Source organism: Budorcas taxicolor, chromosome 2 (genome assembly GCF_023091745.1).
Source record: "Budorcas taxicolor isolate Tak-1 chromosome 2, Takin1.1, whole genome shotgun sequence".
In the NCBI taxonomy this organism is placed as follows: domain Eukaryota; kingdom Metazoa; phylum Chordata; class Mammalia; order Artiodactyla; family Bovidae; genus Budorcas; species Budorcas taxicolor.
The window spans coordinates 20,117,458-20,391,715 of record NC_068911.1 but is presented as its reverse complement, the minus strand read 5'-3'; the positions used below and the strand labels follow the sequence as shown (position 1 = coordinate 20,391,715).

The 274,258-nt window shown below is 44.8% G+C and overlaps 3 protein-coding genes and 1 pseudogene across 7 annotated transcripts; 3 read left to right on the top strand and 1 right to left on the bottom strand.

Annotated features, from left to right (window-relative positions):
- The first annotated feature begins 40,153 nt into the window (after nucleotides 1-40,153).
- On the top strand, nucleotides 40,154-87,507 carry SLC5A11 (solute carrier family 5 member 11). Its single transcript, XM_052659146.1, has 15 exons — nucleotides 40,154-40,288; nucleotides 42,933-43,004; nucleotides 49,589-49,693; nucleotides 51,361-51,420; nucleotides 61,178-61,282; nucleotides 62,811-62,916; nucleotides 64,583-64,663; nucleotides 69,706-69,911; nucleotides 74,494-74,629; nucleotides 81,577-81,684; nucleotides 81,977-82,127; nucleotides 84,086-84,254; nucleotides 84,642-84,857; nucleotides 85,730-85,898; nucleotides 87,302-87,507. The coding sequence occupies exons 1-15, from the start codon at nucleotides 40,154-40,156 to the stop codon at nucleotides 87,505-87,507; spliced, it is 2,025 nt and encodes a 674-aa protein (XP_052515106.1).
- Nucleotides 87,508-92,840: 5,333 nt separating this feature from the next.
- Nucleotides 92,841-189,609, bottom strand: ARHGAP17 (Rho GTPase activating protein 17). 5 transcript variants are annotated; one of them, XR_008200658.1, is made up of 22 exons: nucleotides 189,471-189,609; nucleotides 148,842-148,881; nucleotides 144,540-144,644; nucleotides 139,087-139,160; nucleotides 138,171-138,282; nucleotides 137,861-137,937; nucleotides 134,196-134,307; nucleotides 130,821-130,889; nucleotides 130,580-130,661; nucleotides 125,763-125,890; nucleotides 124,862-124,973; nucleotides 124,235-124,316; nucleotides 121,104-121,184; nucleotides 118,988-119,101; nucleotides 116,482-116,573; nucleotides 114,080-114,239; nucleotides 111,919-112,152; nucleotides 109,748-109,911; nucleotides 102,472-103,071; nucleotides 101,316-101,363; nucleotides 99,526-99,574; nucleotides 93,671-93,786 (listed from the first exon to the last, which is right to left on the bottom strand). XR_008200658.1 is itself a non-coding variant. In XM_052653118.1 (21 exons), the coding sequence occupies exons 1-20, from the start codon at nucleotides 189,521-189,523 to the stop codon at nucleotides 101,317-101,319; spliced, it is 2,538 nt and encodes an 845-aa protein (XP_052509078.1). In that variant the 5' UTR covers nucleotides 189,524-189,609; the 3' UTR covers nucleotides 93,649-93,786; nucleotide 101,316. The 5 variants fall into 5 exon arrangements, 4 of the variants coding, with proteins under 4 accessions (XP_052509070.1, XP_052509087.1, XP_052509078.1 ...); XM_052653118.1 differs by lacking the exon at nucleotides 99,526-99,574 and having other exon boundaries at nucleotides 93,649-93,786; XM_052653110.1 differs by lacking the exons at nucleotides 99,526-99,574; nucleotides 101,316-101,363 and having other exon boundaries at nucleotides 92,841-93,786.
- LOC128059973 (thyroid receptor-interacting protein 11-like) lies at nucleotides 189,522-197,249 on the top strand (annotated as a pseudogene).
- Nucleotides 197,250-206,417: 9,168 nt separating this feature from the next.
- LCMT1 (leucine carboxyl methyltransferase 1) lies at nucleotides 206,418-273,361 on the top strand. The gene is made up of 11 exons (XM_052663817.1): nucleotides 206,418-206,656; nucleotides 232,201-232,292; nucleotides 234,375-234,496; nucleotides 241,869-241,945; nucleotides 244,275-244,336; nucleotides 255,947-256,049; nucleotides 262,776-262,896; nucleotides 267,062-267,163; nucleotides 268,379-268,470; nucleotides 270,164-270,261; nucleotides 273,144-273,361. The coding sequence occupies exons 1-11, from the start codon at nucleotides 206,550-206,552 to the stop codon at nucleotides 273,164-273,166; spliced, it is 999 nt and encodes a 332-aa protein (XP_052519777.1). The 5' UTR covers nucleotides 206,418-206,549; the 3' UTR covers nucleotides 273,167-273,361.
- Nucleotides 273,362-274,258: the final 897 nt, after the last annotated feature.

Sequence of the window (274,258 nt, the reverse complement as noted above, 5' to 3'; positions counted from 1 at the left end):
CTAACGAGTTATACACCATTTTTAAAATTTCTTTCTCCCCACCCCCCCTTTTTTTGCCCACAAATGGTATTATAATGCTTGCTTAGTCAAAGAAGAGAGACTAAACAAGGGTAAAAATTTTAACAGTACAGAATTTGCCATCATTTCATTGCCTTGATTCTAACTGTTTGTGTCCTAAGATGCAAAAGAAGTCAGTGGCTTTTAACTGTTTACAAATAGAATGTGATTGTAAAATGTACAGTCTGGTTGTGTTTGAATTATGAACTTTCTTCAGATATAATAAACCATGACTTTTTGGCTGCTCAGCATTAACTGTCTCTTTTTTGTGAATTTATTTGTACGCTCTTTTTTATAACGAAAGTTTCAAAGTTGCTATGTATGAGGGTTCTCATAGAGCAACCGAGTAAAAAAAAAATCTAAGCAAATATTTGAACATTTTATCCGAACTTATTCACACTTTCACCCTGAAATAATGTGAGAACAATGGGAAACTGTTGCTTGCTCCTTCCTACCCTCTCTGAGCATCTTTGGGATCTTGTTGCTCAAACTCTCCTGTGACTTCATCTTCCCCACCATTTGTGCCCATCTCAAGCCTCAGCAAGAGACCATTTGGAACATGAAGCTTAATGACTTGACATTGTTCTTAGTGTTAACTCTCATACCTCTGTTACAAAATGAGAAATGCCACAGCCTGGACTGGCCTTTTTCTTCCCCCTTCACGGCCCTCGCTCCTCACCGCAGGAGCTGTGGGGGCAGAACCTGTGTATGTATTTCAGCGTATGACTTCAGATCATGCTCCAACTTGCCAGGTGTAAGCTAATGTTGTTGGACACCTTAATATAAGCAAATGTTGTTCAATGCATTCAATGTATATTGACTTCCATACTGGTTTTTCCAAAAACCAAAGGTAGCTTTGAAAAACCACGTCTGGAAATGTTTGGAACGTTAAGCTGATTGACCTTTTGGGGCTTTGAGTAGTATATAATTGACTTCATAACTGCGTTAATTGTATTGTTAAAGTGTTTGGGAGTTTTTTGCGCTTGTTATGTGGAAATAAAGTGTTTGATTTAAAAAATTAAGAAGTGGTTTGGTGTTTGCCTGGTCCTTAAACAGTTCTAGTCCCTGAACGACTGTGTTCCTCCTAAACCTTCCTTAATCTCTCTCAACTGCCCTTGCCTTAGTCTAGGTGATTAGTCTGACCGTGACATTGCCCTGACTCAGTGACCTTGAGTCACTAACAGCCTCTTAAGAGTTGATCTAAATATTTTAACACATCTACCCATGTGTTTCCAAATATAGATCCCAGGAGCTACACAGCTCCTCCTCCCCAGGACGTGTCCTGGGCTCTAGACATCCTGAGCTGCTCCCTGAGGTCCTGCCCAATGCTGCCTTCTCCTCAAAGACAGTAATCCACTGGGGTCAGCTTGCCTGGACTGGCAGCCAAAATCCAGACTCTGTCCTGTACCAAACTGTATTTGTTTTGGGTGCAACAGAAAAGGATAACTTCATTGCTTTGCCAGGCAAAGGGGGACAGAGAGGGCTGAAAACCCTCAAGACTGTGTGTCCCAACCCAGAGCAAGTGGTGAGGAGTTTATTATAGAAGATTCAGAGAGGGTGTGATCAGCTCGTGAACATTCTTCTGAGGTTGGTGATGGGACAGTTGGGAGTCAGCACCATCAGCTTTCTGATTCCAACCAATCTGGGGTCTGTCTACCTGTTTGGGGGAAGCATACTGTTAACTTTTCCCACCTGAGCTGCCAAACAGCTCAAAAGTCATCTATGTATCCTTTGAGCGGGAACCAGGACCCTGTCCCTAAGGCTGCAGTATTGTCTCTTGACTACTCCATTACCTCTGCATCCTGTACCTTCCCTGATTATCAACCGTGTGGAACCCAGGGGAGGTTGTGGAGGCTGAATGAAGCCTATTTCCTGCAAACAAGAAATAGGGGCTACAGAAAGGCTTTTGTGCCCAGGAGCTCCACCAGGTCTTAATTTCACCATATGACGAACCACCTGAATTTTCATAGATTTCATAGTTTAAAAAATCAACTCCTTATGTCAGTTTTTTGACAAAAGATGGTGATGTCATGACTCTATGAAAAATCAGTGCCACTGACCGTAAATAAGCTATCCAAAAAACAAACCGAAAAATAGATTGAGTTCTGGGTAAGACAACTTGTCAAAGTTCAGGGGGAGGTGTGAAGTCTTCGCAGAGGAGTTAAAGGCAGCATCACGGAGGACCCACCCTTTATAAATGTTTGTTTATATTTTTAAATTTATTTGGCTGCACTGGGCCTTAGTTGCCGCTCACAGGATCTTTGGATGCCACATACGAACTTTCAGTTGAGGCATGTGGGATCTAGTTCTCTGACCAGGGTGTGAACTGGGGCCCCCTGCTTTGGGAGCTCGGAGTATTAGCCACTTGACCATCAGGGAAGTCCCTATTTCTCTTTTTAAATTTTATGTTATTTGTTTTTGACTGCACTGGGTCTTTGTGGCTGTGCAGGGGCTTTCTCTAGCTGCACCGAGGGGGACTTACTTCTGCACCTTTCATTTAGGGCGTGGACTCTAGAGCATGCGGTCAACGCGTAGGCTTAGTTGCCTGCAGCATGTAGAATCTCCCAGGCCCCCTGCATTGGCAGGCTGATTCTTATCCAGTGGACCACCAGGGAAAGTCCTGTTTATTTTTTTTATTTTTTGGCTGTGCCACACAGCAGGCAGGATCTTAGTAGCCGGAATTGAACACACGCTCCCCTTCAGTGGAAGCAGCCTCATAACCACTGGACAGCCAGGGAAATCCCTTTTTTTAAAAATGTTTTTGCTTTTTTATTTCTTGGAATACCCACACTTTAGAAATTGCTCCTCGGGGACGTCTGCGGTGTGTACAGGCGGTCACGGATAACTCCCAGCCTCGTCCACTGGGTCCCGCCCTGAGCCCTTGACTCAGCGTTCCCTTTCTCCACTGAAAAGTGCTACCATGACCACAGACAGCCTAGGCAGCTGGAATAAAACCCATGTCCTTGAGGTGGCATTTGAGGAAAGCCCTGAGGGCAGTGAAGCAACAGCCAGGCCTGGGGCAAGATCAGTCCTGCAGGCCGGGAGGGCCTCAGTGTGAGCCAGGGGACAACACAGGAGACCAGCAGGAAGGAAGGTGGGGACAGCGCTTGCTCCACGGTGGCTGCCTGCTAGTATCACCTGGGAGCCAGAAGGAAGTCCCCACGCTCCAGCCCCACTGCAGACATGTTTTAATCCCTTGATGGAACCCTGGCCTTCGGCAGTAGAAGTGCAGAGTCCTAAGCACTGGACCTGGACCACCAGGGAATTCCCTTCTGTGGTATTTATTTTATAACTGTATGTGAATCTACAACTATCCCAAGAAAAATTTCCATCTGAAATGTAAATTAAGCTCTTACTAAAGGAGTGATCGTCAAATCATTCTCTGGACGGAGCAGATATTTTTTAACACTGCTTTGGACGAATGCCCCAGAGTTCCTGATTTCTGTCCTTCAGAGAAGTGATAGAGGTAAAGCTGATCCTTCGGCTGTAAAGGATCTTTTTAAAAACTCTGTACCTTTTCTTTTTTCTGGCCTCACTGTGCAGCTTGCAGGATCTTGTTCCCCAGTCAGGGTCTGAACCTGGGCCACCGTAGTGACAGCCTGGACTCCTAACCACTAGGTCTCCAGAGAGCTCCCCAAAATCTTTATAAATGCCTGCCTCGTTGGATTTTGGCAAAGGGGTAGATAATAAATTGACAACAAAAAGTTAAAAAATAATAATGTTAACTCTATAGCCATCCTGGGACTTCCTGGGATTTCCTGGCTGTGCTGGGTGTGCTGGGTCAGGATCCCAGGCGGGTCCCAGCGCCCAGCAAAGGCCCCAGGGTGCCCCCAGGGCTAAGATGCATACCACGCGCTCAGTCATTTCAGTAATGTCCGACTCTTTTTGACCATAACCCGCCAGGCTCCCCTGTCCATGGGATTTTCCAGGCGAGAATACTGGAGTGGGTTGCTCTTCAAGGGATCTAAGGGGCCCCTCCCAAATGTGCACCAGAGACTTCAAGCCCTGCACTTCCTAGAGTCACTATTTTAGTTTTGTTTCTGTTTTAATATTTTTCCTATAGAAACACAGATACGTGATTACAAAGAGATTTTTAAGGAATACAGTTAAGGCCTAGCAATGACTATAGGCCCTTATTACATAAGCACCAGAAGTTCCATTCTTGGAGGGGGCAGGGCTAACCCTGTGGCTGATTCTTGTTGCTATTTGGTAGAGACCAACACAATACTGTAAAGCAATTATCCTTCAATTAAAAATAAATTAGAAAAATGTCCCATTCTTCAGGAATTTAGTTTCCAAGTATTTCATTATTTTGAATTTTTCGTTCAATAACATTGTCTGGTTTTGTTGGGCTAGTTATTATCATCCCCCTATAACAAGTAACCCTGGCTTGCTAAGGTTGCCTTGTAAATAAACACATTCGGGTTTTACTTTTTTTTTTTTTTTTTTGGATCAGTCCATTTTTACTGAGGGGCTTTCAGGGAGGGTCAAAAGGCCGGGAGCACAATGAGATTCAAGTCCTTCTCCCAGCCAGGATCTCTCCAGATTTGCAGTCCCTGAAAAGCAAGATTTACTTTTTAAATGACTCACATTTAAAGACAACCTTAGGGACTTCCCTGGTGGTCTGGTGGTTACGAATCTGCCTTCTAATGCAGGAGACAAGTTATTCAATCCCTAGTCAGGGAATAAAGATCCCACATGCCGTGGGGCAACTAAGCCTGAGTGACAGAACCGCTGAGCTTGCCCACGCTGGAGCCTGTGCTCCGCAACGGCGAAGACCCAATGCAGCCAAGGTTTTAAAAAATTTAATAATTTAAAAAATAATAAATCTGATTCAAGTGAAAATGTTAGTCTCTCAGTCCTGTCTGACACTTTGCGACCCCACAAACAGTAGCTCCTCTGTCTACGGAATTCTCCAGGCCAGAATACTGGAGTGGGTAGCCAGTCCCTTCTCCAGGGAATCTTCCTGACCCAGGGATCAAACCCAGGTCTCCCGCATTGCAGGCAGATTCTTTACCATTTGAGCCACCACGGAAGTCCCAGAAATATGATGGCACCCCCCTTATTAAAAAAATAAAGACAATCTTAGGTATATACATAGCAGTTCAGGTCATGGGCGAAAATGGGACATCCTGAGTGCCTAAGGACGAGGCAACATGGCCAGGGGAAAGCTCTTCCCACCGGCACACCTGTGCCCTTGGGAGTAACAATTTGGACTTCCTTGGCTGTTGAGTGGTTAATACTCTGAACTCCACTGCAGGGGGTGCGGATTCCATCCCTGGTGAGAAACTTAAGATCCTACATGCCTGGAGGTGTGGCAAAAAAAAAGAGAGAGTAGATAAAAACTGTTTATTGGTCTTTTACGGCCTTTGAAATTACACCACTCCAGACTGAAGTCCTCATCAGACCATCTGCTAGCTCAGTCCCTGACCCCCAATATCCAAAATCCTGCTTGGCCTTCAAAAGAGATCTTTAATCAGACCATCTCTCCACCCTCAGCGCCGTGACCTCAGCCAGGACGTCTCCCGCTTTCCACCCACTCTGTCCACCCGCCTCACAATAGCTAGGGTGAGCTTTGCCCTGGTGGTCCAGTGGCAAGGACTCCGCGCTCCCAATGCAGGGGGCCTGAGTTCGAGATCCCTGGCCAGGGAACTAGACCCCGCATGCCAAAAGTAAAAGGTACTGTGCATGCTGCAGCAAAGACTGGCGATCCCGAGTGCCACAAGGAAGTCCTGGTGCAGCCAACTATATATATATATTTTTAACTGACATAATTTTCATACAATACAGGAGCCCAGTTCTAAAGCATACCACTCAGTGGGTTCATGAGTGCATGCCCTCATGTAGCCCTCATCCCGCCAAGAGAGAAGCCGTGTCCATCACCCCAGAAAGTCCCTCTGTGCCCCTGAACTCTGGGGCTTCAGCTCCGTCACATCACCAGCATGTTTATGATCCTCTGGTGACTTTCTGCAGCGCTTAGGAGAAAACCCAGACCGCTTACCACGGCCTGCAAGCTGGCGTGCCTAACACGGTCAGCCCCTGTCCTCACCTGCTCTCCTCAGCCCTCCCCAGACCCCCTTGCTCTCTCCCACCCTGGGGAATCACCTCTTCCTCTGAATCAGTCTTGCCCCAGGTGTTCAGCTGGCTACTCCTGATCCCACTCCAAGCAAAGATGCCTGTGCATGGAACGCCGTCCCATCCGTCTCTCGAATAGTCCCTTCCCACTCCCGGCCGTTCTCCTGTCCAGAACAGTGGTTCTCAACTGGAGCTGATGTTGGCCCCAACGATGGTCAGGATGTCTGGAGACCTTTATGGCTCTTACAACAAGGGGGCGAGGGGAGAGCCTGCTCCTGGCATCCAGCAGTTAGAGACCAGAGATGCTGCTCCTTGTCCTTGAAACGTACAAGATGCCCCCAGCCCGCACCACCCCCTCCACCCCCTCCACCCCCGCCACAGGAAGGGATTAGCTAGCAGCAGAGGATGAGAAGCCCGGGTCTAGCACATGCCCTGTTTTATTCCCTTCATAGCATCTCTCAATATCTCCAAGGAGTCCCTGTGCGTTACCTCCTTCCAGAACGCATGCATTGTCATCCTCCCATCCGACTGCAGGGTGAGATCAGAGCCAGTCACTCCCCAGCCTCCAACCCTTCGTAGTTCCCACTGCGCTTGGCAGAACTACAAGCTCCTTCCCGTGGTCTTTGAGGCCCTGCTGGACCTGCCCTGTTGGCCTTGGCCTTACCTGTTGGCGTTGACCTCACCTGTTGCCTCCTTCACCAGCTCACGGTCCACCCGCTGGCTTCTCGCCAGCCTTTGGGTCCCTGTGGGGGATGGCTGGATGCTCTCCACCCTCCAGCCCTGCCAGCTCCTCAGGCACCTCACGTGGGACTGGGGACACCCTTCTCCTCCAGTCACAGCATGGGGAGCAGCCCTTCCCTGCAAGACATCCTGAGGAACCCGAATGAGTCCGTATTCAGGGATGGGGAGATAGAGTCACCCTTTGGGGAGTGGGGATGCAGTGTCCCTGGAGAGGTGGGACCAGGGTGATGGAGAGGAGACTCAGGTACCTGGGGTGTGAGACAGAAGGGGGCACTCACTTCTGAGGGCGCTTGCACAGCCCTGACAGGCTGAGATCCTGGGGAGGGGACAGGCTAAGGAAGGGGGCTCCATTCTGGGGAAGGGACAGGCTAAGGAAGGGGGCTCCATCCTGGGGGAGGGGACAGGCTAAGGAAGGGGGGCTCCAGCCTGGGAAGGACAGGCTAAGGAAGGGGGGCTCCATCCTGGGGGAGGGGACAGGCTAAGGAAGGGGGGCTCCAGCCTGGGGGAAGGGACAGGCTAAGGAAGGGGGGCTGCATCCTGGGAAGGACAGGCTAAGCAATGGGAGATCCATCCTGGGGCAGACAGGCTAAGGAAGGGAGCGGGGTAAGGAAAAGGCTTTCCATGAAAATGACCATTAAACCGGCGGGGGATGGGGGAGGTGGAGGGTGGAGGAGGCGGCAGGGGGTGGTGGTGGGGTGGTGGGAACATCCCTGGTGGTCCAGTGGCAAAGACTCCAAGCTTTCAATGCAAGAGGCCCAGGTTCAATCCCCAGTCAGGGAACTAGATCCTGCAAGCCGTAACTAAGAGTTCACATGTTGCAACTAAAGATCTCACAGGCTGCAACTATTACCTGGTGCGGCCAATAAATACACATTTTTTAAATTTTATTTTAAAGGAAAGAAGGGTGACTCATTCTGCAGTGACCTGGCCCTCAGCCATCTGACCCTGCCCCTGCAGCAAGCAGGAAAAGAGAATTTCGAGAGACTGGAGGCTTAGCCAGATGGTGCCAGGGACAGCTGGGCTTCTGCTCGTGACCTCCAAAGGATGGCATTTCAGAGGAGTTGAGGGAGTCCAAATACAGGAGCTGGGCCACCTAGCTTCCCCAGGTGGGCAGTTGGCTGGGCCGTGGGTGTGCCTGGCGGTGGGGAGAGAGCTTGAGGGGGCTGTACAGGGGACGAGGTGCCCTGCAGGCTCCAAGAAAGACCCACCCAGACCAGGGTGGTACACAGGGGAGAGAGCACCTTCTTGGAAGAGCCAAGGAACAGGGTTCTGAAAATCGGAAGGGAGGGAGGGGAGCAGAAACTTTCAACTGCAGACTGAGATTGGAGTTTCAAACTAGACAGGGTGGAATCTGGGATGGTTAATTCTATGTGCCAGCTTAGCTGGGCCATGGTCAAATATTATTCTGGATATTTCTGTGAGAGTATTTTTAAATATATAGACTTTTAAACACTAGAAAGAAAATTAAAGGGACTTCCTTGGTGGTCCAGAGGTTAAGACATTGCCCTTCCACTGCAGAAGGCACAGGTTTGATCCCTGACCAGGGAACTAAGATCCCACATGCCCCGTGGCACAGCCAAAAATTAAATAAATAAATAAATAAGAATGCATTCTGACAGCAGTAGGCCTTTGGACTTGAAATTCATTGTTGATTCTTCCCGAGTGTCCGGCCAGCTAGACTATGCTATAAATTTTGGATTTGCTGACCTCTATAATTGCATAAGCCAATTGTTTAAATGTCCTATTGTCTCTGTTTTTCTAGAGAGCCCTAACATAGAATCTTAAATTCCAGAGTGAGACTGTGTTCTCATGACAGAAAGCAGGTGAGCTATTAGATGCAGAACAGTTAGGAGCAGTGACCAGACAAGCTAAAACTGGTTTAAGTGTATGCCTCCAGTGGGTTGCAACTTCTAGAAAAAATCGGTTGTATTTTTGTCTTAACTGATCTACTTTCACTCTAAGAGCATTTGCTTCTTTTTTTTTTAATAACAACTTTATTGAGAGATAATTCACATGCCATAAAATCCAATGGTTTCTAGTATAGTCACAATTGTACAGTCAGGTTTAAAACATTTCATCATTGGCAGTCACCCTCCATCTCCTCTCCATCTGCCAGGCCTGGGAAATCAAAACCTCTAACCTTTTTGCCACTATAAATTTGCCTGTTTTGGCCATTTCATAGAAATGATCTTTATCATCCAATATGTGGCCCTCCATGTCTAGCTTAATGTAAATCTCAAGTAGCATACTATTTTCAACATTCATCCATGTTGTTCCATGTGTCAAAATTTCCTTCCTTCTATTTATTTATCTATTCATATTTAATCATGCTACATGGCATGCAGGATTCCCTGACTGAGGATTGAAACTGTGTCCCCTGCAGAGGAAGCTCAGAGTCCTAACCACTGGACCACTACGAAATCCCCTCCTTCCTTTTTAAAATGGAATAATATACTGACAGTGTGACCCAGACATTTCCCACCTAAGCGTTTACTCAAGAGAAGGGAAGAAGTGTATCAATTCAAAGACTTATGCTGTTGCTCATGCCACTTTATTCACAGTTACCCCAAACTGTAAATAAGCTAAATATCCACCAACAGATGAACAGATAAACAAATTGTGATACATCCATACAATGAAATTATCATGAAAAGAATATGTATATGTATATATATATGCATAACTGAGTCATTTTGCTGTATAGCAGAAATTAACAAAACATTGTAAATCAACTATACTTCCATTTAAAATTTTTAAATTAAAAATCAAAGCAATGAAGCTATCATAATCATAGTCAAATCCAATAACATGGATGAATCTCAAAATATGATGCTGAGTGAAAACATGCAAAAGAGTGCATGCAACCTAATTCTGTGTATATAAAATTCTAGAACATGTAAACTAGGCAATAGTGACAAAAACCGTATCAGTATTGTCTGGAGATGGGGTGGGTGCCAGGAACCACTGGGTGTGGTGGATATCACCCTGTGTCATTGGTTTCATACATGCACGCGCACATGTCAGAACTCACCCACTGTCTTTAACATAAATGAGAGCAACATATTTTTTGGATCTGTCTCTCCTAAGACAAAGGAAATAAAAGCAAAAATAAACAAATAAGGCTTGGCTTTTGCACAACAAAAGAAATAATCAACAAAATGAAAAGACAACCTAGTAAATGGGAGAAAATATCTGCAAACGATATGACTGACAAGGGGTTGACATCTGAAATATATAAACATCTCATGCCACTCAACATGAGAAAGCCACCTAATCTTAAAAATGGGCAGAAGACATGAATAGACATTTTTGCAAAGAAGACATGCAGATGGCCAGCAAGCACATGAAAAGATGTGCTCACAAGGTCGCCAGTAATGAGAGGAATGCAAAAAATCACAATCACAGAGAGAAAAATTTGTTTATTTTTTTCTTGCCTTGCCTTAAAATGCAAATTTTATTTCATCCCTTATGCTAGCTAAGATATGAAAGCAATCTAAGTGTCCACCAAAAAACTGAGGGAATGGATAAAGATGTGGTGTATACGCAACAGAATACGGTATACTGTGCTGTGCTGAGGCTCTCAGCTGTGTCCGACCAGGCTTCTCTGCCAACGGGATTCTCCAGGCAAGAAAACTGGAGTGGGTGGCCACGCCCTTCTCCAGGGGATTTTCCCAACCCGGGGATCAAACCCAGGTCTCCCACTTGCAGATGGCTTCTTTACCAGCTGAGCCACCAGGGAAGCCTGCAGTAGATTACTACTCAGCCATAAAAAGAATAGAGTGTTGCCATTTGTAACAACATGGATGAACTTGAGGGCTACTGTGCTTACTGAAGTCAGTCAGATAGGGAAAGGTAAATACTGTATGATATCTCTTATGAGTGGAATATAAGAAATAAAGCTAGTGAACACAATAAAAAAGAAACAGACTCACAGATCTAGAGAACAAGGCAGTGGTTACCAGTGGGGAGAAGGAAGGGGCAAGACAAGGGTAGGGGATTAAGAGATACAGACTACTGATGTGCAAAATAAATAAGCTACAAGGATGTATTACACAGCTCAGGAAACATAGCTAAATTCTCTAACTACAAATGAAGTGTACCCTTTAAAATTGTGAATCACTATGTTGTACAACTGAAATTTATATAACATTGTACATCAACTGTACCTCAATTTTTAAAAAAGAAAAAAAGCACCTGGTCCTGAGACTTTCCTGGTGGTCCAGTGGTTATGACTCTGTGGTTCCAGTGCAAGGGGGTGTGGGTCCAATCCCTGGTTGGGCAACTAAGATCCCACATGTCGCATGGCCAAAAAAAGAAAAACTTCATCCATTGGACATTTTTCATAAATGTGGTTTGTTGTGCCTCAATTATCTAGCCATGTTTTAGGACTCCTTTTGCTAAGTCCTGCATTAGAATGTCAATACTCTTGCAAACAGCCCTTTGCTTGCATGACCATTACAGCAGTTCTAGTGAAGAGTAGCCTTGAAGCCACACAGCCAGACCTCTCGAGAGCACAATCCTCGTTTGCTGTGGGTTTCCTAACCCTTTGTTTGCGGTTGCAAGGTCTTTTAGCCACTCCTCTGTAAATAAAGAAAATAGCCACCAGGGGGCGTATGGTGATTTCCCTTTTTTCTAGAAGAAGCTTTGCGACATTAAGGTTTTCTAGGATTAGCAGGCCTTCCCACCAGAACACTCTTAAAATCTTAAAAAAAAAAAAGAAAAAAGAAAAAAAAAAGGAATCAAAACCAGCCAAACGAAAAACCCTCAGAAACTCTCATAAACATCAGTCTTCCATGGACCAGCAATCCCATGCCTAGGATCTGACCTAGAGGGATTCCAGTCTAAGAGAAGACGTTGATCACAATCATCACAGCAGCCTTGCTTGTAATAAAAACTGCAGACGGTGGGACCACCCTTCATTAAGGGTATCAGATCAGTCCTTCTAAAACAATAATGTGTGCGGACTCCCCCAGAGATTTTGTTAAAACACATCAAGGTCCCTAGGTCTGGGGTGTGGCCAGGTGATACCCCTGCTTTTGGTTAGAGGACCTCATGTTAGGAGTATTGGCTCACTGGCTGGACTAGAGAGAACCCAAAGAGCAGCGGCTTCAACCACAGAACCGAGTAGCTGGCTGCTCCGTCGCTGGCTGTCAGGTGTCGGGGCTGCTTGCCCGAGTTTCTCCATCTGCTCAGTGTTTCTCTCATCTGCATGGCCTGAGACAGCTCCTTCCCACAGTGAGAACAGGTACAGCGGTGTGCAGAGGACACACCCCTTTTCTTTAAAGGCAGGACCCTCACGTCAGTGCCTCAACCACGCTCACTTCCCACGAGTCAGAGCTTGAGCACACCAATCTGGAGGCTGTGACTTGTACTCTTTATTTGGAATGTCATGTCCTCATCTGCAGCATGAGCATTCTGTAATTAGTGAAAAAGAGGAAACTGGGTATTGGGCAGAATCAGCAGTATTTGCTCCAAGAAGTGACTGGTTAAATAAACTAATTTATCCAGAAGCTGGAATATTCAGCTACTAAGACAATGCGAAAGATATGGATAAACCACTACAGAAAGGCATCTCTAACATGGCTAAGAGGGGGAAAAAAAGTACAGTTGCAGAAGATCCTATTAGTATAATCTCATTTTTATTTGAGAGAAAATAAATTCAATGCATCATGCATGCATTCTGTCTCTACACTGGTTAACTTTAGAAAGAGTCTGGAATGGTTCACAGGAGGATATGTTTCCTCAGGAGATTATGTCATGGAAAGGAGTTACAGAAAGAGGACAAAGGACTGTCACGATTCTTGGGCCACCTGCCCTCTCGTGGAAGGGATCTGGGGCATTTGGTTTCTGAGAGGGGAAGGGTATAGCCACGTGTTTATGAGAGAACCCATCATAAACTATGCCCCAGCCAAGCTCTTTTCACTCAATTTTCATAATGAATCAATGAGCAAGGGGAGTGGATTTGCACTGACTTTCTGTCCAGCACACCCTCCGCCTTCTGGAAATACCAATGTTTATTTTCTTTGGGAACTACTCAAGGACAATAGAGACATCACTTTGCCAACAAAGTGACTATGTCAATATAATCAAAGTTGTGATTTTTCCTGTAGTCACGTTTGGATGTGAGAGTTGGACCATAATGAAGGCTGAACACTGAAGAATTGATGCATTGAACTGTGATGCTTGAGAAGACTCTTGAGAGTCTCTTGGACAGCAAGGGGATCAAACCAGTCAATCCTAAAGGAAATTAACCCTGAATATTCCTTGGAAGGACTGATGTGGAAGCTGAAGCTCCAATACTTTTGCCACCTGATGCAAAGAGCTGACTCATTTGAAAAGACCCTGATGCTGGGAAAGATTGAGGGCAAGAGGAGAAGGGGACAGAGGATGAGATGGTTGAATGACGTCACTAACTCGATGGACATGAGTTTGAGCACACCCTGGGAGATAGTGAAGGACAGGGAAGCCTGGTGTGCTGCAGTTCATGCGGTAGCAAAGAGTTGGACACGACTTAGTGACTTAGCAAGTGAACGCCAAGGACAACAGGGACAAAGCCCTCGCGCTCCGCGGCCCAGGGGATTTGTTCAGATATTGGCATGTGAACCAATAAGATTCAGGCCAGAGACTGTTGGTACTGTTGTCAGATGTGCTCGGGAGTCCTCGTCTCCTACTGGACTTGAACCTGAATGGATGGCAGCTGGAGCCTTTTAGGACGATGGTGAAGACGAACGCTGCTCGAGAGCAAAGACAAACCAGAAATCACAGCCAGTGAAATAAAGGCCTGATGGCATGATCTGAGACATTGGGTCCTGCCAGACCGGAAGCTTGGTACGTTTCATTGTGTGAGCCAATGTTTTTTCTTCAGCTAGTTTGAGTTGAGTTTCTGTTGCTCACACCCAAGAGAGCGTTTAACGATACCACTCCCCATTGCCTGCAGAAAGAAAAGAAATGCAAAAAACTGTTTTTATTTATTTATTTTATCAGATTGCAGCAGGTTTAATACTGGCCCAAGGTAGGCCCGAGTTGAAACCCCCAGAACCTGCAAAGGTGACCTTGTTTGGAAAATGATCTTTGCACATATATTTTGAAATGAGATCACCCTGGATTTAAAGTGGGGCCTGTTTGTTTGTTTGTGCTCAGTTATGTCCTACTCGCTGCACCTCCATGGACTGTAGCCCTCCAGGCTTCTCTGTCCGTAGAATTTTCCATGCCAGAATACTGGAGTGGGTTGCCATTTTCTTTTCCCAGGGATCTTCCTTATTCAGGGATCAAACCCACATCTCCTGCCCTGGCAGGCTGATTCTTTACCACTGAGCCACCAGGGAAACCCCAAAGTCCCAATAGAGAGTGTCATAGGGAATTTGCCCTACAGACAGTTGAAAGCTTTGTGAGTCAGGGTTCCAGCATGAATTAGATATCACAGTCCAAAGAATTTAACCAAAGATAGCTTCATAAAGGGACAGTTTATTGAGATGTAAGTATGATCAGTGGCACCAACAAGGGTCAGTAAAACACCTGTCATAGAGTCACTGTGGGGAACTGTGATTCCTAGGCTGCAAAGAAGGGGGGAATAATGTTACAGAGCTTCTGCAGAACAGCGGCCGTGGAGGAAAGAAGACACTGCCAGGACCACAGGGAGGCGGCAGGAGAGCTGGGGTGGTGGGGGAGGAGAACTGAAAGGAGAGTCTCTCTGCTTCCCTTTCATGTTGAGATGGTCTGTGGTTCCCCATAAGAACCCATTTATAAAAAGACTCTTTGTTTTAAGACTTTTTTTTTCCCCATATGAGTTTGTTGTTTTTTATTTTATTTTATTTTTATTTTTTTAAAATTTAAATTTATTTATTTTAATTGGAGGCTAATTACTTTACAATATTGTGTTCATTTTGCCATACATCAGCATGAATCCACCACGGGTGTACACGTGTTCCCAATCCTGAAACCCCCTCCCACCTCCCTCCCCGTACCATCCCTCTGGGTCATCCCAGTGCACCAGCCCCAAGCATTCTGTATCCTGCATCGAACCTAGACTGGCGATTCATTTCTTACGTGATATTATACATGTTTCAATGCCATTCTCCCAAATCATCCCACCCTCTCCCTCTCCCACAGAGTCCAAAAGACTGTTCTATACATCTGTGTCTCTTTTGCTGTCTCGCATACGGGCTTATCGTTACCATCTTTCTAAAGTCCATACATATGCATTAGTATACTGTATTGATGTTGTTTTTTTAAACTGAAGTATAGTTGAATATGAGCAAGCTCCAGGAGATGGTGAAGGGCAGGGAAACCTGGTATGCTGCAGTCCATGGGGTCGCAAAGAGTTGGACACTACTGAGAGGCTGAACAACACTATAGGTGATTTGGGCTTCCCCAAGTGGCTCAGCAGTAAAGAATCCGCCTGCCAACGCAGGAGACTTGGGTTCGATCCCTGGGATCCCCTGGAAAAGGAAATGGCACCCCGCTCCAGTATTCTTGCCTGCAGAATCCCATGGACAGAGGAACCGAGGAACCTGGTGGGCTACAGTCCAGGGGGTCCCAGAGAGTCATACACGACTAGCGACTGAGCGAGTGCGTGTGCACGCGTGCACACACATACACACACACACACACAATGCTGTGTTACTTTCAGGTCTACAGCAGAGTGATTCAGTTGCATATATATACATACACTTTTTCATATTCTTTTCCATTATGGTTTATCACAGGGTATTGAATACAGTTTCCTGTGCTATACAGTAGGACCTTGCTGTATAAGGACCTATAATCCAGCTAATAAACAGACCCATCACCTCCGAAAGTTAGCTTGTGCCCCTTTGTAATATCCATCCGTCCTGCCATCCCCTCACCCAGTCAAATGTCCACCTGCTGCCACAGCAGGTCCAGTTACATTTTCTAGAATCTTGCGTAAATGGAATCATCCCATACGTACTTCTCTTTCATCTAGCTGCTTCTCCGCAGCATACTATTTTGAGATTTTAAGCATGAAAACATGTACTAGAGAGAAGAATTGAGAGATTGCTTTGTTCACAATCCTATTCTGTTCGTTTCTTCTCTCAATGGCTTTGACAAAGATATAGAAAGATTATATATTTTATTAAAAGTCTCAAAATAACTTTTCTGGGGAAAGGGGACACACCATTTGGCATTCAGGATCTTATTTCCCTGACCAGGGGTTGAACCCAAGACCCCTGCATTGGGAGCTCAGAGTTTTAACCACTGGGCGACCAGGGGAGTAACCATATTGATGGTCAGACTGGAGGGCTTTTTTGTTTTGTTTTTGCCGCACCACTTAGCTTGAGGGATTAAAGGATCATTCCCCAACCAGGGATAGAACCAGTGTCCCCTGCAGTGGAAATGTATCTGCACGCTAAGTCGCCTCCGTCGTGTCCCGCTCTTTGCAACCCCATGGACTGTAGCCCATCAGACTCCTATGTCCATGGAATTTTCCAGGCAAGAATACTGGAGTTGCCATGCCCTCCTTCAGGGGATCTTCCTTACCCTGGGATTGAACCTGCTTATGTCTCCTGCTTTAGCAGGTGATTCTTTACCACTAGCACCACCTGGGAAGCCCCAGAATGGTGGAAAGGTAGAGTCCTAACCACTGGCCTGTCAGGGAATTCCCTTGGAAGGTTTCTGAGAATGACACATCTTTGTTACCAGAGAGTTACCAGACTGCATTCTTTCCACTGACATTTCCCTAACCAGTTGGCTGTATTGTCTTCTGAAAGGGAAAAGTAGGGATGAAAATCTTTCCTCTTGGTGCCCCAAACTCTGGGGATGGGATGCTAACTCATTGAGTGGTGCTGTAGGTTAAGGGACAGCAAAAGTTTTCTGTAAGAGCCAGATGGTAAATATTTTAGGCTTTGCAGCCCATATGGTCTCTGTCACAAGTACTCAAATCTACCACTGTAGCACAAAAGCAGTCAGAAACAAAATGCAAATAAATAGCATGACTGTGTTCCAATAAAACTTTATTTATAACAACAAGGAAGGAGCCATATTTGGAGGGTGAAACTGAGTAGGCCCCTGTAAAGTTCCTGGATACAAATCCTTTTTATGTCCCCCTTTCTTGTTTGTAGGAAATAGGCTTTATTCAGCCTCCTTGACCATCCCTAAGTTCCTGATGGCAGGTTCAAACAGTTGCTAATCAGGAAAGGGAGGGAATGCAGAAAACAAAGAAGGAGCTGTCATGAGACAATAGCCTAGTGTTAAAGCAGGATCTTGGCTCCTCCTTGAGGAACATACAAAACCATGTCTTTGAACTAAGGCTCCCACCCAGGTGGAGGATGGTAACTTTCCACTGAGCACAAGATCCCTGGAGCACCACCCTGTTACCTCACCACCAACCAATCAGAACAAAGTTACACACCTCCAACCCTCGCCCAAATTTTGTCTATGAAAACTTTTTGCCCAAATGACTGGGGAGATCAGATTTTTTGAAACTTGAGCCACTTGTTCTTGGTTGACCCTGCAATAAAGTTTCTCTGCTCCAAACTCCAGCCTTTTGGTTTGCTTGATCTGTGTGTTGAATTCATAAACTTTTGCTCCTGTAATAACTATTGCTGTGATATCAACAGAAAACTAGTCAATCTGATCACACGGACCACAGCCTTGTCTAACTCAATGAAACTAAGCCATGCCCTGTGGGGCCACCCAAGACGGGCGGGTCATGGTGCAGAGGTCTGACAGAATGTGGTCCACTGGAGAAGGGAATGGCAAACCACTTAAGTATTCTTGCCTTGAGAACCCCATGAACAGTATGAAAAGGCAAAATGATAGGATATTGAAAGAAGAACTCCCCAGGTCAGTAGGTACCCAGTATGCTACTGGAGATGAGTGGAGAAATAACTCCAGAAAGAATGAAGGGATGGAGCCAAAGAAAAACAACACCCAGTTGCGGATGGGACTGGTGATAGAAGCAAGGTCCAATGCTGTAAAGAGCAATATTGCATAGGAACCAGGAATGTCAGGTCCATGAATCAAGGCAAATTGGAAGTGGTCAAACAGGAGATGGCAAGAGTGAACGTAGACATTCTAGGAATCAGCGAACTAAAATGGACTGGAATGGGTGAATTTAACTCAGATGACCATTATATCTACTACCGCGGGCAGGAATCCCTTAGAAAAAATGGAGTAGCCATCATGGTCAACAATGGAGTCTGAAATGCAGTACTTGGATGCAATCTCAAAAATGACAGAATGATCTCTATTCGTTTCCAAGGCAAACCATTCAATATCACAGTAATCCAAGCCTATGCCCCAACCAGTGGTGCTGAAGAAGCTGAAGTTGAATGGTTCCAATGAATATTCAGGGTTAATTTTCTTTAGGATTGACTGGTTTGATCTCCTGCTGTCCAGAGGACTCTCAACAGTCTTCTCCTGTGATGCCACAGTTGAAGGCATCATTTCTTTGGTGCTCTGCCTTTTTTTCTGTCCAGCTCTCACATCCATACATGACTACTGGAAAAACCAGAGCTTTGACTAGCCGGACCTTTGTCAGCAAAGTATGTCTCTGCTTTTTAATATGCTGTCTAGGTCTGTCATAGCTTTTCTTCTAAGGAGCAAGTATCTTTTAATTTCATGGCTGCAGTCACAATCTGCAGTGATTTTGGAGCCCAAGAAAATAATGTGTATCACTGTTTCCATTGTTTCCCCTTCTATTTGCCATGAAGTAATGGGACCAGATGCCATGATCTTAGTTTTTTGAATGTTGAATTTTAAGCCACCTTTTTCACTCTCCTCTTTAATTTTCATCAAGAGGCTCTTTAATTCCTCTTTGCTTTCTGCCATAGGGGTGGTGTCATCTGCATATCTGAGGCTATTGATATTTCTACTGGCAGTATTGATTCTGGCTTGTGCTTCATCCAGCCCAGCATTTTACATGTTGTACTCTGCATATAAATTAAATAAGCAGAGTGACAAAATACAGGCTTGACACACTCCTTTCCTAATTTTGAAACAGTCTGTCGTTCCATGTCCGGTTCTAACAGTTGCTTCTTGACCTGCATACCTGTTTCTCAGGAGGCAGGTAAGGTGGTCTGGTATTCCTATCTCTTTAAGAATTTCCCCCTGATAGCTCAGTTGGTAAAGAATCCACCTGCAATGCAGGAGATCCCGGTTCGATTCCTGGGTTAGGAAGATCCCCTAGAGAAGGGATAGTCTACTCTAGTATTCTTGGGCTTCCCTTGTGATTCAACTGGTAAAGAATCTGCCTGTAATGTGGGAGACCTGGGTTTGACCCCTGGGTTGGGAAGATGCCCTGGAGAAGGGAAAGGCTACCCACTCCAATATTCTGGCTTAGAGAATTCCATGGACTCCATGGTGTCGAAAAGAGTCAGACACGACTGAGTGACTTTCACTTCACTAAGAATTTCTCACAGTTTGTTGTGATCCACACAGTCAAAAGCTTTGGCAAGTAGATGTTTTTCTGAAATTCTCTTGCTTTTCCTATGATCCAATGAATGTTGGCAATTTGATCTCTGGTTCCTCTGCCTTTTCTAAATCCAGCATGAACATCTGGAAGTTCTCGGTTCACATACTGCTGAAGCCTGGCTTGAATGATTTTGAGCGTTACTTTGTTAGTGTGTGAGATGAGTGCAATTGTGCGGTAGTTTGAGCATTCTTTGGCATTGCCTTTTTGAGATTGGAATGAAAACTGACCTTTTCCAGTCCTGTGGCCACTGCTGAGTTTTCCAAATTTGCTGGCATATTGAGTGCAGCACTTTCACAGCATCGTATTTTAGGATTTGAAATAGCTCAACTGGAATCCCATCACCTTCACTAGTTTTGTTCGTAGTGATGCTCCCTAAGGCCCCCTTGACTTCACACTCCAGGATGTCTGGCTCTAGGTGAGTGATTACACCATTACGGTTATCTGGGTCATGAAGATCTTTTTTGTATAGTTCTTCTGTATATTCTTGCCACCTCTTCTTAATATCTTCTGCTTCTGTTAGGTCCATACCATTTCTGTCCTTTATTGTGCCCATTCTTGTGTGAAATAGTCCCTTGGTATCTCTTATTTTCTTGGAGAGATCTCTAGTCTTTCCCAGTCTATTGTCTTCCTGTTTCTTTGCATTGATCGCTAAGGAAGGCTTTCACTGGCTGACAAAATGCCTGCTAGATGCAGCAGCCAGATCAAGGTTCAGAACAATCACAACAGGTGGAAATTTATGGGACACCTCTGCCAGAAATATTGAAAGCAGTCACTAAAATGAGAGCACACATTTATTCAGCCCTTGCAGAAGAAACTTCAACAGTTTACATGGATTATATTGTTGAAGCCTCACCAACTCCCCTGGGTGGGAGGCAATACTATTTCTTCTTGTTTAGCAGATGCTGAAGAATCTTTGGAGAGGGATTTGCTCAGATCATACACTGAGTAAAGTTTGAAAGCAAAGTCAAATAGAGAAGAGAACTGTGATTGCCAAGGGAGGGGAGGGAGGGGAGGGAGGGGAGGGAGGGGAGGGAGGGGAGGGGAGGACTGGGAATTTGGGATGAACAGACGCAAATCATTATTTGTTGTTGTCCAGTTGCTAAGTCGAGTACAACCTTCTTTATGGTCCAACTTTCACAGCCGTACATGACTACTGGCAAAACCACAGCTTTGACTAGACAGACCTGTGTCAGCAAAGTGATGTCTCTGCCTTTTAATACACTGTCTACTATTGTCATAGCTTTTCCAAGGAGCAGACATCTTTTGATTTCCTGGCTGCAGTCACTGTCTGCAGTGATTTTGGAGCCCAAGAAAATAAAATCTGCCACTATTTCCACTTTTTCCCCATCTATTTGCCATGAAATAATGGGATCGGATGCCATGATCTTTGTTTACTCTTATATAGAATGGATAAGCAGCAACGTCCTACTGTATAGCACAGGGAACTCTTCAATATTCTAGGATAATCTATTGTGGAAAAGGATATTAAAAAGAATATATATACGTATATAACTGAATAACTTTGCTGTACAGCAGAAATTAACATTATAAATCAACTATATGTCAATAAAATAAGTTTAAAAACTAAAAATAAAAGCAAACTGAAATGTCTCTGCTGCACCGTCAGAGATTAAGAATGTGTTCTGTGTGTGTTTCCAGCGATGAGGGACGAGAAAAGGCGTGTCCTTCCAGAGCAGGCCCCCGGGATCCTGATTGCAAATCCTAGTGATTATCATAGGCACAAAATCTTCCAAACACTTGGTTGCTGATCAATCACGCCAGGTTTCCCTGTCCTTCACTATCTCTTGGAGTTTGCTCAGACTCATGTCCGTTGAGTTGATGATGCCATTCATCCAAATGCTTTGCTTTTATGTTTTAGGACAGAAGGCTGTGCTGTTTACAAGCAGAGTCCCCGTGATGACATGGTTTAAGAAATGAAGCCCTTTCAGTTGCATTTCTCAGGCCACAGAGAGTCTCCACTTTGGCAACTTCTCTGCTCCGCCAGGGATCCCAGCTGCTGGCCTCCACAGGGGCCTCCAAGACCATCCGATTGTCACCGTCCTGACTGGAGGAAAGGCAGGAAGGAGTGACAGCTCCGGGCAGAGATCTGTCTTAAGCAAGAGAGAGCGAGAGATCACCTAGATGACATGCCCTCTCAAGCCAGTGGCCACACCCTGACGCACATGTCGTGCAGGAAGTGGGAAGGGCAAATTCACTGGCTAGTGTCCACCTCAGATAATTCTTTCACTCAGTCCTTGTTGTTCTTCAGTTGCTAAGTCATGTCTGACTCTTCACGACCCGGTGGACTACAGCACACCAGGCTCCTCTGTCCTCCACTATCTCCTGAAGTTTGCTCAGATTCACGTTCATTGAGTTGAGGACGCTATCTACCCTTAACCCTTACGACAACCCTAACTAAATATTTGACTAACGGAGAACACCCAGGACCAGTGCGGTGAAGTAGAGAGGTGACAGTGATCCACTAATTTAGCAGAACCAGGATTTAACCAAACACGGGAAGCAGAGCCCAGGGGCTGAGTGCAAGCCTTATGACTGGCCCCAGGCTGGAAGGGTGCCAATGACCTTGGGCTGTCACTACAACCAACTCTTGCAACCCAGACTCATGCTGGGGGCAGTGTTGGTCAAGCTGGCTTTCACGGGATGCTGTTCCACTCCAATAATCTCCAAGTGTGTTGAAGTCACACTCCAAACTTCAACCTCGCTGTCACAGATGACCTGCTGTTAAAGTGTTTAGTGATTAAGGAGAATCCTTGTTGATTCATTAACGATCCACGCTATATGCTGACCTGCAAGGTCTCCTGACTTACAAACAACTTTCTCTCAAAGACCCTATGGCCAAGAACAGCCTTCCCAGGTAGGGTTCACTTTGATCAGAACATACCTTTTAATGAACTGTATGGATTTGGGTTTAGACCATTTCCAAGACTCTTCCCAGAGCCACAGGTTCCTATTAAGTTTGTCACAGCACAGCGATTCTCAAACTTTTTGGCCTCAGGATTCTTTCACTTCATTTATGTGGGTTATATTAATAGATAGAGATATTTTACTGAATTAGATGCTTAAATGAAGAAACAAACACATTAATTTTAAAGAACAGTAAGAAACCCATTATATGTTAAATAAGTAATACTTTTATGAAAGACTTTTATGAAAGACTGGAATTGTTTTACACATTTGCAAATCTCTTGAATGTCTGGTTGAATAGAAGACAGCTGGATGCTGACATCTGCTTCTGCATTTGGTCTGTTGTAACATCTCAGGTCTTGTAGTTTTCCAGAAACTCCACTAGACATTCATGAAATAATGAGAGAGAAAAGAAAAACAACATCTTAGTACTCTGAAGAATCAACTCAATGGACATGAGTTTGAGCAAACTCAGGGAGAGAGTCAAGGACAGGGAAGCCTGGCATGTGTAGTCCATGGGGTCACCAAAAGCTGGACACAACTTAGCAACTGAACAACAATTATAAAGAATGTGATATGGTTTAGTTTGTTGAACCTTCCTGGTAAAATGGCTCTGTATTACTATTATGACATCCCCTTTTTCAGATGAGAAAATCTGGGTTCAGAGTGCTTGAGTCATTTACATGAGAACACACAGCTGGCAGCAGAGGAACCAGAAGGAGGTTGGGGTCTGCTTGACCCTATCTCTGGGCTCTTAACCTGCGCACTGTCCTGAAGCCACTGTGGGTGAAAGGCCACCCACGTCCCAGATTTATAGGAAACGTAATTCTGGGAGAAATGAACAAACAAAACCAGAGAGAGAGAGAATGCAGTGTTTACTGGTTGAAGCCATCATAAAGATTTCTCTTTATATATAGAAGGTTTGAGATTCTCAGTGGTGACTAGACGCAAGACAGGTGACTGGGATTTATGTCTGGCAAGAGGGAAGGAGGCAGCATGGACTGAGCACCTTCTGTTGGCCAGTGTTTCTCCGTGGCATCTCATTTCATCTTCTGCCAAGAGGGTGTTGTGAATATCCTTTGCAGCCCCGGTCTCACAGTTTCTAAGTTCAACAATGTATCTCGTTTTATCCCCCACTGGGCTGGCTCACTGCACTACCCTTGCCTATTGGTCAAGCTTACCTATTTCAGTGTTTTGAAGGTTTGACCTTTTCAGTTGTTACTATAAACAGCAATATTGGAGTATAGTGTGTGAGTAGGTGAGGTATGTTTCTAAAAGACTGTAAAAAATACAGGAAGGAATTATGACCTCACGCGGAGCTCAGCCTGGACTCCTGACTAGCAGGGGATGTGACTTGGGGAAACTGGGTAAGATTGTGGGACCAATATCAACCTGTGGGTCCCTCTCCCCAGACCCCTCTCCTGGCCACCACGCAATGCCCTGACACCTGCACCAGACTCTGTCTACCTGGAAGAAGCATCAGGGGATAACAGAGGATGAGATGGTCGGATGGCATCATCGACTCAACGGACAGGAGCAAGCTCTGGGAGATGGTGAAGGACAGGGAAGCCTGGCCTGCTGCAGTGCATGGGGTCACAAAGAGTCGGACACTACTGAGCTACTGAACATGACTGACTAAGTCATTGGCTGTTGGCAACTGAATCAAGCCTCAGCCCTTCCCTTCCTACCCCCCACTCCCAGGGGGTGGTCAGAGGGTTGGACTGAAAGTTCCAACCCTCTGAACACCTGGTCAGTTCCCCTTTCAACCAATCTGAGGCCCCAAAATCATCTCATTAACAAAGCAAAAAACACCTCGGAGCATGCTAAGTTGCTTCAGTCATGTCTGACTCTTCGTGAGCCCGTGGACTGTAGCTCGCCAGGCTCCTCTGTCCCTGGGGTTCTCCAGGTAGGAATATTGGAGTGGGCAGCTATTCCCTTCTCCAGGGAATCTTCCTCTCCTGCATTGCAGGCAGATTCCTTACCATCTGAGCCGCCAGGGAAGCCAGAAACAGAGGTGAAGACCAAATATATGTTTCTTAGTATGAACCACAGTATCACACAGGGTTACCAACTGAACACCATACATGCATCACCAGATACCCACAGTGGCCCCTCTGTGTCTACAGGCGGTTTGTTCCAGGACCCATGGCCACCAAAACTGGAGGACACTCATGCTCCTTATAAAAAAGGCATAGTGCTTTTGTATAAACGACATGTACCACTTCCTCCTGCACAGTTTAAATGATCTTTACATTACTTCTACTGCTTCAGTTCAGTTCAGTTTAGTCGCTCAGTCATGTCCGACTCTGCGACCCCATGAATCGCAGCACACCAGGCCTCCCTGTCCATCACCAACTCCTGGAGTCCACCGAAATCCATGTCCATTGAGTCAGTGATGCCATCCAACTATCTCATCCTCTGTCGCTCCCTTCTCCTCCTGCCCCCAATCCCTCCCAGCATCAGGGCCTTTTCCAGTGAGTCAACTCTTCGCATGAGGTGGCCAAAGTATTGGAGTTTCAGCCTCAGCATCAGTCCCTCCAATAAACACCCAGGACTGATCTCCTTTAGGATGGACTGGTTGGATCTCCTTGCAGTCCAAGGGACTCACAGAGTTTTCTCCAACACCACAGTTCAAAAGCATCGATTCTTCAGTGCTCAGCTTTCTTCACAGTCCAACTCTCACATCCATACATGACCACAGGAAAAACCATAGCCTTGACTAGACGGACCTTTGTTGGCAAAGTAATGTCTCTGCTTTTCAAGATGCTGTCTAAGTTGGTCATAACTTTCCTTCCAAGGAGTAAGCGTCTTTTAATTTCATGGCTGCAATCACCATCTGCAGTGATTTTGGAGCCCCCAAAAATAAAGTCTGACACTGTTTCCACTGTTTCCCCATCTATTTGCCATGAAGTGATGGGACCAGATGCCATGATCTTAGTTTTCTGAATGTTGAGCTTTAAGCCAACTTTTTCACTCTCCTCTGTCACTTTCATCAAGAGGCTCTTTATTTCTTCTTCGCTTTCTGCCATAAGGACGGTGTCATCTGCATATCTGAGGTTATTGATATCTCTTCTACTGCTTAATACGATGTAAATGGTTTGTAAATAGTTGCCAACATGTGACAAGTTCAAATTTTGGTTTTGGGAACTTTTCAGATTTTTTGCCCCTGAATATTTTTGGTCTGCACGCGGTTGAATCCTAGGATATAGAAACTACAGATACAGAGGATGACTGAACAGCAGTTGTATCTGTTTCTGTTAATTCCAAACTACTCACTCAACCTTATAAAACAGGAGAGTCCATATAAAAATGGAGACTTTGGGATTTCTCTTGAAAGTCAGGCACTTTGATGATATGGGATCCATCGTCTTACATGGAGACAAAGGACTGGAGCTAAACCCTGGGAGGCAAGATCTGAGTAAAGACCACAGCCTCCACCATCAGAGAAGCAAGAGCTGATTTGCCAAATGCACCATTTGCACCTTCTACCCTGTTTTTTTTTTAAGGTGTAATTTGCATACAATGAAATGCACAAATCTTATTCGGTTCAATGGATTTGAACAGTGGTATATACTCATATAGTTACCACTTAAGATACAGAAATTATCTTCTCCCCAGAAAGTGCTTGGATCTCTTGACTTTATCACCATAGATTCATCTTTCCTGCTCTTGAACTTCACATAAATGGAATCATAAGGTGTATTTGTGCCTGGCATATTTCTGAGATTCATACATGGCTTTATGTCATTAGTTTGTCCTACTAAAAATGAATGTGTTTCTCCAGAGTATTGTTACCTGAAAACTGAGCTTGCCTCTTGGTGGGTGTCGAGCCAGTAACCAAACCAAAGATAGGGAGAAGGAAGGATTTATTATTACTTGCAGCAAGTGGGGAGAACATAAGGATCTTTCCCAAAGCAGTGTTTCCCAGAACAGCAAATCGGGGAAATTTTTAAGCTATGGCCACATGTATATTCATGAAGGGACTTAAGCAGAGGAGAATTCAGCATAGAATTGGGGCAAAGGGTGACAGGGTCCAAGCTTTGTTAACTGATGAAGTCAGGAGGGTCAACAACATCCTTCCACCCTCCCTGGGTGGGGGCCTTAGTGTCTGCAGAATTCAAAGTTATATTATTACGTGTATCCCTGGAGGAGGAACAGGACCCTGCCTTATCACTGCACCATTGTTTGATTGCCATTTCCCTGTTCATTTCTTTGTTCCTTTGTTGTTGTTTTCGGTCCCTAAGTCTTGTCCAACTCTGGGGTCCTGTGGATGCCAGGCTTCCCTGTCCTTCACCATCTCCCTTTGTTCCCATAAAATCATCAATTACTGAGACCTATTGAAGGGTGAGCATTATGGCCAAGCTTAGATCACAAAATGGCTTAGACCAAAAAGGGTTCTTTTCTGTCAGGAAAGCCATGCCTGGTTCTCTCTCTCCAGTGAATCCCTACCTACCCTCTCTGCTTACAGTAAGAAAGCATCACAATTTGTCCATTTTTCTGTTGATCGACACTGAGCTGTTTTTCCCCTTTGAGGCCATTGTGAGCAAGGCTGCTCTGAACATTTGTGTAAAGTCTTTGTGGAACTTATGCTTTCATTTCTCCTGATAAACAACTAAGAGTGGAATTGCTGGGTCATAGGCTTCCCTGGTGGCTCAGATGGTTTTTAAAAGAAAAAAATCTGCCTGCAACGCAGGAGACTTGGTTTTGGGAGGATACCCTGGAGAAGAGAATGACAACCTACTCCAGTATTCTGGCCTGGAGAATTCCGAGGACAGAGGAGCCTGGTGGGCTACAGTCCATGGGGTCACAAAGAATCAGACAAGACTGAGCAACTGACACTTTCACTACTTTCAGTCAGCCATCCCCACCCCACCTCACCCGTCAGTTCTCTGGAGAGAGACTGTCCAGCTCAGGAGACTCAGTGTGACGTGCAGGCCACTGTTAGCAGAGATTAGTCCTCAGAGATGGAAAACCACTTCACATGTGACCTGCATTAGGCCTGCAGGAAGGAAAGACCAATGTAAGAGCACTAGTTTCCCCTTTCCACCTGGGACCAATTAAGGTGTCAGTTTGGGGATACTGGGCTCAGTATGGCTCAGTGCCAGGGCAATTAAAAAATATATCATGGCTTCCCTCAAGCAAATTACTCAGTGATAAAAGTGGTGGAACGAACTAGAGAAGGGTAGAGATTGGAGAAGGAAATGGCAATCCACTCCAGTATTCTTGCCTGAAGAATCCCATGGACAGAGGAGCCTGGCTGGCTGCAGTCCATGGGGTCGCATAGAGTTGGACACGACAAAGCAACTAGGCAAGAGAGTAGGAATATGCTAACTTCATAAGAAACTTGCAAAAGATTCCCCAAAGTGGTTGCACCACCCTCTCTCCTATTCTTTTTTAAAAAATATTTATTTGGCTGTGCACGGTCTTAGTCGGGGCATGTGGGATCTTTAGTTGCGGCATGTGGAATCTAGTTCCCAGACCAGAGATCAAACCAGGGCCCCCTGCGTTGGTGAAATAGTTTGGTGTCGTTTCAGAGGAGGGGCTCCTAAGAACTCTGGTACCATAGTTCTTTATGTCTCAGTGTAGAAAAGAATTGAGAGAGAGGCAAAGTGATAGATAAGCAGTGATTTATTAGAATAGGATGCTTGTGAAGGTTACAAGTGGGCGACTGAGAAATGCTGCTCCCTGAGAATTGAGGCTACAGTTTCATAATCAAACGGAAAGTGGGAGGTGGCAGAAGAACTTGTTTGTCTTGCTTCCATCATCAACTCCTCCTTCAGGTTTGAGTTGGTCAGCCCGAGTTGGTCAAGCTAGTTCTACAAATTATTGTGGGTAGTTCAGTGGTAAAGAGTCCTCCTACCAGTGCAGAAGACTCAGGAGATGCTGGTTCAATCCCTGGGTCAAGACGATCCCCTGGAGAAGGAAATAGCAACCCATTCCAGTATTCTTGCATGGAGAATCCCATGGACAGAGGAGCCTGGTGGGTTATATAGTCCATAGGGTCACAAAGAGTCAGACACAAATGAATGACTAAGCAAACGTACACATGGTCAAAATGTTGTTTTTCAAGTGTGCAGAGAGGTTAGATCCGGGGGTCATAAACTTACTGAGCTTACTGGGCAGTATGTGGGTTTTATGCCACCATTTTTTTTCGGGGGGGGGGGGGATGGACATGTCTCATGATCCTGCTGCGTGGTTTTGTTGCTAAGCAAGTCAGCTTGGTTTTGTGGTTGAGCAAACCTGCCCTTTTGAGCGATCATTAACTTACAGGGGTCTCTCATATTTTTTCTACTTACACTCCCCTCGTGGAATTAACCATTGAATCACCTACTTTGTCCCTTTACACTGTCCCTATCTTTGAGAACGCAGAGTCTCAGCCACTGAACCACCAGGGAAACCCCATCTTCTATTCTTTACAGTATCAAACGAGAGCCAAAGAAGCTGGACAATGAGAGAAACTGTAGGAAGCGAGGTTCCAGGGACCAGTGGGCAGCAATCAGCCCTCATAGATAAGTAACCATGAGGCTACAGTTCTGGACACCTCATTTTTCCAGAACGATTAGAAGGTCTGGCCCCATTTGGCCTGTGTTCCCCCAGTTGGAGCTGAGCCGTGGCTGGGCCTTAGCTCTCCCACCCACCACAGTGCCGTCTGGCTCTCTTGCTCATCTGTGTGCTTTGTAGCACTGTAACCGGAGAACATGCCCGTGATCCCCCAGACATGCCCCTACGAAGTCAGGACTGGACCTCGGGTTGATGGAGCCTGTTCTGCCTTTTTCTGGTGTTGAGTCTGTGGTCACAGGCCCAGGCTGTCCATTCGCCGGCTGTCTATCCTCCAGTCCCCCTTCTCCAATTCCAGCTGTTCCTCTGTCCATCTTTCCCTCTAGGCAGGCCCCCTGTTCATGCTGATGTCAGTCCAGTTGCTGAGTGTCTATGCATCCAGGCCGCCTCTGTCCACTGAGGTTGTTTCTAAGCCACCTCCACAGGCTCTGGAAGGAAACACTCTGGGTTCAAATCCCGGTTCTGCCACTCACAGCTGGTAACCTGGGCAAGCCACTCACCCATCTCTACCTCTGTCTTCTCATCAGTAAAATGGACATAATACTATCAGTCCAGGAGGTTTGTTGGAAAGACCAAGTGAGCAGAGATGTGGAGGAATTTAGAATGGAGCCTGGAGCATGTTGATTCTCACCATGCTTTCTGAACTGCTCTGAGCCAGAGGCTGCCCCCACCCAGGGCCAAGGTCAAGAGAAGGAGGCTGGAGGTGGCCTCTGTGGTGGAGGAGGGGGGTGGGCGGCCAGCACCCTGCTCTAGCCAGTGGCTGTCCTGCGGCTGTATGGAATGGCTAGATCTTCAGATTGTTATAGTAAACTGGGAAATCCAGAGTCATTCAATCTCCTGTTTTGCAAACGCTAGTTCTTTTTCTTTAAAAAAAAATTTTTTTTGAATGCTCTGAGCATCCAGTGCAAGCTTTCCGCGGTCCCCTACTGCCTGTCCTGGTCTTGTGGGCCCCTGGCCACTGGCTCAGTCACTCCTGACAACTCCTCTGGGCTCCAGGCGCCTGCCTTTGTCCTGCCTCGGTCTGGAGAGCGCAGGGCAAAGGAATCGAACAAAGGTGGTCACTGTTACTGGTGCTGTCCCAGCGGTGGGGCCGCCGCGAGTGCCCTCCTGGGACTGTCCCTCTGTCCCCTGCGTCCCCTGCCAGCCTCTCCCCTCCCCCGCCTCCAGCTCGTCCCAAGCCCGCCTGTCCCCAGCGCGGAGGCGGGCCAGTGGCAGAGTGGGCAAGCGGGGCAGGACGCGCCCGGGGCGGCACCCGCTGCCCGCCCCCTCGTTGCCATGGGCCCCCCACCAGGTGAGGAGGTGGGGCCATGTGGGCGGGGCTCAGGTCAGCCCATCTTCCCCTCGGGGCCTGCTCAGAGTTCAAGTTCAAGTTCAGGGTTGGGGCTGGCCCGGGGCCTCTCCTACCGCCCTGGGGGAGATCATTGACGCTTCCTCTAACCCCTGCAGTAAGCCCAGGCTGGAATTTGGAGTTTGACCTTCGAGGAGCCTCTCTCAGCAGGCGGGGCCGCAGGGAAGGCCACCGCTGTCCTTTCAAACTCTGGCTGCGAGGGAAAAGGAGCCCAGAAGGTTCGCCCCCCTCACAGCCAGCTCTGTCTCCTTCCGCCTCAGACGCCGCCGGTACCCGGAGCAGGTGGGCCCTGCACCCAGAGACAGGTAAGATATCGTCTGCCACCCCCGCAGCCCCCAAACTGGGGGATACCCATTCTGCACACGGGGGTGGGGGTCAGGTACTCCGGGGACCGGAGGCAGCACTGGCCAAAGACAGGGTGGGGGGCGCAGAGCTCCTCTCCTGGGAGGGGGCGGTCCTGCCCCACGCACACGGACGGAGGCAGCCCGAGCACCAGGCCATGCCGGGGTCCCAGACCCTCCACTTACCCGGTTTCAGGCTCCTGGGGTGAGCATTTCTCCTTATCTGTCAATTCACAGTGTGAGCCTCAGCGCAGCCCAGCCCACAGGTGTAGTGGACTCATGAGGCCCTAGGAGATAAGCAGGTGCGAAAATACCTACATAAACAGCCAAACACTGCCGGGGAGGGGTGGGGGGTAGGGGGTGAGGGGGTGAGGAGATGGAGGGGGCACTGCCTGTGACTTCCATGCAGCTGCTGTTAACTGCAAGCAAATAGGAGTCACTGGTACATGGCAGACACATGCGGAGAGCTTTGAGTGGTGGAACGGAATGGCTGGCCCAGCCACCCTAACTCACAGCAGAGACCGAGACGGAAAGAAATGTGCCCAAGGCTGCACAGATAGTGAGCTGGCGAAGCTGAGACTCAGCTCCGACAGCTGCGAGCTTATCCACCAAGTCTGGTTTTCAAAAGGTGTCTTCATGACGATTCTGGGGAGCAGGTGGGAGAGATGCTCTCCTTCACTGGACATCTTGAGGATATGTCTTTGGGTGGTGGTTGGTGAGGGGGGGGTGTCACAATTGTGTGTGTGTGTGTGTGTGTGTGTGTGTGTGTGTGTGTGTGTATTTTAGTTCCCTGACCAGGGATTGAATCTGCTCCCCTTGTATTGGAAGCATGCAGTCAACCACTGAACCGGCAGGACAGTCCCAAGCTGGGTCACAATTGCGAGTATTCAGCAAAGGCTCAGAAAATCCCCCATTTGTCTGCTCAGTGCATGGGGATCACAGGTGGCGCTAGTGGTAAAGAACCCACCTGCCAATGCAGGAGACATAAGAGACCTGGGTTTGATCCCTGGGTCGGGAAGATTCCCCTGGAGGAGGGCATGGCAACCCACTCCAGTATTCTTGCCTGGAGAATCCCATGGACAGAGGAGCCTGGTGGGCTCTAGTCTACAGGGTCACACAGTCAGGTATGACTGAAGCGACTCAGGACGCACGCATTGAGTGCCTGCTCAGAGGACACAATGTGAGCGAGACAGACAGAGCCCCTGCCTTTGCGGAGTTTACAGTGCAGTGGGAATGAGTGATAATGAGAGAGTCGTACAAATCAAATGTCCTGCTAGATTCAACAGTGATGGGAAGTTGTGTTTGTTATGATGGCAAATCATCCAACTTAGACTGAAGCCAAGAGAAGACTCCTCTGGGGCTGTGACAGTAGGGTGCCACCCGAAGGATGAGTAGGAGTTCGCCAAGCCAAGAGTGCAGGGAAGAGCATGCCGGGTGGGGGGAACAGAATGGCAAAGACCCTGAGGCAGAAGTAGCATCCATGGGCTAGAAAGAAGACCACGGTGAGATGGGGCTGGCAGAGCAAGTCAGCAGGCGCTGAGATGCTTTGAGCAGCAAAAGGAACCCATCCGATTTATGTTCAAAGACCTCTCTGGCTTCCACGTGAAGGGAGTGGATTCCAAGGAAGCAAGAGTGGCACTGGGGAGGCAAGATTCTTCCTTTGCACTAGACACCAGTGATGGTGGCTTGAATAAAAGCAAGAGAAGTGAAGTGAGAGGAAACAGATGGAGTCCAGCTCTGCTTTAGACATACAACAGAATGGAGTCACAGGTCAATTCTGGGAGACTGAGATTCTGGGAGGTGAACAAGAGACACTATAATGTCTTTTTTGGTATGTTTGCCAGGTCTAGCATCTTTGGTGCTTAGACACAGTACCTGGCATGTAAGATGTGCTTACAGGCCACTGGATGAGTGAATGAATGCAAGAATGAATGAACACAAATTTGAATGAATGCAAGACTTGAGGATGACTCTCAGACTTCTGACCTGAGCAGCAGAGTGGATGAAGTTGCCGTTTAGGGAGATGGGATGGACTGGAAGCTCTTGAAGATCACCATCTCTGTGCTGGATGAGTTACCTTTGAGATGACGGCTGAGACTCCATGAGAGATTCCATGCCGGCACTTGGATGGACAGGTCTGGGCTCAGAAGGTGCTCTTTTGATATCTGTTCTCTCTAGGAGTCATGAGACAAGGTCATCACTGAAGTGGGGAAAGGGCTGGAGAAGAAGCCTCACACCAGTGTCCCTTGCACTCACACCTGTTAACCCCACAGGGACTGTTTGTGGAAAGCTGTCACGCCATACCGTGCCCATGGTTTTCTTGCTAATGACTGGGGAGGTGGCTCTTTCTAGCAGGAGGGGACAGTCCCAGCCTCTGCTTCAGCCCAGAGATGCCCGGAATCTGTCCTCTGGTCTCTTTCTAGAGACCTGTTCCTAACAAACTGTGTGGCATTAGCTGTCTGAGCAGGCCAGAAGTGGTCCTCCTTCCATCCTCTCTTCTGCTGTTTGAGGCTCTGATGGCCCCGCTCAGCCTTTACAGTACTGACCCCCTCCCTCTGATGGGGCTGCCTCTACCATCATTTTGAATTTGAGCCAAAGGGCAGGCTTATGGCTGAAGAAGGGGCAGTTACCTTCACAGGGGAATGGAAGAAAAGGGTGTGAGGGGTTGCCGGCCCCGAGAGGTGCAGCCTGTGTGGGCCCGTGTGGTAACCTCTGCAGTTTTCCCTGCTAAGGGTCCACATGCTGAGCGGTAGTTGAGAACCTGCAGATCAAGCCCCGGTTGGAAGTCCCAGTTCAGTCATTTACCAGTGGCGTGACCTTGGGGCCCCAGCCTGGGCTTTCTATGGGGTTAACCAGAGACCTGACCTCTTAGGGGCGCTATGTGCTTAAAATGAGATTCATACATGTAGAGGCCAGGATCTGCATGACCACAGAGTCCATGCTCTTTTTTTTTAATCTTTTTCTTTCTTTTAATGGTTTTGCGAGAAGAATGTGTTGGGACTTCCCTGGTTGTCCAGAGGTTAAGACTCTGTGCTTCCACTGTAGGGGGCTTGGGTTCGATCCCTGGTCGGGGAACTAGAATTCTGCATGCTGCTCAGAGTAGCCAAAAAGTAAATATAAATAAATAAATGCTTAATGAAAAAAAAAGAGGACGAGGTCAGACCTAGTAGGTCTGATCACATTCTATAATGAACTTGATTAATGCTTTTAGCAAAACTGTGACATAGGCCTGATTAATATCCCCATTTTATAGATGTGAAAACTGAGCCTCAGAGAAGTTATTTGCTCAAGATCACAGAGCTAGTGAGAGGTAGAGCTGGGATTTGAACCGGGCAATGCAGTTCTAACATCTTTACAGGTGACTGAAGTGCATCTATTTCCCAGGGAGTTTTTAAAAACTCCAATAATTAAAATTTGTAACTAGACACTTATTGTCATCTTTAGCCAATGCAGAATTCTTCCCTGGTTTCTTTCCCCATCTCTCTCATTCTCTGTCCCTCTAATGTGTTTGTTATTCTTCAGCAAATAGGCCTGCATCCTGGCAAAATAGTTGGTACTATTTTTCCCATCAGCATGTATCCATATTTAACATACATGTATGGTTTTATGCTGTAAATCTTGTTTCGTTTGTCTCTTTTTCTTTTATTATGAAATGTTTCAGATGCACACACATCATAAAGAATAATGTGGGGGGAAAAATAACGTATCCCCACCAGTAGATGCACATAGAGGAGCCAGCCTAAGAAACCCAAATGCAGTGAAGACAGTCAGAGCCCCCACCCTGCTGTGGGGATGCTTGCCCATCTTTGCCTAGCATTGGGGCTCGGAAAATTTCCACATCTGCTTTGGCAAGTTATGTAAGCGGCCAGAAGGAAAGCATTGAGCAGCCATCTCTGCTTGCTGAATTTCCTCTGTTCTTGGGCCAGTTGGCAGCTGTAACGGCAGGGTGTTCTTGCAAACAGGGCCGTTGTTAGAATGCCTGCTTTGCATAGACTCCTGTTAACCCTGGCCTCCCACAGTGTGGTTCCGTTCTTGGAAGTGAAGCCCTCTGGGGCAGTGCAGAGGGTAGCTCTGGGCATGCAAGGGGCTGCAATGGGCTGGGTGAGATCTCGCGAGGTCGGGGACTGGGTGAGATCTCGCGAGGTCGGGGACTGGGGACGGGGGCCCCGTTCACTGTCATCACCACTTTGTCCCCCGGGGCCTACCACAGAGCCTGGCACACAGCTGGTGCCTAATAAATGTTTGTGGCAAAGATAGAAGTAGATGGACGGGAGGATAGAAAGAAGGAGAGAAGGGCAGAGAGGAAAAAAGAGACAAGTCAGTATAGGGTTACAATGAGCTTCAATTCAGGACCTGAGTTCGAATCCCACCTCTGCACTTCCTATGACCCAGAGGCCAGTGGCACAGCCGTGACCTGAACCCAGCTCACTCTTACTTCACGGTGGCTCCATTTCCCCCACCTGTAAAATGAAAGTATAACCTGGGTGGCCCTGTGGTAAAGAATCTGCTTGCCAATGCAAGAGACTTGGGTTCAATCCCTGGGTTGGGAAGATCCCCTGGAGAAGGAAATGGCAACTCACTCCAGTATTCTTGACTGGGAAATCCCATGGACAGAAGAGCCTGGTGGGCTACAGTCCAGGGGGTCACAAGGAGTCAGACACAACTCAGACTGAACAATAGCAACAAGTGTGTTTGCCTCACCAGGCTGACCAGGATGAGTAAGAGGACCAATGCAAACTGAGTTCCAGGCCCACAACTTCAATAAATAGCTTTAGAGATGATCCCTGTTACAGTGATGGCTTTGCTGTACAGTGGCGTTGCTGTACGAGGGCATGTGGAGGTCTCCCCTGGGACATGTGGCCAAGGCTCCAGCACTTGGGTTCTGCAGCCTCTCTGGTCCATGTTGCAGCTCCTATTCCCATCCTGAAGAAAGCTGTACATCCTGGCCACCGGCAGGGCCCCACCTCCGTGTGACTCAAGAAGAGCCTGGAGTCAGTGCCAGCCTGCCCAGAGCCGGTGATGAATGGCTTGTTTATCTGCTCCTGCCCCTCTCGGTGCCTGGCAGGCAGAGGCCTGGAAGGGGCAGCTGGGAGCCAGGCTGTGGACGGGGGAGGGCTGGCTCACCATTCTGTCTAATGCCCCTGCTTCCTTCCTCCCCTTCCTCCCTTTCAGACCTGCAGAGTTCTAGGACAAGCCTGCCCACTCCCCAGTTCAATGTAAATTTCCACCTTAAGCTGCTTTCTCCACTCTTAGTCCTCATCTTCCTCAAGTCCCCAGTTTTGGAAGCAGCAGGGTACTTGAAAGTAGTTGAAGTGTTTGAAAATGCAGGCTCTGCACCCTCCTATGCAGTTGCTGGGAATATAAATTGGTGTAACCACTATGGAGAACAGTATGGAGGTTCCTCAAAAAGCTAGAGTTAACGTATGATCCAGCAATCCCGCTGCTGGGCATGTATTCAGAGAAAACTCGAATTCAGAAGGAGGCATGCAGTATTCATAGCAGCTCTGTTTACAGTAGCCAAGACACAGAAGTGTCTATCAACAGAGTGGATAAAGAAGATGTGGTGTATATATACACAGTGGAATACTACTCAGCCATAAAAAAGAATGAAATAATACCATTTGCAGCAACACGGGGGGACCTAGGAATGACCATACCAACTGAAGTAAATCAAAGAACACCTACAGGTGGAATCTAAAAAAAATGAACAAATTAATCTACATATGAAACAGAAACAGACGCAGACATAGAAAACAAACTTATGATTACCAAAGGGAAAAGAGGAGAGATGAATTAAGAGTTTAAGATTAGTAGATATACTACTATATATAAAACGGACAAACCACAAGGGCCTACTGTATTGAACTATCTTCAATATCTTGGAGTGACCTATAATGGAAAAGAATCTGAAAAAGGATATATATCACTTTGCTGCACACCAGAAACTAACACAATATTGTAAATCAGCTATATTTTAATAATAATAATTTTTTAAAAAGGATGGTCAGGGAATTCCCTGGTAGTCCAGTGGTTAGGACTCCATGCTTTCACTGCTGAGGACGAGGGTTCAAACTAAAATCCCACAAACTGCATAGTCAAAAAAAATTGAAAAATAAAAATAAAACACACAGTTCTGCAATCAGATCTGGAATTGAGCCCCGCCTTGGGCACTCAGTCATGCGACACCACTTCCTTGTCTGTGGAGTGGTGGTAAGAATACTGCTTATCCAAGAAGGGCTTCACCCTCGAGTCAGACCTTAAGGACCATCTAGCCCCCTTGTTTTCAAGCCTCCAAATCTGCCTCCAGGTTAGAGCCTCCTTTATGAATCTCTGCTTCCACCCTTGGGAGCTCTCCGGCACAGTCTTCCCTTCCCACTTTCTCCTTGCAAGTTTTCTGGTTCAGTTAGGTTATTAACCATCCCATTGGACTGATGACAATGATCGTAGAACCTAAGCTTGACTGAGGCAGGGAGGGCAGAGGGATAACCTGGGATGGAGTTTGGGCTTCTGCTGCATACACCTGCCTTCAAGCTGGGTCAGTGAGTTGGGTTTGCCTGATACTGGCTGGTACATCTTCCTTCCTTCCCTGCTTCTCTTGTTTGTCCATTTTGGGATCACTGTTATGGATCAGTGGTTGTTCGGATAGTCTCACAGGTCTGAGAAGCTGTGAGCATCCTCTCAACAGAAGAGCAAGGCCCAGGCCCAGGGAGAGAAGTTCAATACTGCACTTGCTGTGGGAAGGGATGTTAAAGGTTATTGAGCGCCCCCCTGAGGCATCTTCTCTAAATGAATGTCTCTAGTCTCCTCCTGGGTTCTAAGGTAGTGCTTTTCAACACAGGGGACATTTGTGGCTGCCACAGCTGTGGAGAGGTGCTGCTGGCCTCGAGTGGGTGGCTCCCAGGGATGCTGCTAAATGTCTACAATGCACCAGGCAGCTCCCCCATAACAAGGAATTACGAGATCCAAAATGCCAGTAGTGTTGCAAATGAAAAGCCTTGCTTTAAGAACCAGGAATGTGTCACCCAGGTGACCAGGCTACTCCACTTTTGGGTGTTTCTGGTTAGAAGCAGGAAATGGCTTCCCAGTTCTTCCCCTCTCTCAGTTAATCTCCAGGTTCTCTCAGTTCTGCGGCTTCCCTGGTGGCTCAGTTGGTAAAGAATCCGCCTGCAATGCAGGAGACCCCGGTTCGATTCCTGGGTCCATAAGATCCCTTGGAAAAGGGATAGGCTACCCACTCCAGTATTCTTGGGCTTCCATGGTGGCTCAGATGGTAAAGAATATCCCCACAATATAGGAGACTTGGGTTCAATCCCTGGGTTGGGAAGATCCCCTGGAGGAGGGCATGGCGACCCACTGCAGTATTCATGCCTGGAGAATTCTGTGGACAGAGGAGCCTGGTGGGCTATAGTCTGTAGGGTCGAAAAGAGTCAGACACGACTAAGCAATTAAGCACAGCACAGCACGCAGACCTATCTGCAGTTTGCACAAAACACAGTGTTCTGGGCTTTCTTTTACATTAAAATCACAGACAACTATATTCTATATCTTATAATAACCTATAATGGAAAAGAATCTGAAAATATTTATTACTTTGCTATATACCTGAAACTAACAACATTGTAAATGAACTGTACTTAACTTTTTAAAAAATGGTTTAAAAAATGTATTGGCTTTTTATGTTATCGGAGCTGTCTCTGATATTTCTCAGAGGGTTCTACCTTAAGTTAAAAACATGGTATATCATGGGAGTTGTTTGGATTTCTTTATAACATTTAAAATCACAAAGCATTTTTTTTTCAGATTTAAACATGGTTAAATCTGGTTTTCCTCTGTAGAGTCACACTTTATTCTGTGCTTCTGAAATCAAATGGATTCCAGTTCTCTTATTTCTCTTAAATTCAAAGCTTACTCAGTGTAATAGATAAAAGGATCTGACTCCCCCTTTGCGTCAGATGGAGCAGTTATATATTGACTTTTCCATCATTTTAACCATAAATTGCTGTTCTTTTTATTTCTCTTTCATAATACAGCTTTATATTGATTTTTAAAAATGTGTGTAGGTAGGTAACATTATCTATGAGTTTCATTTCAGTATTCCGTAAAAAGAGTATTATAAAATATTTGTTATAGAAACAGGGGATAATATGTGAAGATGATGATATCTGCTTTCTGTAGAAAGAAAACTACTGACCTTACAGAATCCTTTGAATGACATCAAAGAGCTGGTTTAATGCCTTCATAGGTAATGAGCCTCACTACCCACTTCCCTGCTCCCAATCTTAATCCTCAGGAAAGAATCTGATGGTTCCTTAAGCATGACATGCTTATTCACATCTTAATGTCTGTGGATACAGTTGCCTTAGCCTGGAATGTACCTGCATCCCTGCTCATGGTGTGTAGGACCACCTATGCATTCTTCAAAACCCAGCTCATATACTATCATCTGTTTTCCTCCGTGTAAAATTAGGTGGTCTTTGCCTCACTGCCTACTGTAGAAAATTAGTAATAGTAATAATAGCAGCTATAATTTACTGAGCACAACTGTGTGTGGCATTGTTCTCCACACTTCACAGGTGCTAGATCACGACGATCTGTGAAATGTAACCTCTTATTGTCCCATTTTCAGATGGGAATGCAAAGAACTAGAGAAGTTAGGGAATTTGTCCAAGCTCTGGGGGCCAGTAAGGGGTGGAGCCAACTGGATGACTCTTAGGCTTGAATCCTTAATATGTCTGTAATTATACACACCCACTTGTATGAAACATCATACTGTGTTATTATCTATGAGTTGAGTTACCCCATTATTGGGCTGCGTACTTTGCAAGATTATAAACACTTAGGATGATGCCTGTCATGTAGCAGGTGCTATATAAATGTTTATTAAATAAACACATTTCAACTTCCCTGCTGGTCCAGTGGCTGAGAATCCACCTTCCAATGCATGGACGCAGGTTCCATTCCTGGTTCTGGAAGATTCCACATGCCACGGGGCAACTAAGCCTGTGGGCCACAACTACCAAGCCTGTGCTCTAGAGCCTGCGAGCCACAAATACTGAAGCCTGCACACTCTAGAGCTGGTGCTTTGCGACAAGAGAAGCGACCACAGTGAAAAAACCATGCACTGCGAGGAGAGAAAGCTCACTCGCAACAACGAAGACCCAGTGCAGCCAAAATAAAAAATAAGCACAAATTTAAAAATAAATAAACATACACATTTTATGGGCATATCCAGCAGTGACACAAGATAGTATTGACTGGCTGAGCCTTAGACGAAATTGCTGGTTTGACTCTCACCCGGCTGCGAGGTACCAGGGAAACAGACTGACTCGGGTGTCCTGTTTTTTTCTCACTCCTGGATACGTGGAAGAGGGTGGTGAGACATCTCTATTACTTAAGCTGTTTATTTTTCTTTGTATTTTGCCAAGTGAGCAGTGGGGCTGGTGAACATTAACTGTAGATTGGATGTGACTTCCTTGTAAATATTGGGTGAATGAGAGAGAGAACGGATGGATTTGCGCTCCCGAGGTCTGTCTCCATCACACATCCTTCCACATGTGTCTTCCTGCTTGGTTGCCCAAGGAGGCAGTTACAGAGAGGGCGGGAAGAGTGGCACCGGGTCCTGGCATGTGACAAAAATTTGCACTTCCACAGTGTTGCAAGAGTCCGTTCAGGACCATGGAGAGCAGCACCAGCAGCCCTCCACTCACACAGTCAGATCCCCTGGAGGCGTTTCCCCGGAGGACGCTGGAAGCAGGTGACATCGCAGTGCTGATTCTGTATTTCCTCTTCGTCCTGGCTGTTGGACTATGGGTAAGTCAAGTCAGAGGGAGAGACTGGCTCAAGGCCTTACAGTAAGTAGAACTTGATTCTTTTTTATCTTTCTCTTTGGCTGCACTGCATGGCTTGTGGGTTCTTAGGTCCCCAACCAGGGATCACATCCATGCCCCGTGCAGTGAAAGTGTGGAGTCTTAACTGCTGGACCTCCAGGGAAGTCCTAAGACTCAAAGGTTTTCAAGTCAGACAGGATTGGGATCAGGATTAGGGAGTACAGGCAGAGTTAGAATAAGGGTTAGAGTTGCTGGGAATCTGTATTTTCACAAGAGAATCAGGAGACTCTGATGTAGTACTGGTTTGGGGAGCCCCGGATTTAGATGATCCCTTTTAGCACAAGGAGTTCTTTACTCTTGGAAAATACTTCCCGTGTCAGGATTCAGCAGGAATGAGCTAAAGTGTCTGTTTGCTATTGTAAGATCTTTTGCAGGGATGAAAAGATATCATTTCATGTCATCTCCCATCCAATAAGACTCCTCTTACCAATATCTGCACCCAGAGCTGGGAGAAGTTACAACTTACCACTTAGTGGCTTAAATGTCTCTGTTAAAGTACCTTTAGGGCCAAGAAGCTCACTCCTAAAGAGCTCTGAAGTCAGGCTGACCTGGGTTTGAGTTCTCAGTCTTCCTCTCTGTAGAAATATGGCACTTGATAAGGGACTACTTCTGAGCCTTGGTTTGTTCACGGATCAGATTGGCTTGATAACATCAACCTCATAGAAACTGAAAGTGAAAGTTGCTCAGTCCAACTCTTTGTGACCCAATGGATTATAGACTGCTAGGCTCCTCTGTCCATGGAATTCTTCAGGCAAGAATACTGGAGTGGGTTGCCATTCCCTCCTCCAAGGATCTTCCCAACCCAGGGATGGAACCTGGGTCTCCTGCATTGCAGGCAGATTCTTTACCATCTCAGACACCAGGGAAGCTCTCACAGGAGTTGGTGAGGATTAAAATGAGATGATGCTTCAAAATGCTTACTGCAGAGCCTGGCACATTGTGAGTGACTGAATGAAAGTCACTCAGTCGTGTCCGACTCTTTGCAATCCCCTGGACTGTAGCCTCCAGGCTCCTTTGTCCATGGAATTCTCCAGGCAAGAATACTGGAGTGGGTTGCCACTTCTTCACAGGATCTTCCCGATGCAGGGGATAGTACCTGGGTTTCCTGCATTGCAGGCAGATTCTTTACTGTCTGAGTCACCAGGGCAGCCCCCTGGTACATAGTACTGATACTCAATAAATGACATCCACTGTGGGCTGTCACAGACAAACCATGGTCTAAATCTCAGATGTCTAGGGGCACCTAGTAGGTTATGTGTGAGGCAGGGAGTTGTAGCGGGTGTTGACCTGAAGAGTTTGTCTCCTCTAAGGGATTCAGATGAAAATCTTAAAAACCAGACATCAAACAGGGACTTCCACGTGGACAAGCAGTTAAGAATTTGCCTTCAAATGCAGGGAACACAGGTTCTATCGCTGGTGGGGAACTAAGATCCACCTGCTGTGGGGGGACTATGGCCGTGCACCACAACTACTGAGCCCATGTGCCACAACCAGAGAGAAACCTGGGTGCCACAACCAAAACTGCACACAGCCAGAAACAAAGAGATAAGTAGCTATTAAAAGACAAACCATGGGCCAAACAAAACATATCTGATCTAAGAAGTACAAGCTAAAAAGAAGTAAAAGGACTTCCCTGGCTGGGTGTAGGCTCCATCCTTTGTCAGGGAGCTAAGATTCCACGTGCCTCATGGTTAAAAAACCAACCAAACAAACAAACAAAAAAACCCCCACATAAAACAGAAGCAATATTGAAACAAATTCAATAAAGAATTTTAAAAATGATCCGCCTCAAAAAACAATCTTAAGAAAAAAACCAAAAAGAACAAAAAGGTAGAATCACAGATATAGGGAAGAAACTAGCGGTTATCAGTGGGGAGAGGGGAGGAGAAATACAGGAGTAGGGCATTAAGAGGTACAAACTATTATGCATAAAATAAGCTGCAACAATATATTGCACCATACAGAGGATATAGCCAGTATTTTATAACTATAAATGGAGTATAACCTTTAAAAATTGTAAATCACCTATAACTTACATAATATCATACATCACCTATACTTTTTTTCTGAAGGACCTGAGAGGCTTTTTTTTTTTTAGTTTAAAATTTTTATTTTGGGGCCTCATCACAGTGCATGTGGGATCTTAGTTCCCTAACTAGGGAAGTAGAAGAAAAGAGTCTTAGCCTCTGAAACACCAGGGAAGTCCCTCACTTAAAAAAAAAAAATTACAGTTAAGGGAATTTCCTGGTGGTCCAATGGTTAGCCCTCCATGCTTTCACTGCTGAGGGCCCAGGTTCCATCCCTCATTGGGGAACTTAAATACCACAAGCTGCCTGGTGCAAAAAATAGTGAAGTAAGATAGTTCATGCAAATAATGGCCATAGGAAGTATTGCTTAGGGACTCTTACAAAAACAAACAAACAAAACCCCAAACCAAACAAACCCCCAAATATATTTGATGTCTGGATCTGGCCGGCTGGACTCCCAGGTTATACTCTGGGACTAGACCATCGGGGGTGCCTCTGATTGCTAACGTTTCCATTACCCACTGCTCTTCTCTGTTTCAGTCCACGGTGAAGACCACAAGAGACACCGTGAAAGGCTACTTTCTAGCTGGAGGCAACATGCAGTGGTGGCCAGTAAGTAGTCTTTGGTTCAATTAAAAGACACTTCAAGTCCTGATACTCTGTCTAGCCTTTGCTTTCTCGGGACTCTCTGGTGCCATGTTGTCTGGAAGTCACAGTCTAAACTAGAGAAGACTTAGCTTCAACTTGAAATTGTCTGAACAAAAAGAATCCATCAGCTCACCCAAGGGAAAAACCTAGAGTTGGTCTGGTTTCAGGTATGGCAGAGTATAGGGGCTCAAGTGATCACTGGGACCTGGTTTCTCCCTCTGTTTATCCCATCTATCTGTCTTTCTATTAATCTCTATCTCTCTATCTATCTGCCTGTCTATCTGGGCTTCCCTGGTGGCTCAGAGGATAAAGAATCCTCCTGCAATGCAGGAGACACAGAAGATGTGGGTTTGATCCCTGGGTTGGGAAGATCCCCTGGAGGAGGAAATGGCAGCCCACTCCAGGATTCTTGCCTGGGAAAATCCCATAGACAGAGGAGCCTGGTGGGCTATAGTCCATAGGTCGGGAAGAGTCAGACACAGGGCTGAGCGATGAAGCACACACATTTATCCATCTATCCATTATTTATCTATCACCTATCTATCTCTATCAGCTTCTCTTCTTCTGGAAGGGTGCCATTCACAAACAAGCTCAACTTCATGTCAACAAGCTCAACTTCATGGCCACTGCTCCAGACTTTCCATCCTCTCCGTCTCCAGCCTAACATGGGAAAAGCACCTGCCTCCATGGCAGGATCGCTGGAAAATATGTGTCCCAAGCCCATCTCTGTGTTAGTCACTGTGACCAAGGTAGTTAGCTGTGTTAAGTAACTCAAGCCTGGGTCACATACTCACAGCCTTATCTGGAGGGCATGGAGCCTGCTCTGAGGCATATGTGATGAGAAATAAGAAGGGCTAGACCCTGAAGGACAGCTGGAGACCATTACTGAGACAATGTGGAAAGCATGTTGAGAAGCCAAATAACAAATACAACAGCTCAATTAGTATTCTCTATTCAAGGGGAGCTAAAGGCATTGCTAAATACATTGTTGTTGTTGTTCAGTCTTTCAGTCATGTCCTGCTCTTTGTGAGCCCACAGACTGCAGCAGGCCTGGCTTCCCTGTCCTTCACCATCTCTTGGAACCCGCTCAAACTCATGTGTGTTGAGTCAGTGATGCCATCCCCCCATCTCATCCTCTGTCCCCTTCTCCTCCTGCCTTCAATCTTTTCCAACATCAGGGTCTTTTCTAATGAGCTGGCTCTTCGCATCAGGTGGCCAAAGTATTGGAGCTTCAGCTTCAGCATCACTCTTTCCAATGAATATTCAGGATTAGTTTCCTTTATTATTGACTGGTTTGGTCTTTTTCAGTCCAAGGGACTCTCGAGAGTTTTCTCCAACACCACAGTTCAAAAGTGTCAATTCTTCGGTACTCAGTCTTCTTTATGGTCCAACTCTCACATCCATACATGACCACTGGAAAAGCCATAGCTTTAACTGGATGGACCTTTGTTGGCAAAGTAGTGTCTTTCCTTTTTAATGCACTGTCTACGTTCGTCATAACTTTTCTTCCAAGGAGCAAGCATCTTTTAATTTCATGGCTGCAGTCACCATCTGCAGTGATTTTGGAGCCCAAGAAAATAATCTCTGTTACTGTTTCCATTGTTTCTCCATCTGTTTGAAGTGATGGGATTGGATGCCATGATCTTAGTTTTTTGAATGTTGAATTTTAAGCTACCTTTTTCACTCTCCTCTTTCACCTTTGTCAAAAGGCTCTTTAGTTCCTCTTCACTTTCTGCCATAAGGGTGGTGTCATCTGCATATCTGAGGTTATTGATGTTTCTCCTGGCAATCTTGATTCTAGCTCGTGTTTCATCCTGCCCAGCATTTTGCATGATGGACTCTGCATATAAGTTAAATAAACAGGGTGACAATATAGAACCTTGAGGTACTCCTTTCACAATTTGGAACCAGTCTGTTGTTCCATGTCCGGTTCTAACTGTTGCTTCTTGACCTGCATACAGGTTTCTCAGGAGGCAGGTCAGGTGGTTTGGTATTTCCATCTCTTGAACAAATTTCCACAGTTTGTGGAAATACATACATGCACACATACGTGCACACACGTGTACACATATGCACACACATATATGCACACAGACCTCTGCTTCATGGGTCCTGAGTAAGGAATCAGGAATGATCATTTTATTCATGATCTTCTATTATAAGTGTTAAATTTCCCAAATAAAAAGAGAGAAGACATTTCCCATTTGCAGGGACTCCAAAAGATGTAAGATACAGAGAGATTAACAGGTATCTGAGCCTCTGGTCAATACGATGTCTGAAGACAATGACCACACTGTTCTGAAAAGATACCAAAAATGAGCTCTGCATTGTATATTCAGTGAATTCATTAGAACAGTTCCCTGTCCAGCGGTGCACCAAACAGAGGAGACATCATTGAGCTTGTCTTCACCCTCAAGGGGCCTGTAATCTAGTGCAGCGTTTCCTAAAATGTGAACAACAGGTGCACCATCATTTTTCAGTTGTGCACAGACACAACATTGAATAACATCACATTACATTGTGGGAATATTGCCTTTCCTATTCTCAGTTAGTCCTCTTGATTACATAAAAGAAGGTCATAGTTTGCTACTAAGATGGCTTTACCAGTCTTTTAGCACTGACTTATCTGTGTTTAACAAAGAGAATGCAAGCTTCAGGGTAAGTAAATTTGGTAGTCTGGAGAACCTAGATCAAATTTAATAACTTTTTTTTTCATTTTCATTTTATTTGTATGGTTCTTTTCTATATAAAGCAAGCGATACTGGTTTTCCACGTAAAGTTGTAAATACATATATATGCCTGTATTATATTAATATATAATAATTGGTTAAATAATAAAATATATAATCATATATATAAGTTAAAGAAGTCAGTATAAGGTTAAAATATAGAGTAAATACCAGTGCAGGTGTAGTGGACATAGAGATGGCTAAAAAAGAAGTACTTACTCAGTGACTGAATTTTTTCTTTACAGTTTTTACTGAATTTGTTGCAATATTGCTTCTGTTTTATGTTTTGGATTTTTGGCCACGAGGCATGTGGGATCTTAGCTCCCCACACCCCATGCATTGGAAGGTGAAGTCTTAACCACTGGACCACCAGGGAAGTCCCGCAATGATTGAACTTTAAGAAATGCTGGTCAAATGGTCTTTATCATGAGTGATGCTGGGCTCAAAAAAAAAAAAATTCAGTTGGAATATAGCAGCTCACCTACGTATGCCTGCTTTTGCATACGTATATCCATTTCTTTGCTCATATGCCTGGATGACCCTTCTCCAGGTCGAGAAGGAAAGGGCAGTTGTGGAACTTTCTTTGTTTTCTTCACTCAGGAGAATGATGTCAATGGAAAGGAGGTGTGGTTAAGAGAAAGGGCTTTGGAACAAGTGCATCTGTTAGGTATTGCTGCCTAAGAAGCCACCCACAAAGTTAGTGGCTCACAATCACTACAGTGTATTATTTCTTTTTAAAATCTATTGTTTAAAAACTGAAGTATAGCTGACTTACAATGTTAATTTCTGCTGTACAGCAAAGTGACTCAGTTTTATATATATATACAGTAGACACAGTATATCATATCTTTGTAAAAGATTAATTTTTTATGCTGCATCTTCACTGCTCCACTTGGGCATTCTCTAGTTGCAGTGAGTGGGGGCTTCTCTTCGTTGCAGTGCCCAAGCTTCTCATTGCAGTGGCTTCTCTTGTTTTGGAGCGCAAGCTCTAGGCACACAGGCTCCGCAGTTGCAGCTTGTGGGCTCTAGGGTGAGGACTCAGGAGTTGGGGTGCACAGGCTTTCGTTGCTCGGTTCCACAGCATGTGGATTCTTCTCAGACCAGGGATCGAACCCATTTCTCCGGCATTGGCAGGCAGACCCTCACTCACTGTACCACTAGGGAAATCTCAGTGTATTATTCTAATGATTGCATGGTGCGAGTGGGTGGTTCCTCCCCTGCTCTTTAGCACTTTCGCTCTTTGGCTGCATTTAGCTGTTGGCTGGATGGGCTAGATGCCAAGACAGCCCCCTCCACAGATGTGGCTCTGGTGGGGATGGCCAGAAGGCTGGGGCTTCCCTCTCTACATGCCCTTCATCATTTAGTGACCCAGCCCAAGGTTTTTACAAGGCATTTGACTCGAAAGGGCAAAAATGAAAGCTGCCGGGCTGTTGAGCTTGACCTGGAAGTCACACAGTGTCACTTTCACCGCATCATATTGGTCAAAACAAGCCATCAGCCAGTGCGGGTTCCTTATGGGAAGAGGGGAAAAGTCACATTTCAGAGGAACAGGCAGGGTGGTGTCATCGGGAATGGCAGAGTAAAGATCTTTGAAATTTCCTCCAGAGAGCTTTTTTCAAAAAAATTATTGAAACGTGTATAATATCATATAAGAAACAGATCGCCAGTCCAGGTTCGATACAGGATGCTTGGGGCTGGTGCACTGGGATGACCTGGAGGGATGGTATGGGGAGGGAGGTGGGAGGGGGGTTCAGGATGGGGAACACGCATATGCCCATGGTGGATTCATGTTGATGTGTGGCAGAACCAATACAATATTGCAAAGTAAAATAAATAAATAAATAAAGCAGTCAAGTGATAAAAAAATTTTTTAGAAAGCTTATAAAAAGAAAAAAATAATAAAATAAAAATGATTGAATTATTTATTTACTTTATTCGTTTTGGGGTTGTGCTGGGTCTTTGCTGCGCACGGGCTTTCCTAGTTGCGGTGAGCAGGGGCTCCTCTTCATTGCAGTGTGCAGGCTTCTCATTGTGGTGGCTTCTCTTGTCGCAGAGCACAGCCCGTAGGGCACGTGGGCTTCAGTAGTTGCCGTACACGGGGTTTGTTGCTCCCCGACATGTGGAACCTTCTCAGGCCCAGGATCAAACCTGTGTGCCCTGCACTGGCAGACAGATTCGAATCTACTGTACCACAAGGGAAGCCCCCGTGTGTGTGTGTTAAGTCACTTGAGTCATGTCTGACCTGTGTGACCCTCTGTCCATGGGATTCTGCAGGCAAGAATACTGGAGTTGCCATTTCCTTCTCCAGGGGATCTTCCTGACCCAGGGATCAAACCCGTGTCTCTCATGTTTTCTGCACTGGCAGGCAAGTTCTTCACGAGGGAAGCCCCCAGGGAGCTTTAATTCAAGAAAAACCACTGAATCGCAATAAGAACAGGAAGCTTTGCTGTGTTTCACCTGGCTCTATTCCCATCCCCTTCTCTTCAGCTCTGCAGTAGTCTTGAAGACCAGTAGGTTAGAACAGGATTGGATCTCGTTCAAAGCCCCATTCTCACATTATTGCCAGTGTTTTACTCTAGAAAGCGCCCTTTGTACAAATTGTCTTTATTTGATCCGAATCAATGATCACCCAGCATGAGCAGCTTTTTATGCAGCGGTGTTAGTTAAAAAACCATCAATTTGACATTGCAGCTGCCTGAGCTAATAAGGGAATTACAATGGCATGTTAAGAAGTATCTATTTAACACAAATAGCAACAGTCCCTAAACTGAACTACAGATTCAACACAATCCCTGTCATAATTCCATCTGCATCACACCCCCTCTTTTTTTTGCAGAAATTGGTAAGGCAATCCTAAAATTCAGATGGAAACACCAGGGACCCAGAAGCTGAAACAAACTTGAAAATGAAGAAAAAAGTTGGAGGATTTAGGACTTCTCTACCTCAAAATACTACCAAGCTATAACACTCAAGAGAGTGTGATAGTTACAGATCAATGCATAGAGTCAGATGAAAACCAGGGACTAGAAAGTCAATGGGAGGTACCACAGTTCCCTCACAAACAGTCCCCTCTCTCTTTCTCCCCCCATCATCTGTCTCTATCTTTGTCTCTATCTGGTTCTGTCCTCCCTTGAGCTGCCTTTTTCTGCAAGTCTTCTTCATTCTCCTCTCCGAGTGGCAGACACGAATGTGCTATTCACCCCACACCCCATCCCCTTGCTACACACACACTGCCCTGGGTTACATGACCCCCAGCCTAAGGGACCAGCGAAGATGAACTCCCAGGTCCAGATTCCCAGGAGAGAGAATGTAATTGGCCCAACTGGGGCCGGGTACCCAGGTCTGTCTTATGTAATCAACGAAGTCCAGGAACTGGGGTCCTCAGGAACTGTTCTGCTCACTTAGAATTCTACTAGAAGGGCTCTCTACTTTGCTAAGTGAGAAGTCGAGCTGAGGAACAATACAGGCTTCCTGATTCTCATCCTGGAGCACTTTCTACAACACCTGTTATCCTCCCGAACCCCTGGGGATGCTGCATACAGTTGTTCAAGTTGTGCACTGTACAATCCTAGTGGGGGGCACAATTTACATTTTAGGCATCCTAGATATGCAGATTTGTTATGTCAGTTTCCTAAAGGTGGAAGTAAAAGAGTCTTGGAGAAGAGGCTTTTTCTAATTTGAAAAAAATTGCTAGATAAAATAGGGATGGCCCCACTTTCTCCTTTTGTCTTGGTTCCTTTGGAATATGGGAAGAAGGGGAGTGGGAAGAAGCCACCCCAGACCTTGGCTGCAAGATCTGACCTGTCCATTTCCCCACAGGTGGGCGCATCCTTGTTTGCCAGCAACGTTGGAAGTGGACATTTCGTTGGCCTGGCAGGATCAGGCGCTGCTGCAGGTCTTTCTGTAACTGCTTACGAGCTTAATGTAAGTATGTTTCCAGGGCAATGTCAGTTCAAGATTACCAAACAGGTGGATCCTGGGTGGGGGGCAGTTTTATGCATGCTCTGCTCTTCTAAATATAGAGTGGTGCTTTATGAAGAAACAAGCAGGAATCAACAAGGGCACCCCTGGTTAGCAAAAATCAATTTGATCTGCAAGTCATATTGCAGGCTTCTCTGTGTTTGCTTGATGGGAGTCCGTAAGGCAAATATGTGTGTGAAGAAGGCACGAGTCTCTTCTGTGCAGATGCAGAAGATACAAGGTTTTGTGGGAGTTGGGGGTGGGGGTATTTCTGTGTATTAGATATCAATTCAGTTCAGTCTCAGTTCGGTCGCTCAGTCATGTCCGACTCTTTGCGACCCCATGAATCACAGCACGCCAGGCCTCCCTGTCCATCACCATCTCCCAGAGTTCTCTCAAAGTCACTTCCATTGAGGCGGTGATGCCATCCAGCCATCTCATCCTCTGTTGTCCCCTTTTCCTCCTGCCTCCAATCCCTCCCAGCATCAGAGTCTTTTCCAATGAGTCAACACTTCGCATGAGGTGGCCAAAGTACTGGAGTTTCAGCTTTAGCATCATTCCTTTCAAAGAACACTCAGGACTGATCTCCTTTAGAATGGACTGGTTGGATCTCCTGGCAGTCCAAGGGACTCTCAAGAGTCTTCTCCAACACCACAGTTCAAAAGCATCAGTTCTTCAGCACTCAGCTTTCTTCACAGTCCAACTCTCACATCCATACATGACCACTGGAAAAACCATAGCCTTGATATCAATTGCCCATCACAAAACTTATGTGGTTCCGGGGTTCTTGATCTTTTCGCCACCCCGCAGATACTCAGGAGATAAGACACACTGTCTGTATAGCAGGCTCATTCAGGATATGATTTTTACTGATTGGGAGAGGATGCACTTATTAATAGTGATCTTCATCTTCATAACAACTCATTTTTTTAATTGCTTACGCTGTACCATTGACTTAAGTACCCTACATACATCATCATATAATGGGATTCAATTACGGATTAGAACCAAACTGTCAAGACTCAAATCCGGGCTCTAAAACTTACAAGCTGTGCGACTTTGGGCAAATTACTTGACCTCTCTGAGCCTCATGTATAAAACAGAGAAAATAATGGTACCTTCCATATCAGGTCGTGGTGAGGATTAAATGACTTCATGCTTGTAAAGCGTGCCCAGGAATGTCTGGAATATAATAAGTGCTCAGTAAGCATCGTCTTATTGATTCCCTTGCAACAACCCAGTGGCAGCACTGTTACTCTCATTGCACAGGTGAGAAAAATGAGTCCCAGAGACCTGTGTAAACTCTCCCAGCATTACCAGCTATTCATCAGCATGGCCTGCCTGACCTCACAGCCTTGTTTTAACTCCTGCCCAAGGAGGGGAGGGAACACAAGGGGACAAAGTGGGATATGCAAGGTTTAGGAGACATAGCCCTGGGAGCCACTGCCCCACTTCATTCCCATGTTCTGTTTAAATATGGGGATGTGATGGCCCAGGGAGGGTGAGTTACTCAGTAAGTAAGAGATGGAACCAGAGGCAGACCAGACCAGGTTCCATCCAGACATCAGGAAATCCAAGTCGTCACCACAACGTGGGCAGGAGCTGAGTCCTGATTCTGTTTTCTTGGGCAGGGCTTATTTTTCGTGCTGATGCTGTCCTGGATCTTCCTTCCAATCTACATCACTGGTCAGGTGAGTCTGAGGGGGTCCAGGTGCTATGGAATAGGAAGATCCTTAGGGAGTGTCAGCCCTGCTTTCATCACTTCCCTCCCAGCAGCATCCCTCTGTCCTGCCAGTGGACAGTCCCCAAGAGGTTGCAGCATTGGTGAGGGGTGACTCATGTATTAATTAGGACAGTTAGGAACACTGTCCTTGGCAGTTCCCACCTAGTAATGATGGGACATTTTGAGTAATGACATCAAAGATACATACGGGGTACTCAGAGGCTGGAAGAAATGTGGGCTAAAAAAAATTGTTTTTTGAATGTCAAAACACAAAATCACAGTCTTTTCTGAATGTTTAAGCCATAACAGATTACTGCTTTCAACAAAGACACACACACACACACGATTCAGTAATTTTTTTTCTTCCTTTCCACCTAAAACTATAATAATTGAGTTATTTCTGGCTGATGTGATATGTCAAAATTTTTATTACAAAATAGTAGTGCTTTAGAGTTTTTGTCCGAGGTAGTTTAAAAAAATCACTTCTGCTGTTATTGACAGCTTTCTGTCACACATACCCTCTCGACTTTAATCCTGTTTTAGATATTCTACTAGGCAGACCAAGATCACACAGTATCAGTGTTATTCATCAAGTAATAACTGATTTTAACTTTTATTATGCAAACTAAAAAAATATACAAAGTAGAAAGAACTACTTAATGATCAGAAAAATCATTTAAAAATCACTCTGTACTGGAAGTAGTGCAATCTTATGCAAAGGCAGTGAGGTAGGAATAAATAAATTATCTTGCTTGGAGATAATACTGAGTCTAAAAGCATGGCTTTTGGTCGATGGGGAGCCTGGGTCTGCCCAGCCCCAACATGGACAAAATCTCTAAGGCAGAATAACACTGACTAGAAGTGAAGATCTCTAGATCAGTGGGTCTTTCTTGAGCATCTTGAATAGGAAGGAGTAAAGGATGGTGGAGATGTAGGTTGGTTTAAAGGTAGGGTGGCCAGATATTTTTAGCTGATGGTGTCTATTTTCTCTGTGAAGTAGAAGATGGTGTCATTTGCTGAGAGTGAGGAAGGAACTTGTGTGGTCAAAGGTTAAGAAGAGGCATGAAGGACTGAAATTATTGCTGTGGTTTGTAATAGAGAAACCTGGGGACTACCACAGTATCACTGATTGGGGAGCTGGGTATCTGTACTGTGAATGTCATGCCGTGAAAAGGGCTGAAATTGACAGAGTCGTGCTGCTGTGGAAAGATCTCCAGGCTTTATTGCTCAATAAAAAATTCCTGTGGCTCCAGACGTTCTTTGGTCAACATTTTATTCAAAGGGGAGATGAAGCTGATGTTAAATAATAAATGCCACAGTGCTGAGGAGCAATAAAAAGCTACCCAATCCATTTCTATTGGGCAATAAAATAAACACAGGAAAGTGATAAGACACAAACGTGGTGCTTAACAAATTACTGTAAAACGAATTCCCAGATCGAGTCACAAAGTGTAATACCCTCCCTCACGTGCCTTTACCAGATATCACTGTCTTCCTTTCTTTGTGAATTTCACTGAACTCACTCCCTTACTTTTCTTTACCGTTTTAATTGTGCACACCTAAAAAATATGGTTTAATTTTCCTTCTTTGGAATGAAATATAGTAGTTGGAATCATGGGTAACATTCTTTCCTTGCGTGTACCTGGTTAATTTCCATTGCTATGTAGTATCCCGGAGTATGATTATATTCCAATATATTTGTCTCTCCTTTTGTTCACAAGCATTTAGGTTGTTCCTAATGTTAGCCTAGAGGAGAACGTGGCAGCCCACTCCAGTAGTCTTGCCTGGAGAATCCCCATGGACAGAGGAGCCTGGGGGGCTAAGCCGTACATGGGGTCGCAGAGTGAGACATGACGGAGAGACCAAGCACAGCACAGCACAGTGTTAGCCTGTGACGGGCAGTGTTGCTGATAACATTTTTACAGATCACTTATTTATTTTTGGTTGTGCTGGGTCTGCGTTGCTGCACATGGGCTTTCTCTAGTTGCGCTGAGTGGGGCTTATTCTTTGCTACAGTGCATGGGCTTCTCATTGCGGTGTCTTCTCTTGTTGCAGGCCACAGGCTTTAGAGGGCAGGCTTAGTAATTGGGGTGCATAGACTTAGCTGCCTCACGGCATGTGGGGTCTTCCCAGACCACGAACCCATGTCCCCTGTGATGGCAGGTGGATTCTTAACCACTGGGCCACCAGGGAAGTCCCGGTGACGTTTTTATACAAGTGCCCTGATGAATATAAACATCATGTTTATGGAGAAAAATCTAACTATAGGTGGGATTTCTGGGTCATTGGATGTGTTTATCAAGTTTTGTTAGACATTGCCAAATTCCTTCCCAGAGTAGCTCTATCAGTTTATACCCCCAGCAGCAGGGCGTGCAAATTCCCTTTGCGCCATTGCTCTATGTCCTTGCCAATACTTGGTATTTTCCAGCTTTAAAATTCTTGCCAATTTGGTGACTGTGTAGTTTTCTCCCTGTGCTTTCCATTGGCAAATCTGTTTATATATTTTCTGGCTGTTCAGATGTCCTCTTTGGGAAAGTAACATGTCTAGGACTTTTGCCAACTTTTCTCTTATGTTCTACAGTTTCTTCTTATTGATAGAAGTTCTTTGTACATTCTGGAAACAAGCTGATTACCTGTATTGCAAGTATCTTTGCCCCCTACTCTGTGGTTTGCCTTTTAACTCTTAATGGTATTTTTGGATAAACAGATCTTTTTAAAAGCTATTTTATTCAAGTATGGTTGATTTACAACATTGTGTTCATCTCTGCTGCACAACAAATTGATGCAGTTACACACGCACATATATATATTCGTTTTCATATTCCTTTCCATTACGGTTTATCATAGGATGTTGAATGTAGTTTCCTGTGCTATGCAGGAGGACCTTGTTGTTTATCTATCCTACAGATGAGTTTGCATCTGCTAACCCAAATTCCCTCCCCCGCTCCTCACCCTCTTTGCAACCACAAGCCTGTTCTCTGTCAAGTCTACTTCTGTTTTGTAGATAAGTTCATTTATGTCATATTTTAGATGTCGAATATGTTCTACAATATTTGTTCTCTCTCTGACTTCACTGAGTATGATCGTCTCTAGGTGCATACATGTTGCCGCAAATGGCATTATTTCGTTCTTTTTTATGACTGTGTGATATTCCATTGCATACATATATCACATCTTCTTTATCCATTTGTTTGTCGATGGACATCTAGCTTGCTTCCATGTCTTGACTGTTTTAAATAGTACTGCTGTGAACATGGGTTGCATATATCTTTTTGAATTTTAATTTTTTCTGACATACATGCCCAGGAGCGGGGTTGCTGGATTATACAATAACTCCATGTTTAGTTTTCTAAGGAAACTCCACTTCCTTTGTGGCTCAGCTGGTAAAGAATCTGCCTGCAATGCAGGAGACCTGGGTTTGATCCGTGGGTTGGGAAGATCCCCTGGAGAAGGGAAAGGCTACCCACTCCAGTATTCTGGCCTGGAGAATTCCATGGACCTCGATTCCATGGGGTCACAAAGAATCGGACACAACTGAGCAACTTTCACTCACTCAAGGAAACTCCGTGCTGTTTTCCATAGAGAGGGTACCAATTTACATTGTCATCAATAGTGTAAGAGGGTTCTCTTTAACAGATCTTAATTTTAATGTTGTTCCATTTACCATTTTTCCTTAATTACTGCCTTTTATATCTTATTTTAAAAATATTTTCCTATTCAAAGGTCAGAAAGATATTCTCCTATATTACCATCTAGAACTTTTCATTTTTAAGTCAATTACCCACCTAGGATTGACTTTTGTATACCATGTTTTGAGACTAGGATAACGCTAATTTTATGCATCAAGAAAATTACAGACCAATTTTACTTTTGAATATAGCAAATGACTCCTACTCTTTAGAGATCCACCCTACTCTCCAGCCACAGTATACTCCTGTCAGCTCATTCATTTATTCATTCTTTGAAGAAGGATTTATTGAGCTGTATGAGAACTGTATTCCAGACAGTATTTAACAGTTCCTCATCCTCATCAGGCTCTCTGCATCACCAGCCTAATACAAAACTTTCCCCTCTTTTGTAAAGTTTTCCTTCTCCTCTGTGGTTCGGTCAGTTCCTATCATCTGTCCAGTTCCTACTTTAAGCAGCTTTTCCTCCAGGAGGCCCTGTCTGGAGGGCTAACCTTTCTGGTTAGGTTAAGTCTCCTCCTTCATTTGCCATCGTGGCTGCTTTGTATTTCTTGTGTGATTATCAAATTAATACACCTCTCCCATTAGACTGTGTCTCTCCCACTATACATTCTCAACATTAGCAGTGGTGACATTTGGGGCAAGCTAATTCTCTTTTTAAAAATATCTATTTATTTGACTGTGTTGGTCGTAGTTGCCACACATGGGATCTAGTTCCCTGACCAGAGACTGAACCCAGGCCCCCTGCATTGAGAACGCAGAGTCTTGGCTAATGGAACACCGGGGAAGTCCCTGGACTGGGATAATTCTTTGCTGTGTGTGTGTATACGCATGTGTGAGGGGTGGTCTGTGTATTTTAGGATGTTTTTTCAGCATCCCCTGTCTCTATCCACTAGATGACAATTAGTGTTAGTATTATTCGCTCAGTCGTGCCCGACTCTTTGCGATCCCATGAACTGCAGCCCACCAGGCTCCTCTGTCCATGAGATTTTCCAGGCAAGGATACTGGAGTGGGGTTGCCATTTCCTTCTCCAGGGGATCTTCCCAATCTAGGGATCGAACCCGGGTCTCCTGTGCATGCAGCAGCGAAGACCCAGGGCAGCCAAAAGTAAATAAACAGTGTCTGATACATAGTGGATACTTGAAAAATATTTGTTGAAGCTACTCAGTAGCAGGGTCCATGATTTCAGAAGGAATCAAAAGGCAGGATGAGCTGACATTCAAAAGAAGAGGCACCATTTAGGGACTAAAAATCTCAGTCAAGTGCCAAAGCCAGGGTCATCAGGCTGAGCAAATGAGATGGTGGCATTGATGAAAACTTTGGGGATTGGAGGTGAATGGAGTCCTGGAGGTGATGAGGTTTGGATGCTGGCCAGAGAAATGAGTTGTTGAGGTGGAAATGCCTGTCTGTTGTTGGGGCTAAGCTACTGTACAAGGTGTCCCATGTAGGTTCTCTGCACTGTCCTTGAAACTGCTTCCAGACTGGAGGGAAGCCTAGAAAGAGGGCAAGACCACAAAGGAGCTGAAATTCTCATTGGCTGCTGAACAGGGTTCTGGGGAGTATTGGGGTGAGCAGAGGTTGCTGTGGCTGATGGCATGGCTTTCCGAGGAAGAGGGAGGGGTTTCCCATGAGGACAGAGTGTGGCGGTCTGGATCTGATTCAAGGGAGAGTAAGACAGATGCTGACGTCCCCTCGCCACCCTCCATCCTCAGGAGATGAGGAGCCACCTGAGCATGGAGCTCAGGAGGTCCTCTCTCAGGGCAGCTGTCATTGGCTGAGTTTATTTCCTGTTAACGTTCACCCAGCAACACTCATAGGGTGGTTCCTGTGTCAACAGTCATTCACATCCCTGTCTCTCAACCTTGTTTCCTGGCAAATTGCCTTCTCAGCCACTTTACGATAAACAGCCTGGGCTCTGCCTCCCATCTGTCAGCTAGTGCCACATTTCTCCCCAGAGTTTGATTTCTAGATACCAGTGCCACTCACTTTCTGATGACTTTCACGCCTCCTTCCTCTCTTAGCTCCTTAGAAACTTCCCGCATGTAGCAGGCTGTGCACTCTCTGTAGATCGAAATGGAGGTCAGTTGATAATAAAGGCTGTCAACCAAGGATAGGAATGTCGCTCTCCAGCAAGACCGGCTGATGGTTGTCATCACAGACCAGAGAGTGATGCCGCTTGAGCATCCTTGGTCCACTTATCTGAATGGGCCGAAGCTCTCATGCTCTCTCTCTAGTTAGCTCTGACACCATCACCAGAGGGCTTCCCAGGTGGCTCAGTAGTAAAGAATCCGCCTGCCAAGCAGGAGATGTCCGTTTGATCCCTGAGGTAGGAAGATCCCCTGGAGAAGGAGATGGCAACCCACTCCAGTATTCTTGCTTGGGAAATCCCATGAACAGAGGAGTCTGGTGGGCTACAGTCCATGGGGTCGCAAAAGAATCGGACACCACTTAGCAACTAATGAACAACAATAAACCGTCAGCAAGAGTGTGTCCATTCAGTACGGTTTGATTGAATCCCTCTTTGTGTTATTCCCTGATAGTGTCAGACTTTAGTCTGACATGTGTTTCAGGAAAAACCCGTTTGCCTTGCAACAAATCAGAAGGTTGAGATAAGACATTCACCGGGGTCAGAATCCCTAAATGCCCTTTCAGGGATGGGGGAGGGAAGAGATACTTTTCAAGTTTTTTAAATTTTAAGGTGTTCATTTATTTACTTCTATAGGCTTCTCTGGTGGCTCAGTTGGTAGAGAATCTGCCTGCAATGCGGGAGACCTGGGTTTGGGTTGGGACGATCCCCTGGAGGAGGGCATGGCAACCCACTCGCGTATTCTTGTCTGGAGAATCCCCATGGACAGAGGAGCCTGGCGGGGTGCAGTCGATGGGGTCACAAAGAGTCAGACACAACTGAATGACTAAGCGCATACTTATTTATTTCTAGAGTTCCATTTTTTGGCCAGTATTTTATTATGAAAAGATTTTCAAACATACATTAATGTTGAAGTAATTTTACACTCTACACCCTTATAGTATTGAGTATCCAGGTTCTACTATTAACAATTTGTCGTTCTGTTTTGTATTTTTTTTAAATTTATTAATTTGGCTGCATTGGGTCTTCGTTGTGGCAGGCTGGATCTTTAGTTGCAGCGTGCAAACCCTTAACTGTGGCGTGTGGGACAGGGGATTTCCCAGACCAGGGATCGAACCCAGGTCCACTGCGTAGCCACCTGAGCACCAGGGACGTCTCAGTTTATCATTCTTAAATCAAGTCTGGCCATCTGCTTTCTCCCAGTCTCCCCTCCAAGCTTCTGCCTTCACATCTGACCTTGGGATGGATGGCTGGCCGTCTGTTGGCTCATGTTTGGGTACCCATTAGTCTCCTCCCTGGGTTGGACTAGGAAACATCCAAGCAGCAGCAGCCTGGAAGAGGGGCTGCAAACATTTCTGTGAATATCATCAGCACTCTGTCCTTCTCCATCTGAGATCTAGGATCTCATGGAGGAAAAGTTTTTGGTTTGAGGTTATTTTGTTCAGACACAGTATCCTCTGAACCCAAGTCTGGGGGTACAGTGAGGAGATTGGGAAAGGACAAGCCATCCTCCAAGGAAAGTATCACCCAAATAATGGTTCTCATCAGCATGACCCAGCCCCTGGGGTGCCCTATATGGCAAGGACACCCAGCCTGGGACCACCCATCTGGACCGTGGGCGAGCCGCTCACTCAGTGCTGCCCTGGTCTCTCTGCTGTCTCCCGAATGTGCACGTTTTGCTTTTAGGAGTCTGTGTTCCTGGTAACCTGGTTAACAGTCTAGAGCAATTTCCCCAAAGTTTAGAGCAAGGACAAATGGAGATTCTTGAGATGATTTTATGCATTGGATATGGAGCCAAAGACACGGAATCATCTAGTGAAGTTGTTGCCTCCTCCACTGTCTTCAGTGAGCTCAAGGGTAATGTCTCATGTTGATGTTAGTGTGCTCTTAACATCTGTCCAACACTTTTCTGATGACTCTTTTTTTCAAAGAGTAGGTTCTGGGCCAGGGTTTTTGGTGTGCAAGAGGAAGGCGCCAGAATGAATAGAACATAAATGAGTTATTTTATTATCAATGTGTATATTTTTGCTGGCTTCCTTAAGTTTAGGATTGATTTTTCCATTTTACAGTAGTGATTGGCATTGTTATTTATAGATGTGAGTGTGTGTGTATGTGTTCAGTTGTGTCTGATTCCTTGCGACCCCATGGACTGTAGCCCACCAGACTCCTCTGTCCATGGGATTCTCTAGGCAAGAATAAAGAATATTGGAGTGGGTTGCCATTTCCTTCTCTTTTTAGATGTTTCAGTTCAGTCGCTCAGTCGTGTCCAACTCGTTGCAACCCCATGAATCGCAGCATGCCAGGCCTCCCTGTCCATCACCAACTCCCAGAGTTCACTCAGACTCATGTCCATCGAGTCCGTGATGCCATCCAGCCATCTCATCCTCTGTCATCCCCTTCTCCTCCTGCCCCCAATCCCTCCCAGAATCAGAGTCTTTTCCAATGCATCAACTCTTCGCATGAGGTGGCCAAAGTACTGGAGTTTCAGCTTTAGCATCATTCCTTCCAAAGAAGTCCCAGGCCTGATCTCCTTCAGAATAGATTGGTTGGATCTCCTGGCAGTCCAAGGGACTCTCAAGAGTCTTCTCCAACACCATAGTTCAAAAATCAATTCTTCGGCGCTCAGCTTTCTTCACAGTCCAACTCTCACATCCATACATGACCACAGGAAAAACCATAGCCTTGACTAGATGGACCTTAGTCGGCAAAGTATGTCTCTGCTTTTGAATATGCTGTCTAGGTTGGTCATAACTTTTCTTCCAAGGAGTAAGCGTTTTTTAATTTCATGGCTACAGTCACCATCTGCAGTGATTTTGGAGCCCCCCAAAATAAAGTCTGACACTGTTTCCACTGTTTCCCCATCTATTTCCCATGAAGTGGTGGGACCAGATGCCGTGATCTTCGTTTTCTGAATGTTGAGCTTTAAGCCAACTTTTTCACTCTCCACTTTCACTTTCATCAAGAGGCTTTTTAGTTCCGGTTCACTTTCTGCCATAAGGGTGGTGTCATCTGCTTATCTGAGGTTATTGATATTTCTCCCGGCAATCTTGATTCCAGCTTGTGCTTCTTTCAGTCCAGCGTTTCTCATGATGTACTCTGCATAGAAGTTAAATAAGCAGGGTGACAATATACAGCCTTGACGTACTCCTTTTCCTATTTGGAACCAGTCTGTTGTTCCATGTCCAGTTCTATCTGTTGCTTCCTGACCTGCATACAGATTTCTCAAGAGGAGGGTCAGGTGGTCTGGTATTCCCATCTCTCTCAGAATTTTCCACAGTTTATTGTGATCCACACAGTCAAAGGCTTTGGCATAGTCAATAAAGCAGAAATAGATGTTTTTCTGGAACTCTCTTGCTTTTTCGATGATCCAGCAGATGTTGGCAACCTGATCTCTGGTTCCTCTGCCTTTTCTAAAACCAGCTTGAACATCAGGAAGTTCACGATTCATGGATTGCTGAAGCCTGGCTTGGAGAATGTTGAGCATTACTTTACTAGCATGTGAGATGAGTGCAACTGTGCGGTAGTTTCAGCATTCTTTGGCATTGCCTTTCTTTGGGATTGGAATGAAAACTGACCTTTAGATGTTTATTTAAATGTAAACATGATAAAGCTATTGTCCTTCAATTTAAAAAATAAATAAACATAAAAAATAAACATGAGTGGGTTTAAAGAAAAACATTATTTTATAGAACATTTATAAGTTTTATAAAAAACCATTAATAACACAGATGGCAAAAATTGGGATAGGATATACATTTGGCATATATGATAGTTAAGTACATAGCTCTTCACAGAACCCCAGTTCATCCTCACCCCACCCTTTGGTCCCCATTTTCTCCTCCATCTTAAGTCTCCCACTGAGAATCCCAAGAAGACCATCTGTGCTTCTGAGTTTGGGGAGGAGGTGGCGGGAAGGGCTGCTGGGTGGCAAAAGCTCAGCTCTGGCCCCCAGGTCACCACAATGCCGGAATACCTACGGAAACGTTTCGGTGGCAACAGAATCCCCATCATCCTGGCTGTGCTCTACCTGTTTATCTACATCTTCACCAAGATCTCGGTAAGACGGGGACGCGGCAGGTGAGACGCTCATTACAGCTCATTGCTGGTGGCATCCGCTGCCCATCCACATTCTTCTCTTATTGAGGAAGCTGCTGGGAGGTTCTAGGAAGATGGGCGGGGTGGAGGCAAAGGGCAAGCAGGGGCAGAGGAAGTACGGGGAAAAGGTGGAGAGGACTCCTCCCCCGTCTCCTGCCAAAGCTTCTTCAGCAACATCTCAGGATGGCACCTGACACTCAATGGGACTCTGAGAGCCCTGGGGTGAGTCTGCCATTTTCCTCCTAGGATCAGGCAGTTATCAGCTATGAGTCATGTGTGCTGACAGTCATTCAACCTGCCCCACCCTGACCTTTGGATAGGCAGATCTCCTGGAAAGCGGCCAAGAACAGATGCTTGGCAGTCTCCAGGAGGTGTGGCTCGGCCTGACTCACAAGGATGCCATCTTCTCTTCAATCTGGAACTGGGGGAGACCTTGTCCGGTATGAGGTGGCGTAGGGCAGGGTATAGGAATTCCATTCAATTCAAACAACAATAACTGACTCTGCCAGCTCCAGATGTGAAAGAATGACTTAGAAGGACAACACGCGCTCTCATCCTGGTAGGAATCTACAGACATGGGGAAGCCTTCCCAAGGGAAGTTACGTGTGAGAAAGATGCAGAGAAGATATAGAGAAAGAGGAATTGGCATTCCAGATGGATGGACAGAACAAGCAAGTTTGACTTGTTAGGGAAACAGGGTGTGTTTCAGCATGCCTGAGGGACTGGGAGCATGAAGTGAGTAAAAGAAATGAAATCAAGTGGCAGGCAAACTGGGAAGCACCTGGCATAGAGCTCTAACTTATTTGGACATTATCTGAGGGGCTCTTGAGAGTCCCTTGGACAGAAGGAGATCAAACTAGTCAATCCTCAAGGAATATTCATGGCGAAGACTGATGGTGAAGCTGAAGCGTCAACACTTTGGCCACCTGATGCAAAGAGCCAACTCATTGGAAAAGACCTTGATATTGGGAAAGATTGAGAGCAGGAGGAGAAGTGGGCAACAGAGGATGAGATAGTTAGATGGCATCACTGACTCAATGGACATGAGTTTGAGCAAACTCCGGAAGATAGTGAAGGACAGGGAAGCCTGGTGTGCTGCAGTTCGTGGGGTTGCAAAGAGTCAGACACAACTCAGCAATTGAACAACAATCTTAGAGGCAAAAAGGGAGCCATTGAAAAGTCTGGATGAGGAAGAGAGGATGAGATGATCATGATGGTATTTGATAAGGCTGCAGTGTGGAGGATGGAGTGTAGGCAGATCAAGAAGAGAAGCAGGAAGGCCACTGAGGAGTTGTATTAGCCTAGTGAAGGGATCTCAAACATAATCACCCATAGGGCTCCCATTTGAGACCCTTGATATGGGAAGAGATGGGTGAAGAAAGGACAACATATGATGTTTCTGTGTTTCTCAGAATCAAGGCTAAGGCCTGAACCTGGGGAAACTGTGCTAAAATGTCCATTCATTCATACACCCATCAACTTCTCTCTAGGTTGACATGTATGCAGGCGCCATCTTCATTCAGCAGTCTTTGCATGTGAATCTCTACTTGGCAATAGTTGGGCTGCTGGCCGTCACAGCTCTATACACCATTGCAGGTACGACTGGACAAGGGGTGATGCTGGGAGAGGTGGTGGGCAGGGGCTGTGGTCCCTCCAGGTCCCTTTTCCTGGCTGGTCTTCTGATGTTCCAGTATGCTAAGACCTTGTTTTCATGAACTCTCAATCTGTTATCCTGGAAGATATGATTTCTCTTGGCCATTGTCCAAAGGAAAAAGATTGTCTGATGGAAGGGATGCACCATACCTGCATAAAGCTATTTTCCATTTATTTCTTTAAGAACTTTTCCTTCAGTTCAGTTCAGTTCAGTCGCTCAGTCGTGTCTGACTCTTTGCAACCCCATGAATCGCAGCACGCCAGGCCTCCCTGTCCATCACCAACTCCCGGAGTTCACTCAGACTCACGTCCATCGAGTCAGTGATGCCATCCAGCCATCTCATCCTCGGTCGTCCCGTTCTCCTCCTGCCCCCAATCCCTCCCGGGATCAAAGTCTTTTCCAATGAGTCAACTCTTCGCATGAGGTGGCCAAAGTACTGGAGTTTCAGCTTAGCGTCATTCCTTCCAAAGAAATCCCAGGGCTGATCTCCTTCAGAATGGACTAGTTGGATCACCTTGCAGTCCAAGAGTCTTCTCCAAGAGTCTTCTCCAACACCACAGTTCAAAAGCATCAATTCTTTGGTGCTCAGCCTTCTTCACAGTCCAACTCTCACATCCATACATGACTACTGGAAAAACCATAGCCTTGACTAAGACGGACCTTAGTTGGGAAAGTAATGTCTCTGCTTTTGAATATGCTATCTAGGTTGGTCATAACTTTTTCTTCCAAGGAGTAAGCGTCTTTTAATTTCATGGCTGCAGTCACCATCTGCAGTGATTTTCCTTAGAACCTACTAAATGCTGAGCAGGTGTATTCACAAGCACTGTGCACAGCTGGACCACAAACCACTGCAATTTTGGAGCCTGAGGCTCATCTTTTCCCCTAAGACTTGCATCCCAGAAGAGTGGCTGGTGGGGAGCAGGGCCTTGATATGTACGTGCTTCTTCTTTTTTATAATATTTATTTATCTGACCATGCTGGGTCTTCGCTGTTGCACACAGGCTTTCTCTAGTTGTCACTCTCCAGTTTCGGTGCATGGGCTTCTCATTGTGGTGGCTTCTTTCATTGTGGAGCAAAGGCTCCAGGGTGAGAGGGCTTCAGAAGCTGTGGCACACGGGCTTATGCTCTGCAGCATGTGGGATCTTCCTGGACCAGGGATCGAACCTGTGTTCTCTGCACTGGCAGGCAGATTCTTATCCACTGGGCCAGCAGGGAAGTCCTAGACTGGGCTTCTTAAAGAAGCATAGTAGTCTTAGGACAACACAAGAACAAGAGCAGGGGCTGCAGGGGCCTCTTGAGGCCCAGGCTTGAAGCTCCATAATATCCTCCTCTACCATATCTATTGGTTAAAGCAAGCCATTTGGCCAAGCCACATTTAAGAGGAAGAGAAATCAATTTCACCTCAATATGAAAGGAGCAGCAAAGCTACACGACAGAATTGGCAGGCACATGAAAAATGGGTACTGTTGTGGCCATCTTTGCAAAGAGTTGACACTAAGACCTCTGTCCCATCAGGTCTTGAATTTCAAAGTTTCCTCTGGCACCACCAGAGTAACTCCTCTCCATCAGAGTACCTGACTATCACCTCTGTGCTCATCTCCCCTCTAGGTGGCCTGGCAGCTGTGATCTACACAGATGCTCTACAGACTCTGATCATGCTCATAGGAGCACTCATCCTGATGGGCTACAGTAAGTGGGGTCCCAGGGTCATTTGGGTGGATGACAGCACCTCTCTCAAGAAGGGACATCTGCTTTCTTCACAATTTCAAACCCAGCTGGGGATTCCTGCTTGAGGCATTGGTTATTTTAGCTGGAAGAGAGCTGTGCTTATCATGGAAACTTAACTGTTTCTTAGGGAAAAATTAATAGATCTTTTTATACTGGTGTGGATAAATAACTAAATAACAAAATAAAAGGCAGTAAAGGAATCGTTCTTCCTTACAGGAAAATTCCAATCAATAAATGCAGGTGGGGTGAGGGAAATAGAACGACACCATTAGAACACCATAGTAATAACAGCTACAGGCAAAAGCCAATGATAAATGCTGAAGTTAGCAAGTGAAAGTTTATGAAGAAATAGCGTATTTGCTTGGTCTCGAAGCATCACACCCAAAAGATTTATTAATTACAAGGGGACATACATCCACTTTACAGTGGAGAAGCATGGCATCACTGTACTAAATGACCAAGATATAGTAACTGATAACACAATAATCAGATGTACCTATATGTAGCTCCCGATATGGTCACTGAGAACGACACAGAATCACCTCTGTGCCATTCTTGCTGAAATATATACCTTCAACTTCATTGATTATAAACATCAGACAAATTGAGGGACATTTTACAAACTACAATGACCAGTATTCTTCAAAAGTATCAGGGGCATGAAAAATAAAGACAAACTGAGGAACTACAAAGAGAGGAGGAAAATAAAGAGACACAGCAAATAAACACAATGTAGGATCCTGAACTGACTTCCAGAAGAGTAAAAGAACATGAGCGGTGCAATTGGAACAGCTTCTATTGTAGCTAATGGTAATGCACCAATGCTGATTTCTCAGTTTCCGTAATATTAGGAGAAGGGTATATGGAAACTCTCTGTGCTACTTATACAACTCTTCTGTGTATCTATAATTATCTCAAAAGTTCAAAAATTCTACCTTTCAGACAAAAGTTTTAAAAAATCACGGAATAATAAATTAGTTTCACACACACACACACACACAAAACAGCAATAAGACTTGCTTATTATCAACTGTAACAGGAAATGTTCTGGACCCTTACAAAGAAGAAAAACTTCACTGGTTTATATAAGGAAGAAAACAAATGAGTAATAAATATACAGAGACACATGTTCAGCCTCACTAGATAAACGTTGAGTGTGGTTGCCATCGTAACATTTTGAACCTCCTAGTGCCACATAAGTGACTCATAACACTCTCGGGTTTTGGAGGCAAAAGAGCCAAAAGATAAACCTTCACATGGTTTGCTATTTAGCCAACTTCCTGATCTTTCTCCCTAAATGTGGGGTCTCAAGGAGGAAGTTCCACTACTTAATTCATTATGATCAGTCAGGAGAGAGATTACTGATCCACCTTCAGCAACCTTTCTCATTCTGCTATATCTAGCAGACTTTCTCCTAAGGTATCTGCAGGTTTTTAAATGTGGGAAATTGACTGACAATATATGCATGATTTTCTTCTTTTTTAATCATAAAGCTTATTTTATTTTTTAGAATTAATCTTTATTGGAATATAGTTGATTTACCATGCTGTGTGAGTTTCTGCTGTACAGCAAAATCAGTCAGTCATATATATATATATATATATACACACATACATATATATATGTATATCCACTCTTTTTAAGACTCTTTTCCCATGTAAATTATTACAGAGTATTTAGGAGTGTTGCCTGTGCTATGCAGTAGGTTCTTTTCAGTTATCTATTTAATGTATAATAATGTGTATATGTCAATTCCAATCCCCTTGTTTACCATGGTTTTATTTCTATGCCTTTAAAACATTTTTATTTATTTGTTGGTTGTGCTGGGTCCTCATTGCTGTAGTTTCAGCGAGGGGGCTCCTTTCTAGTTGTGGTGGGCTGGCTTCTCACTGCAGTGGTTTCTCCTGCTGCTGAGCATAGGCCCTAGGGTGCACAGGCTTCAGCAGTTGTGGTTCCTGGGCTCTAGAGCACAGCCTCACTAGTTGTGGTGAAAGGGCTTAGCTGCCCTGTGGCATGTGGAATCTTTCCAGACCAGGAATCTAACTCATGTCTCCTACATTGGCAGGTGAATTCTTTACCACTGGGTCACCAGGAAAGTCCTGTTTTTGTGCTCGGAATTCTGTTCCATTGGTCTACAGGACTGCTTTTTCCTAATATCATACTGTTTTGATTACTATAGCTTTGTAATATAGTTTGACATTAGGAAATGTGATGCTTCCAGCTTTGATCTTTCTCAAGGTTGCTTTGGCTATTCAGGATCTTTTGTGGTTCCATGTAAATGCTAGGATTTTTTTTTTTCCTTTCTTTCTTCTATTTCTGTGAAAAATGCCATTGAAATATAGATAGGGATTTCATTGCATCTGTGGATCACATTGAGTAGTATGGACGTTTTAACAATCTTGATCTTCCAGTCCATTTCACATGGAATATCTGTCCACTTGTGTCTTCTTCAATTTCTTTTATCACTCTTATTTATTGTTTTCAATGTATAGATCTTTTTACCTCCTTGATTAAACTGATTCCTATTTTATTCTTTTAGATGCAATTAGAAATGATATTGTTTTCTTTTCTTTGAAGTATAGTCAATTTACAGTATTGTATTAGTTTGAGGTGTAAATATATATATGTGTATATATATTCAGATTCTTTTCCATTATAGATTATAAATTATTTAATATAGTGCCCTGTGCTATACAGTAAATCCATGTTGTTTATTTCATATGGAGTAATGTGTATTGGTACTATTTTCTGAATATCTCTTTGCAATAGTATTTGCTTATGTGTTTAGTCGCTCAGTAGTGTCCAACTTTTTGTGACCCCATGGACTGTAGCCCACCAGGCTCCTCCCTTCCATGGGGATTCTCCAGGCAAGAACTCTGGAGTGGTTGGCCATGCCCTTCTCCAGGGGATCTTCCTAACCCAGGGATCAAATCCAGGTCTCCCGCATTGCAGGCACATTCTTTACTGTCTAAGCCACCAGGGAAGCCTGAATAGTGTATAGAAACACAATTGATTATTGCATACTGATTTTGTATTCAGCAGCTTTACTAGATTCATTCATTTATTAGTTTTAACTGTTTTTGGTGGAATCTTTAGGATTTTTTATATATAATATCATATTATCAGCAAACAGGGACAACTTATTTTCAAATATTGGAGATATTTCTGATATATTTGTTATTAATTTTTTAATTCCATTACAATAATAGAATATATCTTGTATGATGTTATTTCTTATTAATTTATTGAGGTTTGTTTTATGGCCAGAAACAGTGCCTATTTTGATGAACCTCCCAAGAGTACTTGAGAAGAATATGTATTCTGCTATTTTTGGGTGTAGTGCTTTATAAATTTCAATTGGGTCAACTTGGTTGATAGTGTTGTATAAATCTTTATCTGTATAAATATTTTTGTCTTATTTTTCCATCAACCACTAAAAAGGGGGTATTGAGGTCTCCAACTATGATTGTTGACTTCTTTCTCTTTTTAGGATTGTTATGAGCTCTTGGTGAACTGACCTCCTTATCATTAGGTGGGGTTCCTGTTTATCCTTGGCTGTATTCTTTGTTCTGGAGTCTAATTTGTCTAATATTAATATAGTCTGTCTAGCTTTCTCTTGACTTGAATGGTATATATTCAAGGTCCATTTACTGATAATTGGACCACAAATAATTATCCTTCCCTCCCACTACCACAAAATAATTTTTCAGGGAAAAAAGCATGACAAACATTTATCATCAAAAATATTTTCCCCCCAGTAGCCATTGTTTACCAACTCTTCCACAAAAATAAGCCAGGCTGCAGGTTACATATCATTCTTACCCAAGTGGTAACACCAACCCCTTCTCTTCCGTACCGAGAAACAAACAAACAAAAAATACCCAAGAAAAAAAAAATGAAACAAAAAAGACAAACACAATCTTCCAGAACATAATCCAGTGAGAGAAATGTTATTTTGGGGATAACTTTGAATCCTTTTGATTAATATAATGAAGCAATTATCTGCAGACTACAGTGCTTTATTATTTCTTAAGGACAACTCATGTTTGTGCCAGATGCTGTGCATTTTATATGCAGTATCTCACCTGGTCCTTGCTCCAGCGCTGTGAGGTTGGCGCTATATTATTCCCAGTCACAGATGAAAAACTGAATCTCAGACGGAGAAATGACTTTCTCAAGGTCATACGTTACTTGGACCACTCTTGAAATACCATAAATTGGGATAGCTGAGAAGAAGTTTAGAGGTGAAAGTATGTTTCCTTAAGGCAGAGTTTCTTAATTTGGGATCCATGGACAGAATTTACAGGTTTTGTGAACCTTGGATGGGAAAGAAATCCATCTGTTTTCACAAATCTATCAGTGACATTTAGCATCTTTCAGTTATTAGTGTAGGCAGCTCACCACAGGAATATTAGCAATATCTGTGACTTTGAAACCAAAATATAACCCTGATGTTTTTATCCAAATGTTTTTATAATTGCTGCTGATGTATTGAAACACTGTTTGTGTCCATGGTTACTTTAAAACTAGATTGTTATTTGACCCACTGTGGAGTCTTTGTATTTAATGATGCAAATAAATAAATTACTATGTCTTAGTTCTCATGGTTTGATGACTGCCTTCAATGTATTTGGTTTCCTTTATAATTGATGTATTTTGTATTAAGAGGAAATGGCAACCTACTCCACCATTCTCGTCTGGGAAATCCCATGGACAGAGGAGCCTGGCGGACTATAGTCCACGGGATCTCAAGAGTAAGACACGACTTAGCGACTAAACAATTTTGTATTATATATTTAGAAATATTATTCTAAGAAGCAATCCATAGTCACTACCAAAGGCATTAAAAAAATGTTTTTTAAAGATAGGAGGCTAAGAACCTCTAAGTCAATTAACTTTCTTGTGGTTCTAAGTAGGATTTCACCAATCTCCAACCATCCCCTCATGAGCTGCTGTGGATCAATCTGAGTTCCTGGCAAATTTGGGCTTCCTCTGAATTCTAGGTTTCGCTGCAGTTGGTGGGTTGGAAGGCTTGGAGGAGAAATATTTCTTGGCCATGGCTAGCAACCGGAGCGAGAACAGCAGCTGCGGGTTGCCCCGGGAAGATGCCTTCCATATTTTCCGAGACCCAGTGACGTCTGATCTCCCGTGGCCTGGGATCCTATTTGGAATGTCCATCCCGTCTCTCTGGTATTGGTGCACAGATCAGGTACAGGGCAGCAGGCTGGGCCCCCAGAGTGCTTCCTTGGGGTGTCTAGAAGCTGGGTTTTTGCCTTTCCCCTATCCGTTCTCTTATTTCTCTATTCTACACCTTATCTTCTTATTCTTGCTCATATGGCAAATCTGAAGCTGCTGCTTTTTGCAAAGGGAAAACTTGATACATCCTGCCTAATGTCTGGAAAGACTCAGTAAGCAAAAGCGGTGATGTATTTTAAATAGAGGTTTTAGCTGACATTGGTATTATTTGCTCTGCAAATACTGGGTGTTCTCTCTGTACCAGGTGCTTGGAAGTCACAGGTAAACAAGGACACTCGGTCCTTGTAGAACTCACTTTCTTCTGACAGAAGTAGACAGCAGTAAATAAATAAATGGAACACTACAAGGTGATAACTGTCATTAAAAAAAAAAAAAGGAGGTTGAGAGTGTGAGAGTGACATTTAAAATAGGGTGGTCAGGGGAATCATGGTTGAGAAGTGACCTTTGGGCAAAGGAGGAGAGCAAGTGGGTTCTGGCGATTGTCAGGGAAGAGAGTTTGGGGCAGAGGGACCCACCAAAGCCAATCCCTTAAAGCAAATATATAACTGGTGTAAAAAAAAAGATATGAGAAAGGCAAAAGATACTGCTGTGGGTAAAATAAGCCTTTTGTGTTAAAAGGTGGGGTGGGGATAGAATCCATATTTGCATTTGCTTGTATTTGCTGAAGAGCTTCCCAGGTGGTGCTAATGGTAAAGAACCCACCTGCCAACGCAGGAGACATAAAAGATGCTGGTTCGATCCCTGGGTTGGGAAGATCCCCTGGAGGAGGACATGGCAACCCACTCCAGTATTCGTGCCTGGAGACTCCCATGGACAAGAGGAGCCTGGTGGGCTACAGTCCATGGGGTCGCAAAGAGCCAGACACGCCTGAGTGACTGAAAGAGCATGGGCGCACACGTGAATGTGCTGAAGGAAACTCCAGATGGATTACCTAAAACTGAGGGCAATTACTTCCTGGGGTAGGTATGCCAGGAAGGACGGGAGCCATTTCACTGCACACCTGTTTATACTTTCTCAGATTTCAAGCCTGTGAATATGTCACCTGTTGAAATCGGGTTTTCCATTACATTAAAGATCAGCGATCTGTGTGCCATTTTGGAAGCTGTATTTCATATTCAGAGCTGATGAGACTAACTAAAATAATGATCATGGAGTTGGGCCACTGAATCGATGCAGGAGGCACTGTGGAGAGTGGACCTCGGTCACCCCATGGGTGAGAACTCCACTGAGAGAAGAGCCAAAACCCAAGGCAGAGATGGGTGCAATATTGCCCCTCTAGAAAACCACTCTCCCCTCTTGCCCCTCTCCCCTGATCTTTTCCTTAGCAAATATTGGGCTGGAGAGCTCAGCCAATATTTGGCCCATCTGAACTGGGTGGGAGACAGTTCAGATGCAGGCTAAGAGCCTGGGCTTTCTAAACCTTAACAGGCTTGGACTCAAGTTCAGGTGGCATAACTTTGTTTAATATCTTCTGCCTCTGTTTTCTCATTAGGGGGATTACTAATAATTGCAAAAGAGAGAAGCATTGGGAATTTGCTCATAGTCCTTTCTGTTGGGGGGGCATTTAATAAACCGTTAAAAATCATTTACATTTTTGCTATGGTTTTATGCTACTGCTCTTGACATGGGTCACCAGCTTATATTTATTAATCAATATGAATATTTCCTTGAGATGCCTTACCCCCTTACTAGCTGGGGTTTCAGTGTACATCCCTTGAAGCCCACCTTCAACCCACCTTGTATTGTTCAAGAGCCTGGGGACTTAATCCATGATGACTCGATCATCTTCTGGATGCCAGGGAGGGAAAGAGGGCCCAGAAAACCAAGGCTTCTTTGGACCCCACGGCTCTCAGTCTTGCTGCTGCTGAGCTGGGTTCTGTGGCACCCAAAGGCTGTGTTAGGTGTCAGTTCATTGTGCTGGTGCTGCCCTAGGAGACGCACATTTTTTGTCAGCTCTGTATGTAGCGCACTTTAGAGCAGAAGAAAGGCAAAGTGGCATGCATGGTGCGCTGATTGAGAGCGTGTTTTAGATCTTTCTGTGCAGAGACAGAAGGGCAAATCACAATCACTAACGACGCTTAAACATGTATTGATAACTGTGCCATTTACCAGTAATTGATTGAAGCACTTCCAACGTATTAGCTCATTCATTTTCATAACATTTCTATGAGCTCTGCCCCATTACTTGGGTCTGGGAGTTGTCATACAGGGCCACACACTCTTCACAGGGCTTGCGGGGTTTTGAGCAGCACAGCTCTCTTAAAACTTACTCAGCTGCCTCTTAAATTCCACTCTGGAGGCTCCACTTCATGGGAATAAAAGCCAACATTCTTTTCAGTCACAGCTTCCAACCTGCCATCACAAGAGCTAGGTTTTCCAAAGCTATAACTCTCCTATCTACTTCCAGAGGGACTGACAAGGATTGAAGCTCGAATGCCTCTTTTGGCACTTTTGAGCGACTGTGTTCAGTCGCTCTGTCGTGTCCGACTCTTTGTGACCCCAGGGACTATAGTCCACCAGGCTCCTCTGTCCATGGAATTCTCCAGGTAAGAATACTGGAGTGGGTGGCCATTTTTTTCTCCAGGGGATCTTCCCAATTCAGGGATTGAACCTGAGTCTCCTGTGCCCCCTTTATTGCAGGCGGATTCCTATCACTGAGCTACTGGGGATGCCCCTTTGGCATCTTAATGAAGCCATTAAAAAAAGAGTATTCTATAGATGCTATATTGTTACATGTAACTACCACATTCTTAAGTATTCTAGAAAGCCCAATGGGTGTATGTTTGGAGTTACGAGAAACGACAGGTAACAGTTAAATCAGCTTCTAGACAAAGACAGCTAAGTCCCCAGCTCAAGATAGAGGGGGCCTCACTGTTCCCCACCTGTCCTCAAATAAGCTGATTCCATGTTTTAGACTCGTTCATTGACAGCATCCAAACAAATAATAATAATCTACGCAGTTGAGGGAACACTTGTTTGCAAGTCACAGGAAAAAAAAAAAAAAACCACATCAAATTTAAACCAGCTTAGGAAAAGGGTGGGGAATTTATTACCTCATGAATTACGAACTGCAGGAAGGTGTCCTAGCCTTCAGAAACTCCTGGAACTTACGCTGGTATCCTTCTCCATGGTCCTTATTTCTTAACCTGCAGACTTCATTGTTTCTCATCGAGGTCCAGTGGAAAGAGACTGACAACTCCCAAAGTCCAAAATCCAAAAACCCTGGAAAGGCTCTGGTTGGCCAGGCTTGGGTCACGTACCTACCCCTGGATCAGGCAGGATCTGTGCCCAGGAAGAAAGGATAGCCATGTGGAAAGGGGGTGGGTTTCAAGAGAAGAAGCAGGACACTCCAGCAAGCCTGTGCCATTGATGAACACTTTTTAAAAATGGGAAGGATTCCAACTTTGTCCTGCTCACCACGGTACTAATGGTGGTAATGACATTTCACCCCTCTTGTCCACTGTTCACAGAACCAACTTATAAAAGCTTTGGTAGATGGCTCAGTGGTAGAGAATCCGCCTGCCCATGCAGGAGACATGGGTTTGATCCCTGGGTTGGAAAGCTCCCCTGAAGAAAGGAATGGCAATCCACTCCAGTATTCTTGTCTGGGAAATCTCATGGACAGAGGAGCCTGGTGGGCTACAGTCCATAGGATCACAAAGAGTCAGATGTGACTTAGTGACTAAACAATTCACCAAGGTCTCTGCAGCTTCTCCAGATGCTTCAAGACCCCAAACCTCAGGAAATAGTAGAGAAAATTCTGAGTTCATGTAGATGCAATCTGAAGGCTGGAGCGGGATTTGTGGGGACCGGTCTTCTTTCTACTCAAAAAACACTCGCCAGCATGTCATTCCCTTTGAGTGGATAAATCTTTTTTTGCTATTCAAAATTTGGGTATATTGCAAAATCATCATCAAAATAAATGTAGTTATTTTTCATCACCATACATAGTTACAATATTTCTCCTATGATCAGACCTTTTTTAGGGTGATGAGAACTTTTAAGATCATCTCTTAGCGACTTAAAGATAGGTGACCCAGTATTAACTATACTCACCCTGCAGTACATTACATCCCTAGGACTTATTTTATAACTAAAATTTGTGCTTTTTGACCCCCTTCACCTATTTTGCCCACCCCCACCCTTTGCCTCTGGCAACTACCAATCTGTTCTGAAGGGATAAATCTTGATAAGACCTACCTTATGCCTCCCATCAGAGAGAAGGGGGTCAGGCTAAGACCTAGGTGTACCAGTATGCAGTAACTATAAGCCCAGATACACCAATCCTGTTGGTGGCAATATCTCAGAACCTCTCTTTCTCTTCTATTCTCCTTCCAGTTCTTGCTTTCTCTGCCTTGGTATAGCTCCTGCGGCTGGACCGCTGGGCCACAGGGATTGCGAATGAAAGGGATGCTTCTTTGGAGGAGATAGACCCACTAGGCTCCTGAGTCTACTATGCCTACCAAGAAGCCACACACATCTAATTTGCTTTAAGAGAAAGTCATCTCAACTTCCAACCACCCCACTGTTTCCAGGTGATTGTTCAGAGGACTCTGGCTGCCAAGAACCTGTCCCACGCCAAAGGAGGCTCTCTGTTGGCCGCATACCTGAAGGTGCTACCCCTTTTCATCATGGTGTTCCCGGGTATGGTCAGCCGTGTCCTCTTTCCAGGTAAGAAGACAGCTGGGAGGAGAGATTGTCTGTGAGTCACAGACCCAGTAAAGTGTTCTAAACATATTACCAACTGCCCCATGAGAGTGAGACTGGTGTCCCTTCCTTGTGATTCCACTGAGGCATCTCCATTCCAGCACCTACTGACTCTGTGCTGTTTCCCAATACTGGTTCAATGGGCATGTCCTATAGATGTCCCAGGCCAAACAGAGTGGAGACCTATCCAGGGCTTTACTTCAACTATATATTTTAGTTATTTAGTTGACTGCACCAGGCCTTAGTTGCAAGCACTTGAGAGCTTTGATCTTCGTTGAGGCATGTGAACACTTGGTTGTGGCACGTGGGATCTAGATCCCTTACCAGGGATTGAACCCGGGTCCCCTGCATTGGGAGTGTGGAGTCGTGGCACTGGAGCACTAGGGAAGTCCCTCAACTATACATACATATTTTAAAACCACAAACCAGGCCAAATCTTGTCCCAGGTGTCAGCTCCCTGAAATCTCACGTGAGGGCACCCCTCACACTTCAGTGGTTTGGCAACTTCAGCCCAGTTGAACCCTTCAGTTCAGTTCAGTCCAGCCGCTCAGTCATGTCCGACTCTTTGCGACCCCATGGACTGCAGCATGCCAGGCTTCCCTGTCCATCACCAACTCCCGGAGCTTGCTCAAACTCATGTCCATTGAGTCGGTGATGCCATCCAGCCATCTCATCCTCTGTCTTGCCTTCAATCTTCTCCTCCTGTCTTCAATCTTTCCCAGCATCAGGGTCTTTTCCAATGAGTCGTTTCTTCCCATCAGGTGGCCAAAGTATTGGAATTTCAGATTCAGCATCAATCCTTCCAATGAATATTCAGAACTGATTTCCTTTAGGATTGACTGGTTTGATCTCCTTGCAGTCCAAGGGACTCTCAAGAGTCTTTTCCAACACCACAGTTCAAAAGCATCAATTCTTTGGCCCTCAGCTTTCTTTATAGTCCAACTCTCACATTCATATGTGACTACTGGGAAAACCATAGCTCTGACTAGTTGGACCTCTATTGGCAAAGTAATATCACTGCTTTTTAATATGCCACAAGGGAAGCATAGAACCCTTGGCAGGGTACTTTTCTTAACAAAACTGGGGTATCAAACCTCTAAAGTATTTGCCTTATCTATAAAAAAACTTGGTAGGGGAATGAGGTTTTCAGCATAGGGATTAAACAGGCCTAGGAGTGGAAAATGTTATTGGGAGTCATTGTGATGTCAGGAACTGGTGATCTATATACCTGTACCTGCAGACAGGTGCATCTGCTTCCAAAACCTGCCTCTTAATCATGCTACTGTCTCTCTCAGGAAATCACATCTTAAGCTTTGGATTTATATCTGGAAGACCAATAACAAGACCCTGATCCTCACTCATAGTAGTCAGCCAATCAGTGATGATTATTAAATGAAACATAATGCCACATTCCATGACCCTAGGGAGTTGTAACATCTCAGATGAGTCTGGTACTCGTGAAAAAGTGAAAGAAAATAGATATCAAAACATTCTAGCCTATGGTACCAGCAATAAGTGAGAAATGAATTGGAGAGAGTGAGGCAGGGTAGAGATGGTGAGGTGGACATGGTGGATTTGAAGGTCTTGATCAGAGCTTCTCAAAGTGTGGTCCCCAGTCTAGCAGCATCAGAGTTGCCTTGGAACTTGCTAGAAAGGCAAACTTTTCAGACCCCATCCAAGACCTATCAAATCCAGGTCTTTGGGGATGGGGCCCAACAGAAGGTGGAGAATCCCTGGTCTAAAGGGCCAGGGGCCAGGCCAAGCCAACGTTCCTACCCATTTCCACTCTTCTCTCCATCCCAGCTCCAGCAGCTCCCTACTGAATCTTCAGATGGTTCCAGCACTGCCTCAAAGGATGCTCTGATCCTGGGCTCTCATGAGCCTGGACAACATCCTCTTCCATTTAGTCCATCTGAAAAATAACAAAATGACCCTCAAAACAATGAAACACAAGAGTCTAGAAATGTACCTGTTTACAAAGCCAATCATCTCCACCTAAGCTTTGGAATAAACTAAGGTTTTGAGTCCTAGGTTTATGATTTGGGGATGTTATTTAGCCTCTGTGGGTCTCAATTTGCTTGTCTTTAAAATAGGTGTAATAGGGACTTCCCTGGTGGTGCAGTGGTTAAGAATCTGTCTTGCAATGCAGGTTCGATCCCTGGTCAGGGAACTAAGATCCCACATGCCGTGGAGCAACTGAGCCCCCCTACCACAATTAGAATCCATGTACCACAACCCCATGGCACAATGAAGATGCTACGTGCCACGATTAAGACCAGGGACAGCCAAATAAATAAATATTTTAAAAATTGGTATAATAGCAATGTCTTCCCCACAGAGTTATGAAAATTACATGAGAAGGTATGTGTAGAGTGTTAATTTGCAGCATCTGTGTCACAGTACAACTTCTATGAATGCTGGCATTTTGGAAGAAGGAGTTTTGGTGCTGTGTTTGGACTGGACTCTGCTAGAGCCATCCTTTATTTCAAGCATCATAGGATCTGACAAGGGAATCCACTCAATGTATGAAATGGTTCATTAATTCACCCAAGACACGTGAGCAGGTATTAGTGAATGGTCGGTTAATGATCTCAAGGCTGTCGATTCCATTTATAACTTAAGCTGAGCCAAATAGTTTCCTTGTGATGAACATATTTTTCAGCCTGAATGAACAAACATAATTTTCTGCCCTAAACATGCATTATAAACTTTATGTCACATGTTTCATGGTTGAAGCTTGCATTCCTAGAGGGTTAAACAAAAACTTGGTCGTTAAATGAATTATTTCAGGGGGAGTCTTGCTCCTTCTTGGTGTCCCTTGAAAACAGGAGTTTTTGGACAGTGAGAGTTTGAACTCATAACATGTGAATGTAAACAAGATCTTTGCCCCACCTGGGAAGCTCTCTACAGCCTTCTGGCCACAGGAATGTAACTATTTTCTAACCTTCTCCAAAGCTTCCTCAGACAAATCGTAAACAAGCCAAGAACTTTGACCTCTCAAAAGCATTTTTCTCAAAAAGATTGTTCCTTCTCAATGCTTCCTGTCAAATATCATTTTTGGTCTGCTATCTGAATTTTGTCTAAACTGAATCAGAGTTCTGGAGGCATCTACTTTTCTTCCGTAGCAATTGCTATTATTATTTTTTAATATATTTATTTATTTTATTTGGCTGCACTGGGTCTTAATTATAGCATCTTTGATAACTCTTAGCTGTGGGCTGTGGGATCTAGTTCTGCAACCAGGGATTGAACCTGGGCCCCCTGTTTTGTGAGCGTGGAGTCTTAGCCACTGGACCACCAGGGAAGTCCCCTGTTATTAGTATTATTAATTGTGGACACAGTACCCTTTCTCACTCATGGATGTAAGTGGAGGGAAGGGTCCCGGCTTTGAGAAGACATAGCTGTGAGTGGAGAAATTTTACAAAGACCAGTTAGTTCTTGGGCTTCCTCATGGATGAAGCGGTCTGAATGATTTCCATTTCTTAGGTCTTATACTGCCTTAAAAAAGAAAATGAAGAATTGGGATTTCCCTGGCAATCCAGTTATTAGGACTCTGTGCTTCCACTGCAGGGGACCCAGGTTCTGTCCTTGGTCGGGGAACTAAAACCTTGCAAGCTGTGCAGCGTGGCAAAAAGAATAATAAAAAATATTAGAGGGCAGGGAGGGATAAATTAGGGATTTGGGATTAATAGATACACACTACTATAGATAAACACCAAGGACCTACTGGGAACTATAGTCAATATTTTCTAATAATCAATAAAGGAAAGAATCTCAAAAAGAATATATGTGTGTGTATGTATATATATATATACACAAATACAACTGAATCACTTGCTGTATACCTGAAATATTGTAAGCTTCTGTATTATACAACCATACTTCAATAAAAAAATTTTTAATTAAAGAAAAGAACCAACAGTACTAGGTTTTAAAGTTGTGATGTACTTTAAATGTTCACATTTATTAAACTAATAGTTTTAACCCAGATAAAATTATAAAGATCAGGCATACAACCTCATCTGGAGATAACATTGCTGCCAGTGAATTTAAGGTTCTTTCTTTGTCCCAAAAGATTTCAGAGACAAAGCAGAGAGGTTGGGAAGATAAAGTGAGAGTTTATTTAAGCAATGAGGACAGTGGGCAGACAGGTGAGGAGCTACCACCCTGGGATTCTTTATCATTGGTGTTGAGGGTCTTCACGCAAATGAAGGGGTAGAATATTCCCTGAGGAAGGAGAAGTTTGGAGTTTGTAATCCCTGATTTTAACCCCAGTTCATCTTCCCAAGGGGAGTAGGGATTTTTGTCCCTATTTAGCTGAAATCAGGAGTGTCATGGCATCAGTGCATGGTGGGTGCTTCTTATCTGTAAGGCCAACTTTATTGTAATAAGAACATACTAAGCAAAAGGTTGCCTTTGGAGGCAGGAGATTCCCGCCTTTCCCCAGCTTTCTTTGTTACCTGAACCCTTACCACCTACAATATGTCATTTCCTGTCAGTATGGAGTTTCCTGCTTTCCTTCATCTGCCTCACTGTTTACAAGACATTTACAAGATGTTTACAAGATTTCCTGCCACCTGGCCCCTGCCTCCATTTCCCTGCTCATACCTGGCTGCCTGCCTGCTGTAACCCTGTCAAGCATCTGTGTTCGAGGCCACTTGTGAATTCGAGGCCTCAATTACATGTTCATCATGAAACTGGTATTGCATCAGAACCTGGGAGGAGATGGGCGTGGGCAGCGATGGGCTCCAAGCCCATCCCTAAACTGAGTCTTGGGGGTAGTTGTCACTTGCCATTGGAGGTGGGCTGGAAGGCACTGTCACCCATCAGAATGAGTAAGAAACACAGAGTGAGGGTCTGGGAGCTGTGTATGGGAGTTACCCCTATTAATAGATCCAGCTGGCAAAAGAGATATGAGGATTTGTAAGTGGTCCAGCAGGGGTGAGTGGTGATGTTTTGGCATAGAGACGGTGGTGAGGAGCATAGCTCAGCTCAGATATGAGGAGCTGAGGAAGACAGAAAGTAACAAGAAAGCTCGCATTCAAACACGTGCCAGACCACTGAAACTACCTATGCTCTGGGCCTTCTCTGAAACTTTGGATTGGGAGTTGCAAGACCTGTCTCCATCATGACCTTGCTGGGTGATTATAATCAGGTCCCTTCCCCTCTCTGAAGGTGACACTAATAATGAGATAGCGAGCCTCTTCCCAACAAAAGTGTATTGAGCAGAGAGTCTGCACTGAAATTGTTTAGTGGCCTTTCAGGGGGCCTCCAAAGAGCTCCCGGTACCACAGTCCTTTATGTCTCAGCACAAAAAGAATTCTGTGAGAAACAAAGTGATGGATAAGAAGTGATTTCTTAGAATAGAACACTTGTAAGTCTTACAAGCAGGTGGGCGAGGGGGTGCCATGCCCCAAGAACTTACTGGGCTACAGTTTCATAATCAAAGGAAAAGTAGGGGGTGGAAGAGGAACTTCTTTGTGTTTCTTCAGTAGACTTTCTTGCCTGTCTTTCTTGCTTCCAACATCAGCTCCTTCTCCAGGTTGTGCAGGGGACTTTTCTCATCCCTACGGGATCAAGCTAGGTCCACAAATTATTGTTTTTCATGTGTGCGGAGAGCATGTCTTAGGAATCAGTAACTTGCTGAGCTCACTGGGCAGGCTGTGGGCCTCGTGCCACCATTGTTTCATTGTTTAGGGGCAGTCCCGTGCTTCTGTTGCATGGTTTTGTTGCTAAGCCAGCCTGCTTGGTTTTGTGGTTGAGCAAACCTGCTCCCTTGAGTAATCATTAACTTACAAGTCTCCCCTATATATATATTTTACATACAATCCCCTAGTGGGATTACCTATTTAATCATCTACTTTGTCCCTTTTACTCTGTCCCTATCAGTACCACACATTAGTATAATTTTTTTAATCTCTTTCTATCTTGTAAGCAAGAGGTCTATGCTTGGATGCTTTGGGTGTGTTCATCACGATAACAGGTAGAGATGAAGAACTAGAGGTGCCAGGAATTCTGGATGGGTTTTCATTAGAAAATCAGAATGCTGCTTGGGAGAGGAAAGAATTGATATAGAAATGGAGAAAGAGGAGGCGAGGAAACTTCCGAGTGGGTAGAGTTTTTACGAGTCTAAAATGAGGAACAGGTGTTGAACTATATGTGCTATTGGGAAGGAGATGGGGAAAAGAGGAATTTTAAAAATATTTGCCATGTGTCAAATGATGGCATTCTCCTTTGCACTTCCAATAAATTTAGGTAAAGAGGTGAATTGCTTGTGTCCTTTTTAGGGAGTTAAGGAACCTGATGTAGAACACTGTGCCGAGACTGGCTGTGAGGTGTCAGCTTTATTGAGGTTACAATAAAAGCAGTTGAAATGAGCTCAGCACTTCCCATGTCTCAGACTCGGTGCTGAGTGTGTTAACGTGTACCATCTCAGTCCTCGCTAGAATCTTATGAAGTAAAGTTCCGTTACTGTCCCATTTCACAGATACAGCAACTGAGGTCCAGGATGGTTAAGTGAGAAGGCCATGGTTTATCAAGCCTGCTGTTTAGTCGCTAAGTCATGTCCGACTTATTGCAACCCCATGGACTGTAGCCCACCAGGCTCCTCTGTTCATGGGGTTTCCCAGTCAAAAATACTGGAGTGGGTTGCCATCTCCTCCTCCAGGGGATCTTCCTGACCTAGGGATCGATCCCGTGTCTCTTGCATTGGCAGGCAGATTCTTTACCACTGGGAAGCAGGCAGATTCTTTACCACTTAATCAAGTCCAGGGTCCTTTTTATTTCATTGAGCTCTACGCTTATATGCAGTAACCCTGTCTCCTGGTGCTGACCGGCGCCGGGCTGTGTTTTGGCCAGGCCTGGGGCTCTAAGGGTCCATCTAGCCATCTCTGGGCTTGTTTCCTCCACAGACGAAGTGGCTTGTGCAGACCCAGAAATCTGCCGGAAGGTCTGTAGCAACCCCGCCGGCTGCTCTGACATCGCGTATCCCAAACTTGTGTTGGAACTCCTGCCTACAGGTAATGATCCATCACCCTTCAGCTGAGTCCCCCCGAGAAAGGAGGACCCTGGCTGGGCTCCGATCCGAGGTGGGGGACAAGATGCGAGGGCTCCCAGTTGAAGCTCAGGCCCTGGCTCCGCAGGCGGCTGTGCCCCACCCACCTCTGTGTCCCTCCTCTTGGCTCCCAGCCCTGAGTTCTGCCTTCTCAGTGTTGAACCTCTCAGGACCAGTTAGCTGCAGACCTGGGCAATGGGGTCAACAGTGAAGGCAGAAAAAAGCCCAAGGCCCATAGAGCTCCCTTCTGCCCCCAGGGCTCCGCGGGCTCATGATGGCTGTGATGGTGGCGGCGCTCACGTCTTCCCTCACCTCCATCTTTAACAGTGCCAGCACCATCTTCACCATGGACCTCTGGAACCATCTCCGGCCTCGGGCATCTGAGAAGGAGCTCATGATTGTGGGCAGGTACAGTCTTACTCTGGTGGCTCAGACGGTAAAGCGTCTGCCTGCAATGTGGGAGACCTGGGTTCGATCCCTGGGTCAGGAAGATCCCCTGGAGAAGGCAACGGCAAGCCACTCCAGTTACTCTTGCCTGGAAGATCCCATGGACGGAGGAGCCTGGTAGGCTACAGTCCATGGGGTTGTAAGGAGTCAGACACGACTGAGCGACTTCACTTTCTTTCAATTTTCACAGTCTTATTGGGTGGAGCCGGGCAAGAGTCTGAAAAGTCAGGATAACTCAGGGAAGAAAAAGCTGAGCCATTCAAAGGGAAAGTCCAAACAGTGACTTCTCCTGGTTGGCTCAGCCCCACTCTGATGGCCAAGCTGAAGGACACCAGGACCCTGTGGATGAGTAAGGCATTAATTTATTCAAGAGCACCTCCTATGTGCCAGGTGCTGGGCACATAGCAGGGAAAAGAAAAGACTCATTTTGCTTTCTTGGAGCTAGAAGAAGAAAAACAGAAGTAAACAGCTGGTTTTAACTGCAACGAGTATTATGACAGATGAGCCAGGAGAACTAGGGCTTCAGGGGAAAGTCTCTAACTTGGGTTGGGATTTGAGGGGTCAATAGGAGACAGCCAGGTAAAAGCAAGGAGGGTGTTCTGGAGGTTTGGGGGAAGGTTTCTCTACCAAGTCTTCTGCCAACTCCTGAAGCGTAATGCAGGGAATGAAAATGAGTGAAGTGAGTGGGGTGCACATTTTATGCAAAATGTATGCTAACAAGCATCTCAGGGCTCTGCTTCTCCAGAAGGTGCATTCCGAGGGCTGTCTCAGCCATGGCTGAGGGAAACGTATGACAACAAAAGGCTTCTCTGGTATCTCAGATGGTGAAGAATCCACCCGCAATGCAGGAGACCAGGGTTCGATGCCTGGGTTGGAAAGATCCCCTGGAGAAGGAAACGGCAATCTGCTCCAGTATTCTTGCCTGGAGAATTCCATGGACAGAGGGCCCTGGTGGGCTACAGCCCATGGGGTTTCAAAGAGTCGGATATGACTGAGCCACTAACTGTGACATCAGAAGCATATTCCGTTAAAAAAAAAGAAAGCGAGCTAAATTCAGTTCAGTTCAGTTCAGTTCAGTCCCTCAGTCGTGTCCAACTCTTTGCGACCCCATGAATCGCAAAACGCCAGGCCTCCCTGTCCATCACCAACTCCCAGAGTTCACTCAGACTCACGTACAAGAGCCACAAAGGAGAAGTGATCTAAATGTCCACTTATGGGTGAAGGATAGATAATGTTACACAACGGCGTATCCACTCAACGGAATGTTTTCAACAATAAAAAGGAATGAAATACTGATACATGATATCTGATGAACTTTAAAACATGCTAAATGAAAGAAGCCAACTGCAAAAGACCATGTATTGTATATATTGTATACCATTTATGTGACATGTCCAGAAAAGCAAAGCTATAGACACAGAAGCCCCTAGGGGGCTTCCCTGGTGACTCAGATGGAAAAGAATCTGCCTGCAATGCAGGAGACCTGGGTTTGATTCCTGGCTCAGGAAGATCCCCTGGAGGAGGGCATGGCAACCCATTTCAGCATTCTTGCCTGGGAAACCCCAGGGACAGAGGAGCCTGGTGGGTACAGTCCATAGGATTACAAAGAGTCAGACATGACTGAGGGACTAACACTTTCATTTTCTTTCATAGAGATAGAAGCAGATAGAAGTGCTTCTTTAGGTTGGAAACAAGAATAAACTGTAAATGGGCATGAGGGGATGTTTTTGGAGTGATGTATATTCAAAAGCTCGATTGTGATGTTGGTTACACGACTATGAATTTACCAAAATTACTTGATTGCACACTTACAATGGGTGAATCTTATATAAATTCTACCTCCAAAAAGCTACAAAAAAAGAGAAGTATCCAGGGAGGACAAAACTAATGTGGGGGGTATGTGTCTCTCATTCAACCAGGGTGTTTGTGTTGCTTCTGGTGTTGGTCTCCGTCCTCTGGATCCCTGTGGTCCAGGCCAGCCAGGGCGGCCAGCTCTTCATCTACATCCAGTCCATCAGTTCCTACCTACAGCCACCTGTGGCTGTGGTCTTCATCATGGGATGTTTCTGGAAGCGGGCCAATGAAAAGGTAGCTCTGGATCAACCCTTCAGTCCATTGGATGGGAGAGGAGGGACTTGGAGTGGGGACACGTGGATGTCAGGTGTCATTGTTGGGGGGAGGTGATGAGATTCGGGGAGAAAGATCCAGGGAGGATGTTACCTGGCTTTTGAAAACACAAGGAACAAAGCTTCTACTTCAATGCATTTTTGTCTTTCAAAAGGGAAGCTGAATTAACAGGGAATTATATGTAATGGATCAATTGTATGTAAAAGATAAGCAGATAAGTAGCTCCCATCCTTTTTGAATCACTGACCCGTGCAGTGACCGTCATGGTAAAGACCAGCTCTGGAGGGGGCTTGCTGAGCTTTCCGGAGGCGGGTGTCTAAGATAGCTTTGCTTTGCTCTGCTCTGCAGGGTGCCTTCTTCGGTCTGGCCTTAGGCCTCCTCCTAGGCTTGGTTCGGCTGATCCTGGACTTCATCTACGCGCAGCCTCGCTGTGACCAGCTGGACGAGCGCCCAGCCGTGGTGAAGGACGTCCACTATCTCTACTTCTCTATGATCCTGTCCTCGGTCACCCTCATCACTGTGTGTGCCGTGAGCTGGCTCACAGAGCCGCCCTCCAAGGAAATGGTACTTTGGGGTTTGACCCTATAGCCATTGAGACCTTTTACTGCTAGAGACAGAAAACCAGGACTGATTTTCAAAAAGCTGAAAAGTCCAGGGTTTGGTCTTTGGAGGAACTTGATTTCAGAAAAGACCACCTGAATCCGTTGGTCACTTTTTTTTTTTAATTTATTATTTATTTTGGCTGCACTGGGTCTGTGTTATGGCACACGGTCTTCTCTCGTTGTGGCTCGTGGGCTCCAGGGTGCACAGGTTCAGTAGTTGCGGTGTGAGGGCTTAGTTGCTCCATTGCATGCAGGATCTTGGTTACCTGACCTGGGTCTCCTGCATTGGAAGGTGGACTTTTAACCACTGGACCACCAGGGAAGTCCCTTCTCGCCCCTATTCCTATTCTCCAGCCCCTATTGGGGTCAACAGCTTCTAGGATACCTCCTCTCTTAGTCTCATTAAGCAAAAGCATAAACATTTTAGTCCCAGCATTTCCAGTGAAGCTGCTCATGCCCATTGATGGAGTCAGCCCAAGACACATGGTCACTCATGAACAAGCCCACTTGCTGTGGCCAGAGAAATGGATGAGCTGAATGCTGGTCTCTGGGTCCCACACACCCCTGGGCTGGGGTTAAGCTCTTATTAGAATGAGGGAGGGTGAGATCCCCACAAGAGATTTGGGGCTTTCAAAGAAAGATGGGGAATGAGTGGGGGAAACGTCCATTGATTCTGAAGACTGCAGGGAGCTGAGGCTTGTTGGAAGGTGGAGTGGGAGGGTGAGACTGGAAGAGACTTGGACATGAAGGCTGAGCCTGGGGTTGGAAGGAGGTAGGAGAAAGGGATGAACGTCACCACCCACCCTCATCTCACAATGCCTCTCTGCTCTATAGGTCAGTCGCTTGACCTGGTCTACTCGCCACGACCCTGTGGTCCAGAAGGAACAGGTGCCATCAGCCACTCCCCCGCCTCTTACCCTTTCTCAAAACGGGACACCAGAGGCCAGCGGCACCAACATCCAATTCGAGATGGTTCAAGAAAACATGTCCAAAACCCACAGCTGTGAGTTGCCTTTTTCCTAGGTTACAGTAGGAACCTCAAGAAGCATTATGTGTTTAAGAGGAAATTTTTCTATCATATCACTAGCAAGTGAAGGGGCATACTTGACATTTTAGCATCTCCTCATTCCCAGGGTCTGGTCTTCCCTCGCTCTCTGGCCACTGAAAGGGTTAGGAACTTTCGACAGATGCTTCAGCTGGGCAAAGAGAGCCAACGTTTGTTGAGTGCCTACTAAAACACAGTTCATTTGATCCTCGTGAAACCCCACGTGGTAGGTGGGGGTTACTGCTGGCATTCTTTAAATTACTGGTTTTAAACTCTCAGCTTGCAGACGTATTTTGGTTTAGGCCACCTACTCTTTTAATGTGAGTTATTTGAAAGTAGGGAGATTTCATAACATTTCAGATTTCCACCTTCTTTTGAATAAGTAGAAGATCTGGCAGCATGGAGCCCATTATGCCTGCCTGGCAAAAGTTGCCTGGAGGTGGGAAGCAGCTGGTCCTTAGACCTGAGATATACAGTTAGTCAAAGTGCCCAGCAGTCCCTTCTGCCTACATGACCCCAAGGCTGTGGTTGTCATTAATCACCACGCATGGCTTTTAAAGGAGCTTCCCTGGTGGCTCAGTGGTAAAGAATCTGCCTGCCAATGCAGGAGACTCAGGTTCAATCCCTGGGTCAGGAAGATCCCCTGGAGGAGGAAATGGCTACCCACTCCAGTATTCTTGCCTGGGCAATCCCAAGGACGGAGGAGCCTGGAAGGCTACAGTCTATGGGGTCGTAAAGAGTGGGACATGACTTGATGACTAGACAATAGCAAATGGCTTAAAAAAAATAATTGTGGCTGTGAACCCATGGCATCCTATAGTGGGAAACGCAAGGATAGATGCAGAAGGCCATGTGCTTCAGGAAACACGAGAGAGAATCTTCCTTGGTAGAGGTGATGTGTCTAAGAAGCAAATCAGCTCCTCTGACCCCCGTAGGCCACCTGCCTGGCTCCATCTGCAGTTGATTTCACAGCCCCAGCTCTGAGTGGAGACAGAGTTCCCTGCAAAAGTGCCCGTCTCCCTTCAGCCTCTGGCAGGCGGTGCCACACACAGAGAGGGAGTCAGATCAAGCAGGTCCTAAACCCATCTCTGCCTCTGCTGACCTGCTCTGTGCTTCACTCAAGTTAGTCTGAGCCTCTATCTAAGAGGCTGAAATTCATCTGAAATTCTGCACCTAAACATCATGAAAAGTCTGAGAACACCAACCTTGCAGAATTCCAGTCTTCCAGGACTGCGGTATTAACAAATACCTTCCAGAAGAGGAACATAAAGTTTTTATCACATACCGGGAGAGACTCTCTTCCCTCTTGTCTGGGAGACACAGCTCACCCTTATGACCTTTATCTGTTGTGTTCTTTTTAGGTGACACGACCACAAAGCGGTCCAAAGTGGTGAAAGCCATCTTGTGGCTCTGTGGTGTGGAGAACAAGGGCAAGGAGCAGGCACCGAGCAGAGTGGACCCAATCATAGTTTCCCTGGAAGAAAACCCCTTGGTGAAAACCCTTCTGGACCTCAACCTCATCATTTGCATCAGCTGTGCCATCTTTCTCTGGGGCTACTTTGCTTAACGTGGGGGTGAACCCAGGGGTCTGACCTCTCATTTGTTATCAATGTTCTGATTTTTTTAATGAAGGAGAAAAAAATAATAAAGCTTTGTTTGTTTACCACTAGGCGTCAAAGCTGTTAATGGGCCATCTTCAATGTAATATTTAGCCCTTGTTTTATTTATTTTTATCTATCTATTTATTTATGGCAGTGGATCTTAGTTTCAGCAGTTGGGATCTTCATTCCACCAAGCAGGATCTTTCCTTGAGGTGCATGAACTCTCTAGTTTGTGGTTCGCAGGCTCAGTAGTTGCGGCACAGGGGATTAGTTGCTCTGTGGCATGTGAGAGCTTAGTTTCCCGACCAGGGATCAGATCCGAGTCCCCTGTATTACAAGGTGGATTCGCAACCATTGGACCACCAGGGAAGTCCCTAGCCCTTCTTACAAGGGAATGAAGGTTAGAAGCTGGAAAAAGAGAGAAGAGTAAAGGCTTCCTTGTCTCAAAAGGCAGTCATTTACTCTTTCTGTCCATCATGTAACATCAACAGCCAAACCCAAAAGGTGAGACAAGCAGAGACTCCCAGCCCTCCAAGAGACACATCTCCTGGGCTGGGTGTACTCTTCCCCAGCTCATCTTCCAAGCACGAGGAAGGGGACCTGCCTTCCGTCTCCTGCCTTTCACTCTTGCTGGCTTTGGGTGAAGAAATAGCTGGTCCCAAAGGTTTTCTCACTGTGAAGTTTGCACCTCTCTATGATCTCTGGGAAACAGACCTGAGTTGATGCCCTGGAATCTTGTGCCATAAGAAAATCAGGGGATTGGCTGCATGTCCCAAGTTTCTGCCTTAGCTTGGGCCTTTCTGCTTGACTCACCACAATGCTGTTCCCCTAAAACAAGCACCACAGCCACAAGGATCTAAAGTACAAATCCCACAGTCATTCCGCTCCTCCATCCACAGCCCGCTGCTCCCTGGTTGACTCTAAGGCCCTTCACACCCTTCACACTCCAGCTCCTGCTTCCCTCGCCAGGCTCACTCCTTGCCTGTGGCTCACCACCTCCCCGCCCACCCCCACCCCCGCCCCTTCTGTGCTCTGTCTCACCTCACAGGCCATTCCTAGCACCTGGAGAGCCCACTTCTCCACTCCTCTCTCTACCAACAGGGACCTTCCTCCCACGTGTTTCCATGGTCCACCCCTCCCCCTCCCCCAGCCTCTCCCTGCTTCCAGGTATCTGTTTGTAAGCTTCCTGCAGGTCAAGACCATGTTTGTGTGGCTCAGCTTGGTTCCCCAGGGTCTAGGTCAGTGTATGGAAGAGTAAGCCCATGGTATTCACCTAAAGAAGACATAGAAATCATTATAAGACACAGCTTCAATTCTAAACATCCTTAGGTGAAAGCAAGGGGCTGTTTCTACCATGAAATAACATGAAAAACACTGGGTCATCCAAATATAATTTATTGATATGTATGAAAACTGCATTCAAATACAAATATAGAAGGTAAAAACAGAACTCTGATGAATTTTTGTTTTTGTTCTTCTCAAAATATATTTGGCTCAAGTATATCCTGATGGGTCATAGGTGACATTTTGACGTAGGTGATGGGTAGACCCCAAGGTGACCCTCAGTGATCCCCACCTCCTGGTGTCTTGCTCTTGTGTAATCCCCTCCCCTTGAGTGTGGACAGAGCCTGTGACTGGCTTCTAACCAACACAATATGGCAGGGGTGATGACATGCTGTCTGTGATTGTATTACAGCATGCAGACACTGTCTTGCCAGCAGACTCACTCTAGGGGTCTCCTTGTTGACTTGAAGTAGCAGCCTCCCTGCGGAAGCCCATATGATTGGGAACTGCAGGCAGCACTCACATCACGGTCAGCAAGAAGCACAGGCTCCCAGACCTTGTGGCCCTACAAGCACAAGGACATGACTTCTGACAACATCCCGAGGGAGCTTAGGAGTGGGTCCTTCCCCAGGTGGACCTCCAGATAAGACCCCAGACCCATTTGACCCTTGACTGCAGCCTTGTGAGACCCAGGCAGAGGGGCCAGCTAAGTTCTGCCTGGACTTCTGACCTACAGAAACAATGAGATAATAAATGTGCATTGTTCTAAGCTGCTTTAAGTTGGTGGTCATTTGTTGCTCAGCGATAACTGACAGTGTGTGCCATTTATGGATACCTGTGTGGATACGAAGGGTGGGGTGATGTGGGGAGAGTTTGCCTGTGGGGTTGCCAGGGGTCTGTACAGCCACGTGCTGGAGAGTGAGCAGAAAAGGACAGCCTCTGTTGGCTGGGGTGATGAGATATCGTCTCTGATTGTATTATAGCATGTAGTGATACACTCTCTTTTGAAGAGTGTTATCAAGTAGGAGTCATTTGCTTGCAAGTAACAAACCCTACAAAGTTTAGGCAAAAAACAATAAAAAATAAAGGCGGGGTGGTGGGGGAGAGAATTTGTGGTGAGGGTACCAGGGCAAGAAATGCAGAATGGCCTCAGTGATGGAGATGGGTTAATGGGAGAGTGAACTGCAGAGACACCTCTAAAAGTGATGCCAGAGAAGGTACCTCAACTCTGCACCACGTCATGCCTTTTCCCTAAGCTGGCGGCTCAGGCAGTTTGAACCGCTTTTTGCCTTTTGGTTGCATCAGAGCCAGTGGCTTCACCATGTCCACAGGACTTTCTTTATCTTCAGCTCCATCACGAGGCTATTAGCAAAGTGGATGCCTTTGGTCTAGAAATATCTGTCAGTGGTGTGCCGCCCGGCCTCACTCAAGACCTTATACTGTGAGTCAGAGACTACTTAGGGCTCTGAAATGCACTCAGACCATCAGGCTCATGGTGCAGGTGGCAGAATGGTGGGACTAGACCACAGGTAGAGAAACTAGAAAAAGGGGTTGTTTTAAGTCCTGCAAGTATGAGCACTTTAAGGATTTACTGGGCTTAGGACAGTACTGGAAGCTGAAGCCCCAAGAAGGGGACAAAGGGGCTCCGTGGAGCCCCCAAGGGAACCAGGGTATTAAAGAGGTTCAGGGATTCAGTCATTCCGCCTGCATCTGACCTGTAGGGAATTCACAGGGTAGAACCCAGTACAATCAAGGCAACCAGAGGACACCCTGACCCCCGTTAGCCTCCAAACGGCCAGATCACGAACAGGCAGATGGGTGCTGCCTGCAAGGTGACACCCTGACCCCTGTTAGCCTCCAAACGGCCAGACCACGAACAGGCAGATGGGTGCTGCCTGCAAGGTGCTTGGTGAGAGGCCCAGGTCCTTGACTCTGGTGTCACTGTGGGCAGGGAAGCAGGAACAGAAGACCTGAGCACCCAGGACTGACGCTGCCATGAGTAGCTGTATGGAGAAGGGAAGGGAACAGTCTGAAGGGCAGATCCCACACCTTCCTGGATGGTCAGGGAAGGCAATGTGAGTTTGGATTACAGACCTCTCCCCCTCTCTGATGGTGGGTATGGTGAAGAGACTCTTGTCATGTGTAGTACCCCGGGCAAGGTGACAGCCACGTGGCGACCCCTGCCCCCCAGGCAGGGGTAATTCTGTCTCTGCGGCACCTTGCAGGTGCTCCCATGGTGATGCAATGACAGCTTTGACTACAGGCTGAGCCACCACGTCCCACACCTCCCTCGCCCATCCAGGGAGATGGACAGTGGCTGCTGACACACATACAGGGCAAGCAAGCTTCATTCTTCTTTAGGTGGGAGCTGCTGTGGTCGGGTGATAGCTACAGACAACAGGAGGGTGAAACAGGAACACTGTTCCTAAAGTAAAGAGGGTAGGGTTTGCTGTGTTTCAGAACCATTTTGTTCAAATAACAAACCTCAGTATACATTCTGGGGAGAATGTTTGCCATGGCCCTTCCTCCTCCCCAGGCACCCACACCATCTCCTGGGCAAGCACCACATCCCAGCTCCCTCTGGAGTGTGAGTTCAGGCATCCTAGAAGAAGCGTCTCCAAGGTCTGCAGAGATGCCTGACTGTGGATGGCTGAGCTCCTTGGAGAAGGGGTCAATACTTAGGAGCAATGTATCAATACAAGGAGACTTTTGCTTTCTCTAGAGGGTTTGCTTTAGTGCTAAACGGGGATGGGAGGGAGCAGAGAAAAAGAACAGAGGTGGTGTATGAGGAAGGAAAGAGTGAGCCTTCAGTAAACACAAATTTAAGATAGGGGGTAAACAGGTTTACAGGTACGTATTTTCAATGTAATTTAAAAGTGCAGGGAGTTAAACTTTGAGTTAAGAGGAAAAAATGATTGTCTTTTGCAAGTTAAATTTAAGTCAATTCATAAAACTGTGGTGCTGGAGAAGACTCTTGAGAGTCCCTTGGACTGCAAGGAGATCAAACCAGTCCATCGTAAAGGAAATCAGTCCTGAATATTCATTGGAAGAACTGATGCTGAAGCTGAAGCCCCAGTTTTTAGCCACCTGATTCGAAGAGCCGACTTATTGGGAAAGACCCTGATGCTGGGAAAGACTGAAGGCAGGAGAAGAAGGGGGTGACAGAGGATGAGACTGGTTGGATGGCCATCACTGATCCAATGGACATGAGTTTGAGCAAGTTCCTGGAGACAGTGAAGGGCAGGGAAGCCTGGTGTGCTGTAGTCCATGGGGTTGCAAAGAGTCGGACATGACTGAGCAACTGAAAAACAACAACAACAACAATAGGGGAAGGAGGTCCAGTGGCTTCTGAGCAGGACTTGGGTCATGGATGTGCCTGGCGAGCGATTCTATCAGTGGAGCCACTTGGGGCAGCCAGCAGGGCAGCGTGTGTCCCAAGAGCTGATGCCAAAGCTGGGCCACAGGGAGGCACTATCAACACAATAGGTGTCCAGCCAATCGGCCTCATTTTGCTCCAATCCCCCATCCACTCTTCCCAGGTTATTTCAATCCTGGGAAGAAGTGCTTTCCAGTCACTAGAAGAGGGATTTCCCTGGAAGGTAATGAATGGCTCTGCCTCCTGCACTGAGCCTGTGGGGCTGAGATACTGAGAGTTGGCCTACAAGTGTCTAAGTGTTGCTGGACAAGTGTCTCCAGACAAGAAAATGAATCAGGACTGGTAAGAGCAAAGGAAGAGCCCAGCCCCTGGAACATTCGATGAGAGAGAACCAGTCTGGGAGGTCTCTGGGTCCTCTAGGGGTGGGTCTCACTGCTGAGACCTTGCTCTTGAGCCTTTCAAACTTCTACGTTCACAGTTAAGACTTTCAGCTGTCACATCCACAAGTCTTTTTTTTTTAATTAAAAAATTTTTTTTGACATGTGAGATCTCAGTTTCCCTGACCAGGGACGGAACCCACGCCTCCTACAGTAGAAGCGCAGACTCCGAACCACCGGACTGTCAGGGAAGTCCCCCATCTATAGTTCTCTGTAGTTAAGTGACAAATGACAACATGCACACACACAATCCACAGTGTTGCCTGCAAGAATGATAGTTTTCATATAAACCACAGAATATATTTAATTCAAATTAAACATGAAACTAGAATAACGTTCGGTCCTTATCAAGTAGCAATTACATTGTTTTAAAAAAAAAAAGAACAGTACATTTCTGTCTACATTCTGGCAATCCAACAAGGCACAAGGCGATCCAGTTTGCTGAGGTGACGGATCCAGCAGTCACCCCCAATGCTCGTGGTTCTGAGGGGTCGGGGAGACACAGACCATACTTCATACAAAATGATTCTGCAGCATGTCTGAAGGAGAGGAAACTCCCTTGTGATAGATGAGAAGGAAAGTCCAAGCAGCAGGAAGTAGGTGAGCATAATGGATGTACTTCATTAAATAGAGTGTTAATGCAAGGCTCTTTGTTCATTCCAAGTTGCCGGTGGTGCTGCCTGTGTGAACAACAGGGACAAAAGCTTCCAACACGTGTCTCGGCAATGATACACCTTCCACTGTTGGTATCTCTCTTAAAAAAAAAAAAAATTTTTTTTGGCATGATTCTTTCCCATGTAAAAAAAGCCAACTTCTTCAAGACACAGGTCATCCAGCTTTAAGTGTCAGCCTCTGCTCTCTCCTGGGGCTGTGAGAAGGCCAAGTCCAGCATGGTGAGGCCTTTCTTTTTCCCCTTCACTGAAAGCTTCTCACTGTTTGGTCTATGAAGATTAACATCTGCCTGCCCCTGCTCCACTCGCCAGGGTGGAAGGGGTCAAGGGTGGGGCATGGCTTTCTTCACAGGGCAGTGCTTTCTGTATCATTGTCCATATCCAACAGAATGCGGCCAGGCAGGTCTTTGCTGGCTGAGTCTGATTGCATTTCAGGAAAGATGCTGCGAAGCGGTTCTGAAACCCTAGAATTGGTGTCTGGACAAAAACATGAGGAGACATGGTATCAGTGGTGTGGAAATGCCCAAGAGGCCACCAAGGTTCTCTGAGAAGAAGAGAAGCTGGAGAGTTTGAGAGTCAGCCCATGCACGCACACTCCCCTACTACAGGCACCATTAGCCCTAAGAAGTTGAGTCAAGCCTTGGAGACCCCAGGGACAGCCACGTGGCACAGACCACCTGGCTCTGGTCCTTTCTGGGAGCCCACGGCAATCCTCAGAGATGCAACCCTGGAAGGATCTGCTTGCTGTGACTGAGGAAGAGAGACCTTATTCCTACCAATATCTCTAAGGCATTAACTGAAATCTGCTGACAACATCTGGGCTGTGGGAAGGGCTGAGCTTCACTGGAAAGGGTTCCCTCTTCTGAGGCTGGTGAGTTTCCTCCTGTTATTAATGAATGCTGTGCCCTCAACCTCGGCATTAGTGACATGTGGGGCCAGATCACCCTGGGTGTGGGGCTGTCTTACACTGTAGGATGCTGAGCAGCAGCATCTCTGCCCTTAACCTGTGAGACACTAATGGCACACAACTCTTCTTCCCACAGCTGACAACCAAATATATCTCTGCTGGTGCTAAGTCGCTTCAGTCATGTCCGACTGTGCGACCCCACAGACGGCAGCCCACCAGGCTCCTCCGTCCCTGGGATTCTCCAGGTAAGAACACTGGAGCGGGTTGCCATTTCCTTCTCCAATGCATGAAAGTGAAAAGGGAAAGTGAAGTCGCTCAGTCGTGTCCAACTCTTCGCGACCCCATGGTCTGCAGCCTACCAGGCTCCTCCGTCCATGGGATTCTCCAGGCAAGAGTACTGGAGTGGGGTGCCATTGCCTTCTCTAGTCACTGCCAAATGTCCCTGGGAAGGGGGTGGGAGCACACAATCACCCCTGGCTCACAATCACTGAGGCAGAGCACCAAATCTCCTACAAATATTAATTTTCACATCTATTTCTAATACTTGTACAAGCGTGCTAAATTGCTTCAGTCATGTCCAACTCTGTGCAACCCTGTGGATTATAGCTCACCAGGCTCCTCTGTCCATGGGACTCTCCAGGCAAGAATCCTGGAGTGGGTTGCCATGCTCTCCTTCAGGGGATTTCCTGACCCAGGGATTAAACCCGTGTCTCTTACATCTCCTGCATCTGCAGGTGGGTTCTTTACCATTAGCACCACCTGGGAAGCCCATTTCTAATACTTATATACCTCCAATTCCCTTTTCGTGTCTTATTACGTTGGCTGGAACTCCTTCAGCGAGATGGCAAATACATGGTCCTCAAGCCATGATTGCTCACAAGACACCTGAACCAATCACAGCCCTCTTCCTAGTGAGATGGTGAGTCTCAGACTCCTTCATCATGAACAAATACTTGTTCAGCACCTACCACATTCTAGCTGTGAGGACCCAATAGTGAACAAGTGAGACACAGCTTTAGCTGAAGCCCATGGCTAAGTTGGGGAGACAGGCCGTCCGGTCTTGAAAAGTTTGTTTCTCTAGTAGATGTGAACTCTAGCAAAAGATGAGCCTTGCTAGGGATTTTAGGGCAGTGGAAGAGAGGCGGGAGATGTTCAGATGTGCTGTAGTTTCCTTTTGCCAGGTTAGAGCTAGTCATGCAGGGAGCAGGGAGGGAACCAGAGTGGTGGTGGGGGGCTGTGCTGGGGTTTTCCTGTTATGCTTAGAGCTGCTTTTCTGTACTGGCTGCGGTGCAGTCTACCCTTGCTGGAAGCTGCTTTCAACAGTACTAAAACAGTACTAACAGTACTTCCGTTTTAGCCGCTCCTGATCCACATAGGCAGAACTGGCAAAAGCAGTTGTATCCTGGGAGGCTCACTTCTTTGAGACTCCTGCTCTGACACATCCCTACAGCTCTGAGGTGCGAGATCTACTTACTTCCTGGGGTGTCCCTTTTCTCTCAGTCACTCCTGGGTTGGCAGACCATCCCTTGAGATTTGCTGTGCACCATAACTCAGGTAAATATCCGAATTTACGGAGGTGCCAAGGTGTCAAAGAGTTGAGGTGCTGCGTGTCATTTCAGATAGCTCAGGTCTTATGATAATCGTAAAGTCAGCTGAGTGGTGCTGAACTGCACTGTCTAAAGGAACAGGTAAGGGTGGTCTATGTACACAGAATACAGACTGTCTCAGATTTGTCCTCAGCAGAATGAAAGTCGACGAGGGCAGGGACCATGTCTCTCCGACTTACAGTGCATCCTTAGTGCCCAGAACAGTGACGAGTTAATAGCAGACATTCAATAAACGTTGTAGCTGTCTGTCTGTCTGTCTGTCTAGACAGAAGAATAGATAAAAAGTCATCTAGTCCAGCCATCTTTCTAATCCTTTGCTGACAGCTTCATGTAAAGAAGTAGGCGTGTCTTGAAGACAACACTGATACAAGAAACTCATTGCACATTCAACCCCTTTACCATTATCCTAACCCAACAAGACAGATGGGACAATCAGCCAGTGCCGCTTCTTGGCTCACAGACTTTACACGGAACTAGGGAACTGACACGCATGATGCCGAGGGGGTGTGCATATGAGTTAGATTTCTACTGATCAGCATCTCTATTTACATGTAAATGTGACACCTATCAGTAACAGATCCTTTTCAGAGTACAAACTTGTTATTTTTCTTCTTTTTCTAACATCACAAATAATTTCTGGACTTGACTTTTCTGAGTTTCTCTAGCTATTTATGATGAACACACATTACTTACATACTTAGAAGAAAAATGTGTGGTGGGACATGGGGGAAATTCCTTTACTTCACCCTGCTTGGTTTGCCTGAGGCTGGTGGATTTTCCCCATCTCCCTTTTATATGAACCATTTCTTGAAAGAAAACAACAAATCTGTTTACACACAAAAAGCAGTAAGAATCATGGCATGTGTGCAGAGCCAGCTTTCAGAAAGAGCCAGATCTTTATCCCAGTGGCCGAAGCTACTGAGCAGCTACTACTTTCCAGGTGTGGTGCTGAGTGCGCCACACACTCACACTGAACCCTCGTGAAGTGACCCCAAGGCGGCACTGGCGCCACCATAAGACAAGCAAGGGGGAGTCTGGGCCGGGGCTGGGTTCTCTGATCCAGGGGACACAGCCAGCACCGGAAGGAGGGGCTAAGCCAGACCGGCTGGGCTCTGGAGCCTGGTTCTTAATTTTCAGAAGGCCTCTCTGCCTCCCCAGAGGAGTCTGGATGCCCCTGGAGAGAGAAGACAGCACCTGAGCAGATAATGGCTTGAGGCTTAGACTTTGGCTCATTTTAGTGACTTAAAGTGTCACTAGTGTCTTTAGTGACTTAAAGACTTTTGGCTCATTATTTGCAAAGGAGATAAAGGGTCTTTTGCCTATAGGAGCCCTTCAATGTTTTTTAAAAAAACATCTCCAAAACTTTCTGGCTATGGATTTACGTAAGGCATCATTTTTCATTATACCCGCACTCCAAGATGGGCTGGTTTCAGATTGAGCATATTTCTTGGAGTTAAGTTCATATGAAAAGTATTATAAGAAGGCTGAGCAAGAGGGCCAAGTCACAGCCTCTGCTTGCTGGTAGAAGGCCATGTGGTTCACCATTGCTCTGGGGCTCTGACTAACATACCCTGGATCCTCCAATTCCACGAACAGAGGAGCCTGGTGGGCTACAGTCCATGGGGTTTCAAAGAGTCGGACATGACTGAGATACTGAGCACACACACACACGTCTAAGAGTGGGCCTTCTGAGGGTGGGAACTGGCATTCCACAGTTTAGGGTATGGCCCTAGAAAGTTTGTCACTTCAACAATATTTAGTATGTGATTTAGGTAGTAAACCTACCCTTCAGAAAGGCCAAGGTTATTCTGATAGCCACTTTGACACGTTAAGGGATCCGAACACAAACCTGAAATTAAATATTTCAGGCACAAGTGCAGGGTGAATCACCCCTCAATCATTAAACCCTTCTCTAAGCTAGAGTCTGAGGGAATGACTTCCTTACAATCCTCATCAGTTTTCTAGGGCTGGGAGAGGCTTACTCATCTGTAAGCGACTTTGAGTCAACTCTCTTATTTCAGTCAAAGGAGAGCGCCTGTTTCAGTCTCACTGGATGTTTATCTTGACGTGATCCTGACATCCATTTATTAAAAATAAAATGCAACTAGAAGCAGAAGCCACTTACATGTCCAACTGTGAGCAATAAAACATCTGCTTAATGAAATATCATGCAGTCATTGAAAAACTACATTATAACATGGGAAATAGCATATCATATAAAGTTATAAAAATTATATCATAATACAAGAAAGAGCACATGATGTAAAGTAAAATAAAAACGTAAAATCAAAGTCTGTATATGCCAAACAATTATGATCATGCATCCCTTTGCCTTTTAGGAAAAAAAAACTAGAAGGAAAAAATAAAATATGAATAGTGGACTTCTTCAATTATGGAAGGGTGATTTCTTGCTTCTAATTTCCCAATTTGCTTTAGTATCCATATTTATTTATTTTTTAAATATGTAACGTTTTTGAAAAGTTTTTTGTTTTTTTTTTACTGTGGACCATTTTTATGGTTTGTTACAATATTGCTTCTGTTTCGTGTTTTGGTTTTTTGGCCACAAGGCCTATGGCATCTTAGCTCCCCAGCCAGGGATCGAACCTGCACCCCCTACATTAGAAGGTGAATTCTCAACCACTGGACCACAAGGGAAGTCCCAATACGTTACTTACGTGCTATTAAAAAAATGCTTAATTTTAAAAAGCAAAAGCTATGAGAACCAGCAAAATGTCGAGTGTTTGATGACTACTATTGCAACTCGTTCTACCACTGTGCAGTGGATGAATGATTTACTAAATTAACTTTCAGGCTCACTAAATTAAGAATATCTCCTACTGCATTCCTGCACAGGGAGCTCCACTCAGGGCTCTATGATGACCTACAGGGGTGGGGGGGTGGGGGGGTGGGGGGGTGGGCGGGGTGGGGGGGTGGTGGTGGAAGGGAGGCTCAAGACAGAGGGGATATATGTATACATATAATTGATTCATGCTCTTGTACAGCAGAAACTAACACAACATTGTAAAGCAATTATACTCCAATTAAAAAAAATATATATATATATCTTCTAGTCCAGAGCACTGTCTTTTCAACCCACTACCAAGTGGCACGTTGGGATCAAAATACGGATGCCTGGGCTCCAGACCTGACCTGTCTGGATCTGGGCATGTGAGTCTTTAAAATGGTGACATACGAATCTAATACCTAACTCTGATTATCTATTTTTTCTCGATAAAAGTGATAATAAATAGCTACCACTGACTCAGACCCCCTGTATATTAAGAACTGTAGGATCCTTTTCTTATTTTATCTGCTGTAACGCCTTGGATAGTTACTCTTGCAAATGTCACCATTTTACAGATCCAGGTGATGTGGGGCCGTCGTTACACAGAAAGCTGAAATTCAGATTCAGACAGGTCTGATTCTAGTGTGTTTTTTCACTACCTCTCAAGCCTGCCCGGTACAGAAAAGACTAGGAGTTGAGGAGGTGACAAGGCCAGCCCGGTGACGCGGGTGTGTGAACACAGTACTCAGAGTACTTGGCAGCAAGCATGAACAAAGCCAGCCTCCCTTAGTACATGCACTATTAGTGGGGGTGCGAGCAGGCAGGGTTAGAGTGAACGGTTAACATCAGGCATTAGTGCGCGAACATGATCATCAAGTAGCGACAATGCTTTGGCCAATCAGGTGCCTTTTCCTTACCATTAAATATTCCAATTTCAGTTCTTACTGAATATGGCAGGTCATACATCTAAATTATTTAATGAAATGTTTAGATTAGAACACTCTAAAATCTATTACTTTAAAAACAGCAAGATGTAAACTCTTTTCCTTGCAAAGCTAAAATCCTACTGCTCTTCTTTTTTCTTACTGCTTTCTAGAGTAACAGTTAAGAAGAGATTCGGAATGACAGCAGAATTCCTCCTTCCTCTGGTACTGAGCTGCAAGAAATTGACTGCCAAACCTGTTTGGTATCAGTAATCTCCCCTGAGAGCTTATCTTAATCCCCAGGCCATAAATCAGGTTTTAAGATTAAATGCTCTCAGCGAATAACCTGTTTTCAGGAATTTGTCTGTCTAGAGTTTTTTCAAGTGAAAACGTGATTTCATAATAAAGGACTGCCTGTCTAGGGAAGTTAAAACATTTTCTTCTTCTTGAAAAACCCAATGACTGTATTCCAGATTGGTTAACAGCAGCATGATCAACACAAGCATATTCATAAATTCTAAATGCTGGCCTTTTATGTACTTCTAATGGCAATTCAGGGGATTTGAAGAAACTAAACATTAATTCTTTAAGACAAAGATATGGTGACCTGGAATTTCTTGAGTTAGGAGAATTCAAAGTACAGATTGATTTTACAATATTTAGCTAATATCCTAGGAAAAGTATTTATAATATCAAATTTCACTTATCTGACAGTTGTTAAAGTACAGAACATTACAGTGTCATAGCACATCAATAAAATAAGTTTCTCGAATAAAAACACCCAGATAACAATGGTATTGAAGAGCAGATACAATTCTGATGGTAGTCTTTCCTCCAAAGAAAAGGGAAGATCTGGAAATAAAATTCTGATGTGTCACAAGAATTAAAGTGCTAAAAGGCTCAGCCTTAATTAGGGTTTAGTCTTTTCACTCTGTGATTTCCACACCCAACTGGGTAACTGCAGACTTCTGGGTTCATTACCCAGGAGTCAGGAAGGTGGAATAAGACCTGAGCCCTCCACTGGTTGTAAAGATTGAGTTCTTGTTTTCTGATTCTGGTTTTTACAGAAAGTCTTCCTCAGGCCAAAGCTGGGAAAACTCTAAGTAGCCCACTGAAGGCTTAAGGCTCAGATCAGCTGGGTAGAACTGAGTTGCACACACAATGAGAGCCTTATGCCGTCCAAGCGTGGACCTAAAGGCTAGATTCAGATGAGCCTCACAGGACCTTTCAAAAAGCTCATGTGGTTTAAGAAAGCAAAATGTAAGCATGCCAGAATGCAAAGAAATTTAGTGTGGGATCTTTGGAGAAAGAATTTTTTTGGAGGGGATGGGGGATCCTGAGAATTTCAAACACCAAATTAAGAAGCTCCATGCAGTTAATTAAAAATTAAAGCTCAAGACATAAGGGACACCATTTTCTGGGCTAACTGCACCCCAGTCCTCTTTGGTTGGATGCTGAGGAGCCAATCAATGACAGGGAAATCACACTGAGCAGAGCAGACGCTTGGGAAAAGCTTACCAAAAAGAAAGGAAACATTTCTTAGTATTCTTATCTGAGCAGCTTGAAATTGGGCTTGAGATCTATTGACACCTACATCTCGAATTTGGAGCACTGCAGCTCAAAGTGCTTCTGATATAAACAAGAGTGATGTCTACCCACTAGAGAATGGATGGCAGGGGGTCAGATGGCTGCTCTTGAGCACAAAGTCAAAAGCACGTATACAAAACATGGCTAAGCAGGAGCATTTGGGGCTGCGGGCAAGCTGCTTGGGGAGGGTTACAGACCTTACTCCTGGAAACCTTCCCCACCTGTGAGGGCGCTAGGAAGGGCATCTATTGGGAAACAAACAAACAAACAAACCAATGTGGCTTTGTTTTTGTTTTTTAAATAAAAGTTGAGGTGTCATCAGAAAAAAAAAGCTCACAATTTATAACACATGCAAATCACGCAATATATTCCTGGGGGGGAGAAAAGTTATCAAGAGAGAGACTAGTCGGTTAACCCTCATCGCTTAGGGTGGGATGTATCCTTTGCTCCTTTTTAGCAGAGATGTCATTCAGCATGACTGGAGGGCCCAGAGGTATATTTCAGCTACTTCTCTAAAAACAGTTCCACTTAGGAAAATGTAAAACTAGGCTGTTCTAAGAAATTACTCAAAGCTCCTAATTACCATTTTTAAAAACATTAAAAAAAAATCCATCCATCTCATCCTTAAACAGTAAATTAGAGCACTTGGGACGGAAATTTTTAAAAAATCACAACTAAATAAACAGTCATGTTCCAGACTGCCAATAAAAAATATCCCATGAGAGAGGTAAAATCTGTACAATCATCAACACCTAAAACAGGTTTCCACAGAATTAAAAGGAAACCTCGATTCTTCTGTTCTTTGCCATTAAAGGCTGGGATTCTCATGCATCTCAAATCTCCCTGCTGAGAGCATCCAGGTTAGCACAAAACATATTTTTAAAGATTATACCTGAAATGCTTCACTTACTCTAAATTACTATTAAAAAGAAAACAAGCATTTTAACGAGGAGTTCACTAAGAAACGAATATCATGCTCGAGTTGGACAATACCTTCCACCTGGACTACTAGGTCGTTTGTACCTAGAAAATGTAAACGGAGATGGTTCTCAAACATAGTGACCCTGTACATCAGGGGCTGGCAAACCTGAGGGCCAGGTAGTAGTAACTCGGAAAGCTCTGGGAGTATACGACTTTCCGAAGGACACAACTCTACTGTTTTAGCATAGAAGTGGCTAGAAAGAACATGTCAACAAATGGAAGGCTTTATTTATATAAACAAGCCGGGGGCCAGATTTGGCCCGCAGTCCTGGTTTGCAAACCCCTGATGTAAAATCGAAGCCTAAATGAAGAATAGTAAAAAAGCAAGGCAGAGTTGGCACAGGGAACTGTCTGAATCCTTTTCCCACTTACCTGTGACTATTTTGGAGGCGGTGGGAGCTGCGATGCTGAGGTTGCCATCCCCGGCGTGCGCGCCGGGAGGATGAGGGGGCGGGGGCACGTTGGGCCGGTTCCTTGGCTTTGGTACTGGTCTCGGTCTCGGTAAGGTTCCAGCGTGTGGCTGTGCGGTCTCGGGGTTACTCACCGCCTGGCCGGGGTTCTGTTTTCCGAGGGGCGGAGTGCTGGGGGGCGTCGGAGTCTGGGGAGGGGTGTGGGACGACTGCTCGAGTCCAGGCTCACCGGGCGCCCCGGGCGCCGGTGGGCCCTGGCTGCCGGGCTTGGTGAGCGCCGATGGCGATGCGGCCTGCGTCGGGGGCTGCGGCGGCGGGTGGCTGGGGGCTTGGATCGGAGGCAGGCTGCTGGAGTACCTCCGTGGTGCCGAGGGCTGCGAGGTGGCGCAGGGCTGGCCCGGGGCCTGGCCTGGGGGCTGGGTCGGGGGAGATGGGCTGCGGGTGGACGGCTTTGGCGACAGGCTGGGTGGGTGCTGAGATGTTCCTGGAGAACTCTGGCCCCCGGGATGGCCGGGAGGCGGGTTTCCTGGTTTCGGGGGTGCTGGAGCAGGTTTTTTAACAGCTGCGCAAAGGAAAAACATCTCTCAGGAAGCGGAGTGCTGGGGATGGCCAACGCCCCCTGGACCAGGGTATCGAGCTTAACCTCACCATGTAAACCAGGTTGGGATCCGGACCTGCCCCCACTCCCAACCCCATGTCAGCCAGGGGCACCCCACCTCCGTGGCCCTCCTCGCCCAACCCCACAGTCTCAGCCTAACCATGAGAAATGCACCTGACAAACGCAAACTGACAGGCTATCTTCAAAATGCCAGGACTCCCCACAACTGTCTCGGCCACGGAAAACTCAGGGAAGACTAAGAAACTATCACAGTCTAGAAAACGGTAAGGAGAGGTGACGTTGACTAAATGCCGCATGCTGTCCTGGGGGGTGGGGGAGGGGACAAGCTGGGGTCAAAAAAGGGCCAGTAGAGGAAAAACTGGTGAGATCTGAACAAAATACAGAGTTTGGTTAGTAGTAAAGTACCAGAGTTGGTTTCACAGCCGTGATAAAGTACCCTGGTGATGGGAGATGTTAACCATAGGGGAAAGTGAGTGAGAAGTACACCGAAACTTAGACTACCTTTGTAACTCTTCTGTAAATCTAAAATTATTCCAAAATAAAAAGGCTATTTTTTAAAAAAAGTACATTGTACACATATAGGTCTTTAAAAACCTGTCATTTAAAAAGCTGAATGATTAGAAAACTCAGTTAACAGAGGCTGACCCACTTATATGAAGTCAAGCACTGACTCTCTGCGACCCCATGGACTATACCCTGCTGGGCTTCTCCATCCACGGAATTTTCCAGGCAAGAATACTGGAGTGGGTTGCCACTTCCTTCTCCAAGAACAGCTAAGGGGGTCTCTAAACATGACTGGGCCACCTGTATGTAATCATGGACTCCCTTGCCCTGAGATATCATCTCCTAGAGGGCATGATATTTTTTTATTATTAACAGAAATTCTACAAATTCCAGAATCATCTGTGCTAATACATATATTCTAGATAAAAGTATAAATCTGGATGATCGCCTTGGATTCAGTTTCAAGAGTTGAATTTCATCACTCTACTCCATACACCAGCTGAGATCAGTATGACTGGGGGTGGGAATTTAGTACCGAGGATGGCAGGGTAGGAGAAAAAACAGGTCTGGAGCTGGTGTGGTGTTGGGAGAAATGGGTGGAAAGGAGAAACTTTAGCATTTTTTTCAAATTCTGCTGAGATCCTTCTAATCCTGCAAGAAAGGAAGAAGGAAACAAAGGGAAGAAATGAAGGTGTATCATCCACCTAATACGTGACTGGCACCAAGTTAGGCCCTTTACATAGACTGTCTCATTTAAGTCTCATAAGCTCACTGTAAGACAGGCATTATCATATCCATTTCATGTGCAGAAAACCGAGGCTCAGAGAGGTCAAGTGTTTGTAAAAGTTCACACAGCCAGTACAGAGCAGAGCAGAGCAGAGGCTTACACCATGTCCTGTGGCCTCCTTGGACTCTTTTTCTCTCTCTTCTTCCTTCCTACACTGCCTGGCTCCCTGCTCATAAGGTCCAGAATTCAGGAATAAAAAAGGAATAAAGTCTGCTCTGCTGGCCTGATAGAACTTTTGACCTTGGAAATAAGAGGATCTTTTCCCATAAGAAACAACCAACCCACTGACAAAGGAATCTGGAACATTAGCTGCACTCTGGTTATCATAAGCAACTTAAAAAGAAAAATTTCCAGCATTCTGTTCCAAACAATATTACAAATCCATGCTGATTAAAAGATCATTCCTGACATTTAAGGGTGTAGAGGGAATCAGGAGAGAAAGCATGACAGCAGCATGACAAGGTCCAAGTCCAGCGTGGAGGCCAGGCTGAGAGGAAGTCAGGCCTCGTCTAAGCCCACCATGCAGGTGCTGGGAGGCTGAGTCAGGGTAGGTGGACGGTGCGCAAAGGCTCACACTCTTCTTGTGAGGAAACCTGAGATCTATGACGCAGGAAAAACTCCTGAAGGGGCTATGAAGGAATCTCAATCTCGATTCCAGGGCTATACCTGGAATCCAGGAAGAGAAGACCTAACTTCCCTCGAGCATCAGTTAGGACGCAGACAAAGATGACAGTGGCTTACAGGAGAGCCTCTGTAAGATTTTTTAATAGCAAAACTGTTATTTATTCTGTTTCCCCAGTCCTGGTTACAGAGATGATAATACAAGAAAATGAACCCAGAAATATACTCTTTGCCCATTTTTAAATGGGGTATTCTGTTTTGCTATTGAACTGTATGAGTTTCTTATATATCTTGGATATTAACTTCTTGGGATTGTGGTAATAACTTCACAGTGTATATATGTATTAAATCATCACACCGTACACCTTAAAAAAATAACTGCAATGTGGGATTCTGGATTGATACTGGGACAGAAAGAGAACTGTACTGGAAAAACTGGGGAAATGTGGTCAAAGCCTGAAGTTTAGCTAATAAGACAGTTTCAGTGTTATTTCCTGATGCCTATAGTTGTTCTATAAAAATATAAAAATTTAAGAGAGGTTCAGTGACGACTATGTGCACATTCTACACTATCTCTGGAACTCTCCTTTAAGTCTAAAGTTATATCAAATTTAATATTAAAAAATATATGTCATTTTATATTGAAGATCACCCATACTCCAGTAAATGCAGTTTGGAATTAAGACATAGAGCGCCCTGGTTCACATGGAGTTTAACTGACTTTAGAAACGTTTTCAGTGAACCGTGTCTCTTTGTAGACCAGAGTTTCTCAGCCTCAGCATTACCGACATGTGGAGCTAAATGGTTCTGTGTTGCGGGGGGCTGTCTTGCACATGGTAGGATGTTTATCAGCATCTTGGTCCTCCACACACTAGATGCCAATACCGCTCCCCTCGCTGGTTGTGACAAGCAAGAAGTCTCCAGACACTGCCAAATGTCCCAGATGGTGGGAGGAGAGCAAAATCATCCCAAGATCTGAATCGTTCAAGCTTCTCTAACTCCCAGACCATACATATTTGAGTATCCTCTCTGTAACAGGCACGGGACCAGGACTGTTAGGACCTCCTAACAGGAATATAGGAGTGTGTGAGACAGGCCAGATCCCAGTTCTGTGAGCTACGAGGGGAGACTAGCAATATGTTAAATTAAAAAATTCCAGATGGAGAAAAAGGCTCTGAAAGAAACAGTGGTGTGATAAGAGAATGACTCGTGTGAGTGGTGGTCCTCAGCTCAGACTGGCTGGCCAGCGAGGGGTCACTGGGGAAGTCTTTGAGCTGAGACCTGAAGCATGGAGGGAACAGACAGCACAGAAATAACTCTGTATCTGTACCACCAACTGATCTTCAACAGGGTACCAAGAATACACAATGGAAAAAGGATAGTTTTTTTCAACAGACGATGCTGGCAAAACTGGATACTCACAGGTGAAAGAACAAAATGGCACCCTTATCTTACACGAAACACAGAGGTCAACTCAAAATGGATCGAAGACTTAAATGCAAGACCTGAAACTGTCAAACTCTTTGAAGAAAACACAAGGGGAAAGCTTCATAACACTGGTGTTGGCAGTGGTTTCATGGATATGACATCAAATGCATAGGCAACAAAAGCAAAAATAGATGTGTGGGATTATATCAAACTACTAAGCTTTGGTAAAGCAACCAAAGAAACAGGTGACAGAATGAAAAGGCGACTTACAGAATGGGAGAAAATTTCAAAATCATGCATCTGCAAAGGTGTTAATTCCCCAGATATACAAAGAAGTCCTACAACTCAACAGCAATATAAGTAATAACCTGATTTTAAAATAGACTCAAGACTTGAATAGGCATTTCTCTAAAGATGACATAAAAATGGCCAAAAGACATATGAAAAGGTGCTCAACATTGTAACAATCAGGAAAATGCAAATCAATACCAAAATGACATATTACCTCACACCTGTTAGAATGGCTGATATCAAAAAACAAGAGACAGCAAGCGTTGGTGAGAATATGGAAAAACTGGAACTCTTATACATTATTGGTGGGAATGTAGATAGGTATAGCCATTATGGAAAACAGAATGGAGTCTCCTAAAAAAATTAAAAATAAAACTACCACATTGATTCAAGAATCTCACTTCTGAGTATTTACCCAAAAGAACTGAAATCAGGATTTTGAAGAGACTGTTTGTACATCCATGTCCACTGAAGCATGATTCACAATAGCCAGGATGTGGAAACAATCTATTGCCCATTGATGGATAACTGGATACTTTTTTTCTTTAAAGAAAAATGGTCATTTTTACTGAGGAGGTGAAAAGGTATTTCTTAGCACAATTAATTTTTATCTCAATTTTATGATGAACAGGATATCAGCCCTTTAAGAGGATCCTAATTTTTTAAATTTAGTATTCAGTATATTGGATATGGATCTTCCATACTTCATTGCATCTTCTATACTTCTATGCATCAAAACTTACTTCCAAATTTTTTCCTACTACACTGAGAAGGGATGACTGGATTTTTAAAAGTTGGTATATACATAAAATGCAATATTATTTAGCCTCAAAAAGTAGGAAATTCTGAAACATATAACAACACAGATGAGCCTTAAAGACATGATGCGAAGTGAAACAAGCTAATCACAGGACAGATTCTGATTCCACTTACATGAGGTATCAAGAATAAGAAAGCTGTGGTACATATACACAATGGAGTATTACTCAGCCATTAAAAAGAATACATTTGAATCAGTTCTAATGAGATGGATGAAACTCGAGCCGATTATACAGAGTGAAGTAAGCCAGAAAGAAAAACACCAATAAGGTATACTGACACATATATACGGAATTTAGAATGATGGTAATAATGACCCTGTATGCGAGACAGCAAAAGAGACACAGATGTATAGAACGGACTTTTGGACTCTGAGGGAGAGGGAGAGGGTGGGATGATTTGGGAGAATGGCATTGAAACAGGTATACTATCATGTAAGAAATGAAGTGCCAGTCTATGTTCGATACAGGATACAGGATGCTTGGGGCTGCTGCATGGGGATGATCCAGAGAGATGATATGGGGTGGGAGGTGGGAGGGGGATTCAGGATTGGGAGCTCGTATACACCCGTGGTGGATTCATGTCAATGTATGGGAAAACCAATACAGTATTGTAAAGTAAAATAAAGTATCATGTATACTATCATGTAAGAATTGAATCGCCAGTCTATGTCTGATGCAGGATACAGCATGCTTGGGGCTGGTGCATGGGGATGACCCACAGAGATGTTATGGGGAGGGAGGTGGGAGGGGGGTTCATGTTTGGGAACACATGTAAGAATTAAAGATTTTAAAATTAAAAAAATTAAAAACTATAAAAAAAATAATAAAAAGAAAAAAAAAGAAAAAAAAATATAAAAAAAAAAAAAAAAAAAAAAGAATAGTCAAACTCTTGGAACCAGGAGTGGGATGGGATTTGCCAGGGGCTGGGGGCAGGAGTAAAGATGGGGAGTGATGGAGAGCTGGTATTCAACAGGCATAAGGTATCAATCATGTTAGGTAGCTTCTGGAGATCTCTTGTATATCACTGTGCCTACAGTACAGGATTGTATTATGCACTGAAGAGTGCAGTACTATCTATTATATACAAATATTTAAGAGGGTAGATCTCATGTGCTCCTACCCCAATAAAATAAAAAAGAAGGAACCATGTGAAGATGTGGGACAGAATGTTCTGGAAGAGAACACATGTGCAGAAGCTCTAAAGAGGGAATAAGCTTAGTGCATCTGAGGAATGGAGAGTGGACCAGTGAGGCTGAAGTCAGTAAGGGGACAGGGGAAGAGATGGGCTCAGAGGGGCCAACCTAGACCACATGGCCAGGCCATGCAGGGTGCCTGGTGGGAGGTCTGCATGGAAGGTATGGAGAGTTCCAGCCAGGATGACGCACTCAGCTTTGTGGCTTAAAGCCATCCCCGTCCTGACGGGCATTATGCTGAGCAAAACAGGTCAGAAAGACAAATCCTGTATGGTATCTCTTCTACATGGAAGCTAAGATACAACGGAGTGGTGAATAAAACAAAAAGCAGCAGACTCAAAGATACACAGAACAAACCAGTGGTTACCACTAGGGAGAGGGATGCGGGCAGGGGCAAGAAAGAGGTACCAAAAAAAGGGGGCGTTATTACGGGATTATATGAAATCACGTGTGCAAAACTTTTGAAAAACTGTAAAGCACTACAGAATTTAAAGAACTTTTCATTAAAAAAAAAAAAAAAAAAGCCATGTCCCTGCCTGCGGGGGTGAGGACCACAGCAGCACAGGTGGGAGCAGGTCAGATTACACGGGAATGGGGACCCAGAGGCCAGAGCCCAGTCCAGAGAGCCTGGGGGCTCCAGGCCCAGGAAGCCTGGCTGGGGCAGAGGCTGTGGTTCCGAAAACAGAGGGAGGGCTTGGAATACCAGGTTCCTGGAAAACGGGGAGCATTTCTGGAGAAACGACTGTCTCTCAGGCTTGGTAGCTCAAACATATTCTGAAAGGTCTGCTCGCCTGCTCCCCATTTTTCCACTTCCCTTAAGGATTCTTCCCCTTAACGACTGGTATTTCTGCTTGCCCCTTTACAACAGATGTGGAACCATCAGCCGGAGAGCTTCTCAGCCTGACCACTACGCTGACCCAGGGAGGTGTGCGTGTCCCTCCCCAAGGGCACGAGTGAAGGCGGCGGGGACTCACCTCGGCGCACGGTGTGAGGGCTCGGGCCGGCGGAATTGTGCGCGGGGCCCACAGAGAGCTGATGGGAGCCGGCAGCTGCCTGGGCCTGGCTTGGGCCGGGGGCCGCCTGACTGCTGTTCCTCCCGGGCGCGGGGGCAGCCGCAGAGTCCTTGGGCTTTGGAGGACTACGGGGAGCAGAAGCCACGTTAGATGTCAAGCATCCCCAGCCAGAAAAGCTAAAGATGCTATAAAGTACGGGATTCCCCCTAGTTTTCCCCATGGCAGGCAAGGAGGCGGTCTGAATTTTTAAATAGCTCACTCAGGGTCTCTGAAGCTGGTATCTATTTGGTGCCAGTCAGGACCACAGATTTTGAGATTCATGACACCAGATGGTCTTCCAACTACTCTGTCACTTAAAAATCACGAGAGGCCATTTTGCAGCAATTGATAAGAAATTTCAAGTTCTAATGAGCTTGTACTTAAATTGGGCAACATTTAAAGACATGAAAGGGTTTTTGGACTTCAAATTAATGCCATTTTGACATACACGTTGGACAAAACTAAGCAAATGCAGTAGCAAAACGCTAATGCTACGCTAAATGATCAAGTGCTCAAATATTATCAATAATTTGGCCTGTAGGAAAGAGAAACTCTGAGAGGCTAAATGATTACTCAAGGTCCAGGGTGGGTTAACAGTGGCATAGAGATCAGACCTGAGGTTCCACTAATCCCTGGCTCAGAACTTCGTATACTGAACCTTACAGCTACAGTTTGTCAAGGTAAATGCCATTGATGAGATGTATGTACCCCAAGATATCCACAGAGCACAAAAAACAAACAGCAAATTGATGACGGAGATCCTATTTGTCCTTCTGTGGTGAAGACTAATTTCTGTCTTAAATAAAATATTTTGCCTGATTAAAACATATTGAACGCTTCAGGTAAACGAAAATGTGTGAGTCTGCTAAGACTTTTTCTCCAAGCAAAAGATTTAGGCCCAAATGAATACCTATGTGGCAGCAGTTACGGACAGGCCAAGGTGGAGCTTACAATGTGTGTCTGAAGCACCAGGGAGTTTGAAGCCTTAGTTATTTTTAACTAGAAAGTATATTTCCTTCAATTATGGTGATAGAAAGGAATGTAGGAATGCACAGAGCCCTCAGAGTTCAGATATGAGAATTTAATGAAATTCTCATCTCATTACGCTTTGCACATGACAAACAGTCTCTCCCCGCCAAAGGAGAAGACCTGAGGGAGCTCCCCCAAGGTAAAGTCACCTCTGGGCAGGAAAAAAGTGCACGATCCACAGGCCATCCTTGTTTTGTTTTACTTGATATATGACCGTTCAGTGCTTTATAGGTGGCCGAGGTAGACCAAATACAATAAAAATGTTAGCATGTACAAGAGGGGCTCATCTTTTATAGCAGCTGCCAGCTCTGAACCACCCAACATACCACCTCAAGTGGCCTCTCGTGGTCATCTGCCCAGGTCAGAGTGGAGAACTGAATTCACGCCAAGTCAATAAAGGTCTCCAGGTCAAAGGTGTTTTTCCTTAAAGCTGCTATAAATTCACACTCCACTCCAGGTGGCTAATCAAAAGGTGAAGTAACAAAAGAGCCTCCAAAGAAAACCTACCATCATTTTCTACTTTATACTCAGAGGAGTATATCACCTCCTCTACAAGACTTAAAGTCAGGGGGCTGGGGGATGCTCAGTATAGTGGCCAGCACATATTACTCAGTACTCAGTTATTCAGTACATCTGACTGGACGGATGGATGAATGGATGAGTGAAGGAAGGCGAGGAATATAATTATCTTACTAACTTGTTACATTCCAACATTCACTAGTCAGCATTCTGGATGACAACAAGCAAATGCCACGTGAACGAGTACACGTCAAACAGGTAAGAGAGGCTTATGACTGTGAGACACTTATTGGCGTCTAGCTTCCCAACCCTAAAGCAGTTTCGTAAAGAATGCAAACAAATGTTGCTTTCTTTTGAAAACAGGAAAGGAAGCAAGAATTTGCAGTCTTTTTTTTCCATCCTTTGCCAAGAGGAGGAGGGAAGGCAAAGATGGTTCATGCCATGCCAAGTGATCCTTGGGGCATGGAGGCCATGCCCACAGGCCAGCACCTGCAAGAAGGCTGGGGTGTCTGGCACCCACTGCCAGCAGAAGCTGGCCTCCTTACCTGCTGTCGCCCGGGCTGGGCCCCTGCTCCAGAATGCCCGCAGAGGAGGGGCCAGTCCCACCCCCTGTGCTGCTCTCGGCCCTAGAGCTCTGGGGAGGGGGCTCTGGGCCCGCTGGAGCCAAGGTGCTGCCATCTGTGGGCGGGAGTGGCGGCTGGAAAGCAGGGGATACGTGCTTTCTATTTAGGGTGCCACCCCGCCGGTGGGCCTGGAAGTCCATAAGCTTCACACCAAAGCTACACAGAGAGAAGAAACAGTGAACAACACACCATGCGAGCTGACCACAGACACGGAAGCCCGTCGGTCCCCGCGCATTACACCCCACACGCGGAGACAGCCACCCGAGTCGCCCAGCATGCAATGGAGCGGCAAGGACCAGACAGATGGTCACTCCTGTTACCCAGGCACGGAGTAACAGGGCTTTAAATCTGGACCTGGTACTGACCAGCGCCCTTTCTTAAAGTGGGTGTGAGCAGTTGAAAGCAAACACGCAGGCCTCATCCTGAGTGAGTGCCATCATGACAGCATGTTTATTTCCATAGTTTATTTCCACAAGGCCATCACCTGGAATCTGTGTGTTTCGGCATCAAGGTGGAAGCTGAGTGCAGAAGTGCCACCAGCAGCAAAGTAAGACAGCCTTACGTCACCTCTTAAGCTGAGATGTAGAAATTTTGGTCTATGCGTATGCAAAGAATATATCCAAAAGGACGTGTTGCTTGTTGGTTAGTTGCTAAGTCATGTCTGACTCTTTTGCGACCCCATGGACTGTAGCCCACCAGGTTCGTCTGTGCCCGGGATTCTCCAGACCGGAGTGGGTTGCCATTTCCTACTCCAAGGGATCTTTCTGACTCAGGGATCAAACCACATCTCCTGCATCTTTGCGCTGGCAGGCAGATTCTTTATGTCTGAGCCACCAGCGAAGCCCAGAAATAATGGTAAATATGCAAAGAATGTATCTGAAAGGATGTGTAGAACTGGAAAAATAGTTGCTCTGGGAAAGGAGATAGTGGTTGGAGGATAGGTTAGAAGGAAGATTCACTTTTTACTGAAGCCACTGGTGTGTGAATTTTAACCCTTTTGGCCAGTTCAAAAGATTAAAAAGGTACATGGCTGCCTGAGCTTGTGGTTACTGGGTCAGCCGGTGGGGAGAATCCATCCAGGAAGATGGCTGGGAACTGTTTATCATGTACTAACTAGACCCTAACACTGCATTCGTTAACTTCAGATACACAAAGGCTAATTCTGTGACGGACAGTTTGTCATCAGGAAGCTCTTCTGCGTGTGTGAATGTGGGTTCAGAGGAGTGAAGCTTCTGCACATAATAAATGTGGCCTCCAGAGTGACAGAACAGAAAAATAAAGCCTTTTCCTTTGCCATGGTTTTTAAAAACAAACAAACAACAAAAAGGCAAAACAAAAAAACAGACCTTACTTTAAGAGCGGGCAGTTAGAATAAGAGCTTGTTGTTTAGTTTTAATGTAAAACTATTTCTAGTAAGATTATTGCATGTACATGAGAAAAGCATGCTATTCCTAACTCAGCGTTACTAGTAGACACAGTAGCATTTCAGCATACATGTTGGACAGATTGGCATCTGAAGGCAGAAATCACAAATAGTCTTAATAACTTTGAAAACCCCACAGATCACCCAAGGAGAAGTCCGACACAGTTTTTTTTCTTCCAGAACTGGCGAAAACTGAGGCTGCTATGGCTGGCATCCAACGAGGAACCAAGTTATACTAAAAACGTGTGTCTTTAGACACCAACTCACACAGATCACCAGGAGAGGTGGGTTGTTCTCACATTCACTCCTGGACAGACATCCTCAATATTTAACTCTTTTTTTTTCTTTTTCTCCAATCAAGTACATTTAGGTGAATTCGTAACATGTGTGTGATGCTACTGTGTAGGGCTCATCACAGACCACCAAGCAAAGCTTGGATGCATCAGATATGAATGTTAACTGGCGCCTACACACCTACTCTGGAGGCAGATTAATGTTTGCAATGAACTAGAGCCGAGCTCCTGAAACTGTCTAGACTGTAACAGGCCTGGGTGCACACTGAGTCGCTGGTCCACTGAGGCAGGACCAGGGACCATGGGTCCACCACCTCTCCCCTGTGCCAGCTCCCACTACCGTGAAGATCCATAGCTCTGAACGCACCTCTCCTTCTTCACCAGGTCCCCCTCCATCACCGCCATGCTGGCAGGCCGCTTCCTCTCCAGGGTCCCCGAGTCGACCGGGTCATTTCCAGTGTGGGATGAGTGATTGGAATTTGGGGTGGTGAGAGGTACAAACGCTTCTGACACATTAAATTCCACCTCTGCCGGAAGAAAAAGAAACGTGTACATGAGACACAGCGCACAGAGGTCAAGGGAGCTGGAGGACACCCCACTGGGATAGGAGACTCCTTCTTTCATCCACGAGCCCTCACTATTTCACAAGTGAAAGCCCCGGGCATCTAATCTTCTTAAGGAGAGTTTACCAAACCAAGGCGGGGGGTAAGTTAAGAAAACTAGAGCTAGGGGAGGGGTATGATTCAGAATCCAAGTTACACAATTCCCCTGCTTTTTCTTTTCTTAAAAAAAAAAATCATGGAATATGGAAGAGGATACTGAGCATGGATGACTACTTATTGGAAGTAGAAAAAACTAAGATATGTACAGCTTGATATTAAGTAGATAAAAAGAGTGGCATCAACTATCATACTGTCTATAGCAGGTTCTGAAGACTCGTTTTCTCAAAAGAAATCTTGGCTCTCAAAAGCATGATCAGGGAGCCTGGGGTGCTGCAGTCTGTGGGGTCGCAAAGAGTCAGACATGACTGAGCGAATGAACTTATTGAAAAGCACGATGCTAAATGAAAGAAGCCAGATACAAAAGACTACACTCCATACTCTTATTTATATAAAAATTTTAAAAGGCAGAGTGTAGACATGGAAAGCAGATGAGTGATGGCCACAGGCTGAATGAAGGGAATGACTGAAAAGGGTCACGAAAGAACTCTCTGGAATGATGGAAATAGTCTATATAATCGTTGTGGTAGGTACACACTGGATATATTTGTTAAAAATCATTACATTGTACAGTCTTGCATAAGTTGTTAATTTATGCAAATTATACCTCAATAAACACTGACCCCCTCCAAAAAAAAAAAGAAAAAAAAGGAAACCCTGGGCAGAATGCCAATTATCACCTATCTATCACACATTCACTATGCATCCTTACGTGAGCGGGGTGTGATTCTGGATGGCGGGAACTCAGGGGAAGAGACAGATGAGAAGAAAGATGCCCATGAAGAACAAAGACAGAAGAGAAGAGATGTGCTTGACCAGGCTTCAAGGAGCTTACACTCCGGAGGGTGCCAGCTGGGCCGCTCCGGTCAAAGCTGGGGCGGGAGGGCCGGACTCCCAGCCAGTACCCGAAAGGGGGCCCCGCACCCCTGAGGATCCCTGCATGTCAGCGCCACCTCATCTACCGAGCCATTCCTGGCCCTTCGTGCTCGACACCTGAGTCTGTCAAATCCTCCCTCCACCTTCCTTCAAATGTGTTGTGTGTCAGAGTTTCTCTGACGATCAGGTCTCCTTCTCCAGGGAAGACAGCATGTCTTATGAGCAAACACATGCACCTAGCGAGTACTCAACATACACTGGCTGAGTGGGTGACTCCGGGTGCCGTGAAACAAAGTGAAATACCCAACAGTGCGGTTACCATTGCTTGAAAACAGGAATGCCAAGGGCCTAAAAAGAAGCGTGAAAAAGCAAAGGCAATGTGATGGGATTACTTATGCATTTGCTTCCTTAAAAAGATTGTTTATACATAGAATTCTCATATAGCTCAGCAATTCCCCTCCTGGATATGTACCCAAAATAACTGAAATCTGGGAATTAAACAGATACTCGTATACCAATGTTTAGAGCGGCCAATTACCAATAGTCAAAAAGGTGCAAACAGCCTAAATGCCCACCAATCGGCTAACAGATAAACAAAATGCTGTTTATACATAGAAGGAATATTATTCAGATTTTTTAAACGGAATGAAATTCTGACACATGCTACAACATGGATGAATGACCCTTGAAACTGTTATGCTAAATGAAATAGACCAGACACAAAGGGTTAAACACTCTATGATTCTACTTATAGGACATGCACAGAACAGGCAAATTCACAGAGACAGAAAGTTCAGTTGCTCAGCTATGTCCGACTCTTTGTGACCCCAAGGACGGTAGCACGCCAGGCTTCCCTGTCCATCACCAGCTCCCAGAGACAGAAAGTAGGATAGTATTAACAGTTACCAGGGACTGAGGGGCAGAAATAATGTCTACTTATCGTTCAGTGGGCAGAGAGTTTCAGTTTGGAATGATGAAGAAGCTTTGGAAATAGATGATGATGGTTGCACAACACTGGGAATGCAGTTAATCCCTCTGAATTGTATACTTTAAACAGTAATTTCATGTTATGTGTATTTTACCACAATGAAAACTTCAAAGATAAACAACAAAGAAATACTGTTTATACTACTGCTGTGTATCAGTGTGTCAATGAAATCGGAGTGGCAGTCACCTTCAGGGAAGAACCAGTTGGCGTGCTGGATGATGGGTTCAATGACCGCAACCACGTGGACAGAAGTGGCAGCTGCCATCTCAGCGAGCGTTCTGCAAAAGAAGTTGACAAAGTTAAACCATCTCCCCAGGGCAGCCTCCAATTTCTGCAGGTTGAGTCAGGGCAATTCAATTATATTGAAAGGATAAGACATTTAAGTACAAAGGCAAAAATGAGATCCACCAGGCTCTGGCCGAGGAGTGTGGCAGTGATCACCCAGGAAGAAAAATTACCCTAACTCGGCTGTCACTCCTTAGTCTGTGCTGACAAGCATGATGTAAGTCAGTGACCAGTGATGTCTCAGAATGCTGGTTTTCAGTTGTCTGGGGACAGGCCTGCATTTTCCCACTCCGTACTCTTGCCTGCGGGAGTCACACTAAGACCCCGGATCACATATACAGTGGTGATCATGGCTATGATGCAACCAAGCGTATGCGGTGTTTCGGGGTGTCTCTTATCACACAGAAGACCTGGGCTCTGCGTTTACACATATTAACTAAGGTTGTCACATACAGATGGGGACTGGTCCCAAGGTGCGTGTGCAGAAGTTGACAGTGACTGAATGCCAGGGCTCACAAGAAAGAAAATAAAGAATTGTTGTTCCTGCCATTAAGGAGCTCACATCGAGCCCAGAGTCAGAACACAGGACAGCCGATGGGATGCAATGGCCTGACATTTATTGGGCACCAACCATGCTCAGAGCCTCAGATTCTTCACTGCACTTAATTTTTACAGCGTCAGGACTGTTCTGAGGTTTTTCATATAAACAAGGACACTGGATCTCTGACAGACTGGATCCCACATCCGACAGTCCCAAACCTACTTCCTCCCTCCTTTTATCACTAGAACCTGTCTTTCCACTGGGAAGAATACTTTTGCTCTGATTTCCAGCCACGTGAAAGTTCTAGCTCCTTTCAAATTCCAGATTAGTTAGAATCTGAATCCAAATTCTGCCTGAAAATCACCCTCCCCTCCCGTTCATACTTCCCTTCCACTCATCTGGATTCTGATTCTCCTGCCTTAGAACCTTAGCACTGGGGAGGAATGATTCACTGGTATTCTTGGCCAATTTTTCTTTTTGAGGAGGTATTGTTTACCTATTGATTTCAAGACCTTTTTATATATCTGGATATTTTTAGAGGAACTCCTTCCCCATTTGTGAATTGCCATTTATTTAAGGAGCTTTTTGACTTTATTTGTTTCCTAAACTGCTTTTATGCTTATAAAATACTCTTACATTATATGCTCAAAGCTAATAAATATTTACCTGATGCATTTATGTTTAGTTACTTAATTTTTTTAACTTGCTATGTTTACAACATCACTCTTTATATTTAGCTCTTTGGTCTACCTTGGAATTTATTTGCTATAGGATACGATACACTATGTAGTTAGCCTTTATATTCACCTATCTTTTGCTTTATAACATTGGATCTTTGTAAATAATTTTATAAATACTTTCCAAAACAAGAGTGGGCATAACACAAGGAAATGGATGAATTAAAGATAGAAAAATTTTGATTCAGAAAGTCCTTATATTTTTTGAATGGTAACTTGAACCATTCATGATTTTACAAAGCTGAAGAGCAGTGAGGGGAGGCAGGGAAAAGTAGTGAAAGCTAAGGACAGATCCTGTGAGCCCCACCACTTCCCTGCTGTGCAATAAGCAAATTATTTGCCCTCTCTAAGCCTTAGCATCCTCATCTGTAAAAATGAGGACAGATCACCGACTTCGAAAGGTTATGTGGCAGACGTCAACAGGAGTGGTTTCCTGGACGCTTTCTAGCTGACCTCTTAGATCCCTCTCTTCCAGTCCATCTACAATTCTCAGAGCCAACAAATAATCTTTCTAAATGCAATTTGCTCAAGTGATTCTTCTGCTGAGAAATCTTGATGCCCTCTTCCCAGCATGACCCATAAATAAGTTCCTAACATCGCAGCAAGATGCATGAGGCTCTTCATAAAGTGGCTCTATAAATTTCAGCCATTGCCTCATGACGCCTGTGCTCAAGTTACATGAGAGCACGTGACACACACCCCACCCCCCCACCCCCAAACACAGAGACCAGGGCCTTTTTGTGCCCTCTGTGCCACAGCTCATTCAGGTCCTACCCATGGGAAACCACTCATCCATCATCAGTCAAGTGCCATCCCCTCCTGAATGACTCAGCCCGAGCTGTGTTCCTCCTTCATAACATCTACGATGCACAGACGTGTGTGTGGAGTTTGTCACTGCACGATCGCCGTTCACCTGCCTGGCTGCCCGGGACTGGGGTCCTTGGAGGACAGGGACCAAGTCTCTTACAGCTTCGTGTGGCCAGTGTGTGGGGCAGGACCCAGCGCACAGCTAAGTCTGAGAAAGTCAGCTGTAAGGGGAAGATCGACTTCAGAAGTGAATTTCATGTCTACCCTTCCCATCAGGTGGAAAGCAGAATTTGATAACAGGATACAGGGAACGGTTACTCACCCTTCATTTTTGGCCCATAACAAGTTAGGGCCTAACACGATTGCAATGTTGCTGGGGGTCATTTTATTAATGTCGCTGGTCTGAGCAAGCTTCGCAAGGAACTTGATTAAATACCTACGGAACAAACGAGAGAAGAAAAGCATCTCCTCTGAAATACTTGGAGGAGCAGTACCTTCCTGCCCAGGGGTTGCTCAGCCCCAGATCCCACAGATGCTAACTGCAGGGTGTGACTTAACCCGAAGCTGCCTTGGGTTAAGTGTTTTTTTTTTTTTTTTTTGGTTATTGAAGTAACCTTTATTGTTCCATTCTTTGTGACCCCATTGACTAGCCCGCCAAGCTCCTCTGTCCACGGAATTCTCTAGGCAAGAATACTGGAGTGGGTTGCCATTTCATTCTCCATAAGTACATGTTCTTTGTTCCAGGGAACAGATAGTTCAGAGCTTGGAATGGGAAAACAGCTCAAATGCAAACCTCAATGATCCAATCTCTATGTGCAATATATTTCTAATCTGTTTTTCCTTTATGCCCTATCTCTCTACCCTGAAATAGATTACAGTATGATTAACAGTGGGGTCAATATATTCTTGATATGAACATAGTTTCTTTTTTACAAACATGACTTTAAAAATACAAGTATAGGTTTATTGCTTAGAAGAAACTGAGAACGCTTTAGGCCCTAATTATGAAAGGATCCAATTTATCATACACTCTCAGGTACAAGAATAGCACTATAAAAGCAAAAAATTAAGAACAAACCCAACTATTTACCAAGAGGGGGCTGATTAAATAAATTACAGCATATCCATACAGTAGAGTACTATGTAGCCATAAAAATTTATTACACACTGATATGGACAAACCTCCAGGACGTGTATTATAGCAAAGAAGGCAAGGAGGAGAATGATGTACATAATATACATTGCCTTTAGTTTAAAAAAAAAGTGAAAGGTGTGACAGAAATGTTTGTAGATATGTATGCAGACATATACATATGTATATATATTTGATTCTACATCTATCAACTCTTGCTGAGAGGATATACAAGAAACTGAAAACACGGGTTGTTTCTCAGGAGAGGAAGTAGGTGGCTGAGAGAAGAGGAAAGAGATTTTTTCCACTGTACACCTTTGAATTTTGAACCATGGAAATGTCCTCCCTAGTCAAAAAACAATTGGTAAAAATTAAAATGAGTAAGTTAAACAAAATAAAAGCTCAAATTCCAAAGCACCAAACTCTGTGATTTAGTTTCCACCATAAGACACTGAACAAAGAGTACCTGCAATTACAAGCTGGGTGTGTTACATGAATCAAATAAGGGATTATAAATTTAACACATTCATAAGGCAAGGTTGATAGCTAAGATATTAAAACATTTAGATTTTAAAATATTAGCTAAATATTAGAATATTTAGCTTTAGCTTAGTGACAGGATCTAAGACTGAAATGAAAGGTCAGGCGACATACCAGAAATTTCACCAATAAAGTATCTGTCATTTCAGATCATACCTTCTTACAAAGTTTTCTTTGGTTTTAAATGACTTTATTACTTCAGGCTACCTTTTTTACCCTTCTCTCTGTGCTTCTTCAAAGTTACATTGTAAGTCAAAGAGAAAACTGAAGTTAAATACTAGAAATTTACTCCACGGCAAATTTTCCTACAAACACAGCCATTCCACAAACTAATATATAATCTCCATTGATTGAAGTTTTATTGAGAAGGATGATCTGTACTCTGCTTAAAATAAATTATGTAGCATATGTGAAACACATTACAGAAAGGACAATTATTGCTGAATTTTTGCCTTTTAGATATTGGACAATTTGGACTCCAAATCCAACATACTGTCAATCAAACTTTTCATAAGAATTTTTTCCCAACAGTTGCAGTGATGAAATGGTCAGGAGACGTATCTATCGATGGCAGATATGATACCCGTGCTCCAGACGCATCACAGTAATACACCTCAAGCCCCACTCCCAGCAACCCCAAATTACCCTCCAGAGCATTTTTTTGATGTGCCAAACATGCTTGAATCCAATGGCCTCTCCACTGTGGAGTAAACCTCTCTTCACTGCAGCTCGGTGGCTTAATTTGCAGAACGCCGATCATACATACCTAAAGTTAACAAAATTTTGTGGTGGCAACTTCTGACATGTTCTCCATAAATCCTGAAGTTTTTTGTCTTGATCCTGTACACTGAGAAAAAAAAATTATTTATTACCTTTATTAATACTCAACCAGTCCATTCTGAAGGAGATCAGCCCTGGGATTTCTTTGGAAGGAATGATGCTAAAGCTGAAGCTCCAGTACTTTGGCCACCTCATGCGAAGAGTTGACTCATTGGAAAAGACTCTGATGCTGGGAGGGATTGGGGGCAGGAGGAGAAGGGGACGACAGAGGATGAGATGGCTGGATGGCATCACTGACTTGATGGACCTGAGTCTGAGTGAACTCTGGGAGTTGGTGATGGACAGGGAGGCCTGGTGTGCTGCAATTCATGGGGTCGCAAAGAGTCGGACACGACTGAGCGACTGAACTGAACTGAATGCTCATTTTAGGAATACCTGTGTTCATCTGCTCTATTAGCAGCGATGCCCCCACTGACAGAGAAAGCACAGTTGGAAAACAGCACAGGCAATTTCTAGTGGTTAGGATTCGGCACTTTTCACTGCCGTGGCCCAGGTTCAATCCCTGGTCAGGGAACTAAGATCCTGCAGGCTGTGTGGCACAGCCAAGATTAAAAAAAGAATTAAAGGGGCTTGGTGGTCCAGTGGTTAAGACTCTGAGCTTCCAATGCATGGGGTGGGGGTGGGGGTGATGGTGCAAGATCGATTCTTGGTTGGGGAACTAGGATCCAACATGCTAGGTGGTGTAGCCAAAAAATAAGAAATTAAATTAAAAAAAATTTTAATTAGCACAGATTTTGGAAAGAAACAAACGTGGAGTCAAATACTAACTGACATACACTGAGCAGTTAGTCAACCTCATTAGGACTCAATCTCCTGAAGTGCCAAACTGGGAATAAGAATGTTAATTCTGCCAAGTGACTGTGAGCTTTCAGAGACAGAACATAAGAAACCACCCAGATCAATGTTTGGCACACAGGAGGCATTCTGGAAATTCTGTCTAGACAATGTGTATATTCCTGTACAGCGTCCGGGGCTCAGGTCTCTTGTCCCAAGGGTGGCCCAGCAGCAGATGAGCTGGCCAAGCTCCTAGCACCCCATTCCCTGGGGCTCTCCCTGCGCTCAGTACTGCCCAAAGGCTCCGGGCCAAGAAGCCCTTTCTGTTTTGAAGCAATTACAGGAATTCTTCTGCTGCAGAGTTTCAATGTGCGAGCTTTCACAGACCCAAAAAGGGTTAGATCAGACCCTGCAGGGCTAGAATCAACTCTGCCCACCAGCAGGAGAGGGCGTTAGAAGTTGCTCACACAACACACCTTCAGACTTAAAACTTCCTGGACAGCTGAACCAGCCTGGAGAGCTGTGGGTAGGGGTTAAACACAATGACACTCTGGAGGCCAGTGAATGTGTCACTGCGAGGGGATGACATTTCTCAAGTATAGAGTCAACATACTAGTAGACAGATTCCTTCTTTTACTGCTTATTTCCTCACAGGGACGAGTCTGGGAATCTCAGAACAGAGAGAAAACTCAAGGCCTAGGAGGAGGGAAGGAGCCTACCCAACACGAGACTCCAGAACCCCTGACCTGACACTGCTCGGTGGGTTCCTCCAGCCCCACAAATGTGGGTACCCAGAGCAGGCAGTGCCCCTTGCTGGTTCCAAGGACACAACTGGACTAAGAGGTCACTCTTACTTTAAAATCCTCACTATCTACCAGGAATAACGTCTTGCTCCATAGCTGCAGAGAGAAGCTAGGGACTTCCCTGGTGGTCCAGTGGTTAATAATTTGCCTTCCAATGCAGGGGATATGGATTCAATCCCTAGTCAGGGCACTAAGACCCCACATGCTGCAACTAAGACCTGATGTAACAAAAAATAACTAAATATTTAAAGAAAAAAAAAAGTCAATACCTTAAAAAAAAAAGCCCAAATGCCTGGTTCAACTGATGATGAATGACTCATCAGAATATATGGTTTATTTCTAATCACGGCTCGTTTGATGGGAACAGGTGAGCATTTGAAGATGTGGGGAGGGGAAGGGAGGGGAGGTATATTCCCCTCCCCTTATAGGTGAGGAATTAGGCATTCTGAGAGGAAGCGAGTCAATTGGGAGGGACAAGTTGACCAGGAGGCGGCCAGGGAGAAGCCTCTAGAACTTTTGCAATGAGCTCTGCCATGCCTAAAACCAACTACTTCTGGACAGACAGAAGCCGGGGTCGGAGGAGAAGAGATAAACAACATGGACTCAGGCTTCGGGGCAGAGTTCTGGGTATGGATTCCAAGCTCTGTCAGTTAAGTGACACCGATCTTCCATAAGCCTCCATTTCCTCATCTGAACAGTGAGGATAACAACCATTTCTGCCTTTCATGTTATTAATTATCGGCTGCAGGAATTCATGGGCATAAAGATTAGTGCAGTACTTAGCATGCAGTAAATGCTCAGTAAGCATCAACTATTGTTATTGATCATGTCAACATTATATTACTGCACAGCTGAGTTCCCACACAGCTCAAAATACCTTATTTTAATGTTGTTTTGTGGTCCCCAAGAGTGAGATGATTTACAAGCAGGACAGAGTATTACATTGTTTTCTTTAACTTTTAAAATTCAGTGTTCTTTACATTACTCTTGCCTAGAGAATCCCATGGATGGAGGAGCCTGGTAGGCCGCAGTCCGTGGGGTTGCTAAGAATCGGACATGACTGAGCGACTTCGCTTTCACTTTTCACTTCATGCACTGGAGAAGGAAATGGCAACTCACTCCAGTGTTCTTGCGTGGAGAATCCCAGGGATGGGGGAGCCTGGTGGGCTGCTGTCTATGGGGTTGCACAGAGTTGGACACGACTGACGCGACTTAGCAGCAGCAGCACCATATGTAAAATAGACAGCCAGTGGGAATTTGCTATATGACTCAGGGAGCTCAAACCGGCGCTCTGTGACAACCTAGTGGGGTGAGATGGGGTAGGAGGTGGGAGGGAGGGTCAAGAGGGAACGGACATGTACACCTACAGCTGATTCCTGTTGATGCATGGCGGAAGCCAACACAATTTTGTAAAGCAATTATCCTTCAGTTAAAAGTAAATCAATTAGAAAAAAAACAACTTGGTGTTCTTTACACTTACCTCGCAACTTGTGTCCATTCTTCATACAGATTAAAAGTCATCAAAGGTTCAGGCAGCTCCCGTAAATAGGACTTCAAAGCACCTGAAATTAGTAACACTCTCTTTGAGTATGGCAAGGGGCAAGGCTGGGACTCTCAGGATACATTATTTTGCAAATTCAAACGACCTCAATTATAACCACTCACGATACATAGAACAAATCATGAATTGGCAGGAGTGGTTAGAGGATGAAATATTCACAAGACAATTTCTGTCCCTTGTAAAATATATGGAGAGATTAATAGAAAGTAAAATCAGCTTCAAAGTCATCTTAACAGGCATCATTTCTCTGCAGAGACGGAGATTTGGGGGTAAACAAAGGGAAGAGAATACAAGCGTGCCTCCAAACATTTGGATTATAAGCTGCTTTCACCTTTACTTAATAATAATCAGGAAAATAAAACAAAACCCCCAAAACAGGAACAGAAAAGATATGTATGTGTAAGTGAAAGCACACACACTTTTGAGTTTTGTCACTTCAATCTATTAAGGAGACCATTTCCGTTTTATCTGTTACTTAAACTTAATCTTGAACGTTCAGCTGATGCTGTGCCACCACCTTGAGGCGCCTTCTTCCATGGAGCTCACCTGCTACAGCATGGGGGTCAGAGTAGAACTCATCCAGGTGAGAAGTAGAACAGTCTAGAGCAGCTTTCAGTTTCTTTAACTTGGAGGCCCCAGCCCCAATTCGGAAAAGGCCCTAAAGACAACGAAAAGCCATTAGTATCGCCTACTGTATATACAGCACCTGGAACTCTGCTCGATGTTATGCGGCAGCCTGGATGAGACGGGAGTTTGGGGGAGAATGGATACATGTATCTGTACGGATGAGTCCCCTCACTGTTCACCTGAAACTATCACAACATTGTTAATCAGCTACTTGCTTTTGTTGTTAAGTTGCTAAGTTGTGTCCAATTCTTTGTGACCCCATGGACTCTAGCCTGCTAGGTTTCCCTGTCCATGGAATTTCCCAGGCAAGGATACTGGGGTGGGTTGTCATCCCCTCCTCCAGGGGATCTTCCTGACCAAGGGATGGAACACTACGTCTCCTGCATTGGCAGGTGGGTTTTTTTGTTTGTTTGTTTTGTTTTTTTTTTACCACTAGCGCCACCTGGGGTAAGGATTTCATAAAATAAAAGTATGTAAATACCATGCTCCCCCACCTCACCGAGTACTACACAAATGTAAGAATCTTGCTATTGGAAACTAAAGCTCACATAAGCCCTGGTTCAGTAGTACATCACGAAATTCACTTTCACAAATCATGACCACAGTGTAAAATGAAATAATCAAATGGGACCAAAAGAAAAAAAAAGGCAGAGTGTACTGCAGGTAGGCAAGGTAAATATTTTTCTGTGAAAGCTCTCTTTCATTCCATGTCTACAGAAGGTTACATGGACAGGGTTTCAGCGTGAAATGTGGTCACAGTGAATGCGGTTCAAGAATCACTGGTCCGGGGAGACTGGCCCGGGATGGCGGGGCCACTCACCTCCTCCTTCATGCCCGTCTCCAGCAGGAGCATCACGCAGGCCTCGATGGGCAGTGCGATCTCACGGCCGCTCCGCTTCAGGTGTTCTTCCAAAGGCGTCCCAAAGGCGGGCTTCTCCGCCCACTTATCTAGAGCAGCAAACTGCCCAGTGAGACACTCGACCACCTTGCGGGCGTCACCAAGTTATTTCCTCCCCCAGACTACCAGAAGGGATTTTTCTCTTTTTCTTTAGCAGCCTGTAGCTGAGGCTTTGGGAAAGGGGGAAACGTGTCCTCTTTGCTTGTGTCCTTTCCTGTTAACGTATGTGCCAGGCTGGGAAGGTGACCTGTAGAACAGAGCCCGACACGGCCACATGGTGCCCGATGTGAGATGCCCAGTGGAAGCTGCAATGGGGCTTCTGGCCCAACATGCACCCAAGATGGGTGGGCTGCCTTGGGCCAAAACCAATAGCCTATCTGAACACAGAGTTTTCACTGAAAAGAAATTGACCTAGCCATGCAAAGCAGCACTGGTTTTCTATCCAGAGGACAAGAAATCGACTCCTTCCATTGAAAAAGGAAGTAATTTCTTAAAATTGTAAATATCAGCCGAGTATTATTAAACAGGACTGGAGAGGGCCACCGTAAACTCCTACACCGGGACCTGCAGCACCTCTTGGTGCCAGACCCCCAGACTGCCCAGGATTCTGAGTGGAGAGAACGCAGCCCCCACAAGGCAGCTTAGGCTGGAGTCTGTGCCAACAGCAGCAAAGCAACGCTGTGTATTATTTTCCGGTTACGTGCGCTGCTTCATTGCACGGAAGAGGTGAGGCGGCTTGGCAGAAAGACAAGCGAGAAAACGGGGGGACAGAAACAGGCATTTATGATGCGGATGCGCAGGGAGACTAAGAACTGGTGGCGGTGCCCGGGCTGCCCGGGGGCCCACGGAGGCCCAGCACTGATGCAGATGCAGGCAGAAGCCAGAGAGAGCAGACCGCCTGGTGGAAGGGACCCCACCGGGACACGTGGCTCAGGAAGGGTTCCTCTCGGCATGTGGACACGCGTCCTTCAGCCACTCTGCTGTTCGAATGCTGAATGCCAGGTGGGCAGTGTTACCCCAGCATGGCTCTGACACCACTCCGCATGTGATGGGGGGAGGGGCCCACTGCAGGAAGGAAAGGGAAAGCCCACGAACCCGGAGACCTGGGCGCTCCTGGGAAGTCAGAGGTCAAAGGCTGCTTTTCTTTGGTAGAAAGAGCAAGTAGGGTACAAGAAATCGACTCCTTCAGTTGAAAAAGGAAATAATTTCTTAAAAATGTAAACACAAGCCAGGCATTATCATATAGGACTGGAAAGGGCCAACATAAATTCCTATCCTAGGACCTTAAAGGAAGGGGTGCGGGGGCGGAGGGCAGTGGCCGCTCTCAGAACTGTCAGGAGGCCCCTCGTCCCTGGTGAGGGCCCCAGCCCTGGTCCGTGGAACTCTGAACAAAACCAGCAGCCCAGGGGGCCTGGCCCTTCTCAGAAGACAGAGCTCTGGGACAGTCCACTCAAAGGCCAGATCTTACTTCAAATACTTTGTCCCTTTATTTAAAGCAATGATTCTCAACACAGGCAGAAGAGGGCCAGCTGACCTTCCCCTGCGGGGGTGGGGGTGGGTGGGAGTGGGGTTGTTGAGGGGGGATATCAGAATCACCCAGGGACTGCTGAAAATGATTCCTGCCATCACCTCCCTGTGCATGACCCTGCGATGCTGAGGGGCAGGCACACTCCAGACCCCGCCGGAACTTTCAGGTCAAAACTGGACAGGGTGTCCCATCCCCACCTTGGTGTAACGTTGGCAGAGGATGGCTGTGAGAGCTGTTGGCTTAGAGACCACTCCAGAGGCAGACTTTACCACCGGGGCTGCCCCTTCAACGACAGACCCTTCAAGTGACAGACCTGCAGTGCTAGGTCAGAGTTCACAGAGAACACCCCCCCTCCCCCCGGCCCCACTCCCCGGGACAAGAGCGATCAGAGTGTGAGGAGAACACAAAACACACATGTAAACGGACAACAGAAATTAACAAGACAGGACGTGTTTGCTAAGTCACTGCAGAAAAATGGTATAGACAAGGGTCGCAAACATAACTGTGTGCAGGGGCGCCGTAGGAGCTCGATCCAGTGGGGAGCATGTACGTGATCTGCCCCAAGGAGGCAGCCGCTCCTGGGAGCTGGCCCCATGTCACCATGCGGGAAAGCAGATCCAGCATCATCAGACCCTCTGAACTTCCAAGAGAAGCCAGAGATTAGGACTGTCAGGGTTTTTAACTGCTGGCAATTAGTTTAAAAAAAAAATTTTTTTTTTTAAATGAGAAACAGCTGTTTGCGACTTCTGGTGTAGACCATAAATGCTAGAGCGATTTGGGAGATGCAAGTGTTCACTGTTGGCTTCAGTTGTCAGAGAAGGCTTCTCAAGGAGGGGAGCTTGGTGAAAGTCTTAGAAGTTGGATAGGAATTAAGTAGACCAGGAGGACTTGGGCTGAGAAGAGAGCAGGGATCCTGAGTCTGGGAACGGACACTTTCGTCCACACTCTTGCTCCAGGTGATGGGGCATGAGTGGGAATGGAGAGGAGGCATCAGAAAGGAAGGGAAAGAGGGCTCTGAGGTTTGAAACCTGGATTGTCTGAGGGAAAGGAGGTCCCGAGAAGCCCAGGTGGAGAAAAAGGTCAGCTGGTGTGGGGGAGCATCGGTTTGCTGCTTGAGATATGCTCAGTTTAAGACGACAGCCAGTCATCGCCTGAGACTGAGGCTGTGTGGATGAAGATGCAGGTGAGAGTGGAGGCCTGGAGAAAGAAGGTGGGGAAGAGGAGAGGCAGAAGGACACAGGAGCAAGGACTGGATCGCATAAATGGCTCAATTTCTGCTGTGGAGAAAACACAGCCCCAACAATGGTGGAAAACACAAAATGAGTGGGGGAACTGGCAAGGAAGAGCCCATTCAAGCCACGTCACACGCCAGAATCTGACAATCCAGAATCATTGGCCCATTGGGATTTGCAGTGCTTTTTGTTTTCCATTTTTGGTTTTAACAGCAAAGTGGTTGGAAGTGGAAATTAGACCACATAGCACATGGGTGGGAAGCTGGTTAGAAAATTGAGGTGGTCGATAGAAAGGAGTCATTTCAGCCTCCCAGAAAAACAAAGGAAAATGCGATGAAAGGAGGCTCCATGCTGAGGACAAGCAGGTACTGAACAAAGGTCAGATGACCAGAGTGGAAGACCAGGGCGCTGGGTGGGAGGCTGAGCTTTTTCCTACTGTAAGGATACTCTGAGTCTTTCTAGAAACAGAGAAGAAGGAAGAGGAAGACAGAACTAAGATAAGGCAGATTGGAGGCAGAGGTGGAAGGGGCTGAACTGCAAGACTTGGGCGAAGGCAGCAGCCTCAGAGAGAGAGAATCTCATTTCTTTCGATGGCTGCTCCCGCCACCCACCGGCTTCTCTCGTCCCTCCTAAAACGCCTGCCTGCCCCTGCCTGTTCCCCTGACTTTCTGACATGCTTCTCCAGGGAAAACAGCCTTGGGTAAAAATAGAATGGGAGCTTTTCAAAAGGGGGGAGTGGAGCTGCTAAAGGAATTTTTTGTGTCCTTTAGCCAACCCTTCCAGACTAGGCTTCAAAGGCTAAGATGGTGAGCTTTACTATTTTGTCCTGTGTAGAGTACGGCGCGAAGGAGGTATCCCGTAACTACAGGCTCTGGGCGCTCTCACCAGCAAGAGCCGGCCCCTTGCAAGGCTGAGTGTTCGCTGGCTGCTTCGTTCCTCTGTACTGTGACTCAACCCCATTACCCAAGAGTTAGGCAATGGGATCAGATGGGAGATGGGCTAAAGGGTCAGGCAAGGCACAGAATTTTCTAATTCTGAAATCTAACAACTCTCAGGCACAAAGACTATCTTTTGGGATTGCCTACTATTAATATTTAGGAGAGAGGAGTGGTATTCTTGAGGGGCCAGTGTGTAAGCACAGCCAAACCCATGCACACACGTGTATGTTTCACAATCATGGAGTTGTGACACTCAGCGTCTGGCTTAATCCTCTTTAAGCTCAAGACCAAGGCTTCTGTTGGGGGCATTTAAGTTCCAAATGTCAGGACCATACCATAAGGCAAAGCATGTAACATGCCTGAAGGGGACAGCAGTGTCTAATCATTTACTGATCTCTGCTGGGAGATGCTCTGATAGCAAATCAGAGAGGATCAGAATCAAAACTAAGCATCACGGGAAAGTTCGGACTGCTCATAACTCAAGGGTAGGATCAGCAATGTGCCTGAACATAGTGGGCAAAGTGAGTGCTGATGAGAACAAGATCTGAATGAGGTGGTCATGTTCTCATGACCCAATCACACTGATTACATGCCTAATGCTGTGGTATCAGGTACCGGCTTCTAAAATTTCTTTTGGGAAGCCCCCAACTTTTTTCTTAGAATGTATGCTCCTGGAATCCCAGAGCCAGAATAACGTCCTATGGAACAAATAACGGGTTTGGGAGAAGGTAATTAGAGGCTAGAAGGTTTTGAGCCTATTTAGAAGACAGAAAAATAGGCGCTCCCCCAAAGGGTGCAGCTTTCTCTTCAACTGAAGGTTTCAGAAGAACTGCGAATGTTCCATTAGTATGTTAATTTGGGCTTGGAAGAAATTAGAGAATGCAGCAAGGGAAGATGAAAGTGTGCTGGGGAACAGTGCCCGCCTAGGCAGAGCAGCTTTGTCCAGAGGAAATGCATGCAAAGGAGCTGGGTGAAGAAGAACAAAGGCGGAAGTGGCAGAGGCAAGAAGGAGGCATCAGGCCAGCACGCAGGTTACGTTACCTTGATGGGCTCGCAACTCGGGAAGGGCCTTTTCTAAGACTGCTAATGCTTTTCTATGGTAATCTGCTTGAGCTTCTAATAACTGAGAACAGACCCACATTCAAAAACAAAAGTAACGTTAGCATTGGATGGACATACACACAATGGCTGAGCAAAACCAAAAATGACATCTTTTGCAAAAAAAGCTAAAATGACTCAACTTTTACAGTGCTTTCATGTCTCGCCAGGGCAAAGTGCTTACCGTAATAAAGAATTTGCCGTACTCCCCTTCTTTGGCCATAAAGTTGTACATGTCCGCTGCAAGTTGATCCTGAGTAAGTGGAAGAGGAGATGTGTCATTGAAGAAAAGAGATGTGAAAGCAAACAGCATCTGAGAATTGATGTCCATGAACTCCAAGAGCAAAACGTGATGACACAGCCACAGACTAAATGTCCATCAACTGATTGGTATGCTCATACATAGGGATGATGAAAAGAATAAGTACGCTTATTATTGCCTGATCTTATTAGGTATGGCCTGATAACAAACTTCTAAGGTTTATTAAGACATGAAACATAGAACATTACTTCTGGTATAGTAAAAGTGTAAAAGAGGGAGAGGAAAAGATTTTTACCACCATGTTTGTAGAAAAATACTTTTAGGAAAAAAAGCAAGAGGGTTTGCTTAATAACAGGGGTTACCTGTTGGGAGCAGTAGGAATTAGGAGGAGAAGGACAAGGGCGGAAGAAAGACTTTATACTGTTTACTTTTGATATTTGAACTAACATACAAAGGACTGGTTCAAAATTGGGAAAGGAATTCATCAAGGCTGTATATTGTCAACCTGTTTATTTAATTTATATGCAGAGTACATCATGTGAAATGTTGAGGTGGATGACTCACAAGCTGGAATCAAGATTGCTTGGAGAAATATCAATAACCTCAGATATGCAGATGATACCACCTTAATGGCAGAAAGTGAAGAGAAACTAGAGTCTCTTGATGAGGGTGAAAGAGAATGAAAAAGCTGGCCTAAAATTCAACATTTAAAAAACTAAGATCATGGCATCTGATACCATCATTTCATGGCAAAAGTGGAAACCATGACAAATTTTATTTTCTTGGGCTCTAAAATCACTGCAGATGGTGACTACAGCCATGAAATTAAAAGAATTCATGGAAATCTTGAAAGAAAAGCGATGACAAACCCAGATAGCATATTAAAAAGCAGAGACATTACTTTGCCAACAAAGGTCTGCATAGTCAAAGCTGTGGTTTTTCCATTAGTCATGTACAGATGTGAGAGTTGGACCATAAAGAAGGCTGAGCATCAGAGAATTGATTTTTGAGCTGCGGTGCTGAACAAGACTCTTGAGGGTCCCTTGGACAGCAAGGAAATCAAATCAGTCAATACTAAAGGAAATCAACCCTGAATATTCACTGGAAGAACTGATGCTGAAGCTGAAGCTCCAATACTTTGGCCACCTGATGCGAAGAGCCAACTCACTGGAAGGAAAGACAAGAGAAGGGGGTGACAGAGATGAGATGGTTGGATGGCATCATCGACTCAATGGACATGAGTTTGAGGCAAACTCTGGGAGATAGTGAAGGACAGGGAAGCCTAGTGTGCTGCAGTCCATGGGGTCACAAAGAGCTGGGCACAACTTAGTGACTGAACAACAACAAAATGAATTACATAAAAATTCGCTTAAAACTGATAAGTTGGGCAATTGGATATATCCATATTTCAAATTTTCATATATATACATCTAGAATTTCATATACATATATATATATATATTTTTTTTTTTTAGTGTACTACTTTCTGTTTTGGATAGGGTTCTGGATCTAGGAGAGTAAAACATTTCCCTGAGAGTTCTCAAATACAGATCTACTTTCATGAGGGTTTGAAGTTTGAGTTGATTATATGTATGGTCTAGAAATCCTTAAAATGAGAAAGTTTAGTTTAAAATTGCCCTGGGCTGGCAATACTCTCTGGGAGACTGACTCCTAATCCCAAGAAGGCCCACAGATAAAGTCCCTCTTAAAATAAGCTCATGATACAAAACTGAAGAACAGTCCACCATAAAGGAGAAACAGTCCACCATAAAGGAAACTCTCCCAGAAAATTTAAGAAAACAAAATGAACAAAGACTTAAGCATACATAAGTGACTGAAAACATTAAAAAAGAATAATGCACTATCAAAAAAGGCAGACTTGAAGAACTAGAACTTTAAAATGAAAAATATAGTCAGTGGAATTCAAAACTCGATGTTTATTAAACATCAGATCATACATAGCAAAAGAGAGAATCAGTGAAGCAGAACTTACATCTTAGGAAACTACCTTATGGTAGGTAGTTTCATAGTAGGTAAAATAGTTTCCTAACTATCTTAGGGAACTGGAAGTTAACATAAAGAGAGGAGGAGACAGAAAATATTTTCCTAAGTTTTCACCATTTGACTTTCTGACAAGCCATGGTGTGGAAGTTCAGAGAAGAGACATCAGCCCATAATGCACCAGTTCAGACACCCAAACTGCTAGCCAAATTTATTTCCAATAAGGAACCAGCAGCCGAGAGCTAGGTTAGACCAGATATGAACAACAATGGAAAAGCCTCAACTCTCTAAACAAGAAAAAGCCAATGTGAGGCTTTTATCAGAAGCATTTGTGTGGTTACCATCTTTTTAAATGCAAAGGGTATGGCATGACTTCAGTATTAATTCTTACCCACTATACTATTTTCAACAAGTCGTTTTATTGCAAATTGTCCAAGGTTTCCTATCTTTAAAAGTGAATTACAGCATAACCTGAATAAACCAAAACATCCAGTCCTAATGCCAGTTTTGGAAAATGGTGAATAATAAGAGGAAGAAAAGTTTCAGGCCATGATTCTAAGACTCACCAAAGACTTGCTTCTTTACCACTTCAAATAACATTTGGAATAAACATCTATTTTCGTAGATAAATGCATAGAGAATAAGATCACTTAACCACCTAGCCTGGAATTTAATTTATGAGATACAAATTTTATATTTCTCCCAAGTGAGAAACCAACTGTCCTAGCAACATCTTAAAAATAATCCTTCCCTTTCTTGTGGACATATTATGACCATATATTCAACCCTTAAACATAATAGCATTCATTCTAGAAAACCTATATGATTCTGTTTTTGTGCTTACTCTGCATTATTTTAATGCCCATAACTTTTATGATATGTTTGTCTATAGTTTTTTCCCTTTATCTCCCCCCATTCTTTATTTTATTTATTTTTAGTTGGAGGACAATTGCTTTACAATATTGTATTAGTTTCTGCCATACATCAACATGAATCAGCCATAGGTATATCTATTAAAATCTTTGTTTTAAATAAGTTTAGACATTTTAATCAAGTTTTTAAAAAATATCCTACTTGAATTTTAAAAATAATGTTTTATTCTGATTATAAAGCAATGTAGAGTCTTGGAAAATAAAGAAGGAAGAAGAAAATAGAAACCACCTTGAATATCATTCAGGGAATTCTAACAGGAATTATATAAGACATTAAATAATTTGCAATATTTGACCTTTCATCCATCACTTGCAAAAACCAAAAGACTGATTTAAGTACACATTCCTTAGGGAATTTTCCTACCTTGCACTGTTCTACTTTATTTCCAGCTTCATCCATCTCTTCCTTTAGGGTATCTATTTTTGATGGAAGCCCCTGAAAGTTGGTTCCTGAAGATTTGTGAGCCTGGTTCCACCTACAAAAACAGAGGGGTAGGTATTATCTGAGAAGCCACTGTATATATGCAATCTTATGGAGTCGAGGATCTAGCAGAGACAGATTCCTTTCCCAAAACTGATTCTACCTGGGATGTCAGTACCTAGAATGCCAGCTTCTCTGGAGCTTATCCTCTAAGAAAGGAAACTGGTGGAAGTGACGCAGGCTTCCCGCCGGGACCGGACCCTCGTAGTGCCGGGAGGAGCTGTCTGCTCCGAGCAGAACTGACACACCTTGTCTCTTGCGAGCCCCACTGCTGGAAATCAGTCCATGGAACTTCTTCCTCTAGCGTCCAATCTCGGGATCGTCGCCATGAAATACCCCCTTGTTCTCTTTCTTTGATCTGGAACGTTCCCTGTGCCACTGGGGGTCCGTTGCTGCTCTTCAGGACCCCTTATAACACTGCCAACAACTGTCCTGACCTGTGACTACTTTCAGCAAGTGAAAGCCAGAACTTCAGTCATGGAGCTAGTAATCGATAGCAGTGAAAGCACTTTAAGAATTAAAATCACCTGTAAGGATTAATACTCCAAAGACAAAAGCTACAGCAAATCTGAAACATAATGTGGAATGTTTACATTCCTTTCACAGTAAGTCAAAAGAACTCCCTTCCCCCCAAAAATATAGCAATAGTCACGGCGGGGGGGCGGGGGGGGGGGGGCGATGTATGGGGAATAACACTCTAAAACAACTTCTCTTCGGTTTTCAAGTGTGTTTTGACTTCTTTTTAAATATGGACATACCTGCTATTGTGGAAAGTTCTAGCACTTCAAATTTAAACATGGATGTTATAAGGATGCAGATGAGAACCCATGTTAGCAACTTCTCCAGCTTCCCAGATGACTGCATTGCCCTCAAAAGGCTCTGCCCCACTCTTTCATGCTCCTGATATGGTGCCCTCCTCCACAACGAGGCTTCAGTAAATGTGCTAAAGCAAAGCGGCGATGGAAAAAGCATTGACTTTGAAGTCTGACAGGCTCAAGTCTAAAGCTCGGCTCTGCCTTCATGAGCTGTGTGACCTTGGGCAATGGTCTAACCTCTCTGTGCCTCAGGTTGTCTCATCTGCAAAACTAAGAAAACAAATACCATTTGCATGCCAGAAATGTCCTAAGCAACAAAGGAGAGAACAAACATGTGTATATGCGTGTGCACGTGATGGAGTCCCACTTGATGTTAGCTGTTACCATTTTCCTCTAGGGAAAAACAACAGGAATAAGTAAAACTAACATGGAAATATTCATCTATCTCAGCTTCTCATCATTAAATGAATGGGGCCACAAACGCAGGATGAGAGAATCAGTGTTGAAATCTCCTACAGGATACGTGTGTTGCAGATGTAAATTGCGGGCAGGTAGGCATCTATAATACTGCTCAACCAACTCCAGCAAGAGTGACTCACAGCTTTGTTCAATTAACCATAAAAAGATTCTTCCTTTTCTTCAGCAAAAATCTACCACTGGGCAGCCTGCACTCCCCGATACTGGTTCTGGCCACAAGATTCTAATCACACGTACACAGATGGCAAGATGATGATGGACTTTGTTCAGAATCCTAGCTCTGCTGTTTAGTATGTCTCAGGGCCAAAGCGAGTCATAGACATGCCATGTGCACGTCCCTCCTGTCTCTGCAATACAAGTCTCCTCTCAAAGTAGGAGACATCACATAACCTCCTAACCCCCGTCCCCCAACAACCTTCACTGAAGGGTCTCTGCATTTAGTATCTGATAGAGTCTGATTCACAGTAAAGATCTACTTCATGTCTGCTGAAAACATGAACAGGCAAACTGATAGGGACTGGTGCGAGAATCGAAGAACTGACATATCACGTATGTGTAACTGGCATGTGGCAAGCACCCGGCAGGTGGTGGCAATTACCATTTTCACCACGTGTTAATTCCTAGATGTCTCTTTTATCACCTCAACATTTGTTATATCAGGATGTGTCTTACCAATTGATTTGTACATTTAATACAGTGGTGTTTCTATTTCATTTCCCTCTTGAAGATGGGTATTAAATCAGTGGTGCATCTGACACTCCATGGCATCTTAGAAACAAGGAAATGCAGCCCTGTTACAGACTCTCTCAATCTGCAGTAAAAGCATCTGACACACAGAAAGTCAGTAAATGGTGGCTGTGTCTCCATTTATTTGCCAAACAGAAATAACCACATCTAGTTCACAAGAGCGCAATGACGACTATTAACAAAGTAGGGCTCAGCAAAACCACCTGTTTTGCAAATAAAGTTTTATTCAAACACAGCCTTGCTCATGCATTTACACATTGCCCAGGGCTACTTTTACGCTACAACTGCAGAGCTGAGTAGCCGGAACAGGGAGCATCTGGGTGGCAAAGCTGAAAATATTTATTATCTGGCCCTTAACAGAAAAAGCTTGTCAATCCCCGTATAAGGTGTAAGAAAGGATCGGGCCTATAAGGGCATCTCCCTTATCCCCATGCTTCTCATATGAATCATCGATACAAACGCCCTCACGGATGGAGCTGAGGCTGGAGCCCGGAGCACTGATAGACAGGTCACTTGACACCAGCCCTCTGGGATGGTTACTTGGTTTTACTTAGTTCCTCCCTGTTGAGCACAGCATTTCTTTCTTTCTATTTTTGAGTTAATTATACTGTATTTTGAATTATTTTCCCAGCTTTTCTGAATGTATCGCATGTTTTCTCTGATACAGTAAAACATTTGAGTATACAATAGATTACAAGGTCTGCAGTGATGAGTTAAAGATAAAAGTGCTTTTTAATCTGTTTGCAGACACAGCTTCAGATATAGTTCTTCCTGTTTCTGGTTGTTGGCAGAACGTAAGCAGTTTCTTACATGTTTTTAAAATTTACAGTCAGGCTCTTTCCCTTTATCTGGAAGGAAACCAAGTTCCCCTTTCCGCAGTGCTTTCATCTTGTGGAAAAGAGACCACAGGAAAGTGCAGATGAGAGGAAGGTCAGAGGGGAAGAGACGTTCGATAAAATGTGACAATTGACAAATGAAACTATGCTCTGGGAAGCAAGGACCATTTACTCCCTTCCTTGAGTCCTGTCTGCTCTCCACAAGCACGTGCAATGTGAAGGAATGCCTGTTCTAGGATGGAGTGGAGCACAGAATCCCTTGACTGTGAAAAATAATCAAAAGCGCACGAGTGTATCTTGACACAGTGGGACCCTTCGCGGTTGCTAAGGTCACAGATCTATTTATTCCTACTCTCCACTACTCCAAGAGTAAGGCTCTTAGTTTTTCTTAGAACTGTCTCTTCTTCCCCGAATACACTTAGGTTTTTTTTCTTTTTCCTGTCTTCTTTCACTGTTGGTTGATTAACAGCAGGGTGTTCTAACACCATCCCGCTGGGAGAATGGGGCCGGAAAGCAGGTGTAAGTGGGTTGTGACTCGGTCAGTCAGGTGTGTGAGTCTGCGGCGACTTCCGCTTTGTCCACCCAGTGGTCTTTATCTGTGTTGAGGAGGGGGATGGTTACCAGGGATGTCATGGAAGACCACATTATGGGTTATTTTTCAGCTTTATCTTACCTGGCTCTGACCGAGTCCCAGTCTAACACCAGCTTGGCGAGCTGCTTCCTCTGCTTCTGGATGTTGGGAATCTCAACCTGCAAAGAAGAACACACCAACACACCATGTGGGACGAGCTCCAGGATTTTCAGTTTAACATTTGAAAGTGTAATCTTTATTTACAAATGGTTTTTCTCTTTAGGCAAAGGATTTTGTACCCTCCGCTTACTCCCCTTATATCCAAAAAGAAGCATAAACGTCAAAAGCACTGATTGTTAAAATTTCAGATACAAGTGAACCTTCCCTGCCCAGCCCCCACTGAAGCCCCCACCTCTGCGATGCCGTACAGAGGGTCCACAATCTCCTTCTCCACAAAGACTTCGTGCTGAGAGAGTTCCAGAGCCAGCTGATTCTCAGCATCTCCACACGTCTCCAGCATCTTCCTTTAAAAAACAAGATGCCCCAACAACACATGTACATCCATTAAATCTGGCCCGCAAAGCCCACAGAGCCAGCTCCGCACTCCCCACGATGGGAACACCTTAGGGCGCTCCATGATAGAGCCTTAAAAATGCTATAAATTTATTAGGGCGTGAGTCCACAGGCTTGTTCTTTAAAATGAATAAGACTATCTCAGGTACACTGTGTGTATGCAGGGGTGGGATGTGTGTAAACAGTGAGGTGGCAACTCACTGAAAGGTTAGGCCCTTGGGTCAGGGGACAGCCAAGTATTCTCAAAAGCACTCTGAAAATCGTTTAAAACATACATCAAGTTCATTATTCTATTTTGTTTTTTGTCTGCTAGAAAATAATAGTGAAGTTCATTACACTGTATCTGTTTTCTGTCTTCACAGCCTAGGCAGTGCCCTTCAAAGAACGACAGAGAACTACAGGGCGCAGAGCATGGCAGACCCTGGAAATGGGCTGAAAAATCCAAAGGTCATACCAGCTGGGAAAGGAGGGCCCGTGTTACAGCAGGAGAGAGCTGACAGGCTCAGCAGAATAAACACTGACCTATCAATTACTTCATTATTGGCCCTCGGTAGCATCGATCCCTGCTTCTATTAAAAGAAAGATTCTCTAGCATCCCAGGGGCCTCCCCTGGTGCCTGAGCCGATCCCCTGGCAGATGGGCCATGCCATCACGCTCACGGTCCCTCTGGTCACACAGGAGGCCGCCCCCCAGCCACCCACTTCCACCAACCCACAGGGCGCTTGGCTCTCTTTCTGATAGCAGTCAATTCTTACCCCAGGAGAGAGTCTTCTAACTGAGTTGATGCTTCCTGCATATTCTGAGCGAGAGCTGTCAGAGGGAGTTTTTTCTGGAAGGCAGAAGACAATGGGGTTTTACTTTTTTTTCATTAGAGTTGACACCCATTCTTAATTACCTGCGTCAGATCATCAATCATTGGTTTCTTCTCCAGGTACACTGCACAGATAAGAGATACCTGTTTAGGTTTAGATTCTGGTCTCAAAGGTATCAATTGTCTGACTTTACCTCTGTGTTCATTTCCTCATGCCTGGAAATTAGGGCTAACAGTACAAGGGTCCTAGGGCTGTCTGTTGATTAAAGGAGATATATCAAGGTCAAGCAACCCCCCACATGGCAAGTACTTAGTAGATGTAAGCTGCTATTATTACTGTTGTTGTTGCTATTACTATAATTACTGATTAATCAATAGCAAACTATGTCCCACGCACTAGGGACATGGGACATAAGACACAGATCATGCCCTCTGATTATCATGGCAAATAAATGCCATGAACTGCTCAAATTTCAAAAACTGCTAGAATACTCATTCTTAAACTGGCTCTTACATTGGCTGTAATCATAAAGATTTTGCTTCAGTTAAAAATTTGAAAATATCAAGCTAAATATCCAAAAAAGATTTTTAAGCATAAAACCATTTCTGTTCCTATCAGAGATTGGTTTTTCAGCTGGAAATGACCGTAAGGGTCATCTGATTAATGTTCACATAGTGTGGCTGGGAAATGGGAAGCCCAGGGCGCTTACGTAGCCTGACCAGGCACCCCGGTGAGGGCATGGAGCCAGATCTTGGTGCTGATGGCCCGAGCCCCAGTTCAGAGTCTGTCCATACCTGGCTGGTGGTTTATCTCAGAATACGGGCAGAAGATGCCAGGACAGCTGCACATATGGTGTTGGTCATAACACCATAAACTGCTAATAAAAATGCTTTCAATGCTGCAGTACCTCATGTCATTTTGCCTTCCAAGTAGGAACAGCACTCATGTTTAAAACCCAGGGTTCACCTTGCTGTGGCATAGCTCTGCCTCGACCTCATGCACAGCACCTGCCTTTCCTGCTTTCAAAGGGGTCCACTCAACATACTTATAGAATTTCTCTGGAAGGCTATACAAGAAACTCCTACTACTGGTGGTCCTGGAGATGGGGACTGGGTGCCCAGGGAACAGAGCTGGGAGAGACATCATGTTACGTTCACTTGAATATTATAGATTTTGACCATGTAAATGGACAGCCCATTCAAAATGGTACATTTAAATTTAAAAATAAATAACAATGGGGACTTTCCTGGCCGTCCAGTGCACTTCCATGCAGGGGTCATGGGTTCGATCCCTGGTCAGGGAACTAAGTTCCCACACGCGGCATGGTGCAGCAAAAATTAAACAAAATAACATAAAAAATAAATTAAAATAAATAACAACAAATACGTTTACCATCTCCCTTCCCCATCAGGTTATTTTCAAATAAACGAACAACAGGCTTTATCTGTCCTACAAGGGGACGCTTCTGGCTTTCACCTTTCTAGACTAGGAAGCTATAAGAAAACAAGCAGTACACTTGATCACAATAGAGGATAATTCATACCTTTTAGTGATGCTCCCTTTCTAAGGGAACTTAATGTATGCTCAACGCAGTAAGGAAGAGAAATATACTTTGTGCAACTCTAGATGGAGGGCTATGGGGAAACAAATCATAAAGAGAAGAGTTTATTTTGACACGTATCATTCAAGTACCCAGCTGTAACTAAGCTGTGGTTTCCATGCCCTGACTCCCAAGCACAACAATCCTGTTTCCTAATGTCCAGATTACAGACATTCCGCTCATTTGACACTTGAGCTGATTAATGAAGATGCTGTCTATTCACATCAGACACCTCCACAGAGATGGCTGAGGGTGTCCTAATTTACAAAAGGCACGCCAGTTGCTCAAAAATAATTTCAGATCTAACATGTATGACCCACAATATAAGCTGAGAAGTTTGGGTTGAGAAGGCCACCTGCTACGTCTCTCTTCCCTCCAATTCTTGCCTCTCTCCAAGCGTGTAAGCTTTTGATGGGGACTGGGGGAGGCTCCTCCGGTATTTCCTCGAGCCTGAGAGACTGCTGTGATTTTCTCAACATGATTGACATCTGATGGCCACCTATCACCTGTCATTTCCATAGTGACTCCTCTTCCCACGTGCAGACTATAGACATTCTCAGAGCCTGTCTTGGGCACTTTGATTTGAGGTTGGAAAACGAAGGCTAAGGCATTAGGTTTCAGAAATGAGGGTGATACACCTTTGCCCCTGCTGCCTGAAGAGGGCCATCACCTGACACTCTTTCTCCTTTACAGCTAGGCTACTGCCTCTTCCAGGAAGCCTCCTGTAACTACCCCTCTCCTCCTCTGGTGTCCATTCTTGGTCCTGGGCTGTGTCTCAAAGTAGACCAAAGGAACAAGAAGACAGCTCTGTGTGAAGGGCAATGACCTGTGGCATGAATGGGAGGAAGCAGGAAATAGTGAGACTGATAAGGAAAATTTGATCAGATTATGATGGGCTCAAGTCATCTTCCCCAGGTGGCTCAGTGGTAAAGAATCTTCCTGCAATACAGGAGATGCAGGTTTAATCCCTAGGTCAGGAAGATCCCCTAGAGAAGGAAATGGCAACGCACTCCAGTATTCTTGTTTGGATAATCCCAGGGGCAGAGAAGCCTGGTGGGCTACACTTCATAGGGTCTCAAAGAGTTGGACACAACTGAGTGACTGAACACACACAAGTCCTCTACAGAGCTTGGACTTTAGGATATTTTGTACAGCACAGAGAAAACGGCCAATATTTTATAACAATTTTAAATGGAGTGTAATCTATAAAATATTAAACCATGCAGAAGGATAATAGGATCAACTTTTCTGTTGTTTGTGTTTGCTTTTTGGCCTCTCTGCATGGAATGTGGGCTCTTAGTTTCCTGACCAGGGATCGAACCTGTGCCCTCTGCATTGGAAGTGCAGAGTCTTAACCCCTGGACCCCCAGGGAAGTCAGGATCAATTTGTACTTGAGGAAACCAACTCTGGTGATCACACTGAAGAAAGGCTAGAAAAAAGAAGGAAATTAAAGGCAGACAATGTAGCTCAAGAAGTGACTGAACAGTCCACATGAGAAGTAATTGGGTCTTGCATTTAGGCGAAGGTGGTAAAGATGGAGTGGAGGTGAGGAATTCAAGACAAAGACAGACAGAATCACAGGACTTGCAAATCAAGCAGCTATGGGAGGGAGAGGATAAGACAAGCAGGAAATATAAGATAACCTGGACTGCATAATAGGGGGCACGGAATTCACAAGTCAACACAGAAGGAAGAATAGGTTATGCATGCTGAAATAGACAACCAGGGGAGGCAGTATTTTGCTGATTGAAAATGGCTTGCAAGTGCCAACAAGGTCCTACTTGTAGAGCACAGAGAACTCTGCTCAAGGTTATACAGGAGCCTGGATGGGAGGTGAGTCTGGGGGAGAATGGATACATGTACATGTATGGCCGAGCCCCTTCGCTGTCCACCTGAATCTATCACAACATTGTTAATCAGCTATACTCCAATACAAAATCAAAAGTTTAATTTAAAAAAAAAGAAAACATGGTTTACAGGTGCCTGAATAAACACATTAGTTAGGAGCCATGAGGAGAGGAGGGGCCCCAAGGAGTATGAAGGCGAGAATAAGGAGATGAATGGAAGACCCTTAGGGGATGGTATTAACAGGGGAGCAGAGCAGAGGCCGTGGCAGGAAAATGTGAAGGCATAGTGGTGGCAGGACCAGTGGGTTGGGCCTGGTTCTGATGGCAAGCTGGCCAGAAACATGTGTAGGAAATATCAAAGGAGATGACACAGATCATCTGCCACTAGTTCTTAAGAGACATCTAGTGACAAATAAAACAATATGGGAAATCATAGCTTCCCTGAAAGCCATCGAAACTCCCACTTTAAAGTTACACGGGCTTCTAAGGGTCAGAGTACGCTCATAGGCTGGGAACTTGTAATGCTAAGGAGGGAACTGCCTGATGAACGAGGCTGCTGTGCTCTGCTCAAGGGACATGGGGACTGGGACGCTTTGAACAAATGTACCCTGGAGTAGACATCGGATTATTTCCTAGAGCCCATCCTTCCTCCTGCCTATAACAGCATCCTGAGGCCTGCTGAGATCTATTCTGGTTTTGATGGAGCCTACAAGCTGGAGGTAAGACAACAGTCCAAACTCTGGGGTGAGCCGTGATTAACTTCAGCTAACCAGCAAGTCTCATCTCCTCACCCAAACTCACCCCCACCCACCGTAACTGGTGGGGGTTGGGAGGAGGTTGTTCAGGAATGGAGAATGTGACCCAACGCACATCGGTGCAATGGGAAGGGACTTCTATCCGCCAATGGTATGGGAAAAAAGAAGCTTCCTCACTCCATTAAGGACACTACAAGAAGACATGCTCTCTACTCCAGTTGGATGTGCACAAAGAAGCAGGTGGCCCGTGGAGGCTGCTGGCAGCCAGCCTGCACCATGAGGGATAAAGCAGACACTGAAGCAGCTCGGAGGAGAGAAGGAAAGACTGAGGCCCTAGTTACATCACTGGAAGTCTAGACCAAGCCTTACCTGCAGTCATCCCAACTACTGAACTTTTCAATTAGTAAGTCAGTTAATTCTACTTTCTCAGATAATTCATGGAGAAGGCAATGGCAACCTATTCCAGTACTCTTGCCTGGAAAATCCCATGGATGGAGGAGCCTGGTAGGCTGCAGTCCACGGGGTCGCAAAGAGTCAGACACGACTGAGCGACTTCACTTTCACTTTCATGCATTGGAGAAGGAAATGGCAACCCACTCCAGTGTTCTTGCCTGGAGAATCCCAGGGATGGGGGAGCCTGGTGGGCTGCCATCTATGGGGTTGCACAGAGTCGGACACGACGAAAGTGACTTAGCAGCAGCAGATAATTCAAGACAGGCTTTCAGCGTTCTGCCGTCAAAGGATTTCTAACTGACAGTACAATCTCTAAAGGGCTTCCCTTGTGGCTCAGCTGGTAAAGAATCTGCCTGCAATGTGAGACCTGGGTTCAATCCCTGGGTTGGGAAGATCCCCTGGAGAAGGGAAATGATACCCACTCCAGTATTCTGGCCTGGAGAATTCCATGGACTGTATAGTCCAGGGGGTCACAAAGAGTCGGACACGAGTGAGCGACTTTCACTTTCACTTTCACTCTTTAAAAGCACCTGCAGAGAATTCAGTGTGAGCAGGGCCTTCAGCTCAGGGAAGCATGAAAGAACGCTATGGTCAGGCACGAGTCGTGAGCGTGAATGGCCATACAAGGTTCATGCCTGCAGCCAAACCTTCTGATGCTGCTTGGGAAAAATCAACTGATAAAGGGCAAGGAGCTTCTCAGGGACATGAGAGCCAGGCTCCGAGTCCCAGCCGGTACTCACGTGTCTCCTCTCCGCGTCGGTGCCATGCTGGCCCTGGAAGCAGGCCATGAGACGCTTGTGGGAATGGTGGCACATGGAGCGCACTGTGTCCAGGCGCCGCTCAATCTGAAAGCACAGACAGATGAGTGGTTGGCGGGGCTCAGGAACCAGCTCAGCCTCCTCTCCTGCAGTCTGCATGTAGGCAGGGAAAAGTGTCCTGCCTTCGAGTTTTTCAGCTCTCGGGTGTAAACGGAAAAGGTTCCCATGCACCTACACCAGGGTTTCTCACTATTGACAACTGGGCTGGATAATTCTGGGCTAGGGGCAGCTGTCCTGTGCACTATCGGTATGTTCAGCATCATCTCTGGCTTCCACCCACTAGATGCTGGTAGCACCCAACTGCCCCTTTCTGACAATCAAAACTGTCCCTGGATATTGTCAAATACCCTCCCGGAGGCCAAAACGGCCCCTGGTTTTGCAGTGAAGCTTCAGATCCCTTAAAGGCTGACTCCATGTGCAGGAGGAGGGGACAGTCCTGACTAGAGCTTGCTCTTTGATGAGCAGTGGCCAAGTCACACACTAACTGCAGCACCAGCAAAGCCCCAGGTCCAACCAGCAGCACGCAGATGAACAGGCTGAGGCCAGCCCCAGGCCCACTGCCAAGTGGGAAAGCCATGGGGACATTCAGCTTTCTCCAGACTGTGGCAATGGAGTCCTCCACACGCAGTACATCAGACAGAAAAGTCAAAAGACGTGCTCCGCAACTGACACTTGAGATCAGCGTTTTCAAAATTATTCCTTATTGTTCCTTATTGGGCTTGGGATGGTGGGGCGTGGGGGTGTTTTTGCCTTTATTTATGTATTGTTTTAGAACAAACCTCTAAAGCAAAATGGACAGCCAACAGTAAGAAACTCTGACTCCGGGGGCCCACTCATCATCATTAGCTTCCCAAAATATTATTGCTGGGATATGGCTGTTTATGGCAAAGAGAGCTGCTTTTTACAGGAAGGAATGCCAAAAATGTGTATTCTGATGACTCATTAAGAATGAGGGCAGGCCCTTAGGGATGCTTTCTATTTTAAAGAAAAATCAACAGATTTCAAGCAGAATATATTTTTACCCCAAAACATTTTACCCAAGGAGATGGTTTGGGGCCTCCTTCTCAAGCAGCCCTTCTTCAGACCTGGGGCCCCTACCAGGACCCCAATCTGCAGCCTCATTTATTTAGGACCAGATGCCACATCACTTGTCCCAAATATTATAATGACCTGATTGTAAGGCATTGGAAAATTAATACACATTCTCCATTGGCCATAAAAGCAGGGTCGGGGGAGAAACCCAGAAAACTCCATTTTTACGTGATTCCATTTTCCACTGGTGGTGGTTTAATCGCTAAGTTGTGTCTGATTTTTGCAACCCCATGGACTGTAGCTTGCCAGGCTCCTCTGTCCATGGGATTCTCCAGGCAAGAATAACAGGGTGGGTTGCCATTTCCGTCTCCAGGGGTTCTTCCCAACCCAGGAATAGAATCCAGGTCTCCTGCGTTGGAGGCAGATTCTTTACTGACTGAGCTGCGAAGGAAGCCCCAATTTCCTCTAGAATTCCTTGATGACTCAGATAGTAAAGAATTTGCCTGCAATGCAGGAGACCCAGGTTGGATCTGTGGGTCGGGAATATCCCCTGGAGAAGGGAATGGCTACCCACTCCAGCATTCTTGTCTGGAGAATTCCATGGACATAGGAGCCTGGCAGGTTACAGTCCATGGGGTCACAAAGAGTCAGACATGACTGAGCAACTTCACTTTTATAAAGTCCACAAGGACAGAGCCTTGGTCTGTTATGGTCACTGATTTATCCCAAGTGCTTTGATCACTGCCTGGCCCATGAATGGAAGGTAGTATGTGTTGAAGGAACAAGTATATACTGAATCCCTGTACACGGTATTAGAAAAACAAGAGTAAATAATCTGCGGTTCTTGCCCTCCTGGGGTTGACAGCCTCTTGGGGAAACTCTATACAAACAAGATAAAAGGGCGGCCTCTTGAACTGCTCTAACTGAGATCTAAGAAAAGGGGAAGGAGGAAAAGCAAACTAAGGGAAGTCTCACACCAGAAACAAGACAGCCTCTGCAGCTGAGACAGTGGCGATCTTATCGACAAGTTACTAATATTTACCCCTTACTACGGGCCAGGCTCTGCTCCCAGGGCTGACCACGCTTAACCCATGAGCCCCTCCTAACCACCCCATGGGGTGATATGTCAATTACTTTCCTTCTAGAGAAGAGTCAAAAGATGTGGAAGTGGAAACTGAGGCAGAGGGAGGTGCAGAGAATTCTTGAGGCCACCAAACTAGTTAAGGGCAGACCTGGCATGGAATACAGGTGGCTGGTCACCAGACTCAGAGCTTTGAACCACAACAAACCTTCTTTATGGCTAGAGCCCACAGAAATCAGAGCAGGGAAACAACTGCTACAGACGTGGAGTATCTGTGTTATAAGGAGCTCCTATATCCTGTGATAAACCAAAATGGACAAGAATACGAGAAAGGATATACAGATATACATAACTGAATCGTTGTGCTGTACAGCAGAAATTAACACAACCCTGCAAATCAACTATACTTTAATAAAATAAATTAAAAAAAAAAAAGGATTTCTAGAAACTAGCAAACTCCTCAGGCCCTAGTGGATGTTTGAGCAGAGAGGCAAGAATAGACAGTCACTGTCTGAATCCCATACGATTTCTGCAATCCTTCACCTGCCAGCAAGAGCTCTGGTCTCTTCTCAGGGCTTTGGGATGAAATTACTGACATGAGATGTGGGAATGAGAATGCTCACAGGAAAACCTAGTGGAACTGGAACAAACAATATTTCTAAAAGTCTGAAAATGGATTTGAAATATCTGATAAAAGTTAGTGGGGAAATAGTGTTAAGAATCTGATTCTTAAGTTACAATATGTGTGTTAGTCGCTCAGTTGTGTCCGACTCTTTGTGACCCTGTGGACTGTAGCCCGCCAGACTCCTCTGTACATGGTAATATTTACCCCTGGAAAATATACTGGAGTGGGTAGCCATTCTCTTCTCCAGGGGAGTTTCCTGACCCAGGGATTGAACCCGGGTTTCCAGATTATTTACCATCTGAGCTACCCAGGAAGCCCTAAACTATAATATTGTACATCAACTATACTTCAAAAAAAATTATTTTTAAGATTATGATTCCTTAATAAATCTTTTTTTTAAAAACCTAGTCCTTGATAAACATTTCTAGTCCTTAAAAAAAGAAAAAAAAAAGTGCTCTTAAAATCTTCTACCTGCAGAAGACTGTCATAATTTAGGAGACTGTTTTGGCATGGGGTGGGAGCAGAGCACAGGCGTCTTTCTAAATTATGCAGCTCCTTCTCTCCACGGAAAGAGACAGAAAGCCATCTGGGAGCAGATCTCTGGTCTCCAGGGACTCCTTGGAGCACACGTGAGGCAGCGTATGAAAATAAAAGGCTAGGAGACAGGTGGAGAAGTCTTAACAAAACCTGCCTGTGGAAGAGGTCCTGTCTTTCTCGAAGTATTCGGTGTGGGTGGGGATGGAGTGGGATTGGGTGAAGTGATGTGTCTATAAGGGTCCCAGCCCTCCTGGGAGAAACGGCCAGCCCCACAGTTAGAGAAGCCTTCTGAGAGATGGCATGGAGTAGCCGTAATTAAGGTCCCCGGCAGGAAACACCCCTCCCTGTACAGAGAGGAAAGTCTGGCCTAGCCATGTGAGGCCACCCTAGGGCCTCTGGGTGGTTCTGAGAGATCTGTTCACTGTCACTGAAACTCTGAGTCCTGCAGGACCCAACTTAGCTCAGTTTGGGGGAAAAGAAGCATAAGATGGAGCAAAAAAGCCAAACTCTGCTGGAGCTAGTGGGGTCACTGCTGCAGCTGGTGGAGCCTGTTGCATCAAGGGCACCATGCAGCGGCCTGCAGGGACCCGTGACCAGACCATGGTGCCAACCACCCAGACGGCCCAGCCAGGCTCCGCCGCCATCCCCCCCCGCCCCACACACACACCTGGCACTTGAACACGGGACTAGCCCCATCTGAACTTCAGAATACGACACCAAAGTTTCAGATCCGCTTTATCACCGTGCAACTCAACTGCTTTTCTTTTCCTGCTCAAAACCATGCTAATCATGCTAATTCTGTTTCGGGAAAAATCCCCCCAAAACAAAGAACCATAAGGTTCAGTTCTCCCCCATGGGTTTTTTGAGTTGTTTGGTTTTTTCTACCTATGGGTTTGTTGTTGTTGTTCTTATTTAAATGGAGCACTTTAAAAAGTCTTTCTTTTGTTACCTGTAACAGATCTTCACTGAGGACTTCTGTTTTCTCGGCCCTGTGGGAAAAATTCAAAGTTCAGAGTTAGACGTCTGGAAATAAAAAGCAACCCATGAAACTGAGTAATTAGTATCCTGGAGTTTAAAACACAACAGGTAGAAATGAATGATCACAAGGGGGGATTTTTTAACCAGTTTTTATATTAGAGGGCGACTTTAGCAAAGCCACAAAGAAACAAATAAATGAAGTTTGCAGAAACTAGCAACCCTAAAAACCAAATGATTGAGATCAGGGGTTCTCAAACCTGGGCATGCACAGACCCAACAAGGGGGTGGGGGAGGAGGTGTGGCCTTAAAATGCCATATTCCAGAATTGCTACCACCTTAGTGAGATCCTGAATTTGTAACAAGCCCCTCCCTGCCCAGAATTCCCTGGCAGGAGGCCTGTAGACCACACTTTGAGAAAAGACTGCTCTGGAGAAAATTAAACTTCAGTTTTTAAAATGATCACTTCTGCGTTTCACAGCAAACAAGTGTGCCACAGATTCAGAAAGGTTATGCAATCATACACACACGGTAACAACACTTAAGTCTTCCTTCCTTCAGCTATCTCATCTTTACTTTCAAGAGACAAAATACTTTCACCCTTATCTACGCTTCAGAACTCCTGCTGACCTGTCTAGAGGACTGATACAGCAGCTGACAATCAGCAGAGACTGTGAGCTGCTGGAACCTCACGTGCCAGATCGCTATCTTTTTCCAAGAAGATTTTTCTCTGCAGTCCAAAACAGCAGCATTGTTGGTATACCCAGAATCACTACAAAAGAGCCATTCTGGACTTTTGGTTCAAACAGTGATTTAAGCCCAGTCATTTAACATCCCTACCAAATTCCCACTGAAACAAACTGGGACATTTTTAAAGGAAAATGAGAAAGAAAAATTCAGCTCTGATCACACTGTAGGAGGGAGGAGGTAAGACCATTGATGAATCAGAAAATTTGAAGCCTTTTTATAAGATACGCTGCAGAACGGAAGGCTGCATGACCTTGGTCTTGCCCATGAACCAACACAAGAGAAGGAGAAGGCATCTGGCCAGAAAAACCGGTGGGACCCCCAAGAATGACGGCAAAATACTGCTAGGCTCAGAAGAGCACTAGATGCAAAAAGGACGGTGGCCCATACCCCCAACCCCATGCTTGGGAGATGGCACATCAAGTGAAACCCAGCTGTCAACAGCAGTGCCCCAGTTAACCTGGAGATGCCTACAGGAGTGGCTCACTTGTGGTTTCTGTAGGAAACTAGAACTCTGACCTGATTCAATCCTCCCAGGTCCAGAGGAGCAGAGCCTGGAGATCAGGCCAAGGCCCCAGGTTCCCAAAGAGGCCAACTCAACTCTACGAACGAGTTCTGGAAGCAGCCAGCCAAAATACGTCACCCTAGCCCTCACTTGGCACGCATGGTGCCAGGCATTGCTGAAGTGCCAAACATAGGTAGTCATGCCAGTTAGGGAAGTGGAGCAGGACCCCAGCTGACTGTGATCTCAAGCAAGCAGCCTCGGAGAGAAGCCTATGAGTCGGCCTGGCAGGGACAAGCCTGGCATGAGACCACCATAGCTTCACCATTCATCCCAGCCTTGCCACTCCTCGAGCAAAATACCACCTCAAGACGACGTAACTTTCATCTGTCTTCACCAGCCAGAACCCAGAGTTCTGGATAGAGCCCCGGACGACTCTGACAGCACGCTGATATCTCCTGTAAGTATAAGTATGTGCAGAGAAAAGTCCCAAGGCCTATTAAAATATTCACAAGTTCAAAAGAGAAGATTCAGAGCATATATGTCTACTTATGAAGTGAAATTTTAAAAATAGAAGAGGAAAACTTAATTTTAAAACTCCCATTGTGGTACAGATGGCCAATGGGCACACGAAAAGATGCTCAACACTGCCCATTATTAGAGAAATACAAACCAAAACTACAGTGTAGTACACTTCATTGGTCAGAATGGCCATCATTAAAAAGTCTATAAATAATTTATGTTGGAGAGGTTATGGGAAAAAGGGAACCCTCCTATACTGTTGGTGAAGTGAAGTTAAAGTTGCTCAGTCGTGTCCGACTCTTTGTGACCCCATGGACTGTCCATGGAATTCTCCAGGCCTGAATACTGGAGTGGGTAGCCATTCCCTTCTCTAAGGGATCAAACCTGGATGGAACCCTGGTCTCCTGCATTGCAGGAGGATTCTTTACCAGCTGAGCCACACAGGTTAATTATACTGTTGGTAGGAATGAACGTTGGTGCAGTCACCAGGGAAAACAGTATGGGGTTTCCTCCTTAAAAAAACTAAACATCGAGTTATTGTATGACCCAGCAACTCCATTCTTCGGCATATATTCCAAACCAAATTATAACTCAAAAAGATATATGGACTCCAATATTCCCTGCAGCACTATTTACAATAGGCAAGATACAGAAGCAACGTAAGTGTTGACAGATGAACAGATAAAGACGATGTGGTATGCGCGCACACACACACACACACACACACACACACAGGAATATTACTCAGCCATAAAAAAGAATGAAATAATGTCACTTGCAGCAAAACAGATGTACCTGAAGATTATCATAGCAAGTGAAGTAAGTCAGAGAAAGACAGATATCATATGATATCAATGTATATGGAATCTAGAATATGATACAAATGAACCTATTTACAAAACAGAAACAGACTCACAGACATAGAAAACAAGCTTATGGTTACAGAAAGGGAAGGAGAGATGAGGGATAAGTTAGTAGGAGTTTGGGATTAACAGATAAAAACTACTATAAATAAAACAGGTAAACAATAAGGTCATACTGCATGGCACGGGGAATGATACTCAATATCTCATAATAAACCATAATGGAAAAGAACATGAAAAATATATATGTATGCATGTGTAACTTTGCTGTACACCAGAAATTAACACAACATTGTAAAGCAACTATACTTCAATTTAAAAAATAATTAATAAGATAAAATCCCAATGCTGGTGTTTAGTAGGTATGAGAGAGTTAGTAACAGCTCAGTGGTTTGCGAGAATAAACCACGCATCTTGTCCCTACTGCTTGTTCAGTGACCTCACATTGGTAACTTGAAATGAATAAAAAAAAATCAAATACAATACAAACAAATACACATAATACAAATCAGGTTTTTTTTTTTTTTTGAGAGTCAGCTATATGAGCATAGCACTACTATAGCCATAAAGAAAATAAAGCTAATGTAAAAAGAAAGCAAGAATTAACTTCAGAAAAATTTAAAGTCTAGTGGCAAGACAGTCCTAGTTTACTACTATGCTTTGATGCAAATAACTGATTGAACATAGTAATATATATATCAAATAGCAATATATGCAAAAGTTGTAATGTAACTGTATTGGAAGGCGGGAAAGCAGAAGTAGAGAGCCCTAAACCCTCATTTATCATAACAGGAAGTCAATAAATAATACCTAGACTTGATAACTCAAAAGACAGTGGTTTATATATATTATCTATAAATATAGATTGGAGTTAATGCCAAAATAAACAGCTCAAATTTGAAAGCAGTTGCCTCTTCAGTGAGGGAATCTCAACTGGGAAAGTGCAGTGAGTGAGGAGAGAATCCACTGTAATTTGTGCATAAGCCTTTTCCTGTTATTTGACTTTTAAAATTACAACAAATTTTTAAAAAAAGCACTTTTTAAGATAGTTAAAAAGTAACAATAGTTTGTTACTTTTTTCAGCAACATGCTTGATATGGTTTCAAGCGATGCATAAACTTAAGTGAAGCATAACTTTAAAGTGATGGGTCCAACTGTCAATCTGTACAAAAGAACAACAGAGCATAGTCATTAGAGCATCTGAAATACAAGGCAAATCGGTATATTTGTTGTCCTTTCTTCAAACTGTGATCCTTTCCTTTACATTTAGAGGCACTTTACTTGCCAAGGTATCTGCAGACTGAAAAACACACGGAACATACTATGTGAAAATGTTAACAGACAGCTTAAAGATGAGTTTATCCTCTGTTTTTCTCCTTTGTGGACACTCGGTATACCACACTGATGAAGCTAACTTTAGAAAGAGATCCAGTGCATCTTCTTAATCAGATTTTTGGGTTCAATGAAATTAATTAAAATTACCTATAATCAGGAAAGATTATTTCCCCCCTAGCTTTACATAAGTGACAAAACTCCATATATTTAAAGTATACAATGTGATGATTTGATTTACACACACATTGTGAAGTGATTACCACAATCAGGTTAATGAACACCTCCCGTTACCTTTTTTGTTACAGTTGTGAGAATGCTTGAGATCCACTCTCAGCAGATGTCAAGTATGTATTATTAACTACAGTCACCATGCTGTAGTGGAAGTGAAAGTCGCTCACTCGTGTCTGACTCTTTGCGACCCCATGGACTACACAGTCCATGGAATTCTGCAGGCCAGAATACTGGAGTGGGTAGCCTTTCCCTTCTCCAGGGGATCTTCCCAACCCAGGGATCAAACCCAAGTCTCCCGCATTGCAGGCAGATTCTTTACCAACTGAGTGAGAGCCCCAGAATTTATTCATCTTTATAACTGAGGGCTTTTACCTTCTGACTAGTATCGCCACCATTTCCCTGATGCCCCATTCCCTGGTAACCACCACTCTGTTTCTTTGAGTTCAACTCCATTTTATTTAAGACTTCACATATAATTGAGATCATACAGTATTGGTCTTTATTTCACTTAGCATATGGTCCTTCTGGTTCATCCACGTGTTGCGAATGGCAGGATCTCCCAGTTTCCTTCTTTCTCATGGCTGAATAATGCTCCTGTGTGCCTGTGTGTATGCAACTTCTTTATCTATGCATCCATCATTGATGGACACTTTTACACCTTAGTTATTGTAACTATGCTACAATGACTATGGACATGTAAATATCTCTTAGAAATACTGATTTCACTTCCTTCAGATACACACCCAGAAATAGGATTCCTGGATCATATGGTACTTCTTTTTTAGAGGAACCTCCATACTGTTTTCTTTAATGACTGTACCAATTTACACCACAGACAGTGTAAAAGGGTTTCAGTTCCATTTTGGCCATATGGAAAAATGTCTTCACTGGATAAATGTCTGTTTAGGTCTTTTGACCATTTTTTAATCAGGTTAGTTGTTGTTGTTGTTGTTGTTTTTTGCTATTGCATCAGTGCAATTGGCAAACTCATATATGATATATATATGATACTAGAATTGATGCTTTTGAACTGTGGTGTTGGAGAAGACTCTTGAGAGTCCCTTGGACTGCAAGGAGATGCAACCAGTCCATTCTGAAGGAGATCAGTCCTGGGATTTCTTTGGAGGGAATGATGCTAAAGCTGAAACTCCAGTACTCTGGCCACCTCATGCAAAGAGTTGACTCATTGGAAAGACTCTGATGCTGGGAGGGATTGGAGGCAGGAGGAGAAGAGGACGACAGAGGATGAGTTGGCTGGATAGCATCACTGACTCAATGGACGTGAGTCTGAGTGAGCTCCAGGAGTTGGTGATGGACAGGGAGGCCTGGCGTGCTGCGATTCATGGGGTTGCAAAGAGTTGGACACGACTGAGCGACTGAACTGAACTGAACTCCTTATCAGGTAGATGGTTTGCAAATATTTTCTCTCATTCCAAAAGTTGCCTTTCCATTTTATAGATTGTTTCCTTAGCTGTGCTGAAGTTTTTAAATTTTATGTAGTCCCACTTGTTTATTTTCAGTTTTGTTGCCAGTGTTTTGAGTGTTACATATATGAAATTATTGCCAAGACCAATATCAAGTGGATTTCCCTTTATTTTCTCCTAGGACCTCTATGGTTTCAGGTCTTATATTTAAGTTTTTAATCCATTTCAAGTTAACTTTTGTGAGTGGTATAAGGTAGGAGTCCAGTTTAATTTTTTTGCATATGGATATGTGTATTTCCCAACAGCATTTCAAACAGACTCTCATTTCCCTACTGTGCATTCCTGGTGCCCTTGACAAAGATTAGTTAACTGTATATGTGTGGGTTTATTTGGGGGCTCTTTATTTTGGTCTATTGGTCTCTGTGTCTGCTCTTATCCCAATATCATACTGCTTTGATTACTGTAGCTTCATAATATAGTTTGAAATCAGGAAATGTGATGCCTCTAGCTTTGTTCTTGCTCAGTAATACTTCAGCTATTTCAAGGTCTTTTGTGGTTCCATATGAATTTTCTATTTCTGTGAAAACTGCCGTTGGAATTTTGATGGGACTATACTGAATCTTTGGATTGCTTTGAGTAGTATAGAATTTTAACAATACTAATTCTTCCAATCCATGAATATGGGTTATCTAGGAAAAATTACTTCTATTAAAAAAATTTTTTTAATATAAATTTATTTATTTTAATTGGAGGCTAATTACTTTATGACATTGTATTGGTTTTGCCATACATCAACATGAATCCACCACGGGTGCACACATGTTCCCCATCCTGAATCCCCAGAAAGATTACTTCTAAATCACAACTATAGAATGTAATATACAAACTAGGATGGCTCCCTCTCACAGAAACTCCCCAATGGACTGTGCTATCCCCATCCTAATTTTAGAGAACCACCAATGTTTCTACTTCCCCCCATATGTGGTCCAAATGACCTGACCTCCCTCATCACTGTGACCAGTCCAAGACTCAGCCCTTTCTATGCTGAGGTGCTTTGGAACATTCATCTTTACCACAGCTGTGGAATTTTTACCCTAAGGAAAGTTTGGCGATTAGCATTCAGAGTACTGGCCAAGGTCCCCATTTAAAAGCCATTTTACCTAAGCCAAAGAAACTTAGTTTTACTGGGACTGAATTTATCAAGACAAAGTGATCCAATTATAAAAATAATACTTGCTAAATGGGATTGTTTTCAATCAAGCAGTTTGCTACACAGACCGAAACTCTTTGCATATGAGGTTTTTTTTTCTCCTGCTTTGTCTGAGCCTTCCTTGTGTCCAATGTTCCATGCTTGAAAACACACTTGATGTTTCCTGTCTGTAACTGGAAAAACAATACAGAGCAGGAAGGTCCCTCCCACTCGCCATTTTACTCTGGGGGTTGTTTTTTCCTATGCAACCTGCTGCACAATTTCACTAGTCATTCAGACAAGGCTTCCATCAGGCACGATTTTTAATTTACTTATCACTTTCTGATAAAGCATAACATTTCCCTCTTGTAATTCCCAAAGTCTAAAAGCAGCCACGCTGTGTGGGCCATAATGTAGTCACCTTTTCCAGAAGAGCTCAAGTGAGGAAAAGGGCCAAAGTAAGATTTCCAATTGGCCTTGACAAGTTCCACCTCTAACCGTGGACTGATTTCTGGAGGAGTTTCTGCCATCACGACACTCAATGCCAGATGCTGCTATCATATCATGAACTGCCATTCTACTTCCTGGGGCACAGACATCAGCTTTAAGCACGTACTATGGGAGCCGTGGACATAAATGCTCAAGTCCACACCTTCAATGCACACTGTGATCTTCCAAGCACTTATTGAGCATTACTGACCTCATCCCAGCACGACAGAATGCTCCCTGGGGGCAGGGACCAGGTCCATCTTAGCATCAACCCTTCCCCAGCACCTCGCTTAGCCCCTGCCTGCCACACAGAAAGCAATTGAATGTGTGTGTGTACTAACCGTGTTGTGACTCTTTGTGACCCAAGGAACTGTAGTCTGCCAGGCTCCTCTGTGCCAGGCAAGAATACTGGATTGGGTTGCCATTTCTTCCTCCAGGGGATCTTTCTGACCCAGGGATCAAACCTGCATCTCCTATACTGCAGGTAGATTCTTTACCGCTAAGCCATCGGGGAACCCCAAAGGCTTAGCAAATATATACTGACTGACTGAATGACAAAGTGACTATCACAATGACAGAGAAAGATTTGCAATAAAGAATATTCTAGATTTCAAAAGAGATAGCGAGGAAAACACTCAGTCACACTAAGGCAGAAAAACAGCCACACATAAATACAGATTTGTCTTCCACCGTAAATCCACAATGACTACAATTAAAATGTGATATTCTCTTCTGAAATTTCATTTCGTGAAAAACAAAACAAAACAAACCGTAAACCATCCCTATGACCAGGGGTCAGCAAACTATGGCTTATAGGTCAAATCCAGTTCACCAAATATTTTTGTATGGACAGCAAGCTAAGAAGAGTTTTTATTTTTCAATGGTTGAAAGAACTCAAAAGAGCGATAAACAATATTTTATTGCATGTGAAAAATATGAAATTCAGGTTTCGGTGTGCACAAGTCAAGGTTTCTTAGGGTGCGGCTTGGCTGATCCGTTGATGAATTATCTATGGTTGCATTCACTACAGCAACAGAACTGAATTGCTGCAACAGAGACCGTGTGGTCTGCAGAGCTCAGAACACCAGCTGCTTCACAGGAAAAGTCTGCTGACCCGGGGGCTGCAGCAGTGATGGTTACAGTGTGTGGTGCAAACCACCCCCACAGGCTTTTGAGAATCACTTTGCGGGCTGGTATGTGAGGCTGGTCTGGAGGTGTATTTTCTCCGCCTCGTGTTCAAGAAGCAGCTGCTAAAATGAATGTGGGTTGCTGGCTCTGACAGTATCGTTCAAAGGTGGAGGCACAGCCCAGGGCTGGTCATGCTGGTGACAGTGAAAAATCAGAAATTAAGCTTCCGCTCCGCCTACCCACTTCCACCCACCCATGTCCCCCCAAAAACATGTATTATAACGATGATTTTCTACTCGATTTCTGCTTGTAAACAGACTGCAGGATGAGAAATAAATAAATTCAATTGTCTAGTCAGGCATCGCACTTTTTCTGGAGAGACTAGATAATAAATATTTTAGGCTTGCAGGCCACATCATCTCTGCTGCAATTACTCAGCGCTGCCATGTAACAAAAGCAGCCAGGGACAATATAAAAATGAATGAACCCGGCTGGGTTCCAATAAACTTTATTTATGGACACTGAAATTTGAATTCATACAATCTTCATAAATCAGGAAATATTATCCTTCTTTTGATTTTTTTCCCAACCATTTAAAAATGCAAAAACCATCGTGAGCCTACTGCAGCTGGATTTGGTCCACAGGCCACAGTTTGCTGACTCCTGATCCATGTACAAGTGAAATACGGTTTCCCATGAAACTCCAATCCTTTTTAATCGCTTCCAAATTCTTCTGACTTTGAAGGGGGATCTCTGCACTTTCCCAACTTGCATTTCAGACACTGGCTTTTCAGGACACCATTAGATTACTCCTCTTCAGTCCCTTCAGCCACTAAGGGGGCTCATCTTTCTAACCACCCAATACCCTCTCTACCCAGGGATGCAAATCAGTGGTACAGGAGCCAGAACTATCGTCTAACATAGAGGGCTTCCACTGCCTGCAAGATCACAGTGCTGCCATTTTTTGGTTTAGAAATTCACAAGAGATCAGAGTTCTGTAGGTTTTTCACTTACACTTTCACTTTGATATGCCAATTAAAGTGGGGGGGGGGAAGAAATGGGACATGGAGAGAATTTTCAATAAACTGATTTTAAATTCTGATTATCTGCAAATACCTAAATGCATCTTTGATGAACAAGATAAACTCTGATCAATCTTTTGCAGATTCTCAATATCATACATGGGCCAACAGCACCACATGGTCACTGCACGCACTGGAATTTATATTCTCAGATGAATTACAGCAGCCAGACCCACGGCTAAGTGGTCTATTTCATTCTGCTGGGAACCCGATTTTGTGCAACGCTGTCATCTCCTGTTACAAGTGTTTACAAAATCCCCTTGAGCCTGGGCTCTGAGTTTGGGCTCACTCATCTGATTTCACAGTGAGTCAGGGGACTACTGAGTGAGTTTTTCCTGTTTTATCTCATTAGATTAGCTGTCTTCTTAAGTTCCTGGGAAGGAATTGCAAATCTACTTAATTGGATTTCAAAAATAAAGGCCCCTCTGACACTTTATAAATGAATCAATTTGCAACACATTCCACAAAGTAATTTTAAAGGCCTTAAAGGAGCGTTTATAGAACTCTAAAGGGATAGTATGAGGGAAAAAAAATCTCCATACATAATGCTGAAAAGAAACTGGGTGCTAATCGGCTATACCCCAATACAAACTAAAAAGTTTAAAGAAATCAGAGGGAAAATGATTAAGGAGAAACTGTTTCGGTAATAGTACGGGTGACAAACATCTCATAGCTCTCTACTTGGACTTATTTCTCCAGATGACGGGATTTTACCCACATATTTACAGCTGCTCTAAGTAATATATATATTTTTTACTTTAAATAACAACAACAAACCCTATAAATCTTAACTGAATCTCTGTATTATTATTTGAATTTGAATCAATGACTGAGGTGAATTGTTACATTTTAAAATAAGTTGAATTGAGTTTTATCATTTTCCTACATACATAAGCTTGTCCCGCAGCTTTTTGTTTGGTCAGTTGGGTTTTCCCCCTCTGGCACTTGGAATGGAATCTATTTGCCATCCCTGCTGTAACCATCAGTTCAGTCGCTCAGTTGTGTCTGACTCTTTGCGACCCCTGACCCCTGGCAGCACACCAGGCCTCCCTGTCCGTCATATGCTGCTGCTGCTGCTGCTAAGTTGCTTCAGTCGTGTCCGACTCTGTGCGACCTCATAGGCAGCAGCCCACCAGGCTCCCCCGTCCCTGGGATTCTCCAGGCAAGAACACTGGAGTGGGTTGCCATTTCCTTCTCCAATGCATGAAAGTGAAAAGCGAAAGTGAGGTCGTAGCGACCCCATGGACTGCAGCCTACCAGGCTCCTCCAGCCATGGGATTTTCCAGGCAAGAGTACTGGAGTGGGGTGCCACTGCCTTCTCTGGTCCATCACATGAGATCAGCCTAAAAGCTCCACCGAGGACTTCTGCTTATGGCAAAATGAGAAAGAAAGCTCATGGCCATCAGCACACTGTCTGACTCCTTTCAGTGGTCGGGCGTCCAAGTGCCTCTCTCCTAGGCCTGCTCGAGGCTCTTACAGTACCTGCTCGTGCCTGGGGGCAGCTGAGTTTGCCATCTCAAAACTTCCTCTCAAAGCTTCCTCAAACAGGTAAAAAATACGTGAGGAATATTTTGCAAAGCCCTGCAAACAGTGCACGCGGAGCTGAGACCTCTGGTGGGAAGCGAGGAGGTGGACCCGGAAGGGGGGGTCGGGTCTTGTTCACCGCCAAGCAAGGCAAGAGGCCAGCAGCAACTGCGAAGCCACGCAAAAAATCTAAACCGAAAGTGCCAAAGGCAAAGCCACACAAAGTCAAGGGCTCGGCTCTGACTCAGGGCCGGGGCCGCCAGTGGAGGCACTCTGCGTCTGAAGACAGGTTGTGCTGGCTTCCTTCCGAAGGCTTCTTCCTAAGTCAGCACATTTGGACTTTGGAAAGCATATTCCCATAGAAAGCAGGTTATAAATGATCATTACGTTCTCAGCCCAGCTTAGAGGGACCTACTTCATTTACAGCTTATCTAAACAACAGCCCTCGTGGGCGGGTGTTGGCCAACCCAGGGAACAGCAGTAAAAAAGGAAAAACCAGGAGATAACTACTTCTCAACCATGGCTACACATTACAATTCTTTCAGAATAATGCAGGGGGCTTTTGAAATAATGCAAGCAATTCTGTCTATATAAAATAACCAGAAAAAGCAAATCTAGACAGGCAGAAAGACGCCTAGTGCCACCTGAAGGTAAGGGTGGAAATGTGGGTTAGCCAGAGAGTGGAATGAGGGAATCTTCCTGGGTGATGCCACTATTCTAAAATCAGATGGTGGTGATGGTTACCTGACTTTGCAGATTTGCTAAAAATCATCAAATTGGATACTTAAGATGGGTGATAGGTGAATTTTATGACATACAAAGTGTATCTCAGATTTCCCTGGTGGTCCATTGGTTAAGAATTCACTTGCCAATCAATGCAGGGGACATGGGTTCAGTCCCTGGTCCAGGAAGATCCTAGATGCCTCAGGGCAAATGCCACAACAGCTGAAGCCCTAGAACCCAGGTTCCTCAACAAGAGAAGTCGTCACAATGAACCCTGAGCACCGCAACTAGAGAAAGCCTTTTTGCAGCAACAAAGACCCAGAGAAGCAAAAAAAAAAAAAAAAAGAAAAGAAAAGCGCTTATCTCAATGAAGTTGTTTTAAAAAAAAAGAATAATAGCTGGACCCCAAACCAGAAAGGTTGAATCAGAACTTTGAAGGGTGGGGCCCAGCTTTTTTTTTTTTTAAAGGTCTCAGCCCACCCCAAAGTGTAGCCAAGACTGAGAACCCCTACATTAGACAGTCTGAGGCGGTAGCAGAGGAAGTACCGGGACACGGTGGAGACAGGGACCCGCAGTAAATGTAGACAGAGGGGAGAGCCTGCAGCGTTCCTGGATAACAGGCCAGAGACATCCTCCTTGAAGGTCAAGACCATTCTGGATGTGGTCTGATAGGAATGACTCACAACTGGGTCCAGGCTCTTCCTTCTCAGGCAGAGTTCGCTGAGGGACAAGAAGCTAATGGATGGCAGATTCGAAGTTTCATTTTAAGTTTCAAGGATCAGGAGGCACAGCATGACAAGAGCTGCGAGTCAGGGCTCTGGAGTCAGACAGACCTGACTTTGAATCCTAGTGTTGTGGTTGGCTAAGCTTCAGGGCTTCCCTGGTGGCTCAGAAGGTAAAGAATCTGCTTACAGTGCTGGGTCGGGAAAACCCCCTGGAGGAGGGAATGGCCACCCGCTCCAGTATTCTTGCCTGGAGAATTCCATGGACAGAGGAGCCTGGAGGGCTACAGTCCATGGAATCGCAAAGGGTCGGCCACGACTGAGCAATTAACACACACAAGCTGCAGACAGGAGGCTCCACTTCCTCCACTGTAAAATGGGAATAATCCTAAAAGCTTCAAATAGGAATAGCCATTTTACCGTCACTTTAGTGGTTATTTAGAAATACCATTTATCTCATTTGACTTAGCTCTCATAAACTGGGTCTCTGGCACTGAGTCCATGGAATGTTTAGTTGTTCTGAGAATTACAGCAAACAACAACCACCAGCAGATAAAACCAAGACAGTCCATCTGAAAAAAAGCTTTCCGTAGTCATCAAGCTGTTGTAGCTCTTCCTGGGAGAAGTCACGGCTGAGCCCAGACCACACAAAGACAAAAAGCTATGTCACACTTAATCAGCGGGAGCAGGGCAGGCTGGTCAGTTGCAACAAAGGCTTGGTTGTGATAATGCTGTGTGGGCTGCAGGCCACCAAAGAGAAGCACAGGCACAGAATACACAGAAACTTAGAGATCAAATATGTGGTGAGTTAGCAAAACCCTTCATCAAAGGATCAACTTAAGTGGCTGAGCCTCATGGGGATGGTAATGAGGCTGTAAAAATGCCAGCATTGGTGGCTCTCAAGTGCGGGCTCACGGAGGGGCCAAGGAACTCTGCAGATAGAAACCACCACAAGGTGTTTCTGATCTTGATTCATTCAGCCTGTATTCACGGAGCTCCCTCTAAATGTCAAGAACTGGGCAGGGAAGACAAGAGAGAGATGCACCGCAGTCTCCACCCTTGGGGAGCTGATGGGAAAGTAAACAGGTTTGCGTGGAGCTGCAGGAGCACAGAGAGAAGGGTAATGGACTGCGCGGCCAGGAGAGGTTTTACAGGGAAGCCATCCAAGAAGTTCTCAGATAAGACAGAACATCTGAACGGCCTGGGGGAGGGGATCTGGAGAGGGCGCTGCACTGGGGCACAGAGTGCTGGGGGCGGGGACCTGGCTGAAACAGAGGCTCTGCCTGCTGAGAAAGCAGAGGGCAAAGCGGAGCCACTGATGGCGTCTCGGCAATGGAGTAGCAAGGCGAAGCCCAGGTCTGAATTTTAGAATGACAACTCTGACAGCAGGATGCAGGTAGGAAGAACACCTGGAGGATCCCGGGCAGCATCCAGGAGGCGGGATAAGAAGAGAGATCCACCCCTCACAGTCTCAGGCAAAGACATGCCGCTATTTTAACAGAAATAAGAAGGCAGAATTTATAAACTATAAACTCATGGCTTCAAAAACACGTTTTAAAAGTTCCAGAAAAATGTATAAAGGATGGAGCTCTCTCTGCTCAAGAAATAAATCAAATGCAGACACTAAAATTCATGGATTGGACTTCCCTGGAGGTACAGTGGATAAGAATAGGGCTGCCAATCAGGGACATGGGTTCGATCCCTGGTCCAGGAAGATTCTACGTGCCATGGAGCCACTAAGCCTGTGCACCACAACTACTGGAGCCCAGGCTAAAGCCCACAAGCCACAACTCCTGAACCTGCGTGCTGCAAATACTGAAGCCCAGCACACCACAATGAGAAGCCTGTGCACCACAGAGTGTGCAGCCTCTGCTCTCTGTAACTAAAGAAAAGCCTGCATAGCAACGAAGACCCAGTGCAAACCCCCCCAAAATAAATAAAATTAAATTCATGAATTATAACCGGTTTAAACCACCGTATTTCCAATATTAAATTAAGACTTGGCATCTAACTGAAAAAATGAAAGCACTTTCACATATATTATTTCAGTTTCTTATATTACACGTACTGTTTCATGAATGTACAAACTGAGGCAAACATCCATTAAATAAATTACAGAATGAAACAAAAAACTCTTTGGACCCTCAGGAAGAGAACAATTTCAAGATCATTAACCAAAGCTGAGTCTCTCTGAATTACTTTTCATGCTAGGTGCTGGTCCTAGCTTCACCACCAAGTAACCGTATGATCTAAAAACACATTCTTTACCTTCCTGTATCTCACTTTATTTATATTTGCATCAACGATCTTACACAATTTTTGAAAGCCACAATAAAGCAGCAAATGAGAGGATATTATGAAACCTGCAAAACCGTGCTTTGCAAATTGAGGATTGCATCTCTATAAACAACAATCAATATTTTTTTAAAAGCAGGTAATACTGAGAGTCTGGGTAAGTGTGGACCCTCTAGGTTTCTACAAGGAATACACATCACAGATGTAACACAGAAAGTTCCATGGTTACTGTGGTGCACAAGATGAAGGGGAAAAAACATTCACCTGGAAAAACAGGGTGAGGCTGCTTTTGAGGGATAACGGATAGATTCTGGGTGGAGAACACCATCAATCTTCACTTGCCCTTTTCTAAAGGTCAAAGGGAAGAGTGTTCCAACACCACAGCTTGATGGATGAATGGATGCTGTGGATGACTCAAAACAGAAAATGGATATTTTCAAAAGAGGCTTTTACTCAAATGAAATGTTAACTGAGGGGAGCTTGCAGCCCAACACTGAGTTGCTGTCATGCATATTTTGCCACTAACCTTCCCAAGTGGTTAGTCACTGAACAAATATTTGCTGGGTTCCCTTCCATGGGCCTTCACGAGTAAGAGATACAGCCCCTGCCCTGACAAGCTGGAGGACTATCAAGGAAAATACATGATTACCTCCTGTGCAGTGAGTGCTCCAATGGGGGCCCAGGACCCTCTAAGAGGGGTAGTTGTCTGTTATTATCACCATAGTCAACATTTACTGAACTCATACCGTGTGCTTAGCACTGTTCCAGGTGCTTCTACGGATTAATTCCTGGGATTTCCCCAGTGGTCCAATGGCTAAGATTCCAAGCTCCCGATGCAGGGGACCCAAGTTTGATCCCTGGTTGGGGAACTAAGATCCCACATGCTGCAACTCAGAGTTTGGATGCTGCAACCAAGCTTTGGCACAGTCAAATAAATAAATTTTTTTTTTTTTAAAAAGAATTAATCCCTTAAGGCACAACAATAACGTCGTGGGGTGATTAGTATTAATATCACCTTCATGTTTCAGATGAGGAAACTGAGGAACAGAGAGGTGACTTGCTCAGGGTTTTCACAGCTAAGCTCTGAATCTGGGCAATGTTATTCTAGAGATCCTGTTCTTAATGTCTGTGTTCCAGGTGCTTTACATAGAGTAACTCATTTGATCCTCAATGTAATGATGAGACCAATACTGCTATTACATACATCTTACAGATGAGAGAGCTAGGCACAGAGAAGTTAATTAACTTGCCAATAGTTACAGAGCAAACAGAGGGCATCTAATGCAGACCAAAGACACCAGAAAGGTTTTCTGAAACTAGTGATGGCTTTTGAGGCCATCACTGGGTGAACTGGAGTTTGAAGCATGGGTGTTGGAGAGAGAACAAGGGGACAGTGAGGCAGTGAGGGACAGAGGAAGAGAGACAGCATGAGAGGGAACAGACACATGGTGAGACAGGTAGGAGAGAATCCCCTTTAGCTCAGATGCACAGACCTGCTGTAGTCTGAGGGCAAAGCAGGAGAACTAGAGAAACCTTCCAGGACTCTGGGCCTCACACAGAGCGAGAGGTAGAGACAGTCCACCACTTAGGGAAGGGGTGGGAGAGCTGGCATCTCCCACCCCAGCCTGCCCAAGGCACAGTATGCGGAGCCTGCTTAAGGGCAGAGGAGAGCAGAGAACCTGCAGGATTTTGGGCCATAACACGAGTGTCGGGCAGTGGTCCTCAACCACAGGGAGGGACAGGAGAGTTGAGAAAAGCTCACAAGTCCTGCTGCTGCTGCTGTCACTTCAGTCGTGTCCAACTCTGTGCAACACAAGTCCTACTAAACAGGATAAGCAAGAAAATTGAGCTAACAGAGCCCTGACAGAGGGAAAATTTTCAACCTGCCTTTGAAGAAGCTGAAGCCTGTGCCTGGAGTCACACACAGACTAGACTGATCTGAGTCCTCACAATGATGGCCTGATAGAAGAGGCAAATGCTCTCAGTTTCTACACACATCTGGAATTCAATCAAAACTTACCCACAGGAAAGAAACAGAAGACATGCGTTATTAAGATGGGACAGAGTCAACAGAACTAGATCCAAAGAGAGCCAAGATGTTGGAATTACCTTGCAGGGACTTTAGAACAACTATGATAAAAAATACTAAAGGGGCTAATGGAAAAGGCATGCATAGATGAGGGATTTTAGAGGAGATTTGGAAAATGAAACTAATTATCCAAGCTAAGATGTACAGTACCTAAAACCTATGGGACAATATCAGTCTCTCACATATGTACCTATACAGTGCTCAAGGGAAAAAAGAAAGAATGTAAGGCAGAAGAAATGGTTGAACAAACAGTGGCTGAAAAGTTTCCAATTTAATGAACAATATCAAACCAGCGACCCAAGCTCAGAGAACTTTTAGCGGGATAAACACAAAGGAAAACACACCTAGAAAAAAACAAGGTCAGAAATTCTCTGGTGGTATAGTGGATAGGAATCCACTTGTCCATGCAGGGGACACAGGTTTGAACTGTGATCTGGGAAGACTGCACATGCTGTGGAGACTAAGCTCACGCACTGTAACCACTGGACTGTGCTCTAGAGCCCGAGAGTAGCAATTCTGGGCCCTCATGCCACCACTGCTGAAGCCTGTGCAACCTAGAGCCGGTACTCCACAACAACAGAAGCCACCCCAAAGAGAAGTCCAAGCACTGCAGTGAGGCGTAGATCCGGGTTGCTGCAGCTAGAGAAAGTCTGAACACAGCCATGAAGACCCAGTGCAACCAGAAATAAATGAATAAATAAAAATAAATATTTTTTTTATATAAAAAAAGATTAAGGTCAGGGACTTCTTTTGTGGTCCAGGGGTTAAGAACCTGCACTTCCAAGGCAGAGGGCACAGGTTTGTTTGATCCTTGGTCTGAGAACTAAGATTCCCCCATGCTGCACGGTGTGGCCAAACTAAAAACAAAAAAACCTAAAAAACAAAAGTCAAGGTCAAATCATTAAAACTCAGAGATAAAGAGAAAATCTTAAAAAGCAGAGAGGAAAAAGAAGAAGAAAACCGAAGGGCACTTCACAGACAAGGGCACAAGAATGACGGCTGACTTGCCATCAGAAACACTAGGACCAGATAACAATGGAACACCATCTCTAAATGGGTGAGAGCAAAAAAGTCAACCAGTGATTCCACATCTAATGAAAGTTTCCCTCAGAGATGAAGGCGAAATAAAGACATTTTTAGAGAGACAAAGGTTAAAAAGAGTTCATCTTCTGAAGACCTCACTACAACACTGCAGTGGGGAGGACCGGGGAGAGGGAGAGAGCGTAGGCATAAGACATCCCTGCTGATCCAGTCTGGACTGCAGAAAGCTCTGAGCTCTTCCTACCCATGCCAAGTCCCATTAGTCGTGGCTGCCTGTAGCCTGGGTCAGAGAGGCACTATGAGCCTGGACCCAAACTCCCTGGGAAAGAGAGCCAGACACACTGACAATGCCAGAGTGGCAGAGGGATGGGCCAGTCATTCTAACCATGGACATGTCTGCCCCAGGCATTCAGTGTCAAACTTAATGTCACACCCTAGCTTCACCATGCAGGCAGATTCAGTTCAGCTCAGTTCAGTCGCTCAGTCGTGTCCGACTCTTTGCGATCCCATGAATTGCAGCATGCCAGGCCTCCCTGTCCATCACCAACTCCTGGAGTTCACTCAGACTCGTGTCCATTGAGTCAGTGATGCCATCCAGCCATCTCATCCTCTGTCGTCCCCCTCTCCTCCTGCCCCCAATCCCTCCCAGCATCAGAGTCTTTTCCAATGAGTCAACTCTTTGCATGAGGTGGCCAAAGTACTGGAGTTTCAGCTTTAGCATCATTCCTTCCAAAGAAATCCCAGGGCTGATCTTCAGAATGGACTGGTTGGATCTCCTTGCAGTCCAAGGGACTCTCAAGAGTCTTCTCCAACACCACAGTTCAAAAGCATCAGTTCTTCGGTGCTCAGCCTTCTTCACAGTCCAACTCTCACATCTATACATGACCACAGGAAAAACCACAGCCTTGACTAGATGGACCTTAGTCGGCAAAGTAATGTCTCTGCTTTTGAGCAGATTAGGCCCAGTGAAATGTTAAGAGATTTCATCTACTTTCTAGTAAAGTATTAGAGGACAGTTTAACACAAAGAAGACTGCCAGTTTTTAGCTTTCAGATTTTAACTGCTTACATCCCTGAAGTCTTAGGAGATAAAGTAAAACTTTGGGCTCCAAGTGTGCTAGGCAATTAGAGTTGACTTCTCAACCTTTGGGCCACTGGCGTTTTGGTCTAGATAATTCCGTCTTGCTGGGGTGCTGTCCTGGGCACTGCAGAATGTTAATAGTGGCCCTGAATCCTTCAGCTTAGAAGCTGGTGTCAGTGTATCCCCTTTACCCCAGAGATGAAAACCAAAATCATCTAGGTATATTGCCAAATGTTGGGGTGGGGGGCAAAACTGCCCTCAGTTTGGTTAATAGAAAGCACCTTGATGGCCGTCAGAAAGGCAGAAACGTGGCATTCTCTCTGTGAAGATCAGTGTAATTTATCCACATGAATGGGATGGGAGGTTGAAGGAAGACAGAGCATACTCCTCTAATTTTGTAATGACCTAGTAAATAACTCTGTTTTTGTTTTATTAGTATTATTAGTATTATCCCTGATGATGTACATCTGGGGGAGTCCTGTACTCTGGAAAATAAAAGAACATAGAAACTTCCTTTACTTCTTCTCTGAAGACTACTTCTTTAGTCCCTTGAGAAACATTTTATGAAATGGTGACAGCATTGTATTTTTTTTTTTTACTTCCAAGAACTCTGTATCTTTTTGTAGCCATCCCCCCCCTTTTTTTTTTTAAGTGGAGGTAATATTTTTTCTGGGGACTTTTCTTACAAACTACGGTTCTGCCTTGGACAACGAATGAGCAAATAGAACTGTACTTGCTTTAGTCATCTGTAGAGCTACCTGCTACTCAAAAAGTCACTTGGGACTTTTTCTGAAAGGCTTACAGTAACTTATTTTTAATTAAAAATATTTTTTAATATCTCTTCTAACATTTCAATGGAGAAGGCAATGGCAACCCCCTCTAGTACTCTTGCCTGGAAAACCCCATGAACGGAGGAGCCTGGTAGGCTGCAGTCCATGGGGTCGCTAGCAGTCGGACACGACTGAAGTGACTTAGCAGCAGCAGCAGCAGCAACATTTCAATAGATCTTAATGGGAGAGAAGAAATAAAGATGTATTTAGCCAACCATCTTAAATGAAACCACCTCTAATAATGTCTTAAGTTCCTCTCCTCAGCAGAGAATTTTCCTACCATGGATAATTTCAGGAAGCTACTAGTGGAGACGACAGTCCAAATCGCTGTGCTATAATATGTTATTATGATAGCTATGTCCCTAAGAATTTATAAAAATTACTGATTAAAAAATCAGCAGATCAAAAGGCAGAGAGAGAGCAATCCGAATGGAGCACATTAAGTGAGCAGAGGAATTTCTATGGCATCACAGGGCAAATCTGGTATTTTATCACATCTGGATATCGTTCAAACAGGAAGCTAATCTTTTCTTACCACTACAAATGCTCTTTTAAGTGAGAACACCTTATACATGCATACCTCCTTTGCCACCTATAACTTTGAAAGTAGAATAGAAAAACACTCTAAAAGTGTTGATTTCAGAAGGTACCCCCTCGCACACCCCCAGCTTCTTGTGGGTAGATGAGGGGGCTAAGTTTGCAAGGGCTCAAAGCCCCATCCACCACCTAAAAGTTGTGTAAGTATGAGGTCACTTCATATTTCTGGGCCTCTATTTCCACATGTGGAAAAATGGAAATTGTTATTTAGTTGCTCAGTCACGTCCAAGTCCTTGGCAATCTCATGAACTGCAGCCCGGTCCATGGGATTTCCCAGCAAGACTACTAGAGTGGGTTGCCATTTCCTTCTCCAGAGGACCTTCCCGACCCAGGGATCGAACCCACTTCTCCTGCACTGGCAGGCGGATTCTTCATCACTGAGCCACCCGGGAAGCCCCCAAATGGAGATACTGAGTTTCGAAGTTAGAGACCTGAAAGGATTGAAAAAGATAATACATGTGAGGGGCTAATTCCTAGAATGCCCCTCAAACGGTTTCGGTTATTGTTTCATCACAGGATGTTAAGAGTATAGACTCCGGAGACAGACTGACGAGCTCTGTGGCCTCAGACAAGTTACTGAATCTCTGTTTTCTCACCTGTAAAAGGGGATAATCCGATACAATTGTGCTGGGTATTGAGTCGGTATATAACTAGCACTTGGCATTGTGCCTGGTATACAGTAAGCACCCAAATAAATGTAAGCCATCGTTATTACAATGATTTTTCTTTGGAAGGAAGTTTCTGGCAACCACGTGGAAAATGACTGAGGGGAAGACACACTGGAGAGTGAGGAGGACGTCAAGAGACCCACACATATGAGATCCAAATACGGGAAGAGGAGGGTCCAGACCCCAAGTAAGAAAGCAGTGGGCGGGGCTTCCCTGCTGGTCCAGTGCTTAAGAAACTGCCTTGCAATGAAGGGCACACCAGTTCAATCCCTGGCCAGGAAGCTCCCACACGCTGTGGGACAACTGAGGCTGTGTGCTGCAACTACTGAAGCCCGTGAGCCTGAGTCTGTGCTCAGCTACAAGCAAAGCCCCTGCAGTGGAAGCCTGTGCCCACAGTTAGAGAGCACCCACACGCAGCAATGAAGACCCAGCGCAGCCAAAACCAAACGTTTAAACAAGGGGGGCAAAAAAAAGGAAAGCAGTGGGCAGGCAGAGGAGGGGACGGGAGTTTTTACAGAGGTACAGTGATCAGGTCCTGGTGATGCGATGTGGGTGGGAAGCGAGAAGGAAGGGCCTAGGGTGATCACCAAGTTTCTGTCTTGAGTGGCTAACTGGATAACAAGGCTCTTCACCTAGAGAGGAGATTTGGAAGGATCTGCAGGTCAGTTTGATGAGGGCAGCTCCAGAAATGCTGAGTTTCAGGATTCTGTTGAACGCTCAGGTGGAGCCGTTCTGTATGTTTTCTGATGGATGGATGTATGGTTTGATGCATGTATGGTTTTTTGATGTATGGTTCTGAAGCACAGAAGAGGCGTCTGGATGGGGGAGTTCAGATCATGCTGTGCTGTACGGGCGAGCAGCAAACATCGAATCCTACAGAGAAGCTGGGAAGATGGAGGCTGAGGACAGAAGGCTTGTGAACACAACACAAGAGGAGCCAAGGCAGGGAGCAGAAGATGAGTCCCCTGGGAGGGGAGGGAAGGGGCGGGGAGGGAAGCGAGGCCGAGAGACTGGTGAAAAATGCAAACGGTGGCAGAGAGGACAGGAAAGTATGAGGAGAATGGTTCCTGGAAGCCAAGACGCAGGGTGGAGGGGGGAGAGGCAAAGCTTTCTCAGAAAGCAGAGAGAAACCTGAACACAGCTAGCAGTCAAGAGCGAGCCAGCGAAGGGAGGGAGACCTGAAGAGGCAGAAAAGACTGGGGAAGACCAATGAAGAAAGGCCCCCTGCGAGGTGGGCAGAGGAGAAGCAAGGATGAGTGTGAAGATGGTACCCCTGAGCATCAGGGACCGAGAACCGGGGGCAGCAGCCCGTCTTCTCGGCAGTTAGGAGGCAGGTCATCTGAGGAGAGTGGGTGTGTCTGGAGCCGGGTGGAGTAGGTTTGAGGAAAGTAAAAAGTCTGGCGAAGACACTTAGGAAAATGGGATGGGAGACTCAGCCAAGGATAGGAAAGCAGTATGAAAAGCCTGGCGGAGCTTGGAGGCCATAAACTTTTGGCAGCCCTAACCTGCACAATTGGATGATTTTTCTGGACCGTGCCCTGCATCCCAGGTATTGGAGTGAAGCTGCCAAGAAGATAAAGGCGTCAGGCTGCTGGGCTCCAGAACAGGCCAAAGGAAAAGGCCGGCTGAACAGAGTTCTGAAAGCGGTGTCGAAGGGAGGCCGCCAGGGTGGACTGTTGGAGGAGGAAGGGGGCTTCATCGAGGGCAGGAGAAACCGGATTACAGAGAAATCTGAGAGTGCAAGACTGCAGTCAGGTGGCAGATGGAGAATCTGGGGCTAAGACTTTTGAAGTAGATCTTTCTCTTTTTAAAAAAATTTTTATTTTATATTGGACTATGGTTGATTTACAATGTTGAGATAGGTTCAGGTGTACAGCAAAGTGATTCGGTTATACATATTTATATATCTACTCCTTTTCAAATTCTTTCCCTATTTAGGTGATTACAGACTATTAAGCAGAGTTCCCTGTGCTATACAGGAGGTCCTTGCTGGTTAGACCTATGTTACTTTTTTAATGAATGTATTTTCTTGTTTAAAAAAAATCTTATTTATCTTCATTCATTTGGCCACACAAAGTCTTAGTTGTGGCACAGGAGATCTTTAGTTGTGGCATGTGGGATCTAGTTTCCTGACCAGGGAAGAAACCGGGGCCCCTGCATTGGGAGCATTGAATCTTAGCCACTGGGCCACCAGGAAAGTCTCATGATTATCTATTTTAAATACAGTAGTGTGTATATGTCAATTCCAGAGTCTCAATTTATCCTTCCTCCCCTACATGGAAGTGGTTCTTAAACACAATGGCAAATTTCTCTCTGGAAAAGAAAGCCACTTTGCACTTCTACCAACAGTGCATGACACAGCCTCCCTCCCCTCTCCCAAGGCAGCAATACAACCTGAGTTTCAACTCTGCCAATTTGGTCAATGAAGAGTGGAGTCTCAAAGCGTTCTGCTGCTTCAGTTCCTTGAATTTTGGAGAGTCTCACACATTTGCTGCTTATCTGTACTTCCTCTGTGACCTTCTGCTCATGGTATTTGCTTATGGCAGTGAAAGTGTTAGTTGCTCAGTCGTGTCCGACTCTTTGCGACCCCATGGGCTATGGCCTGCCAGGCTCCTCTGTCCATGGGATTCTCCAGGCAAGAATACTGGAGTGGGTTGCCATTCCCTTCTCTAGAGGAACTTCCCAACCCAGGACTCAAACACTAGTCTCCTGCATTGCAGGGGGATTCTTTACTGCCTGAAACACCAAAGAAGCCCCAGTAGAGTTCTCTAAAACGATTGGTAAGAAAGCTTTATACGTTAAGGATATTAACCCTCTGTGGTGGCTGCTCTAGATTTTTTACAGTTACTCATTCACCATAATTTTAATTATGATCTGTGATAGAATTTTAGTTATGTGGCTAAATCTAAAGGCTAGCTTTTATTGTTCATTCTCTGCATTTGCAAGGCAGAGCATGAAGTTCTTTTCATATTTCCTTCTATTTATTTTATGGTTTTATTTTTTTACACGAAACTCTTAATCCATTTGGAATTTATCTTGGCATGTAGTGGTGAGGTGGAATCTCACCTGACTCTTTTCCCCAGTACTAACTTGCTGTCTCAGACTGTTTCCTTACTGTCTTATAATGTCTCCTTATCACCTGCCAACTTCCTAATCATACCCGGGCTTGTTCTCTGGCGGACAACTGCGGAAACACAGCAGGGAGGCTGATGCGGCCAAGGTCAGAGAGAGCGAGCTGGCCAGTGAGCAGCGCCGTGAGGATCTCGCATTCACCTCTTCCCATACCCCTGCTGCCCTAAAGCAATGTCAGCTTTCTCATGCCCTCATCTACAAGTTTAAAAAACAACGAAATTAACAAACTGCCCAACAAGCTGATTTAGATTAAGGGGCAGTAATTTGATGGGCTCATCAAATCTCATCAATCAGAGAACCAGATTTCTGCTTTTGGCAGGGGAGGGCTCTCAGAGAGCACTCGAGTGTGTATTTTGGAGACCAGCAGAACAATACACACAGACAGATGTGTGAGGGACCCATCTATACATTAAGACCAGTTCACAGCCTGGAAACTGCATCTCTCTGATCACCAGTAGGCTTCCTGAGCTGCAGACCATATAGATGGGTTTCCTTTAATCCTGGGGTTCTCGTCCATAGGCTTGAAGATGTCTGGGAAGTCCATGAAATTATGTACAAAGTGTGTATTTGTGGAGATTTTTTTTCTGGGGAGAGGATTGTTAGAACATTCGTCAAAATCTGTGGGTTAGCAAATCTGTTCCTAAACACTATTCTAAGATTCAAAGACTACAATTAAGTCCAGTGATCTGTGACCTATTGACCACTTGACAAGTTCTATGAACATATCGTCACATATGCTCCATTTAAACTCCTCTCATCAAAGGGAGAAGGCAATGGCACCCCACTCCAGCACTCTTGCCTGGAAAATCCCATGGATGGAGGAAGTCTGGTAGGCTACAGTTCATGGGGTCACTAAGAGTCAGACACGACTGAGCGACTTCCCTTTCACTTTTCACTTTTATGCACTGGAGAAGGAAATGGCAACCCACTCCAGTGTTCTTGCCTGGAGAATCCCAGGGATGGGGGAGTCTGGTGGGCTGCAGTCTATGGGGTCACATAGAGTCAGACACAACTGAAACAACTTAGCAGCAGCAGCATCAAAGGGAACCCTTTTGCACTGTTGATGGGAATGTTAACTGATACAGCCACTATGAAGGACAGAAGAGTGGAGATTTCTTTAAAAACTAGGAATAAAAAACTACCAGATGACCCAGCCATTCCACTACTGGGCATATACTGAGAAAACCATAATTGAAAAGTCACATGTCCCCTTCACTGCAGCACTATTTACAAGAGCCAGGACATGGAAGCAACCTAGATGTCTGTCAACAGATGAATGGATAAAGAAGTCGGGGTACATATGTGCAATGGAATATTACTCAGCCATAAAAAAGAAAGAATTTGAGTCAATTCGAGTGAGGCAGATGAAGCTAGAGCCTGTTTTACTGAGTGAAATAAGTTAGAAAGAGAAAAATATCAAATATTGATGCATATATATGGAATCTAGAAAAATCATACTGATGAATCTATTTGCAGGGCAGGAATAGAGACACAGACATAGAGAACAGACTTATGGGCACAGCAGGGGCAGGAGAGGATGGGACAAATTGAGAGAGTAGCATTGAAATATATACATTACCATGTGTAAAACAGACAGCTAGTAGGATGTTGCTGTGTAACACAGGGAGCTCAGCCTGGTGCTCTGGGACAACCTAGAGGGATAGGACGGGGTGGGGGCTGGGAGGGAGCTTCCAGAGGGAGAGAAACATGTATACCTGTGACTGATTCATGCTGATGTATGGCAGAAACCAACACAACGCTGTAAAGCAATTATCTTCCAATTAAAAGGAATAAGTTAAAAAATTAAACCTCCTCTATTTCTCAACTTTCTCTTCCAAGTCCTTCCTTAGCCTAAGTGCATTGCAATTGCTTTCTCCATACAGGTGAACATCTACAAGTTCAGCATTCTTCCCATAAGATGACCTGTCAATCTTATGACTAAGACACAGAATAAAGGCTCATCATACATATTAAAAGGTGTGAGGCTAAAAGAAAAGAGCGGAAGGACTTCCCTGGTGGTCCAGTGATTAAGACTGCACACTTCCCAGGCAGGGGGCAAAAGTTTGATGCTTGGTTGGGGAACTAAGATCCTACATGCCAAGTGGCATGGCCAGAAAAGAGAGAGAAGGGTAGAGGGAAATGCTTGCTGATTTCCACTGGAAAGCATTTAGGTTAGGACATCTGCATTTTAGCAAGATTTAAGCATTCCCTATCATGTTTCTGGAACACCCATTAGAGGTGCAATCACATGCCCTTTATACAATATTGCTATAAATAATTACACAGCTTAAACATTATTTTGGGGAGTCTAATTAAATAAGGAAAGAAAAAGAAATCATTAAGATAATATCAAAAGAAATAGAAACAAACACAGATAATATTATATATACAGAAAAGCCAAAGAAGTAACAAAATTATCAATTGTAGCTAGAGAAGTTGTTAAGTATATGCAAACATCAATATGACCCATGCTTACCAATTACACTAATTAGGCACTACTGTCAACAAGAACTATTGCAACAAAATATTTAGGCAGCACACAAAAGCTTTGGGTCCATAAAGAGATGTGTCATGCTCACACTGTAAAGATATCAATTCTCCCCAGGTCTAGCTCACAGGTTTCCTAGACCATGATTCCTGGGCTTTAGTTATTTCTGTCTCCTCAGGACCTAGCCCATAGCAGGCACCCAATAAATATTGTTTGGATAAGTGAGGGAGCTCCATATCAGTTAAAATCCTAGATGAATTTTTCTAGGAACTAGAAAAGTGAGACCAAAATTCACTTTTAGACAGAAACAGGAAAGAATACCTGTAAAAGAAGGGCTCATGGAAACCATATGTACCAGATTCAAAACATGCTATAGATCAACAGGCACACTGAAGCCATAAATCAGTGGAAGAGAAAGCGCAGTCAAAAAAGTAGACATATAAAAGAAAAAAAAAAAGTAGACCTATGAATTGCATGTTTTAAAAAAGAGAGAAGCATTATAAAACACTGGAAAAGCCACGGATCGTGTTATCTACTTCTGTAAGTAACATCTAACCATACACCTCTTCCCTTCACCTCAAACATCATACTGTTAAATGTGTTTTCAAGTCAATTACCAGTGCCCTCGTTTTAGCTCTGGCCACCACCACTTCCCTCAGTCTGTTCCAGAGTTTCCTAGCTAGCCTCCTTTCACCTTCTCCTCTTTCCCTTCCTCCACCTGCTGCCAGAATCGTCTTCCTAAAGAAAACCAACTTAATTTTCTCGACCTTCTGCATGTAAGGGCTCCCCAGATCCACTGCAATGGTCTGCAAAGCTGGAACAGAAGTCTTTCTAATGATGGTCTTCCACGGAGGAGAACAAAAGCCAGTCAATACTACCTGACTCAAAAAGTTGGGTGTTAGTGGTCATGGGTGATCATGTGTTTGAGTTCTGCCATATTGGCGTTGTTCGGGAATTACGATTAATCCTATCATGTCCAGAAATGCAAAAGCAGTGAGAGTACTGAAAAGGTTATGAGAGAGGACAAACAAGTATAATGGAAAGTAAAGAAACCAAAAGCTGCACTGCGGAAATAATGCCTCAATAGACTTTCCATGTACAGCACAACTGTCTATTCAGGCATAGATGGACATTCATTTACATGAAGTGAAGAAACCTGAGTATACTGGCTTTAAGGCTTCTTAAACTTTGAAAAACCCATTTACTTCTTCTACTGGATGGAAATGCATCCAGGGACTTGTGCATTGAAAGACCACAGACAATCATTCTGGACTTGAGATCATATGGATCTACACACAACGTCTCATTAAGGAATTTGAAGATAAGAGCTGGGTGGAGTTTTACCACTGTTAACAGTCAGATATAGTTGTCTTTTTTCAACTTATAGACAAAAAAAAATTAAGTAAAGAATATACTTTTCAGGGTTTTAGGTTCTTTTCTTCTCTCTTGGAATTCTTAATCACCTATCATCTCCTCCTGCCTGTTACCAGCACTGCTAAAGTATCACATGTCAGAAAAGCTTCCTTGAGCCCCCAGCACATCTCAGAGACCACAAGCCTGAGCCTCTGCTCCATCTAGCCTAGCACTCACCACAGCTAGTGAAGCAGAAATACTCTGGTATATTTTCCCAAGGTGCAGCTGGGCATGGGTTCAAGTGGCCACTCCAGGCAATGCATCTGAAAGTATCCAATGACCATGTGAAATCCAAGCTGGTAGATGTGTAAATGTTCACGCTGACAGGTAACAGGTAGTTGCCTACAAGAATTTCCGTGTAGTTCTGAACATTCATATATTTAAATATTTGTATTTATTTCAGCTTTTGTTTACTTAGTCTACAATTTATGATTTAAACTCTAGGAGGCAAAAACTTGGCTAATCCATGTGGAAGAACACTGAGAAACCATAGAAATGCTGATGAAACATTAAAAGAGAGATCAAATGGACTACTAGATTAGACTATTGATAAGGAAGATACCTAAAAAAGAATTGAGGGAAAGGAGAGGAAGAGAAACATCTTAAGACTAATTAAAAGGAAGAGGCCTATGCAAATAACAAGCTGTGAAATATCAAGACACAGGAAGCAAATCTTACAACCCAGAGCGCTGGGGTGAACTGAATATGTTTTCATTTCATCTGCTACAAATAGGCTCTACCTATTCAAAATCAAGATATGGCATTAATATTTACTTACTAACACCTAAAAGCCACCAGAATAGATACATTTGGGTGTATTTGAATTATCTGTGTGTCTGTCTTCCCACTCAAGTTCCTAAGCGTAGGTTATACTTTTAACCCTACTGCTGCTGCTGCTAAGTTGCTTCAGTCGTGTGCGACTCTGTGCGACCCCAGAGACGACAGCCCACCAGGCTCCCCCGTCCCCGGGATTCTCCAGGCAAGAGTACTGGAGTGGGTTGCCATTTCCTTCTCCAATGAACTGAAAGTGAAAAGTGAAAGTCAAGTCGCTCAGCCGTGCTGGACTCTTAGCGACCCCATGGACTGCAGCCCCCCAGGCTCCTCCATCTATGGGATTTTCTAGGCAAAAGAGTACTGGAGTGGGGTGCCATTGCCTTCTCCAATTTTTAACCCTAGCCCCTAGCATTTGACAGGTTCTCAATATACACTGGTTATTTCCAGATGGCACAGTGGTAAAGAATCCGTCTTCCACTGCAGGAGACATAAGTTCGATCCCTGGGATGGCAAGATCATCTGGAGGAGGACACGGCAACCCACTCTAGTATTCTTGCCTGGAGAATCCTACAGACAGAGGAGCCTGGCAGGCTGCAGTCCATAGAGTCGCAAAGAGTCGGACACGACTGAAGCAACTTAGCACACACGCACAATACAAGTTGGTTGAGCTGAATTGGTAACTGAACAGTGAAACTGACAACTGAACATTAATTCCATGGCAATTAAATACACAAATGACATACAGAAAACTTGAACGTACAAGGAAACACAAAACATAGCGACAATGGTCATTTCAACTTTAGTGGAAAAGATTAAAATAAGTAGTGAATTTAAAAAAAAGACAACATCTGGACTTCCCTAGTGATCCGGTGGTCAGCAGTCCACCTGCCAATGCAGGGGACATGGCTTTGATCCCTGGGCTGGGAAAATTCCACATGCCAAGGAGCAACTAAGCCAGTGTGCCCCAAGTACTGAAGCCCATGCACCTAAAGCCTGTGCCCCACAGTTAAAGAAGCTATGGCTGTGAGAAGCCCACACACCTCAATGAAGAGTAGCTCCTACTCACCACAACTAGAGAAAGCTTGCATGCAGCAGCAAAGACCCAGCACAACCAAAAATAATTACTTAAAAAAAAAAGATGTCTGGGGCTACGAGGGTGATGATGAGACATGGCGCTCATCATGTCTTACATGGTGATGTGCATTCTGGGGGACATACCTGCTGTAAATGTCCTGCAAACAAAATGACCTTGCTGTCATGCTAGCAGGCAATTTACAGCGCACGCCTGCCTGCTCAGTCGCTCAGCTATGTCCAGCTCTTGCGACCCCATGGAGTGCAGCCCGCCAGGCTCCTCTGTCCATGGGATTTCCCGGGCAAGAATACTGGAGTGGGTTCTCGTGCCCTTCTCTAGGGGATCTTCCCGACAAAGGGATCGAACCTGTGTTTCCTGCTTGACAGGCGGATTCTTTACCACTGAGCCACCAGGGAACCCCCAATTTGCAGTACAGTGACCACAAAAATACTGATTTCCTATAAATGTATGGATTCAAAACTCCAGAAAATTCATCAGGAAAAAAATAATAATAATTTAGAGGGGAACGGCTAAAATCATTAAAAGAGCGACAGGCCATGTCAAAAGTAAGAGGAGAGCTAGATGTTTCTCAGAAGGGATAAGGACCAGCTCAAGCCAGCAAAGCCAGCTGGAAGGACACTGTTGGTCCAGGTGGGAAAAAAAAATGAAAGCTTGAACTAAGGTCATTGGAAGAATGGTCATCAAGGGGCAGAGACCAAGTCAAAAGACACTCAGGAGGCTGACAGATGGTGATGACAGCCTGGATATGAACAAGGAGGGGTTGGAGGGGGAGGGCGGGCCTGACAGGCGACTGAGTAGGTGTGGTGGCATTCCATGCACTAGGGCAAGAGTCAGCAAGCGCTTCTGTAAAGGGAATAGATGGTCAACGGCATAGGCTCTGTGGGCCAGACGATCACCGTTAAAACTGCTTAGCTCTGCTGCACCAGCACATGGTTGTTTTGTTTTGTTTTTTTTACAAAGCAGGTGGTGGGCAGGATTTGGCCTGCGGGCCAAAGTTTGTTGACCTGGAGACTAGGGAATCCAAGGAAAGGAGACCAATCTGGGGATGAAGTTCAGGAGTTCAATGTTAGCAGGACACTTAAAGTGGAGATGTTCAGTCTAGAGACAAAGAGACGCTAGGGCCAGACGCATAAAATCGGGAGTCGTCAGTCGTGTGGTGGCAGTGATGGGGCTGGGATCACCTGGGAGAAATGGCCTCAGAAGAGAAGGGATGAAGGGCGCTTCCCTGTCCCAATCCAGGGCAGGTGGGCAATGTCACCTCAGCTCACTATGGCCATGAAAAAGATAGACGCATTATAACGTAACCTCCCTTAATTCCTTTATCCTAAAAAGAAGCTCCTATTTTAACACAGGGCTTTCATTCCCTTTTCCAAGGTTGATGACTTTCAAGATTGAGTTTCAATGTCAAAGATGAAAAAGAAAACTTCCCACTGGCTGGAAAATGAGACAATTCTAAAATAAAATGCCTGTCAACTTTTTAATGTTTCATTTTTATTATGAATTTTATACTCAAAACATGTGTGTTAAGTATAATGAATGATGATAGAACAAATGTTTGGTCCCCCATCTTAAGAAGCAGCGAATTAAGTTCATTATCAAAACACTACTGTCCAAAGCTCATACCATAAGAGTTAGTCTTGAAAACCAGAGGTCAAAGCAGGCAGCCCAAGACCAGAGAAAGCCTGAAGTTTTATTTTCTTGGGCCTACACTAATTTTTTCTTTTCGTTTGTGAGCATTTAAATACCAAGAAATGGCATTCTGGAATATAAATATTATTTAAAAAAGGGGAGATGCGACTACAATGTATGCACATTTCACTACGGCAACAAGTGCAGGGGCTGAGAGCAGATATCCCTTTTTTTTAAGATTCTTTTTTTGCTATGGACCATTTTTAACGTCTTTACTGAATCTGTCACAATATTGCTTCAGTTTCATGTTTTAGTTTTTTGAATGCCAGGCATGTGGGTTTTTAGCTCCCCGACCAGGGATCAAACCTGCAGCCCCCTGCACTGGAAGGCCAAGTCTTAACCACTGGACTGCCAGGGAGGTCCCAACTGTCCCCTTTAAATAAACATGCCTCACTAGGTTCCTAGTCCTCACCATGCCCTATGCCTTACACCTGTCTACCACTTCACTTACTAATTTTGCTTGCCCGGCATTTGAGTTTGTGACTCCCTCCTTACAGAGTATTAATTGTGGTTCCCAACTTTTTGGAAAATAGTAGACATTACATAAAGCAAAATTTCAGACTCTCTCACCAGGAACGTTACAGGTCCACAGTCCCTTATCTAAACTCAAAAATTAAAAAAAAAAAAACCAAACCCTTTTTTTTTGCAACTCATTTAACAACATAACTTGACCTAAGCTAACACGAAGCTATTTATAATCTTAAGGATTCCATTTAGCATGAAATACATTCATATATTTTGCTATAGAAATATTAACATGTATGATTATGGGCTACTGCCCCAGACAGTACTGGCGATATTATATTTAATAATAACCGTATATGTACACTTTTCTTTAAAATCTGAAAAATTCTGAATTCTGAAGCCCGTCTGACCCCAGAGGTTTTGGATAAAGGACTGTGGGCCTATTATACTTTTGCTATCTACATTTAAGAACACATACGCACACACAAAGCAGATGGGAGTGCAATAATAATATTTTACATGGATTTATACTTGATTAATTATAATGGCATTTATCTATATGTGAGAAACAGAAATAGAACAATATGCAAAACCATCCACAGTCTGAGAAGAATGCACAGAGCACAGGCTGGCTCTAGGACCTTATGCCAGAGTGTGGGACCCTACACCTGACCCTGGTGAGGTCGGCCATGTACACACTGGGAATCAGGCACAAACTGAAAGTGAAAGTTGCTCACTTCGTGTCTGACTCTTTTGCGACCCCATGGACTATATAGTCCATGGAATTCTCCAGGCCAGAATACTGGAGTAGGGTAGCCTTTCCCTTCTCCAGGGGATCTTCCCAACCCAGGGATCGAACTCAGGTCTCCTGCATTGCAGGTGGATTCTTTACCAGCTGAGCCACAAGCGAAGCTCAAGAATACTGGAGTGGGTAGCATATCCATTCTCTAGCGGATCTTCCCAACCCAGGAATCAAACTGGGGTCTCCTGCATTACATACACTATATGATACGAGAAAATGATGCTATGTGACCACATCCTTCGGGGTTTTTTTTTCCCCCTCTCATGGTGAATAATGGGTTTTCACTCACCTATAAATACCCTGTTTGCTATTCTAGGATTTCACAATATGTAAAGTACATCACAAGGCCAGATCAGATTCAGAAGAAGCTGCAAAAGTACCAGATTCCTTGCCACCCATGCTCTAAGCAGAGGCTGGATGGAATCCACTCGGATTGGAGCAGAGCACAGCTGCCTTCTCTGTCTCAGAATTACTGTTCAGAGAAAGTCAACGTGCATCCTCAGTCGATTCAGCTGTGTCTGACTCTTTGAGACACCATGGATGATAGTCCAGCAGGCTCTCCTGTCCACGGGATTCTCCAGGCAATCCCAAGGGCATTGCCATGCTCTCCTCCAGGGGATCTTGCCAACCCAGGGTTCAAACCCAAGTCTCCCATGTCTCCTGCATTTGCAGGCAGATTCTTTCCCAGCAGGACCACCTGGGAAGCCCAGAGCAGGTGAGGGATGTAGTGTGTGATGCTGACAAGAGCAAGGAAGGGCTGTCTCGTAGAAGAGGGACAAGATGGCGTCTGCGTGGCTCCAGAGGGCTATTCTGGGTGCGTGGGTAGAGGAGTATTGTTGACTCACCTTTAGAGTTTAGCACTGCCCACCTGGGTGGGGGAGGAGGTCCGTAGATATCTGTGACCTTCAGGGAGGGTCGGCAAAGACTGTATTGGGGTGACCAAAAAGTTCATTCAGATTTTTCCGTGACATCTTCAGGAAAACCCAGAACGAACTTTTGGGCCAACCCAATAACAGACTAAAACAAGCCAGGTAGGGACTGGGCGGGACTGGGCGGAACAGGAGCCCAGCTCCTGCCTCCTGTACTCGGGAGGGGCGGCAGGCACTGCCAGGTCTTCTGAGATTTTACAAGCCGCTGGAAGTCCAGGTTTTCATATGAGAGCTTCTCATTTTTAAGTAGGAGCCAGTGAAGACTCCAGTATTCTTTGCCTGGAGAATCCCCATGGACAGAGGAGCCTGGCCTGCTACAGTCCATGGCCTCAGAAAGAGTCGGACACGACCCAGCAACTAAGCATAGCACAACAAAGCCTCCGAGCTCCCAACGCAGGGGGCCCGTGCTTGATCCCTGGACGGGAAAACAGATCCCGCACGCTGCAGCTAAGATCCAGAGTGCCACAGCTAAGACCCGGTGCAGCCAAATAAACAAATAAAATATATTTTTAAAAATAGATAAAAATATGAGCCAATGATTGCTTTAAAAAAAAAAAAGCACTGGATAGGCCAAAGAGAACACACTGGTGCCTTGGTTTGGATAATTCACACGTCCGGACCCTGGAAGGACTAGAACAGGCTTTGTCAGTCTCAGCAGTCTTGAATTTGAAATCAGATAAGTCTGGGCTGTGAGGCTCTCAGGTCAGGTGCATTGTAGCATATGTAGCAGCCTCCTAGGACTCCACCTACCGCTCCCCCAGTCAAGTCAGGACAATCAAAAAACAGTCTCCAGATGTCGCCAAATGTTCCCCAGGAGGTAAAACCATACCTGGTAAGAGCCACTAAACTACAGCAATATCCACCTTTCAGCCTCAAGGATTTTAACAAAAGCATCACTCACGACTCAAACAAGTTTCTTACCTAAGAGTTCCCCCATGAAGTATGAATTTACAGCTGCTTTGGAACTAGAATCCAGAGTTTAAATCTGTCATTTACTAGCTTGATGACCTCTCTGAGTTCTGGCTTTCTTATCATTATATCAGGAACAAATAACATCACCTCTTTGAGTTACTGAAAGAGGGCGACAGGATAATTTATGCAAAGCACTGAGCCCAGCAGCTTAATAAGCACCAAGGACATTTAATAAACATTAATCCTTCCCTGGTGAAAAGGCAGCCCAGATTGTGTAGTGGGAAGCACATGGGATCCAGAGTCAGAAGCCCAGGACTCAAGTCATGCCTCAGCCTCTTAGTAGCTGTATGAACCTGGCAAGTCATTTCCCTCTTTCTAAAATAGAAATGATCATTGCCAGTAGTAGCAAGAACCAAGCCAGGTGGTTGGGTACTATGCCGTGTGCTTAGGTGCTCAGTCGTGTCTGAGTCTTTGCGACCCAACTGACTGCCATCTGTCAGGCTCCTCTGTCCATGGCGATTCTCCAGGCAAGAATACGGGGGGGGGGGGGGGGGGAGGGTTGCCATGCCCTCCTCCAGGGGATCTTCCTAACCCAGGGATCAAACCCAGGTCTCATGCATAGCAGGCGGATTCTTTATCATTTGAGCCACCAGGGAAGCCCTGGTTTGGTACAGCACTTGGTAAAGCAACTAGAGACAAGCTGACGAATAATACTATCAAATCTTTTAAAGATTTCCATCCTGGTGGCTTGGCGTAAAGAATTCGCCTGCAATGAGGGAAACCACCTGCAATGCAAGAGATGTGTGTTCTATTCCTGGGCCAGGAAGAACCCCTGGAGAAGGAAACAGCGACCCACTGCAGTTGCTTGCCTGGAAAATCTCATGGACAGAGGAGCCTGGCAGGCTACAGTCCATGAGGTTGCAGGAGTCAGGTATGACTTAATGACTAAACCACCCGCATAAAGGAAAGAATGAGCTCTTCAACAAATCCAAAGAACCGAGAATGTAATAATATCAGGGTGTGTGTTAGTTGCTCAGTCATGTCCAACTCTTTGCGACCCCATGGACTATAGCCCACCAGGCTCCTCTGTCCATGGATTCTCCAGGCAAGAATACTGGAGCGGGTTGCCATTTCCTTCTCCAATTATATCAGGGTAAGGTACAGGAAAAATAAGAAAAATAATAATAGGGATCCTGAACTCCCAGGTCCTTCTAGACAAGCAATTGGCAGCTGGTGACCCACAGGCCAAATCTGGCCAATGATGGATTTTGTTTGCCCCAGTATCATAGTGATTGTCTCATTTGCATTAAATACCACCTAAACTTTCATTAAAATCCAGATTTCAGGCTTTTCTGGAAAGTCGCAAAGGTTGAGTCACTCTGGGCCCATATTCTCATTTGCCCTTTTGGGGGGCGGGGAGGGGCACGCCCCCAACCCTTACCTGTCTTCAGTCACTCATTTATTTTACTCGTCTGGCCCCTCTAGGTATTTGAGTTTGTAACCTTGGCTTATCACAAAAGCTTTGAACCTCCAGGGAGTACTTCAGTCAAGGCAGGAACCCACACCCAATGAGACACTCCCTCCCAGAGCCTCACCTAGGTCATAACTCTCCTGGTTAGTCCTTCAGATTCCTTTTCTCCTGGACACTCAGACCTCATAACTAAACGTTCCTCGAGGTCCTCATCCCGTGTACACTTTCCTCCTGGCAGGGCATCACCTCCTCCAAATCGCCACCTGTGTCCACTGGATTATCTGCACCAAGGATTTTCAAAGAACAAAATGCCTGCTTCTTGCTGCTGCTGTGCTGGGCTGTGCTCAGTCATGTCCGACTCTTTGCGACCCCGTGGGCTGTCCAGGCTCCTCTGTCCAGGGAATCAGACTACGAAAGACCTGACATGATGTTTCTTGTTTCCCGGTTTCCCTTGGTGAGCCAGTGCTCCCCCACTCTCAGTCCCTAAGGTTTAGATGGGCATTTACTCCACACCCATTTCCAGGGAGAAGCAGGGGACACAGTCAGAAGCACTGAGTCAATTGTGGGCCTTGGAGACAGTGACTGGGAGAAAGGTTTTTCCGTCCTTCTGGGATTGGAACTGAGGACGATGGAGGGAGGGGGCGGGGAGGGGTCCTTCTGGGGACCCAGCTTGTCTGGAGAGTGATCCAGCCCAGCCTGAAGCCAGACTCCTTTTGGATATTTTTTGGTCACATATAAGCCAATTAATTCCCATCTTCACTTATGGCAGCTTGAAATGGGTTTTCATACTACCAAGGGCTGCTGCTGCTGCTAAGTAGCTTCAGTTGTGTCCGACTCTGTGCTACCCCAGAGACGGCAGCCCACCAGAATCCCCTGTCCCTGAGATTCTCCAGGCAAGAAGGAGTGGGTTGCCACTGCCTTCTCCAATGCATGAAAGCGAAAAGTGAAAGTGAAGTTGCTCAGTTGTGTCCCACTCCTAGCGACCCCATGGACTGCAGCCCACCAGGCTCCTCATTAATACAAAAGAAATCTGAAAGTGCTTGAAGATGAAAACAAAGCCAAAAGGCTTTGCCCAAGCTTTCTTCTGTTTTTTGTTACCTTCCCCCATCCAATAAGAACCAGCATTAGCCAGCCCTCTGAAAGCACGTATCTCAGGGTAACAATTATTTCTTTGCTTGCCTATCTCTTCCACAAATGTATTGAGCTCCTTCAGGGCAGAAACAGGGAGGCAGAAATAGACTCCAATACCTCACATACTCACACATAGTTTGGGCCTAACAATTGTTAAATAGATGAATGAACAAAAGGCAGAGGGCACAAAAGAACCATCCTCATTGTCGCCTTTGGGACACCCACCTCAGGAGACCACCTCATTTGAACCACCTTCTGAAACAGACTCATCCACCCATTACAAACAAATTGCATCATGAGAACTCACTCCTTCCAGCCATTACTAATTCTCCCACATGTCGGTCCCATGGAACCTCACTATGGGGTTACTCACAAGGTCCTCATTCTGCAAAGAGAATACTTCATCACATGACACCACCTAGAACTACAAACTGACAGTACACACTGTGGGCAAGTCATTCACACATACAACTTCATTCATTAGTGAGTGTGTGTGTTTTAGCCTTTGTTTTGACCCCAATACATCCAGAAGCCTGGTTCTGATATCCACCAACTAGCTGCTTCTGCCCAATAACAATTTCAGGCTCTCTCCTGCCTCCTCCATCTTTCCTCCCTAGTCCTTTACAATTACTTAAGTTGGGGGCAGGGGGGAGACAAACATATATAGGAAATCAACAACAGTAAAGCAACAGGTTCCCCAGTAAAAACTGTTTTGACTTTAGGTGCATAATTTCCACACCCTTAATACTACTGTATAGCTGCAGCCTACACTGCATCAAGCAATAAAGATTTTCAGAGTCAAAGGTCAGAGCCAGAATTACAGTCCTAGGGTGAGTCACATCACTCCACTCATTCTATCCAGTTCTCGTTTTCCCATACCACTTGAACAATCTAGTGAGAACTGGATTTACATTCATTTGACAATGTTTATTGAGGATCTGCCAAGTGATAGGAACCACAGAAGATCCTGGGAATCAAAGAAGAAAGGGTAAACATTCTTAAATGTTTAGCGTGATGAAGAATGCGGGCAAGTAAAGAAGCAATTACATGATGGAGAAACAGGTGCTGTATGGGATTAGGAAAGAGCCAAGGAGGGACATCCAAACTTTGTCCCAGAGAAGGCCTTTTAGAGGCAGAGACCTTTCCAAGGAGACCTGAGGAACAAGTGGGAGGTGACCTAGGGCAGGTGTGGTAAAAGATTTCTTTGTGATAGTTCCAAGTAGAGGCTAATATGTAAGAAAAGTATAGCCTCCACTGAAAACTGAAAGTAGACAAGACGGTTAGAATTTAAAAGTATAAAAAAAGAAGCTGCGACAGAGGAAGCAGGGGCCAAAGACACCCTGAACAGTTTCCCTGAACCAACTTTGCAGCTTTTAAAGCCTCAGAACTTGGTTTAAAATTAAAAAAAATCACTTGCCTGATACAATGTATAAACAGGCCAAAATGACTCTGGGACAAATGCATCTTGACACTCACTAAATATTGATTCCCTGATGCATGTTCCTGAGAACACTAAGAGGGGTAGAAAATTCACAGAATTATCTTGTAATTCATTCCCAGATTCTTGACTGAAACATGAGCCATCACCAATACTCTCTCCTGGTAGCTTAGCCATGAAGAATTCACCTGTGATGCAGGAGACTGCCTGCAATGCAGGAGACATGGAAGACTCCCCCAGAGAAGGAAATGGCACCCCACTCCAGTACTCTTGCCTCGAAAATCCCATGGACGGAGAAGCGTGGTAGGCTACAGTCCATGGGGTTGCAAAGAGTTGGACACGAATGAGCCACTTCACTTTCCAGTATTCTGGCCTGGGAAATCCCATGGACAGAGGAGCCTGGCAGGCTACAGTCCACCGTCGCAAATCTGACACGACATAGCGACTCAACCGCCACCACCACAATACATTGTCAACCTTCCTCTCCACGTTATTTCTATCATTTCCCCACAAATAACAGAAAACAAGGCACATCTAGGCTTTAGCCTAGACAGGAATTAACTCTGGAAAAAGGATAAATGCACCCCAAGCTAACAGGGTGGGGAACCAAAAAGACCCAAACAACAAAACTAAGCAAAAAAAGTTGAGGGAAACGAAACAGTCAAGAGCACATTTAGAAAACTCAAGAGGAAGTAAAAGTATTTTCATACACACACGCAAAAAAGAAGTGTGCCACGTGCTTTGGCCAAACCAAACTCCCCCTTTGACTCAACTGCTGAAAAAAAAGAAGTCAACGTGGTGAAAAAAGATTCCCGCATTCATCTCTCTTCCCAGAATAAACAGCAAAATCGCTACCATACAGCTAACTTGCCCTGGATAGACCTTGAAAAATCTGCCCCAGGTAACACAGCACATGACAGTCATCTTCAGAAGCTCTCAAGACCACAGACCAGTCCTGTCCCAATGGCCGGATCCTCTACTAACTCCGTTCTCTCCTGTCATTTCAGAATCAAGGCTTGTCAAGCAGTCAAGGAATCCCAAAGAAGCAAGGGAGCAGGAGCTGCTTCCAAACCCAAAGTGAGAAAGACTTTTAAAATGATACTTATTTTTAAACTGGGACTAGGCGTTTCCAGAATCCTTTTCTCCTAATTCCCACCACCCCCCCCCCCACCCCCCCGCCCAAGCTTTTTTAAATGTAAGCTGTGCAGTTCACATTCGCCTCTGGTCTAGAGACAGCACCACCTCGCAGCTCCCTCAAAGGGCGTTCTGAAACTCACTAGGCAGATCCGCTGGGCTTATGACCCTTGCTTCTTGACTGCTCGCCACCCCCCATCCCCCGCCCCCAGGCACTTGCAAGTGAGGTTTTGCAGCAGGGGGGCCACTCGGAAAGGCTGGGAATGCCGCCCCCAAGCCCGGCAGCCTCGGACACACCACTGATCGGAGTTGCAGCCCCAGGCGGCGGCACGGGGCTGCCAGATCCCGGGGTAGGGAAAGACAAGGGGCAGTTCCAGTCCCAGGAGGGCGATGCTCCGCGGGGCAGTGGGGACCCCGAGGGGTAGGAGCGGGAGGCGCGGCCCGCCCGGCCGGTCTCCGGGGGCCAGGCGGCGGCCCAGAGCGGGCCTCCAGGCCGCGGCGTGGCGCAGACCCCGACCCTGGGCCCCGCCGGCCTCGGGCGGAGCCTCAGCCTGGCCCGTAGCGGCGGGGCGCGCGGAAGAAGCCGGTCCGCCCCCGCGACCGCGACCCCCGGCCCGCGCGACCCCCGGCGGCCCGGCGCGGCGCACTCGCCTGCCCACGGTCTGGTTGGCCAGCTGCTTCATGCGGTTGAACTGCTTCTTCATGGCGGCGGCGGCGGCGGCGGCGGCCCGCGGGGCTCCGGCCGGGCAGGACGGGGGACGGCCTGGCGGCTCCTACATCGCTTCCCGGCCGAGGCGCGGCGGCGGCGGCACGGCTCCCCAGGCCTGCGGCCCCGCCCTCGCCGCGTCACTTCCAGCGGCGCCGCCCGCCGGCTCGGCCGGGTCGGGGCGGGCGAGGAGCTCCAGGCCCCAGGCGGCTCGCGGCCAGGCCTCCGCCGCCCGCCTGCCCGGGGGCCGCGTGGTCCCCACGCCTCCAGGTGGTTCCCTGGGCCCGGCGACGCGCGGCCGCCCGGGGCCCCGCGGTCCACCCGGACCTCGGCGTGCTTGTGCTTCCGCTCAGCGAATATTAATATTAAATATTAATATTTAACTCACTTCCCAGACTAGATCGCAAACACGCGGTGGGCAAAGCAGACACAAAGAGCGGACTCAAAAAGTCACCCTCGGGACTAGACCCCCGGGCAGGGCTCTCGGAGGTGGGGGCGGGGGGATTGTTGCGCGAAGTGAAACGGGTAGAAGCTTTGGGACGGTGGAAACGGTCCAAGTCTTTATCAGGGCCGTGCTTATGCGCAGGTGTAGACGTTTGTCAAAATACAGCAACTTGGATTCTTAAGACGGACGCGTGTCCCTATGTACATGTTACCTCGATTTTTTCTTCAAGAAAAAAAAATAGTTGCGTGAAACAAGCTGCAGGACTGTGTGTATGTGAGATGCCATTTAGTAAAAAAGTCAAAGGCAATTAAATATATTTTATTCCCATTTGAATACTATTACTGTAGTGCCGCTTCTCTTTTATTGATTTAAATCTACCTTGAATGTCACTCCATATCATAAAGAAGAGAAAAAGAGAAAGAGACAGGTGTGCTTTCTATGAACATGTGCTCACTGATGGCGCCGTCAGAGCTGCGGTGATGGTCGCCGGTCCACGGGACCGGGGTGTTACCGGCCCTGGGAAAATCACGCAAGCAGAGAAGTGCCCGACCCTAGCGCTGGGAAGTTGTGAGGATGAGCAGACGCCCGAGCGGGGACACGTCACAGGAGATAGGTTCTTTGTCAGGTCACAGGCCATGCCTGGGGCTCCGAGGGTTCTATAGAGGGGCCTTCGCAGCCCACGTTGCCTAGAAACTCCTCATTTTTTTCTTAACCTCGAGCTGGTCAGCAGTGAGGCTGTCCGACTCCGCTGGATCCTTTTCGCAGGACAGATCAGGTCAGTTTTACGACCTGTGACAATGTCCTGGTTTGGTGGCCTTGGCTCCAGCTTAGGCCATTCCCTGGGGCAAGTGGGTGGTACTATGGCCTTTTTAACAGACTGTTTCTAGTTTCACAAAAGATGTGCTGAGGAAGGGAGCTGAAAAGGTAGAAGAACTCCCTGACTCTGCAAGAGAGGAGGTTGTCGACTTTCAATCAGTCTTAAAATCAGAGATTGAGAGGCTTCGAATTCTTTGTAGCGATCTAGAAGAGAAGTATGAAGCCTCAGAGCTTCAGCTGAAGCAGCAAACTGCTAGCTACAGACATCAGTTACACCAGAAAGACGTAGAAATCAGACTTCTGACAGCAAGACAGGTAGCAATGAAGGATCAGTTGCTAAAGCTGCAGTCAGTCATCCACTCAGTAAATCTTCAGGATAGCTTTCAGCCCTCAACTCCTGCACCCTCTTCACTGGGTTATGATGTCTATCAGCATGCTTTAGCTTTCCAGAATGATGATATGGACTTCGCTGATCTAATTTGGTCACAACAAGAAATAAATAGATTGTCAAATGAAGTTTTAAGACTTGAGGCTGATGTCAGCCATTGGAGACATTTTGCTCAAACTTCTACAGCACATGGAACAGATAGTTCTAATCTAAAGGAAATCTATAAACTGCAAAATACTATCAAGGAACTTGAACAGACTCGAAATAAGGAAATTGATGACCATCAACTTGAAATGGCAGTACTGCAGGAAATTCATCAGCAGAAACTGGCAGAAATAAGTGGCAGGCATCGAAAACAATTAAAGGATTACGAGGAGATGATTCATGATATGCAAAAAGCCATTCAAGTCCTAGCCACTGAAAAAGTAGCATCTACCAAGAAAACCAAAGGACTTGAGATTAGGGTAAAATACCTTAAAAAAAAATTGTCTTCTATAGAAAAGGAAATGGATGCTTCAGTTAGAGAACAAGACCAGATAAATGAAACGAATATAAGACTTAAAAAAGGTGAGCTGAAGCCTTCTACTAAGAAGCATAGTGATGCTGTGACAGAAAAGGAAAAAGTTCTTCCACAGAGAGCATCCCTGGAAGAAGCATCCAGACAACAACAGCCACTGTCTGATGCTGAAAATGAAATGATGAGATTAAGTAGTTTGAAGCAGAATGAAAATCTCATTGAAGAGAACCCGAAGCTTCAAAAACGAGCCCAAGTTTTAGAAAAAGAAAATTCATTATTAAAGGGAGAAAAGGAACAACTTCAACTATCACTTGTCAGAATGAGCAATGAATATGAACCCATTAAAAGCTCAACTATCAGACACGGGAGCTTGGATTCAGAAGTACCTCATTTAAGATAGGACTTGGAAATCAAAGAAGGAAAACTCATTGTCACTGCTGAAAAGAAATTACTGATCCCTGAGTTAGGAGAGTTGGACAGGCAGAAACAAAAAACGACAATGTGCGTGGTTTTGATGAAAGATCAGAAATCCAAAAAAAAAAAATGAAGGAGATAGCATCATCAGTAAACTAAAACAGGATCTAGAATGTGGAAAAAAAGAGCGTTTGTCAACTTGAAGATGATAAAATGAACATTACCAAAGAGTTGGATGGGCAAAAAGAAAGTTAATTCATTAAAAAATGCAAAAAGGACAGTTAGAAGCAGAATTGTGTCAGGCAGCACAGAGGCTATTGGAAGAAAGGAGGAAGTCTGAGCAAGCTATTAAAAAACCATCAAGTACAGAGGACCCAGACAGCTCGGCCTAATAGCTGGAGTGTGAGGGTTTGGTTAAACTCGGTCAAGAGAAATACTGTTGAGCAGATGATTGCTGACCACAAAGAAACCAGAGAAATTTTGTCATCTAGTTTAGAAGAGTGGAAGCAGTTGAAACAACATAAGGAAGAAAGACATTTTTATTGAAAAACTTCAAGGAGGTCCACAGCTTCAGGAGGAGTTAAATCAGTATACTCAAGCCTTAAGAAAAATGGAAAATTTACAGTAAACCATAGTGGAGAAAGCCAAAAGTCTTGAATCCATGAGAGAAGAAATTAATCATCTGAAAGAAGAATTGGATCGACCGAGGGGAGAACACAGTCAAACCACAACAATTATTAACCCTAAAACTGTTCCAGAAATAGAATCTGAGGACTCTCCATGGAGCACAGTTGAAGATAATCTTGAAATGAAATCTCATCAAAAGAAATAGAAAGATCTCAGATAACAACGTGAGCAAATGAATATTAAACACAATCAGCTCTTTTCCTCCCAAGGGGAGGAAATCAGAAATTTGCAAAATGCAACAGAACAAATCAAAACCCAGTTGCCTGAAGAATCTCAGTATATGCCAGTAGAAAGCTGTGACATTTTTCGAGTAACAGAAATTCAGAGTCTTCACATAGAAAACGGAAGTGAAAAGCATGACTGATCTAAAGCTGAAACTGAAAGATTATCACAAGAAATAACAAAATTGGAGATAAAACTTCTAACTGAAAAAAATACTCTTTTAACTGAACAGATTGATCAGCTGTCCCATGGTGAGAATGGTAAGCTAACTCAGCTCATCTGGCAAAAAGATTTGGAGATACGGTTTCTTTATATGAAAGTATCTTCAGCTTCTTCCAGTGGCCAAGGTAATGAAGAGATTCATCAATTGCAAGCATATGCTTTGGAAAGAGAACAAATGTTAGCTGTTTTAGATGAGAAAACTAGGGAAAATAATCATCTTACAAGAGAAACTTTCAGAATGATAGATATAATTGTGGCCAAAGAAGCTGACCTCCTGAAACTCAAAGATGCCACCACAGAACTCTCCACCAGATTTCTCTAACATATCCTGAACATATACAAACATATCCTGAAATATGTTTAGAGAATATTTGTTTAGAGAAACGATCAGGATGTGTTTAGAGAAACTATCCAGAATTCATCCCACATGGTTCGAGAAAAAGACATTGAAACTGATGCTTTGACTCAGAAATGTCAGACTTTACTGACAACAGTGCAAACGTCCAGCAATGGTGGTAGGTGAGAGACGTTCATATGGATCCATTTGAGGAGCTTCTATGGGAACGTGATAAATTGAGAAGGTGAAGATGCTAGAAGAATGGAAAGAGCCCATGATGGCCTGGTACAGAATATGCAGTGTGGGTCAACCAGTCTTCAGAAAGAACGTCAACAATTTCAGGCACCGGTTTCAGTTGACAAGGTTAATAATTCTAAACTACAGATGAACTGTACTGACCCGATCAAAATGACAGAAGGAATAAAATCCAACTCAAAAACTTTGAGCAGCAGGTGGCACAAATTAATCTCAGCCTAGAGCAGCTCTGCAGTGCCAAAGGCTTTCTCTTTGGAGTGTCTGACCTGATTTTACCACAGCCTTCTGAAGAACCACTTAGCTCCACGTCAGCAGCCTCTCTTAAGGCAGTTAAAGCTGATGAATTGAGTGACTCTTCCAAAATGTTCAAAGAAGAGATTGGAGAGTTAAGAAAATTAATGGAGGGAAAAGATGCAACCATTAGAACCCTCCAGGAAGATAATCAGAGTTTGTTCAATTCCATCACAGACGGTTCAGAACTAGAAAGGAAGTGACGTGAACAAATGGATTCAGAAATGTAGCAGGTACAGGAGAAACAGGATAACTTGCAAAACTTAAGGAAAAGGAGCTTTTAATCCAAGCCAAAAGTGATGAATTACTTTGCTTAAGTGAAAATTTCACTAATAAAGTGAGTGAAAAACGACCTTTCGAAGCAGGCAGTAATCAACCTGAAGGAGATAGCAGTCGGCGTTGAATCAGAGATGTGTCAACTAGAAGAGGAAAAGGGAAAAATAGTAGAGACATCTAGGGAAAAGGAAACAGAAAATCAAGCATTGCAAGAGACAAATATGCAGCTGTCTATGATGTGGAGAGAGAAAAAATTGGAATATTTTACAGTGGAGGAGAAGGCGCTTGCTTTTGAGCATCGGTTCAAAGGAACAGAACAAGGCAAAACAGGAAATAAGTCATTTTTTAAATGTAGTGACATCGATGCAAGAAAAGACACGTTTCGACAGGAGAGAAATGAAGCCATACTGGTACTAAAACAGAAATAAATGGAAAACCATGCCCTCCAGACAGAGGTTCAACATTGACACAGCAAAGATCTACGCTTAAAGCAGGAACAGGAGAGAGTGCATAATGGGCTGTAGAAGCAGAAGTGTCTTATAACTGCGAGGCTTTGGCTGCAGAAGACAGAGCGGCTAAACTAAGAATGAAAGTCACCGCATTGGAGGAAAAATTCCTTCTGTCTTCTAATGCAATGGAAAGTGCAAATCAACAAGACAGTTTGCAGACAGAGTCGTTGAAGGAACAAGTGAATATCGTCCCAACACAGAGAGATGACGCTTTGAGACAGCTTTCTGTGTCGTGAGAGCAAGTAAAGGAGGATGCCCAAGCACTAGCTAACCTGAAGGTGGTAGCCACAGAATGGATGGCAAAGGCAGATAAACCTAGAAGGAAAATTAACATTGGCACAAGGACATCAGGAGAAAGTGAATGCTGCCTGGAATCTAAAGGAAGAACAAATTAAAGATCTGAAAAAAACAAAATGAGGTCCAACAGGAAGTGCTGGATGAGGTGCAGAAGAAGTTGATGAAGTTACTAAGTAATGCAGAAGAAGTTGACAAGAGCCTCATGAGAAACATCTTCATAGGGTCTTTTCAAACACCAAAAACAACATCACGAAGTGCTGCAGATAATGGGTAACACCCTGGGTATCACAAAGGAAGAAATTGATGTGATTGTGAATGAAGAGCAAGGCAGTGGTACCCTATGGATGACTGGCTGACTTGGAACAAAAAGTGTCCCCAGCACACCTCTGAGACCAAATCAGCAACCAAAGACGAAGAATTCTTTCTTGGAACTCTGTTAAATTTCTCGAAACAGAATCTCATCTCACTCTTCTGCCACTCAAACCAAAGTCTTTGGGTTCACCAGGAAATAAAAAATTACCTAAAAATGTACCACCAAGTCTTAAAACTATCTCAGAATCCACATCCCCCAAACTAGATGTGAATCAACATTCACAGCTATCTCTCTGACTAACCCACCCAGACCTAAAAGCGCTGAGTCTGGGCATCTTCTTTTAAATGCTATTACTGATGTTTTGCCTACATACCCACCTTTGGTTCTGTCACCTGGCAAGAGGGCTGGAGATGTGTCAAAAGACTTTTCAAAGCCGTAGATGATTCTTCAGAGACGAGAAACTAAGCTACTTTAAAAAACCAAAGTCACTGTGTTTATGTGCCTTACCAGAGCATGACTTTTCAGAGTCACTTTGTTTAATAAAAATATCAATACTTTTTAAATAAAAGGGTATATTTTAAGGACTTCAAAGATAATTACTTTTTATGAGACTTCAACAGTCACTTTTTATGAGAAAGGGCCTGGGTGGGATTGGAGGCTATGGCCAAGGGATGCTTCAAATAGTGTTTGTTATGCTTTCACTTTTTAAAATAAGAAGCAGGTACTTATGTAGACTTTGGGAAATTAAAATATTACCTTTTGTTAACGTTCAAAATGGGACTTCTCATGTGGCACTAGTGGTAAAGAGCCTGCCTTCCAATGGAGGAGACCCAAGAGGCACAGTTTCAATCCCTGGGTTGGGAAGATCCCTTGGAGGAGGAAACGGCAATGTACTCCAGTATTCTTGCCTGGGAAATCCCATGGACAGAGGAACCTGGCAGGCTACAGTCCATGGGGTCGCAAAGAGTCAGACATGACTAAGCACATACACAGAGAATGTTCAAAATGATAGAATATACAAGTGCACAGTCTTTGTATAAGAAAAAAGGTGGACAGCCCAAAAGTACAAGATGCATAACATTTTTAAGAATGAAAGGTTACTTTTCCTGGCTAAGCCCCACTCCTCTTTTCATTTCCTGTTGCTATTGTGCTAAGTCCCTTCAGTCGTGTCTGACTCTGTGCAACCCTATGGACTGCAGCCTGCCAGGCTCCTCTGTCCATGGGATTCTCTGCGCAAGAGCACTGGAGTGGGTTGCCTTGACCCCCTCCAGAGGATCTTCCTGGCTTAGGAATCAAACCTGCATCCCTTATATCTCCTGCATTAGCAGGTGGGTTCTTTACCATTAGCGCCACCTGGAAAACCCTTCATTGCCTGGGAAACTACCCTATTAGTAAACTGTATTCTCTCAGGCTTTTTAGAAATATATGCATATTTGTGTATGTTCTCTGACTTGCTTTTTAAAAAAAAAAAAAAACAAAAAAAAAAACACTACACCTTAGAGATCTTTCCAGGTGTAAATGAATTCCCTCTTACCCTTTTTCAAAAGCAGCAGTTAGTTTGCTGTGTCGATGTACCCTAATTCTTTTAACTAGCTCCTATTAATCATCATTTAAGCAGTTTGTATCCCCAAAACGATCATGGCCATAACCAATTCTCTTGCCCATTTCCTTAAGAACCACCCCAAACTGTCATCGCTTTCCTGAAGTATGTCTTATGCCCTCTTGCAGACACTAGAGGCCAGCAGTCAGGAACTCCCAATTTCCCACACCCCCTTCCTATATTTAACCATCTACTCACTTCCCTCTGCTTCTACTTCCCCGCTTTTCTTGTAGAAGACAAGGGATCCAGCTTTGCAGTTAAAGTCTAATCGCTCCATTGTGCCCCAGAAACTATCCACTCAGACTTTTTCAAAGACTTCATTCCGTTGATTTTCCTTCCGGCCTTATCTTATGCCTGTCTCTTTCCCCTAAGCTTCAGCGCCTGTCCAAGTCACTCCAGCAAGCAATCCTTACCTTTCTGCTCTTTCAGCTACCACCATCTCTCTTTATCTTTCACAGCAAAGGTTCTGAAAAAAATTCTCCACTCCTCCCCACCATCTCATTTCTCACTGACTTTTTAAAAAATTATTTTATTTGTGGCTGCGCTTGGTCTTTTTGGCTGTGTGGGCTTTCTCTAGTTGCGGTGCTCCAGCTTCTCACTGTGGTGGCTTCTCTTGTTGCAGAGCAGGGCTCCAGGACATGCGGGTTTCAGTAGTTGCAGCACACGGGTTTAGTTGCTCTGCAGCATGAAGCATCTTCCCAGACCAGGGATCGAACCTGCGGCCCTTGAGTTGGCCGATGGATTCTTATTCACTCCGCTACCAGGGAAGTCCTCACGGACTTCTTTTTGAAAGCACCACAAAATCTTGTCTCAATGTCCCAGGTATTTTCTAATGCATTAGAAAGTAGTCTTCTTATTTCCCTAAACTCTCAGTGGTGGTGGTGATTTAGTCGCTAAGTTGTGTCCGACTCTCATGATCACATGGACTATATAGCCTGCCAGGCTCCTCTGGCCATGGGATTTTCCAGGCAAGAATACTGGAGTGGTTTGCCATTTCCTTCTAATGCATTAGAAAGCAGTCTTCTTATTTCCCTAAACTCTCGGTGATATCTGGTAAATGTTAGCCCCATCTTCATTCTTAAAAGTTCTCTCCACCTTCTTTCTTTTGGAGATGCTACTCTCCTTAAGTTCCTTTCCTAACATCAGACTCTTCTTTCTCTGCTTCTTCTCTGTGACTTCTTCTTTGGATCACCTTTTTTTTTTTTTTTTTGAACTTTTTATATTGTATTGGGGTATAGCTGATTAATAATGTTATAGTTTCAGGTGAAGAGCAAAGGGACTCAGCCATACACATACACGTATTCAGTCTCCCGCAAACTCTCCTCCCATCCAGGCTGCCACCTAACAGTGAGCAGAGTTCCCCATGCTCTACAGCAGGTTCTTTGGACAACTTCTTGATAGATTTGTTCTCTAAGGTACCACCTTCAGCTAATTGCACCTTCCTGTGGTCTCAGGGCAAGCTCATCCCCTCTACTTTCACCTGGACGCTGATGATGACTTCTGAATGCCTATATTTGACCTCCCCTTTCTCCTGACTCCATACTGACTTATCTGATTGTCTGCTGGACACCTCTGTCAGGATGTCCGTGGGCTTCTCAAAATCAACGTGTCCAAAGGGGAACTCAGGATCTTCCTTCAGAATCCTCCTCCGTTCCTTTTATCATCTCCTAAAACCCGTGTCCATCTCGTCACCCAGGCAAGAGGCATCAGAGTCATGATTGAGCTTTTTGTCTCCCCTGCTCCGTATCCAACCAACTACCAAATGGCCCTCAATTCCTTCCTTTCCTGTCTCTTCCATGAGCTAGTACAGTAGGCTCCTCACAGGTCTTGCCGGTGCCACTCCTGGATCTCCTTGAGTCCATTTTGTAGACATCGGTAAAGCTGAACTTTCTAACATAAAGATCTGATGATACTTCCCGGCTTTAAATTACCTTAGGTGTCCCCACTGCCTGGAGCCAAACTTTAACAAAGTAACCAAAGCAAAGGTTACCAAAGTAACCTTACTTCCTACTCCTCAGCCACCCACAGGCCACCCTCCAGCTACATGTGACTTCTTGCAAACCCAGAGAGACTATTACCCGGATAACTTCAAGCCCAGGAGCTTGATCATAGCAGGATAACGCTTCCCAAAGAGTGCAGATCAAAGAAGTGTCTCATTTACTTCCTTTCCACCCATTGTGGGGAAGGGCATTCCCGCTCTAGAGTTATGGCAAGGGCCCAACACTGAACAGATAAGCCCTCCAGCACTTTACTATACTTATACTTGTAGCCCAGGGAAGGACATTCCAACACCGTGTATGGCCAGAGAGTCTGCACTTGGGAAAAGAGTGAACAAGCAGGGGCTTTAGAGGGAGGACTTTGGAAGAACAAGAGATTGGAGGTATCTTTAATTCCCCCTCTGGAGGGTGGTTTGAATGACTTCACAGGCTGGCAGGGACCTGGAGGCTGCTCTTGGGGATAAACTGTGCCTAGTCCCTGTGATAAGGAGAGTGGCTTGGCTAGGGGACCTTACCTGTGGGAGCAGAAAGGAAGGGGAGTTTGAAGTCAGGTCGTTTGAAGACCTCTGATTTGATCAGATGTCAGGGCAAAACCCTTAACACTTGATTTCATGGCTTCATACCACAATTGACTGTTTGATACCTTGGCATCAGTTTGTTTGCTTTTTAAAGATTTTTTTTTTAATATGGACTGTTTTTAAAGTTCTTATTGAATTTGTTGGAATATCGCTTCGGTTTTATGTTTGGTGTTTTGGCCGTGAGTCATGTGGGATCTTAGTTTCCCAGCCAGGCATTGACCCCATACTCCCTGCATTAGAAGGTGAAGTCTTAACCGCTGGACCACTGGGGAAGTCCCTTGATGTCAGTCTAAACCTTGCTGACGATGAAACTTTTAGGTAGTAGGTGAAGCCCTTTCCCAGGCAGCGAAGTTGGTGCTTGACCAAGAGGAAGAGATGGTCCTCTACAACATAAAGTGTCTGAACTCACTGCTGTTCACTCAGTTGATCCCAAAGGGCCTGAGGGAGAGGTGACATCTTCCAGCTCCATGGCATCTGGCAAGGGACTGATGACTGGAGGCCACGCCCACCTACAAGTAAGATGTGCCAGGCGCCCAGGTTTGGCTCCATCCTGTAGCAAGGAGGCCTGCTACCCATGCTGAGCTTGGGGACCCATACCTTTGCTCCTATGTCAAGGAATCATGGGCAGCTGGGTATGGAAACTCGGGGTCTGGAGGAGACACAGTTTTCAATGTGTGGCCAGCGATTCCTGCTCTGATGGTGTGTGACACAGGGCCAAAGAGGGCAATTTCTTGCATCAGAAGCCCAAGGATGACTTATAGACAACATGGGCAGTCCAGAGACTTCATGAGGCAGGAGGGGAAGTTGCTAAAGCCTCTTCACTTGAAGGAGTCTCTGAGGGCACTAAGGGGAGTGCCTGTTGACTTTAGGTTCTAGAGCCTGTTGTTGGAGGGGTCTCCACTCAAGGTGGGCTCATTTAAAAGTAACAGCATAAACAGGCTTAAGTAAAATTTGTAAACAAGAGATATGTTTTCCCAAGAATCCAAAAAGGACTAAAAGATGGACTCGTGTGTCCTTAACAAGTGTGTCAAACAAATGTGTGCAAAGGAGGATGTCATAAAGGTAATGTCATCCCTCACATATACACTATTGACATGCGTGTGTCTTGTGACCCTATGGACTGTAGCCCACCAGGCTCCTCTGTCCGTGGAATTCTCCAGGCAAGAATACCTGAGTGAGTTGCCATTTCCTCCTCCAGGGGATCTTCCAGATTCAAGGACTGAACCCGATTCTCTTGTCTTCTGCACTGGCAGGTTTTTTATTTTTATTTTTTTAAACCACGAGTTCCACCTAAGAAGCCCACACTATTGATACTGTGTATAAAATAGACAACTGATGGGGACATACTTCAGGTACTGTGGGGACCTGAATGGGAGGGAAATCCTAAAGGGAAGAGATATATGTATGTGGATGGCTGGTTCATTTTGCTGCACAGTAGAAACTAACACAATATTGTAATGTAACTATACTGCAATAAAAACTAATAAAATAAAATATAGGCAATGTCACACCTGTACTCCTGAAGAAAGGTGGGTGCAGTTAAGACTTTCTGCAAAGACTGTGTGTCTTAGCAGAGCTGTTTCGGGACCCTGTGGGTAACAAGGTGAAAATGTACTGTGCTCCTTTGGAGATGACGACAAACTGGCTGAAAGATGTTGAAATTGGCATTGAATGAAACCTAGCAGCCACATCTATAATTAGCAAAATATTAGTACATTTAAATTTAGGTGTTTTAGGGCTTCCCAGGTGGTGCTAGTGGTAAAGAACCTACCTCCTAATGCAGAAGACATAAGTGATGCTGGTTCGATCCCTGGGTTGGGAAGATCCCCTGGGGGAGGGCATGGCAACTCACTCCAGTATTCTTCCTTGGAGAATCCCATGGACAGAGGGGCCTGGCAGGCTACAGTCCATAGTGTCACAAAGAGTAAGACACAACTGAAGTGACTTAGCAGCAGCAGGTGTTTTAAGGGTATCTGAGATTCATTTTAATCAGGTATGGTAAGACACAGAGATATAGAAATGAAAAAAGCTTTTTATGCCTACAGATCCTGATAAACAGGAGGCCTAGCTCACCATGGAGGGCCACTTGGGGAAGCACAAGGGTCCATCAGGAGGCAGAGGGAGCAAGGAGCAGATGAGGGCAAGAGTGTTTCTCATGGTTTCCATGGGAAGGAGAAGGTGAGGCAGGGCAAGTAGGTTTAGGATTGGCTAGTTTGAATAATCTCAGTGGGCTCTGGGGCACAGTGGTGTCCCTAGTTGTCTGGTGCCAGTCTCTGGGGTAATTAGAGCAGAGGGATAGTGGTCTAGATTATAAGAGCCCCATAGAGGAGGGGGTTGTGAGTGTGGGCTCTGATTGGCCAGTTTATATGTGAAATGTACACTCACAGGTGAGTTGTTTGCTATCTCTAGGGATTAGTTAACCCTGGCAGGGCAGTTCCTCCAAAAGGAGCAAGGCCTCAGATGTCAAAGCATTAAATACAGGAACTAGAAAGCATGGTTATTACACTAGGTATAACTGTAATTTGATGCTTTAGTATAAAGTCCGTGAAAGTTTGCCAACTGTTGCATTTTTGGCAGATGTTAAAATTAGTCCCAAAGCTATATATTGCAGATGCACAAAAGCCAATCAGCTCCCTTTATGTTTTTGCCATAAAAGGTATTTTTAGTAAATTTTGGTTTTCCATTTGGGTCGAATGGTGAATTTTTGTTTCGTTGAATCTTTTGGTACCTCCCCCTGTATCTAGGTTTCTTTCATTCATTCTTTTTTTTTTGTCACTGGATATGCTTGACAGGGGAGGGTCTGTTTTGAAAAATTTTTGGCCACACCCCACAGCATGCAGAACCTGTTTCCCAACAAGGGATTGAAGCCATGCTGGAGGGCAGAGTCCTAACCACTGGATCATCAGGGAAGTCCCGGGGTAGTGGGGGTCTTTTTACCCTGCTCACATTTATTTATTTATTTTTTTCCTACAGAGAATCTCTCAAATCAGTATTTTCAGGATTAGGGCCTCTCTCATGACAACGGTTATAGAGTTTAGCAACCTGGACTTAAGTCAGGTTTGAATTAATCCCTTCATTGTGACACAGGGCCACCACAAATGTTTTTGCTCATAACCCCGATGACATGGATTTTTGTGCCACACCGGGGTAGGCAGCAGGGAGTCAGTGAAAGATCACAGTCCTGAAGCTGGTGGATCAAAAGCATCTTCTGCTGCAGCCCTACCTCTTCCCCCATATTCACTGTTCCCCCAAACCCCTAGAACACAGTGTCTCAGGACATTTTTGATTTCTGACTATCTAACGTCACAGGTTTTTGTTTCTGTCTCCGTCCAATCACAGGTGGTGCAGAGTTTCTGGGTGGTTCTAGGGAAAGAAAGCTGGATGGCGGGCCCTACAGAAGGCTATTCCCTTCCTCCAGAGAATGCCAGTCCACCTCCAGAGTGTTAGAATCCACATCCAGTAAGATCATTTTGTCTATGGGCTGGGTGGGGACCTCAAGCCCTAGATGACAAGGTCAGTCCTTTGGCATGCTGGTAAGTAACAATGGGAAGCAAACTCACAGGGGTTGACTGGGGGTGTGGCACTGAGAGAGCAGTTGAGTATCCATGCCCATTTCCCCCTACTTTTGTGTTTTTTTTAATCAGGTCTCCGACCATGAACTGCCATGGGTGTGCACCTCCAAACCATTGGGTGTCAGGAGAGCACACAACAATCCCAAGAGAAGCTGCAGCACAGGAGATGGGCAAAGTCACTACCTTTGGCTGAACAGCAATGACTCAGGAGTCAATCAAGCGGTCATTCTTAAATCTTCCTGAGGTCATGGCCTCCTTCCTGTCTACAAACAACACAAAGGTTCATCCCCAGGACTACAAACACAAGTGCCCCAGGGGGGCACTACTTTCCCAAACAGAGTCCCTATGACTGCCCTAAGCAGCCAGTGACAGTCATCAGGCTAGACACAGTAAGCAAAGTGCTGTGGAACTCTAGCATCCATCAGTTAGGACTTTATGTTGTTTCCGATCTCAAGCAGGAGCCTCAGTGACCACCTGCCAGACAAAAGCCACACTCGATGGCACCTCATTCTGGGCTATGGTCAATTAATGATAGTTTCTGCCTAGTTGGCCAGCATGAGACCACAGAGTGGAAAGAGATGGCAAAATCCATTTGAGATAACAGAACATGAGCTAAAGCCCAAGCTGGCCAGCAACTGGCACTTATATCCAAGATAGTAACTGCTGCCTTGCAAACCAGTTAACTAGCAAAGGAACCCATAGTTAAACCTAACGAGGTGTCCTCAATTGAGTTATACCATCTTATTTGTGATGTAAATTGTTTTACTCCTTCAATCCATCAGGGAAAGAGAGACTCCAACCCTAGGTTAATGGTGTTGGCTGACACTCAACACTCGACCCCAAAAGATGAGGTGGACAGCAATTTATGAGCCACATTTACCTACAGCACAGGGGAAGACACCACATATCATGCAGGGCCACACAGGGGGTTGCGCTTGGGAACAGAATGGACAAGCCGGGGCTTGGGAAGCAGACTTTGTAATACCAAAGAATGGGAATGAGCCCTGGTTCCTGCCTATTTGAATAATTTAGCGGGCTGAACAGAACTGAAGTCTGCTACTAGGGAATGAGCAGGTACTGTGTGTGGTTCCTATGATAAGAAGGATAATATGGCTAGGGGAACTTTACCTGTGGGAGAAGAGGGAGTGGGCAATTGCAGTTAAGCCCTTTGAGGCCCTCTCAACTTTACTAGATGTTAAAGCAGCTCTCAATGTTGAATCTTGGGGCTTCCCTGGCAGTCCAGTGGTTATGTCTCTGAGCTTCTACAGGAGGGGGCATGGGTTCGATCACTGGTCAGGGAGCTAAGATCCTGTATGCTGTGAGAGTGAGTGAGTGAGTGGAAGTCGTTCAGTTGTGTCCGACTCCTCGTGACCTCATGGGCTGTATAGTCCCTGGGATTCTCCAGGCCAGAATACTGGAGTGGGTAGCCTTTCCCTTCTCCAGGGGATCTTCCCAACCCAGGGATCGAACCCAGGTCTCCCACAATGCAGGTGGATTCTTTACCAGCTGAGCCACAAGGGAAGCCCTGTATGCTGTGAGGTACAGCAAAAAGAAGAAAAAACAATAGAACTCTAATTGCAGGCCTCATGCTACAAGAAGTTATTAAAAAGTAATTGAGTTCAATAATGTCACAGGATACAAAATAAACATAACCATCAATGGTATTTCTAGATACTAGCAATGAACATGTAGATGCCAAAAATTACAATACATTTACAATCACTAATTAAAATAATCAAGTGTAAATCTAATAAAGTATGTCCAGGACTTGTATACTGAAAACTCTACAACACTGATAAAATAAATCAAAGGTCTAAATAAATGCAGAGATATGCCCATGGTCATGAATTTGAAGACAAACCATAGTAAAATGTCAATTCTCCCCAAATTGACAGATTTAATGTAATTCCTATCAAAACCCAGTATGCCTTTTTTCCTAGACATAGACAAGATTAATCCAAAATTTTATGGAAAGATAAGGGAACTAGAATAGCCAAAACAACTTTGAAAAAGTAATAAAATGGGAGCAGTCAGTTCACTGTTTTAAAACTTATTATTAATGTATATCTACAGTAACCAGGTCTGTGTAGTATTTGCAGAGACATAGATACATGGATCAATGAACACAGAACCCAGAAATAGTCCCACACAAATATGCAGAACTAATTTTTGAGAAAGGTGCGAAAGTAGTTCAAAGGAGGAAAGATAGACTTTTCAATAGGCTACAGCTATGACATTACAGGCCAAAAACTTGGAATACTGGGCCAGCGAAGAACGAATATAATGGTTTCATTGACGTTCTATCAGGTGGTGATGGGTAGGGAGAAATAATGCACACTCAGCTCAGGATGAAAGCTCCAAGGGCTGGATAACGGTTTATTTCATCTTTCTGAATTCAGCTTCTTCTGATTGATTAGCGTCACAGGTTCTGGTGATGTTCCCATAAGCTCCCACACTGCAAAGCCAGGTCACCCGCAACTGAGCACACAGTCCTCCAGACTCCATGGGCCGTTCCAATAAACATCATTCTCAGGCGATATGAGATAGCAGGATGGCTCTCGGTAGCTCCAAAGGTACAGCCTCCTGCGTTTAAGTCTGCCGGAAAAGAGAGCTTTTTCTAGGTTTTGCGACTCCCATCCAACTCCTGGGATTCATTCTGACGGTACCAACCTGGTCACCACCACGACTTCACACACACACACTTGAAATCTAGCTAGGATGATTTTGTGTGACTGGCACGGAGTAGGCGCTCAATAAATATTTGTTGAGTTGCTGAATAAGACTGAGCCCCAACTCACTGTTAACACTGACACTTGTTTCTGGCTGGATACTCTGTCCTTCACACAACGCTGAGGATCCTGCCAGCTCTTCCGCCTTGAGTTAATTACAGTTATAAAATTCCCTGACTAGCTGTGGGAACCAGGTGGCCTTCCAAAGCAGCGAAGACTACACTTCCCGGAGAGCATTGCGGTGCTCTCTTGCGTCAATTTCAGTTTACTTTCTCCCCTCAGGGAATTTCCGGGTTGTGTGGGCGGGGCCAAAGGAGTGATCCAATGGGCATCTCCTCAGGCTGAGGGGTGGGAAATTGTCCAATGAGCATCTCCATAGAGGGGCCAATCAGCGGGAAGCTGGGGCAGCCGCGGGTGGCGTCACTGAGCTGCGCCAGCTGAGCCTGGTGGAGCCCAGCCCCTCTCTCCTGCTTTCTCTCCCGCTCACTCTTTCCTCAGGCGTCCGTCGATTCGGCTTCCATGTCTCCGGTGGACGCACCACCCCGAAACCTCCACACCCATGGCTGCTAGCCTGAGGAGGCCCTCTTTCACCGCCTGTTCTTCCCCTACCGACACGGACGACGAGGGCGTGCGGGGCACTTGCGAAGATGCTTCTATATGCAAGAGGTGCCTTGCTCGGCGCGGGGTTAGGGGCCAGCGTTCCGGGGGTCTGGGGCCTAGGTCGGGGGTGCGGGCTGTGTCTAAGGAATACACTTTTACGCCAAACGGCGTCGGTCAACTCGTGTGACATCTGTGAAATGCTCAGAGCAGGAATTCACCTACTTAACTTTTAATTGTTTTGCCGTTTGCCAGGCACGGTACAAGCCTGGGGTTATTGTGCCTGGGACATGGCGCCGAACCAGGCAAACATGGGCTTGGCCTTCTCGGAGCCACATTTTTGTTGGAAACACGTGAAGCAAGTAATAACTGCAGTTTTGATGGGTTATGAGGAGAAGTGCAGGTCCTCCCTCTTTCATAGGTTACGTTTCACTGGGACTTGTCATGATCCCCATTCTGCACCTGAAACTCAGGCCAGTTAATGGGGGAGATGACCTGTCCCGGGCCACTTAATATTTGCGTGCAGAGCCAATATTTTCCAGAGCTGTTACCTGTGTGATATAGGAGTCTACACTTTTAGGGGTGTGGTGAGGGCTGTGTGGGGGACGCTATGAGCAGAGGTATGTGTCAAGTACCTGAAAGCATGAAAAAGAAAACATGAGGCTTGAGTGTATGCTACTCTTTCATTCATTCAGCAAAAATTGTTGAGAGCTTACTTTGTGTCAGGCGTTTCCTTTTGGTTGATAGGTATTCAGTGATTGAGAACAAAAGATGAGCAAGATTGACATGGTGTCTGAACTCACCTGCCTGCTTGGGAAAGGCAGGAAGCAAGTAATTACTCAGGAAGTAGCATAATTACAATTTTGTGTTGTGTGCTGAAAAGTACAGTGCACCATTAGAGTTTGTAATTTAGTTGATAATGTTTGAGCCGGGAACAGAAGATCTGAAAAAAAAAAGAGAGAGAATAAGCATGTAGGAGGGTGTTCAGGCAGAGCAAAGAAGGCTCATGGACTGTTAGAGGAACTGAATAAATGCTTTGGAAGCTGGGGCCCTGTAGGGACTGAGTCCAGAAAACCAAAGTTTTGGGTTAGGGCTGGCGCTTTGTGTAGGTTCTTGGAGACCAAGCATAGTGATTGAGAACACTGACTCTGGAGCCAGACTGTCACGCTGGTCCCGGCTGTGGAAACTTGTGCAGGCTACTAAACTACTCTCTGTCTCAATCTCCTGATCTATAAAGTGGGGATGAAATGATATTCAGTCATCTGTTAAGTAACGATGAAATGATATTCAATATTAGTAAAGCACTTAAAACAGTGTCTGGCATGTACTAGGTTTTAGTGGTGGTTGATTACATAAATAAATACATTCATAAGTATTAAAGACGTGAAGGCAGTTCTTGGTGGAATTTGTGAACTTAAATGAACTATACCCAACTTATTTCTTCTCCAGCTTTTGGTTGCTGTTGACTACATCCGTGGCACTGTTGAATTAAGAGCAGTTTTTCTCATATTGGCTGCTGTTTGCTAAGAAAATCAGAAGTATCTTCCGAATTATCAGAGGAAAATAAAATACTTTTCAAGAGCAGGTTAGGGTTGCTGCTGCTGCTAAGTCACTTCAGTTGTGTCCGACTCTGAGGGACCCCATAGAGGTTTACTTAATATCAGTTGGTAATGATTGGCTTATTTAATATTTGTTGGTGACATTTGTGGCCAGCTTGCTTACTTGTGTGTGTGCTAAGTCACTTCACTTGTGTCGGACTCGTTGTGACCCCAATTCTGTAGCCCACCAGGCTCCTCCGTTCCTGGGATTCTCCAGGCAAGAATACTGGAGTGGGTTGCCATGCCCTTCTCCAGGGGATCTTCCCGACCCAGGGATTGAACCCATGTCTCTTAGGTCTCCTGCATTGACAGGGGGGTTCTTTACAACTAGCACTACCTGGGAAGTCTGGCCAACTTGCTTACTTAAAGCTAATTAGCTGCTATATATAAAAGAGATAACTAAGAAGAACGTACTTTATAGCACAGGAAACTCTACTCAGTGCTCCATAATGACCTTTATGGGAAAAGAATCTAAAAAAGAGTGGATATATGTCTATGTATAACTGGCTCACTTTGCTGTAACAGCGGAAACTAATGCAACATTATAAATCAACCATATTCCAATAAAAATGACTTTAAAAAGAAGTAAATCAGCTATAAAATAGTTCAGACACAAAAAATACAGAGAAATAATGTAATTAGAGCATATCTTTCCTTGGCTCTCTCTTGGATAGTTTTATAATCTCAGCTCTTCTCTGCTTTGGTTTTTAGTGCCCTCAGCCATCTCTCAACATTGTAGAGCAAGTTTGGGTTTGGAACTGCAGAGAATCTAAGGCGGTGGTTCCCAGCCTGAACTGCACACTAGCATAGCCTGTGAAGCTTTTAAAAGATATGCAGTTACTCGGGCCCAGTTCTGGATCCACTAAATCAGAACCTTCCGGGATGGGTCTTGGGTCTATAAAAACCAGACCTGTTTGCCATCTGGATGCATTCCTTCAGAGCCTTTTTTTGGGGGGGGGGTGCACCAGGTTTTCTCTCATCTGGAAAAAAACATGCAATGAGATGGTGAGAATCCATAAGTTAATGTTTTAAAAATGCTTTGCAGGATTCAAGGGCTTTCAAAGTCTGTGATACTGTGACCTGCGTCTTCCCTGTAACGTTTGGAACCCATAAGTCTTGACACAGATTCATCTTGTTAAATAGGGATTCCTTGTGTGAATTGTGGGCACATTATTGTGTTTCTGCCTCAGTTTCCTTATCTTGAAAATGAGGTAGTAATAGTCACTGGCCTTTTGGATGGGAGGATTAAGGATTAAATGAGATCATGCAGAGGTTGGCACAGGATCTGGCATGAAGAAAAGCCTAAAGTAAATTCTTATTGCTAGTTTTAATTTGCCTCCAGTCTGAATGTTATTTGTTTTAAGTTACTGAAATAGCTATGGGTTCGACTGGTTCCTGCCACCCTGAGTTACAGCTGTAAGATCCCTAAAATAATGTTCAAAGAGCCAGTTAGCTCCCCAGGGCTCCTGCTGCTCTGCTGTTTCTTTCTTTCTTTTTTTTTTTTTAATTAATTAATTTGTCTGCACTGGGTCTCAATTGTGGCATGCCGGATCTTTCATTGCAGCATGCAGGCTCTTGATTGCAGTGCACAGATTCTCTAGTTGTGGCTTGTGGGCTTCGTTGCTGTGTGGAATGTGGGATCTTAGTTCCCCAACCAGGGATCAAACCATTAGTTCCTCTGCATTGGAAGGTGGATTCTTAACCACTGGTCCACCAGAGAAGTCCCTGTTGTTTTTGTTTTAGTTTGCTCTCTTCTTTGGTACAGGGCCCTTCCTGGTGTTAGAGAGCTGTTGTGAGGATTAAATGTGGAGTGCCTCCAGCAGTGCTTGGTACATAGTAGGTGTTCAAAATTGGTAGTCGTTGTCATCAGCAGCATCCCATTGTCCCCAGTCTTCATCATCGTCACTACCACAGACTCTGTCCCTCTTACAGTCCAAGGGTTAGAGCTCTTGTGATCAGGTATATTAGGTTTCTGTCTAAGAATCCCATCTGATTCAACAGCTATCTATAAAGCACTTAGCATTCTTCCTAACTTACCCCCACTCCCCATTCCTCCTCTCCTATCGCCCACTTCACCCCGTGCCCCTCCGTCAGTTTCCCACTCTTGTTTACCTTTGACCCCCAGCCCCCTCCTGCAGCCCTCACTGAGTCCTTTGAAATTACTACTCTGATCACCAGCCACCTCTATTTCCTTAGCCTCTCTTTAGTCGTTCCCTCCCTCTCTTTGCACTGACCCTGGCCCTTCCCCGAGAGCATCGTTTACTTGAAGCAAAGTCACACCTCTGTTTTCTCATACCCCGACTGCCCTAGCACGCGTGCGTGCTCCGTCGATTCAGTTGTATGTGACTCTCTGCAACCCTATGGACTATGGCCTGCCAGGCTCCTCTGTCAATGGGATCCTCCAGGCAGGAATACTGGAGTGGGTTGTCATTTCCTTCTCCAGGGTCCTAGCATTAGGACGGTCAAAATTTGTGTCCTTACTGCCCTTTGTCTCCTCCCCTCATTTCTTTGAGACCCATGTCCCTGCGTCCTCTCCTCCATATTACTGTTTTCTGTCTGTTTGCTGGTTACTCACCTAATTCATTGATGACCTGGGCACCTGGCCCACAAGCCTCCCTCTGCCTCAGTAAATGCCATCATCCTAGTTGACTTTCCAGTGTGTGTGTGCAGGACCCACCCTGTAGGCGGGGCACTTGCTTTCTTGAACACCTTGCCTGCAGTGATACCTCTGCTCATTCGCCTCTATTACCATTCCTGCCATAACCCCTGGATTTCCAGGTGCTGTGTATACCACCTTACAGATGAACAGTGCAGCACCCTTCAACCCCAGTCTCTTTTCAGCATGCTTGATCAGTTATTTCTGCTCTGCCTTCAAAACCCTGGGACGTCCATGGTTTTCTCCAGCCTTTAGATGCTTCCCTATAGGGGAAGCTTCCCTGTAGTCAGCATCTGACTGACTCCTGCCGGTCAGCTGGGCTCAGAGTTCATAGTCCATTCCCTGGTAATTCTCTTGGCAGTGCCTTTATCTCCCTTGCCCTCCTTCCTAGTAAACCTCACACCCTGGATTGAACCAGACTCTCCATTTCCAGCTTGAATACTGATGGTAGAAATTACACAACAGGGCAACTTGGCCTTGTGTGGATTCGTGTCAGCCAGCCTCATCTGCACCCTTACAGAGCTGACTCATTCATTCCAGTATGATGCTTTGGCTAGCTCCCTTTCCCACTTTCCAGAGAGTTAAATCAGACATTTTTCACTTTCCTCCAGCTTTTGATTTACTCCGCCTTCCCTTCATCCTCAAGATAACCAGGGTGATGCCAGGGTATTGTGTCACAGAAACTGGAAGCCTTCAGATTGGCACTCAGTTAACTTCCCTCCTAGAAACTTTACCATCCTTTCCTACCGTGAGAGTTGTCAGTGTCCTCTAGCAGAGACCATTAGAAATATATCTAATTTAGTTAAACAGGGTTTTTTTTTTCTTTTAATTTGAGTATAGCTGCTTTCAAAATCACTGCAGATGGTGACTGCAGCCATAAAATATAAAGACGCTTACTCCTTGGAAGAAAAGTTATGACCAACCTAGATAGCATATTAAAATGCAGAGACATAACTTTGCCAACAAAGGTCCATTGGCCAAGGCTGTGGTTTTTCCAGTGGTCATGTATGGATGTGAGAGTTGGACTATAAAGAAAGCTGAGTGCCAAAGAATTGATGCGTTTGAAGTGTGGTGTTGGAGAAGACTCTTGAGAGTCCCTTGGACTGCAAGGAAATCCAACCAGTCCATACTAAAGCAGATCAGTCCTGGGTGTTCATTGGAAGGACTGATGTTGAAGCTTAAACTTCAGTACTTTAGCCACCTGATGCAAAGAGCCGACTCACTGGAAAAGACCCTGATGCTGGGAAAGGTTGAAGGCAGGAGGAGAAGGAGACGACAGAGGATGAGATGGCTGGATGGCATCACCAACTCGATGGACATGAGTTTGAATGAACTCTTGGAGTTGATGATGGACAGGGAGGGCTGGTGTGCTGTGGTTCATGGGGTCGCAAAGAGCCAGACACAACTGAGCAACTGAACTGAACTGAGCTGATAGCTGCTTTAGGGGCTTCCCAGGTGGTTCAGTGGTAAACAACCTCCCTGCAATGCAGGAGACGCAGGTAGACTCGGGTTTGATCCCTACGTCGGGATGATCCTCTGGAGGAGAAATTGGCAACCACTCCAGTATTGTTGCTGGGAAAATCCCATGGACAGAGGAGCCTGGTGCGCTACAGTCCCGGGGGTTGCAGGGTTGGACACAGCTACACGCGCACACATAGTAGCTTTACGCTGTTGTGTTAGTTTCTGCTGTTCCACGTAGTGACTCAGACATATGTATATGTGCATCCCTTCTTTTTTGGATTTCCTTCCTATTTAGATCCCACAGAGCACTGAGTAGAGTTCCCTGAGCTATACAGTGGGTTCTCATTATTTGTCTGTTTTACACATAGTGGTGTCTATATGCCGGTCTCCTAATTCATCCCACCCCCTCTTCCCACCTTGATGTCCATGTGTTTGTTCTCTACATTTGTATCTGTTTCTGCTTTGCATATAGGTTCATCTGTACTATTTTCTAGATTCCCAATATATTCATTAATATATGGTATTTATTTTTCTCTTTCTGACTTCACTGTGTATGACAGTCTCTAGGTCCATCCACATCTCTGCAAATGGCACAATTTTGTTCCTTTTTATGGTAAACGGATTTAATGACTCATTCTCGTGAGAGAGAGCTCACCTCATGGGGAGCTTTGGGGTCTCTCCATAAGGGGTGTTAGAAAGAACTTCCAGGATTTAGGCTTTGGTTGGATAATTCGGTGGGGGTGTTTGAAGGAAGCAGGGATTTGCCCAGGATTGGGTGCTCACAAGAGGCAGAGACAGCTGTGATTTCGTAGGTAGCTTAGTCTTTTCGAGGAGGTGTGACAGACTTCCCTAGTGGTGCAGTGGATAAGAGTCCACCTGCCAATATAAGGGACACGGGTTTGATCCCTGGTCTGGGAAGATCCCGCATGCTGTGGAACAAGTAAGCCTGAGCGCCACAACCGCTGAAGGCTGCACACGTAGAGCCCACGCTGTGCAACAAGAGAAGCCGCTGCGATGAGAAGCCCGAGCACCGCATCAGAGTAGCCCCTGCTCACCGCAGCTAGAGGAAGCCTGCGCAAAGCAATGAAGACCTAGCACAGCCTGAAGTAAACTCCAAAAAAAAGAGAATTAAGATAAATTACAAAATTTATTTAAAAAGGAAGGAGGCGGCGTGACTAGAGTCAGACACGCTGTGGTTAATAAAGAAGCCACAGTCACTCAACGTCAGCTGGGGGAGAGGAGTATTTGGGACCCTGTAGCGGGCCTTGGTTTTGTCTGAAGGAGTCCTAGTTTTGTCTCCCTTCATCACTGTTTTAGTGTGACCTTATGCAGGTCGTCCTGTGAGATTGTTTCTGTCCAGCCGGAGGACAGCGTGGCCTCCGTGAGCACCAGGCAAGCATCTAACAGCAGTGAAGCCTGGCTCGCGGCGCCAGGCCTGCTTCTGGGGGTTAGCACCACTTTTCTTTATTTTCACTGGGGAGGAGTTGAGTCTTAGAAAGATAGGTGTTGGCCAGGCAGGAGATAATGAGACGTCAAAATGCATAGAGATTGAAGCTCTTGAGATTGGAGTGTTAGGGGACCTTGACCTCTGGTAGGGGCTAGGTAGAAAGAATTCTGGGGAGGTTGTCAGAGAACAAAGCAGGAAAGTTCCTGAGGGTTTTAAAGTGGGGGAACTGACATGCTTTGAGTTTGTGTTTTAGAAAAATCCCCAGGGGCTTCCCTGGTGGTCCACTGGTTAAGAATGCTTGCCAGTGCAGGAGACACGGGCTCGATCCCTGCTTCAGGAGGATCTCCCATGCTGTGGGGCAGCTAGGCCTGTGAGCTGCAACTACTGAGTCCACATTCTAGATCCGGTGAAGAGAAGCCACTGCAACAAGAAGCCGGCTTGCTGCAACTCGAGAAAGCCTGCGTGCAGCCTTGAAGACCTACCCCAGTCAAAGCTAAATACAAATTTAAAGAAAAGTCCCCAGCAGCTGTTGGGGAGACAGACTGGCAACGGATGGAAAGTCTGTTTCGTTTTCTTCCTGTTGGCTGTAGCCCTTGCTCACCTGACCTGGCGCAGAACGTCCTTATTGTTTTGCCCGCTTCTAGTCTGGCCACCTCCCCTGTCCCAAGTGTTTATGCCGTGGCCAGGGTGATTTTTCAGACTCACAAATGTTACCCTGTCACTTTGTTACTTGAACCTTTTTGATTCTCAGTCCGCCACAAGGTAAAACGTGACACTCGGTGGTAGGACACACCTCACCTTTCCTGATCAAATCACACTGCTCCAGATCTATCCCTGCCAACCAGAAATCTCTGTTTGGTTTTCTCAGAATGACCTTGGGCTTCCAGTAGCTCAGCTGGTAAAGAATCTGCCTGCAGTGCCAGAGACCTGGGTTTGATCCCTCTGTTGGGAAGATCCCTGGAGAAGGGAATGGCTACCCACTCCAGTATTCTGGCCTGGAGAATTCCATGCACAGAGGAGCTTGGCAGGTTACAGTCCTGGGGGGTCTCAAAGAGTCGGACACAACCAAGCAACTTTCACTTTCAAAATGACCTCAAATTCATTATTTCCAAAACTGCACTCTAGATCATCTTCCCCAATTTTCTGAAGAGCCATCCCTCCCCCACCCCCTGGCCCCAAGTCAGTGGATGGTGCCCCTTTCCACTTGGCTCACGAGTGAAAAAGATTGGAGTCATCATGGAACTGCCCTTTCACTTAACTTCTCTGCGATCAATTACTCAGACCTTAGAATGTACCTGGAAAATATTTCTGGAATCTGTTTCCTTCCCTCCACCTCCACGGCTGCTGTCTCAGTCCACACTCAGGTCATCCGTGATCTGAGCCAGGGCACTAATCTAATCTGCCAGCTGAGCTCCCCAGTGGTGCTTCCCTCCCCAAACAGTTCTCACACCAAAGCCAGAGGTTTGGGAAAGGTGCCCGGGCCCATGTCACTCCCTGTTTTAATGGCTTTTTATTGCTGGAGTAGGAAATGGCAACCCACTCCAGTATTCTTGCCTGGAAAATTCCACGGACCAAGGATCCTGGCGGACCTCAGCTCATGGGGTTGCAAAGAGTCGGACCCGACTGAGCGCGCACACGCTATTGCTGTTAGAGAAATAGTGAAGTTCCTCACATGGTCCACCCGGCCCTGCCTGCTCCACCCTGCTTCTCCAGTTTTGCTTCCCCTAACTCTTGCCCTTCTCTCCACCTCCCTTCCAGTTCCTCCAGCATGCCCTGTGCCTGCCTTCCCTGGGGCCTTTCAGTAGGCCAGCCCCTCCCGAAATGCTTTCTCCCTCCCTCCCTTGTCTGATCAGCTCCATGTCATCCCTCAGACTAATTTCTCCACCTGATGTTCTTTACTGAGACCCTGCTTGGTTTACGGAGGCCCTGTGGTAGTGACAATGTAGCAGTGAATGAAGCAGGCACAAGCGGCGCTCTTACGGGGCATGTAATGGGGGAAGCAGCCAGGAAACAAACCAGCAACATACCTGGCACCTGCACTGGTGGGCGCTGCCGCAGGAGTGTTGGAGGGAGTTGCCCCATGAGCTGGGATGCCCAGGGACAGTCCCACCAAGAAGGTCAGTGCTGGGGAGGAAGTGAGCCCAAGGATGGACAGCTGGAGAAGCAGTGTCCCAGGCAGAGGGTACGAAGGCCTTGGAGAAGGAGCTGGCCCAGCTGGTCCAGAAGTAGAAAGACCCAGGTGAAAGAGGAGGAGAGGAGCTCTTGTGGGGACCCAGCTTTCAGTGTCAGGGAGATGGGAGCCGCCGAGGGTCTTGGGGTGGAACAGGATCCTCTCAGCGTCTGTGTTGAGAACAGGCTGTAGGGGGTAGCATGGAGGCAGGGAGACGTGCCCTCGGAATAGCTCAAGTCAGACGCTGGGGGCTTGGATGAGGATTGTAGTGGTAGAGATGCTGGGAATCCATGATTCTGGATACACTGAAGGCCGAGCTGATAGAGCGTGTTGACGGATCAGATATACGGTAAGACTGAGGAGTCATAGATGGCACCAAGGCTTTTGGCTTGTGTCAGATATGACTTCTTCAAGGAGGCCTCTCGGGCACCTGCAGACAATATATAGCCCCTGTTCCATGTTCTTGTGACACTCTGTGTGTCTCCTTGGTGGGAATCAGCCCAGGTGTAGTTCAGACATGTTGTTTAATGTTTGTCTTTCCTCAGAATGAGAACTAAGCAGGGACCTGTCTACTTTAGTGCCCTTCACAGTATAGACACATAGCAAGCATGTGTTGGATGGTTAAAGTGATTAATGCTCAGCCACTCAGTCGGGTCCGACTCTTCCCCACAAGGCTCCTCTCTCCATGGGATTTCCCCAGGCAAGAGTACTGGAGTGAGTTGCCATTTCCTTCCCTAGAAAATGGTTAGACCTGAATACAAGTGCTCAAGATGATACTTCCTGATGAGGTCTTAGAATTCTGGTGTTCTGCTTTGCTGGTTTTCAGCAGTCTGTGTTAGAAACCAGACCAGGGCCTGTAAGGCTGAAATTCTGTTGTGCAAATTGTAGAAGTTCATCTGATTTCTCAACTGAATCCAAAAATCCACTCCCACCCCAACCCCCCCCCCCCCCCCCCCCCCCGTCATGAAAGCAGGTCACAAGATCACCTCTTAGGAAAGCCGGTGTTTTCCTGAGGGCCCTGGCCTGACCAGCCTACGGATTGCATCTTTACAGCTGTACCCCAGAGAGCAGGGCCCAGCTTCTGATCTGAAATATTTTGAAGGCAAATGCCAAGCTGCTTTCCTATTTTTAATTTGCATTTCTAAAATCACAAGTGAGACTGAGCATTGTCTGTCTGCTCACACTCGTGGATATTTATAGTGAGAATCCACTCTCCTCTGTCACTGCCCTACTGGGTTGTTGTCTTTTTTGTTTGGTTATTTGTATTTTTATTACTGATTTGTAAGGACCTTTTGTATCTGCAGGAGTGATCCATTGCTTCACTATTTGTTGCAATGTTTTCTTTCAAGCTGTTGCTTGTCTTTCAGTGTAGCTTGTACTGTCCATTCATAATACAGAAATGGTGACTCTTCAGGTTGTAGTCTTGACAATGTAACTTTATGGCTTGTGGCTTTTGGGTAAAGCTTTGAAAGGCCATTCTCAATCCTTATAGCATTTTCTTTTGGCACTTCTGTGGCTTTGGCTTTATGGTTAGATCATTCATCCATCTTTATTATTTTGTACATCATAAGATGGCAGTTTTAACTTATTTTTTTCAAAGCTTATTTATCTGGCTTCCCTGAGTCTTCCTTGCTGTGCGTGGGCTTTCTCTAGTTGTGGGTGAGCGGGGGCTACTCTCTAGCTGCGGTGCACAGGCGTCTCATTACAGTGGCTTCTGTTGTCATGGAGCATGGATTTGGGTGTGAGGGCTTCAGTAGTTGCTGCATGTGGGTTCAGTAGTTGTGGCTTGCAGGCGCTAGGCACTTGGGCTCAGTAGTTTTGGCACCTGGCCTTCGTTGCCCTGCAGCATGTGGGATCTTCCCGGACCAGGGATTAATCCAGTGTCCCCTGCATTGCAAGGCAGATTCTTCACCACTAGACTACCAGGGAAGCCCTTACCTTAATTTTGTTTCCAATTATTAACCAGTTGTCCCTATACCATCTATTGAGTAGTCTGTATTTTCCCCACTGATTTGAAATGTCCTTTTTATCATATACCAAATTCCTATATATATTTTAATGCAGTAATGCTGAGCACCGAAGAATTGATGCTTTTGAACTGTGGTGTTGGAAAGGACTCTTGAGAGTCCCTTGGACTGCAAGGGGATCCAACCAGTCCATTCGGAAGGAGATCAGTCCTGGGTGTTCATTGGAAGGACTGATGCTGAAGCTGAAACTCCAGTACTTTGGCCACCTCATGCAAAGAGTTGACTCATTGGAAAAGACCCTGATGCTGGGAGGGATTGGGGGCAGGAGGAGAAGGGGACAACAGAGGATGAGATGGCTGGATGGCATCACCAACTTGATGGATGTGACTTTGAGTGAACTCCGAGAGTTGGTGATGGACTGGGAGGCCTGGTGTGCTGCACTTCGTGGGGTTGTGAAGAGTCGGACACGACTGAGCGACTGAACTGAACTAACTGAATGCATATGTCATTCTTGTAGTTGAAAAGTTTTCTTTTTTCATTTTTATGTCTGAAAACTTCTGAGTAACAAAATTACTCAGTTGTGAATTGATTCAGAGCTTCCATAGCTTGCTTCACAGGGGAAGGGTAGATTTATAGCAGGGTTATCAGAATTTAAGTCCATTTGAGCAGCTGTGGTCTAGGAAGAAGGAAGATGAAGGAATGCTAGCAAGAGACACATTTTGTGTCTAAAAACTGCCCCTTTTCATCAGGAAAGCAGTAGCTTTTGGGGAAGGCCTACCCTGTAGACTTCCATGTGCTTCTCATCAGCTAAGGTTAGGACACACGGCTCCGCTCCTGGGTGCAGGAAAGTGTGCACCTAATGGGGCAGATTGCTGCCTCAAGCCAAAGTGGGGTCCTCTTAGGCAAGGGGTGAGTGCGCGTCGCAGAAGGAACTTGGAGGATGTGCTACATCCTCCGTCTTTTTCCCCTCGAGAGTTTCCTCAGATAGTCCTGTTTTTTAAAGACCGTTTTTTATAGCTTTATTTAGTTTTGGCTGTGCTGGGTGTCTGTTGCTATGCAGGCTCTTCCCTAGTTGCACCGAGTGGAGGCTACTCTCTGGTTGCGGTGCACGGCTTCTCACAGTCGTGGATTCTCTTGTTGCCGAGCCTAGGCCCTAGAGCCCAGGCTCGGTAGTTGTGGCACACAGGCTTAGCTGCTGTGCAGCATGTGGGATCTTTCCAGATCAGGGCTCAAATCCACATCTCCTGCATTGGCAGGCGGATTCTTTACCACTGAACAACCAGGGAAAGCTCCCTCAGATGTTGTTAGAAGGGTGGCAAGGAGAGGGAGATACTTTATACAGAGTAAGATATTCAGTTTGATGAGTGTTGGCAGTTGCATATATCTGTGCACCGCCACCTGAAATAAGATATAAAATACATCTGAGACTCCAGAAAGTTCCCTTGTATCTCTAGTTGGTCTCTTTACCAACTAGAGATGGTTGGTAACCCTGCAACCATTTTTCTGATTTGGGCTCTCACAGGTTTCCCAGTTCTAAAATGTTACATAAATGGAATCATATGCATTCTTTTGTGTCTTCTTTCACTCAGGATGGTCTTTGAGATTCATCCATGTTGTGCACATTGTCAAAGATAAAGCTGGATGCCAGTTAAAGTGGTAAGGTCAGATATTTTAATAAGTAATAACTATTGCAACAGGGAAAAGAATCCAGCATGAACTGAATTCAACTCTGATTTGCATAGAGGGTATCCTAAGGGGAGGATGAGGGAGGAAGCAGGGGAATGAGCCAGGAGTCAGGAGAATCAGAGAAAAATTATAGAAATTGTGAAAAGGGGGGTTAGTCCATGTGAAACCATCTGGATTTGCTAACTGGGAGACAGCAAGGCTCTATCTTCAGGTGTTGCGTGGAACAAACAGTAAATTCTTCTTGAGTTTTCTCAGGTCGACACCCTAAGGGGGATTGGAGACATCCTTAGGGGTGTGGCCTTGAGCTGTTAGAAACTATGCTTTTTGCTCAGGTCTTTATATTGTAGGCCAAGATCAAGGTCTAGTCCAGGAGGGCTCAGTGGAGCGTGGCTCGAGTTTGGTCAGTGAGAGAATCTTTGTCAGTGTAAAATGGCTTGCTCCTTTGTGTGTTGTCTGAACACACCGTGATTTATTCCTCCATTCAGCCGATGATGAACATTTGAGTTGTCTCTAGTTTTTGGCCATTCTGAATAGACTGCAATGAACGTTCTTATATACGCCTTAATTTCTCTTGGATCCAAGAGTAGAATTGGTTAGTCATAGGGTGAGTATGCATTTAACTGCAGACTAATTTCCAAAGTGGTTTATCAGATTATACTTCCCACCAGCAATGTGTCAAAGCTCCGGTTGCTCCATATCCTCATTTAACAGTCATCAGTGGGTGTGCAGTAGCATCTCATTATGGCCTTCAATGGCATTTCCTTGGTGACAGATGTATACTTATTGGCTACTCCTACATCTTCATTTGTGAATTACCTATTAAAGCCCTTGCCTATTTTTACTGATGATGATAATGTTGATTTTGACTTGCTTAGTTCAGTTCAGTTCAGTCGCTCAGTCCTGTCCGACTCTTTGTGACCCCATGAATTGCAGCACGCCAGGCCTCCCTGTCTATCACCAACTCCTGGAGTTCACTCAAACTCATGTCCATCGAGCCATCCATCCATGAATGTCATCCAGCCATCTCATCCTCTGTCGTCCCCTTCTCCTCCTGCCCCCAATCCCTCCCAGCATCAAAGTCTTTTCCAATGAGTCAACTCTTCATATGAGGTGGCCAAAGTACTGGAGTTTTAGCTTCAGCATCATTGCTTCCAAAGAACACCCAGAGCTGATCTCCTTTAGAATGGACTGGTTGGATCTCCTTGCAGTCCAAGGGACTCTCAAAAGTCTTCTCCAACACCACAGTTCAAAAGCATCAATTCTTCGGCGCTCAGCTTTCTTCACAGTCCAACTCTCACATCCATACATGACCACAGGAAAAACCATAGCCTTGACTAGACGGACCTTAGTCGGCAAAGTAAGGTCTCTGCTTTTCAATATGCTGTCTAGGTTGTTCATAACTTTCCTTCCAAGGAGTAAGTGTCTTTTAATTTCATGGCTGCAATCACCATCTGCAGTGATTTTGGAACCCCCCAAAATAAAGTCTGACACTGTTTCCACTGTTTCCCCATCTATTTCCCATGAAGTGATGGCACCAGATACTATGATCTTCGTTTTCTGAGTGTTGAGCTTTAAGCCAATTTTTTCACTCTCCTCTTTCACTTTCATCAAGAGGCTTTTTAGCTCCTCTTCACTTTCTGCCATAAGGGTGGTGTCATCTGCATATCTGAGGTTATTGATATTTCTCCCGGCAATCTTGATTCCATCTTATGTTTCTTCCAGTCCAGCGTTTCTCATGATATACTCTGCATATAAGTTAAATAAGCAGGGTGACAGTATACAGCCTTGATGTACTCCTTTTCCTATTTGGAACCAGTCTGTCCCATGTCCAGTTCTAACTGTTGCCTCTTGACCTACATATAGGTTTCTCAAGAGGCAGGTCAAGTGGTCTGGTATTCCCATCTCTTTCAGAATTTTCCACAGTTTATTGTGATCCACAGAGTCAAAGGCTTTGGCATAGTCAATAAAGCAGAAATAGATGTTTTTCTGGAACTTTCTTGCTTTTTCCATGATCCAGTGGATGTTGGCAATTTGATCCCTGGTTCCTCTGCCTTTTCTAAAACCAGCTTGAACATCTGGAAGCTCATGGTTCACGTATTGCTGAAGCCTGGCTTGGAGAATTTTGAGCATTACTCTACTAGCGTGTGAGATGAGTGCATTTGTGTGGTAGTTTGAGCATTTATGCTGAGACCACACTGTTTTGATTACTTCAGCTTTATCAGTTCAGTCGCTCAGTCGTGTCCGACTCTTTGCGACCCCATGAATTACAGCACGCCAGGCCTCCCTGTTCATCACCATCTCCCGGAGTTCACTCAGACTCACGTCCATCGAGTCAGTGATGCCATCCAGCCATCTCATCCTCGGTCGTCCCCTACTCATCCTGCCCCCAATCCCTCCCAGCATCAGAGTCTTTTCCAATGAGTCAACTCTTTGCATGAGGTGGCCAAAGTACTGGAGTTTCAGCTTTAGCATCATTCCTTCCAAAGAAATCCCAGGGTTGATCTTCAGAATGGACTGGTTGGATCTCCTTGCAGTCCAAGGGACTCTCAAGAGTCTTCTCCAACACCACAGTTCAAAAGCATCAATTCTTCGGCGCTCAGCCTTCTTTACAGTCCAACTCTCACATCCATACATGACCACAGGAAAAACCATGGCCTTGACTAGACGGACCTTATCGGCAAAGTAATGTCTCTGCTTTTGAATATACTATCTAGGTGGGTCATAACTTTCCTTCCAAGGAGTAAGCATCTTTTAATTTCATGGCTGCAGTCACCATCTGCAGTGATTTTGGAGCTTTATAGTGCGTCTTAAAATTAAGTAGTATTAAGCAGTTTTAGTTCTCCAACTTCATTCTTCTTTTGAAGATTTGTTTGGGTTATTTTAGATCCTTTGTGTTTCCATTGTAGAATCAATTGTTTCTTTAAAAAAAAAAGATGGCTAGGGTTTTGACTGGGAGTGAGTTAGAAACTTAGCATTATTCAGTTCCATGGCATCCTGTAACTATGTTCTGTGTTATATTAATTACATTTTCTGGTTTTTTTTTTTTTGGTTGTTGTTAAAAAGTCAGATGTGGGACATTACACCAAGGGGGCTGACTTGATTCTCCTACTTATTTCACTCTCTGTGAATGTAGGTTCCTTTTCTGTTTTGTTTACACTTTGCCCACTATTCAGTGACTTCTTGCAAGCAAGACGGTAGATTATAGATCGTATTACTCCTTGTAAAGTAATTAGATGTTACATGAAGCCAGGAGGCCATGCCAGTAGTCTTTGGGAGGAAACTATCCTGTGAGCTCCTCAGTTATTCAGACCAAGTTTTTCAGGTGATTGATCCGTTAAGGTCTGCTGATCTACTCAGGCAAGCAGTAAGCTTTCCAGAGTTCCCAAGAAGGAAGCGAATCCAGACTCTGTTTAGGTACAGAGTCTGTTGCCCTCAAGACTTTACTTCCTGTCTTCCATTTATAAACCAAGAATGAAACCAACAGGAAATAGAAACCAAAAACTGCGAGTAAAAGATGTAAAAGAACAACAGTAAATTTAAAAATTAGAGCAGTACCTTAAAGACCACAGGGCTTCCCTGGTGGCTCTGACAGTAAAAAATCTGCCTGCAAGGCAGGAGACCTGGGTTGGATCCCTGGATTGGGAAGATCCTCTGGAGAAGGGACTGGCTACCCATTGCAGTATTCTGCCTGGGGAATTCCATGGACAGAGGAGCTTGTTGGGCTACAGTCCCTGGGGTTGCAAAGAGCTGGACACAACTGAGCGACTAACTCTTTCACTTAAAGACCACAAGCAGTGTACAGTTAAAATCCCTAACTGAAGAGTTCAGGTTTTTTTAAGCATGAGCCACCTGTTCTCCTTGCTTGGCCCTATAATAAACCTTTCTCTGCTTTAAAAAAACAAAAGAAAAATCCCAAACTTGAAAAATTTTTTAAAGCAATATTTTAAATTATTTATGTATTTTTTGGCTGTGCCAGGTCTTAGTTGCGGCACAAGGGATCTATTTTTTTAGTTGCAGCATCAGAACTCTTAGTCGGGGCATGTGGGATCTAGTTCTCTGACGAGGGGTCAAACCTGGGTCCCCTGCATTGGGAGTGCAGAGTCCTAGCCACTGTACCAGGAGGAAAGTCCCCCAAAGTTGAAAATTAATGCTGAGAATACTCACTGATTTTTTTTTTTTGCAATTGCATATATATGGAATTACATATCTACATATGCATCTATGGGCTTCCCTTGTGGCTCAGCTGGTAAAGAATCTGCCTGCAGTGTGGGAGACCTGGGTTTGATTTCTGGGTTGGGAAGATCTCCCAGAGAAGGGGAATGGCTACCCACTCCAGTATTCTGGCCTGGAGAATTCCATGGACTGTGTAGTCCATGGGGTCGCCAAGACTCAAACACAACTGAGCAGCTTTCACATACATGCTGCTGCTACTGCTGCTAAGTCGCTTCAGTCGTGTCCGACTCTGTGCGACCCCATAGATGGCAGCCCACCGGGCTCCCCCATCCCTGGGATTCTCCAGGCAAGAACACTGGAGTGGGTGGCCATTTCCTTCTCCAATGCATGAAAGTGAAAAGTGAAAGTGAAGTCGCTCAGTCATATTCGACTCTTAGCGACCCCATGGACTGCAGCCTACCAGGCTTCTCCATCCATAGGATTTTCCAGGCAAGAGTACTGGAGTGGGGTGCCATTGCCTTCTTCGTTCACACATACATATACATCTATAATTAGTGAAACAACACACACACGCACACACACGTGTGTGCGACAAATACGTACCATTTAAGCACCTGAAACAGTGGGTGGGCGTGCATGCTCAGTTGCTTCAGTTGTGTGCAACTCTTTGCACCCCTATGGACTGTAGCCCTTCAGGCTCCTCTGTCCTTGGGATTCTCCAGGTGAGAATACTAGAGTGAGTTGCCACACGCTCCTCCAGGGATCTTCCTGACCCTGAGATTGAACTTGAAATTCCTGTGTTTCCTGCCTTGCAGGCAGATTCTTTACCAGTGAGCTGCTGGGGAAGCCCTGAAATGTTGGGGGTGGGGTCTGAATCCACGTGGGTAAGTAGGTTTGTAAAGTAGTCAAGTTAATTTCCCTGAAGGTTCCACAGCCTGAACAAGCTACTTAGGGTTGTTTTGAGGGTGCTGTGTGTTTCTGTTTGTCAGGCATTTGCGTAGTGCCTGGCGCGCAGTAAGCGCGTGGTGAGTCTGTAGAAGTGAAACAAACCAGCTGCTGCCTTGTTCCTGCTAGTCTGAGACAGCAGGGAGGGTCCCTTCCCATTCCCTGAATCCTCAGATGAAGAAATCCCTGTTGGAGGGCGTTTCACAACTTTCCATGATTTTTCCAGTATTGCAGTAGACACTCATGCGAGTAGGACAGAGTCAATAAATGTTTTTTTAATGAATAGGTGGTTGGGCCAGGTCAGTGTTTCCCACGGGAGGAATGTGAGATGGTTTTAGGCGGGACAGAGATAGATGTTTTAAATGTTAATAGTTAGGTATTTGTTACAGTGTGTGTTAGAAGGAAATATTAGGTGGCACGTCAGAGCTGAGTACTAAGAAAATTGAGTTTATTTAAAGACATACTACTTTGGGGAGAGGGTGTGCGGGAGGGAAGGATTGAGAGTTTGGGGTTAGCAGGTGCAAGCTATTATATATAGGATTGGTAAGCAATAAGGTCCTACTGTATAGCCCAGGGAACTGTATTTAGTATCCGGTGATAAAGTGTAATGGACAAGATTATGAAAACGAATATATTAATAGATATATGTATAGCTGAGTCACTTTGCTGTACCAGAGAAATTAACATAACATTGTAAATCAGCTATACTTCAGTAAAATAAATTTTTGAAAAAGCCATATTTCTGTGACAAGGTGGTACGTGAGTGTCATAAACATTTTGAAAGCAGTAGTGAATTGAATGAAGATTGAGTGACTCTTTCAGGTCTTTCCAAATCTGAGATTTTTGACTCTTTGATTCTGAGTTTGAAACATGAAATCATGATATTCAGATGGAAGGGATGTTTTCTGAGTTTGGGAAACGAGTGCGATTGTGGCTGTGACAGCTCGGTGCACAGCACCAGGGAGATCCCCGCTGTCAACATCTCACTACCTACTTTATATGTCTTACGCGTCCATTCCAACAAACTCAGGGATGTCCTGGCCGTGTAATCTTGTAGCCTATCTTGTCGACCCGATACTGTAAGTCCAGGTTCAGTGGTCTTATAAAAAAAAAAATCTTTGTGTTCATTCCTAATTATTTCCTAAGGATAAAATCCCTGTAAGTGGGACTGTCGGCCGTTGTGTTCACACGTAACTGGCTTTTTGTACCTGTTGCCACAGTGCCTTGAAGGATGACTGCCAGTTTGGGCAGTGGTGCCCCAGGGGCCTCTTCTCATCCCTCTCCAAAGCCAGGTTCTACTGAAAACGAGTTTTATTTCAGGTTTGATAGGAGCACTGCTGCTCTCTGGTTTTGCTTTCATCTTCATTTTGTTTTTATTTGTGATCATCAGTAAGGCTGAGCTTTTTGTGGGTTCACTGGCCCGTTGCTTCTTTTGTGAGTGGTTCATTTTTGTCCTTTACCCATTCTTCTGTGATACTTGTTTTTTCCCTTATTAATGAGTCCTTGTGACTTGTTACACGTTATTTTTCTAGTGTAATAATTGGCTTTTATGTTTGTTTATGAAGTCCAAAGTTACTGTTGCTCTTTTTTGTATTAATTAATTTTTTGGCCGCACTGGGTCTTTGTTGCTGCTCTCGGGCTTTCTCTAGTGGTGGTGGGCAGACTTCTCACTGCAGTGGCTTCTCTTGCTGTGGAGCATGGGTTCTAGGGCACTCGGGCTTCAGTAGTTGCAGCACAAGGTTGCATCATGGCCAAACTTACTGTTGCTCTTGTTATAAAGACAATATCAATTTTTTGATGGGAAAAATTAATTTAAAAAGAAACAGAATAGCATCATTTAAAAATGGCAAATATTCCTCTCGTTAGTTATTTTATTGCTAAATGTTGACATCTGGTGAGTCCCTTGTAGTCAAAGTGGTTCGTCACAGTTCAGTACTATTTTTTTTAACTTTATTTTTTATTTATTTTTAAGTTAATTTTCATTGGAATATAGTTGCTTTACATTGTGGTGGTAGTTTCTACCATATAGCAAAATGAATCAGCCTTACATATACATATATTGCCTCCCTTTTGGATTTCCTTCCCACTCAGGTCTCCACTGAGCATTAAGTAAAGTTCCCTGAGCTCTACAGTAGGTTCTCATTAGCTATTTTATACATAGTATCAATAGTGTACGTGTGTCAATCCCAATCTCCCAGTTCCTCCCACCATCTTCCCTTCCCCTGCTTGGTATCCATACGTTTGTTCTCTGTGTCTGTGTCTCTGTTTCTGCTTTGCAAATAGGATCATCTCTACCGTTTTTCTAGATTCCACATATATACATTAATACACAATGTTTGGTTTTCTCTTTCTGACCTACTTCATTCTGTGTGACAGTCTCTAGGTCCATCCGCATAGCTACAAATGACCCAGTTTCATTCCTGTTTTGGCTGAGTGATATTCCATTGTTTGTATGGACCACATCTTCTTTATCTTCTCCTCTGTGATGGACACTTAGGTTCCTTCCTCTTCCCAGCAGTGTGTTAGTCTTCTTATCTTGGCTGCTCTGCCAGGCTAAGCTGTGAGATCCTTTTTAACTCTGAGGCATGGTAACCACTAGCAGTCATCTGGATTTGAGGACTGGGGAGAGACATGTGATGGTAACCTTAGGAAGCAGGAGTCATGGGAACTAGTGATCAGGGGTCCTTGGGTTATGTCCGTGTGTCTCCCCAAGTGATTGGGGGGCAGTCCTTGGCTTATGTCCATGCCTTGCCCCACCTTTTTGTATTGCCAGACATCACTGACCATGCCCCATGTGCTGTGAGGATCCATCCCAGGCTCCTGCCAGGCCCTGTATGACCTGAGTCTGGTTCTCTCTCCAGCCTCCTCTCCAGTTTCTCCTGTTATCTTACTCTCCTCCAGCCCTCCCTATTTCCTGCTTCTGGAACATTCCGCATCCACCCCCGCCCCCGAGCTTTTCTGCCTGCAGTTCCTCCTATCTTGAATGCCTTTTGCACAGCTGCTGCTGCTGCTGCTGCTGAGTCACTTCAGTCGTTTCCAACTCTGTGCGACCCCATAGACGGCAGCCCACCAGGCTCCCCCGTTCCTGGGATTCTCCAGGCAAGAACACTGGAGTGGGTTGCCATTTCGTTCTCCAATGCGTGAAAGTGAAAAGTGAAAGTGAAGCCGCTTAGTTGTGTCCGACTCTTAGCGACCCCATGGACTGCAGCCTACCAGGCTCCTCCATCCATGGGGTTTTCCAGGCAAGAGTACTGGAGTGGGGTGCCATTGCCTTCTCCTGGCCTTCCCTAATTCTCTAGGACTCAGCTCAGCCATGCCCTGTAAGAGAGGCTTTCCCTTTAACCTCTACTCTAGCTCCTCCATTCACCGTATAATTACATCCCTCGTTTGTCATGATCTCTGTCTCTGTCACTTCTCTGTTCTATTCACCACTGTAATCCAATGCCTGGCACTTAGCAGACAATAAATACTGCTAGACACTCAATAAACATTACTGGACTGAATCAATAGCATTAAATCAGCTGATAATGCAGAGTTGGAAGGAATAGAAACTGCTCCTTGTTATCCAAGAGGCCACTAATGAATCCAGCAGGGAACACTTAGAGGGAGGCAAATTGATCAGCTTTTCAGCAGTTCGAGCTTCTTGGTGGTGGAGCAAGTGCCTTCTCTGTGGGGAGTAGTCAACAGTGGTTCTGTGTTGTCGACAGGATTCTTGTCCTGGATGTTGGGGCAGGAACAGTTCGATGTGTATTCTCATCACATCTACATCATCTACTGGTCTTGCTTCAACTGCACATATGACTTTTACCACTAGATGGCGAGAAATGATTCCTAAATCAGTGTTTCTTTTTTTTTTCTTTTTGGTAATTGCTTGTGAGATCTTAGTTCCCCCACCGTGGACTGAACCTATGTCTGTTGCAGTGGAAGCTCAGAGTTGTGAGTCTAACGCTGGACCGCCAGGGAGTTCTCAAAAACACTTTTTTCATAGCGCTTATATACCCAACACACATTGAAACAAAAGTTTCACAAAAACAGTCCTGGCTTCTCCAATATAGTATGGTGCTGCTATTTTCTGCTTTACTGTGTTCTACTTCATTTTTTAAAATGGAGATTTGCAAACTATTACATTGATTTTGTGATATGAATGGATCGCAACTCATTGTTCAAAAAGCACTACTCTTATTGGTTGAGATGTGTATCTTAGTTCCCCAATCAGGAATTGAACGCTCACCTTGAGCAGTGAAGTCCTCAGCACTGGCTGCTGCTGCTAAGTCACTTCAGTCGTGTCTGACTCTGTGCGACCCCATAGATGGCAGCCCACCAGGCTCCCCCATCCCTGGGATTATCCGGGCAAGAACACTGGAGTGGGTTGCCATTTCCTTCTCCAGTGCATGAAAGTGAAAAGTGAAAATGACGTCGCTCAGTCGTGTCCGGCTCTTAGTGACCCCATGGATTGCAGCCCACCAGGCTCCTCCGTTCATGGGATTTTCCAGGCAAGAGTACTGGAGTGGGTTGCCATTGCCTTCTTCACCTAAGCACTGGCTGCTAAGTCGCTTCAGTCGTGTCCGACTCTGTGTGGGACGGCAGCCCACCAGGCTCCTCTGTCCCTGGGATTCTCCAGGCAAGAATACTGGAGTGGGTTGCCATTTCCTTCTCCAATGCATGAAAGTAAAAAGTGAAAGTGAAGTTGCTCAGTCGTGTCCGACTCTTAGCGACCCCATGGACTGCAGCCTTCTAGGCTCCTCCATCCATGGGATTTTCCAGGCAAGAGTACTGGAGTGGGGTGCCATTGCCTTCTCCACTAAGCACTGGACCTCCAGGGGATTCCTGAGAAGCACTCTTTAGACAACTGAGCAACTTTGCTTTGTAAAACTTGGTCTGCTGTTCTCCTTGGACAGTATGGGCTTTTAGCAAATTGTGTTCTTTAGTATTTTGGGTGTTTCTCATGTGTGCTTCCTTGTGAATGCTTTTGGATGTGCAGACATGGATGCAGGAGACTGGGGGCCATGTTTGTACAGAAGTCAGCAGCTGTTGCTGTTAAGGCAGCAGTAAGCCTTGTTGGTCGGAGAAGGCAATGACACCCCACTCCAGTACTCTTGCCTGGAAAATCCCATGGACAGAGGAGCCTGGTAGGCTGCAGTCCATGAGGTCGCTAAGAATCGGACACGACTGAGCAACTTCACTTTCACTTTTCACTTTCATGCACTGGAGAAGGAAATGGCAACCCACTCCAGTGTTCTTGCCTGGAGAATCCCAGGGACGGCGGAGCCTGGTGGGCTGCTGTCTGTGGGGTTGCACAGAGTCGGACACAACTGAAGCGACTTAGCAGCAGCAGCAGCAGCAGCAGCAGCAGCAAGCCTTGTTGGTAGGGGCTTCCCAGGTGGCGCAGTGGTAAAGAATCTGCTTGCCAGTGTAGGAAACTCAGGAGTCACAGGTTTGATCCCTGGGTTGGGACGATCCCCTGGAGTAGGAAATGGCAACCCACTCCAGTACTCTTGCCTGGGAAATCCCATGGACAGAGGAGCCTCGCGGGGCTACAGTCAATGGGGTCGCAAAGAATTGGACATGACTGAGGGACTGACCCCATGAGCCTTGTTGGTAGGTATGAAGGAAAGAAAAGATGTAATTTGTGCATCTGGGAGCTTAGAACTTAATTGGGTGACACCATACACGCATGCACACACACACGCATGCTTTAAGTTTCAGGTTACTTACCAGGCAATGTGGAGTGGATGTATCATGCGGGATATCACTTAGGATGCGTAAGGTTGTAAGTAACAGAAGCCTGACTCAATTTGATGTAAGTGGTAAAGACATTTATTATCTCACTAAATTTTCATTGTGTGGTAGAGAAGGCTCTGGGCCCCTGGGGGGTGTGGTATGGCCCTAGGGATCCAGATTCCTTCCCTGACTTCTCATTTATCCTGAGGCTGGTTCCACTTATGTTTGCCAGGAGATTTCCAATGGTAATCAGGGCTTTAGCTCCCAGGCTTGGACCACGGCATCTATCGTTGCTTATAGTGTAGACTAGGGTTGAGAACCTTTAGGCTCCCTGGCACTTTCCAGATTGTAGCTGTTTTATTGGTTCCTGGTTTCTCCACTGCAGCCTCCTTAAGGGACATGAAAAGACTGTGACAGTCAGGAGAAATCCTTTGGTAGTTATTAGTGATACTTGCTCTTGATTTTTGGGTCTCCCTTCCCCTGGACACAAAACTCTTGTTTGAGCAGAGTTACCTGACTAGCTCCGGCCAGTGAGTTTGCTGTGTGAATAAATGTTCGAAGAGCTGTATGAAATATGAGGTGAGCTTACTTGCTGTTTAGGGTCCTGGGAAAGGAATTAGTGATATGCGGGAAGAGAGAGGTAAGAAATGACTGTGGTGGGAAGTGTGACGGGAGTGACTGTGAATGTAAAGGTGGATGGATGGATGAGTCTGTTTAAACTTGTGCTGGAGCATTAAATGTTATTTAACCTTTCATTTTTTAAAATTGAACTGGAGTGGATTTACAGTGTGTTAATTACTGCTGACAACACAGTGATTCAGTTATACATATATATGTGTGTGTGTGTGTGTATACTCCTACACATACGTTCTTTTTCAAAATATTCTTTTCTGTTATGGTTTAATGTAGGATATTGAATATAATTCTCTGCTATACAGTAGGGCTTTGTTGTTTATACATTCTATATGTAATAGCCGACATCTGCTAACCCCAACCTTCCTCTCCATCCTTCCACCAGTCCCCTCCCCTTTGACGACCACCAGTCTGCTCTCTATGTCCATGATCTGTTTCTGTTCCATCAGTTCAGTTCAGTCCAGTCGCTCAGTGTGTCCGACTCTTTGCGACCCCATGGACTGAAGCACACCAGGCTTTCCTGTCCATCACTAACTCCCGGAGCTTGCTCAAATTCATGTCCATTGAGTCGGTGATGCCATCCAACTATCTCATCCTCTGTCGTCCCCTTCTCCTTCTGCCTTCAATCTTCCCCAGCATCAGGGTCTTTTCCAATGAGTCAGTTCTTTGCATCAGGTGGCCAAAGTATTGGAGTTTCAGCTTCAGCATCAGTCCTTCCAGTGAGTATTCAGGACTGATCTCCTTTAGGATTGACTGGTTGGATCTCCTTGCAGTCCTAGGGACTCTTAGGAGTCTTCTCCAACACCACAGTTCAAAAGCATCAGTTCTTTGGTGCTCAGCTTTCTCTATAGTTCAACTCTCATATCCAAACACAACTGCTGGAAGAACCACAGCCTTGACTTGACGGCCCTTTGTCGGCAAACGTTTCTGTTCCGTGGAGAGGTTCATTTGTGTCATAGTTTAGATTCCACATGTAAGTGATATCACGTGGCATTTATCTTTCTTTTTCTGACCTGGCTTATTATGATAACCTCCAGTTGCATGATTTGGCCAGAGGTGAATCTTTGGATCCTTGACCTGGTTCGTGGGAACTTGCCCATGGAACCTGGCCTGACCCTGCTCTCTAATCACCTGTTTCCTTTTCCATCTCTTTCAGGTTTGCAGTGAGCATTGGCTACTGGCAGGACCCTTACATCCAGCATTTGGTGAGACTCTCTAAAGAGAGGAAGGCACCTGAAATTAACAGAGGCAAGTGCCCAGCTCCCTTCCCTACATCTCATGAATCCCTGGGGTTCTAGGAATGCATTCTTCAAAAGAGAGTCCTGGGGTGTACTGTCTCCACCAGAGTGCTCGTTTCCCAACTTCCACACTAGCACAGTGTGTTATAAAATTTTTAATCTTTATTTCTCTGGTACATGAAAAATGGTGTTTTACATTCCTCTTATTTTAAGGTGCGGTTGAAACTCATTCTGTGTTTAAAAGCCACTTACATATCTTTTACTGAGAGCTGTCTGTTCATGTAGGGGGTTATTTTTGTTGTTGTTGCCCTATTTTGTTAGTAACACTGTAAGGTTCTGCAAGTAATTTCCAGCAAGGAAGTCAAAGGGTTTGAGACAGGAGTGTGACTTAGTTGCAGCCAGATTGAAAAATTGACCATGCTTCTTGTGGGTAGGGGGGAATCTTGGCCCTAAAGATGGGTCCTGTAGGTGGGTTCTGTAAGAACTGCAAAGAAATGTGTAAATGGTGGTTTCTGAAGAGAAGGACTTGGTAGTTAACATTGAACTGAGGGTAAAATTGGGCAGCAGTTAGCCCGGGCGAGGCCTGGCCAAGAGGCCTTCCTGAAGCCCACCTCCGCTGCTGTCCAGACAGATTTCCCAGGGAATGTTCTGGAGGCAGGCAGCCGCTGTTCTTCGTAGCCCCAGGCCGCGTGGCAGCCCCCTTCCTTCTTCCTTTCCCGGGTCCACATCTCTAGACTGGGGACCTCCAGCCCAGGAGGAGGGCACTGCCCAAATGTCTGAGGTGAGGACAGTTTTTCCTCAAATTGAAACCATTGTGGATGATATTCTGCAGAATACAATAAAGATGATTTACCAGAGGCATTTCCCTAGCAGTCCAGCAGTTAAGACTCCATCCTTCCACTGCAGGGAGCACGGGTTTGAGCTCTGATTGGGGAACTAAGATCTTCCACGGTGCAGCCAAAAAAAAAAAACGGTGATTTACTAGAAAAATAAAATGCAAACGCAAGCCCAAAGTATTTGTTTGTTTATAAGTCATGTAGGGGTTATCAATTGATTATTTATTTGGCCAAACCACACATCTTTGTGGGATCTTAGTTCCCTGCCCAGGGATAGAACTCTGGTCCCTGGCAGTGGAAACACAGAGTCCTAACCACTGGACTGTTAAGGAATCCCCCCAAATTATTTTTCAGCACATTCACTAAAATTTCTCTGTCAGATGCCAAAGTTTCTGAATGCTACTCTCAAATTTTGCTCTTAAAGCATTTACACCTTGAGTATCAGGCCATTAGAATAGACAGCTGCTATCTTCCTGTCTCCCTTCTGGGTTTCCCGTTTCCTTTGTTCCAGCTCCTCACCCTAGAGCTTAACAAATCCATTAATTAGGCCACCACTTGCTGGCATCTCCGCTTCCCCGCTTCGCCACCCTCATGTTGGTGATGCCATTTTGTAAACACAGAGGCTGTAACCCACACAGGATGGAGGTGAAAGCAACAAGAGAAGAATCATGGCTCTCTTTGCTTTGACATTCATCTGCTCAATTTCCTGACCTAAAAATGTTATTTTCCATGTGTGCTCAGTCCCTGAATCGTGTCCAACTCTTTGGGACCCTGTGGACTGTAGCTCACCAGGCTTTGTCCATGGGATTCTCCAGGCAAGAATACTGGAGTGGGTTGCCATGCCCTCCTCCAGGGGATCTTCCAACCCCAGGGATCAAACCAGTATCTCCTGCTTCTCTTGCATTGCAGACAAGTTTTAGCAGAGTACTCATTAACTTCCCCTGGAGCCGTGAAAAAGCACCTTTCCAAGAGGACATTTGGATCAGATGTCTTGATAAAAGACACTCGTCTTTCCCAAGTAACAGGACAAGGCATTTTATTTTTCTTAAACTACCATTAAGTAGTTTATACTTATTTTGGTCCGAGCAGCTAGGTTTTTTTTTTTTTCTTAAAAGGGAGGAGAATTTGGAAGTCATTGTTTCTCCTGACCCTGAAGAAGGGCACAGTGTTGTTCTGCTCTCCCCAGCACTGTGGGCTTTGCACGGATTATTCCTGTCGTCACCAAGTGATAGCTTGCTTCTCTGTCTGTCACTTAGGATATTTTGCTCGAGTCCATGGCGTCAGTGAGCTTACAAAGGCATTTCTACGGAAGACAGAATGTAATTGTCAAATTCTAAATCTTGGGGCTGGGATGGATACCACCTTCTGGATGTTAAAGGTAAATTTCCCCCCCTTTCTTCAGTCGTTTTAATTTAGTTTGTTGAAGATGTTCACCTGGTTCAAAAACTTGAAAAAATAGATTAAAATGGGTGACAGCCTGTCTCCCATCCCCCACAACTTCGATCAGCTCTGTACTTTATCCCACCAGGGCCCTAGTGAAGGCATGTGGGTTGTTGCTCACATTTTGCTGCCACAAACAGGGTTATAATACAATTCCTTGGGTACATTTTCCTCTGCATGTGTGGAAATGTATCAGGAGAAAGAATTCTACCAGTAGAACTGCTGAGACAAAAAAACAAATGTGTGTGTAATTTTGATGAGAACTGAAGATTTTATTGTTAGAATAACAGTGTCTTAGGTAGTAACATTGGGAGATTTGCAAGACTGGGTAACGATAACATGATCCAAAGCCTTTTTGAAGTCATTCTCTGATTTGATTCCTCAACTGTTCTGTTTGGGGTTGTTCAAGGGCAGGTGTGATTACACTCACTCACAGGTAAAGGAAAGTTGGGTCTGGTTAGTGGCAGACCCAGGACTGAAGTTCTGATCTTTGATTCCTGGACTGGATTTTATCACCAAACCTTTTCCCTACAAATATCTCACTGGTGGCATTTTTCTTTCTTTCATTTTTTTTTTTGGTAGGTTTGTACAGATTTTTCTTGGTTCCTCTATCAGGTGGCAGTAATGGGTATGTGCATTCTCCAGATTTTGTGCAGACAGAGAACAAGATAAATCAGAGGGTATAGGCAGAAGTCAACCTGCATTATCTGTTTTGTCCCCTGTCACCTGATAAGAAGGTCTTTGGTCATAAGAACTCTCAACCTTTTTTAACTCAAAAATCAGTGGCCTCAACATGGCCCTGGTGTTGTTAATCATTTGCCGCTGCATTCTTCCTTCTGGATAAGATAACTGATATTTATGATGTGCTTTTTTTTTTTTAATCTATTAATTTATGGCTGTGCTGGGTCTTTGCTGCTGCAGGCTTTTCTCTAGTTGCGGCAAATGGGGACTCCTCTCTGGATGCAGGGCCTGGGCCTCTCACTGTGGCGGCTTCTCGTTACAGAGCAGGGGCTCTAGGGCACAGACTCAGGAGTTGTGGCTCCCAGGCTCTAGAGCACAGGCTCAACAGCTACTGCTCTGTGGCACGTGGGGTCTTCCCGGATCAGAGATTGAACCTGTGTCTCCTGCATTGGCGGGCAGATTCTTTACCACTGAGCCACCTGGGAAGTCCCTATGAAGTACGGTTACATACGTGACCTCAGGAATTAACATGAGAGCTCTGTTGGGGGAGCTTGCACAGATGGGGAATACGGGGTCTTGGAAGTTCTTCCCCAAATTGGACAGCTGGTGGCACTGGGATGTGGACCAACATTGGCCTGCAGCTCATCAAACTCCCGATTCCTTCCTGTTTCCTCTGCACGCAGCCCTGTGGTCGCTTCAGGGGTCTTTTCTCTGGGTTAGTTGTGCCCCTATAACACTGTGACCCTGGTGTGGTGGAAGCAACTGGAACAGAATGCAGTGTAAAAGAGTGTGTACTGCCGGCATTAATACGGGCTGCTGGAGAGATCCCTCCTTCGACCTGACACCCTTTGGACTTGGCCATGTTTTTTTTTTTCTTTTACTCCCATCTTGTAGGTGGGTTAATCATTAATAAATCTGATATTTTAATTTCTGAGCAAGGTACATGGAGGCATATGTGCCCCTGGCAAGAAACAGAGACAAGGGGCTTCCCCATTGGCTCAGTGAATAAGAATCCGCCTGCCAAATAAATGCACGAGACACGGGTTCAATCCAGGGAGGATCCCACGTGCCACAAAGCAGCTAAGCCCATGCACCCCAACTATTGAGACTGTGCTCTAGAGCCCAGGCGCCCCAACCACTGAGCCCATGTATTGCAACTGCGGAAGCCTGCCTGCCCGGGAGCCTGTCCTACGCAACAGGAGAAGACACAGCAACTAAAGAGTAGACACGGCACGCTGAAACTAGAGAAAAGCCCGCACAACAGTGAAGACCCCGCACAGCCAAAAATAAATAGAATTATTAAAAGAAAAAGAGCCGAGAAAGGGGACTAGCACAGGGCCTCAAAGTCCTATGTGGAAATTTGGAAATCTGTAATTATTTGATAATTATATTGATCTGAAGGATTTTTTAAAAAAAATCTTAAGTTCTTCTTTTTAAGACAAATATTCTCTTATTTGCTCCCTTAGAGCAAAGGTCGCACAGGCCAGATCCAGCCTGCCACCTGTTTTGTGAATAAAGTTTTATTGGAATACAGCCACGCACATTTATTTACATCTTACCTATGGCTGCTCTGGCACTTGGACAGCAGGGCTGAGTAGTTACGACAGAGATCTTCGGGTCTTCCAAGGCTAAACTGCTTACTATCTTGCCAGAAAGTTTGCTAATCCCTGCTTTAGAGCTGTATGTGCCTCTATAAAAGAGCAGGGAAATCTTTCCATTGATTGTGATGTCTCGGGCTCTTTCCACCTGGGACGGCATCCCCAGCTGCCCCTGCAGAGGCTCAGCTGCAAGTCACAGGCTTTCTGGGGCCACGACCGTGTGAGCTCATTCCTTATAATCTCAGGGGCTCAAGACTGAGCAGTCACAGAGGCCCGTCTTCAGGCAGCAGGCAAGAATAGGGAAAGCTGATCTTGTCATGAGCCAGAAATAAAGGGCAAGTGAAACCCTGTAAGGGTCCTTGGTTCTTTTTTTTAAATTATTTTTTAATTGGAGTATAATTGCTTTACAATGTTGTGTTAGTTTCTGCTGTACAACAACGTGAATCAGCTATGCTGTGCTTAGTCCCTCAGTCGTGTCCAACTCTTTGCAACACTATGGACTGTAGCCTGCCAGGCTCCTCTGTCCATGGGATTCTCCAGGCAAGAATACTGGAGGGGGTTGCCATGTCCTCCTCCAGGGGATCTTCCCAATCCAGGGATTGAACCCAGGTCTCCCGCACTGCAAGTGGATTCTTTACCATCTGAGCCACCAGGGAAGCCCAAGTGAATCAGTGTACATGTATCCCCTCCCTCTTGAGCCTTCCTCCCACCCCTCCATCCCACCCTTCTATGTCATCACAGAGGGGCCTTGGTTCTTGGTGGCCCTTGGATTCTGTTTCTGCCCAACCAGAGGTTCGGGTGTGGATGGGAAGCAGTCTCAATTTTGGCCACCTGTGAAGCAGTTGATCACGTTGGATCTTTGAGGAACCCCCCTTCTTCATGGCTGTTCCTGGCTGCCTCCCAGTGGCCATGCTCAGCTTTGGGTGTCTCCCTGCCTCCTGTGCCCTGTGAGCTACTTGGGAGTGGTGTCAGAAGGGCCACAGAGAATCACAGAATGAAACGTTGAAGCATCGCTTGCCAGAGCCATTTTGCCCCTTTCTGAAAGCTAAGAAAGAGCATGGCTGTTTGTTAAAATCTCCTGGTGTGCTTTTTAGAAACTTTCTTTTGACAGTGATCCCTTATTCAGAATTCTTAGGAGAATCAAGTGCCCAAGTGCCTGGGAAAGCTCTTTAAAAAGTAAGAAGTGATGTAGGACTCAATGCTGTCCTTCATTTATTTGGTTTGGATTGTCCTTGTGGTCTTCTGGAATTTTAGGCCTTTTTTTTATAGTAGCTTTTTTGACTGCGCTGGGTCTTCACAGCTGCACACAGGCTTTCTTTAGTTGCAGTGTGCGGACTTCTCATTGTAGGGGCTTATGTTGGTCCAGAGCTCAGGCTCTAGAGCACCGGCTCAGTAGCTGTGGTGCATGGGCTCAGTAACCCCATGGCATGTGGAATCTTGCTGGACGAGGGATCGAACCCGAGTCCCCTGCCTTGGCAGGCAGATTCTTAACCACTGGAACATCAGGAAGTCCCAATTTTAGGGTGTTCTTATTGGTCCGTACCTTGTGAGTACAATTTCTTGAAAGCTGTTGTAGAATTTCTTAGCAAAAGTCATTTCTGTGTATCCTTTCAACATATCCTCCGAATATCTTCAGACAGCTTTTACCTAGCCGTGCTCTGCAGTCATGCAGCAGGTGTGTGTTGCAATTCCGAGAGTGAACGGCTGAGAGTGGGTGAGCCCAGGTTTCCTCTGATGGCAGGAAACCATCTTATCCCTTTGTTTTGTTTGTTTCTTTCTTCTTCCTTCCCTCTTCTTCTTCTCATTCTGTCTTATTCCCCTCCTTCTCCCAAACCAGATCCCCTGAAATTTTAACTGAGGACCCTTTTCCATGTGGGTGGATCTCCTCATTCTGTTCCTTGCCCTTAGGGGTCACCTTCCTACCGGGAAGTGCGTGCTCACGGTTTCCGCCCCCATCACTCTGTCCTTGGGCAGATCTGCTCCCACTTCCTACCTGTCCTCCGTCTCTCATTTGCTGTTGTTGTTCAGTAGCTAAGTCGTGTCCGACTCTTTCTGACCCCTTAGACTGCAGCATGCCAGGCTCCCCTGTTCTTCACTGTCTCCAGGAGTTTGTTCCACTCTTCTCCAGTAGTATATTGGACACCTTCCGACCCGGGGGGCAGGGGCTCATCTTCCGGTGTCATATCTTTTTGCCTTTTCATATTGTTCATGGGATTCTTGCAGCAAGAATACTGGAGTGGTTTGCCATTCTCTCCTCCAGTGGATCATGTTTTGTCTGAACTCTTCACTTTGACTTGTTCGTCTTGGGTGACCCTGCATGGCATGGCTCATAACTTCACTGAGTTACGTAAGCCCCTTCTCCCACAAGGCGGTGATCCATGAAGGGGCCATCTCTCCTTACTATCTTAAAAAATGGTACTCTTAAAAAAAAAAAAAATGGTACTCTTACCTGCCGAATTGCTCAAGTCAGAAACGAGGGTATCTTCCTTACCCCACCTTTTTGTTTGTCCTATTCTACACCAAAGAAGCCCCCACCAGGCTCTGGATATCAGCCCCTTTCTGGGTATGTTGGCCAGGTTGTGGGGCGCCTTGTTTCTTGCTAAGTCTTAGGGTGTGATGAGCTGCTACAGGCAGATGGAGGTGGTGTTTTTGTCTTCACAGCTGAAGATGCATCTGAGTACAGTTGAATTACAATGTGTCACAGCAGAGTGATTCAGTTATACATATATGTTTTTTCCCTTAGAGATTACAATGAAATATTTAGTATAGTATGCCGTGCTCTACAGTAGGTCCTTGTTTGTTATTTTCTACATAGTACCCCACTCCAGTACTCTTGCCTGGAAAATCCCATGAACAGAGGAGCCTGGTAGGCTGCAGTCCATGGAGTCGCTAAGAGTTGGACACGACTGAACGACTTCCCTTTCACTTTTCACTTTCATGCATTGGGGAAGGAAATGGCAACCCATTCCAGTGTTCTTGCCTGGAGAATCCCAGGGACAGGGGAGCTTGGTGGGCTGCCATCTCTGGGGTCGCACAATCGGACACGACTGAAGCGACTTAGCAGCAGCAGCAGCAGTGTGTATATATGGGCTTCCCTGATAGCTCAGCTGGTAAAGAATCCACCTGCAGCACAAGAGACCCTGGTTTGATTTCTGGGTCGGGAAGATCCCCTTGAAGAGGGCATGGCAACCCACTCTAGTATTCTTGACTGGAGAATCCCATGGACAGAGGAGCCTGGCGGGCTGTAGTCCAGAGGGTCGAAAGGAGTCAGATTTGCCTGAGTGACTAAACACACAGCAGTGTATATATATATAAAATTCCCAATTTATCCCTCCCTCTTTCCCCTTTGATAACCATAAGTTTGTTTTCTGTGTCTGTGGGTCTGTTTCTGTTTTGTACATAAGTTCATTTGTATCATTTTTTTTTAGATTCCATATATAAGTGATATCATATAATTTGACATAATATTATGTTAGTTTCATAGTATTATTACATAGTGATTTCATATTTGCATATATTTGTGTGTGTGTGTGCAATCGCTTAGTCTTGTCCGACTCTTTGCGACCACGTGAATTGTAGCACACCAGGCTCCTCTGTCTATGGGATTCTCCAGGCAAGAATACTGGACTGGGTTGCCATTTCCTCAAGGGATCTTCCCGGCCCAGGGATCGAATCTGAGTCTCCTGTGCCTCCAGAATTGCAGGTGGATTCTTTACCTCTGAGCCACTGGGGAAACCCATTTGCATACATTTGGGGCTAAGTTATTGATTGGACAGGGAGGAGAAGCTGGAGAGAATCATAGCACAGCCGTAGGTGACTGGATGGGGGTATAACCACTGACGAAGCGAGAAAAAGCAAAAGAGGGAAGCAGGGCTGTGTGTGTGTGTTTCACACCTTTTAAAATTATAGCCACAGTAAAAAAAAACTGTACACCCCTAGCGAGGCCCGAAATCTATGTACATATGTCTGTGCACACAAGATATAAGGGCACCCACAATGCTTACTAAGGGCAGGCTCCATTGAGTGTTACTCATGTGTTTCTTCTTGAATCCTCACAACCCTATGAGGTGTTACTCGTTTTCTCTACTTTTCAAACAAGGAAACATTGGCCCAGGGATTTTAGTGGCTGTCCCAAGGCCTTCAAGCAAACAAGTGGTGGAGTGGGGATTTGAACCTTTCGCCCACCCCTGGGCTCCAGAGTACCTGCTGTTTGCCACCTCACCCCACCCCACCCCACTATATATCACAAAATAATGCTGACCCTAATTCCATGTGAAATTTTCTGATGTATATTACTTTATTTTATTTCACCCCTAGTTTGCTGGTTACAACCCACCATATTGGTTTCTTGACCCTCTCTAATAGGTGTCAAGCTGAGTTTTTGAGAAATACTCTCCTGTCCTCCTTCCAGACCACCTCGTAACATCCGTGTGACCATTCTCCTGGTTTAGACTCCCCGTCACTTCTCTCTTGGATGACTACAATAATCTCCTTTCCCCCTCCATCCATTCTTGATGCTGAGACCAAGTAAATTGGAGAGAACACTTCTGACTATATCATTCCCCTGATTTTAATTAATTTTTTTATTTTGACCACTCTTTGCGGCATGTGGGATCTTCATTCTCCCAGCAGGGACCAAACCCTTGCTCCCAGCAGTAGAAGTGTGAGTCTTAATCACTGGACTGCCAGGAAAGTTCTCATTACCCTGATTTTAAATCCTGAAGCACCGCCATTGTTCTCTGGGTCTCTAGGACTTGGTACATGAAAGGGATCAGTAAATGTATGAGTAATAATTATATAAAAATTGCAGGTGTGCTCAAAGTCGTGTCCCATGGACTGTCGCCCACCAGGCTCTTTTGTCCATGGGATTTCCCAGGCAAGAGTACAGGAGTGGGTTGCCATTTCCTTCTCCAGGGGATCTTCCTGACCCAGGGATCAAACCTGTGTCTCCTGCATTAGTAGGCAGGTTCTTTACCACTGAGCCACTGGGGAAACCTTGTATAAAGATTACTCTCTGTTTTTTTTCCTCAGGATGAAGATCTTCTACCAAGAAAATATTTTGAAATCGACTTTCCGATGATAGTCACGAGAAAGCTGCACAGCATCAAGTAAGTGTGGCTTTGGCCAGAAGCAAGAGCCTGGTGGGATTCAGAACCAGCTCCTGGGAGACCGCAGATCTGGATGTGGGAAACCTCACATTTCATCCCCTCCCTACTCTCTTTCTTGCCCCAGGACCCTCATTCCAATGTATTGTGCAGTCATCAACAGGAAATATACCGTCCTTTGTGACTCTTCTCTCTCTTTATGTAATTCCCCTGAACATTAACAAAACAGTGACTTACAGTAGATTAGTAATCTGAATTTTAAAAAATTTGTGGATAGTTGATTAACAGTGTTGTGTATTAATCTGAATCTTGGTGTGTATTTTGCTTACTTCTTTATCCCTAGGATATAGAAAGGTGCCTGGCCCCAGAATAGATATGTAGTAAAATTCGTTTTGTAAAAAGTAACAATAGCATATGTATATATATACTTGTGTGCTGAGTCTTGGTTGCTGTGTAGGCTTTCTTTGGTTGTGGCAAGCAGGGGCTACTCTCTAGTGTTCTGAGGGCTTCTCATTCTGGTGGCTCCTCTTGTTGCGGAGCACAGGCTCTTGGGCAGTTGGACTTCAGTGGTTGTGGCATTTGGGCTTAGTGGAATCTTCCCGGACAAGGGATTGAACCCATGTACCCTGCATTGTCAGATGAATTCTCAACCACTGGACCATCAGGGAAGTCCATTCAGAATTTTCTGAATGAATGAATGGGAGGCTGAAGTTACAGTTACTATATAAGAGATGTTACAGGGGCCATTCTGAGTTCAGTTTTCAAGGAATTTGCCAAGTTGTAAGTGGTGAGTTTGCTAATCTTTGCCAAGAGTTTTTCTTTGCCTTCCCCCACGTTAAATGCTTCACTTGGATGGTCCTCCTCAGTCTGCAGAGCTGACTTGTAAATTAAGTGGTATCACTGACCCCTTTCTACAGGATGAGAAAACTGAGGCTCAGAGAAGTTTAGTTAATTTGCCTAAAGTCACCTAGCTAGAAAGGGGTGGAACTGAAATTTAAACCCTGACCTCAAGACCAAGGTTAAGGTTTTCCAATAGTTATAACCTGCAGGTCCACTCTCCTTTTTATAGTGGTCATATAAATAAAATCCCAATTCTTACATTTAATCAAATTTTTGATAAGCACAAAAGTTTCTGTTTATCCTTTAGAGATGTCCAATTCTGTAGACATCCAGAGAGAATTGGAGGTCATTTTCAAACTTTATTTTTTTAGTTTATCCTTGTATCTTTAGCCACTGCAGGAGATGCAAGAGACACGAGTTTGATCCCTCAGTCGGGAAGATCCTCTGGAGGAGGAAATTGCAACTCGCTCCATTATTCTTGACTGGAAAATTCCATGGACAGAGGAGACTGGAGGGTTACAGTCCAAGGGGTCACAAAGAGTCAGATATGACTGTGTGCACATGAAAATAAGTTTTTTTACCCTTTCTAAATATAAAATTATATCTTATATTAAATATGCTTTGAAGGTGCTATAATGTAATTCTGATGTTCTGGGAACACTACAAAGTGTGACTAAATACAGAGTGTGACTAAACTTGTTGGAACTCTTAAGTGAAATCAGGGCAGGTAGGCTCAAGGCCCAGGGTGGTTTTCTGGGGTTAAAAAGCATTGACATTTGTGTATGGTTGTTGGGATATTGAACTTGGTTCTTTGATTTCTGATTTTTCACATATTCTTTTTGGGGGGGGGGCCATACCATGGCCTATGAGATCTTTGTTGCCTAAACAGGGATCAAACCCAGGCTCCTGGCAGTGGAAGCACAGTGTCCTAACCACTGGACTACCAGGGAATTCCCTAGTTTTTTGCAGATTCTTGATTGAGGGAGTTATCACATAAATGTTACTAAACTTTAGGTCTCAGAGTCAATATTTTTAGTTTGTCTGTGAGAAATAATAAGCTATCTTAAAAAGTTCTATTTGAGTAGAGGCAAGACAATAGTGATGACTTGAAAAATACTGGAACATTTGCACGATTCTTGCTAGTCTTTCTGTAGCTGTTTCTAAGTAAGTGTGTTGTGATCCGTTTGTGATTTGATAGCAGATTCTCAGCTTAGCTGACCTAACCTTAGACTCATATCCCCTATACTTTTACTGTATGTGTCTAAGGTCAAGTGTGATTAAACAGATGACAGTTTGGCGTGGTCCTTCCTTTGAACACTAGTGATATTGGATTGGCCAAGGAGTCTGTTGGATATTTCCGTAACATCTGATAGAAAAACCCGAGCAAACTTTTTAGCCAACCCAATATCTGTTTGTTGTGTCTGTATGAGTGTCTGTGTTTTAGTGGTAAATGAGCTACTTGCCTCATCTTTCTTTTTCCCATCTTCTGCAGACTGAAACCTCTCCTATCAAAACCTATTTTAGACTTGCATTCAGAGGACACACTTCAAATGGGCAAGTATCCATAACTTGAGTTGTACAACCTGGGCTGTAGGACCATGTCAGCTCTTTTTTCCCCTTTTCTTTTTAAAGATCGAATGTGAGTTAGTGTGTGTGTGTGTGTGTGTGTGTGTGTGTGTGTGTGTGCACGCACACTTACATCTATCCTTCTGTTGCTACAATCTTCTCTTCCACCACTGTTACCGGGAAGAAATTTAAAATGATTTTTGGTATGATTTGGGCTTCCCTGATAGCTCAGTTGGTAAAGAATCTGCCTGCAATGGAGGGGACCCCAGTTTGATTCCTGGGTTGGGAAGATCCCCTGGAGAAGGGAATGGCTACCCACTCCAGTATTCTGGCCTAGAGAATTCCATGGACTGTATGTATAGTCCATGGGGTCGCAAAGAGTCGGACACGACTGAGCAACTTTCACTCACTTGGTATGACTCATCTTAGATGTCCATAGGTCCCCAATCCTAAATCTTTTTTTTTAAAGAGAATTTAAATTAGTTGTCAGCATTTCAAAAACAGGAGATTTTTCATGAAAGTCTTGATTTCCAGTTTTGCTTGGAAATATCAGATCTTGGAAAACATCAGACCCTGACTCCTGCATGGTGGTCACTGGGCAGCAGCTGCCTTGGTAAGACAGGTCGTGTCCTCCCCAGCTCTGACCCCACCACCCGCTCTTGTCTCACACTGGACCTGCTTCCTGGTTTATGTCACCTGCTTGGCCCCTGCCTTCATTTTTCCCCTCAATTTTTTTTTAAATTTGTATATTTGGCTACACCGGGTCTTAGTTGCAGCACTCAGGATATTCCATCTTTCTGCGGCATGCAGGATCTTTTTAGTTGTGGCATGTGGGATCTAGTTCCCTGAAGAGGGATTAAACCTGGGCCCCTTATATTAGGAGTGTGGAGTCTTAGCTACTGGGCCGCCAGGGAAGTCCCTTCCTCTAGGTTTTAAGTATGAATGCTTGCAAACAACACTTCCCTCATTTCTAAAGCCTCTCAAATTATAGTAAAACTCTTCCAGAATGTTCTGTCGTTCTCAATCTGTATCTGATAGAGACGTTCAAGGGCCTTATTAAAAATTCAGGTCAGAAAATGTGCTTAGAGAGGATGGCCTTCTCGGATGGGTGGCGTAGATAGCACAACAAATGTCAGATAACTAGGTACGCCTTCTCTTTCACACAACCACAGTGCCTTAGACACTGACTAGTGATCAGATTACTAAGAAAGTTTCCACAGAAAATAATATCTCCCCCGTCCTCTGTTTCCCTTATACAGATTATAAGTAGGAACTGTTCAGGCTTTGTCATTTGCTGGCCGATTTGCTTTCTCCACACTTTGCCTATCATAATTTTCTATATGTTTGGTTAATATTTGAGTCAGAACAATTATCTGTAGTGAACTGTCTACTACTTTGCTGGAACTTTGATCCATCAGTTTAGAAACATTCAAAGGAGAGAGGACCTTCCATAATCCTTCCCCTTATCCAAGATAACCAGTGTTCTGAGTATTTTCTCCTATAGATGAACAGTGTACCCAAAGAAAGGTGAATATACATATAATAAAGTACACACATAAATATAATCCAATGCCTGGTACATAAAAGGTTCAGTAGATTTTTCTTGAATGAATGTCTAAACACATTGAATAAATATCTTGTAGTTTAACATGTATTTGTTGAATGAATGATCTGTGCTTCTATATATGAATATAGGTTTATATGTAATTTTAATAAAATAAATAATTTATACATACTGTTTTGTATGTATAAATTGCTCTTTTCATGTCCTGCTAAATCATGACTGTCTTTTCATGTCAGTGTATATAATCCTTCCTTAGTATTTCTAGTGGCTTTATAGCCATTTCCTCCGTGTGGAAATTCCATTTTATTTAATCTAGTCCGTACTGATGGTCCCTGATAGCTCAGTTGGTAAAGAATCTGCCTGCAATGTAGGAGACCCAGGTTCGATTCCTGGGTTGAAAAGATCTGTGGGAGGAGGGATGGGCTACCCACTCCAGTATTCTTGGGCTTCCCTGTGGTTCAGCTGGTAAAGAATCCACCTGCAATGCGGGGGACCTGGGTTCGATCCCTGGGTTGGGAAGATCCCCTGGAGAAGGGAAAGGCTACCCATTCCCATATTCTGGCCTGGAGAATTCCATGGACTGTCCATGGGGTCACAAAGAGTTCGACACCACTGAGTGACTTTCACTTTCACTAATGGTCATTTAGATCGCTGCCTTTTTATGTTTCTATATTCAACAGTGCTGTAGAAGACACATGCATATGTGCGTATTTGCAGGAATTGCTAGGTTGAAGGATTGTGTAATGTGAATTTTAAGAGCTACTACCAGGATGATCTTCAGAATTCTTTTTATTAATTTATGTGTTCATTAAGAGTAGATGAGAATACTCTTTCTCTAGATCTTCACTAATGCTGGATATTTTCATATATTAAATATTTTAAAATATTGGTAGAAATTTGCCAGTCTGATTAGCTGAAATGATGTCCTATTGTTTTAAAATTTTATATAACTTTGATTCCTCGTGAGTTATCTTTCTTTCATTTCATTAGCCTTTGGGAATTTCTTTGTAAATTTCCCTTGCCCAATTTTTTATTCAGTTGCAATGTTTCCTTTTTTCCAGTTTATAGAAATGCTTATAAAGATAGTTCTTTGATAAATGCCTTTTGTCAGTTTTTTTTTAATTGCAGATTTTTTTTCTTATTCTTGTTTGTTTTCTTAACTCTGTGTCTTAATGTGGGTAAATTTTCCAGTCTTTATAGTTGTTGTCTTTCTAGTCTTTTATAGTTGTTGATGTTGCCATTGTATTGAGAAAAGAGAAATTGAATAAAAAATAAATAAAAATTAAAATGCAAATGAAAACCTGAGAAATGTGATAGGTGATAATAAAAGTAAGAAAAAATTATCCTTTTTCTTCAAACTTGTAGGTCTGTCATTTTAAGAATCACCACTGTCTATCAATAAGAAAGAGTGTTGACAAATTAAACAGATACATTAACAACTGTTAGATGCATCCTGATTTCAGACGTGTTAAAATGTTAAAAAAAATGCGTCTTAGAATTAATGATAGATGTTTTCTTAAGCTGAAGTATTCATAGGGTAATAAATTAGAAGTATATAAATGGATACACAATGAAAAGTAAATCAGGATGAGTTCTTAAAAAGTAAATTAGGTTCTATGACTTTTCTGCTTAAATCTTCCCAGAGCTGAAATCCACATGGTTAATCGGTCAAATGGATGGCTCCTCATTTTATTTTCAAACACAGTAACTAGGATCTCGCCCCACTCCCCTCCTGCTATCCTCTCTGTGCCAGGCTCGCTCTCATCTTCAAACCTTTTTTCCTCTCTCCCTTTGGTCTGGAACTCTTTCGCCCTAATTTTGCTTGATGGGCTGCGTGTCGTCACGTACGTCTCATTTCAGCTCTGTGTCATCACGTACGCCTCATTTCAGCTCCGTGTCTCATTTCAGCTGCCACGTCATACTCTTCTCTTGTTCAGTTGCTCAGTTGTGTCCAACTCTTTGCGGCCCCATGAACTGCAGCACACCAGGCTCCATTATCTCTTGGAGTTTGCTCAAATTTATGTCCATTGAATCAGTAATGCCATCTAACTGTCTCATCCTCTGTCACCCCCTTCTCCTCCTGCCCTCAATCTTTCCCAGCATTGGGGTCTTTTCCAGTGATTCATCTCTTCGCATCAGGTGGCCAAAGCACTGGAGCTTCAGCTTCAGCATCAGTCTTTCCAATGAATATTCAGGCCTGATTTCCTTGAGGATTGACTGGTTTGATCTCCTTACAAAGCCATAGCTTTGACTATATGGACCTTTGTTGGCAAAGTGATGTCTCTCCTTTGTAATACACTATCTAGATTGACCGTCCTTTTTTCTTCATAGCGGTTAATACTCTGATGTTACCTTGATTCTTCATTTGGTTTATGACTCACTGTCTCCCTCTCTGAGGGGATAAGCCTCATGAGAGCAGGGACCCTTCCTGTCTCATTCATCACTGTATCCCCAGCACCCAAAACAGTGCCTGGGACACAGAGATTGTTAATGGAATAAACATGCACCTGAAGGCTTGAATGAACGAACATTTTATGTTTTTGTAATCCATCTCAACTCCTGTGTGGAACTGGATGAGTTTAAAATAAAAAGGGTAGCCCAATCAAAGCATTTCCAAATATCAGGCATTTCAACTGAATCCTAAGAAGGAGAAACTCTAGGGAGAAGGTTTTCTCAGTCAAGGCAAGTGCAGGCAAAGGAGGAGCGTGCAAGGATGCTGAAAGCCCAGTGTGACTGAACCTCGCAGTGTGATGAAGCCATCAGGGACTGCATCGCCTCGGATCTTGTAGGCCAGGTCAAGAAATCGGGACTCTGCTCTAAGGGAAGTGGGATCCTGTTCCCAGAAGACCACCTCCATCTTTGTAATGCTCTCCACACTTGCCCAGTGTTCATCTTCCCTGCTTAGATCACAGGCCCCATGCGAGCAGGACAGTATCTCCCTGTTCATTCGCTTATTCCCAAAACTCAGTGCCCTGGCCATAATGAGAGCTCAATAAGTATTACCAGGTGGACTGATGGACAGACTGACCAGCAAAACTTCTATGTGGTCCAGAAATCCACTTGAGGCTGAATCCATTTTACTACATGCCCCAGCCCCCTGCCTTTTTTAAACTGAAGTGTTCTCGAAAATCTGTAGACCTAAAAACACCTTGCAGTCCTAATAATGCGTCTGTCCTTGAAGACGTACAATGAATGAGATCGATGGGCCTCACTCAAGCTTAACAGCTGACATAGGAACCCATCTCTCTTGAAATGCTGACTTGGAGGTGATGGAAGAGATCATGACTCATATGCACTGTGGATGCTGTGTGTGTGTTTACCCTGTTGCATCATGTAAATCTTAGATTTCTTCATGCCTTTTGCAGAAAGAAAGTGAAAGTGAAGTCACTCAGTCGTGTCCGACTCTTTGCGAGGCCATAGACTGTAGCCCACCAGGCTCCTTCGTCCATGGGATTCTCCAGGCAAGAGTATTGGAGTGGGTTGCCATTTCCTTCTCCAAGGGATCTTGCTGACCCAAGGATTGAACCCAGGTCTGCATTGCAGGCAGAGGGTTTCTGTGTTTCCCTCAAAAATTTATTAAAACATCCTGCTCTGCCAAGTTGGTTGTGCTGTCCCAGGGCACCTCAGGGTACACAGTTTGGAAACCATGGAGCTTGCACTTTAAAAAAAATAATTATTATTTTTGGTTGCACTGGGTCTTTGTTGTGGTGCATGGACTCTGTTGCTCCGTGTAGGCTTTTCCTCATCGCAGCAAGCGGGGGCTGCTCTCGTTGGGGTGTTCATTGCAGTGGATTCTCTTGTTGCAGCTTGCAGGCTCTAGAGCACAGGCTTCCATAGTTGTGGCACACAGATTTAGTTGCCCTGCGCCATGTGGGATCTTAGTTCCCAGTCCAGGGATCGAACCCATGTCCCCTGCACTGGTAGGTGGATTCTTAACCACTGAACCACCGTGGAAGTCCTGGAGCTCACACTTTTACATCACCCTTAATGTTCGATATAGCCACATGAGTTTGCCCTTGTTTGAATTTTATGTTTAAAGAGGCGTGAGTGGTATGTCATGTGACTGGGAACTGGCAGAATAGAACTTTGCTCTTAGGGTTGTTTTGACTCCAAAGCCTGTTCCTCTGCTGATGCAATCCAGAGAATTTTCGTCTTGGGAACCATATCCTGTTCCCAAGCTACAGCATGTTAAGTTTCCCCTATCTGGGAATAATTAGAACTATTCAAGGATTTTTTTTAAACTTCAACATCAACTAATGATCTTCGAATTTCTGTGTGTAAGTCTAGCACAGAATTTCTCAACCTCAGTCCTCCTGACATCTGGGGCTGGATAATTCCCTGTTGGGGGGCTGTCCCACACATTGTATAATGTTTTAGCATCGTCCCTGACCTCTACCTACTAGATGCCTCTAACATCCCCCAGTTGTGACAACCAAAAATGTTTCCAGACACCACCCACTGTTCCCTAGGGACAAAGTTGAAGCTGCTGCTTGAATGAAATGATGACCAAGCCTGAGGAATAGGATTTTTATACTTGTCTTGCCATTCTGGCCTGGTATTAATTTGTTCTTAATTTTTTAAAAAAACCATGTCATGGTGTTATGTCTTCAGGACTTCTCCCTCTTAAATCCTCTTAGAAGTCAGTCTTGTAATGATTGATCACAGAGAGAGCTACTGGTAGCAATGTAAGGTTCTAAATCAATGTTAATTTGCTTTCCAGAATTGGGTGGGTACTAGCTATTCCTTTAGAAAGTTGTTCTTATGTGAATATCACACAAAATGCTTTGAAGTCCCCTTCTGTTTTTCTCTTCGGAAGTAGAATATAGAAATAAAAGAAAGGATTCCGAATCTCATTTTGGTGAGAAGGTCTTTTTCTTATCTGTTTTCAGAAGCATTCTAACGGCACCAAGGTTTTTCTGTTTTTTTTTTGGTCTCTTGCCACTGTTAGATTTTCCAAAAATGGTGCATTTTCCTAGAATAGTAATGTGCGCTGTCACATCTGGCTCTTTTGTGACCCCATGGAGGGTAGCCTGCCAGGCTCCACTGTCCATGGGATTTTCCAGGCAAGAATACTGGAGTGGATTGCCATTTCCTTCCCCTGGGGGCCTTCCTGACGCAGGGATTGAACCCAAGTCTCTTGAGTCTCCTGCATTAGCAGGTGGAGTCTTTACCACTGTGCCACCTAGGAAGTCCCAGAATAGTATACCTCCCTTGAAACTTACCCTGGGCCTGTATCTTGTTTCTGTTTCTTGTGAAATGAAGGTCAGGCATTCTTCAAGGGCAGATAACAGACTTTCTGTTTCTGCACAGGTTGAGTAGCCCCTGACTTCTGAGGATCATGACAGGTGTGGCATTTGTGTGATTTAGAGCATCAGATTATATTGTTGATGATATCTTGGGGTCGTTGTGTCTAGGGCTTCCCAGGTAGTATGCCAGCTTACCTGGGAACACAGCTGGGCCACTGCTGGGTGCACGCTAGGTCATTGCCCTTTGCAACTCTGCCATGCCTTACGCTCAATTTTTAAGAGTAATCATGACCATGTGCAGGTTTCCCCTTGCATATGCCTCTAGATCCATATCTCTTACCAAGACGGGTCTCTTGTGAGTTGCATGGTCCGAAGGAACCACATGCTTCAACATTCTTGGCCTCTCTTTTTTTGTGGTCAGGGATGGAAAACCTCAGCTTTAATATCTGTGTTGTCAGAAGGCACACAGGCATTTGAGAGTCATTGCTTGTTTTCACAGCAGGGCAAGCACGTGCCTTCACATCCTTTATATTATTTTCTGGACTTGGGTGTTGCAGTGCCCGGGACTGACTCTGGGTCTCCTGGCTTTGTCCTTGAGTGGTTTCCTGACACCTAGCAGGTTCCTAGAAGGTATTTCTTGTTAGCTTATGGGATGTGGCCAAGTGTATTTGAACTAGCTCACCAGGGTTCTCAGGAAAGTAAGGGAAAACCAGTTCACGTGCTGCTTCCTTCCTCACGCTTTTTTGCTGTGGGTTCTCAGGAGAGAACTGAGGTCTCAGCAGTAATGCAGGGTGGCTGTTGAATGTCCCAGCTCCTTCCATGGTTTGTACCTTTGAGGAGGTTGAGCAAACAGTGCTGGGAGTAAATAACCAATTTAGTTTCTTTTTTATTCTAATCTATCTTTAAAAATGGAAAGTTTAAATTGAAAAGAATTTCAGGGCTACACAAAAATAATGTGACTAGATTGATGAATCTCCATGTTCAGTTCAGTTCAGTTCAGTTGCTCAGTCGTGTCTGACTCCTTGTGACCCCATGAATCGCAGCACGCCAGGCCTCCCTGTCCATCACCATCTCCCGGAGTTCACTCAGACTCACGTCCATCGAGTCAGTGATGCCATCCAGCCATGTCATCCTCGGTCGTCCCCTTCTCCTCCTGCCCCCAATCCCTCCCAGCATCAGAGTCTTTTCCAATGAGTCAACTCTTCGCATGAGGTGGCCAAAGTACTGAGCTTCAGCTTTAGCATCATTCCTTCCAAAGAAATCCCAGGGCTGATCTCCTTCAGAATGGACTGGTTGGATCTCCTTGCAGTCCAAGGGACTCTTAAGAGTCTTCTCCAACACCACAGTTCAAAAGCATCAATTCTTCGGCGCTCAGCCTTCTTCACAATCCAACTCTCACATCCATACATGACCATAGGAAAAACCATAGCCTTGACTAGACAGACCTTAGTCGGCAAAGTAATGTCTCTGCTTTTGAATGTGCTATCTAGGTTGGGCATAACTTTTCTTCCAAGGAGTAAGCGTCTTTTAATTTCATGGCTGCAGTCACCATCTGCAGTGATTTTGGAGCCCAAAAAAATAAAGTCTGATACTGTTTCCACTGTTTCCCCAGCTATTTCCCATGAAGTGATGGGACCGGATGCCATGATCTTTGTTTTCTGAGTGTTGAGCTTTAAGCCAACTTTTTCGCTCTCCTCTTTCACTTTCATCAACAGGCTTTTTAGTTCCTCCTCACTTTCTGCCATAAGGGTGGTGTCATCTGCATATCTGAGGTTATTGATATTTCTCCCGGCAATCTTGATTCCAGCTTGTGTTTCTTCAAGTCCAGCGTTTCTCATGATGTACTCTGCATATAAGTTAAATAAGCAGGGTGACAGTATACAGCCTTGATGTACTCCTTTTCCTATTTGGAACCAGTCTGTTCCATGTCCAGTTCTAACTTTTGCCTCTTGACCTGTATATAGGTTTCTCAAGAGGCAGGTCAGGTGCTCTGGTATTCCCATCTCTTTCAGAATTTTCCACAGTTTATTGTGATCCACACAGTCAAAGGCTTTGGCATAGTCAATAAAGCAGAAATAGATGTTTTTCTGGAACTCTCTTGCGTTTTCCATGATCCAGCGGATGTTGGCAATTTGATCTCTGATCTCCATGTACCATTGCCTAATTTCATTTCATCTACCTTTGGTTCTAAAAGTGTAGTCCCATGGGACTTCCCTGGTGGTCCAGTGGCTAAGACCCCATGCTTCCAATGCAGGGGGCCTGGATTTGATCCCTGGTCAGGGACCTAGATCCCACATGCTGCAACTAAGACCAGGTGCAGCCACTTAAATGAATATTGAAAAAATAAATCAAAGTCCAGCCCCACACTAACAGCATCAACACAATCTGGAAACTTGCTAGAAATATGGATTTCTATTTTCAAAAAGACCCTGATGCTCGGAAGGATTGAAGCCAAGAAGAAAAGGTGGCAGAGGCAGAGGATGAGATGGTTAGATGGCATTACCGACTCAATGGACATGAATTTGAGCAAATTCTGGGAAATAATGAAGGATAGGGAAGGCTGGCATGCTGTAGTCCATGGGGTCACAAAGGGTCAGATACAACTTAGTGACTGAATAACTAACATTTTGAAAAAATAGAAATCAGAAACTCAGGGAGTAGAGCCTGATCAGTTGTTTCAGCAAGTCCTCTGGATGATTCTGATTCCTGCCAAAGCTTGAGAATCACAATATATACCATTTCATCCAACCTCTGTTGGAATATCTTAAAGGGAGTATTATGGTACCTGCCTCCTGAGAAACCTGTATGTGGGTCAAGAAGCAAAAGTTGTTATGTGGAACAACAGACTGGTTCAAAATTGAGAAAGAAGTATGACAAGGCTGTGTATCATCACTTTGTTTAGTACATCATGGGAGATCCCTGGCTGGATGAATCACAAACTGGAATCAAGATTGCTGGGAGAAATATCAACAGACTCAAATATGCAGATGATGCCATTTTAATGGCAGAAAGTGAAGAGGAACTAAAGAGCCTTTTAATGAGGGTGAAAGAAGAGAGTGAAAAAGTTGGCTTAAAACTCAACATTCAGAAAACTAAGACCATATCATCTGTTCCCATCGCTTCATCACAAATAGAAGGGGAAAAAGTGGAAGGAGTGACAAATTTTATTTTCTTGGGTTCCAAAATCACTGCAGATGGTGGTTAAAAGACAGTCTTTGGAAGGAAAGCTATGACAAACCTAGACAGCATATTAAAAAGCAAAGACATCACTTTACCAGTAAAGGTCCGTATAGTGAAAGCTATGGTTTTTCCAGTAGTTATGTACAGATGTGAGAGTTGGACCACAAAGAAAGCTTGAGTGCCAAAGAATTGATGCTTTTGAACTGTGGTGCTGGAGAAGACTCTTGAAGACTCTTGTCTCCTTTGGACAAGGAGATCAAGCTAGTCAGTCCTCAAGGAAATTAACCCTGAATTTTCATTGGAAGGACTGATGCTGAAGCTGGAGCGCCAATACTTTGGCCACCTTATGTGGAGAGCTGACTTATTCGAAAAGACCCTGATGCTGGGAAGGATTGAAGGCAAAAGGAGAAGAGGGTGGCAGAAGATGAGATGGTTAGATAGCCTCACCGATTCAACGGACATGAATTTGAGCAAACTCCGTCCAGGAGACAGTGAAGGACAGGGAAGCCTGTCATGCTGCTGTCCATGGGCTTGCAGAGTCAGACACAACTTAGCAACTGAACAACAAAATATTATTTTATCTGTAAATTCTTTAGTACAAGAACTGTTTTCTTTTAAATGTAATACCTTGCAAATTGACAAAACATTTTGAGAGCAATTAGTACCAATATTGAAATAGACTTCCTCTTTGATCTCCTGATTCTGCTCATCATAACCAGCATAACTGGGCAAGTCCTTTGTAATATGTATATAAGGATATTCATTGCAATGCCTCAGATGAAATAAATTTGGAAGTACTGCCTAATACTGAGTGATTGGCTAAGTAAGTTGTTTTATCTACTCAGTGAAGCACTGTGAAATCATTACAGAGAACGTTGTCCCTCGTACTGTTGTTGTTTTCCACCTTTTATTTTATACTGGAATATAGCCAATTAACAATGTTACGATAGTTTCAGGTGAACAGCAAAGGGACTCAGCCATACATATACATGTAACCATTCTCCCCCAGACTCCTCTCCTATCCAGGCTGCCACATAACATTGAACTGAGTTCCATGTGCTGTGTAGTATGTGATTATTGGTTGTCCATTTTAAATATAGCAGTGTGAATATGTCCATCCCAAACTCCCTAACTACCCCTTCCCCCATCTTCCCCTCCAGCAACCATAAGTTCATTCTCTAAGCCTGTGAGTCTCTTCCTGTTTTGTAAGTAAGTTCATTTGCTCCTGATACTGTTGTTAAATAGGGAAAGCTTTCAGAACAAGTACTGGGTGGCCCCATTTTCTTTTATTGTGCAAGGTGTATGTGTGTGTGTGTATTTGAGGGGGGAGAAAGGGAGGGGGGGGATGTGTCTGAGTTGTGTATATGAATTTAAGCACATAGAAAAAGGGATAGAATGTTATACATTAAAACACTAATAGTTATCTTTGAAAGGTATGATTTTCATTAATTTTCACTTTCTGATTTTTTTCCCCCATAATGAGCATGCATCTTTATAGTGGAGAAAAACAGTACATTACTTTCGTTTTGAAAAATCCACATCCATTGAAGTTACAATCTCTTCCTGATCAGTTTCTGTTGAAATTACCATCTCTTCTTTCATTTACAGATGGGCACATGCTGGATTCAACAAGATATGCCATCATTGGAGCAGATCTCCGAGATACAGCTGACCTGGAAGAGAAGTTAAAGAAATGTAACATGAGTACACAGTGAGATTTTTTTTTAACTCTTACGTTTGTGATTTCGTGCTAATTGGGGATAAGGCCAGTTGGAAGTACAGCGTAATTGCATATACCATTTTGTCCTCTGTAACCTTTATCATTTCTTTGCTATTTAGAGTAGTTTTCTGAAGTTTTTTAAGAAGCAGTGTTCCCTAAATCTGTTTTCCCATGAGAATCGCTTGTATCGCTTTTGTAAAATACTGATTCCTAATATCATAAGTTTGAGGGAAGATAATTGTATGCATAGAAACATAATTGTAACATATAAAGAAAGGATTTGCATCCAGGGTAAAAAGAATAGCTACTTTTTTTTTTTTTTTAAGTCTAGTGGAAAAATGGGCAAAGAATAGATGACCAGACAGCTCAGAGGAAACTGGGTATCATGTTGAAATGGTATTGAACTTCAGTAGTAATCAGATGAAATTCTATTTTACTACCACCAGGTTGGCAGAAAGGTAGAAGTCTGACAGCATCAAGTGTTGGCATGGATACTGGGGGAAAGGAATGGTCATATACCACTGGTAGAAGTGATCTTGGTATGACATTGCAAGGAGCAGTCTGGAATTTAGTAAAATTGCTGGTATCGTGTGATATCGCAGTTCCATGTTTGGGTGTGTCTCTCCTGAGAAGGTCTACATGTTTGTACGAGGAGGATGTTCACTGCGGCTTTCAGTTTTAGTAGCAGAAAACCAGAAACAACTGAAATGTCCATCAGGAGGAGAATGGATGAATGATGCGTAAAATGCATGACTTTGGAGAGAGCTCAAAAGTTTAATGTTGAGTTTTCGAAAACTAGATGGCAGAGTTATATGCAGAGTGTGATACCAAATGTGTAAAATCAGCTCCTCCCCCCAAATACTGTATTTTTGTGATTACATGTATACATCAAGGAAGTGTTTTTAAAGTGGACCAGAAGGGTGCACACCGGATTCTTGAGTGTGGGTACCTTTGGGAGGAAGAAGAGGGCAGTGGGAGGTGTGGTTTTAGCATAGTGATGCTGGTCAAGTGAATAAAGAGCTAGTGGGAGGAAAAGGCATATCTGCTTGGTCTGCCGTAGGTGAGGATAACACTTTCCAGGATATTTGAGGTGAAAGACTCAAGGGAGAGGTTTGGAAGGAAGGGACGGGAAAGGGCAAGTTATTTTAAAAAAAATAAATTGAAGGTGAGGAATCAGCGGCAAACAATGAGAAATGAGCAATGAGGGAAATCATTGGAGGACAGGGAAGGGAGGAAGAGGAGCATGGACTGAGTTAACTCGCCTTTGAGGGAAGAGAAACACTCCCCAATCTTCTGAGAGGGGAAGCGGAGGGTAAGGACAGATACAAATACAGATAAGCTTTGGCGATGGAGGGTGACGGGAGTGTAGAGGGTGGAAGAGTGATCTTCCACATCGGCTTGGCGATGGCTGTCATCTCAGCGTACTGAAGTTCTTGCTCATATTTCTTCTGGAATCATCAACTTAGGTTGTCATTCACAGGATTTACATCCTCACCAGCCCAAATGTCAAAATGGGCTTTGTCACTCCAGCTTTACTGTCTGAATCTGTCTCAACTTGCGTGTTCAGAAGTAAGGTCCATACATTGCCAGGAGTATTTATACTTCTTTTTTCCTTTGGGGAGACCCTCACGTGGTTCACAAATTGCAGAATATGGTGTGTTTTCTTAAATTTATTTTTTTAACTGAAGTATAGTTGATAAACAGTGTTGTGTTCGTTTTTGCTGTACAGCACAGTGACTCAGCTATACACACATTTACGTTCTTATTTATATTTTTTTGCATTATGATTTATCCCAGGATACTGAGTATAGTTCCCTGTGCTGTACAGTGGGACCTCGCTGAGTATCCATTCTATATCTACTTGTTTACGTCTGCTAATCCCAGACTCGCAGTCCATTCCTCCTTCGCCCCCTGTACCCTTGGCAGCCGCAGATTTGATCTCTGTGTCTGTGAGTCTGTTTCTGTTTCATAGATAGGTCCGTTTGTGCCATGGTTTAAGTTCCACGTATAAGTGATGTCATATGGTATTTGTCTTTCTCTTCAGACTTGCTTCACGTCGTATGATAATCTCTGGTTGCATTGGTCCTGATGCAGATGTCACTGTTTCATTCTTTTCTATGACTGAGTAGTATTTTATTGTGTATACACCACATCTTCATCCGTTCTTCCGTTGGTGGACATTTAGGTTGCTTCCACTTCTTGGCTGTTGTGAATAGTGGTGCTTTGACCAAAGGAGTGCCTGTATCTTTTTGAATTGTAGTTTTGTCCAGATAGATGTCTAGGAGGGGGACTGCTGGATCATATGGTAATTCTATTTTTAGTTTTCTGAGGAACCTCCATACTGTTTTCCATAGTGGGTGCACCAACTTATGTTCCCACCAAGAGTGCAGGAGGGCTCCCTTTTCTCCACACCCCTCCAGCACTTGTTATTTGTAGACTTTTGAGTGAGTAGGAGGTGATACCTCATTGTAGTTTTGATTTTCATTTCTCTAATGATTAGCCAGTACTTTGGCCACCTCATGCGAAGAGTTGACTCATTGGGAAAGACTCTGATGCTGGGAGGGATTGGGGGCAGGAGGAGAAGGGGACGACCGAAGATGAGATGGCTGGATGGCATCACGGACTCGATGGACGTGAGTCTGAGTGAACTCCAGGAGATGGTGATGAACAGGGAGGCCTGGCGTGCTGTGATTCATGGGGTTGCAAAGACTCAGACACGACTGAGTGACTGAACTGAACTGAACTGAACTGAACTGAATAATTAGCAATGCTGAGCAAGTAGTGTGTATTCTTTTAGCAGAAGGAAACACCCTTGACTTTGAAGGGTGTGTTGCTGGATTTCTTGGGAGCATGTGGGTTCGGGGAGGTCAGCAGGAGATTAGTTAAAGCTGATGCCAGTGGCCTGGAGCCCGCTCAGGATGAAGAGAGCACAAGTCTTGGGATCTCACCCTGGATCCCTGTTTTACTTCTGCTTGTTGTTATTGGTGTTTAGTCACCCAGTCGAGTCTGACTCTTTGCACCCCCATGGACTGTAGCACGCAAGGCCTCTCTGTCCCTCACCATCTCCTGAAGTTTGCCCAAGGTCATGTCCATTGCAACGGTGATGCCATCCAGCCATCTCATCCTCTGACACCCTCTTCTTCTTCCCTCAATCTTTCCCAGCATCAGGGACTTTTCCAGTGAGTCAGCTGTTTGCATCAGATGACCAAAATACTGGAATTTCAGCTTCAGCATCAGTCCTTCCAACAAATATTCAGGGTTGATTTCCCTTAAGATTGGTCTGATCTCCTTGTTGTCCAGGGGACTTCCAGAAGTTTTTTCTAGCTTCCACTTATGATTGTACAGTGGAAATGACAAAAAGATTCAAGGGATTAGATCTGATAGACAGAATGCCTGAAGAACTATGGTCGGAGGTTCATGACATTGTACAGGAGTCAGTAATCAAGACCATCCCCAAGAAAAAGAAATCCAAAAAGGCAAAATGGTTGTCTGAGAAGGCCTTACAAATAACTGAGAAAAGAAGAGAAGCTAAAGGCAAAGGAGAAAAGGAAAGATACACCCATTTGAATGCAGAGTTCCAAAGAATAGCAAGAAGAAATAAGAAAGCCTTCCTCAGTGATCAATGCAAAGAAATAGAGGAAAGCAATTGAATGGAATAGACTAGAGAGCTCTTCTAGGAAATTAGAGATACCAGGGGAACATGTCATGCAAAGATGTGTACAATAAAGGACAGAAATGGTATGAACCTAACAGAAGCAGAAGATATTAAGAAGAGGTGGCAAGAATACACAGAAGAACTGTACAAAGAAGATCTTCACGACCAGATAATCATGATGGTGTGATCACTCACCTAGAGCCAGACATCCTGGAATGCAAAATCAAGTGGGGCTTAGGAGGCATGACTACAAACAAAGCTAGTGGAGGTGATGGAATTCCAGTTGAGCTATTTCAAATCCTGAAAGATGATGCTGTGAAAGTGCTGCACTCAATATGCCAGCAAGTTTGGAAAACTCAGCAGTGGCCACAGGACTGGAAAAGGTCAGTTTTCATTCCAATCCCAAAGAAAGGCAATGCCAAAGAATGCTCAAACTACTGCACAATTGTACTCATTTCACACGCTAGTAAAGTAATGCTCAAAATTCTCCAAGCCAGGCTTCAACAGTATGTGAACTGTGAACTCCCTGATGTTCAAGCTGGTTTTAGAAAAGGCAGAGGAACCAGAGATCAAATTGCCAACATCTGTTGGATCAGCAAAAAAGCAAGGGAGTTCCAAAAAAACATCTACTTCTGCTTTATTGACTATGCCAAAGCCTTTGACCATGTGGATCACAACAAATTGTGGAAAATTGTTAAAGAGATGGGAATACCAGGCCACCTTACCCGCCTCTTGAGAGATCTGTATGCAGGTCAGGAAGCAACAGTTAGAACTGGACATGGAACAACAGACTGGTTCTAAATCTGGAAAGGAGTATGTCAAGGGTGTATATTGTCACCCTGCTTATTTAACTTATATGCAGAGTACATCATGAGAAACGCTGGGCTAGATGAAGCACAAGCTGGAATCATGATTGCCAGGAGAAATATCAATGACCTCAGAGCTGCAAATGACACCACCCTTATGGCAGAAAGTGAAGAAGAACTAAAGAGCCTCTTGATGAAAGGGAAAGAGGAGAGTCAAAAAGTTGGCTTAAAACTCAACATTCAGAAAACAAAGATCATGGCATCTGGTTCATGTCAAATAGATGGGGAAACAATGGAAACAGTGAGAGATTTTATTTTGGGAGGCTCCAAAATCACTGCAGATGGAGACTGCAGCCATGAAATTAAAAGACGCTTACTCCTTAGAAGAAAAGCTATGACCAACCTAGACAGCACATTAGAAAGCAGAGACATTACTTTGCTAGCAAAGGTCCATCTAGTCAAAGCTATGGTTTTTTCCAGTAGTCATGTATGGAAGTGAGAGTTGAACTATAAGGAAAACTGAGCACCAAAGTATTGATGCTTTTGTACTGTGGTGTTGGAGAAGACTCTTGAGTGTCCCTTGGACTGCAAGGAGATCCAACCAGTCCATCCTAAAGGAAATCAGTCATGACTATTCATTGGAAGGACTGATGCTGAAGCTGAAATTCCAATATTTTGGCCACCTGATGTGAAGAACTGACTCATTTGAAAAGACCTTGATGCTGGGAAAGATTGAAGACGGGAGGAGAAGGGGACGACAGAGGATGAGATGGTTGGATAACATCACCGATTCAATGGACATGAGTTTTGAGTAAGCTCCGAGAGTTGGTGATGGACAGGGAAGCCTGGCGTGCTGCAGTCTGTGGGGTTGCAAATAGTCAGACATGACTGAGCGACTGAACTGAACTGAACTGAACTGAACAGTTTGAAGGCATCAGTTCTTTGGCGTTCCACCTTCTTTACAGTCCAACTCTCACAACCATTCGTGACTACTGGGAAGGCCATAGCTTTAACTGTACAGACCTTTATCAGCTGAGTAATGTCTCTGCTTTTCAACACACTGTCTAGGTTTGTCATAACTTTCCTGCCAAGAAGCTTACTTCTGCTTACTAGTTGTTTAACAGAGGGCAGGGTTTTGGGGTTTTGTTTTTTTAATCTCTTTGAGCCTTCGTGTCTTCGTTTATGAACGGTGATAAAAATTATTTCACACGATGGTTTTGAAGATCAGGTAGCACATGTGAAAACAGCTGAGCAGAAATTGGCACATGTTAGGCCCCTGAGTCAGCTGCATCTGACTCTGAGTACAGCTGCAGCTGTATAGCCAGCTGTTTGGAAAATGTGCTGGTAGGTCATGGAAGTAATTGTGTATAAATTGGACCAGATCTTCATAGGAAGTTTGCCTCACTTTGGAGATGAATGAAATAGATGAAAACAAATTGGTGTGACAAGTATTCAGATTACATATTCTCCCCTGTGGCTTCATTTGTGTCTCTCTTTTCCTTTATGGGCTGTCGTCTCTGCTTTTCTTTCAGTTATATTTTGAAGAGTATTAATCCTCTTTCTAATGTTGCTAATGGCTACCTTTTACAAAGTATATGTAAATATGTTTAACTTCATTTTTTAAATGATTCAAGCCTACAAAGAAGTTGCAAAAATCATACAAAAAATTCCCAAATAGGCTTCTTTAACCTGGCCTGGGCTTAGCTGGGTGGTTCATCTGCTAGGGGCCAGGTTTAGCTCATGTTCTTTGGGGTTCATTCATGTGTGGAGAACAGATTGGTCAGTGGAGCTGCATCATTCTCAACCACAGGACCTCCCCTCCTAGGGCAAGCTAGCTTGGGTTCATTTCCATAGTGGTTTCAGGTTTCCAAGTACAGCAAGAGAGCAAGTGCCAGCATCCAGGTCATTTCCAAGCTTCTGGTGGTATCACATTTGTTGCTGTTCCAAAGCAAGTTACACGACTTGACCAGATTCCAGGGGGAGGGAAATAAACTCTGCCTCCTGAGTGGGAGACTCTGCCTGCACCATGCCACCGTGTGGATGTACAGTTAGGAAGAACCTGTAGCCATTTTTATAGTCTGCATTTTCAACTGCAAGACAAAAATGATTGCTGATCACTCACCTTTTTGCATTGTAAAACTTAGAGTCGTGTGACATTGACCGAAAGCACTGGGGTATGAACTACAATGTGAGTGCATTTAGAGAGTCCCATCTGGATGAAAACATCTTTATGTGCCTTTTTTTTCTTCCCTTAAGATTGCCAACCCTCCTGATAGCTGAATGTGTGCTGGTGTACATGACTCCGGAGCAGTCTGCAAACCTCCTCAAGTGGGCCGCCAACAGTTTTGAGGCTGCCATGTTCATAAACTACGAACAGGTAAGAGGAAGCTCAAGAAATCCACTTTCTGTGCAGGACTCCAGGGGTGGCTTTCTCTCTCTTGAGCCCCCTTGGAATATGCTTTCCCTTATTATTTTCCTTCTGCCTCTGTAGCTCCGTTGTTAATCAGTTCCAACAAACCTAGTATTCTTTTCCTCTCTTGAGGTTTATTTATTTAATTTTTTTTTGGTTGAACTGGGTCTTTGTTGCTGTCTATGGCCTTTCTCTGGTAGCAGCCGGCAGGGGCTACTCTCTAGTTACGGTTCCAGGGCTTGTTGTGGTGGCTTCTCTTGCTGCGGAGCACGGGCTCGAGAGCGAGGGCACAGTAGTCGTGGCACGTGGGCTCAGTTGTCAGGCGGCATGTGGGATCTTCCCGGGCCAGGGATTGAATTGGTGTCTCTTGCATTCCAGGGTGGATTCCTAACGACTGCCCTAAACCTAGTATCTTTGAGTTCATGACTGCCTGCAAACTTTAATCTAGAGTTTCTGGAACTTCCATCTTGGCCTTTAAGGAAGTTGTTTACTATAAAGTCATAGATCTTGATGGAGGGAATTTTGGCTGTCATCAGGGTAGGGATAGCTAACTCACATGCCTTCAGAGGCAGATAGTGATGTAAATGGAAGAAGCTGGCCAGGTGTCATACGTTGTGAAGTAGTGGGGCCTGTGGTGACCTGGGATACCCACGTCCCATTTCACGGATGCCCGCTTTTCAGTGCCAGTCAGTTGTTACCATGTGGAGTGAGCCTAGAGTTGCCTGAACTCCCAATTTTTCAAGAGAGATTAGAAATCTAGGATTTTACTGTCAACATTTCCTGTGGCTCAGTTGGAATGAGCTGAGCTGAGCTCATTCAGTGAGCTACAGCTCCTGCAATGGGGTAGACCTGGCTTCAATCCCTGGGTTGGAAAGATCCCTTAAAGAAGAGAAAGGCTACCCACTCCAGTATTCTGGCTTGGAGAATTCCAAGGACTGAATTCCTGGAGAATTCAGTTCACTTTCCTAATTTCTAAAATCACTGAGTCTGGCCTATGGCTCGCTGTTCTCTTCTCATCAGGTGCCTAAAGGGTTATGTTTTAGTGTTTTGGAATAATTCGTCTTGGGTCTGTGTGACCTGCAGCAGAATTGCTCTGTGGTTGGGAGTTCATGCTGTGGAGACAGACTGCCTAGCTCTGTGATCTCGACAAGTTACTTGACCTCTCTGTGCCTATTTCCTCATCTGAAAAATGAGGATAATAGTACCCCAACCTCATAGTTCGTAAACGAGTTAACAGGTGCACAAGCATTGACAGCACTAAGTAAGCTGTTATTAAGTCAGTTATTATTTGGATCTCTTGAAGCCCCAGGGATAAGAATACCTGCCTCTCAGGGCTAAATAATCCAGACTAAATTTGGCAAGTGCATTCATTAAAAAAAGAAGAAGACTTGCCTCTCTGGATTATTGTGGGAACTCCTGAGATATTGAACAGCAGTGGCCTGATGAGCAGTGCCAATACATGTTAGCTACTTTTATTGTTTATTTTAGTTTCGCTTTATTGATTTTATTTATGTATTTATTTTTACCACTTTTTGTTTTATTTTCAAATGTTATTACAGATAAGGGCAGTGCAGGGCCTTGCCCCATGTCACGTAGCTACAAACAGGTCTGGGGCTGGACCTTGGTCTCCTGTCTTCCCCACCCCCAACCCAGCCCAGGTTCTGGTATAGGTGGTTTTTGGTTGGTTGATTTTTCTTCTTTTCCTCTCTTTAATTGGTAGCATTCCTCAGATTCAGTCTTTTTTTTAAAAAAATTTAAATATTTATGTATTTATTTTTGACTGCACTAAGTCTTCGTCGCTGCACGTGGGCTTTCTCTGGTTGCGGAGGGGGACTACCCTTGAACTGTGGGGCTCAGACTTCTCGTTGCAGTGACTCCTTTTGTGGAGTGCGCTCTAGGGCACACGGGCTTCAGTGGTTGGGGCTCATGGGCTTAGTTGCTCCGAGGCACATGCGATCTTCCAGACCAGGGTTCGAACTGGCATCCCCTGCACTGCAAAGTAGATTCTTAACCACTGGACCACCAGGGAAGCCGCAGACGTAGTCTTTTGACCTGGTAAATGAATATAATGGCTGCTGGCCTCGTCAGTCTGTACAATCAACGTGGATAAATCCTGGTGACCTGTCTCTGTTTTGGGGACACCATACCTGGGAAGAAGGAATTTCACCTCCCACATTTCCACACGTTTCAGATGTGCACTGTTTCATTTGTGTGTTCTTTTATTCAACATCACGTGAGAGATAAGGGGTTAAATAAATTTTGGCCAGAGACCCTGTCATTTTGGTGCAGGGCTGAGATTGTACTAGTTTTTAGTATGTTGACCGCAGCTGTCTCTCAAAGGGCTTAAACCCTGCCCACCACCTTCATTTTGTGAATAATCAACTTTTAATTCATTTATTTCCTGACAAGTACAGAATCATCAGCCTTATGTTCGTCAATTGCTCATATGTCTTATGTTGTTATTTAATTAATAGTTAAATGACAAAACAACACGGATGATGATTATTTCAGTAATAATGATTTCAGATTCTTAGAATTTGATTACTTATATAGCTGGTGCTTTTCTTTGAGTTTCATATGTATTAACCTGTTTAATCATTACAACAGCCCACAAGGTAGGTACTAGTACTACCCTGGTTTTACAGATAAGGGTTTGAACCAAGGGATTAGGTATCTTGGCTCACAGCTATTAAATATCAAGCCAATATTCAAACCGAGGCAATAGAATGAAGGAGTTTGTGTTCATAAATATGCTTCTATTCTGAATGAATAGTCTGCAATCATATCATTACTGCCACATAAGCTCTATGCATCCTCCCCCAAAAAGAGTAACATTGGTTCTTGACTTAGAGAGGATTAGGGAATCACTTCATATATTGTTAAAGTGCTGAATTTTTGATATCTTATATATGACAAAGTACCAGTGTGTGTGCTACATTAATGTGCATAATATTTTGTTTTGCACACATATATACATGATGTTTTTTATTATTTTAATTGGCGGCTAATTACTGTACAATATTGTAGTGGTTTTTGCCATACATTGACATGCATCAGCCATTTTGCACACATATGTACATGAAGTTTTTTAAACCTTTTGTTTTTTTTTTTATAAATTCAGAGGTAGGTAAGGTGGCCTGGTATTCCCACCTCTTTAAGAATTTTCCACAGTTTGTTGTGATCCTCACAGTCAAAGTCTTCAGTGTAATCAGTGTAACAGATGTTTTCCTGGAATTCCCTTGCTTTTTCTGTGATCCAACGGATGTTGGCAATTTGATATCTGGTTCCTCTGCCTTTTCTAAATCCTCTTTTGAAATACATCTGAAAATTCTTGGTTCAGATACTGTTGAAGCCTAGCTTGAAGGGTATTGAGCATTACCTTGCTAGAATGTGAAATGAGCGCAGTTGTATAGTAGTCTGAACATTCTTTGGCATTGCCTTTCTTCTTTATTCAGAAAGTAATGCCACATGCAAAATTAAAAAAAAAAAAAGTCATATAATTTGAAGGATAAACAAAGAAAAGTCTCTCATCTATCACAGACTTCAGCCTCTAACCTGGGAAGCAACCTTGCTGTATTCTAGAATTTTCCTGTGCATATATAAATGTGAAGAGAGGTTTTTTTTCCCCCCTAAAGATAGTTGGGAGCATACTATTCACATTCCTTTGTAAATTACTTTTCGAGAGTTTATCTTAGGGGCCATCTCATATCTGTCTGTCTTCTTTTTATGTTTTCATGTTTTCACGGCTGTATGGTATTTCATGGTATAAACCTGCCAGAATTTATTTAGCCCCAAGCAATGGGTATTTCAGTTCTTTCCAGATCCTTTCTATCATACATAGTGCTGTAGTAAATGTTCTTGCATCTTCACATACACACACAAGTCTACCTGTGAGACAGGCTCCTGGCAGTGGAGTTATCTGGTTCTAGGCTGAGTGTTTACAATGGAGGAACACTGCCCAGTTGCCTTTTGAGGGCTGTACTCCATTAGCACTGCACTTGGGGTTCCATGACCTGCGCTGGGTATTACCAGCCTTGACTGCTTAGCAGTAGGATGTGGTTATTTTATTTTGCATGTTTTAAGAAGCAGAGAGACCCTGCGGCAGTGCCCAGCCTCCTCTCTCCCTTCCCAGGTGAACATGGGTGACCGGTTTGGGCAGATCATGATCGAGAACCTGCGGAGACGACAGTGTGACCTGGCCGGAGTGGAGATTTGCAAGTCGCTGGAGTCACAGGTCAGAGGGCAGAGGCCCAGACGTCCTCTTGTACCCTGGCCAACTGAGAAAGGGCCTCCTCCCTACACAGATGGAGGAATGTGAGGGTCCTTCTGGAGTGCCTGCCTGCGGGCAGCCAGGGCTCCACGTGGGCCACTGGTTCATCGTGCGAGGGAGATCCAAGCCCTGTGCTACCATCTTGGCATGGAAAATACAAGTTTACATTTCCTGTCTCCTGTTACTTTAATTTTTTATTATGCTGTTTTTCAAACAAAATAAGAGTAGAGGAAATAATTAAAGCAAACACCTATGTCCCACCACCCAGCTTCAGTAATTAATCATATTTTGTCATTGCCACATTGTTACCCCTTCCCCCAAATTTTTATTGGTGGTGTCATTGGAAAGGTGGCTCAGTGGTAAAGAATCTGCTGGCAGTTCAGGATTCATGAGTAGATGTGGGTTCAATCGCTAGGTCAGAAAGATCTCCTAGCAACCCACTCCAGTGTTCTTGCCTGGATAATCCCACGGGCAGAGAAGCCTGATGGGCTGCAGTCCATGGGGTTACAAAGAGTCAGACATGACTGAGTGTCTGAGCATATCATTGGAATATTTAAGGCAAATCCCAGACACTGTTTCATTTCCCTTGTAAGTACTTCAGTGTGAATCTCCTACCAGTAAGGACCTTCCTTTGCCCAAGATAATGATAATACCATGATCACATCTGACAAGTTGACATGCTCCTTCATAGCAGCTGACACCCACCCAGTTCATACTTGGTTTTTACCAGTCATCTAAAAAGTTGTTCATGGTTGGTGTATTTGAATCAGGATCCAAACATGATTCCCACCTTGTACTTGACTTAAATTCTTGCAATCTGTAATTGTTCCCCCAAAATTTAGAATTTTTTGGTGAAGAGGCACTTCCCTATCCCTACCCCTTTTTAAATGGCTTAGTTTTTACATGGCTTGTGTCATTACCACCAGGGCCCTTTAAAAACCTGTTGCTTACATAGAACAGTTTCTTCCTTTATTTCTCTTTGAATATTATACTTTACGGTGCCCCCATTGTAACAGTACCTGTTGAGTAGAGAAAATGGGGAAAATGAAAAGACAGATGAGAGGGTCCAGAATGGGCTTTTGAAAGAGGAGCCCTCCGAGGGAAGCTGTGTGTGCAAAGAGCGCCTCCGGTCGTGTGACAGCTCCTGTCGTCTCCCTTTCTCTCCGCCCCACATTTTAGAGAGAACGGCTCCTGTCCAGCGGGTGGGAGTCAGCGTCAGCCATCGACATGATGGAATTGTACAGCAGATTGCCTCGTGCCGAAGTGATCAGGTATGGGATTGACAAGAGTCTGCTCCATGGCAAATAATTGTGAATGAAAGGCATCATTGTCCATACCTTTTAATGTTTAAAAAAAAAACAACCCAACCCCAAACTAGACCTATTTGAAACAAGTTAACTGCTGCTAACATCGATTAAACATTGCTAGCTCCTTGAGAGTAACTCATTAGCTATTAGCCAAGATAAAGTTTATGCCCAAACAGATTATTTTAGTCAAAATAAGCAGTTAAACCTCTGCAGTGGAAATCTTGCACAATCCCTGTGTTTTGGAAAAGGAGGAAAGTCACATTGCCCAAGGGGGCCTAAGGTGGTGGTGGGGAGTCTGCTTATGGATTTTTAAGTGGACTTTCCCCCTCATTATAAAAGAAATACATGCTTGTTGTTCTAAAACAATTTTCAAGTAAAGTGCATGAAGTATAGAGCAGTTGTGTGCTATGAATAAATTGGAGTATATTCTTTTTCTATGTGTTTATAAATATTTATCAACCTATAGATTTGTATTTTTTGAATCAGTAGATTGATACATGTATTTGTCTGTAAACCACCATCCTTTCAAAAGCTTAACAATAGCTTATATTTATCTCTGCATGTCAAGATGTTCAGATTACCATATCCTGTTTAGTGGTGCCTGGTATTTATATTGATGTGTGGATATATGCTAATGACAGCAGTTTTTCAAATTGAGACATAATTGACAGAAAACATTAGTTTCAGGTGCACAACATTTTTTTTAAGGAGAACCACTTTATTTTGAGTAGTAGACAAAACTCCGTTTAAAATGTAATAAAAGAAACCCTCCGTCAGTTTCTTCAGTTAGTCCGAAGAATAAAACCTCCAGCTTAATTAGAATTTACATTTAACCTTAAATATTCTAAAATCCATCCATGTCAGCTTTGGAGTTTTAATCTTGCCCTATCCTATGAAATAGAGCAAACTTTGATCGATAATCAGACTCCTAATTTTTGCCATTCAACCATATTTTTTCGTCTTGCTTTCTGACTCTATACATTCCATTCACAGTGTTCAATGGATTTGTAATAAACTTCCAAGGTGAAGGGAAATTTCTTGCTCATCGTTTGCCTAAAATCTTGGCTTGTGTTCATCTTTTGAAACAAAAAACACACACCAAAAATGCCCTCAGGTTCCACTACTAAAACTCCTTTAAAGATCTTCTTTGCCAGTGGTTCCGGAGCGCAATCCGTGCCATCTGAAGCAAGGTCTTGGAGCAGAACCCCACCGGGTGCAGCAGACAGCGGACAGGACATGGCAGCAGTCCTGGTCTAATTTACATTTCTTTTCACATAAATGAGATTGAAAAGCCCTTGTTTTTCTCCTTGCCAGTGATCTGGTCTTTTACCCATCTTTTAAATAAGTTTTAAAAAGTGTTCTTACTGAAGTGTAACAGCTCGTTTATATAACAAGGAAATCTACCCCCTTGTCATTTGTGTTACAAACATTCTCTTCCAGTTTGTCATCTGTCACTTTTGACTTTGCTTATGGAGGTTTTTTTTTTTCTTCTTCTTTTCAAAAATTAAGCTAAAATGGGCCCACACCGTATGTACTATTCTGTAGCCCGCTTCTTTTCACATAGTCTATCCTGAACGCTTTTCCATGCCTGGCAGTATGCGTCATGGCCTTCATTTTTAATTGGATACGTTTGTACTGTTATCTTTTCATTCCACAGAATAGAGTCCCTTGAATTCCTGGATGAAATGGAGCTTCTTGAACAGCTCATGCAGCATTACTGCCTTTGCTGGGCCACCAAAGGAGGAAGCGAACTAGGTAGGTGACTTCACTTATATTGATTGGAATTTTTCTAGGGAACTTTTTGTCTCCGGAGAGCGTAACACTCAATGGGAATTTTCTACCCAGGAACAACTAGGGCTCGTATACATGGATCTGTGAACATAGAGAATCAGCAGTTATATCCTCTGTTTTTATAGCACAAAACCCAGGAGAACTGTTTAAATAAACCACATATATGAAAACCAACCAACAGCCCTGTTTGTGGAATTTCCTCAACTGGATGGTGAGAGACCTTGAGTCTTGAAATCATCTTAATGAAAGGGTCCAGTGTTCAGCTTTTTGATCTGCTTGTAACCAGGTTTGCTGCATGTTAAAGACACACAGGTCATTGTTTCTGTCTAACACCCCTGCAGCTGTGGGTTGGATTTCTCTCTCTCATCTTCTTTTATATTGGAGGTGAATTCCCCTGGCTTGGAAGAGTCGGGCCGTGGGGACAAAGCCCGGAGCCTTGTCTCAGTGCCTTGTTGCCTTGATCTTGACCGAGTTCCTCCTTCACAGCTGCCCCTCGCTGACTGCGCTTCCCCTGGGCGTCTCTCCAGCCCAGTGGGGATAGTTTTAGATCCCAGTTCTGGCCTTTGCTGTTAAAGTGCTCCCAGACTTCCTGTAGCTCTGTCTGACATACTGCCTTAGGCAAGTAGTGAATATAAAACAAAGAGCTTAGGGGAGTCAAAGATTGTCTCCTGTGTGAAGATTCCAGGTTGTTAATCATCCTCCTTGGGCTTATCTTTCCACCAGTTTAAAAATTTACCCAGCTGGGCAGTTCAGTCCACAAAATCCATTTATTTTTTATTTTAAGAATCATTTATTACTGTGTTTTTGTACTGCTGTTTTCCCCCATTTTTGAAAACAGTATAATTTTAAGCAGAGACTTTGGAAAGTTCTCAAAAAAAGTATGGCAAAGGAAAAAAAAATCACCCATATGCCCAGCACTCAGAGATAACCTCTGGCAACTTTTCTCTTCTATTCTTTTTCTAGCTGTTGATTTGTTTTTAGTGGGGTTTAATTTATCTATATAACCTTGATTCTGGATCTCTTTAACCTTAATATTATAACATAAGCATATCCCCTTGCTACTAAAAACTCTGCATGAGCATAATTTTCATGGCTTTATAAATATTCTGTCATGAAGCTCTGTCTGCATTTACTTAATTTTCTTACACTTTTAAAAAATATAGGTGACTTGTATAGAATTAATTCTAGATTCTGCCAAGTAATGATGCTTTGAGCTTTTCCATGTAAGGGGCTTCTTTTCCCCACTTCTCACCCGGCTACTTGTGGCATCAGTAGAGTAAGTCACTTACATACGACCTTCACGTTGTGAACTTTTAAAGATGCGAGCGTGCGTTCCATCAGCGTCAGGTGTGAGTGACACTGCAGCTTTCCCTCCGTCTCCTGTTGCCGACAGTCCTTCAGCTCTACAGCCTCCCACTTCCCTGCCCCCTTCCGTCAGTAACTCTTCTTGCCTCCTCACTCACTGCCAGCCCCTGTATGCTGAGCTGTTGTACTGTACTACTGTGCTTTCCAAGGTACTGTACTGTGAGATTAAAAATGTTTATTTTGTATGTTTGTCTTTTTATGTATTATTTGTGTGAAAAGTATTATAAACCTATTACAGTACAGTACTCTATAGCCAGTTGTGTTAGTTGGGTATGGAGGCTAACTTCGTTGTACTTATGAACAAATTGTACTTGCTAATACACTCTTGGAATGGAATGGAATGGAACTCATTCCTATGTAAGGGACTTGTACTTAACTTGTATGTGTGTAGAGGACAAACTGTGTTTGCTCGAAGTTCAACATTTAAAAGACCAAGTTCCTAAAGAATAGGCCGTAAGACAAAATCCAAACAGATTGATACCAAACAAACCTACAGCCAAGACTCTGGAAAATCAGAATGATTCTCCAATAATAAAATCGCCTGCTAAAACAAAATTCAACACTCTTCAGGGGAAGATATCAGAATTCAGAGTCCTCAGCTTACCACCCACCGTGTTCAGTTTAGATCAGTCGCTCAGTCATGTCCAACTCTTTGCGACCCCATGGACCACAGCAGGTCAGGCTTCCCTGTCCATCAACAACTCCTAGAGGTTGCTGAAACCCTTGTCCACTGAGTCGGTGATGCCATCCAACCATCTCATCCTCTGTTATCACCTTCTCCTCCTACCCTCAATCTCTCCCAGCATCAGGGTCCTTTCCAATGAGTCAGTCTTTCACATCAGGTGGCCAGAGTATTAGAGTTTTAGCTTCAGTATCAGCCCTTCCAATGAATATTCAGGACTGATTTCCTTTAGGATGGACTGGTTAGTATTTGATTAAAAAATTACTAGATATGTGAAGAAATAAATTGCCCACACCAGTCTTTTTTATTACTGAATTTGACTCAAAGAGAAAAGGGTGAAATTGCTAAGGCTAGTCAGTAACCCTTTGACTTCTTTCTCACCTAAAATGGGCCAGTAGTAATTTTCAAGTGTATTTAAGGTAAAAAGCAGAACACTCAAGAATGAACTCGTTAAACAAGTTGTCTGAATGAAAGGTATTAATTCAGAAAAAAAAAAAAGTTCAGCATTTAAAGAATGGACTTGTGGGTTTTACTGGAGAGCCCATAAACCGCTATAACATTTCTTAATCCCTTTTAAACCGCCAGTAAACACTGTCTTATCCAGCCTCCTATTTCCTTGTGGAATCTTATCTTACACAACCAGGAGGCCCGGGTGAAGTAACTGAATGTGCAGCCGTTGCCCCAGAGCTGGTCCCTATGGACCTGGGGCCCCAGGGTCACATTCTTCCACCTCTGACTGTTTTCTCTGCCTCCGCCTGTGACAGCCCCTTCTCAGCATCTGTGCGTTTCCTCCCCTCAGGTTTGAAGGAAATAACTTACTGATCTGTTCAAGACTCGTGCTGAGCCAGAGCTGAAGCCAGCGACCTTTCCGGAGCTGAGTCTCCCAAGTTTCCTGAGTGGTGGGGAAGCCCCGGCTGCCATTCTCCGCCACTCTCCGAGAAGCCTCGTTTACTGGAGTGGTTGTACAAGTTCCTGTTCCTGTTGGCTAACAGTTTAAATAAATCTCCGTTGCCAGTTGCCGGTGTGTTGGTCCTCTGCTGTTTATCCTTTGCTCCCCTGGGGGGACTGTGGTTCCCCTCTTTGTCAGCTGGAACCAAAGATCCTCAGCCTGACCTTGACCTTGGCCCACTCCCCATGAGTCAGACTCAGCTCCTGCATCCATTGTGGGATTTACTCCCGTGTGCTCTTATGTGTGGCACCTGGTCTTGCGCTTGGCATCTTGACCAGAGCTTGGAGCTCGTCTCTGCTCCCGTTTCTGCCCTTGCCTGCTCAAGTCCTCCTTCACCTTGGTCACTGTGGCAGGCTGAATGATGACCCTCTAAAATGTCCCTTCCCAATCCTCCCAGCTGAGAGTATATTACCTTGTATAGCAAAAGGGGTTTTGCAGATGTGATTAAGTTAAGGATCTTGAGGTGGGAGCATCCAGGTGGGCCAGATGTAATCACAAGAGTCCTTCCTTTTAAGGGAGGAAGGGAGGGCAGAGTCAGAGGAACAGGCTGTGTGACACCACAAGCAGAGACCAGAGTGATACACTTTGAAGATGAGGGAAGGGCGAAAGTTGAGGAATATAAGTGGCCACTGGATGCTGAAAAGGGCAAGAGGATATCTCACAGTGTCCAGAAGGAACCAGTCTTGCGAACACTTGGACTTCAGCCCAGTGAAACTAATTTCAGATTTCTTACTCCCAGGACAAGAAGAGAATAAACTTGTATCGTTGTAAGCCGGTGAGTCTGTGGTCATTTGTTATAGCAGCAGTAAGAAACTAATACAGATACGATACTAGTACAGATTAAAGGGTCCCTGGAGATTCAGAATCATAAGGCCTGTCCATGCCTGATAACATTCTTGGTTATGTGAGTGAGCTGTGAGCTTGAACCTGAGTATGCAGAATGGCAGCAAGGCAGCCCCCCAGCC

Coding starts and splice junctions, on each gene's coding strand:
- SLC5A11 (XM_052659146.1), top strand. CDS start 40,154: ATGGAGAGCAGCACCAGCAGCCCTCCACTCACACAGTCAGATCCCCTG. Junction 49,694..51,360: donor TAACTGCTTACGAGCTTAAT/GTAAGTATGTTT, acceptor TTTCTTGGGCAG/GGCTTATTTTTCGTGCTGAT. Junction 84,858..85,729: donor AGCCGCCCTCCAAGGAAATG/GTACTTTGGGGT, acceptor TCTGCTCTATAG/GTCAGTCGCTTGACCTGGTC.
- ARHGAP17 (XM_052653110.1), bottom strand. CDS start 189,523: ATGAAGAAGCAGTTCAACCGCATGAAGCAGCTGGCCAACCAGACCGTG. Junction 119,102..121,103: donor CAAAATTTTGTTAACTTTAG/GTATGTATGATC, acceptor TTTGTTCCGTAG/GTATTTAATCAAGTTCCTTG. Junction 116,574..118,987: donor TTATGGGCCAAAAATGAAGG/GTGAGTAACCGT, acceptor CTTCTTTTGCAG/AACGCTCGCTGAGATGGCAG.
- LCMT1 (XM_052663817.1), top strand. CDS start 206,550: ATGGCTGCTAGCCTGAGGAGGCCCTCTTTCACCGCCTGTTCTTCCCCT. Junction 234,497..241,868: donor CCACCTTCTGGATGTTAAAG/GTAAATTTCCCC, acceptor TTTTTTCCTCAG/GATGAAGATCTTCTACCAAG. Junction 267,164..268,378: donor GCAAGTCGCTGGAGTCACAG/GTCAGAGGGCAG, acceptor CCCACATTTTAG/AGAGAACGGCTCCTGTCCAG.